Source organism: Temnothorax americanus, unplaced genomic scaffold (genome assembly GCF_048541705.1).
Source record: "Temnothorax americanus isolate GAGA-0224 unplaced genomic scaffold, ASM4854170v1 Scaffold42, whole genome shotgun sequence".
In the NCBI taxonomy this organism is placed as follows: domain Eukaryota; kingdom Metazoa; phylum Arthropoda; class Insecta; order Hymenoptera; family Formicidae; genus Temnothorax; species Temnothorax americanus.
In genome coordinates, this window is record NW_027509570.1 from 752,306 (window position 1) to 1,040,663 (window position 288,358).

The 288,358-nt window shown below is 42.0% G+C and overlaps 8 protein-coding genes, 1 long non-coding RNA gene and 1 pseudogene across 12 annotated transcripts; 7 read left to right on the plus strand and 3 right to left on the minus strand.

Annotated features, from left to right (window-relative positions):
* Positions 1-1,824: 1,824 nt before the first annotated feature.
* On the plus strand, positions 1,825-24,476 carry LOC143902926 (uncharacterized). Its single transcript, XR_013258536.1, has 3 exons — positions 1,825-7,555; positions 8,903-9,347; positions 24,184-24,476. It is a non-coding gene; the product is annotated as an uncharacterized LOC143902926 (long non-coding RNA).
* A 3,322-nt stretch (positions 24,477-27,798) lies between these two features.
* Positions 27,799-34,320, plus strand: LOC143902924 (uncharacterized). Of its 3 annotated transcripts, none has more exons than XM_077416181.1 (5): positions 27,800-28,342; positions 29,728-30,051; positions 31,028-31,585; positions 32,032-32,368; positions 32,441-34,320. In XM_077416181.1, the coding sequence occupies exons 2-5, from the start codon at positions 29,845-29,847 to the stop codon at positions 32,563-32,565; spliced, it is 1,227 nt and encodes a 408-aa protein (XP_077272307.1). In that variant the 5' UTR covers positions 27,800-28,342; positions 29,728-29,844; the 3' UTR covers positions 32,566-34,320. The 3 variants fall into 3 exon arrangements, with proteins under 3 accessions (XP_077272308.1, XP_077272307.1, XP_077272306.1); XM_077416180.1 differs by having other exon boundaries at positions 27,801-28,342; positions 29,738-30,051; XM_077416182.1 differs by lacking the exon at positions 29,728-30,051 and having other exon boundaries at positions 27,799-28,342.
* Positions 34,321-34,354: 34 nt separating this feature from the next.
* Positions 34,355-36,165, minus strand: Crok (crooked). Its single transcript, XM_077416184.1, has 3 exons — positions 35,965-36,165; positions 35,480-35,641; positions 34,355-35,349 (listed from the first exon to the last, which is right to left on the minus strand). The coding sequence occupies exons 1-3, from the start codon at positions 36,029-36,031 to the stop codon at positions 35,123-35,125; spliced, it is 456 nt and encodes a 151-aa protein (XP_077272310.1). The 5' UTR covers positions 36,032-36,165; the 3' UTR covers positions 34,355-35,122.
* Positions 36,166-38,513: 2,348 nt separating this feature from the next.
* On the plus strand, positions 38,514-41,021 carry LOC143902994 (uncharacterized). Its single transcript, XM_077416302.1, has one exon. It carries the CDS (start codon positions 38,940-38,942, stop codon positions 40,770-40,772), a length of 1,833 nt encoding a protein of 610 aa, XP_077272428.1. The 5' UTR covers positions 38,514-38,939; the 3' UTR covers positions 40,773-41,021.
* Positions 41,022-42,384: 1,363 nt separating this feature from the next.
* Positions 42,385-59,015, plus strand: LOC143902928 (coagulation factor X). The gene is made up of 11 exons (XM_077416185.1): positions 42,385-43,395; positions 44,120-44,724; positions 56,263-56,359; positions 56,567-56,688; positions 56,760-56,864; positions 56,936-57,066; positions 57,133-57,263; positions 57,337-57,536; positions 57,703-57,837; positions 57,907-58,131; positions 58,201-59,015. The coding sequence occupies exons 2-11, from the start codon at positions 44,527-44,529 to the stop codon at positions 58,492-58,494; spliced, it is 1,638 nt and encodes a 545-aa protein (XP_077272311.1). The 5' UTR covers positions 42,385-43,395; positions 44,120-44,526; the 3' UTR covers positions 58,495-59,015.
* Nudc (nuclear distribution C, dynein complex regulator) lies at positions 59,008-140,083 on the minus strand. Its single transcript, XM_077416186.1, has 7 exons — positions 139,843-140,083; positions 139,655-139,732; positions 139,342-139,560; positions 137,838-138,041; positions 60,699-60,893; positions 59,568-59,770; positions 59,008-59,482 (listed from the first exon to the last, which is right to left on the minus strand). Exons 1-7 carry the CDS (start codon positions 139,915-139,917, stop codon positions 59,431-59,433), a joined length of 1,026 nt encoding a protein of 341 aa, XP_077272312.1. The 5' UTR covers positions 139,918-140,083; the 3' UTR covers positions 59,008-59,430.
* On the plus strand, positions 89,248-137,231 carry LOC143902930 (uncharacterized). 2 transcript variants are annotated; one of them, XM_077416188.1, is made up of 4 exons: positions 89,248-89,373; positions 134,782-134,979; positions 135,668-135,932; positions 136,053-137,231. In XM_077416188.1, the coding sequence occupies exons 1-4, from the start codon at positions 89,263-89,265 to the stop codon at positions 136,076-136,078; spliced, it is 600 nt and encodes a 199-aa protein (XP_077272314.1). In that variant the 5' UTR covers positions 89,248-89,262; the 3' UTR covers positions 136,079-137,231. The 2 variants fall into 2 exon arrangements, with proteins under 2 accessions (XP_077272314.1, XP_077272313.1); XM_077416187.1 differs by lacking the exon at positions 89,248-89,373 and adding an exon at positions 118,664-119,431.
* A 5,491-nt stretch (positions 140,084-145,574) lies between the features above and the next one.
* LOC143902942 (uncharacterized) lies at positions 145,575-149,580 on the plus strand. The gene is given in 5 exon segments (XM_077416203.1): positions 145,575-145,743; positions 145,835-146,082; positions 147,881-148,034; positions 148,105-148,278; positions 149,507-149,580. Coding segments are annotated over 5 exon segments (819 nt in total).
* Positions 149,581-150,977: 1,397 nt separating this feature from the next.
* On the plus strand, positions 150,978-155,446 carry LOC143902943 (myrosinase 1-like; annotated as a pseudogene).
* A 36,113-nt stretch (positions 155,447-191,559) lies between these two features.
* On the minus strand, positions 191,560-201,330 carry LOC143902969 (netrin receptor UNC5C). Its single transcript, XM_077416253.1, has 13 exons — positions 200,564-201,330; positions 198,971-199,185; positions 198,386-198,599; positions 196,029-196,364; positions 195,358-195,525; positions 194,917-195,081; positions 194,560-194,595; positions 194,209-194,479; positions 193,950-194,098; positions 192,974-193,713; positions 192,296-192,687; positions 191,986-192,087; positions 191,560-191,907 (listed from the first exon to the last, which is right to left on the minus strand). Exons 1-13 carry the CDS (start codon positions 200,622-200,624, stop codon positions 191,736-191,738), a joined length of 3,021 nt encoding a protein of 1,006 aa, XP_077272379.1. The 5' UTR covers positions 200,625-201,330; the 3' UTR covers positions 191,560-191,735.
* Between the last annotated feature and the right edge of the window lie 87,028 nt (positions 201,331-288,358).

The window sequence follows — 288,358 nt, forward strand, 5'->3', positions numbered from 1 at the left end:
TAACGCTGTAACGAGAAAATGGACGGCACACGCTGGTGCAGCTGGGACAACGGGGGAACGTTAAATGTGTGGTATCACAATTACCACCACCGCGGACAATTTAAATTTCCATCGTCGGGCAACGATCTTCAGATTATGCGCGAAGTATATACGTCGATTGTTGTATTGTAATTTTCCGTGTATCAACAAATTTCACGTTGTGCAAGACCAACTCATTAATGGACCAAACTGCGGGAAAAAGTAAAATAAGCGTACCGAATGCATAAATAATGCACGACGGTTGCAGGACATTCGGTATAAAGAACGGGAAATATCAGATACAAAAGTTCAACGTAAAACGCGACGTAACGAACAAAAATATGATTGTAAAATCGTGATGGAAGAAAAAAATTTTCGTATATTTTTTTTTACACGCGAATTAAAAAAGCACGCGGTAATGCAGCGTAAGTTCGTGTGCCACGCGAGAATACAGCGAAATGTTGGAATGTTGAAACAAATTAAAAATACAATGCCAGCGCGGAGCGCTGGAAAGTTTATGCCTGACCGTGAGACTGTTCCCTCAGTTAAACGTTGTGTGTAACGTTATCGCGTATCCGTTACTGCGCTGTTAATTAAATAGCGCCACATATATATATATTATACATATATATTATACATATATATGTATAATATATATATGTATGTATATATATATATTCATTTCTTGTTCACGATCAAAGAAAAATTCCTGCTCTCGAATGCCAAAGAAGGAAAAGAGAAAAGTATTTCCGCGTTTCTCTGCCTTGCTATTTCTGTCAAATGAGCGGGGCGTTAGATATAAAAGCGGGCGGCGGACGCGATATGACGGGGATGGATTAGCAACAGCAGCCCGAGGTAAGAGGGTGGTGGGTCGCTCGACATTACGAAGTAATTTATTTTCCTTCATTATCGAAGCCGAGCTTATTTAAGCGGCCGTCGTCCCGGCAGAAAGCATCAAAGAGAGGAGGCAGGAAGAGAGAGAGATAGCTCCTCTCGGCGTGCGGAAACGGTTGGCCGACAAGGAGACAAGGGTGCTCGTCGGCCCAATCGCCTCGTCCGCGTTCTGCGTCATTCCTCGCCGATCTATTTACCGACCGCCATTCGTTTAATCCAACTGAGTCAACGTAGATCTACGACCGGATTCTCGATGATACCAGCCGATTTAGTCGTGCGCAGCGCTGACCGGTGCGCGTCTCTCTAATTATATGGCTAACCCCGTTCACAGTTATAATAGTAACGTGATTACGCGGCTCCCCCTTTCTATTTGATAATATAATCATCCCACGGCTGTTGTTCCATTATTATCGGTATTCCCCTGTTTCGCGATTCCTGTCTATGGTTTTCCCCTCGGGGACAGGTTATTTTCCTCGAACATATTTATTCCAAATGGAAGTCCAATACACCGTTGATATATATGAACACGTAGTTAGTTCTATATACGCCAACGCGAGATACATTACTTCGCGTATTCATATACAACATACATGTGCTCATTATGTAGTTCGATATCGCGTTCGAATCTGAAGATATCGTATCTTGATCTTTAGATTTGCTCGCGTTCTAAATTATACAATTCCATATGATATATCGCTAACAATTACGCGCGTAACTGTTAAGTTTGTTGAAACAATTTACAATGAGAATATAGCCAATTTAGTATTATTCTAATGTATAATAAATACATTTTAATTAATAATGTCATTTTGTTTAATGTTCCATTAATAATTCTATTTATACATTAATTTACATTCTGTATTTCAATAGAAACAATTATCGATTTTTAAATTTATATTTATATACCGGGTTCTCAGTTTATTTTAACGAGCATTTAATAGTCCTCTTCTAGTAATTTTTCAACACTCTGTTTATATTATATACTTATATAATCCGTGATGACATAAGATTAAGATATCAAACCGCTATCTCCTGAGGCTGTTCAAAGCGCGCCGTATCTACTCTGTTTACCATATCAGTACCGCTACTACTTACTTGCGCGCCGACCGTCGCGCCGTGTCTGATCGTGAGTGTCTACTACTACTTACTATTTTACCACTTGCGACACCTCGCGACTTATAATTTACGGGGCGTCGTAATCCATTAATCACGACCATTACGTGACCGGGACTTATTTCCGCGTTTCCTCTTGTCGTAGAAACGGCGGACAATTAACAGGAAAACCGCTTACCCTTTAAGCAACGCCGAGGAAACATTGCGGTTAATAGCGCAAAGATAAAGACATCTAACGGATAGCTCGTTTCTTACGTCGCGTGACCGACCACGCCTCTCTTTCTCTCTCGCTTTGTCTCGCAATCTCTAACTTTTTCTTTCCTCCCCTGACTATGTCTCGCGTATACATAAGTGTGTTCTATAGCTTCTAGATATTCTTTTCGTAGAAACGTATAAAAAGCCTCGTGCCAATTTTGTCACGCAAATAACAATATCTATTTGACGCGAAAATGCGCCGAACGCTTTTATAATATTTTCCCGATACGTCGCTCGTCGCGAGCGTGACGTCTTAACGTCCGTATACAAGTACCGTGTCTGCATTAGGTTCGCGCCGCGCAAAACCGTCGCGCGTAAAAGGTACGTACATGACTACGTACATATTCAGGGTGTCGTCCCGGTACGGTATATAGCGAATAAAAGTCACGGCAGAGTTTACTGTCGAGTGTCGCAACTGCGGAGGAAGTTGCCGCGGCGACTGACGTGACCGTGTAACTGTTACACAGCGCCAAAGTGACATACCCGCACCGCGATCGTAACGCTACGATTTATCTCCGTTATTTTTCCACGATGCTTTACTTCAGTTTCGACTTGTGTCGCCCTTCTCTCGCGATTTTCTTTCCCGCGACGCGACGCGACACACGCGTTCCGCGCGGAAAAATCTTTTGCAGCTCGCATCGAGAAGTTATCTTATTACATTTAGGAAACTAGAGATTTTACGGAAGAGTTTACGTCCTCCCAGGATTGCGTACGAAAAGTTTATCGCGCAGCACGAAGGCGAAGAAGGGTAGTCGCGCGATGTACATACAGTACCAACGTCGTTGATACTCCGGTGAAGTATATCCGGGACTACGGGGAAAATTTCTATTTACTGGCAAATAGCCAATAGCAAAGGCCAATATTAGCGCACGGCAAATATTGCCGCCAGATCCCTCCCGTCGTCGCAGCCACCGGCCACGTACGAGAAGTCATGATGTACGCACGTTCGGGTAACACGCGGCGACAGATTGCTCGCGCTCCAATTATGTCATCGCGTATAACGTATCGATTTATAATTGGCAAACGCTGACGACTACGGAGGTATGTAACGTATAACGTTTATGCATCATTTAATCTTTTTGCGTGAGATCTAGATTAAACCTCTTTCCAGTTAATAACTTTCGCGCAGCTATATATACCCGGGTGTAATTATCGCGAATTTATTACCATAACGTACTGAGGGCGCGCATACAAATTGCATAAGTAATATAATCGTGTTACAGCTCTATCATGCGAACGCTGCTATATCTTCTAACGGAGGTTCATTAGGCTCGTTTTCCGAATGAATCGTGCGTAACGCGATATCTTGCGAAAGATATAGATATTTAACGTCGCCCCGAAATTGCACGATAAATCGTCAGAACATATATATAACTATAACAAAAAATTAAAGATATATATTTTGTAATTTAAAAATCGCGTCTACGATTTGATTAAATATATCAACGTGTATAATAGTACGCGAAGGTTGCGCCCAATTCGAATTGCTTCCAAGTTACTTCAACCGTTTTTGTCCGGAGGAAATAGAGAGAACAGCAAAAACAGAAGCGTTAGAACAAGCAGGAACACAGATTTATTCTACTTTCCACGACGGCAAGGAAACATGTGACAAGGTAAAAGTCAACGATCGGGTCGATATAATTCAAATTTGGTATCTCGGTGCCGTCGGCAGGGGCAACGTCGTGCATTACAATATCACGCATATAATACCGACGAAAAAATGACGAATAAATCATCGAGAGCGTCGGCGACGACGTGTGTGGTGTTAGCTGCTAGATAAACCGCGCGCGCGCGCGGATGGATTCATCGTCCATTGACACGAAAACGATCGCTTCGCTCGAGGCGCAATGTGCGAACGCGCCATAAGGGCGCAGCAGATTGCATCTACCCAGAAAGAGGAGAGAGCGGGGTGGCCCCAACCAGGTCTACGGGTATAACTACCCCGCCGATCGTGCGCGGGGTGTACATCGCGTCTGGGGATTCACGAGTCCGAGGCAGAAAGATTCCTTTTATCGCGCCGCGCCGCCGAGGACGCGGCTCCTCGCTTCCGCTTTCCGAAACCATCCTCGCGTCTCTCCGCATTCTCGTTCGATTTCATTCTGCGGGCGGGGCGCGGTTGGTTTTTCCAGTCTCCAAGAAATGACGGATACTCCGGCGGGAATTTTACGTGTGCATCACGGCACGCGAGTGTGCGTGTTTTATGACACGAGCCTGCAGTCATGCAAACCGAGAGAGGAGATTAGCGCAGGGAGGCGCGCAAACGCTAGAGGTGTTCGACGGAGGCGAAACGGGAGGAAACGGAAGTCAGAAGGGGAGGGAGGGACAGGAGGCGGATTGGCACGGTGGGTGCGTGGGTGTGGAAGTCGAACGATAACATTCAGGAGCGCGCCGAGATAACGTAATGTCGGTAATGGCTCGTAGGATCGGGGCTAACAACCCGTAAGAAACGACCCCCTTCGATCCGAAACAGCCGTTCTGGCCGCCCGCTCGCAAATGGCCGGACGGAGACGCGATTTGGCTCGTCGTTCCAATTGATTCGAGACACGTTAGCCGCCATAAATAACACGTCTATCGTCGGGATGAGAGAAGGGGGTTATCGACGCCGTTGCTTCATCTAGTATCCATGGAGATTCGCGCGATTATGTGCCTGACATATTCGAAAAAAAGTTTCAAAATTGAGACGCAAAATTGTATTCGGAATATTATATAGTCATATGCAAAATGAAACAGATAAATACATTTGCTGTATCAATTGCAATATCATTATTAAAATTCCACAATTCTTTAATTATACAGATGGTATAAATATCCTCAATTTGATCGCTGTCGTCGCAAATGCCAATAAATTAACAACTGTGAATCCCGAAATTGAGGCTTTTTCTAGAAATGAATCGGTCACGAAATTTGTTATAATTATTCCCGTTATTTAGAGGTGGGGCGTTTTTGGCATTTGCGAAATTGCGGCGATAATGACTAAAATATTCTTGATAATGCTCACGCAAAATTTATTGAAATGTGAACTCCAAATTGATTAGCGCGCCGCGATAATTACGTGTGGCGTTTCCGTGTATCAGAAATGAAATGTATTAATAATGGGACACGCGGCAATCCCTCTCGATCAATAAACCGTCGCACACCGTCGCTTTTTCGCATACAGGTATGTCAAATGCCATGTAATGCTTATAATCATCATGTTTTGATGAAAACGGATGTCGTTGCGGATTGGATGCATATACGTGGAGTGACCTATTGCGAAACCCGCGTATGGAGTATCGATTTTTAAGCTGGCAATTCGTCAGCCGGTTATTAGGCGAATTATCCCCCAAATATTTTATCTACCGATCTGCCTACCTCCCTCGGTATATTAAAATTCACTGTTTAAAAAAAATGATCGCGCGGCACATACCGCACGACGCAAATTTATGAGACTCGTTCAATTTCGGGTCGACCCGAATATACGAATGGTTTAAGCGTAATAAATAGGACATCATTTCGCTTCATTTTCCCCTCCTGTATTGTACATTTCTTCTTCTTTTATGTAATCATATTTGCGTCGCAAAAAAGATCTCTCTCTGTTATAACCAAGGAGCGCGGCTGGATAAAAAGAAAACTGGATCCCGTTAGCAAAACGGAGGATTAAAATGGAATTTACAGAGACCTGAAGACGATAACGTATTAAAATCTGCAGCGCTAGATGGAGAAGATGGATCAAAGAGATCGGGAACTTATCGATTGAACTGAAAAAGGAAAAAAAAAAGTTTAATAACTGTAAGTCAGCGCCGGAGCGTTCGCGAAAGGAAAGACAGACTAATTCAATCTCTGAAAGAGTTTCATCGTAGACTGAACCTTACGAGCGGAATGTTTCTCGATTGCAATAGTTTTCAAAAGGCAGCAAAAAATATCGTGCGATATGTACAATCATGTATGTATCGCGCATCTTTAATATGTTAGACATTTTTTATTTAGAATAGCATCTCTCTCTCTCATTGTTTCATAATATAAATAAGTAGAAACTCTTCATCAAAATTATATCGAGTTTGGAATACTAATATAAGGTAAATGTATCAGTACCTGCATGGACACGTAGTTATGTCTGGACATTTTCATCTATAATGCGAATTAAAATCAAAGAATCAAAGATAAAAATATTTTTCTTGTATTATATTTTTATCTTTGATTTTAATTCACGTTATATACTTATTTAAAAACTAAAGTGACAAAGATATCCAGACATCGGTCTTAACCCAGGTAGCAAGATGACGTCTAATTGACGTCTAGAGACGTCATTAAAACGTCATTTGACGTCACTCTGCTACTGGGGAAATGTCCCGGCATTGGTACATTTACCTTACGTGTCTTTTTTACGACAAATTAACGAGTTATTTTTAATTTACAAAAGTCTTGAAGCGCTGTTTCTTTCTCCGTTACCAGTTTTTAAACGTAAGATTGGATACAAACCGAGAGGGAATTTATTTTCCCTAATCAATCTTACGTCAACCTGAATACACACGACGCCCTTAGGTCAAAGTCCTTTGTCACATCCCGCACTCATATTGAGGTGGCGCTTAGCATTACAGATTGGATCACTTAGACATTAGGCATAACTCGAGATGCCGCTGTCTCCCTGACCGATCTGCGCATATATATATATCTATATATATATATATACGACGCATATCGACCGAACGGGCACGTCCGCATCGGTGCACAAATGTTGATATTCCGCCCATCTTGAGTAATTAGAACGGATGGCGTGGGGGGTTCTTGCTCCATCTCACTGCAAGGCTTACGTAATAATTACTGATGATGCTGGAGATGAGAAAAGATCAACGAATCGTTCCTCACCGAAGTGAATTTTATCATAATCACATTATGCCTTGATTATTATTTAATTGCATAAATAACTAAAATTTTACCCTCCCGTATTAATTGTTATAATTGTAATATTTGAGCTTCAAAATTTATTGCTTCAATTAAATTTAAGCGATTTGAAATATTTTCTATAAAAGTACTATTTTTCTATTTTTTTTTTTTTTTCAATAGATATCGTCTTTGCGTATGCTTATCAATAAAATGTTTTTTAAAGAAAAGGAAATACGTTTTCAAAGTTGTCAGCGATGGTGTTAATTCTTTAATGTAAGTTCTGAGATTAAGGAGAAGTCTAGACCACTGCACGTTGTACGAACATCAAGGAACGTCGAGGATCGTCTCGTGCCGAGACCTATCAAATCCAAGGCAGATACGAATTGCTCCTCCTTTGCCCGGGGATACGACGGTAAGCGATCACCGGGCTGTCATAAATCAGATTGCGAAACTCGGCGAACGATACCTATTGCGAGGTGTACGACATCCGGTCGTCGAAATCGGAACATCTCGTAATACTACATGCTGACGGACTGACTTCGTATGTACGCGATCAATCTCAATTTAAGGAAGAACCGCGATATGTATCTTTGAGGATCTTCTTGAGGTAGTGTCGATGGAAGGATAAATCGTAACACACGTTTTCGAAAAACGCACGTCGTTCCGAGATAGAGGAATTTGCAATTTAAAATTCTGAAAAATAATTATACAACTGAATAAAATGAAATTAAAGGGCTTAAAGTTACAACTACACTGATTGTGAAGAAAAAAGTTGTTAACTTGACTAAATATTTTCAACTAATTATTATTTTTTAAAATTAAAATATTTATTTAATTAAATTAATATTTAATTAAAATATTTTAATTAAAATAATTATATATTTAAATTAAATATGACATATTTTTTTTTTAAATCTAACATGACGTAATTTGACTCAAATACTTAAATATTTCAAATAAAAAAATAATAATTGGTTGAAAATATTTAGTCAAGTTAACAACTTTTTTTCTCAGTGTAGATATTTGTGTCGAAATATTCACGTATATGTATTTAATATGAATTACAAATGTGTGTGTGTGTGTTACGATTTGTACTCAGACCATCTTCAATGTAATTTCGAATGGTTTTACATTTACCAGAATTTCAAATAAATTGTAATTAAAAATTATAAAAGCATGCAAAAACGCATTATTAGCAGTCTAACGCATAAAATACAAAATTTTCCTCTGTGGTTTTATAATTTTTAATTGCCGTTTAATTGAAACTATATAAAACCATTTAAAATTACACTGAGAAGATGGTTTGAACACAGATCGAAACGTTTGTAATTTATTGAAAACACCTAGTTGTAGCTCTAAATCCTTTAATTCCATTTTATGGATATTTAATCTTTGAGCCTCTTTATATTCAAAATTATAACTGTTTATTATAATAATTATTTGGATTAGAGATGTTTGCGGAATAAATATATCATATAACCTATCTGAATATTCTTGATCTGAATAACAAACTTGAATATTCTTGTTAAAATGACGTATATTAAGAATTATTAAATTGAATACGAATTGTCTTAAGTTGTCTAAGATAGGAAGACGATATGCTTTGACACGTAATATCAATAGATTGAAGAAAATAGGAATATTAATTGGTGTATTTCAGTTAAAAAATTAGAAGGTAAAACGTAAAAAAGAAGAATCGCGGCATAGTCAGGTACCTTGCCAATAAAGAATAATAAATTCAGGTACTTTACTTATTCAGGAGGTTGTATTCATTGTCTCGTGCGATAAAATGGCTGTTGCCAACACGATACCGAAGGAGTGCGCGCGCACGCGCGCGCGCGTGACAGTGATAAATTACGGCGATGGAGAACGGCGGCATTAATGCGTGACAAAAACGCGCTGATGTTCGGAAATACAGGTAGAAGATGCTGTTGGTTATTATCGCTGTCCCCGTCGCCGCCGCCGTTACCGTCGGCCCACCTCGTCCGACGTTGTCAAGACGTCAAGACCATACCCGGTGAAAGAAGCGGGTGGTGGCTTCGTCTCGTATACCTTACGCGAAATAGCTTCATGCTCGCACGCATACCGAGACCCGGCTGTATCAAGAAGCGAATTCCGGTTCTCTCTGCGAGACCACTCTCGACCCCAATCCTTGGAGTGCGGACAGAGGAAAAGAGCGGACGACCGTTGCGCAAGGATCGAGGGTAAATGGTCTTTGTATAGTTTTAAACGCCCATCCCTGCTGCTGCGCGACTCACCCTTTCGCCTACTACACTGCCCCCGTACCGTTCTCCGCGATTATTCAGCGATGACAAACGACGAGTGTCCCATTTTGCGCGGCTCGCACCCTCGTCCACCGTGTCTGCGATAACTCGCTCGTGAGCTAGCCCATACCTCAAACTCGAGCACAACATACTCTTTATTTTTATCTTCCGTAAGACAAATCGGCGGAGGACGCGGCGAATTAACAACACGGCGAGGAAAGAAATGTACGAAGCTATATTATAGGCAAGATATTTAATTATTTACGTGGACGCAGAGACAAAACCATTTACTTCAGCTATCGATAATTAATGCACTGCGATGCGAAAAATTTCAATCTTTACAGTCTTTTATTGACACATATCGTGGTGATATGTTAATATATTACGTTTTTAATTGTACAACTGTACAAACTGTAGCTCTAATATAGTTAATTAATACTTAATTAGTTTAATAATTAATTAGTCGTTTTCATGACAGATTTGACGTACACGTTCCACTTACATACATCGCGTGTAATCAACGTAATGTAACGTAATTTCAACCCGTGTCGAGCAGTTAAATTACATTTCGTTACACGTCTCGATACAATTATTCTTCGTCGGCAGTAATGTAAGCAGTATCGATCAACCTCGAAGTTCGGCAAGTAATGTACAGTCAACGTAGATTTTCGTGACCGCGAATAGGTACACAGTATCGGTGGTAGCGCGGGCGTACTACACGTTAGGTGGATTTCGCGACGAGATAGTGGCCGGCTCGCCTATACTTAATTGCAACGTTTGATCGTGGCGCGTTGCACTTGCGAGCTCGTGCTCGCCCGTGCTTTACGACGCTTGCATCGCTGTGTTTTCGGCGATATACGCGTCGCCATAAGCCAATATCGATCTGGACCGTCTGACCGAACGGTACTAGACGTTCGTCGAATTTAGGCGCTAGATCGATCACCCGGTCATTAATTTCGCGACAAACAACAGCGCCGCATGGAACGTCGGAGCAGTCCCGTTGAGACGTTAATAAAATAGAGAGACTGTTACGTAAAGCATCTTTCGCTGGAATTTCATCGTCGCTAAATGAAGCTTTTAGCTTACATCGCTTAGCCTCGTAATAGCGGTCTGCAAACAAGCGCGGTGTATCATCTGTAATTACGTCTAGTTTGCTCCTTCTCGTCGCAGATTAACGCGAATGCGCGCGTATACTCTAGCTCTTTATTCCTTATCTGCGTCTCTTTAGTAAAATAGGGTAAATATTCCACAATATATTTGTGTGTATGTGCATGTGTGCGCGGATGTGTATTGTGTATGATAAAAGAGGGTGTGAGATAAAAAGAGAGAAAGAGAGGTAGAAAGAGAGAGATAAAATAAAGGCGAGCGAGTTGAAAGAAAGATGAAACTAAGCGCCTCTAGATTGTGTCATGTACTTTTTACTGCATTGCGTTTTACACATACGCACGTACATATATACGCGCGCGCGCATAGCACACACACATATCCACGACGTGGTTGCGCTTTCGTGAGCAGAATGAAAAGAAAAAGCCTTAAAATTGCGACGGTTCTTCTCTTTCCTTCCGCGTTCGTTATTGACGATAGAATCTCTGGCTTCTTTCAGCAAGTAACGATCTAGAATCGATATGATCGTTCGGCACCGTGCAATCTTGACTCGACTATATTTGGCGCGATAATGCGCGTGGCAGAAGAAGAGAATAGGACGCGAGGGAAGAAGAAGGAGCGGAGATAAAAAACGAGCGTTACCTTCTCTACTCTCGATTTTCTTAAAGCTGTCGTACGTCGCGGAACGATATTAGCCCGGGGATTTCATTAGGTTCTTTTTGATCGCAAAAATACGAAGTACAAGTAATGGCCAGCTTCGCAATAATCGACACAAATTGAAGGTAGATTTTTTTAAAATTCTTTTTAGAGTACAAATTGATAAAAATTATGTGCCGACCAGCAGTTAAGATTCTCTGCAATATTTTACAAAGTATATACCCAGCGTCTTTCATAATATAAGTGACGCGTTAATAAATCTTTATATCGAAGACTAAACGTGATTAAGTATAGACTAGCTACTAATGGAGAGAAAGTATAAATCGGTCGCAAAACAGTCGAAAATGGATCGAAATGACTTCCACTCGGTGGGATGTAGTTACTTTTTTCGTCGTTTCTGCCGCGAGCAGAAAGTCATATCTTGCGCAGCTCGGCATGCGAAAACGAGTGAGCGGTATGCCGGGGGCGGAGGGGGGAGGGGGAAGGGAGAAAGCGACTCACTTTTTACGCGAACGATGAAGGGCGTGCCGTCGCAGCCGTTGTACAGGAGACGGCGGCGAAGTGACAAATTACTCGAGTTTATCCGCAGCCCCCGTTTTTAAGGGGCGCGCATTCCACCCCGGGAATCAAGCGAGCGCTGCTGAGCGGCAAAAGCTCGAAGGCACCCGGAATTCCTCGTCCGTCTATCCATCATAAACCTGCGGCGACAATGCTTACAACATCCTTCCGTCACGTGCGTCGTCGAGGAGCTCCCTCTCTCTCTTTTTCTCTCTCTCTCTCGTCCAAAGCTCAGGATCACTTTGTCGTCCCCGCCCAAAAAGTTTATGAAGCATTCACGGTGTCTGGCTGTCTCCTCCGCCCCCTTGCCAATGATCGTTTCACGCCAGAAAAAAATGAGTTTGTTGCCTAATTTCAATCGAAATTTTTAAAAAGGTCGAATTTATAATAACAATGATGATACGTTTTACGTATGCAAGTATATTAAAAAATAATCACATAATATATTCGTATCATTCCAATTATCGATTAAATATACGTGGAGTTATAGATTCGAACACTTATAGCTGTTAAAATTAGAACATTCTTCAATTAATGTAATTCCTAATTGAGTGCATACGTTAACGTGGGGATTCTTTATGAAATGAAGCCGCTAATTATGAAGTAAAATACCAAGTTACATAATTCACGATAGCCAATTAAGACAGTTATGACTATCTTAAATAACTCTTCTCTCGTCAAAATATACAATAAACGTCCTTATACTGATCACTCGGTAGAACTTGGATATAGCTTATCCCGCGATTTATCCACAGTTTATTCTGCCTCGGGAAACGGCGACCGTGCTCCACGAGTTGGCGAGAGCTCTTCCAGGAGTCGCGCGCTCGGTGTAGAAGCTAATGTCAGTGTGCCGAGAGAGAGAGAGAGAGAGAGAGAGAGAGAGAGAGAGAGAGAGAGAGAGAGAGAGAGAGAGAGAGAGAGAATGAGAGATAGCGATCTACGAGCGCGAAGTCACGACGATTGGATCCGCAAGGCGCAATCGTTTCCACAAGCGTTCCCTTCGCGAGCCCTTCTCCGTTCGTCGGCCGACGACGATCGATTCGGGCACCATCGTTATCCCGTCCCGGGGTTTAATACCGCGCGCGCCAGTTTAAGGGACACGAAAGTTTTGTAAAGTTTCAGGGCGCGCGTCACATGCAGCGGTTTACGGTGATCTACGGCCGAGACAAAAGTTCTTACGATCGTGTGACATGATTACTCTCACGGTAGACGGAGCATCCGAGGAAAAGTAGCCTTATCGGGGCAAGACCGTGCATATATTTTGAAGGGAGGGATAATGCCGACCGGATGATAAGATAACGGTTGCAAAATTTCAGTTCTCGCGACTCGCGCAGTTGAGATATCGACGATGAGAGGAAAGTTTATAATTTTCTTCGCGGGTATCCCTTTAAAGAACTACGGCGCGCGCGACTCGCTGCCTCGCCTTGAACTTTGACGATGATTTGAATTTACAATTGCCCGGTGACCGCGTTCGTCGCAGCCACCGGACGACATCTCAAGTTACACATGAATATTAAAGGCTACTTCTTAAGCCGCTTGCACGTAACCTAGACACCCTCGCGCGCTCCGTTAGCTGAATTCTTCAAAAACGCGCCGGATATATCGACTATCGACACGGCGAATATCGATACACGTGATTTTTTATTTCCATTTCACGTTCACTTGAGAGTTACTTGAATTTTTGCTTATGTTAAAAGCTTCGTCCTGGGCAAGGCGGAAACACCAGACAGGAGGTAACATCATTTACGCGGCGGATAATCGCTCGTAAATAAGAAGCAGGCGGAGCAATAAAATTAAATTAATCGCGTCACAGACGATTAACGCTCTTTGATTACTTCGAGTAACGAGGGTTGGCCTCAAAGTAAAGCCATCCCCCTACCGACGGTCCTTTTCCCGTCTAACATGCCCGGGTGTCCTTTATGTACGTCTCAATTTCTCAAGGCATCATTTCGGAGCGCCTTCGTTTTCGTCGTCCTCTTCCGCCACCGCGGACGCTCTGTTCCCATGATATAACGAGTTCCAGCAAACACCGCCCGAACTCTGCTCGAGATTAATTACGAGGTATCGGAGTAACAAAGTCCTGAAGAGCGGTGAGAAAGAGACGGCGGGCGCATTGCACTCGGAACAGAGAGGCCGTTACCGACTCCATTGTCCCCGAGACCCCCATGTCACCTGCTGCTCCCCCGCACGGCCCATTCATTTCTAACGAGTTGGCAACGTTATCGGTTAGAGCGAACAGCGTCACGGCGTGTCCACTGAGACGTTAACACCGATACTCATCCACCCATTTCGGCCCTCCCACGGGAACCCGGAAGCATCGTTGTCTCGTGTCCCTACACGCACACGCATATCCATGGAACGATCGCGTGTACGAATATCTCCACGTATCTGTACATGTAAGTATATGTATTTGCACGTGTGCACACCTATAATACTGCAGATGAGCGACCGCAGGTCGGCCAGGCTAGTCGGGGTCGTCGGTACACTCGAGCGATTTTCAAGCTGGTTGCAATAGGACACCCCGCTGCGTCGTACTGCATCGGTTAACCCCGGCAAACCGCCCTCAGGGTTGACGGTGATGACCGATCAACCAACCACCACGGCGAGATCGTCGTCTCTTCCCGATCGCCAGTCCATTTCGCTCTTTTACCGATTTTCTCTCATTCGACACGTTTTCCTCCGGGCTTTCAATCTTTTCGCGTGCACGCTGTTCGCACGTGTACCGCGCTCTTTCTCTCTCTCTCTACCCGAATCCCCGATTTCTTTCCTTCTCTCGCTCTGTCTCCTTTCGATCGCGATAAATAGAAAACAACCGCGGCAATGGAATTTACTATGGATTGGTTAGAGAGTCGCCGCCGCCGCGGGAGAATAACGAGTCTGCGGTCATCTCCAGGTTGTTTCCTGCCTGCGGCGTTTTGCGAGTGGGCCGGAACCACAGCGGAAATATAATTCAGCCGTGCGCACGCCGAAAAGTTCGGCGGTGTAATGAAGAAGGATAAGGCAGAGCCGGCAGTTGGTATGTAGCGGTATGCGGACCGATGTTCGCGGAAACGATGTTTTCGTTAGAGGTAACGCCTGCTGCAATTTATCGTTAGACCGGATCCGTACGTTACACGTTACTGAGGCATCCGTCACTGCTTCTCGTTGAGAAAAACACGTTCCGCGCTAATTAGTGTTATTTAATATTTTGATATATATTTTAAAAATGTGGAATGCGTTGGGAAAACAAACGCGTATCGAATTTTAACACTAATTAAACGCTAGCAACTTTCCACGTGATTTCCTCCGATATTTTCTAAAACAACGGATATTGTTGAAAATTTGTAATTAAAATTACTAATTTAATTAAATTGCAGCAGATAAAAAAATTATTAAAAAGAATTAAATTGAAACTTTAAATTTAAAAAATTTACGTAGAAAAAATCAGTTGTTCGGATTTTTTTAAATTGAGCTTTCGTACTTCAACGAAAAGTAATTAGTAAATCCTTGACAAAGTCGCACAAGTTATGAATCGCGCATCCACTTTCTTGCGGAAGTTCATAACGAATTTCATACCGATTTCTTTATAAATTTCCAAACTAACTTATGATTATTCGAATAACTTATCGTAGAATAATTTCAAGAGTTCATTTCGCTTGATGTAGCATCGTGAAAATCGCGAAGAGCTTCGAACTTCAGACACTGCGGGCTGACTTCACAAATTCTTAGAAAGCACTCGTTGAAATAATTTTGTCCTATTTTCAAAATGTCTGTGTAACATTTATGAGGATTAAATTATACCTGATTCAAAAGATATAAAATTCGTAATACGAATGTCACCTAGATATAATTCTATAACGATATAAGATCATATTATATATGTTTCTCGTGTTGTAATAAATTTCTATTTTTATCTAAAAATGTCATAGAATTCCGATCGTATTTAGAAGTGAATCATTTCCATTAGTTCACATTGTAAAATTAAACAAGTTGCATAAATAACATACCATTTATTTACGAAACGCTTTCGTGAAATACTACCGTTACGAGCAATTTGATAAGATCCCGCAGATTCTTAAAAGCGAACCTCAGTTCGGATCTAATCTCTTCGCGAGAGAGGATAACGTATCCGCTCCATAATCTTTCCCTTTATCGCCATCATCCTCGTTGATGCTTCCGAGGCCGTGGTTAAATCCGGCGATTGACAGACGAAGATTGAATGGCGGCCACGTTCGCCGAGGCAGGATAAGACACCGTTTAACGCAATATCGACGGGAAAAAAAGCAATGATGGGGGGAAAAAACAAGAGTATGAGAGGGAGAGAGAGAGAGATAGAGGGAGAGAGAGAGAGAGGATGAAAGGTAAAAAAGGGCTATAGAGGAATGGGAAGGCACGCAAATTAAAAGGACGCCCACGTACGCTGCGCTGTAGAGCTTATTCACATGATAGGCATTCACCTACTTCGTCTCCCCTTCTTATCCTGACTCCGTCTATCTCCTTTTCACGCACTTCTTTCCGCTCCTCTCCTCCCATCACCCAGTCGAACGCAGGTTGGCCTGACGCCAGGGAGGAGCAATATTGTAGCAGCGGGCTACCCGGGAAATCTCGTGACTCCAACCTGCTGGCATTCTATGTACGCTGTTCGCGTATACAGGATGCATCAGAAGTCACGCGCAATTTAATGATTGGATACGACAAAGCCTGTTCTCTCCAATTTTTCATTAGGAAACATTTTGCAGTAGGATTACCACCTTTCAATGTTATATAGTTAAATAAAAGAAAGGCAGCATTGCATAATCCACTTCTAAAAATTATATAAATAATAATTATCCACAAGGGAAATAATCATACATTATTGCTCTTGTTCGTTTTGTTTATGTGAAATTTGTGTCGTCGTTTCAAGTGAAATTTAATCCAAATTTTTACTGAGAAAAACTTGGTTCTGTAAATTCATTAGAGAATTTATGTCTAAGAGAAAATGCACCTTTCTGGTACGTCCTGTATATAAGTACATCTAATGTAACACGTACAACGCGGAGCGCAGCATACTGTCTTACTTACTAAGCACTATCACGACCACCAACCGACACAACCGCCGCTGCCGCCCCGGGAGTCTGATTTATAACTCTCAGCCTAATATACTGTTTTAAAGGCGACGTTGTCGGAAAGAAATCTCGATAAATGTCAGGAAGTATCGTCCGCGGAGTCGGCTTCCGGCCGCGGTGTGCCGACTCGCGAAAATGCTAGGAAGTCGTTATCGCGGTAATCGCGTCCATTAACGCACGCGTATAACGTCCCCTTGGCCGAGCTAAATTCTTAACACTGTTATAAAACTGATGCATCTTTGTGTTTTGTAAGAAACTGCGGTGCATTATACCGCCGCGCCGGTATGGAAATATTTTCATTTCTCTGACGCAATTCGGGTCTCGCGGACGACCCTCGGTTAGCCAAGAAGATGTAATGGATAACTTGGAATTAGCGTAGAAGAAAATAGCGGGTAGTTATTTTAAGATATTCACTTGGAAAGATAATTTCGCGATGAGCGATTTTGATTTCAATTTTAATTGTTCCGAGGATAACGCCGTCTCTCTCTCTCTCTCTCTCTCTCTCTCTCTCTCTCTCTCTCTGATAAAATTATTAACTCACTTTGTGTTTTAAAAGTGTAATTCTATCATCCCCGACGACCCCGACGTCTCATTTGTAACGAGTACATAATTATGTCACGATTACTCGCAATGATCTACAATTCAGATAGCCCACATTTACGTGACATGGTTTCTGACGGCAGATATCGAAAGATCGCCACCGCTGATTAGAGACACTGCGCCATAATGACGTCCCTATAACCGTCGCAGATACGAGCTAGCCGAGCATTACCACCCTGAAACTAACCCAAAGTTCCCTCGAAAAGAATTCAGAACAATCGATCTAAAACTAATCGGTTACGTGAATCAATTCTACGCGCGAATCATCCATTCTTTGAATTTATTTATAGTAGCATCAGCGAGATATCGGAGTTAATAGAGCACTTTAAAGTGTTTAGATAAACGAGAAAGTCGGGAGGGGTGGGGAAGAGGAGAGAAAATGATTTTAACCGTTTCCGTCGCGGGCTGATTCCGCAACACGATGGCTTTATAAGTTCCTACTGTTTTCGCAGCTTAAATCGCTCATGCTCAACGGCACGGAATCGATACCGCGGTCTCCAAGGGACAACACCTGCCGACAACACGCGTAAAAGCCCCGGAATTTTCGCATAAAACGTTTCGAAACGGGGGCCGCACAGGGACCGCTCGAGTGGGGGTGAGCGGTCGTAACTATTTATCTGTGGAATCCTAAATCGCGCCCGCGCTTGCTCCTCCGGCTACATACAAACGACAATATTTTCGATATCTGCCGATGCAATACGAATATTCGGCCCCGCAAAGTGTAGCCGCATCGGCTGGGCGCAGTCTCGACATTCTATCTATCGCACGCGAATAACCGTGGAATAATATTTTCGGAAATGTAAGATAGATTTAGCGCGCGTATTCTTTTCTAAGATTCTCCGGGATCTCGGTGTAACCGGATGACGGCAAAAAGCATATATATATTTATACCATATTATCTTAGCGAGACGCGGTAAGAAGTAAATGTGCAGCTAAATTACACGAAACAGTTATAGCTTTTTAAGAGAGAAGTAGTAAAATTAGTAGTAAAGGCCAAAAGTTTCCGGCTCAAAGATATATAAAAAAGTGATAAAATAATACAACTGTTTTTATTTGTTAGTATAATCTCCGTTTATTTCAATACATATTTTAGAATAATGAATTTATTTTTCTATTATTATCAAAAAATTATTCTAAATTTTGTTCTTAAAATAGTTTGACACGACGAAAATAATTTCTCCGTCATTGATAAATTTTTCATGCAAATTGGACTTTAATTTTGAAAATTATTTTTTATTTTATGTCAACTCTTTTTAACTCTATTTTAAAAATAAAAAATAGTTTTCAAATTTAAAATCTTGCATGGAACAAATTTACTAATAATAAAGAAATAATCTTTGCAGTATTAAGCGCATTTTAAGGACAAAATTTCAGAATAGTTTTTTAATAAAATATGGAAAAATTAATTCATTGTTCTAAAATACGTATTGAAATAAAGGATAATTATATTAAAAAGTAAAAATAATAGTTTTATTTAATCACTTTTTTTATAACTTTGGACTGGAAACTTTTGGACCTTGTTATGTAGGTATATACTCAACGAGATATTGCGCGACAATTTTTTAGCATTTTTTCTCTAGAAAATTTCTACGATTAGCAGAAGCTGCACAGATTTATATTTTAAAAATTTAAAATGTTACATAGATGATAAACTTTAGACTTTTCCCCAATCTAAATCATCATATTGTAATAACCGACAAAATCGTTTACTTTACTTTTTCGGCATCTTTTCGTTAAATCGAACAGCTAGCAGGAAAAAGGAGACAATCCTATTATGCCAATCTAAACAGTTGCTACGTTGTCGCTGAGGATGCAGCGGCCGTCAGTCGAGAGAGTAAATCATAGAAATACTCCTCGGCACTCGAATCCGATCGACTTCGCGGTGCACAAACGAGCACGGAGAGGGAGGGAGAGGGAGCGGGAAGGACGAAGGACGAAGACTCTTTACGTTATCTCCTTCGTCTTCCGAGTTTAAATCGCTCACGCTCGACAGGTCGAAATCGATATCGCTCTCCGCGAAGCGGCGTCAGCCGACACACGCTCCTTTTCCTTGTCGCGCCATATATATCCGTCGCGCCGCGCCGTGTCTCGCACACCACGCCGAGGCCGAGGGTGTGCCTCCCGTCGATCTTCCGCGCCGCGCCGCATCCCGACTTACGCTCCGAGAAATCTCGGGTGCGCGCTTAAATAATCGAGCGTGGCGTGCATTCAATCGTTGTAGCAACTCCCCCGAACGGCCATTCCGTCCGAATAGGATTTGTTTCCTATCTGGAACTTTCCCCCCGAGAGCGCATCCTCTCGGAGAGAAATTCGCGAGGCGAACGTTTTAGTTCGTGCGACGACGCCGGAGGCTGTCGGATTCAATGTTTCCGAGGGGAAACTCGCCAACTCTGCATTAACCCTAGCAACGATGAAGTGTCGTTCTATACAACAACGTCTATGCTGCAACATCTCATCACATTTGCATGTTACATCTCGCCGTGGCAAACCAGGGCCAATCTTGTCGAAAATTTAAGGGGCATGCAGAAAATATGGGCGGATATGCGTACATTATCTTATACAGAGATTTAACGAGAAAGATATGACAATGTAAAAACTTATAATTTTTCATTCGTCTTTCATTTTCTTGTACACTTTGTACAGTATAGAAAAGTTCTTAAAGGATCTTTAAAAAGTTATAAGAATAGCATTATGATTCCATTAAAAAAAAAAAACCAGTAAAATAAATGATGTTTGCTCTATAACGACGATGCAAAAAGACAGTTGACGCTTATAAAAGCAGATATAACCGCCATTAAGCAATACAGTATCAATCTAATACGATTTCCATGCTCGTACGGCCGCAGATTTTGGCATGGATGCAGATTGCCACACGTAGTGGACGCTACTTGTCTACGATAATATGATTTATCTCATCGGGAGAGTGTCTGGTCCCCTCGGAACGTTTGCCGAACGATAAATATCGACAAGCGCGCGCGATTGAATAAATCATCAACGATAGAACAGGAACCGGGACACTCGTTCGCCGCGGCAGACGGTTTCACAAATGGCAGTTTAAACTGGAAAGGGAAATGGTCCTGTGTTAGTTCTCTGCCAGAGCAGGACAAGAATTTCCTGCGTTAAATAGCGAACGGTGGGCCCCCCTCCGTAGTCGAAACACGATTACGCAAAATTTATTTTCCGATATCGCTTCGTAACGTTTCGGGCGTAGGGCTTCGTTTAAGGGGCACACAACGAAGACAACGGCATTCGGTGAAGGTAAAGCGAGAGTGTAAAATCTAATCACACGCCCGGCGCGCGACTTTGCTTTGTCGAAATCACTTCACCGTCGCGAAAATCTCGTTCCCTATTTCCATTTGAAGAATGCAATCGGAGTTGGCGCTAATAGAATTTAAGGGCACGACGAAATCGATTTACATCCCCTTCGTTCGGATACGCTCGGTACTAATCCGTTTTATCCGCAAGTTTCGGGGATTCGAGTTGCGCGAAATGTCGAAATTCATGACAATTTAGTACCTCCAACAAAATGACAAGACCTATATACATATTTTCTTCCCGCGATCATGAATTAAACAATTTTACGTTATAGATAAATCATACGTACGATCGAGCGAGTTGAGTAATTGTTTACGCGGGTTCCGATTTTTCAAAGCGCTATGTTCTGCATGATTGACAAACTACGAACGTATTTCATGAAATAGATTTTTGCGCGCCAATCGTAATCGACAGAAATTTACATTCGTCGAGTTCTACCGCAGGATAGGTAAAAAATTAAAAAGCGAGCTAAAAAGCCCCACCCGCCACGTACGAAACGAATTGTACTTTTCCGCGTACCGCCAAATTGTGCCGATTCAGAATATCTTGAAATACCTACTATAAATTGCAAAATCGCAAAAAAGGAGGACTCGTAAATACCAGTGACGAAACGAATTTCAATTGCCTTCTGGTGAATCGAAATGCTCCGTCACAGTTGCCGCATCGTGAGTAATGGCGGTTTGATTTAAACTTTTTCGATAAATGAAATTTCTGTCTGCGTAGGGATTCGGACAATTGATGATGCCACGATTGTAAATTTGATGGACAGATGTCTATCGCGAGTATTCATTTATAATATGCAATGTTCGTTCACGATATGAACAGCACAAATGCGATTTTGTGATATTCCATTCGGTGCTCGGGACAAAAGGGATTGGTATGCACTATCCAAACTCTTAACTCTTAATAATTATTTCTATTAAAGATCAAAAACTAATTATATAAACAGGGTGTTCCAGATCAGGTCATTAAAAACTTAGCATCTTATAGGAAATTGAATTTAGAACAAAAAAGTTCCTACAAAGCATAGGTCCAAAAATGTTTTATTCAAAAATTATATAGCTAATAAACTTCGAAAAATCACGTTTTTTTATGATTTTTAAAAATAACTAGCTAATTGTTATACTAAAATGAACGCTATGAATGTAATGTTTACACAAAAATCATCAAAAGGTGGTTTTTTCAAGTTTCTACGTTTTTTGTTGTTTTGAGCTTATTTTTGAACGCCTTATCAGAATTAAATAAAATTGTTGTAATTTAGTTTGTTACTTAATTACCTATTAGATTTCACAACTTTTTTAAAATAAATGATGGGTTTTGAAGGGTTATTTTCAAACATCGCATCAAAAGAACGTGATTTTTCGAAGTTTAGCTATAACTTTTCAACGAGGCGTTTCGGGACCTATGTTTATAAGAACTTTTTTTGTTCCAAATTTAATTTCCTATAAGACTGAAATTTTATTGACCTGACCTGGAACACCCTGTACATATACATATATATATACATATACATATGTATATTAAAGCCGTAGGAGAAAATGAAAAGAATGATTGTTTGAGAGTTCAACTTTCTTCAATAAGAGTAGCAACATATATGAGACGTTAAACGTCTTGCTGGCATTGAAAACGTGATCTTGATACGCGAGATATTCATGAAACGATACACGTACGATTCTCGAGTGACAAACGGCGACCGTTTATACATTCATATATTCATTACCGACATCCAGAAACTTCCGACCTCTTTCTCTGTCGTCGTGCTGCAGAACTGGAACAAAGTGTCATACAACAGCGAGGTGAACACGCCGATATTAACAGAAATTGCGTTGGAATCTACGCTGGGAGACGTAAATAGAGATTTCAATTAAAGCTGGCGCGCTACCCTTAGATTTGCCCGATTGTAAAACTTTCCTTGCATAGACCGAAAGAGATCCACTGTGCGTTTCTATTAGCGAGATTCTAACGTTTGTCTAACTCGTCCTTCACCTGATCCACATTTAACGAATAAATTATATGATAATATGCATTCTATTTATGCGTTCTCCAAATTTATAAGAAAAAAAATTTTCGTGAGATTCTGTATAATATAGACATGTCTTCTTGATTTACATACTTATCGTACATACATTTAGGTAGTAGAGCTAATAGAAAATATTTACAATAAGGGATAAATGATATAATTAATACCTTACAATCCTTATACATGGTTCATATAAGATATGATCAAGAATAGGAAGGTGCTGCGAATGTGGTCTGCATAAAACCTGGCGTTACAAAAGAGAATACGTAATGATGCACTTAAAAGGGCGCGCAGGGTCAAAGGAAGGTTAATTAAATATATCAAGCTACGACTACGTGCGAGAAATACGTACAGAGAATTGCCAAGTACTTCGAAATCTGACTTTAATCTCCGCGCATTGTCGGCGCGATACTAATTCGATATCGCGAGAAACGTTCGAATAGCGTCAAGGAAATGCACCACATTTTTTCTCAGCTCTCTCTCCGTCTCTCTCTCTTTCTTTCCCGCAGTACTTTGAAATTGTTCGGTTGGTGTGTATGGCGGTGGACGTTATAATTGAATAATTTATCAGCGTCCGCGATGAGAAATGATTAGCTAAACTTCGGCGATACTTCTACCGGCTGCCGAGGTGCCGCTTTTAAGGTGGAAGCTTAATACGAAGCTTCATGGGACGAACTTGCGAGCTACACTTTTAAATTGCGCCGCGCAAAAGAGTTTATAATAAGGCGTACGCCGAAGATTTACCGAGGGAAGAGGCGCGCGGACTGCTGTCGATGGTGGGAAAGTGCGGAGTTGCGTTCATTAAATCATAAACGCGAAAATGGGTAGCGCGTACATCAGGATACGTCTAAGGAGGGGGGGGGGGTTAAAGTTCGACCTCTTATGGAGGAAGGCGAGAGGGAAATAGCGTAAGAGGAAGAACAAAGGCGTGAGAGAGGGTGGGAGAGAGTGCGTGGAAGGAGACGAGGGACAAAAATGAGAAAGGTGAATGATGTAAAGAGCGCGCGTGACTCTTTATTCGCGGAATATTTGCATTCATGAATCTCGTGACGCGCGGAAAAGCCGCAGACACGTGCATTCATCGCAATGCGGCGCGGATTACTAGCGCATAATGTGATTTCACCATATCGGGTGTTTTTTTCTCATTGTATCGTCGCGCCACCGTATATTGCACATCAGATAGCTCTGTTATGGATACAGATAATTGGAACCCACGCAGTTACATTAAACAAATATTATGCAAATAAAATTTGGCGAATATTTCGCGATTATATTAACAGAAATAATTATTCCTTCAACTTTCTTCAACTAATTTCCTTAAATTAAAAAAGTCATTTTGATATTTTTCTGCCCAAATTATTCTTTTAATTTTTTAAAGTTGCGAGTGTATGTTATGGTAATGTAAATTAATCGGCGTGATGTAACGTCCATGTTTCAGGAAACTCATAAAAACGTCCGCTATTTCCTACGGTATAACAATGTGGCAGTGATCGATCAAGCTGAAAAATGCCAGAAACCACCAGAAAACATATTTCGCCGCGCGACCGCACTGGAATTTCGTGAAATTTTACTACCGGAAGTTAAGCTGATCCGACCAAGACAAAGTTCGGGGCTATTACCCTTGTCGTCGGAACGTGACTTGAATAAGAACACGTGTAACTGAAAACACAGAATGTATGATTTTCCAGATCGTGTGCGTCGCACACTCTTCCTCTCTGAAAAAAAGAAGGATTATACCCCCATTGCTCTTCGTCACATGCATGCAGATTATATTAGCATCTTGAGATAAATCACTTGAGATTATTTTATAGCTGGAAGAAAAATGCGCGCGCGACACACATCCATAGGTGCGAGAAGCGTCCACATATAATTCTGAATCTCAAATCATCTGACACCTGTTATGGAAAATACATGGAAAATATTATAAGCATATTATTATAAGCATATTATTATTATATAAACATATAAATATGCGTGATAGAATATTAGAATCTTCTTCTTTCTGTTTGAAATTATTTCTTAATTTTTTAAATCGATTTCTCACAAAAAAGAATCCCAATAATGTGCACATTATTTTTCCATCAAACATGAATAATGGAACGGATTAATATAAAAATGACAAGTACCGAATTTGAATATATAAGTTGTAAATGATAATCTGGAGAATAAAGTAATTTTTCTGCATTTGTCAAATCGAAATATATCTATGTGGTGCCATCTTACGATCAAGTAGTTAAGTATTTTGTAACGATTTAGATAAGGTATCTTGGTAATTTGAGTAGGCATTTAATTAAAAAAAAAAACACGTATATAATATATATATACATAAAATAAAACAATATACCGATATATGCATAAGTAAATAGCTTTTTCATACTTCTTGAAATAATATCCTTTTAATAAAACAATTAAGAAATTTTGAATATGTTTTATATATATAAAATAGATTATTTTCTTTTTTTTTTAAATAATTTAACGTGTCTTATTTATTCAAATAATTTATGCAATAAATGTAATAAAAAAAATATATCGCACCAACAATAAAAATTACTCAAGAATTTTTTATTAAAAATAGTTAATTAAAGAGAAATTCACTTAATTTTCTTTATTACATTATTATATCTTTGTATATGATATCCCTTTCTGATCTGCCGATTATGTGTCACTCTTTCCGTTGCGTTATCTTGTTAAAAATTATGCAACGCCCACTTCTAGACTATTATCCAAAACATAAAGGCGTTAAAAAGTAAATAAAACATAAATTCTTACCTGTTAAAGATCAAAATTCACGCTTAATATTTCTGAAACGTCACTTAAATATCACTCGCGAATATACAATTAGCACAGCCCGAAGCACTATCGCGAAATACCGGTCTACGATCGAAAGTTTATCACCAGATAAATCGTGTCGCGACGCGGAAAGACTTTTTCGGCATGGACAAATCGAAATTGTTCGAAGTGTTTTTGACGTCGCGACGTCGCGTGCGCCATGGCGGTGCTGAACAGCTGTTTGTCAATCGTGGGGGTTGTTTGGTAGAAAAAGGGGTCGATCATGGTCGTTATTGCCATCTAGAGTAGGGTGCACGTAGCTGCTTTCGACTCTCTCGAAACCGCGCTGTTTAACTTCCGCAGAAAATATCAGTTTCATCACCTTACGAGTAACTAAAATTATTAAAAATTTACCTAGCCACACTAGGTAACTATTACTTTTCATTTCTATTTTATTTCTACTTATTTTTTAATTAATGCTTGATAAAATTGTTTATCTTTTTAGATCATAAATCATGCAATCATGTATAAAATCATTTACACTTGAAGAAACGATAAACAATATTAATAGCAAATTGGATTCGCTTCCAATAGATGTAAGTTTATTCGATATAATCAAGATGACAAACATTACTTAACTTTGAAGGCCATAATACCTGAGAGAGCCATCCTTGCATATCATCACGTGCGATCAACGCAATTAGATACGCGTAGAGCATCGTCCGGAACGCGTATTTAAATACTGTTGCGTTTGAAATAATGCAACCGCGAACGCGAATGTGTTTTTTCCCTCTAAAGTCTATTGTCTATGTCTATAATAAGCGCGCGTATGGAGAGTATAAATAAGAAAGGAGCATAAATAAAAATGGGCAAAATGGTAAGAAAGCATTGTTATAATTTATATTTTCACAGTATTATCTCTCACGCTAAATTAAGAGGTCCGAAGATCGAAACTGCGATAAATTAAAAGTCAGATAGACATCTAAAAGTAATCAACTAATCACAAAAAAAATTGTACATTTAAATAATTTGTTTAATGATAACAAGTGCTTCTGACAGCAACATATTGAACGCATCATATTCTAATGCAGTGGCCGCAATTCATTTTCTATGCAACGATGTTCTCTACCGCATTCTTTCGAGCTGCCTAACACGAGATCGACGTGTGACATTACAATTAGTTTCTTCTACGCATCAAGATGTATAAATTTATATTACGTGTTATTCGCCGCGATTCACCGATCCATCGTTATCATTCTTGTTCATGTATACGAGTCGCATAACCTACCGCTCCAGTGTATCAATTTTTCATCACTAATTCGTGGTAATCTCGATCTATATTATGCTTGCTTATCGCTGCGGCATGCCGTCCCGATATATATATTATCTACATAGATTTCTGCGCTCCTCCAAAAATTTTCTATTTTTTTTTTTTACGAAAAGATACGTCATGTTATTGGAATATTACATCAACTCTAATACTGAAATCTTTTATCGCAAAGATTCTTTGTTATATACCTACTTTGGATCGTTATATATATACTTTCCTGGCGCTATCTTGGACAAGGAGAATTTATGACTATTTACGGTCCTGTTTCCGTATACCCTCAGACCCTCATTCATTGTGGTTGTGTTTACTCACGCAGAAGCTCGTGCATATATGTTCACTCACCTGCACACTCGCATACCTGCACATACACGGCAACGCACAATGTGAGCGTGCGACCTTGTGAGCGCAACAGGCGTCACTCCATGCACAACCACCACTTTACAATCTAGAGACGGTGTACGATGTACAATAATGGCGGGTATACAAGTAAATCTCCCTACTTCAACGGTAACGGCCACTTTTATGACAGTACCGTACGACCGTAGTTACAAATATTGGAGTTTCAAAGCATAAAAATTTTTAGGTTAATTTTAAATTAAAAATTTTTAAATTAATTTTAACTTTAAAATTAACCATCTGACGTGATCGCGACAGAATTTAATTGCATATCAAATATATTAAGCAGAATAATACTACTAATTACATATACTTCGTACGATAAAATAAGCGAAAAAAATCTTTTAAAAAATTCGTGTGTTGTCATGCATGTATGACACACGCGAGACGGTACATGTCCTTTTTGGCGAATTTCTCACGCGCGTCGTCTGTTCTTTTATAAAATCCTGTCCGACTGGTGCCCATCGGAAGATGCCTTTGTTACGATCCGCCACTGTAAACCGGCCACGTTGGTCTCTTATAAAGGGAACCCACGCGAAAGCAAGCTGCATACCACGGCGGCGCGTCGCGCGCAAACGGAGTCGAGACGACTCTGCTGTCACGACTGCAATAACGATCGCACACGCGCGCAATCCGCTCACGAAGCCAGCCATTCATGGGGTCCCACGCATCTCGTTGACGGCTGTTGATGACCGTCCAAGGTCCAAGTTGATCCCGGTGCGTCGCAATGCGCTGCGAACGCGATTGCGGACCACGACGGCGTGTGCGGTGAAAGCCTCTCGGCAAAATTCCTCCCGGCGATCGGCGGCGACGAAGGTGGTGGTGCGTGTTTGTACACGTTCGATCGCATCCAGTGTGACCATGGTATCGCGCGTCTGACGCCGTTGGCCATCGACAGAAAGATCGTATAGCCGCGGGGCACCCTCGCCAATCACGAATCCGCCAGACGTGGCTCGACGTTAGACCGTTGTTGCCGCTCGCCGGTCGACAACGATCCTCTTCCTGCTCGCTCCGAGGATCTCGACCGACACGCTGAGAGCCGGCCGTCGCAGCAGCAGCCAGCAGCAGCAATTTGCTCCGAATCGCCGGGATCGCGATTATGGTACGTGCAAGTTTTGCTTTTCGCGGGTCGCGCGTGTGGAACAAGCTACCTGACGCGTCACCCGAGTCGGTGCATTGTAATTCGTGTCTCAGTAATTCGAAACCGCGCACGCTCGCGTCAAATTAGAGGGGAGATAACATAACGGATCGTTTTCAGATGTTTCCGATAATAACGAGAAAACGCATTGCGGCTAAGCAATTAAGGAGAATAAATAAAACAAAAAGATATTCGTTTCCGCTATACCGTTACCGTTGCTTCGCGAGAAACGCGAGGAATATGCTGTACAAAGCATTCGACATAGTTGGAGCGAAATTTCATTCAATCTATGGGCGAGACAACACGGAGGAGGAATAAGATTAGAAATTATCGCTTTTGTTTTTTTTCCTTCCTACTCCGGATGACACACCGAGCGTTGAAGTCTCTATTAAGAAGATGGGAGACGCCGAGCGTCCCTATCGCATTTGTCTCGTCAATTCTCCTTAGTTAATGATGCGATAATCGAGGTCGGTGCCGCCGCCGGGTCTCGGCAAACGCGATTTTCCTCGCGGCACTCCGGAGCGGTCGTGGCATAGCGGCGATTGCTCCGGATCGATCGACGGCGACGGCGTGGTCGCGAGGAGAGGCGAAGCTTCTTTTTTCTCGGGGAAAGTTCGATCGCGTTACAGCTCGTTTCTTCGATGCTCTCGAATGTCCTGTTCTTGCACGCGCGCGGCTTTATTGGGAGCGAAAGGGCGGCCGGGCCGGCCATTGTCGATTCAGAACAGCTGATAATCACTTGTTGGTGATGATGGAAGCATATTGTGTTTTCCGCTGAGAAGAGAAAGCACGCTGCTTTACGAGCGAAAAATTTACGATCACGCTTTACGATCGAAAGTCAAAAGAATCGCCCCGGAGCATTGTTCTAATACTTGTTTCTGGTAATAACTGTTTTGCAAACATTTGTAAGTCTGTAAAATGATTTACTCTGTTGTAAAATAACAGTAACAACGTTACATCGCGCGATATAAAATCGATCATAAAAATAATTGAGGCACTTCTCCCTATTTTTTTTATAAATAAAGTAATTTTAAGGAATTATTCCTATAAGTAAAAAATGACAAGCGCAGCTAATAAAACATTGAAGCAATTATGAAATAGGATAATATCACAATGTTTTAATAGCCGTCATTACTATATAGCTTCAAGATGATAACGATGAACATAGAAGATCTCGTTATCTGCGGAAATTCTTGTCGTTATCCACGGCAAACAATCACGCGCCGTTCCGAAAATCGTATCTCCTGGACAACCGCGAGCATGACGGCGTATTATATACATTCGTGTATTAATAGCGCACCTTTAGCGTGCGCCTGTGCAGCTAGCTTATAATAAAACGCTCACGATAGAATTTTGCAGCGTTCGCGGACAACGCTACCGAGCCCGTGGTGATCGACCGTTATCTAAACGATCGCTCGTTTGCCGATAAGCCGTAATTGAGAATTCGAAAGGACAATTGCGCGAACATGGCGCTGGCGAAGATCAGGAATTTCATCGACAACGGCCTGAAGACGGTGTCGACGCCGTTGGATCGCACGGTGAATCTGGAACCGGAAATCGGCATCAAGATCGTGCACTCGCCGAACGACAAGACACTGAACGTCACCGTGCTCGGTGCCAGGCACTTGCCACAGAACTTCGGTTTCACCAGAGTCAATAGCTACGTCGTGAAGGTAGAGTTAAACGCGAGAAAATGGCTCGAGAATGTAGATCGATCGCATTTGAGCAAACAGAAAGCGCGTATGTCATCTCGTCAACGGCTCGTATTCTCCACGCACATTTAGCGCCACGAACATATCCACAATTTAAATCAATGGATTTAATACGATAATTTAATTTAAAAAAAAATCTTTTTTTCGTACACATATAGTTAATTTTGTATGCACTAATAAGATCTGAGATGAAGTAATCAATGTCGTTCGATAAATGTGCGTCGGAGATGCCAGACGATGCCAACACTTCATCTATGCAAACTGCAAGATCGCGCTCCGCTATACGCTTCGTCGTACTCGAGCCTGAATTACGCGTGAGGCGGAGACGCTCGCAGCACTCTTGGGTGTTATCTGCGATTACGTAATTCCATATGAATGACGCGCATTATAGAAGTCCGGCATTAACTGTAGTATCCTATTGACTGGCGAGAGAATGTTCTTTACGACTTTCTTCGACGTTGTCGCGCGAGTAGGACAACTTATGTCCCGCTAAACACCTGCATATTATGTGGCAGAAATCAATTTAACGCTTCAATATATTTCGGGAGCACGCGGTATACACGGATCGTTAACGAAATGTCTGCTGCAGTGTAGTGGTGGCATAAAAATATTTCTAACTTGATTGCATTATTTACGACTGGACGTAAATTCAATCGTACAGAAAATATGAATTTTCTTCTTATACCGTTGGAATATATCGATGAATTAGAAATGAACATTTTATAATTCAAAGAATTCTTTTTAGAAAATGGATTCTCGCCACAAAATAAGTACAAGTCAGAATCTATTAATTTCTTTTACTGCTTGTGTCTCTCTCTCTCTCTCTCTCTTATTCTCGTTTTATTCTTATATATTTCCATTTTAAAACTGGCGCGATAAATCATGAATCGGAGTTTGCTATCAGATATCGAAGAAACTGACGATCGTAATTTTTCAGGTGAAGCTGATTCCTGGAAAGGAAAAGTTCGAGACCACGTCGAGGAATGAATCCTGGCCACAGTGGAACGAGGAATTTGTTTTCCTCCTGCGCAAAGAAACCAAGCAAAAGTTTGGCAAATCGAAGGTCGTGGAGGAAGAAATTAACGGATCTAGATTTATCGTCGCGACTCTCTACGCGGTTCTCGAGGACAAGCCTCTGATAGCGACTGACAAGAAGGATTCGGATAAAACGTTGCCCACTAAAGAATTGCCAAAGAAGGGCGGCAAAAAGAAGGAAGGTCAGAGCACTTCTGCCAATAATCAGGATTCTACCAAGAACTGCAAACTCCTCAGCCAGTTCTTCGGCAAGAATTCTGACAAACTCGCGGAACCCACGGTCGTGGAGAGAAGAGCCTACGACAAGAGACGAACCGTTGGCGCAACGACAATTCCACTTGACCCGAAGAATTTCGTTTGCAAACCGCCAAAGTCGAAGCACGCCAGCGATGTGTCCACAGGGGACTTGTGGAAACCACTACGACCGATCGCCAGTGGTATCTCAGGTGCCGAGGAAAGAGTAAGTTTTCGCAGTTTCGTAACGACTGGCACTGCGCGGTCGCAAAAACCACAGTTACGCCATTTCTGAGTGAGGAAGAGCTGAATACACTATTTGCAATGTACAAGCAAATTTACTCTTCAGCTAATACAACGATGTCGTACGCACTCGCAATTAATGTGTAACTGCGCAATCATACTTTTAACGTAGAAATTTTCTCAAAGATCAATCTCATTTTCCACGATAAAATCCTGATTTTTAAAATTACATCTACTTTTTTCACTTTTACAATTCTTTTGGAAATAGCTGTGGTGTCACTTTATATACATATATGTATATTAATAAAAAATGTATATAATATAGGTGCGCGTTTATTTGTTATAAATATTGAAATTTTCCTCTGTGATATACATCGCTATACTCTTTATCTAATTTTTTTTATCAAAATATATAAAATATTCTTTCAGAAAGAGAATAAGAAGGGACAAGTTGAATTGTCCTTATGTCTATCGAAGGGCGAGAAAGATGAAGACAGTGGCGGGCAGCTAATATTGTCTCTGAACCGTCTGAGATGCTCGCTTCAGACGATGCATGAGCACGAGGGTCTAAAAGGACAGATGTATCTGAAGATGTCGGTTGTTGACAACGGTCGAGTAACACATTTCTGGAAGAGCGATCGATTTGTACCGACGGTGTCCATGAAATTCTCGCCGGAGGCGGCGAGAGTCGTCGCCGACAATCCGTACAAAGGAGCGCTCAACGACGTAAGCTTCGTTGTGAAGTTCGTCTCGAAGAATAAAATGGGTAAGCTTTAAAAGTTTTACCTTTATAAAATATAAAACCGATATATATCGTATCGCTCTTATTATTATTTAGGCAAGAAGACTCCCGTAGGCCACTTTGTGATCGGGCCTGATGTCGGTGGAACTTATGGCGAACACTGGAAGCAAGCTCTAGCGAAACCGGGACAACAGATAACGAAGTGGCAGGCGTTTGAATAAAAAAATAATAATAAGGCGCGTGAGAAGTCGGTAACTTATTCAACATTACGAAAACCGCAGCCATTGAACGACTTTCCTCTTAGATATCTTATAGAGTCACAACAGCGTGAAAACGAGAGCGCTATACGCTATGCTATAAATATTTAAGAGACACCGATCGATAAGGCTATTCCAAAGAATACCATAGAAACGTATACGAATGCAAACGTCTATGTGAATATTTCTTGAGCTGAACATGCTGACGTCTATGACCCCGCTACTGATTTTATATGAGAAATTACGTGACTTCACAAGAGGAAACTATTTTTAAATGCATGAATCTAGTTACAATATTCGACTGCACATATTCTGTATGTACAAAACCTTTGCCAATTTTAACCCGTCCTTGATTCCGCAAAGGAGAAAACTCAATGTTTCTGTCTGAAATCCGATCAATGTAACCGTCCGTAAAATAAGAATAACTGTTGTCTAAGCATATAGGTATTGTCTAAGCGTATAGGTAAAATGGATAATCGTAACAAGTACAACATATCATATTTCATAAGATCACGAGAATAAATCGCCATGTTATTTTAGTATTAATTGATATTTTGTTTCGACACAGACATAATAATTTTTATATAAATTAAACGCTCATATATGTAATCGCTTACGAAAGCGTGTCGTTAAAGATGATATATCTTTTAATAATGATAAATTTGACTAGTTTTATATATATATACTTTTAATGCTCATTTTTATTACCGCGCTAGCTAGAAATAGAGTAACAGCGATCAATATTTGGAATTGATATTAACAAAAAGCTATTTCCAATTGTGATACATCGAAATATTTTTTTATCAATCATTATTTATACAAATTAACATAAAGTATTTTATGTCAATATTAAGACCTCAAAAATTGCAAATTATATTGTTATATGATTGCACCGTACACACAGAAAAGCACATACTACCTGCAAGTAAATATTACTTGTTCTAAGTATTTGATAAGTTTATATATCCGCAAATCTACCATAAAGTCATCACAAGCATCATATTTACTCAAAGCATGTTCTGGATCTTAACGTGTCTTAGTACACTTCAAACAAAAATATTTAATTAATACAAGAATTTGGTTTATTTACTCATTACAGTTTACGGGGGAGAGAAGCATATATTTAAATACATAATATTCTTGAAAGAAGAGAATAAATTCTTGTTTTGAACACAAAACGATAAGCTTTTCTAAGATTTGTGCCAAGTCTATCTTAAAACTATTATTAAGAAAATATTCTTTGTTGAAGAAAACTATTACTTAAAACAAATAAAATAAAATAAGTAATTGCTTTCTTTGGCTGATGTAGAATGATATTTTTCTGTGTGTACTCTTTCAAAGCGACATTAAGTATGAATTAATTAGTATTAATATTTTCAGTGCTTTTACAGTTCAAATAAGAGAGGGAATACCACAAAAAGAAATAGTTAAGAAAATTCCAAAGTATTTATAAAATTATGTAATACCAATCAATATGTTTTCTATAACTTTCATATGATTGTTTTAATAATACATATTTTGACGGTATTTTAAGGTATATTTGTATGTTTGTAACTGCTGACACACCAAAAAGTACGCATACATTTCGTTAAAAATAATATTTTTATTTACTTCTGTATTGTATCTAAGACACTGAAACTAACTTTATTTATAAATATATCTCATATTACCTATAAATTTTATTATTCTCCTGCGACAAATAAAAAGCTCGATAAAGTTTCTCAGATTTCATATTTATCAAAATAATATCCCAGTTATTAAAAATCATTTTATTATATGAACTTCATATACAATCGTCTAACAACTTTATATAGTAAATTTTGAGCACAATATATTGAATGATATTGTGCTTTATACGAATAAAGTACGTCGGTGATACAATGTTACAGATCATGCCTTGTTTATATTGTATGGCAGTAAAAGGCTAATTATTAAGAAAATATATACAAAAATCATAAGAAAATGGCAAAATGCCGCGCTAAAACTAAATTGATTGCGATGATTAATCTGGACGGTTTTAGCAGTCTTATCCTTAATATCTGGGGTTGTAATAATCGAATAATTCGATATTAGTAAGATTCATAATTTGTACTATAGTAATATTACAATGGAAAAAATAGTACAAATATACAATTTTTTTTATAGCAGTAAAAATATATTTCTAGAAAATATGTAATTTATTGATAAAATGTAGCTTAAGTCAAGGTAAATTATTGACACTTCCTGGAAGTTATTCCTTCTTATAAATATTAAAAATTGCCATCGTTGATATTTAAAGATATAAAAAGGCATTTGATTGCGTAAAAAATTATAAAAATTGCATATAAAATTGCATAGTAAAAACTACGATATCTATATGTATATTTGATTGCTGGAGTTTGCGTCTTCTCTGACGTTCGATGTGTAAAAATGAGAGAGGAGTATTGAGTAAGTACAAGTGAATCTTGAACTGCAAAGATAGTTACGGAAATCTAAACTATCCAGTGAATCAGATCTGTTAAGAATCTTTGGCTAGACTTCTTTAAACGCCGAATACGTATCGAACGGTTGTTATCAGGCCGATTAACAAGAGGTACAAATTGCCGTATTGATAGGGCGCCGAGTTACAACCGTCTTTGCTATTGCACGTACAGTATTCCATAAATATATTGTACGTTCCAGTTCGCATTAAGCAAAATCGCTCGTCACCCGCGATCCCTGGCTCGCCCATGTAAGCGCAGCTACGAAAATATCTCCATTCCCCGTTAACTGTAAAACGAAAATAATTCATACGAAATACAGGGGTGCAATGATAAAATCGACGAACAACAGATTTATATTTTTGTATACTAGCTGGGTATGTGTGCAACTGCATAATTCTAATATAAATAAGTATAACCTTTTTGACGAATTTTACGACACATCGTTGGTTTTACGCCTGGCAGGTGCTCCAAGTCGGGTTCCTGCTTACAGTCTGTAATGGGCACTGTGGAATTGTCAAACGGATCCGCGCATTTCGGATCCGAGTCTGACCTGCATACCCAACATTTGATAGAAAGACCTAAAAGAATATGGCAAAGTTCGAAACGCTTTGCTATTTCCAACTGCAAGTATATACCCCCCAACATTCTAAACCGTCTATTTAAATACTCTCTAATGCATGCTTGTTTTTATATAAAGTTTATTTTATGAAGAGGTTAGGAATATGTTTGTGAAATAAATTTCTTATCGCAGTTACGCGCAAATCTTTCGTAAGAACACCGACGATACGCAAATGCGCGCCAAGTATTCGTAATCTCGATCCCGGAGAAGGTTACTTGAAGGTTAATATAAGAATATTAATTAATACTTAAATATTTTTTAGATATCTCTGACTTTATATACCTTCTTGGATGCAGCAAATAAAGAGCAACGCTGCCACGAGAAAGGAAAAGCGGATTCCGATGGCCATTTCGGGAAAAGTGTGAGGAACGTCTTAGCCCTCTTTGCTTTGCGAAAACTCCTCACGATAGCGAGAGATTCAATGCCTCCAAATACTCTTTATATATTCTATATGTCCACGCCTATAATTGACACAACTGACCGCGCGCTGCGCTAGCCCTCCAGTAGTTATACCGGGTGACTCAGAAAAAAACGAACCGGAGCAAGCTACTCGCTGAAAAAGCATCAGGCAACATTTATAATGAATAGTTTAATTGTCTAATATAATCAAATACCGAGGGCAATTATTACAAGATTATTGACATAAAGAGCCACAAATAGCTGTGCAAACTCCATAATATTTTTAATATTGCAAAGAACAAATTGAAGAGCTTTCTTCAATGATAAATAAAATTTCCGGAGTCATATTGCGCAATCATTATATATATATATATATAATATATATATATATATATATATGTGTTTCATACGTCGTGTTCATAATTGTTTAATTATCACAATTAATTACAATTAACGTGGTGTACTCTGACCTCTCATCCAGCTGTTTATAAAGGGTGTCTTACTAATAAGTAAATCTATATTTATTATATACTGATATATATATATATATATATACTTCGAAATCGTTTCGAAATAATTAAATATCGAAAGATAAGCGTGCGACCTAAAAAATATTGGGACGTACTGAAGTTTTAAAAAATCAAAATAATTTTTATGCTGTAAGCAAAGATCGAAAAACTCTCTCGATATATCATGTCTTTTCATATGTACGTTACTGAAGACTTCGGGTGTACTCGGGTTCTTCGGCGTTACGTCACGCGTGACTCGAGTCAACCGCGCCCGACAGATGTGATGTTCCTTGTTATATAGTGTCACGGTATACAGTGGCATGCATATTCACCATAAGAGTGAAATTATTTTATAGCGGCAAACTCAACGTAAAGAGAGTGCAAAACGGAAAATAAAGTGATTTATCCTCAAGATGAATGTAAAAAAGAATAAAAATCTGTTATCCTAAAAAAAGGCAATTTTAGAATTGCATATTTCGTCAACGTGTAAAAAAAATATTTTATCTCATATTAATTAATTTATGTCAAAACTTAGCTTTTTCTTATTATGCACATGTTAAATTATACAAATTTAAATTAAGTTATGATATTAAAATATCTCAAACATATTGTGATATGTGGAACAAATATATAAATATATACAGATATATTATGTTGCACTATATGCATATAGGCGCGCAACCAGTATTAGAAAATAAACGAGTTGCCAGTCAACTGTCTCTAAACGTCCACGAGTTTTTATCAAACGCGATCTCTCGCGCGTACCAGCACATGGAGCACGCAGTTCAATGTCCCTATACGCAGTCAACTTGTAAAAAATCATATGCCTCTGAGAAAATCGGACACGACTGTTACGACAAATGTTTGCCGCGCCGTTCAAGATTCAAAGCCCATTCGTGAAAATATCTTGTCTTTTCTTCCTAGTCGCGTTCGTGTTCAGAAATCTGCATCGTGAAATTTCGAATCGACCGGTGACGCGTCGAGCGAACTGCCCAGACTCACGTTCAGGCATCCTCCAGCTATCTGTATCAGTCTGAGAGAAGGGGGACGATCTTGGGACCCCAGACCCCACGGATCTCGTAGCCCGCAGCGAGCGGGATCGGCTCGCTTTCGCGGGTGGTCCGCGCCGACAACCGGCGATGTCCGCGCGCGCGCGCGAGCGCGAGCGCTCAGCCTCAGCCCCGTTTCGGGGGAAAAAACATTTGAATGCTATAAATAAATATAAATAAATTGATTTGCCGGCATTAGCATAAGTAGCAAAAGGGGGACACACGAAGCGACTTCGACTTCGGAGTTCGGTGTCTCGCCACCCGCGCGCGCGTCTCTCTTCCCCTCAGCTTACTCCGTTCCGTTCTCGCGCAAGTCGTCGTGCCGGCCGGACGTTGATTTATATCAGTGTCCCTTCGGTTTCTGCGGCATTCACCGTCGACTCTTCTTCCCTTTAACTTAAAAGGGCACTGGACTATGGCGTCCGGATACGCACACGGCCATCCCATCTCCTTTAGTCTCGCGCGAACTCGTGGGAATTAATTCTAAAGTAGCTCTTTATATGTTGCAATACCTATATATATGTGTACCAATAGTACCATTAATATATGTCAATAATATATTTGTATCGGATTTTAAATTTGCAGAACACATCAAAAATTTAATACTATTATACTTTTAATAAATAATAATTATTTTAAACTGTAGTCCAAGAATTCTAGAAATAATCAGTCTTAATTTTCAAAGGATTAAAAAGCAACAGATCTTAAGACATAATCTTTAAACGGTTTATTTATCGATTTATTTATAATATAAAAACTTTTAATTTTCATAATATTTTAATAAGTTTTCTTTCACAGCTCTGCTTTATTTGTTTTAATGATAAAAAGTTATGCGTAGTAGGATAGAACTGACAGTGCAATAATGTGTTTAAATATTCACTTTCTTGGAAAATTTTTTCTAAATTTCCAAGAAAGTGACCAAAGATAATCGAGCAAATTAAAATATAACGGTTCAATTATACAAAAAGTTGCATGCACTTTGAAGCTTTTATTTGACACTCAAGCCAAAGATCCATTTTTTATCCTCGATATACAAAAATCAATATATGTTAGTGGTAAAGACTAATGATCTTTAACTATTACGTGCGACGGGCGGTTATAATGTTTTTCCACGAAAAGCAATTCCCCGTAAATGTTTTAACGGAACTCATATTTCCTTCGTTAATGTATGGCCTACGTAACTATAGTTGCGCAATTGCAAGTTGCCGATATTCAATGTCGAGTTTTTCTTCGCAGTCGTCATTTCAACTACTTCCGATAACCATAGTCATTTCCTTTCGTCATCGGTGAAACAAGAATCATGTGGCGACGTTTGCTCTGGACCATCATCCTTTCTCGTCTCGTCGAAATTCAAAGCGGTCTCGTCCCGCCGAACGATCGTCCGGGCGAAGACTTTTTCACGGATATCTTGAGCAAAGTATTGCGAACGTCACGAGCTAACGATGTTCTTCTCATACTTCGAGATTCGCTATTAGACGGGCGGGCGAACGATATTCTTGGTAAAATAGCCGCGGCGACCGCTCAACGCGTACCGACGCTCTACGTAAACGCGGATCGGATGGAGCCAGAGTTTCGGGTTTCTTCTTGGGCAATGTCACGCGATCTGGTAGCGTACATCTACGTCTCGGGGCGAGGACCGGATATCGTCGAGAGCGAACTCGTGGCTGAAGACACGGAACGCTTCATTCACGACCGTGTCCGGCCCAAGGTGCTCGTGCTGATGATACTCCGTCGACCGTGTCACGATCTCGCGGCGCTCCTTCGAGCGATGTGGTCGAAGAAGATTCTCGACGCGATCGTCGTGGAATACTTCAAATCTCAGTACTCCGATAAGTACTCTACGATTGTCCATCGATACAACCCGTTCACCGACACTCATACCGAACAACCATATTCTACAGATATCACGTGGTTTACAGATGAATTTCCGAATATGCAGGGTTACCCGCTGGTGTACGCCATTACTCGTCGGCCGCCTTATAGCGACATTGTATCAACATCCAAGGGACAGGAGCTGAAAGGTGTGGACAAGTTCCTGTGTGAGGTTTTGGCGGATAAAATGAACTTCACCGGTGTGCCTAAGATAATAACAGAGGCCGTATATTTCCAGAAAATGCCTAACGGCTTTCAATATGGCATCATGCCTGACATAGCTTCCGGAAAATATGACGCTCTTCTAATTTCGATGCCGATATGGGGAAACAATTTAAAAGTACCATACGCCGTACAATACACCGATCCTCTCTTTATCGAGAATTGGTGCTTCGTAGTGCCAAAGTTGCTCGTAAAACAGAATTTCTTGACCGGCACTGCGATCCGATTGGTCGTTATGAATTTCTCGATCGTAGGAATTTTCTGGTTGTGCTCGAGATTTATGAAGTTCAATCCGGGCAGATGGCATTTTTTCAGAATCGTTGGTATCATACTGGCTGCATCTTTTCCATCGTCACCCACGAAGTTACACGAACGAATCATTTTTCTCTGTATTCTTGCTGTTTCCGCTTCCTATTCCTCAATGCTTTTCGCCGAGTTGACGAGCATCGGTTTCGAGGGCGATCGCTACGTTCAGTTCGATCACCTGCAGAATCTGACGAATTCTGATTTGGTGTTGATGGTGCATGAAAATATACTGGACATCATCAAGCTGCACAGCAACGACTTCGAATATCACGTACGCAAATCGGGCAAAACCGTCGTAAGGATTCCCTCTGCAGATATCTGTCTCAAGGATCTGGTGATGCACCAGAACGTATCCTGCTTTTTGTATGAGGATCGGGTCAAGCTGATCGCGGTCAACAACATGCGGAACGGCGAGACCGTGATGAAAATGACGAAGCTCTGCTATCTGTCGCCAGCGGTCGGTAATGTTTTTTCGGAAGGATCGCCTTACGTCAAGCGTGTCAGCGACTTACGTCTGATGCTCGCGTCGGCAGGCATTCGCGATAAATGGTATCGCGAGTACCTGAGGAACGAGACGAAGGAGACAACATTCCAAGTGAATCGAGATCATGTGGACTTTAAGTACGTTAGCGTATTCCATCCGACGATCTACGTACTTATAACGGGATATTCGATGTCTGCTTTCGTTTTCATCGGCGAACTGATTTGGAAATATTTTTACACTAATTTGTGAATCTATGTTTATTTCAATAATATATATTATCCGAACGGATAAACTTGAAGAATAATTCGAGAAAAAAAATAAGCAACGATAAACGCGAGGCTATATATATTGTCGTCAAAAATTGGTTTCTACTTTCATGATTGGAGACCGCGGGCGCCAATCAATTTGATCACGCATACGTAATTCGAGAATTGGTTCCCTCGAGGCGACATTATCGAATAGGGCAGAAACGTTGTCGCGAAACTGATGATCGCCGCGATACCAGTGGCGATAATGAGACGCGTACCTTAATCGCGTTCCGCGCGGGACTGCGGAACGCAGTTAATCTTCGTTATTGCGAGCACGTCGCGACGTCGACGCGTAATCGTCATATACGGCGCGAGATGGACGCGAGCAATTTTGATCAATGTAACAGTTTCCTCAAACGAGCGGAACGCCTCCGAACCTGCTCATGCGAGAGCGCGAGCGTATATCGTTTACGTTAGTCAGTCTCGCTTAGGTCGAAAAGCGGTCCTCGTTTCGGGAACGAAATCACCGGCCTGAAGAGCGGGCATGCTTCTTGCTCATTTTTTCCTCAAAAACAGCCAATTTCGTGTAATCTTCTTTGCGAGAGCGGGGCGTGGCTCGGACCACAGGGATACTTTGGTAGGTAACTGCGACGTGTGTCATTAACCGAATCCTTCAACCGACCGTGGTCGGCCTCTGCTTCCCCCCTTTTCCAAGTTGAATGAATAAGTTTAGAATTACGAAGGTGCGGTCCTCCTGGACTGACCGTTAATGATACGTTAATAATACGCAATAATCTCTAATATGTCTTCATATCTGTTACGAAAAACTCTAAAGAATCGTCGAAGAACGTCGCTGTACGGTTCGATTGACATTAATATTGGACACCGTAGAATTGTCGGGTGCAGCTTTTCTAGTGTCACGACGATTCTCCGGAATTCATCTTTCATCATCATCATTATCTCGCACAAGATACACGTCTGACCTAGATGACCAGTAGTACCAAAATACTAAAGATCATGTTACATAGAAGCATAAGTAGCTAATATTAAAGGCGACTCAAGAATCTCACGATCTTTTAAAATATTTTCTTTACATCTGTAACGCGTATGTGTACGTCGTACATACTCTGACGTCTTAATTGGACAAGAAATCCGCCAAGTATCTCCGTCGGCGCGATCCGAGCTGCGCAAGAACATAACAACCGGGATGCAGGGCGTAAGAGCATTTTAGTACCGCGCTATTAAGCGGCTAATCTATTTTAAAATTAATGTCGGAAAAGAGCCGATGTTATCGCGGTTGAGACCAGTCTGTCCGGTTGGCGATTGTCGACCGGTAGCAAGAGCTTTCCGCGAGCTCTCCTACCGTTTTGCCGAACACGGTATACAGATAAACAAGCACATCACATTGATGCGAATCCATCTTCGCGCGGGCATTACGCGTGATCAACCGTAAACGCGTCTTCGACTTCGATGAGGTATAGAGGTCCCATCTGCCGTCGTTACCCCACCGCCGCCGCCCGGCTCTGTTCCCGCTGCAGAATCACCCTCCACTTCCGCCTGGCTTGGCAGCCACTCCTCTCAGCAGCCTTCGTTGATACTTCCTCTCGCGTGCTTGTATCTCGTCAGTCGGCCTGGAGCCACGTGCGTGTGCTTGCCCGAGTGGCTCCCGCACGAGCGACACATCGGAACAGTGTCATTTCGCGCCGATGAATCGCGCGATCGAGCTAGCCTACATCCTCACCTCACCGCGCTTCCGATGACAGATGAACGTCTTTGCACGAAATTACCGGTGTAGAACGACGATTAGAGAGCTTCTAATGGATTAAAAAGAGATATCAGCTTGTCGATGACATACGCGAGATAGAATAATAGACGAAGAACTCGGGGGGGAAAAAGCTGAAGAGTAGCCGAATAGCAGCTCTGCTGACTTATCTGTGTCAAGATGTTGAGACTATACGCGCGATGCAATTAGGACACTAAACGTTACTCCACACCTTATCGAGAAACAAATGTATATAGGATGCTCATTCGTGCACAACAATAAATCCAAGATCCAGCAAGTCGCGAGAAACGCAATCGCGCGAATCGAACGCCGACTCAAAGGAGGATCGAAATATCTCATCGCGGGTTCATCGATCAAGCTTACCGAGACGCGGCATGATTCGCCGCCAATACCGACGTACGTGCGGGAAGAGTGCTTCGGGGAAGAACAAAGATATCACCGCGAGCTGAGAGAGCGACTAGGTATAGGCTCTCAAAGGTGAAGACAGACAGTCGGTTGGAAGTCGGGAGAACCTAAAAATATCAGCCGGTTCCGCGGTTGGCCGGCGCGGTGCGCGCCCGCAACCCCCGTCACCACCGCCACGTCGTATTCCACGCTGGACAATTTTACCGGCTGGAGAGAAGGAATGATATCTTCATGAAACAGGGCTCGCCTTTAATCCCGCGGATGGCGATTCGCGGTAAACGACTATCAGGCACGATCGTCGTTATTACAACGAGCCCGTCGACAGACCGGACATTCACGCGGAACACACGATCGCGCCCCGTCTTCATCTGCTACCGCTACTCGTCCCCAACGTTGTCCGTCGTCGTCGTCTGCTACTGCTGTGAACTCATCGAAGGTAACGTCGGAAATAGCAGTTTCCCCATTAATATCTATCGGCGTCTCCGCGACGTCTACCGATCTCGACCTTGATGCGATCGTTCTTCACAACTTCGAGCTATTTATTCTTTCGGAGATGTTGAAGCACCGGGATAAGATCTCCCCCGTTGGTGCATGTTATTTAGGGAACCGAGGTATAGAGCAACGAAAGCGCTCGTATTCTTCAAGGGGTACAAACGTCAAGTAGGATCTTTTGATCTCGTAACGATTTGCACGCGAGAATGAGACGTCAAACGCGGTTTCGTTGGTTAAAAAACAAACTGGTTAAAATGCATGAAATGTATATATATTTTTTTTTACATTATTCGTTTCTTAGCTGGCCGACTTGAACGCCGGCTGGAAGAGATATAAATCATGCTGCGCTATAATAGAAATCTTCGCGGCGCGTATAAAGTAAACGGCCGGTATATACGATTGTTGGAATATCATCACTGAAGTCCTACTTGTGATTAAACGCGCGTCGCGAACTTTTCCTATATAAAAGTAACTTCTTCAAATTCTGCAACTTTTCTCAAATAAAATTAATGCGATTCGCTTGAGTAAAATTATCTTAATAGATGCAATCATAGGTACCGCTTCTGCATAACTTCTGAGAAAGTAACCCGTAACTTTCTCCATATTAGATCCAATGTCTTTACGCTGTATATTCACCTAAAGCCAGATCTATCTATATTGGGTTTCAGATCGAGTTCGGACTTAGGACACGCAGTGTCAAGGCCAAGAGGCCTATCGTATCTCGCGACGGATTCGACGACGGTGGTACTCGGTCGGAGGAACGAGCCTCAGAGTCTGCCCGGGCTCACCGACGGTATTTCACGGCGCGGTTGTTTGAAATTCTTCGCGTGGAGTCGCGCCCGTATTTATAGACCCGCGTGTGGCGGCGCGTAGGGCCGCCGCCGCCGTAGCTGTCGTACACGAGCGTGTGGCGCGGGCACACGCGTTCATGCACGTAGGCTCTCCCTCGTGCTCCGTCCCGAGGGTGGGTAGGTTATATAGGTAGGTAGATACGTGTGGAACAGCCGTCGAGCCCGCGCCACGTCGGGCCCACGTTTGCAGGAAGCGAGCGGCAGCACGTCGCGATCATGACGCGATGCGTCCGCGACGGGAACACCACCGGCCTGTCACGCCGACGAATGCGTCCCCGTCGCCGTCGAACCGTCTACACTCGTCGCCCTGCTGGCTGCGATCCACCAATTCGCTTCCGGGCATGATCGCCGGCGACGCCACGATCTTTCGGGTCCTCGTCGTCCTGCTCGCACTCGGTTACGCAGTCGCCATCAACGGCCCGGTGAGTACACATCGACGATATAATGAAAAGTATATTGCAATTGCAAAATTGTAGTTCTTCAGATTTCTATATTAGTTTTTGTCTCGGATTATTGTTCATTAGTTGCAACAGGAACAAAATGTTAAATGCAAAATTATTGTAGTTTCATATTATATATTCTTTTAAATCATATTAAATACATAACATTGAAAAATAAATATAATTTTAAAAATATACGGTTGCAATATTGTTTATTTAGTACTGTAAACATGCCTTTTTTATTTTACCACATCTTGTATTTTATCGTTAATAATATCGAGAAATACTGATTTGAAATGATATATTTAAGTTGAGCGCAATAAAGAAAATTTTAGATTAAACCATTGTAAGAGGAAAAAATCATTATAGTTGATGGCAAAAACATGGAATGTATGAAGGCTGTAACGCAGTTTCTGCAGATTCTTGATTTGAAATCGATTATTTATCAGATTGATTATTTGAGTACACATTTTTGCGAAACTTAGAAGCTGCGTGGAATCGCGTCATTAGTCGGAGAGATTCTGGTAATTGTTAACTGCAGCGCACGGTGGGCAATAGTTTTCACGATTACGATACGTTCAGCCTCTGGGGATGTAGAAGTATCGACCTCGCATCATATTACGGAAAGCAAGGACTTTCCTGGCCGATTGATTATTGATCGTAAAATCGTTTAGTCAGGAAAAACGTGGTATTACGCGTATCTTGTACCCAGCTAATGCACTGTAATTTTGGATATTTATCGTGTACGAGTTTACTTAATTGGTTTGCCGAATCGTATATCTGGTAATATCTAGCCGCGGCGCTCAGTTAATACACACCGTAATTTCAGAAAGCGCGTGTAATCTCGCGCTTCAAATTTGATGTAGAATAAATTGATATTTTGACCTGAATAACATAAATTTGCGAAAAATTACACACACTCAATCTCGAGTTCCCGCTACACGTACATAAGCTGCATGCTACAATTTTATATGCCCGCTATTTACTCACTTATATCTTAATTAGCAAACTAGAAACTTTGAATGCGCGTAGATAAAATGCTTTTATACTTATTCAACGGAATCAAAGTCAAACGTTTTGGAAAAGGGTCTCGCTGCACTAAAACTAAAATTGTTAAATGCGCGTACTTAATACAAATAAGATAGTGTTCTCATACCAAACTCATTTTAAACAGACCCGGATTAATGTAGTCCAATTTATCAAAGGTAAATTGGTGATTAGTAGGTAGATTAAGGAAGATGGGAAGGTTCAAGAGGCCTAAAGCAACCGATAAAGCATCGCGTCAGCAGGAACCTAGCAATACTAGCGCAATTACCGACCAAAGCGGAGAAACCTCGTTTTAGTTAAGCACGTCGGGATAATTACTGTAATTTCGTTTCGTGGCCATTCTTAGACTGCAATAATCATTTACAGTTTTCGAGGTTAATATGCCGACACGTAAACCAGTTCTATCGCTAGCCGACCGGTAATAACATTGCTCGAAATCCTCATTTTACTGAAATCGCCTACGATTTAAAAAAGGAGCTACGGTCCAGGCGCGGGAATCATCGAGGTATTTATATTTCGCAAAACACAAGGTTCCGTTACGAGCAAGGTTGAGGCGCAGACGCGCCTGAAAATTACATGAACTCCGCGTAGGATGAACGTCAGTTAGACAAAATACATCTTACAAGAAAACGCGGAAGCGTGAACTCCTTAAAGCCTCAAATGGCATTTGTCAATTTATCTTACGCAATGTAGAACACGCATCGTGTTTGTTACGTAAAGTTCAAGTAAATGCGTTTTCTTTTTTTTTTTTTTAGTCGTATAAATACGACCGATGCAAATACGATCGGCGAGATCGATCGCGGTATATACTGACATCTGAAAAGTTTCGCATCGCGGTGCACATCCGGCGATCGATGATTTTGTATCGAAATTTAGCGGTGCGCGCTCGAGTGCCAATCTTCGCGCAGATAAAATCCTCGTCAGTTGTAGCAACGCGGGTTATATTTGGCCGGACGAATGCCACTCCGGCTCTTTCGATGCATGTATGTACACGTGACGTTACCGCGTGCGTGGATGATATCACGTCGTAATCGGGTATCCGCGAAATCACAACTCGTTAGGGTTATCGTGCCCCAGGCACGGTCGTTTGGTCGGTGGTGTCAAATAATTCTCCAGCTAGGCACACACAATCGATACCGGATTTCCCGTGTCTTTCCGCTAGAGACGGAAAGAAAGAGGGAAAGAGGAAGGATCAGAATTCAGAACATTCGTACGAGCATGAACGGATAGATAGAGAAACAGATAAGCGTGTATCCTGAGTCCTCTTATCCGATACGTTGAACTAATAAGCCAATTTATGACACGATCGACGTAAAGATAGACGTTACGCCAGGTACTCGGCAGATATTGGAACTTGGAGGAACGCGTACGCGCGCCGTTCCATTCTCGACTCCGCGTCAACTTGTCGATCATAAATTCGAGTTTGTTGAAAATAATCGAACGACGGGGGATATTTGTTTCTCTCTAGTTTATCTTACGGCGATATCGCGATCGCGTGGTATTTGGAACGCGAGGTGTGTTTTTAGTGGTATATCTCCGCATTCATTTTACCAAAGAAAGGTCTGTTTATTGCTATGTCGATTATAGCTGACGTTTGCGAGCTAGGTAGGAAATCTCGAGGAAACTTAACTGCGCCTTCCTTTCAGCTCATTTATTAACGTGCCCCGTCATGTAAATATTGCCGACAGGTTGGGCGCACACTTCATATGACGTTAAGTGTCTTGACTTTTCCACCAAATAAGTTTAAATATAGTGGTCATCGATCACTAAATAATATTTATGATATTCCTCGTATTTATCAAGATATATGTATTTTTTTTTCTATGTTGATCATCTCCGCGTGTACATTATGCAACTTTGCTTAGTGTCTTATCGGGCTTTGCGACGTCAGAGAAGCGACTCGTATCAATACGGTGACAGCATAATCACGCCTGCGTAGTAATTCTTCCTTTCTACTGTAAGAAAGCAAAACAAGTTTTCCTGCGCGCTCCTTGGCACCCCATGAAGAGCTCCTTGCATTCTCGCCGAGCAAGCTCTAAAGCTGAAGAAGAGAAGCGTCTTTCGCATCCCGGAGAGTTGAATCAACCACAACGGCCGATTTTCCAATTAACAGCCGCTTCTCGGCATTAAAAAGCGAGTGTAGTCGGACGTTCGTGAAGGAGACGTTGCATCAATCGCTGAACATTTCCTCCGACTTTCTAACCGCGTAGGTATCACTCGTCGACAGTTGACCCTGTTGCATGTTCAACGGGCACCCCGCGGTGAAACTTCCTGTCGCGTTATCCTCGGAGATGCTCGTGCAGTCCCCGTTATTACAACGCCGAAAGGCCCTGTCGGGGCATTCCAGCAGCTGTTTCCACTTTCCCAAAGAGGCAACCTCCGCCAGACATTACTGCGAACTTTGGCGCAAATATGCCGCGCCGGCAACGGAAGCTCGTCGATTTTCCGAATGATTTCTCCACCGTCACGCGAAGGATCATCAATCGTTCTACCGAGAAAACGTTCACCCGTGTCTTTCCGTAATTGTGCACAAAATATTACTAACGTCATATTAATCAATATTATTCAATGTTTTATTATTTAATCGAGAACCCTCTTTTGTTATTTAAATCGATAGACGGTCCGACAAATTTTATATTGTATTTATCATCATATTAGCATGAAAATATATCTATGTCTCATTGCATATTGGCAAAAATCTTTTTTCATTATTACGATATTTCTTTATATGTATGTATTGTAATTTTATAAGGTTATAGAGTCGATTCGCAGCAATCTGTGTTCGCGCTAAATTCATCGCGTTCGGCAATCAATTGTCATTTTTCGACAGCACAGCGAACGTCTCGAATACCGTGTCTCAAGAAATGAGTACTCGTAAAAAAAAGGCAAAGAAAAAAGAGCGAAGTCCATGCGTTGCGAGTTAAATCTCCTAATGGAGAAGAAGCCGGCCTTTCTTTCGCTTCATTAAGTTACGCAAAAAACGTACTGGTACTGCGCGTGCTTTTCACCGGCGCAAGAACAGCCGGGAAAGACTGGAACGTCTCGTTGGCACCCCGTGGAGAATCCTCTCTCTCTCCTGCGGGACCCTCCGGATCACTCGGCAGCTCCTTCTGGCGGATCCAGCTCGATTAGCTTCTTACTGTGTATCGTGTGACGACTACCGCGTGGAATTTCAGCCCGTTGTCCGGGCAGGAAGTATGTGAGTCCCGCGGCTGATAAAAAGTTGCCGTCATCGGGAAAAGAAACGTGGTACCACGCGGGATTGACGTGAAAGAGAGGGAAGTGCGAGGGGGGCGGGTCTCGAGAGAGGACGAAGAGAACGTAAGGAGGACGTAAAGGCAGAAGAGGAGAATGTCGCGTACGGTTCCCTTTAGCAACCTCCTGAGACTTGCAAACGCTTTCGAGATGCATTCGTTTCTCTCTCTCTTTCTCCTTTTCTCTCTTTCTCTCTCTTGTGAGATTCTCGGCGCCCGTTAGGGCCTGTCTCTCCTCCGTTCCATCCACCCCCATCCGCCTGTCGTTTCTCATCTTCTTCCTCGTGGTTTCTTTGCCAAGACGACGCGACGTTTCACGTCGTCCGTGCTAAGACCGGCGATTCCATTGTCTCGTCGTCGATGTATGCGGGGAAAAGCGGTCGCAGCGGAACGAATGATTAGAATTCAGCGATCGGCCGGGAGTTCAGTGTGTGATTGTCCAAGTCCGATATCACTGGCATCCGATACACACCACGGCTCATGACGCAAATTACTTGTCTCACGTTTAATTCACCGATAAGGGACGCATGATTCGCTCAAGCGAAGCCCTATACACGTACGTGCTGAATGGAAAATTTGCTTAATGGCATTCGTGTGTCTGTGAAAAAGAATGAAGTTTAAAGAATGAAAGATCTCTAAATTTTTCATTGTTTCACAATCAATATATTTATAATATTTCAAGCAATAAATCATCCTTGCTTCATATCGCATGTAGCAAGTTTTATCTCGTAGAAAATATTAGAATTTTTAACTCTCTTGGAAAATATTTGAATTTTTAACGTCTCCAATTATCTTGTTAACGGGTAATAACATTTATGAGTTACGCTTATAAATGGCATCTCTAAAAGTACGAGACAAGCGCGTAAAATTATGATAACCGGTTAGCACGATTGGTGCATTGCCGCACGTGACATTGTGCCTTTACTTTGGATTTAGCAATCCATGCAATGGAGTGAGTGGGAATATCTCGAAACGAGTTATTCCGGTATAACTCGTCAATGCACAAAGCACTGCCTTCATTAATATCGCACATTAACCGTTGTCCATGTAGGTTTTCTGGAAAATAAATACACCGTTTCTCCGTAAACATCCTATTCGAGAAAGCGACACCACAAATTTCACCATCGTTGAATAAATCCGCGTTAAAAAGTTAATTTCACAAAGCCCGATAACATTTAAATTAGCCTCGCGCATAAAAGATACAAGAATTTATTACTAAATTTATTACTAAAATAAAATATCTATCATGCATTTGGATGTTAATGGATAAAGATATCAAGTCAACGACTGTATATTCGCAAAAGCTGAGAATTAAGATAAAAGCACGTTTCAATTTTATCACATCTAATAAAACAAAGATAGAATGAGGAAGCGATGACCACAGCTATTGTGACAGTTCCGCATAGAGAGAGAGCGCATCAATAAAATACTCGTAAAATTAGCCGCGGGTGCTGATGTATCTCCGCGCAGGACCTCTCATGCGAGCGAATGCTAGTGCCGACGTGCCGACTGCCGAGGAACAATGAGGAATTACACTTCTAATAATATAAAACGGTGGCGTACAGTGTCGGAGACGCCGATCCGGAAATAACCGTGGCCATAAATGCAAACGCGTATATATGTGGAAGAACGAACAAAGGGAAGGAAGGAAGGAACGGCAGGTAGAAAGGATAGTTAGCGACGGTTAAAAGCGCTGCAGGTGACTCCCTTTGTTGTGTCCCTCACAAACGATCGTATAATAACCAATTTGATCATAATGATCAGTTTTACGGTCTAAACTTCCATTTGAGACGCCAATGTAAATTAACTTAGAACTCTATTATTTGGAGGATTTGCGAAATTGGATGCGTCTTCCGACATTCTTATTTTATCGCTCTCGACAATGATTATTTATATTCGCAGAAAATTAGGCGACATTTATCTACGAATCTAGTTATGAGTTTATTAATAACGTGTGTGTATATACGTAACATGTTTCCAGTGTAAACGTATGCAAGATATATAACGTATTTACGATGCGTAACGAAAATTGATACTTGATAATTGGATCCGGTCTTAGGAGAATTGCATCGCTAAGAACATTTTTAGAAAGTCAAGGTGATTGAAGGAAGGAAAATAAAATATAGAGAGAAGCGCAGTCAACCTTTCGACTTTCGACACGACGACACGAAATGACGTACTTATAAATTAAACCTGCACATATGATTAATGGATGGATAGTAAACACGATGGTGAGATTTACGCGATGATAAATAATTTTCTCAAGATGCGATCCTCCAAACGAATATCGATATTCATAACTGCGACGATATGATACTTGATTAGAATGTTATTCGCGGGAATATTCTACTTAAACTTTTATCAGTGTCACACAACGACTCGGCAAAGGTTTATAATTTATTTACGTCCACAGAATGTGTCAGATAAAAAAATTATTTTGTCGCGTTAAGTTACACATATATACATATTAAACAATGGAGATGATAAGTTAAGTGACACATTCTTACCGCAGAATTGAGAGATTACGAGAGACGTCTGCACACTCTTACTCTCGCTAGAAAGGCAACTGAGAAATTATGTAACATGTGACATATTAGACGCATAATATTACCGCAAACGGATCAGAAGAGAAGATAAAGACCAGGCTGCGGCGAGTGGTTCAGTTACATCTCGCGAGAGCTGGAAAGTGAAATGGACAAATGGTTCACGCTTCTGGAGGTTCGTCCATAAGGAAGCCGCTTTCGTTTTGGACAATGTCGTTCGCGGAATAGACGACGATTTTTCAGGGCGCGCGGACCGCGCGCGTGCGCGTTTATTGCCGCTATTAAAAATCTAATTAAAGCGGTATTTACGAGCTCTCGTAAACCTCGACTCGAAAGGATATCGAACCCTCTTATATAAAGTAAGAAGTGCGGCGCAAAAAAGAAGAGTAATGTTACGTTGTTATGCTTGGCGATGGGCGATGCGTTGCTGAACGGGCTGCATTTCAAGGAGCATGAATTGTTCTTAACAGCTATCGATGCAAACTGCACGGTATTATTGTACTTTACGACGCTGTCTATTAACTTTAATCGATTGTTGGCAGAACAGAATAAACGTTGACGCGTGATTATGAGTTGCGGCCCCGTGTTACGAGTCTAACATTATTCATGCAACCATCGTGACAGTGTTGCAATAATCATTCTGTTGGACGCGCAAGCATACTCCTGCGATCATGTCTCTCTGATTGTGAGATGGCGAACTCGAATCAAATGTCCCTCCCAAATAGCACAGCCGTAATTTCTCTTGAAAACAAATGAACGAGTGCGCATTTATGTGGTCAGATACATTAAAAAAAAAAAAATTGTACGATAATATTACATGAATAAAATAACCGTTAGAACTGTGGAAAATCATCAGCACGACACATTTTCACTAAATGTCATGCTGAACGTGAATATCAAAAATTGTTTAAAAATTATTAATTGGTGAAATATCGATCTGAAATTATATATGTGTGTGTGTGTGTGTGGAATTTGAATTAAACCTGTCGGCAACTCTTGTAAAAAATTATAATATTCAACGCGTTTTGGTATTTTAGGAGGTGTCGTGTTTGATTCGCGAAGGTAAACCACTTTTTCAATTTCGATTTTTTAATATAAGGAATGCGGAACTCTTTTTTTGTTTGTCGGGAACTGTAAAACTATACATAGAAAGCTATTAGAACTCTTAGTATTTTTTTGAAATTCGTAGAGTATTGTGCCAACTTTACAGACGCAAAAGCACGAACGTTTCCAATATAACTTTATATTATTTAACCCTTATGTGAGTGACGAGGTACGCGTAATTAAGGTGTTAAACAACTTTTGATCTCCCCCATCTTCCCTGTTAAATCAATCTGTCCAAAAATAGTGCTAAAATAATATATTTATTGATTTAGGAATTCTCACAAAGTTGCAGTTTTCTAATGCGAATAAAACATAAAAAATTTAGTTTTTTTTATGTTGTCAAAACGCAAAATGTACCTGGATATTTCGTCTCTTATACATAAGGGTTAATCTCTTTTCCATTTCTTATCTAACAAAATTCTCGTTCTCCAAGATATCGAGTAAGATTAACGAAATCTTAGAAATCATCCTCTGATCATAACAAACGCAACATAAACGGTCTTCCGATTGTACGTGTACCATAAATCAGATCGGAAACTCGCCATAGCGAGCATTCCGTTGACAGCGCGGGGAGACAACAACCGGGGCCACGAGATCCCACATTGAATTTGTAGCAACCCTTCGCTGAAGAAGTCGCAAACCATTTTCGGACATTGAGCAAACTCCAACGACGTTACCATCTAGGGATGTGTTAATTCGTGAAACGGATATATCACTCTTTCCAAATCTTGTCTCTCGTCTTCATAATTAATCCATGCAAAACTACTTGCGAAAAATTTTCAAAGCTTTATCGTAATTTTCGAGATTAATATTACTGCAAGTTATAATTTTGACGTTATATATAGTTTATTTTTTCGAATAATAATTAAAAACGAATAAGTTACAAGTTGAAATATGGAAACACATTGATTTCAGTGAAAAATTATTTATTACAGACCGTTTAATTTAAGAAACTGTAAGAGGTATAAGTGCGAAATTATGTCGATGAAAGTATCGCCAATGCGTCGATCTCGTAATATTAAAATATGCGCGGACACGGTGGGCAGACCGGCTATATACGATACCATCTAAGGTATAGCTCAGGCGTTAGCTCGTGAAGCTGCTTCCGAACCTTTCTTCGTCTACCATCCAAAACGGCCTGCATCACGTTCCTTCGTGCATTCACGATCCAGATTGGGTTAAACGATGATCTTGAATTGTCTGCCATATCTCGAATGCGCTATTGTTCTTAACCGTTTAGCATATATTTGTTATTTTTTTCAATTCTGATTTTCTTTCTCATTTTCATAATTAATCCTGTGTCGCAATGATTTTTATAGACATGTTAGAATTCTCAATTTACCAATTTGCACCACACAAATAGATCTAACAATAAGGCGAATTATTCTTCTTCGTGGAAAAAACGTAAAGATATGAACATGAAATAAACAAAAAATAGACGTGAAGATATTACATTATCTCAACGAAAGATATGAAATTGCCCGAATTGCAAGAAATATCAAAAGAAGATCAAAAAGAAGATTTAAAGATTTGATTGTATATAAACTATACTTAGCAAAGTTGATTTTTTTGCGGATATAGATTCCTTAATTGATTCCTTGATATTCGTGCCGTTCTTACATAGATCTTGTACAGGATTTTTCAAACGATGGAAGTCGCATCGCGCGCGCGCGCGGCAACAAGTAACATGCTCTTCGACTCTACCCCGCGGAATTGTTTTCCCTTTTAGCGGCACAAACTTTTTGCGCGATCGTCACCGAGATGCAAGGTACCGGCACGTCTCAGCCTAGTTTGGACACGCAGACCTTGCCGCATACAAATTTCTCTTACTCCATTTGTTGCCCTTTTCGAGCTCGCCTTTTCTTTCATTTAGCGTTTTTCTATATCTTGCGTCCCTTCTTTCGGCAAGTAATTCCGTACTAATGAATCATCATCGCCTATATTATCTATTAAACAATTTCGTTGTTTCGCGATTCGGAATTGTTACTAGACGAAATATTATTTTCACGTATATTTTTCGCGATATATATGTCTCTACGTTAGAATATCGCTTTGTTTTACGTTTGATTAATGGTAATTAAATATTCATGGGGCACGGTCGAGAAATCCGGTTCGGATACACGTGTAATTCTGTTAACCTTTCGATAATATTCAACGTGTAGGCGGTATCTCGAAATACATGAAATCAATTTAATGATCTGGTAATCGTTTCGGAATCCCCGAAATGTTTCAAGATTCCAGTTGTTCAAGATTCATCCGCGGTCGCAGTCGCAGATTTGTTTGCATATTTTGGTTAATCAATTGGGCGAGCACAATCTGAATAAAGAAATTTAACTGAAAACTCGTTCGCGCGCCTTCACAAAAATTCGCAGCGGGACACAACGGTATTAATTTTAAATATTTGTTGGAGACTAACCCGGAAGAGCGTGCATCTCATTGAAACTTGTTAAAATATTTTTATATTTAGTAAAAACATACACATTCGACTTATTTGCAGACTTATCAAATTGATACATCTATACAGTAATGTCATTCTTTTTTCTTTTAACATATTTTCTGTTCGAGATTCTCGTAGGCAGCGTAAACTTGAAAATTTTAGATAAATATTATTTTAGTTTAGATTCATCATTTTCCAAAAAAATATCACCAACAAGTACTAAATATACTTAAAAATAGTTTAATTAAGCTTTGAACTAAATAAAATATATACCAATAAAATATATCTATTTCTTTTCTTCCTTTTACGAATTCAATATTAAATTTCTTCGAAGCAGTCTCGGTTAGGTAATCGAATTTTATTATTTCGAACGTCATAGGCAGCAGTAGGCTGCTAAAAGGATGTTTCAAGTGCCATTTTGATCGCGCCTGAATTCATGAACTATAAGTAATGAATCATCGCGATTGTGATCAGTACCTATTGTTCGGAATTTCAGAGCGAGCGTAGATTTCGAGGAGCTTCAAGAAGGCGCGACGGGGAAATGACAGTAATTTTATATGCCTACGTACTCTGTCGACACGGTGACATCGTGTAACGCATGATTAGCGCCGTCGGCGATTACGTCGCGATGCTATTACTAGCAGGGCAAATTGAGTTTAATGTCGCGACTTGGGCGTTACACAGCCTTGGAACATAAATGATAAAACTAGTAGAGTGCTGGCCAGGCCGTATCTATTAAGTCTTTCGGTCTAGGACAAATAATTTCAGAGCATTTTAAGGTAATCGTATCAGCATGCAGCCGCCGTCGGCACAGGAGATGTGTCAAGTGACGAGATAATACGACGTATAATTCTCGCCGATGTTATAATCTTTTCGGCAAGGTCGAAACACATGAAACAATTACAACTTATCAATTCGTTAGAATGTCTAATCTAATGACTATCATAGATTAATAAATGTCAAGGTTCGCAATATATAACGATATGTTGATTAAATATCGCAACAGTAGCACTCGAAATAAATCGAAGAGTGTATAATGTACCATTATAAAACGAAATTTTTATTTAACCTAATAATGAAAAAAAATCTAGATATTAATATTGTTAATATTGTTAATTGTATTTGAAAATTCTAGAATGAGGATAAGACGTTCGTCTTTGGAGTTAAAGCCAATGTAAGCTGCCTCCATTCGATTAACCAGCCGCTTGCCGTAGAGCGTTTGCCAAAGAACAGTAAGTGTATGTGTGCGCCACTGTTTTTCCATAAATTTCCTCGTCCTGATCGAAAAAAGTACTTTCTTTCAATTTTCTCAAATTTACATACCTTTTTAATATTTCTGATATTATCTATTCCATTTAATATTATCTATTTTTTCTCACTGTTCTCTCTGTCTGTTTAATATTATAACTATTCTCACATGTTAATACACCTTTATACAGAAGTGACAAAGCTGTCGCATTTCACAAGCTGGAGCGAATGGTCGGTATGCGATCGACACTGCACGCAAAATCGCGTCAGGAGGTGCCGATCGAAAAACGATTGCGGGACCACTGTACTTAGAGTAAATATGCAAACTACATAATTACGCGGTATCATAAATGGATTTTCGATTAACGGTCTGTCACGATACAGGAGGAACGTGGTTGCGAACATAATAGAGAAGGTCGTCGAAGGCGATGCAAGCAACGCCAACGCCGGGGACATCGACGAAGAAACGAAAGGTTTCACGTAGTTCAAGTAAGTAATGAATCGTGATACGCGATAATATCTGATTTTCGATTGCTAATATGTGCGCGCGTTTTCAACAGGTACCTAAAGAAGCAGAACCTAGGCATGGAAAGCGAAAAGGCAAAAATACCAAGGAGCACTCTGGAAAGCATTATGGAAAATGGAGTAAATGGTCACCTTGCACGAGACTGTGCACTACTCAACGTCACAGGTATTACAGAAATTCGTAGATTAAACGCAACTAACATTATAACATGTGTATATTTGTTTTGATCAGATGGTGCAGAAAGCCGGGCATCTGCGGGCGCGACGTGATACGTGAGAGCGCCTACTGCTACGTCGAAGGTAGCTTCTGCCAAAGATGGATCCATCGGAAGATCCGTGGTAGCCACGAAGAAGACGGCGATGGTAAATATACTCCGACAACGCTGGATATTGAATACTAATAACAAAAAATAAGTATAGTTACTATTTTTTCTAGACTTGGTATTGGACGAGTTCGAACTCAATCCTAACACCGTGGATAGCTTCGCGCCGGAGAAAAATTCGAATGTTTGGAAATGCGGAGTGGCGAACACCCATAAAGGATCCAGATTATCATATTTCACGCGAATCATCGGCGGTCGTCCGGCCGCACCTGGGAGCTGGCCGTGGCAAGTGGCCGTGTTAAATCGATTTCGGGTATGCTCGTGACGATAAATATCATATTGGTACAAACAACAAATTAATTTTGGTCCAGACAATATATAAAGTCCAGACAATATATAAAATGCTTACAAATTGTCGGGGAGAAGAAAACGGTTTTATATTGTCTGGACCACAAAATTAATTGCTTTTCTTTTTCCAGGAAGCTTTTTGCGGTGGGACATTAGTATCCCCGAGGTGGGTATTGACTGCCGCGCATTGCATTAGAAAACGCCTCTACGTTCGCATTGGAGAGCACGATTTAACGGTGAAAGAAGGCACGGAATTAGAGCTTAGGGTATGTGTCGCGTACTCAGGAGCTAAGATCGACGATTTCATGCCGCTGATTAATTCTATGACCGCGTAGGTGGACTCGGTGACCATCCACCCGGAGTACGACGCCGATACCGTTGATAACGATGTGGCTCTACTTCGTTTACCAGTTACCTTGACCCCGTCTCCTTCGAGGGGAATCGCATGTCTGCCCGCGCCAAAGCAGCCCTTACCTACGAACCAGTTGTGCACCATTATCGGCTGGGGAAAGTCCAGCGTGACGGATGATTTCGGAACGGATGTCCTGCACGAAGTTAAAGTATGCAGTTTCTATTTTAAAAAATTTGATTACTTAATAATGCAATACAAATGTCAAATTAAATTCTAGGTTCCAATAGTGTCCACCGAAACTTGCCGAGAGGTTTATGTGGATTACAGAATTACGGACAATATGTTCTGCGCGGGTTATCGCCGCGGTAAGATGGATTCTTGCGCGGGTGACAGCGGGGGACCTCTGCTCTGTAGAGATCCTCGGAAACCCGATCATCCGTGGACAATTTTTGGTATCACTAGTTTCGGCGAAGGTTGTGGCAAACGCGGGAAATTCGGTATATACGCCAGACTATCCAATTACGTGCGTTGGATTACGAAGGTGATGAAGCAGACGGACGATTACACTTAGGAAACACAGCGCGTATTATATATAGTATAACTGTATTATAACTGTAATTAGTGTTCACGCATAAACGAGCATAAAAGTGAAAAATATGTAGGCAATCGAGATACAAATTTCAAGTTGTATATCAATAAGATAAAAAATGCAGAGCTACATATTTGAAAGCATTAAAAGTGAAGCATTAAGTATAATAATGCCGTAATTTGTTATTAAAAATCGCACATTTCACTTTCTTCAAAAATATGTTTGTATCGTTTTATATAAGAAATCAGGGAAGAAATATAATTTTCGCAGAAATTATCGCAGTCGATTACACGTTTTTATATTTTTCTTTATTTAGCTTGCGGTGACGCAAGGTAAACTTGCCTTGGTAGTCACATAGTCAATTAGTCATTCTCTCTTTAAAGTGATTGTCAACGTCAAGATCATCTGACATGGCACGCCGAAGATCTGTTTACTTACCTTTGGACCACATATTGATGATTACATATTAAAATGATATATTGATAAAGAAAAAAAAACAGTTATACGATTTTTATTCTCAAAGTTGTATTTCTTTCATACATTTCTAATCTATTTTTTTCCACTGAATGAGCTCGATAGATAAGAAAAGCGCAATACAAAAATTAAACCTTTATAACTGTGTGTGCAATGCATCTCTGTGATTTCTTTAAAAGTATAAAGAAAAGCAAAGAAAATGTAAAAAGAGGCGAAGAAAATAAGAGATTAATCGAAAACACCATTTCGATTGCGTTAGCAGAACTCGGTATATGGCATCGTAGTCTAACACAGTGCTGCCATCTTTGCAATCGCATGGACTTTCCTCTTCAACGATACGGGAACGTCGATCACACATTATATTATGATAATGAAAAGCGAGATGTATCTTAAAAGTATCAATGTATAGTACCGGAATATCATTAAGCGTATCGTTGAATTATTTTAATTGAATTTACATTTCGAAAAATCCATCTCGGGATGTTGTTCCATGAACCTAGAAAAATTCAGTGATTCAACAATTAGCTCAATATGTGGACATTATGTATAATATATCACGATAAGACGAGATGTTTTTTTACTTTTTGATGACGTCCTGCTTCTTCTGTTCATCGGACGTCGGAAGTCCTAGTTCCTTCTGCCTTTGATCGTACATCATTTTCTCCACGAGACCTCTCGTCTCTCCATCGAGATCAGAGAGTTTACTAGGTTCGGGATTCACTTTCTTCGTGCTAATTTCTGGCTCGCTTGTTACAACATGTGCCCACCACTGCATCTTATTCACCTGCAATCGGTTGACGTTAGTTTCATTGCCGATGATAAAAAATACTGCAATTATTACACAGATTAATAAAACTAATCAATGTATATATATATATATATATATATATATATATATTAATTATATCATTAAAACAGTATCATTATTTTTAACGCGTATATCGACATTTTCATCTTTTATTTACACTATTAAAATTGGATTATTGAATATGACATCCATGCCTCTCTCTTTCTCTCTCTCTCTCTCTCTCTCATAATGTATGCCACAGATCAATTATAATGTGGTGGTCGCGTGTGCCTCTATCAAAATGGCACCACACTAATTAACCGCGTTTTCTCGCAAGCGATCGACCGCGCCGATCGAAAGATGTAAACAAATTCGGCAACAATATTCATCAATAAGATTTGACAAAAACACTTTCGAAAATTACATGTTCGTTATAATTTTCTGCATCCATGTCCCGCCGACCGACCTCAGCAATATTATGTACCTTTCTTACTCGATTAAAACAACAATTTCTATTAATATGGCGGTGAATAAGATCTGACACAAATTTTGTCGCGGGCTCCCGGTCTATCTCAATCATCCACGATTGACATCGACATACGTACTTCCCAAAATAATATACTGTTTCATGAGATCAAGTTCTGGATAACGACAAGCAAACTTACGAAATGTTTACATAATAATCAGACACGAAAGAATTAATTGGATAAGTGCTTAATTAAATGCTACGGTTCGTATATATCAAAAGACATGTTTTGATCTGCCCGATTCGTTGTCGATCGGTCATGCGTATCTTAAATCTCTGCAACTGGGCGGATCTTAGAATCACCGTTCCGGCAAGACCGAGGATCGGCGAGGCCGCAAAAAAATGCCACACGGGTGCGGACGCTACCGCGCCTATTATGTGCCCACGACTGCGACTCACCTTTTCCAGATTAATTAGCAGTAGTTTTCCGTCCTCAATTACCCAAGTAGATTCCTCGAGCTTGACCTCGTGCGGAAAATCCCCAGCAAGAAGTGGCGGATGGCCTTTCAGTCCGCAGCTCAGATGTTTCTTTGCGATCGACACGACCACGTCTCTCGGTCTAACCGAAAAGTTTACCTTTAGCGGCACTCGAATCTGTAAAAAGCGCAACTTTTATATTGATATGCTCCCTCAAACGCGTCTGTTCACATGTGGCGCCTACGAAACTCGCATGAAAAGAAAGTTCGTCGAAATTTATTCATGGTATTATAAAAACGAGAAAGAGAATTATTTCTATTATATAAATATATATGTGTATTCGTGTGGAAAAAATTTGTCTGGAAAAAAAGATAAAGAGGAAAAATTAATTAATCAATCATCTATATGTTATACAACAAAAGTCATGAAATCTCAATTTATTTCAAAAAAAATGCATCGTTATAGATTTAATAGAAAATTACAATCTTTTTGATTGTTTTAATAATTTCATTAAAAAAATAATATATATTTATATATTTTTTTTTTTATTCTTATAATCCTTTCCTATCTTTTAATCAATGCAATGAATTTGAATCAATTTATTTTCACGTATCTTAAAATAATGACACGTAAAAGCTCAGCAGACTCTCATGTTCTAGTTGATATGTCCAAATAAAAAGAGAATGGCTAGAATGACGGGGAGGGTGAGAATTGTTCCCAGCTCGTTGTACGGGCGCGTTTTTTGTCCTTCTATAATACGATTACGATCTCGTTGCAGATCATTGTGATCCGAATCACAATGATCGTGACCTCGGATTTCGGAAACAAAAAAATCTTTTATTTTGATTTAAATGACCTCAGAAGAAGACCTTGAACGTTTGGAGGGTTCGCGGGGGTACTCGAATCTTTCGAGCGCGAACTGGAGGTTGAAAGGTGCATTGTAACGATTCACAAAGCGAAATGGCAAAGGTTCGACATTCCTGGGACACACCTCGTTAACCGCGAAGAGTGCCCGCTTTAATTGATGGCAGGCATACGCGGACCAGATCTTGGCTTTGGGTCATTGCCAGTTCGAAAGGGTCAAGAGTAGATCGATCACGAACGTGAATGTCCGCTTTATGCGAATCTAGAGTGTCGAACAATCGCTTTTCTATCGAGTCATACATTTGCACGAGTCACCTGAGTCAACGTCAAGTGAATGAGAGCCAATAATAGTCAGTAATTTCACATTCATTAAAACTTAATACCGCGTAAACGTATGCCAACTATATTAGAAACATGTTATGATCTTGAATTTCTAATTTAATTAGCTTATCGCGGACAGTGTGTGTCGTCGTATATCCATTTGGACCTTCATCCTGATGTAATTTATAAAGTGAATAGCAAAATTCATTAACATATTCATATTACTCCGTCGCGACGGAGTGGTTTCTACGCGCGTCAGACGTATACGCGTCTCTGTATTTCAATTCCAATTTGTGACGGGTAAACAATTCAAGCTGCTTAAGTTTATTACGCATGCAAATCCCGCTGCATTATCTTGAACCTTCTCTCGAAATTTATCGATCCACGTTACTCAGGTGACAAGGTAAGGTCTCACGCATTTACGTAATTTTCGCGCTCCACGGCTCGCAGCTTCGCGCAACTCGCGGCCGCGTAACCCGCCCGTCACTCGCGACACGATCTTTCGAGTTCCGTAATTAGAATTTGGGCTATCAATTGAGATTACGTATTTATTTCGTGTATTTTTACTTATAATATTTTTACGATACGTCGGTTTCCCAACAAGGAGAATATAGCGTCTCGTATACCACATCGCGATTATCCGACTCATCTCGTAGTCGCTCGTTCTTGGATTTCCAGAATGACGACGTGGCGGCGGAGCCGGGTGCACCGGTGCGTGGAAACGGATCATGGCTACCGACTTTGCGCCCGACGTTAACAAAATGGAATATCATTATAAAAGCGGCACCGCGAGCAGGCGAGGAAGAAAACGGTGTAAGGCTGCTCACTTCGCCGAGGTCTACCCTAAGTAGACTGTAATGTATACGCTTTAATAATCTTCGAGACATTTGTGGAATCCTCGCTATAAAGTTAATGTAGTAGTATAAAGTTCATAAGTTAGTGTTATAATTAAGAATTTATATGCTATTATTTATTTTTCGCAATCGCAATGATACTGCGTTTCTTCTTTAAGCTTATTTGGCAATGTTTTCACAAACAATGCTCTAAAGCAATATTGTTTTCCTATCCCAATACATCGGTTTTTGCTACAATCGAATTCTTTGACGGCGTTAAATCACATATATGCTTATAAACGCGGTTAGCTTTTTATAATTTAAAAATGAACGTGCAAAGATCAGCTGTTCTTACGTGTATTATGATTGGTAACCACAGCTGTATTGACACAGTTTGTTCCCTGGAGTTTTTGCCGAGTAAAGAATTGATCTCTGATTGCACGTAATAAAGATTAAAAGCATGCTTTGCGTTCAAATAAGATCGCTTCAAATAATCTCAGCACAAAGATCCTTGATTTCTTTCGTATATTTGCTCTCGTAAAATTATTTTATTCCAAACGCCTATAAAAAATCGGATTAAAACCGGTATTCATAGTTGGTTCTTATTTCAAGACCGTCTTAAGTAATGTCTTAAGATGCTAACGGCTCTGTGATTGGCTTATAACATATCTTAAGACTGTGCTTATAAGACGATCCTAAATATAAGATCTGATTATGAATGCCGGCCCAAGATATAAATTTTAAAAACATTACAAAAAAATATCGTTAGTTCATTGTTCACGCATTTTATCGCTGTTCTTATTTTAACCTGGCATCCTAAACAGACGTGTCGTATTGATGCTGTTTGTGACTGCAAAGACTTGCGAAACTCGTTCTTACCATCGCGTCGAGATCTCGTACATTTATTTAAACGTATATATAAGCTTTAGAAATGGCATGGAAATTGCACATTATACAGATTCAATAATCTCGAAGTAGCGGCAAAGCTACGTTCAGGACATTCGATTTGTCGCTGCGAACGAACGAACGTGACTTCGAAGGTTGTTACGGCCGCTTGGCGCCTCGTTCGTGGATAACCGATTTATTTGGCGCTTCGTCGAAATCCTTGATGCTAAAGAATCGGCTACGTTTAATTCGCTTGCGCAACCGAATAGTTCGCTCGTTACTCACGGTGTCGAATAACGTATAACGCATCTCTTTTCGACGCGCGAGATCTCGCGACGAGATCAAAATTTATAATCGCGATTCGATGTCACGATATATGAGTATACGCGACTAAGACTTTTCCATTTGTGAATTCTCAGTAGTACATCGGCGACAAAATAAAATTAATCAAGTGGCAGACAATCATAGAGACTCGACTAATGAATAAGACATCTCCTCAAGACACCAAGGACGACGCGAAACGCAAGCGAAAATATGCGTGAACAAAGTTGACATACTACTTTAATAAGTATATAAAAAACCTAGTTTGGTAAAACGTTAGGCAAACGTTGCAGCCACTCTTCAGGGCGAAGATCAAGAATACTTATTCACTTTTATATTTTAGTTTATTTTGTATATCCCGCCACCTTTTTTTTAATTAAGGAACTAACCCTTCGTTCTCTTTTTTTACTTTCATTGTAGCTTCTGACAGAGACAATGTAATGTTAAATACGTGATTAAGATAAAAAAAAAAAGAGTACAAAAATTCAATGGGTTACGCCGATTACGGTATAATTAGGAAAAAGGACACATTTTTGCTATATACTTTGTGAATAGTTATTGTATTTTCAAATTTATATCATAAAAGCGCATTGGAAAAAAATATATAATATTGAATATATATCAGTGAAGCTATCTCGGAAAGGATATGAAGTGTAACAAATTGCCGTGATTCGAGCGATAAAAAAATATCACGAAGCGGTAGTGGGATATTAAAGAAAAGACGAGACACAAGAATAACTTATATAAAGATGGCCATTTGTATTGACGGATTCCATTTATACCTATTAGCGTGAATAAAGATTGATTCGTAAATGCTCATTCTAGCGTCAAGTGAACGAGTGAAGTAAAGTAATAACGTGTGCATGCAGTAATTGATTCTACGTGAATCTTTAACGTTGGCATTAAATATTCATAGCGATGATAACAGGCAGATAAAAGAAGAACTTGTCTGACGAACATGGTGCGCGATAGAAGACTGGGGAATAAGCACGCGTCGTCGTTTAAATCAGTCTGCATTGCTTTACGCAATGTGCTACAAATTATCAATCCATGAAATTTTACTCCAGTATGTTTAATCATAATAAATTCGAAGTTTTCTGAATATCTGTTTTCAGTTCACGCAGAAAAATTTTCGTCATACCGTCACGTAATAATATCGTATTCTGTAAGTAACATGTGTCGATCGCGATTAATGCAAGATGTTTCGCACGTCGTTATTAACGGTACAAAATCTGGTATTTAAATTAGCAATTATCCATACAAGTGCCGTCTCACGCTTTTCATAATCAGTTGCAGCCTGGTACGGCAGAGGAGGATATAATTATCCTGTGACAGCCGTTTCATTTAATGCACGTTTTTCATTTAATGCAAAACTAAACACTGTTATCGCTAATCGGTCTTTTAACGATGAGACATAAAGCGGTGCAGTACCAGATAAAAGTATAATTTATGACTTCCGGTAGATGCTTTAGATAAATATATAACCAAACGGTAGCTTAATTACATTAGCAATATACTCATGTATAATAATCCATAATCATCATTAAATAGTTAACACGTATTTATAGAGCAAAACTAGCGCAACATTTTATTTCAGAGACAGAGTCACAGCATTAAAAAATACATTTGTAACTGTTTATAAAGAAAATAGGAAATAAGAAAAGTTGGAATATTTTACGACGGTTGTGATATATATATACAGGGTGTAAAACTAAAGATGTTACAGACTATTATTTCCAAATTAAGCAAAATATGAAATTTTTGTGAGTCTTTAACGACTGCACTTACGATTAGAAAAAAAATAACTTTATCATATGTTACTTTCGATACCAAACGGTTGATAAAAAAACAAAAATTTCATATTTCGCTTAGTTTTAGAAATAATAGTCAGTAACACCTTTAGCCCTATACACACATTAGTATAATATATATTAAATAAATATACGGCATACGATAATATCTCTAGATACATATATATATATATATATATATATATAATTTGTAAATAATATTATATATAATATATATACAATGTACGCACAACTGTATATACAATAATATTATATACAAATTATATTTATGTATACAGATATTACGTATGTAGTATATTTATTCAGCATGCCAATATATGAGTAGTTTAATATTCACGATTACGATAAACCGGAGCCAAGGAGTAGCAGCCACAACGCGATCGAAAGGATGCGAGAAGATCGATGAGCTTCTCTCACCGAGTGCGCTCAGATGCGCGAGTGTACAGGTGTATTTCTATGAAAGCACATGCACGTGTGCATCGTTCCGTGCCACGAGAAGAAACGGACCCGAATGGAGGAGAGATGCAGATCGAGAGAGGAGGCGAGGGAGATGCGAGGCACAGATAAATCAGCGCCTGTGTGCGAACGTGCATCCGGCTTGAGGAAAGGATTAGGATTCTCGATGCTGATTTTGTTCGTTGCAATTCGCAATAACGATCATCGGCCCAAGGGCGGGGAAAGGGACGAGACTTGCGCAGGGTGCGCAATAACACGTTAATACGCGCGAAAACGCGACGGATAATTTATACGTATATGAAAAGATGTTGCAAAAGACATGCCGCTTGCCGAGATTAAAACGGAGAAGTTGCCGTCGCAATAATAAGCGCCGACAATGATGCGCTTTTCCCGAAGCAAGAGTGTATCGGCGTCAGGGGCGTTAAGGCAAAAATTGTTACAGTCGGCGGTAGATGCGAAATTCAGGTCGCGGTGAGGAGTAAACCGGAGAGGCGGGGAGGCCATAGGTAAATATTTCTTCACACCACAATCTGGAATCGGGCTAATGTAGGTCGAGCGTTACTTTACTTCAGTCATTAATATATTTACCTCCGTAAAACGAGCGGATGTGACGCGCAATTTATATCCACGCGAAATCATAAAGAACAAGGTATCGCCAGGGATATTTGTTGAGATTAGATATTAGATATATCCAAATAATATTAAGCAATAACTATCTTATTGCAGATATACATACAGTATATGTGTATGCGTTATTATCGTAGTATGCAATATCATGCATAGTTTATTGTTGGAGAGAAATATCGCTTGAGATTAATGCATTTATCTCCATGACGCATAAAGATTTATAAAAAAAAAAAAAAATTATCTAGACACGCGCTTTCTCACGACACGCAAATATCGCGCTCAAGCAACGTTGTTAAACGGTCCGTGAGAGATATGCTGATCTCTCTCTCCCCTTGTTTTCTACGCGATCCTTGATAATCGCTGATTGACGAGGCTCGCGAGGTAGGATCCTTTCGATATTAATCGTTCGGGGCTTCGTCGCGACACCTAGGCGCGATGCGTTGTCGACGACGGGGAGAGACACACAGGTGCGGCCCCGCTATATATACCACGATGGTACCAACAACGTGTCGCCCTCGGTCCTCTCGGCGAAATCGTGGTCCGGCAACGGTGTGTGCGTCGCGCCAGTCAGAATTCCAGGGGGCCGGGTGAGGACCGGTTCCTCCCGAAAAATTGGCGCCGAGCTGACCACGTTTCGGGTCAAAGAACGGCCTTGCCTCTCGTCCGTTTCTCACTCCCGCGGCCTCCTCTCCACCACCATCACCTCTCCCTCCGTCGTGACTGCTCCTCGCGCTTTTCGCGTCCTCGCGATTCCCCACCTCGATTCGCCATCGGCAACACCACCACCGATGTCAGTGGCGTAAACAGTGATCTTATGTCAGAGAAAATAAAAAAATAAGACGACGACGATGGGAAGACGTATATAGATAATGTTGCGTGTCTCACGATGATGGTATACCCCCGCGATCGTCGCATATCGGGTGTTTCCTACTTTACGAAATCGAACATCGACGACTGTTTATCTCTGAATTAAGAAATATTTTATGGCGAAATGTTCACGGTCATACGTATCGTTTCCTTAAATGGAAAGAATCAAACGATTTTTACTAATTAACTCTTCGAACTACCGTATTTAATGGCAATATGTTAATTTCAGCCTGAAATTCTATATTGGCACAGATCAAATCGTATTTAAAGCAAACGATTAAACACGTCGTCACTTAACGATCCCCACTGCTGGTCGACATCATCCTTGACGAAGTGCGGACGGACAAGAGTAACTTTCGACAGACGTGGGCCTCTTCTTAATTTCACGATCAAATCAAATTATTGACGCAAACAGAAATTCAGTGAGTTACGACAGATCAGTTACATTATCGGACAGATAATGCTTCATACGTGATCGCGAGGGGGTAACAAAAGCGAGCAAGAGTACGCAAATAAGCACTCTATCCTACGTGCGTAAGGAACTCAGGAAATAATAAGACCGTGCACTCTACTCCAGTTTGAGAAAGCGCAAATGTTGTAATCTCAGATAATTTTGCGCGAACATACCGAACCGTAGATGGCCACTGACCAAATTGTTCGTTTTAGACGCGCGATGACTTTATCCCGCGTATCAATTACGCGTGCTTAGCTCGTAATTCACTTAAGTTCTCACCGCCTTGAGGCGATAATCATGCACGTACGATTCGGATAGCAGATGCTCCCGTCAAACTTTTTACCAATATTTATGCGAGAAGCTTGATGCCTTACGAAACTGTTGCTCCTGTTCATTATAGTAACGCGCTATTAAAATTTCAAGTGCCACGCGTGAAGAAATATACGAACAAGACGGAACAAGTGTTATCTTCAGTGCCCGTAACTGTTGCGCAATGAAATTCGTATGAATAACGCAATATGACGTTAATACGCGAGGTCGAGTTGATTGGTATACGTTAAAGTTCTCTCACGAAAGGGAGATAAAGTTTTTCGTCGTTTGAAGGATAAATATCGGTGCACGGGTAATCCTGTGGATAGGCGAATAATGCGCGCACGTGGAAAATTGTATCGCCGCTAGACGGATGGTAAGAACAATCGCTCTACTTTCGCGGATTTGCGGCGAATGCACGTTTTGCAAATTGCGCCCCGGTGTAATGGTCCTTTTCATCCGGAGGCGCGCGTGCGGTCCGGGCGCGCAGTAGATCGTCATTGCGCGCTATCGGTGCGCATATGCGCCGCTTACGCAATTACCGAGAGAAGGAGAGACCGGGAGAGGAGAAAAGGGGATACGCGCGCGCGAGCGCGCGCGGGGAGGGGAGGACTGGTGTGCCGCGACCGCCAAAAGTGAAATCGAGAGATGGAGAAGAACCAAGCGGAGATAGGGCGGCTTCGAGAGACGCGCTAAGTCAAAAAGGGAAGTGAAATTTGTGTGCAGCAGCCCCCTTGACGCGATCGGCGCGAATCTCTTGTGTCGCTTAAGCAATCGATGTGAAGCATCGATCTTGCGGTGCTGCAGTTAAAAATGTTAGTGATTCTGCTAGTCTTTACGTTTCTACTTACGTAATGTATAATGAAATTTAAGCTATGGTTTTATCAGACTTGGTATTGTACTTGCGAGTGCATCTCTCGTGCAAAGTTGTTAATTATTAATCGGTAAACTAAATACTAATCTTAAAATGTTTAATAAGTAGATATCATTTAAATTTGATAACTTTAACATAGTTTCTTATAACTGCGTACTTTATCTCATCGTTTGATATTGTATTAGAGGGTAAAAACGCAAGTACGCGCTGTGGTACATAAAGAAATATTACGGTAGCATAGATAGGCATGAGCTCGCGGGAATATTCGAGTTATCGGCGCGTAGAATCGTGAAGAATACCTTTTCCGGTCCTTTGTTAAAGGACCACCCACAGTCTGTCATAAACTACGCAAAACTGTACGAGTGATCGCAACCCCGTTAAGTAACTATGCTTGCGCAAACTGCGCTGCCGATGATCATTGTTCTCAAAGCGAACGAGTACCTATCATTGACTTCTTATAAAAATCACGCATTTTTTCACCTGGGTCCTGTTCCACGCTTATCCAGCTCCGCTGACTTGAAAAGCGGATATGAAAAGATACGACTATAAAAGGTGTAGCAATGATGAAAATTGTTAGATTATTATCAGCAAACCGACGTTTCCGGTTATTTTCAAAGGTACATTACCCAATCATAGTTTAATATAGAAGCATTTAGTAACCGTGTCCTTAATAACTTGTTTTATCTAGCAAAAATCAGTATTAATTAAATTCTAATATATATGTAATATATATATATATATATATATATATATATATATAACTAAATATATGTAAAAAACAAATATGTACATAGTATAGTAATTGTATCATTTCTCATTCTTCGATTTCTTTGATGTCGCGAGTTTTTCTTCTTCCTGTATTTCTTAGCATATATATAAACAACGATAAATAAATTTGAAATACAATTGTTCTTGTACGGAAATCTTCACTTTATAGATCTACAATGCGTCAATTAACCCATTCTTTACACGCGCCTTGCTAAATAACTCGAATTTCAATTGAGAAAAGATACAGGCGTCAATTAGTAATCTCGCGCGCGTAAAAACGTTCATTTCCGATAAAAATTAAGATAAAATTCCTAAATACCGTTGGAAATTTAGGAAAACAAATGATGCCCACGATCGAATGGCATTTTATATTTATATCGCGCTCTTGGTCTTACATCTTACGAATTATCTTCTAGGGCTTAAGACGCACTCGAGAAAGCATTAGCGTATCTGAAATACGACGAGATGAAATGTACACTTCACCGAATACGCCGTGAATATTGTTCGGTAATGCTAATTAACGGACTTGGTATCGATCTTTGTGCCATATTGCAATTTTACATTATTCGATATCGCGATTTTAACAAAATATTGAGGTGTAGAACTCGTTTTTCAAAGGCGTTAAATGCCACAACGCCTCGCGCACATTTTGTAAATATCTCCTTGACATGCTTGCGGACAAAAATGTACGTACGCGGACGGGATCGTCACGAGCGTTCGATTACGTTTAAGTGCGTCATTATATCCTGTTTTCGAAGCGATACAGCAAAATATCTCGCCGATTGGCCGCTCGGTAGTTAAACGCATAACCAATGATCCTCGTGCCCATCGGGAACGACAACATCTATTATCGTGACGCATATCGTAACCCGTCGAGCAATATCCTCGGAATGCCACCTGTTAGGGGATGATCGTAAATTTTTATGAGGCACACAAGTATTTTACTTTCGTATAACGATATCCGCCCTTGCGTAACTATTAGTATACGACAAATAACCGCAGCTCGCATACATATATATTCGCTTCTGCATCGCACTTACTTAAAAGCAATTTCATGTTGCTGATAATTACCTTCCCTTAGGTAGGACCATTATCCCGTGACGTGTTAAGCGTGGCTATCTGTTTGTCTTCTGCGATTATTCCGTGTTCCGCAAGCAGATGGAATTGGCGAATTATATGAATTTTTCGCTATCAACGTAATATCTTTCTCTCTCATAAACATTATCATCTTCTCTCTTTTTACTTTCATGCTTGTCATATATCATCGATATGACGCGTGTATATCGCTAATTACTAGCAAACTGTCACTCGGTAACTCGATCTCTCCTTGTCCCCCGCGATTAAGAACACGCTATAGTAAACGGGGGGGGGGATTAATTGCCGGTTGCTGAAGCACACTCGGATTGGGAAATAAAACTGATTATTATAACGCGCTTGATAATTATCGCTGACCGTCATTAATTTCGTAAATTATTTTAATTAAGAATGACCATACAGATAATTTTAATCCGCTTTAATTTTCCATAATCGGCGTATATATTCTCGCGATAATAAAAAAAACCTTTTATTGATTTCTCACGATAGACATCGTGATCGTCGAGCAAAGTAATTTCATCGGTTGTCGCATCAGAGAGCAAGCCGACACTTCCAAGGAGCGAAAACGTCGGCGCGTCTAAGCCGCTAGTTGAAAATCGCTCGGATCGCGCGATTATTAATCTGGGTCAGCGAGCACCTTTCACGCATCAGTCGAACGTTACTCAACGTTAATCGTTACAATTTCTTTGTTCATGCTGAATGGCGGGAAAATTACAGCCGCGTCGCAAATGTAATACATTATTATCGTACAGTTTGCGCATCCGTCTGCATAATGTCCGTTTCAAGATCAAGACGTCACCGTCAAACTTCGCGCATCGTTACCCCATGATATCACTTCGTCGCTCCAGGAAAAATTCAGAAATGTCGAACGCGCGGCGAAATAAGAAACTCTGCCGTACAAATAAGAAATTCTCGAGATTGTTGAGAAAGAGTGTCTTCCATGCTCGTCAAGGTAGCCGAGCGGAACCTCTCGCGGTCGATAACTTCTAAGGATCATTAACGTCTTTTCTAGGGGGGACTACACGTCATTGAGAGGAGTGACGCGCGCGCGGTGGATCGCTGCGGAGGAGACTATAATACACGCGTATTGGGAAACGACGCGAGGTTGATCCGGGTCGCTTCCACGACGGACGGCGAACGGTCGGCTGGCAGCCGACTCTCATTTTCCACCGCGACGACTCTCGAGCACGCAGTCGGTGACACTACGTCGGTGTCAAGGACTCCGAAGGATGAGCAGAAGTATCCATATCGAGATTTATCGGATTATTTGCGTATTTATGTTACAAGGCTGCGCGCGTCCGAACTGACACCGTAACAAATCGTACGACACGCTGCCCAATCTATGTTCCTTCTTCCGCGCGAATGCATCAATCAGTGCCATTAATGCGTAATTAATGATGGTTTGATTAGATCGGCTTGAAACAGATAAATGTTCTACCACACGCTCCAGGTGACAATGCACGATTTAAATGGATAACGTTTCTAATGACTGGCGCTATCCTATCTATTTTTTATCTTTCGTAAAAATGTCTCTCCTCGAAAGAAAAATTAACTTCAATTTATAAATTGTTTTCTTAGCATTCTTATACTGATGACTTGAATCGTGAATCGCTGGCTGTATTTTTTTGCAGGTAAGATTTAGAATCACATCTCGCAAAATCGCAACTCATCTCATGGTTCTTGAGCTTCATGAATTATTAAAGTGTTTCATATTTCCTTTGAAATGGAACGAGACCGATAACATATAAAATTTCAAGTTGGTAATTTATATAGAAAGGTGACGCAAAATAATTGTATCTTGTAGCTATTGCATTAGGTACATTGCTGCTCCTACAATTATGATCGTTAGTAATAACCGGTTCTCACTCAATTAAGCCTTGATTAACTTGGGGAAGGCTAGGCGCGATTCGTAACTGCTGCGATGTGATTGCGAGACGGATTATCTCCTTTGATTTCGGCGATTTTTTATCAACTATTGCGATCTCTCGAAGGAGCAATATAAACGCAATATAACAAAAACAAAGTATTTGTATTGTTAACAATAATATAAACTTATCATTGGTTTTCGAGCTTCTTCAAGTCTCTGATAATCAGGCATCTTGCATTTCATTAAAGTTCAAAACTTTACGAGGCCAGACACGCGCTAATGAAGGCTATAATATTTGGTTAAGGACATCTCGTTACCGCAAGAAACGAGAATACAAAGTCGCTAAGTAGTGCGGGAATCTTTCGTAACGCGACAATTCTGCCGCTGCTCGAAATATGAAGAGAAATTGCGGATCGGCTGACACGGGGACGCATGCACGGCCGTTTTTCGGCCACAATTACGCTCGTTCGTCTCAAAAGCGGGGCTTTATTACATTTTTCTCGCGAATCGGGCAACAATGTTGCAAAATTACCGGTTCTTGGCAAGGCGCGCAAACGTCGTCGATCGTCAGCCGCACATTCTCTAACTGCATAGTAATTGCCGCGATGACTCCGGCGTATTGCGCGCAGGCATTGCAATTTCTGCAGTTTCATAACTGACAAACATATATCAAAAGAGGGAGAGACCGAAGGGCGAGTTATAAAATAATTGAAATCTCTGCAAGTCTTTCTCGCCGTTCCGCTTTATAAAAGAGAATCAGAAGCGTATTTTATTTTACAAGCTACAAAAGGATATACACGAAGGCCTGGCTGTAAACTGACATTTAAGGCTAAATGTGGCACGCGTACGTTTGCAATTACGATTAAATTAGACGGGTACTTTCAAAATAACGCGCAATACGAACAGAATTTCCGCTTGTGATTGAACTCACCGCTTGCATCGAACGGAACGATCACGTTTCTATTGCCAATTATTCGGAATTACTCTCGAAACGCTTTCCGTCTGTACGAGGCCACCTTCGCAACGTTATTAAATACGATGTGCGAAATGTATATTCTAATTCCGCGGCAATTACCGCCTAGACCTCTCGTGCCTGTGCGTGACCTCACATTAAGCAATATAGGCCAAGTGGTTCGGCGCAATCGCGTTGCAGGACCGCGTGCAAGACGGTAAAACGATAATTGGCCATATAGTATATAGCATTTATTCGTTACTCCCCATACGCTGCGATCACGAGAAGAAATATCGAATCGAGTCTTATCGTTATCTTTCTGCACGTCATTCCCTTCCTGCTGCTTCATGCTTCTTTTCAGTATCTTACGCGTGTTCGTCCTTATGGCAAAACTGTTGAGAACTCATGGGGCAATAATTTCACCTCCCGCGCATATTTTAATTGCTGCAGACAATTACCGCGATGACCCTGAAGAAGCGCGATGATCTTACGAAGAGGTCTGTGAGATAATATCCCTTTTTATTTGCAATCGAGATATTGCGAAAATAAAATTTCGTTTTGCAATACAATGGTGTCTCGTGTTTAGTATACAAGGTCATACATTTAAAGTTTTCAAAGTAATAATATCATATATCAGTATATATGCGTGAAAAGATTATTATTATCTAGAAGACTATTAAATATAAACCACACACACTATTAAAAAATTTAAAAGAAACTTTAAACAAAAACATGAAATCGGGACATATCGTATAATATTGTATGTACAAGTTTTTGGTTACTATTTCTTGACCTAATGAATTCACCTCTCCCGGTTAAACAGGATTTCGGAAATGCAAATGTTCGCACGTTCTTCCAAGCGATGGGAACATAGGTTTTACATGGCCGGGCACGCTCTTTAATTGCGCGTGCGATTACCAGAATAACCCCGGGTGTCGTTGTTGACCTTTACGAGAATTTAAACTCCCCTTTTATTCCTGCATTTCGCAATTGACGGATGCCCGGCTCTACGCGTTACCGGGCACGTAGGTGAGTATAAGCAGCCGTGTCAAACGCGTTTGGGCCTTTGACGAGCGTTCATACGTGACCAAAAGGCGAGACAAAGACACATGCGCGAGCAAGCGAGATAGAATACGAGAAGGTGAAAAGAAGACACAGGCCGCCTGACCGTATGTCCGGCAGAACGCGAGACGCATACGGAAAATATGAGTTCAATGTCAGCTCGATGACGATTAGCTACCACCTCCCCCCCTCATACCCCGGAATAGTTTTTTATCCATCGTCGTGACGGTCGCGCGCGACTTGCGTAACTGCAGGCGAGGCCTAAATACCGATCGCGCCACATCCTGGCCGGATAATCGTAGATGCAACTAGATGCAGATACTCTGCCGCATCTCGCGGGAGTCGTTAACTCTCTTTCCCGCGCAAAGTTATCTCATCGTTCGGTGGCTTCGTTTTAGCACGAAGGTGCGATCTCGCGAAGGAACGAGTTCTAACGTAAAAAAAGTCTCGAGCATTACAAGATGTCAGGCTGTTCGATAGAACTTTAAGAGGCAAAGTGCAAAATGGGGAAAATAAATTTCGTTAATTACGCAAGATATAATGAATATATATTCGCGTAATTATTAATCTATAAAAATTGGTGCGTCTATGCTTCGAATGTTTTAAATTGATATACGAAGTATGTGGCGCGAGACGCAATCGCATTTAAGTAACAAACCGATCGACATCGCAGTGTGTATAACGGGGGACGTAATTAATTAAGATGAAACAAGTCGCGAAACAGGTACATCGTGTTGGAACACGTTTTGTATGCCTACATAACGTAACTTTACGTATCTATATATGCGCAGACTCGTTGAAATTGGACCGCGATTTCTCAAAGGTGAGTGGCGCCAAAATTGCAAAACCGGTTAATTTAGAATTTCGGTGCCGTGACAGCCGCGCGCCGGCAGTCTCGCGAATTCTTACGGCTCCGAGATGCAATTTCTGCTTCGGTAAACGGGCCTGCGAGATGCGTCGATTCTAAAAATACATCTTACTTAACCCCTTCCCCGTATACGCGCGCCGCGCCGATACAAACGTACGCGCGCGCGCGCCGCGCGGTTATATTAATTTATCTCCCCACATTTCCTACTTATGTCACGACTGGCTTCTCGGGTGCAATCGAATATTTTTGAGGTCTTTTTACGAGCTCGCATATAACTCATCGGCACAACCCCATTACTATACTCGCCGGCAAAAATATACGGCGCAAAAAATACTTGTACGGGATAAAAAAAAGTCGCTATATAAATAATCGCGATATTCGATCACAATGTTTAACAATCCCGTTTTACATAACATGCCCAAAGTGTTATAAAATATATCCGATTGCCATATTTTTATACCATTTTTTTCTCTCGCGAACAAACGCGAACCTCGATCCGGCGTGAAGAATGTTCCTTACGTAAAAGAGAATGTTAACACACGTTGCCGGCGGGGCTATGAAAATTGTTGTGTTACACACACACACACACAGAGTGAAGAATTCGCCTAACCTGATGTGGGCAACTTAATTAAGAACGAAACCGTAGAGGTGGGGGAGGAGAGGCGTTTATACCCGCGCTGTAATTTTACAGTTTCGCAAAGGGTGGAATTTTTAACCCGGGGACGCCCTAGAATTCGATCATGTCGGTCGATCCTTCGCGCCGACGACATGACTTCATTCAATTACACAGCCTTAAATACTTTAAGAATAAAATGCCACGGCGCGCGAAACGCGATACGCGACGCCACACCATGCGCGTGTTTAACTTGACAGGTATCGCGTAATTGATATTACGAAACGTTACGAAACAACAAGAGGGAGCGTCGTCGAACGTCTGAGGAGTTTCTTCGTTTCCAAGCGATTTCGTGCAAAATAATTAGCGATGGAGTAAAAAAAGAAAAGAAGAGAGAACGAAAGAACAAAATCGGACTCCCTCTGGTACCAATCTCCGCTGATGTCCAACAAGACGCCCTGCCCTGCCCCACCCCCTGATTGCCTTCGTATGCTTATATCAAAAACCTTGCACTTGACAGTATACTCCGAACGCTCGCATGAATTCCCCGACCTTCGACATATTGCGCTATGGAGATTTTCTGATGTTATAATTCTCTACTTTTGCGTTTAATCGAGACGCATCTTCGTCCATGACATAATTTGTTATCTTAATTATTTGGCATTTTTTAAGAAAACGGTGTATGTCCTAAAAGTAACATACAAAAATAAATCCTCAAAAATTCGTCACGGCTTAATTTCAAAATTGATTCGTATAGAAAAGTTGTTTTTTCTTTTGCAATATGTTGTTAGCACTTTCTCGTAAACCAGATGCCCCGATAGACGTTCGCGTGATCTTAAGTGCACTTAAATGCACTCCAAATACAACAATAGCGCGGAGCGATACTTTAACGTCGGATTTTTCGACACAAACACACACACACACACACACACACACACACACACACACGCATCGCGTTAGGTGAGCGATCACGAGATACGGCTTAATGGTTGGCGGACGCGATTGCTCGAAATCGATTTCGCTCCACCGCACGCTCGATCGAACGGATAAAAACATCTCCCTCGACGTCTTCGCGGTTCGCCGATTAAGGTAGTTCGATGATGAACAACTTTTGCCAAAAGTGATAGGTTTTATTTTTTATATCGAAAAAAGGAACGCTCCTGAATCGATTAAGCCCAGAAAAAAGATAATTCACCGTCCCGTTCTCAAGATATTTAATTTTAAAATTAGGTGATTTTAATATGATTTTGACATTGGTCTAATAGGAAAAGAGGTTATTTTCCTATGAATAACACGAGTTTGCGAAAAATCTTTTGCCAAAAATATCTGAACAATATATATCGATGGAAAGAGGACACTGTGAGGAAGCTTATAGTTGAAGGTGAACACGATCCACCGAACAGTTTTTTTTAAATTAATAATTAAAGTTGAAAACTAGTCAAACGACGCGTTAACACACACTTTATTTAATCTATTTCAGGCAAAATATTATTCTACAACGTAAAAATTATTTACTAAATAATTTCTTTACGTCGTTACGAAGCTTTGCGCGATGCGTTATTCTATTTTTTTATAATCATAAAAATAAAAAAATTAAACATTGTTTTGACTTCGGCCTTTCATCATCGAACTACTTTAGAAAAGGCGCACGGACGATCGTGCCTTAAATCGTGCATGATTCGCCAGCCTGGAGCAACGACGCATCTTTTCAGCGCGATTTATTGGAACCACCCGATTAATAAGAGATAAATCGTAATTGAGTGCAATCTGAATTTATTATTGTGTATGCAATAATCAATACGCATAAATCTTTACTCTTCTGCAGTGTTCCAGTACAAGATATAGATTTGCATAAGAACAAACAGATAAATACAAGTTTTTTCAAAAAAAAAAAAAAAATTTTTTCACGGAGATAATTGTTCCAAGTAAATGCTAATTAATATTCATACTTTAAATACCAATATTAAAAATATAAATTAAAAATTAAAAATAAAAATATTCTACATTGATTTTAACTTTACAACAACTGATCAAATCTTTTTTTTCCGTTTGTAATGCACCTGTTTCAAATTTTGATCTCATTCGCACGTAAGTACTTCTGTGGTAGCTATTATACTTTCTCAACATCTTTCATGGAACTTTGAGTGGATGGTATTACGTGATTATAGACACAAATAAGAAAAATAAAGAGCCTATTATACTTACTCTTCACATTCATCGATTGCATTTGACTTCAAGTATCATTTGACTTCATAATAGTACAGATCGATATCTTAAAGTAACAGAAATCATATAAACTTGTTTACATTTCACAACCCGCGTTCAACGTAAAAGGACAATTGTGATAATTTACTTCATTGCCACAATGATTGTCAGAAACATGATTCTTTTATTCGCGTGGGCTCAGAAATTTACTCGAAATGTAATAAACGAAGTGATTACCGTCAATTCTGTTCTTTTCAACAAAAGGGCTTTCGTGATTCGTATCGGAAACGACACTGAAATAGCTCTTGCTGACATTGACCTGGATAGAGTGAATAGCATCTGTACAAAAAAATTTACTTTGGAAATAATCTCTAGCCATTCTCCTTATCGAAATTACGGCGTAAAAAATTGACGTTTGTGACAGAAACTCTTGACCCATGATCAATGACTGGCAAATGTGGCAGCAACGAACGTACGATAGTAAGACATTAACAAAATTTGCCAATTAGCACATTACGACAAGTAAATACATATACGATAACAAGTTAATATACTAAAGCTAAAATCAGTTTCTTAAATGGTCTTCCGATGCAACACGGATAAACTAATTGAAGAAGATAAATTAAATATGTCAAAAATTAAAAGATATCGATTCTATTTCGCAAAAATCTTTTAATAATTATAAAAGTATACGCTCTATGATATAATATATATTTTTCTGTCAACGGAACGCAAAAGCTGCGAGAAGACAATAATTTTTGATGTATTATATTTCGACATATTATGCCAGAAAAACAAGTAACGTTGCAGTGACTTAGTAATATTATTATGCAATCGCTATTTTATTTAACTGTATCTCTGCTCAATCGATGAGTTTTGCGTTAATCAATCGAAAATTATTCGCTCTGCCATTCGATTAATTGCAAATAATGTATGTGTCATACGTGTTCGTTCGTATTCGCGACGAATTCACACGTGGTACTATTCGGGCTTAGAGACAAACGAATAGAGGCCACGATAAATGCATATACGGAGGAGATTGTAACGCGAGTATCTCAAATGTCTCTTTTCGCGTCTCCCGTATGAGATCAAAAACCGTTTCCACAGACGATGTAATTCACGTGTCTTATCGTCAAAGGGGTAGAGGCATCTTCAACTCGTCTAGGCCGTCAAAACAACTTCTTGCCTGTCCCTGACCCACATGTCCGACTTGTTGCGTTTACGTATTTAAAAAAAACAAGAAGAGAGAAGCTTTTTCGGACGTTCTCTTCAGCCAATAATCACAATCCGTCACGATCCGACACTGGATATCGTCGAATCACGCATTCGCTCTCGCACGGGAGGTATCGACTTATCGATGATCACGCTGCCCGGATCGCGTATACATGACGTTACATGCCAACCGTTGTATGTACATGATAATCATACAGCGAAGTAATTACAGTGTGTTCGTATAATAAAGACAGAGAGGAGAGTACGAATGGAATTTTCGAGATATCGGAGTAACGCCGTGATTAAAACTAATTAGCGGTACCACCTCGTAAAGTGCCTCTCATTTTTACGTATCTCCTCATCTCCGCGCGCGGTGCGAACTTCTTTCTTCCTTCCATCATGGAATATTTAAATATAGCTATTTTCTTCGTTAACAATTGTCGTAAATGTAGCACAATGCGCAATTGTTCAACTGCGCTGTTTTCCTTCAATTTTCTTAATTCGCTTTCACTATTGTAAATAAAATGAATGATTTTCTCTCCCGGTTGTATGCACAGTTAACGTACACAGGATTATTTTCATAGCTTAGTAAGCATATATACGTAACAGGGCGCCCTCATCATTGTAGAACATTAAAAAAGTCCAAGTATAGAAATAATAATGCGGTTTACCAATCGAAATATCGCGTTGCCTTTAAATGCTTCTCCATAGACGTTTATATAATTCCGTTGTAGAACCGCCGCATTGACTTGTCGCTTGATTTATTTTAATAAGCATCCGTTATGTAAATGATACCCGGTGTAGACTCGCGTATCAAAGCGTCTAAAGAGGCATGGAAAAACACGAGAGAGAAATGAAAGAGACACGGAAGATAAAACGCCGGGACCAAGACTCTCAATGTATGCGTATTGTGTTTGGCTCCCTTTCGTAAATTCTCTCGCATCGCAATCTGCGTATCGCCGAGTGCAATAGCCGTTGTGGTCCCAGCCGTAAGCTCGTTATAATGTGCATTTCGTGGGATAACTTCGACATTATGTATCTCTCCGTTCTTATTAATCGCGCGCTATTTTTCCGAGTGCGATACAAATTGAGGTCCCGCTTTAACGGCAATGAACGACGGGAGCGGAGAAGTGCGTGCGCTGACGGGGAGGGGCGATCTGACCAAAATACAGCGTTGTTTTCTCAGGTGCATCCATGACCCAGATAGTGCGGATACTACGCATCCTCCGGTCGCGAAAGCAAAGCGCGCGCGCGCGCGCGCGGAAGGATTTCTTCCTCGATTCCTTCTCGTCGTGCTGGCGCAGGTCTTATTTTACGCGAGGCGGCGCCGAGCCGCGACGAGCCGCGCCGCGCGCTCACGGTTCCTCATCGACGCTCGTATTTCGTCGGATATGCGCCGGCCGCCGCGTCCGCCCACCCGTCCGTCCCCTTGCTCACCGCGTTAGCGGCGAGAGCACGCTGGATGAGCGCGAACGGCCGCACGGACTGGGACAAGGTTGCCTGGGGCCCATAACTATCGCGCGCGCTGACACACAACAATGCGCGTTTCTTACGAACGATTCACACCGTGTGGATCGCGGCGGCGGCGGCGGCGGCGGCGGCGGCGGCGGCGGCGGCGGCGGCGGCGGCGGCGGCGGCGGCGGCGGCGGCGGCGGCGGCGGCGTCTTGCGTTATCTCTCTTCTCCCCGACGACGACAACGACAACGACGACGACGACGTCTTCCTCTCCCTTTTGTTCCTCATCTCTTGCTTGCCCTCTCTATCCTTCGCTCGGTTCACCTGGGGGCCCTCTCCCCAGGCCCCTACCAACGAACTCGGGGGGTTCGGATGCCTCTGCCCCTTCCACGAAGATTGCGGGGGGGCCCTCGGTCCCCTCTCTCCGTGACAGTCCTCTCGCCCGTCTTTCCCCGTTCCTAGCGGGACGCGCCTTCCTCGGATCATTCGAGCCCCCGCGGGAGGCGACACTCGGTTTCGATCTTTGAATACTGTGGCACCGCCACCGCGATGACCAGTCTTCGAATTACGGCCGAAACCCGCATGTCTCTCCGCGCATCCGCAGCGTGCCTCTCACGTCCCCGCGTTGTGTCACGGATGATATTACAAAATAACGTTGTTCGAATCCCGATCTAAGATTTCGCATATCTACGGTTAGCTCATACCCTCATCTCGTTGTAACTCGAGCGCTTCGAATTTAGAATTTACCGAACGGGAGGAAAGTGAAATTTTGAATGACGATCGCGAAATCGGTGCGCCATCGAGAAGGTCATCTCACGCAGACTAATTGGGAAGGTGGCGATCGGTGCATCTTAAGATCCACGTGATCTTCGAGATACGTCGAATTGTCCTTGATCGAAATGTTGGTGAGTATTACGCTCGTTACGTGCCTGTTATTATGCAAGATTTACCGGACTCCATTGGAACTGGATTTATTTACGCGTACTACATTTAGTGAAACGTAAAAGCGTAAAAACTTGATTCGTGTTAATTTAAGTTTCGAATGTTCATTACTGATATATACTCGTAACGCATATTCAAAACATATATTTGAAAAAGTATTTACATTTTTTTTTTAGAAATATTATAACCAATTAATAAAGTTCGATTGATAACTATCTCCTCGAGACAGAAATGCTTTAAAAAGATTGCAAAATTGATGTTATCTTAATATTCAGAAGCAATTGCACTCCTGCTGAGTAAAATAAATCAAGACAATTAATAATTATTTTTATTTAAACGATACAATTATGTAATGATTATCTAAACTATATAACTATACCGTATAAGCTTTTGTTTTCCAAAAATGAAGATAGATTGTGGTGCTACTAGAATACATTTTAATCGAATCGAAAGTAGTTTACGTGGCTCACGCAATAACGTGAAAAGTGTTGCAATTGTTGTATGTAGGCACTTCAACCGCGACTAATGCGCTTGAATACGTGTCTTATTTCGACGTTTATAAAAACTATGGTGAAGGTGCCTGTAGGTCAATCACTCATCAAAACGCCGTTGTGCAATGAGTGTCCGTGACACTTGAGAACAATGCAAATCACGTAACATCGTTAAACGTTGATTAAGATTGTCGGGATTCACCGCAGAGTTATATCACTTTGACCGTTTTCTTCGATGATCATTACAAAGTATTGTCATTGAGGCTACAATCATCGTTATTATGACCAAATTTAAATTTCCTTTGTCAATTACTATAATATAATTCTGCAAAACACTATTTATAAATTTTATATAATAATGTAACATGCATAAAAGAGATATAAAAATAAAAAGATATAAAAATCTTAAAAATATTAAGAAATTATAAAAAAAATTACCATAGAAATATTGGCTGCAATAATGTTATTAAGTAAGAGATAATTTTTCAAAAAGAATTATTACGAGAAATTATATTATTCGTAAAATGATGATAAATTATTTCAGTTCAATTTCTCAAGCAGTTATAAATCGCCAAACAATCCAGCAATATTTTATCGGTGACAGGCTTAAAGTGCGAGAATGAAAAAGCTATATTGTCTTTACGAAGTACCTCTCGCGACAATTCGAAACCGGATTCTTAATTACATAACAGAATAACCAAGCATTGTAATTTTGGATATTTGAAATAATTACTGAATTGCATCTAAGTGCTAATCGCGCAATATCCGATAGAATCAAATTTTTATATCCCTGTGTAAAATATTACGGCGTTCAATGATGGAATTCCCTCCCTAAGAAATAAAATTGGATAAAACACAAGCAAAATTTCATGCTGCATTTATTTTATTGGCCATGACGGTTGACTATCATTATCCTTGTAGCAATGTGGTGCTAATGCGTGAAAGTTAGGTCATTAAGGTAGTTTTTCACTATGTTTCAACCCATTCGATGTTTGGTAAGGGATTACAGTTTAAAAAGCCTGACTAATTATCCGGCAACCGTAGTAACATTGGCCGATCACCTTAATCTCATTTTACTGTTCCTCGATATGATACCAAGAGCAGCGATTTCTCGATATTTCTCTTACAATTAGTATATGTTTGCTTCACATACATATAATTCGCTCATTTGCTACAACAATCGCATAGCTCAAAAATTGTCATCTTTGAACTGTTTGCAAAAGAAGGGGGAAAATTTAATACACTGAATGAAGAGCTAATATGTATCTAGATATTTTTGTTCCTCTATAATCAGTTATTGCACCAAAATTGCATTTAAAAGTATAATATTAAACACTTTAATGATTCAAAACATTCAAACTTATTTTTTGAAAAATTTTGTTTTCTGAGTTATGTCATTGTTGTAGCAAATGAGCGATATATTCTCTTCATCGAATAAGTTGTGTCTCAATAAGGAATTTTTATTGACCAATTAATATCGATTTTCATTCAATATGTAAAATTGTTTGTAATTCTTTATAATCTTTGAATTTATATAAAATTTAATGCAATTATTAATGATAAATCAAAGCTATAATAAATGTTGCAATTAAATTGGTTACGGCTGACTGTATCGTTGAATTATAGCGATAAAGACACTTATGTCAGTATAAAGCCTCAATATTAGCATTGTTGTTTCGCACGTGTGACTTTATTACCTTCACTGGCATAATATCCAGTGGCGATGTACCAGCGAACTGTCTCTAAAAATTCCATTGTATAACCGCATATCGAAAATCGTGCACAAAGAAATTCCTCCAGCGTGCTGCTTGATCTCACCTTAAAAATAAGTTTGCATTAGCTTATGCGTAACCTTCTCCTAACGTCGGATACGTTGATTCACTTTCGGAAGTGGCTTGCATTATGAAAGTGACTGTGGAAAAGTCGCATGCACGCTCCGCTGGCTCCGGTAACTGCCACGACTCCGCTCGACCATTTCAATTCGCCGCGGGATATCGGTCGAGAAGAACTGGACATTGATTTTTATTTTCTCAAAATCAAATCGAAATGTGGAATTTCCTTTGTCAGTAACGCCAGATCTCAACTACAGATTTTGTAATAACTAAACTCTTTGCACAGGTGGATAAAGAATAACAGAAGATCAGAAAAAAGATACTAGAAAAAATTAATACAAATATATAAGTATTACAATGAGTAAAGTTCGTAAATTCTCTTTCTGCATTTGGCATTATTGGCAACATTTCGAAATATGTACGAAAGGATTTTTAAATATATATTTTACATATGTATCTATTTTTCACGAGATAGAATTACGATGAAATAAAAATAGATAACAAAATAAAAAATTCCATTAAAAATTGTGGTGGAAATTATCTATAAATAGTATCGTTCCCCTTTTCAGACTCATTGGACAACTCAGAGTACAAGATTCTGAGAACTATACAGCATTGTCTATTACCTGTATTCTAATAATCTCCTACGAATGAAAAGATTATAGTGTGGTGCTTTTACGGCAACTTATTGTTGCAAAAAAGAGCAAGTTACTATCCAATAGCGAAGTGAAATAAACAATTATCGTACTACAACAAGTCCTTGGGATGTGATTACCTGTTTGATCTATTTATATAAATCCCGCAATTAGCACATAATCATTAAATTATATTCAGCGACTTGACAAATAGAATTCTCCGTCATAAAGCTAAACCGTATTATAATCTACGCGAATATATTCAGATAGAATTATCGATTGGTTATAGGATTAAGAGCAAACTGTGATAGGATTACAATGTGTATGAGCAGAATTTAAGCGCTCTTTAATTTAATTATACTACTATAATAATGGAAAGCCTCCTTTGTTTCTTGATTGCTGCAATGACCTAGATTCCATCTCACTCACAACGCACTTTCCCAAGCTGTTTCCTTTGATATTGGCCACTTTGTATCCTTCATTCTCTAACTTGAGTCATATGCTCGTATGATGAATAATACAAGGGTAGAATATAGTATGATCGAAGCTCTTTCTAATCGAGAAACCATTATTTTCTAATATATTTTATGTCGTACAACATATTTATGTGTCAGACAGTTAAAAATATGCTCGCGTATTATTATTTACTTATTTCGTTACAAGGTATACTAAAATGACCAAGGATAACATCTTCATGAATAAAAATGTCGTTGAATAATTCAAACAATAATTCCAAATATCTCTGTCTTAAGCTAGATGATGAAATAAATATAACTGACATTCTTGATTAAATTTCTAATCTTATATATTCGCTTAGATACTATATTCAAATAAAGACCTTTATGCGTGAATAAAGTAATTCTTGTACTTAACACGCTAAGAAAATTCTCTTCGAATTAATGTTACTTCATAAGAGAGGCAAATCACGTACAGAAAATATTTACGGTATCTCTCGTGAGGAAGAAATAGCACAATAGACACCGGATACTCAATAGATAATCAATAGAATAGAGCGTAGGTGTGAAGGACCTCACGCTCCTTCACTGTTCCCGCGAGTCTTTCCACGTACGCACAAGGCTTTCGAGATTCAGCTAATGGCGTGTCCTGGACGCGACTTAATGTGACTTCGATGTTTTCTCGATACGCAACGGCCAGCCGTGATCATACAAGTATACGTCTTCGCGATTCGGGTGACTTTTCATGTGCACGGTGGTCCACTTCCAAATCCGATAGTGTCGCAATAGCACCGTAAAACGTAAAACATTTATATAAACAGGCAGTAATGTATGTGTATATGTATATATGTTTACACACACATGTTCATATATATTGATATATATGTATTAATTCCTCGACGATTCCCAACAGACAGGTTAATAGGTTCTTTTATGTTAGCCATATTTCTCAGACAAATTATAAGATATAATTATACCACAGATCGTCTTTCAAGCAATATATGTTTACTATTAAGCACTATTACGATATATTTTATTGCTAATAATTAACAGAATTACATAATATAAACACTTTCTTTCGAGAGTAGTAAGTTTAACTAATAACTTTAATATATTGTCACTTCTCTATGTCCACAATTATCTTTATTTGGCTCCTGGTTTTAATGCAGTGAAATCTTACGATTAAAACTTTCGTTATATTTCGCTATACAGATTTCAATAACATCTTTCACATTACAAATATTCAAAGACGTTCCTAGAAATCTATACTTGTTAATTAATGAATAACAAATACCTTATTAGGTAGTGAAATTATGCTACCAGATGAACAACTCACATATTAATTTGGTAATCAAGAGAAACAAATGTACATTTGCACAGTATATATATTTTTGTGCATAATGAAAATGAATCTCGCGCTTTTGTCTCCTCGAAGTTTTCGTCGGCGGCGCGTACATAGAACAGATCCGTGGCATAATAAAAAGTCACGATTCGCCACTGGCCGACCACGGCTGAGAATCGTTTATTTGGCAAGATGCCATGACCAGATTATCCAGTCACGTCGTACTCGGCGACTTTTAATGTCGGTCGCTGTCTCCCTCTTCCTTTCATTCACTCGTTATTCCGAGTTATACCTTGAAATCGATTAGAAGCGTTACGAACTCTCCGCGCTCTCGGAGATAAAACGTATCTTCCATTGAATTCATTTGTCATGCAGGAATACAATGCTCTGTTTAACGCGTTTCTCCCATTTAATTGCGTCCTCTTCCGCGATTCCACTGTCAAACCGTTATTTGAAAATACTTACGGCCGAGATAAACGGAGTCTTTAGTCAGACGGAACATGAACGGCGACGTCGCAATGGCACGTCGAAGGAAGAACATGACATTTGAGCCTTATTTTTTTTTTTTTTTTAATAAGAATGCAGTGTCGCGAAAAACGATCGAAGGAATGCTGATTTTTGCGAGATGTGTGTTGATAGTTGAACGGTTGGAATGCCAATAGCGATCGATCAGCATCGGAGTAAGCGATGGGTAAAAGCTTCTTACCCAGATATGTCAAATTTAATTGCATACGGTGGATAAGACTGCGCAAGACCACGAGGGAAGAGGCAGAAGAAGAAAGTCGGGATATAGACATATCCACTGTGTCTTTCTACCTTTTGGCAATAATTGCACGTTGTGCGCATACCTATAGTATGCAAAATAGCATGTGTTTTCTCAGAGTATTTTTCATCTCCTTTAGAATTTCGCGACTGAAATTTGATGTATTACCCGCACCGTTCATTGCGGAACGTGTCAAGCTTCTTACATTGTCTGCCTTATCGGGATTTCGTAAAAACTGACGTTGCATCATGCGGGTAATTGTCCACGCACCGTGCAACACGGATTAGACCGTTATTACGCATAATGCATCGAATGCAAATCGCGAAGAGGTTTGCGTAATTCGTACATATATAAAGCGTAACGCGTGCGCGAGTAGCAGCAATTAATGGCAGCGGGTAACTTGTCGGTTCTCTTTCTCTTTCTTCTCGCGTTACGACTACGCGGCGTCTGAACATTTCGTAAGTATAATACGAAAGATTATCGAGGCGTGTGTGTTAGTTTCAGATTTTTCCGTCGTGCGTGTATCAGCACGGGATCGCGCAAAAACTCAAGAATCTTACAAAAAAAGCGTCACTTTTTAGGATTAAACTTTGCTATAGACACGGATTAATGTCTATCTTATTACATATTCTGCAAAATTTACGGATTATTTTTCGAGATATTAGATACTCGTATCATTCCTCACATCATATTTCATAGGCTGGAGCCAATTTAGCACGTCAAGCGGCTTGCGAAGAAAGTATTACGTGTGATGGTAAATCATCGTCGAACAAACAACGTATACATAAAACTATTATTGCACTTATCACAAATTAAACGCGCAATTGTGGATTAACCGTATTTTCCGTGTGTCACATAGAATTGCAATTACCCTCAAAAGGTTGACAATTAATAATTATTTTTAAGATTTTTATGGCAAGCACCATGCCGTTGAATCGTACATCGAGAAGAAAATAAAAATCCCCATCAGAATATATAAAATTCAACATAATCAACTATTTTTAGTTATTCCCTCGAACATTTAAAATATATTCGTGGAGGAAAGAAGTTCCGTTTACGATATTCTCTTGGAATTCCGCACACACGTTGGAAATCATATTTACCTACATTTTTCATTCATCAATATACGCCGTGACAGTCTTCAAAAGATGCACACTTATTGTTAGAACAGATTACCCGCAGCTTCTGCCGCAAGAAGATAAATCGACAATATCGCGACCAATCGTTTACCTACACGGACACTCGTATCGTCACTGCTAATCTAAACGTATAGTCGGCGTAACCTTTCGTGCGAGCATTAAGTGGGATGAGCTCTCGAAGGAGACCCAACGACGCGCATTATTGAGAATCGACGCGGCGCGGCGGCAATGAGCGAGCGCGCGCGCGTACCGAGCGTTCGTAGACGTTATGCAATCATCAGGCGTGCGAGTACGCGAGAAGCTCGGCGGCACGAGGCACGAGTAAGGTCTACGACCAAGGTACGTGATCCCGGGATGGGCAACGACGACGAAACCTTCGACGGTATTCCGAACGGCATTTCCCCCGCTCTCACCGGCGCATTCCCTACGCAATCACCGCGTCCTAGGATCGCTCTTCAACACTCGGTCTGTTCATTGTCCCGCGAACGTCAAACCGCGTGACGTCGACACAGTCGTTGTTACAGTCGCTATGTAAGCCGGATTTTCACGTGGGATGGTACAAGGGGAGGACGATGAGTTTCTGCCACACTGGAATTCACTGAGTAGATTTATCCAGTGGGAATATTCAGACCCGCCAATTGCATTTGGCTAGGAGGGGACCCCCGACCACTGCGGCCAGCGGCGCCGCGGCGTTTGCCTCGTTGTACTGTTACTTGATGTATTATGTGGTATATCAATATGACTCGAGTGAGAAACGGTAATTATGCAGTATAGGGGAGGCACCTCCGATGACCTTGACCTTGACATATGTTGTCAAGGTCACCCTCCTGAGTGACCTTCAGAAGGTTTCAGCCGTCGCTCGTTTTTTATTAAAAAGTTATAAACAAAAAAAGTTTCGAAAATATAGCAGTTATTTTAAGTACTGAGAGGCGTAAACGACTAATATTACGTTTTTCTTTAAAGCAGAGAATACTTTATTTCGCGAGAAAGTCGCTGCTTTACCGAAACACAACATTTAAACCAGTAAATTGTTGATAAATTGAAATTTTTTTGTTAAAGCAGAGAATACTTTATTTTGCGAAAAAGTCGCTGCTTTACCAAAACACAACATTTAAAGCAGTAAATCGTACCTATGTAGGTTAGTGACGCGCTTTAAAAGTATTTAAGTGTTTAAAGCGCATCAACTAACCTATATATGCACCTATATATGCTATATTTTCCAAACTTTTTTTGTTTATAACTTTTTAATAAAAAACGAGCGACGGCTAAAACCTTCTGAAGGTCACTCAGGAGGGTGACCTTGACAACATATGTCAAGGTCAAGGTCATCGGAGGTGCCTCCCCTATACTGCATAATTACCTGAGAAACTACGTAGCGCGGCAAAATGAATTTCGTGTTAGCATTTGGGGAAACAACGGCTGCAAATGGCTATATATATATATATATACACGCTCTTCTAGTTGCGGTTTGCAGTAATATGAGACATCTCAAAGATGTTGATATAATCCCTGTAGCCGCAAACGATTATGCATAAAAGTATCAAAGTATAAAGATTATGTAATATCACGCATAAACATTGTTTTTTTTGCGCGGTATCATGTTATGCAATTATTGATCTTATGTATTGGAATTAACTAGACGTTGCGAATAAAATAGCCTTCGTGTATCTTTTGTAACACAGCGAAAAACTGGCCAACTTTTTGTCCGAATTTCACGCTCGATAAATTTATTGTGGCAAAAAATAAAAACATCAATCTGTAACTTCTTCCCCGCTTTTTTTCGCATAATAAAAATAAGCCTATTACATCGCTCGTGTAATATTAGCACTTAAGGTGCATCACCTGATATTTCTTGCTGATAATAAATTGCCGAGAAAAGCACGGCTGATGTCACGGCTCTTCCATGTGCATTGTTCCGTTGATATAACCCGTGCCATGTGAATGCGCATACAATCTCAAGACATCGATCACAGGTAGCGGGTTCAAGACAGCAGAACAATGAATTGATTGGCGTTGACGAAGGTACAAATTTACTTTTGCACACGTGTAAATCTCGTGCCAGCTCACTGAGATACGCAATGCTCTTTTCGCTCCCGTCATGTTTTTGTAGTCGCGCACACGAACGGTACGACACGAACGGTATAAGTGGCCCTATCCGTATAATATGACTATTTTACGAAGACTTATATATAAAATTAGGTGGCGAGAGTCGAGCAACGAGCCCATCGACTGACACTGACGAGGGTGTATTTCTGAAGTAAATTACACGTAAATCCGACAAGCAGATAGCTAATCTCGTTGACATGTTTGCAAACTGCTAAGAACTTGATTTTGCATATGAAATATAAGATATATAAAGAAATGTATAACCAAATATATTCGCGGCAAAACGGACATCGCACGACGTTAAAAAAATTTCATAAATTTAAAAGTTTAAATAAATTTCAAAATACCAATCAAAAATAATTTATCGTCATTAAATCGTGCAAAACAACAAGCAAAAATATAACAGCAAGCAGAATTGATTTATTAACGATATTTAACATTCGAGTTCATCGCTTGCTATTTTATTTTGCATACCGGATGCGATTAGTTTTTTTTTCTGTAGCACACATTTATACGTGATATAATAGGTGTATCGTGTTATATATTCCAAAGATCCCTTTAAAATTCCCGTTGCCGTGTTTCAACGTAACAAAGATATGGAATTTGTCTCGCCTGCCGGCCGGTCTGTCGTTTTAATTATATCACCACGTCAACCATATAAGATCGTTCACGAGGCGATCGCTAATTACAATGACGTTATTGTGCGTGCCACCAGGACGCATGGCACTTGGAGCGGTGGCGTGCACCAAGTAACATATCGAATGGTGCACGAGCTACTGGCTGCCGCTGACACTCGCGGGCGATTAACCTCGTTTCGAGGTGACGTCCTCGCTCAGCCCAGGGCAAGGAGCGCTCGTTCGCTGAGTCTCGCGTTACGATTATTGAGGCTCGTGCAATAACCGACGCGAGTCAATTAACAAGGCGAAACGATTTCTAGCGGTGGGCCCGTATGATCGTGCTCTGCCAGTAGTATCTCCCGCGCGCGCCGCGCTCGACTCGAACGACTTCCATGCATGCATCTCGTTAAGAGATTGCCCGGGCGCATTTAAATTTATAATTTTTGCTCGTCGGTGCATACACGCGCGAGTCCCACGTGTATCCAGAAACCGGCGATCTCGTAAATGGCATGCAGAAACGACACTCGAAACACCCCCGCGTGCGTATATCGCGAGATGATAGAATCGCCTTAATTAGCGCGACTTGAATGACTGCCGTATCATTGAGCGCTCTCGAGAACGGGATAGACCCCAGTGTCGTGTTACGTAGCGCTCCGAAAGGAGACGCCGAAGGTCGGCCGCCAGGATCGAGAGGATCTCTCTCGAGATTCGCATCTTTTCCTCGAAGAAAACGGCGACGGGCATTATCGTTACACGAATGCGAGTCCTTATTATGAGAGACATCCTGCGCATTTGATTCTCCCATCAAAGTTGCTCGTGAAGCTCGTCGTGCGAGATAAAAATCCTGGATAGGACGCTTCCCCTTGTACTTAATGCAAGGTCCACCGTTATTACTGGATTATTTAGTTTAATTGCTACTGTTCTCTGCAGGGAATTTATCCTCTTAACGAATAACGGCATATATATATAAACGACGGTTAATAACGAATAAAAAGAATATTATTAATTCTACACCGTTAAATGTTAAAGGATGACATTTAAACCAATACCTTAAGTTTTTATTATTTTTAACTGTCACGTGTGTCGAAATTTATTAATTTAACACAAAACCGTATTATTTTAATTTCACTGATTTAGTTAAATTAACAACATATTAAGTAGGAGTAGTGGCGACCTATAAAAATGGTTAAAAATGACTCCGAATTGAGCATAATTTATTGACACGAATTTAACAGTGTAGTAAATGCATAAGTGTTTCCTCAATTAACCACTGTAATAATAAAGGTAAACGTCGCCGTCGGTTCGGGATGCTAAACTTCCAGACTGGGATGTAATTCTAGAACCTCTTCCACACTTAAAGTCCGACATAATAAGAAGACACTAAATAAGATATACTAAAGTTCCTGAGCCCCCCCCCCCCCTCAAGGTTTCAAGTGAACCTGCAGTCTCGTTAAATCGGTGACGAAGGAGCATTTACCTATGTCCTCGAATCTTTTGAACGAGAGAGCGATTTTCGAAGCGGACCAGAGCGCTTGTCTTTGTCTCAAGACGAGTTTCTGCGGGTTTTTGCGACCCACCTGCTTGTTGCTCCCCGCCCCTTTTGTTCCGCGGGCAGATCCGCGAATACCGTAAAAAAAACCTTGCCCTTGCGTGCATTCGCCACCGCTAAAAAAATCCACATTCCACAGACTGGTCGGGGAGGAATTTATAAACGTCCCGTATACGCACCCATACACAGGTCCAGAGAATATCTATATCCCAAGATCCGGGACGGTGGTAAAACTGATTTAATTGTCGAAGGGGGAGAGCGTGACGAACTTAAAAGGTGTGCGGCCGAGTAACCAGATTTATCTGACGAATATGAATCGATCTACGTTTGGCCTCTATGGGTAATTTTTTCGATTATATTATTCGAAGAAGAAATATATCTTATATGAAACATAATAGAGCTTCTTGCGTATATATTCAAATATACCTATATAATAATCGTTAAATAAACGTGACATAATTAATATGAAGTATGTATGCATGCAAAGCAGCTTTTTATTAAAAATCATTGTAACGAGACGCTCTCATACTAATGATCGCGACTCTCCAGAAAATTGCAAGGTATTTCCTAATCGCGTTTTAATCACTGGTTTTTCAATCTGCGCCGACTAAAACACAATTCCCAGCATTGAGTGCAACGTGGGTTCAGTGACTTTAGGCTCTTCACACGATTTATTTAGTAATTGGATTAATCGGCCGTCAGGTTGTTAACGAAACGTTGGGTACAATGTCTTCATGCCCATTCATTAGATGTACACGTAGTACAGAGGCCGTTTCTCGAGCGACGTATTAATGAACCACCGGCCTCCGAGTTCCGCGTGTTCTCTTCTCAAGACTCGCGCTATTTATACAGGCCTGAAAGTCGTAGGAAGCAGAAAAAAATTATCACGAGGAAGCGAAGTCGACCACTCTTGAGTATTGATCGCCGTAACAAGCGGTCACGTTTCTTCTTCGACTTTTTTGCTGCCTCGTCGAGAAGGCTTACGTCACACGCTACTCGCGGATCTGTTTTTTTTGCCCCGTTCTTCTTCCTCGGCGAACGTCATTTCCGTGTTACCGTACATCGCTCATTGCGTGGTATACCGGTCTATCGTGCCTAATCATCCTCCAACAAAACCGCAGTCACGACCTTGACGAATAACGTAATACTACCGCGAGATGTAACACATAATACATGTGGGACTACGTGCAACGATGACACTCGATGGCGATTTGTTTTGAAGTTAAGAAAAATGGCTTTTAAAGGGAAATCATCAGCTATTTTCATAATAAAAAAGTAATTTACGTATGAGTTATCTCGCTAAATTTAGAAGAACTCTGATCAGCCATTCTTAGTATAAGAGAATCCATTTATCTCTTTTATTTTCGGAGCATTATTAATTATGCATTTCAGATCTGGAAATTTTGCTTTTCTAATCAAATATAGTCGCAGAACTCTTGCCAATGTTTTCCATGACTGTATGCAATTTTAAATTTTTACAATCAATTATTTAAAGAGAAATGACTCTGTTATCTCTTTTTAAGTCGTCATAAAACTCATTTCGCGACGCGAATCTTATTTATAATTTGTTGAGTAACTCGTTTTGTAGAAAAACTCATTGTCAGTTATTGTACTATAAGAAATTGTTAAGAAAATGATTATTTTATGTCTAACTTTGCAAATTCCTTTGTTGCAAATATCTCAGCGCGATCATACAATAAGTATAAATATAAAATATAAGATAAGTAAATAAGAAAGTCATCTGTTTACCAATTACATATAATAAACTTCTAATTAGTATTCTAAATAATTACTTTTGCGGGTATTAGATGCAATTATAAAAATACTGAAGAAGTAAACAAGACTTAAACAAGACGTACCCAACAAACAATACGTACATCAAATTCAATTACTGATAATTAACTTTCTCGTATAACCGATATTATCACGCTAACACGTGACGTGCAGTGCAATGCTAATTACGCTCGCTTACTTAACGAAGCTCGAGCGAAAGAACGACTCGTTTCATAAGTTTAGGTAGCTCGCAAAAATACCGTCTCCAGGGTCTTACCGGCACGTGCGATTCAAAGAGGAGAAGCATTGAAAGAGGCGTACACGTAATGGACGTCACGTCGCAGTCGTCGTATGATTATGCCTTATTAATAAATCATTTTTGTTACAAAGCGATCCGACAGCTTATTGGTGAGCAATTTATGACGGCGATTCAGCGCGCGCGGCTAATAGATTTTCACCATTAACTTGTATTGAAAAACCGCGCGAGCGTCACGAGGTCGCGCGCGCGCAACAGCCGCATTAGATTAGAAATAATATTGCGCCAGATCTCACGAAGAGTATGAAAATTTGCCGAGAAACAGTGATCCATTAGGTCCGGCTCGTTATAGCCGGCACGAACGCCGAGAAGCACGTTCTCGCACGAGACATCATCTGTCGCGAGCCGACAGATATTTGTCACGACGTTATGGCATTATTTGCGTAAGATCGCCGCCTTAAGAGAGAGAGAGGATTGACGCAATTCCGCAATAAAGCACGGTATGTTGATGATTTCGAATCGTGCGGAAGACACAAGGTCTCCATCGTAATGACTTCACTTGACGTCGTGCGCGCCTAAAGCGACATAACTGCAGAACTTGACAATTGCGTGTATATCGCGTTCAGCTTATTAGCGATCCCGCAGAAGCATCTCTAGCAACTTCGCACTCGCGAAGATCTCGCACGCGAGATTCATCTGTCGTCAATTATTTACAAAGTACGAAATTTCTCTTTACCAGAAACAAACGGCGCGCGATACTCGTACTCGTGAATATCCAAAGTAACCGATCACTTCAACCGACAAAACTCTCTACCGAGTATCCTCGAGTAACCGCGATTTTTAAGTACCGAGTTCACCAGACGAATGTTGTTAGAACTCGAGACATGTAATCATTATTATAGGCTTAGATAAGATTTTGGATCGCGACTTCTCGCATATTACGTGTAATAACCGCATAATTTGTCTGCGACGTGGATATAAGCGTTGCTGAGGTTACAGGTGAAGATGAAGAACGACCTCAAAGTGGAGTCTTTCCTTCTCGATGAACGGAACCTCGAAACACGAGCAAGTATAATATACAAATATCAGTAAACAACTGAGTAAATTGAACTGGATAAGTACAAAAACAGAAATTCGTGAATCTTAGTGAATATCGGATGCCAATGGGAGCCACGTCATATGCTCAGCTAATATTTCTTGTATCCTGACGTGAGCGACGCATTCGATTTATAAATAATCGCGCATTCTTAAAAATAGAAATCGAAAAGGAAAAAAAAACAATCAAATTCCTAATTTGTAACCTAATTTGTTTCTCGATCGGAGTGATATTTTCTAAAACCGAGAAAATCTCAATAAAGAAATACAATAGAACGGTAGCGTATTCTTTAACCGTTCAGCCAAGATAAACGATAATCGAATTCTTCGCCCTAACTGTTCGAACATAGCCGTTTTGCTGATCAATTAAAATTCTAGAAAGATTCACGAGATGACCATGGTGCTCACTCAACCTAATCCGATATAAATCAAATCGTGTTTGTTCGCTCGTCCAGAACTGGCTAGATACGTCTGTTGACCGTCTCTTCAAGGTCACGGTCGATACCTTGTCACAATTGCCGAGCACGGAGTTCATCGGCGAAGGCCGTCATGAGAGAGATTTTAATGACCCTCGTAAGGGTCCCGCCGATTAGATTCTCTTTCAGGGTTGCGGGCCGTTCTTTGTTGCAACATCAACGTAAAAATTCACGACTGATGATACGCATGGCGGGCGATCGTCCACACGCGCGAAGGTCGTTCCTTCCTCGAAAGCGGAACGGAGTGGCCCGCTGATTCCACGCGGGATCCTCGCCGTTCCTCAAGGTCGGCGTGCGCTCGACCGAGGAGACGATACCCTCCGATACTCGATTTAGAGTCCGCGGCGTACGTTCCCCCGGGATTCCCACACAGGGGCCACAGGAAATCCATTTCGCGGTGACACGTGGTAGCGGAGATAATAGCGTTCGATCGCTGTTTGCCGAGTTATGCTAGGTCGGGGAGCTTCCACGGGGAGCCGTACCGAACCCCGCATCTCCACCTGTCTCCCTCGTGTGTCCCCACCTGCGTCCCTTTCACTTTTCGCTCGTGCTTTTCGTGGACCGAGCGGTTCGCCTTCGGCCTCAAACTCGTTTGAACTGGTCCGATCAGCGCGCTCATATATCCCGCTCATATTGCGCGCCCCACCCGCCTTTCTCGGCTTTAATTCCGAATGTACATCGTACACACAACCGCGCGCGAACGACTGCATCCAATGATCGCGTTCGACAGTTATCCTCCCACGTATGCATGATTACCTCCGTTTTTTACGAGGGTGTATTTTCGGAAAACAAAAAAAAACAAGAAATATCGACATGAATATGCAGAACGAGTCGGTAAAACGAGAAACGAGACTACATTTAGCCCAATCGCATTATATTGTCGATTATCAATAGGATCCCGCGAACACGATCGAGAGAGCATAATTGGTTTAAAACAGAAATAAAAAAAAAAAATGTGTGAGATATCCTTTGAAACATATATGCTTCCGTTTCATTATTTTTAACTGTCGATCGCTTGACATCGTAAAATATAAGGTCACGCGTATCCACGATGACTTTTATTCATGTACCTTCGATTAAGATCTCGTGTATCGTTATAACGAGATATAATTAGGCAGTTGAAGATGGTAACGATAACAAATATTTGCCCACTCCACCTTGTTTAACATATATTAATTTGTTATTTCAAAGTGAACAGGTATAAATGTAAAAAGGTTAATTTATTATTCCGAAATGAAATAATATTTTTTCCCCTCTTAATTTGCTTTAAAAAATTGTGGATAAAATTAGTTTCTCTTAGCTATAAATTAAGCTTTTATTATCGCAAAAACAGTGCAATTAATTATAGATTCTTAAATAATAAGCTTCCTCTTAAGAGAGAGTGACTTCATCGCGATCGGAATTCATGAACAAGAGCAGGATATACGCTTATTTTTAACGTTTCATTTACCGCCTGATGGTAATAACTGTTCAGCAGGATATAATTAATAACGTAACCAATGTTAACGCTCGCTTACGCTTTCCTATAGTGCTCGCCTTTTTTACGCGTATACATTTTAACATCTTATCCTCCTTACGTCACCGGTATTGCACGTGTTACGTCAAGCGTTCATTGTGTTCCAGATAATTAATATTTAAAAATTCCTCGGATTAGTGGCGCGCGTCGATGATTGGGTCGGACTCACCACGTTCACTGCGATCTTTTTTTTTTCTTCTCCTCACCCGGCAGGGAGTTCAAACGACGGGGGCGAGCTGTTAGCGCGTTGACGCGACCGATGATGAACGGCTCGTCGTAAAAAGTTCACAAACAAGAAGAACACGCATGATTGGGGCCGCGTAAAGAAACACCTTTGGATTTCGGCGCGCGCCTTATTTTATTTTACATAGTTATTTATGCGCTGATTACGCAATCGATAATTCGAGTTCTCGTATTTCGAGATCTATGCACTTTTTGAGAACCCCAAGGGTCGTGTCGATCCGCCGAAACGCGCACTCGATAGACGAAATCTCGAATCAAACATCATCATTCACGAAATGCAACATGAGACAAGGATATGGTTCGGTTCGGCGAAGTAGGTGAAACTTCGTCGCGACGTGCGAGAGAAACGATCGAGAAATTGAAAGATGGCGATTCTATAATGACTTTTGCATGCAAATGCAATTACTTACTTCGCAAAATAATAAATAACCGCGTGCGCAGATAAGAGGACCAATTATCATAAGTCATCGCTATCACACCACGCTACGCGCGCATCCGACCGGCCGGACGCACGCGATACAACGCGTTCCTTCGGTCGCACTTTTCTTGCAATAAATCGCTTCGTCAGCACGGAAGTTGGACCAGGCAGGGGCAGACACACCTTGGAACTGTCGTTTTTATCCGCGCGTAAAAGTAGGACCGTGCACGCGACGTCTCGGCCGGGACGTATATGGGGCACACGTCGTCGCCTAATGCCCTCAGACCGATGCTTTCGCGCATTTCCGAGACCGCGGTGATTTCAATGACACGACGGCGGCGGCGGCGCTAACTCTACGTCGGGTTTCCGTGAAAGTGGTACATACGAAATGTTCACGGCCGGAAGGTCATTGTGTCGGAGAAACAGTTGGCATTTTGTCAGTGTCAATCGTACAATCGTCGAGAATAGAGAGAATCAAGTCCTGTTCGATTATCTAAGTTATAATTAGAAAGTGGCTGTGTTGCGTAATGCTCGGTCGGCGATGATTAGTACAAAGTTCCGACTGAACGTTATTAAAATGCTAATGAGAATTAGAGATCGATTCGTGTGCCCCAAAAACGCGGAAACGTTTATTAACTGATATGAGAATATAGAATATAGATCCGCATGATTTAGCAAAAGTTAAATCGGATCTGCGCTATCATTTGCAATTATAGAGGTACCAGCAAAATGAATGTAACCCAAATATTGCTAGAATTGTGCAGTAAAATATTTCCACATTTAAGATGGGTTGAGAACCACTGATACGATATTTTGCGTCTGCCTTCTTAATATTTATGTTTGCATGATAAATGCAGATTATTGTACTACAAACGCTTGTCCCCCGAGGATTTAAATTTTACTCTGCCGTGTCTTTTTGTTATCGCATTGAGTTTGAGAATTCTATCAAGGCTGACTGTAATTGCCCTTACAAGATCACTAATTTAATTCCGCAAATAAAAGCTAAGTATATCATAATATGCATATATCTCGCTGTTTTTTTCTATCTCGGAGCTAAATAAGACCATAATGAAAGCTGGCCGAACAACCGAGTTTTATCATACTTTTTATAAGCGTTCGATTTAATCGTTTTGCTTCGGGTGCAGCGCAATATGGGTGGCGGGGTGCAACGCCCTCTGATCTTAATGCTCGCGTGCCTGCTGCCTGTGTGCCCTTGGAGAATCCTGCTCCTATGGTGTGCGAGCAAAGATTCGCGGGAAAGTGATATGAGCAAAATGATACCGGGCATCACATGCACACATCATTCCGTCGCGGCTTCGTGCCCCCTGCATATGCGTATAATCACGTTTTAGCCTTCGTCATGCGCGATGATGCCGATGATGCAGCGCGTCGCGCGCGGGCCTGCATTAAAATCCGGCGGTGCATTCCGAAAGTTATACGCGCGGACGCACAAAAGACGGACGGAATATGAATAGCATCAAGCATGAGAGAGAGAGGAGTAATGCAATGACGAAAACGAGGTGTTGTGTGTTGCCGCCGCTTTCACCATTTCTTAGACGCGAATGCAAGAAATGTTTGCGCCACGTAACGAGCTAATAAACCGATGCATGTTTACATAAGCTCGTCCTTATCAATCTCCTTTTTTTCTCTTACTTGCGGATTATTACGGGAGCTGCAACGAAATTACATTATGTAAATATTATTCTGCCCGTGAATGAAATCACGTGCCAGGCGTTACAATATCGAATTGCAAAACAATGAGCTCTCGCGGCGGAGAGAAACTCCTGAAGAAAATAGATAACATTTCTCGCACTTGCTCAAGCGACAAGATATAAAAATATCGAGTAGAGAAATGGTCTAAATATAAATTAACATTCGTGATGCATAATCGATAGAAACTAATCCGCTAAATTTATTAAAAACAAATAGATTTAATTTATTTGCATTAAAAACAGAAACGTAGTTATAAATAAAATGTTAGGTATGTAACAAATGCTGCAGCTTATTACATATATTCGCGCGTTCACTTTCTTCTTATCTGTTCACGTATATTACGTGGGTGCTTTTCACGGTCACAAAATACGTGAGAGAGCGTTACAAATCTGATATTACGTTCACGCCAAAAAGTACGAAAAATATTTCGCCGTACTGAATGGAAATCGGAGTGCATTGATCGACAAATAGCGCGAGTAACTTCATTGGAATATATGTATAAAATGAAAACCGATAACAACTTATAAAATCGTTCGATGAAAAGAATTCGAGGTGAAGCTTAATACTCGCCAAGACATAACTGTCATCTTTTCGCTAATTAGCAATCTTTTAGCAATCAAGTATTTTCTTTTAAGTAATTCATATATGTATATATATATACATATATATATATGTCTATAAATAAAGAAGCAATTAGATACACGAAAGAATGATAAACCTATCATTCCACTGCATCCCGTTAAACGTTCTGCTATAGAATATTATCCCATAATAATTTGTTACATAAAGAAAACGTAACAAACCACATAGAAAGGCCTATAATCTTGTAATATTTTGCGCGATCAACGTACGATAATGATTATGCGATCGTTTCAACGCGCAAACATCCTCGCTTCGTATAAATCCCGAGATCGTAATCGGCGTGTGCTACCTATAAGACGATTAAAATCAAAGAATCGCGGCGGCAATTTCTTTAAATTTAAAATAAAAGACAGTTTCTCACATCGCGCGTTTTTTTCAATGCCTCCGCTGCTCTCGTTTTAGCATTGTCATAAAATTTTCTTCTTGCCGCGAGTTATTTAATGCCTCTGTTTTAAAAATATATAATGCACCGCAACCTTGCTTGCTGTTTATTACTTCCTTATGCGATATACCACAAAAGCCTAAGCCTGGATCGGTGTAAATATTTCTTGTAATAAAATCTCGCATGTTCGTGCATCATTCTACGAGCTTCCGTATTTCATGAAAACTTCCTGATATAAGCACCACAAGCATAAACAATAACGCTCCACAGTCTTGTTAGTATTATTCATTGCCGCATTTATATTCATCAGTACTTACTATACTTTTATTAGATTTATATTCAGCATTTGTTCGAAACTAGAAAAACAATTATTGAATTAAATGTGATCCAATGTTACGTGAGATATTTTATGATAAAACATTATTAATTTATATTACTTGTTATACCCCTATGATCGTACGTTAAATATATAATTATACATTTGACGTTCGATAATAAAAATGTAAAATAATGCGTGCTTCGTTCCGCCAGATCTCAATCTTGAACTTATGATGTATAGCTCAACGGTTATGACAGTATTTGATAAATTGATGCGGGTTAAACGCATATAGATAAAGTATGACCTTTTCCTTTAAGGAAGGATACGTTTAAGGACGGAGTTTCCTTTCACAAACTGTCGTGCAGGCGCTTTTAACGCAGCGAGGCGTTATTAACGGCTTCTGTCGTCGGCTCCTTTCGCGATGATGCCCTTATGAGAAGGCGAAGGTGATTTGTGATCCCCGTGTAAGGGCGACGGTCATCTTATACTTTCGTTCCGCACTGGCATTACCGATAAAATCGTGCGGGCGACAGCCCACCTTCGCTGGATATAATAGAGCAATGCATAATTTTTATAACAAGTTCCGGGTTCTGGGGACACAGCCGGTGACTAATCACATAATGTATATATGTATCGCGACGATAAAACGCCTTCGGCAAGAGCGAGTGTGCCGCGAAAGCAGTAGTCGAGTGCCGCGACCGGTACGTCATATAAATTAATGGATATGCAACTAGGGATTCTCCACTGGACAAAAAAACTCAAGTCGTTGAGGGAAACGCCACTTCGCGCCGCAAGAATTAATTAATCGGTTACGCACCGACGCGATTATCCGTTACGCGTCGGGGCTCATCCGTAATCCGGTCTATTAAGCCCCCTTATTTCTTGATCGTTTCATCGGTTTAACGGATCTCCGCGCCGTGCTCGGCAAGTATATGCTCGCGATGAATCACGCTAACCGTGTACGCGGTGACGCTGCTGGATCTCTCGCCGTGTATTTGCTTTATCTCTCATCGCGATTTTTCACGCGTAATTGGATTTACGTCGGATAAACGTTCGGAGACACGATCCTTTTGTCTACCATTTGCGGCGCGACCGTGATCGCCGCGCGCGCACACCCTCTTGGCAATATTTTACCCTTCGATCCTGCTCGCGGACACAGGAGGTAGCGAACGAAAAACCTGTTCGCGCGCGACCTTGGATACGGCGAATCATTACTGAATAATACCCGACCGGGGATAAAAGAATCTTAAAGCGGGGTGGTGCGCGGTTGAAGGAAAAGGCGCGTATACACGCGTGAGGCTTATCGTTAAGCGGACAGGTTTGCCCGCGTATACATCTCTCTTTCTCTCTCACTCGTCGTAGGGGAGGCAGCCTGAATAAAACAAAGAGAGGTAGAGAAATGCGATCCCATCGCATACCGGACGGATCGTAGACAGTCGCACACACCCGCGTTGCAATTAGACATTTTTCCAGTCTCGCAGACAGCGAGAGACGGCGAGATAGGCAGACGGGACAATGAGGCAGAGGGAACGAAGAAAAATCGAGAAGCTGCAGCTCTCCGCCGGGATCTGCAGAATGGAAGTTCATGGCTATACGGGTGTGTATCGGCGAGTAATTCGAATCACGTCCTTGTCGCGAATTGTGCCGAAGTATGTCCACCGCGTCCGCAATGTACAAGAAAATACCATCAAGTATAAGAAAATTGCGCGTACGAGCGTATAAATACATTAATTTAATGACATCCACATAAAAAGCTAATAGTTCAGAAACTTAATAAGTATTATATATAGTATATACAATGATTGATTGAAACGTATATGTGTCGCAGAGATTTGCAAAAACCTTAAAGAATCCATAAAAAACCGGGATATTGTGGAATGAATAAAAATTATTAACATAAATATAAATATAATTTGTATAATATATATTTATAAATATAGATTAATAAAAATTGCAATTCACGATTTTACTCACAGAACCTAGGATTTTACAAAATCACTAGTAAAATTGTGTAATTTTTATTCCACACATTTCGGTTTTTTGTGGATTTCCTTTGAAATTTTGCAAAAAAAACGAATTACACGAAATCTCTGCGATACATGTACGTTTGTCGTATTTCCAAACAGTAAAAAATCTCTGGATGCGATTTAAATAAATATTTTGACAAAAAATTCTATATATATATACGTTTTTGTGAATATTAACAATATGAATAATCATATAAAATCACCGTAAAATTCACATCGTGACATTTAAATTTTTGCCAAGCCTCTAAGATTTCGTAAAGAATTTGCGCGGTGAAATTTAATAATTAGTACGCCCATTTTCGTCATCTTTGTATCAACGAGGTAATTGTCGGGTTTTCAAAGAGCGACTGTGAGAGCAGAAAAACATCGCAGCCGTAATAGACAAAAAGAGGAACGAAGAAAGGATGAAAATTTCTACGCACAGTGAGATGTGGTAAAACACTTGACGCGCCCGTTCACCTTGCGACGACGAATAGCAACCGCTTCTTCGTGAAGTGATGCGACAACCTCGCGTTTTAGGGCAACAAGCGTCAACAGCATAAAAAATGGCGAATCGTTTCGTACATGGATCCTCCTCTCGAGTATTGGGGGGTTGTGGAATTCTTTTTCTTGCAGTCCGCGCGGGTCAAAGAACTTATAAAAACGAATTCCAAGGAAATGCTAACCAAGTGGTGTGCCTGGAGGGCAATGCTCTTCGAACTTTGTCATCTTCCTCGCATAATTGAATTTTTTTGTCGGCCCCGCTATTGTGCTGAATCTTTTCTGAGTCGACTGAATCTTTTCTGAGCTCAACTGAACAAACCATAAGTTCTTTTTTCTTTTATGGCGACTGTATTAAGTATATAGAAATCTTGATTGCCTTATACAGCATACAACAGTCAATGACGTGGCAAATTCTAATTTACTTTGTGACTCTTACAATCAGAATAGGCCGATAGTATAAAAAGTCAAATCCGGATGTGTACCGGGATCCACATGTATAACGTCAGTGTGGTGATGAATATTTAATATCAACCTACGAGCAATCGAGCAATTAAACTTTATTCAAGCAAATACAAACTGTTCCGACAAAATTCCAAAGATGAATTTTTCACAGTCTTGTCGGCGCCGAGAATAAATTTTGTACCATAAAAAGTGATATCAGAATACCATCGGAATGTTCTACAAATTTATGCGTCATATATTTACGCCTCACGTGTATAATCGCGAAATAATTCTTAAAAATCAGAAACTAATAATACATTTATCCGGGTTGTGGCTAAAGACATACGCAATCCACAATTAGCATAAACATATGATTATTCATAAACATATGAATATGATTAAGCAAAGTCTTTCAAAATATTAAATGCAATACTTTGACTAATACATATAAGTGAAACTGTGGGTAAAAAAAGTGAAGAAACAACACTTCCTTACAACTCGTTACCAAATTCGCAAAAGAAACCAATTATCTTTAACTCGAGTGTTTTTGGTTAGGCCATTTGTGATATTATTTCACCAGTTTCATAACGAAATTTTGCAACTCTCATTAAAGACATTTCGCGTAAACGAGCCAAAGCGAGAGTGAATCAGAAGGTTCATGTGGCTAATTTGTTTCACGGGTTAAAGAAACATCATTCAGTCGTTTAATGTCCATTTCTACCAATGTAGATTAACTTTAATCTCGATTTAACTCTTACTCTTAGGTCCAGTTTCACAAGTGTCGGTTAACTTTTAACTTAGATTAACTCACTCTTCGTCTCCTTCTAACGTCCCCCTTAGAAAGAGACGAAGAGTGAGTTAATCTAAGATTAAAAGTTAACCGACACTTGTGAAACTGGGCCTTAGTAATCCTTTTCCAATTCTTAAAACTAGAAAAAGATAACAAATCAACTAAATCTAGATTAAAGTTAATCCACATTGGTAGAAATGGACATAAATCTCGGATACACACCGTTACTCGAGACCGTTACTCGAGACAATTGCGAAGCCGGCGGGACGCAAACGCGTAGGTGTCACGATATTTCGCGGCGACACAACATCGAAATGACGTGCGCGGAATTCGTAGCACGTCACGAATTCTGGCCGAACGCAAGGAGGCGATACCGAACGTGAAGAAGAAAGAGGGGAGAAAAAGGAGGATCGATATTGCACCGCTGGACTTCCTTTCTCTCAATCTTTGTTTGAAGAGGTCGTAATCGCCCACACGGAGTGTTTCGCATATTCTCGTCTTCGTTTCGACAAAGTTGGACTGACGCCGACCGGCATTTCCAACGTGCCCGTCGTTGCGCGTTTTACAATATTAATGTTGAAGTTTCGGGACAATCGGACTTCGGGAACATCGTGGGCTGACCAGGCGTTGTACGGGGCGCGGAAGGTCCAGACGAGTCGCAAACGAATTGTGAAATCGCGCAGACGGTCAGCAAATTAGAGATCGGCCGTGTAACCGATCGCGCGCCTCGTCCCATTTTGCTACTCGTGTTACGTTACGAGAATCGTGCGTGTATGCGCCGCGTGCGCGCTCGTAAGTGCCGGCGAATTCTTTTCTCCTTTTTTATTTCTTCTTCGAGTTAAGAGTTATCGCGGTAAAAACGACCGCAACTACTCGCGAAGAAAAGATGCTCTATCTCTATCTCTCTCTCCCTTATTCTCTCGGAGTACATACGGGGAGTATATACTGCACGCTTATAAGCACGTATGCATCCATACGCGTGCGAGAAGAAAATCGAGGCTCTTGCCTTCGCTGTAAAAACTGTGATGATTCACGTGAGAAGACACGTTTTTATGAAACGAGTAGTGTTATGCGCTGAATTCCAACAGATGGGACAATGTTACGGAGTGTCAAAGTGATTTACGGACGGGTACGATATGGTCTCTTAATTTTCGATATGCGACAACCGCGAAATTGTGAGCCATAAAATTATAAGCAAAAATTGACGTTACACAAAAAAAGTGTTATTTTCTCAATGGAGAAATGTTACATTGCATGAATAATATTTGCGATATATGATTCTAAATCATAGCACATCATCTGGTGTTTAAATAAAATCTGCTCCAAAGTTTGTTCCATAATATTGGTACCTTTTTATAATACAAAAATTAAAAGATTGTAAAAAAATATACGATAAATTTAAAGACGTTTGAAAATAAATTAAGAATATGTGTTAGACGTCGCATTTTATTAAATCATTTCATTAAATAATGACTTGGGCAATCGTAAATGTAATGCAAAGTTAATGCGATGGTCGTAATAATACAGTTGCCAGCGTGTGTGTCCCAAAGGAATGCTAGAAGTAACGATTGATAAAGAGTGAAAATGACAACACTATATACAAGATCGCGTGAGTGCTCGGCAGTAGGTCGTGTAAACGAAGTCTTGCAAATTCCCATCGTGATCGTATACGGAAGAAAAGTGGTGTCTGACCGCGTGTTTGTGCATAAATTACAATTTGCAACTTTTTTTCCGAGAAAATGCTGTAACCACGTAAGCTGATAGCACATAATAGCTCGGAACGCACAGCACATAATGGTTGGTACGTATTATCAAGTACGGACAGTTTCCAACATTACATTCATTTTAAAGTGAAGTAAAATTAGACAAAGACATGATTACATAATTGAATGGTATAAATAGGCACTTTTAAGATTAAGTGTATATTAGGTAAGAACCAAATATATTAAATAATCGCTTTCATTTCTCGAAATAATCATAGTGATTCTTATGGAAAGTTTCAATCCTAGAGAGATTCTGTTAATAAAATTCACAGGCTAAATTTCTATTTAATTTTTTATCGAAAAACATATCACGCCAAGATTTCACTTTCCGCGTACTTTCCTCTATGGTGGGACTGGTATTTTAAAGTGTCTTTAACAATGTTTGTCTTATTTAAGAGCTTCAAAACAAGATTTTAGAAGTACATATGTAAATATTGTATTTTGGCTGCTGCCTCGCGCTGTATAATAGATACCTAGCCGTGAACTTGAAGAGCTGCATTTCGACGTGAGCATTCCTGCATATCTAGTGGTCATCGGGAATCCCCAAATTCCGGCGGGTAAGATAGAACGTTCTTATTCGCTCGCCGTCGGTCGCTAGCAGGATCTGACGTTAGCCAGTACCCACAGTGTTATAAATTTACAACCAGGAACCGGATAGATCGGTTCGGACAGAATTGGTTTATCACCGTCATGATTGACCTTGGCTTATAGATCGTTGACTTGCCGGCGGTGTCAGACACTTGAGAAATTACATACAGTCACGTTTATAATATAGAGAAGAATTTCATCAGTAACGTGCGAAATACCAGACCTATGATGCAAGTATTTGCGGAAATCTTTAATGAAATCTTTAACCTATCGCTTAGGGACTGACGGAGATAACCTTTGGAATAACAGTACATCAACTTGCAACTATTTCGCTCCGCACGAGTGTCTTAATGACGTTCCATGTTATAAACACACCTATAAAGTATTCACGATAAAATATTAAACTTCCATCCAAGCTATCTCGATCTTGCAATCGATGTAAACGTATCTTCGTTTTTTCGGGCGACTATCGCATTAATATACTTCAAGGTCCGGTCGATTATCTTCAGCATTGATTCAAGCGCAATTTTAAAATGCAATCGCTGCGGTCGACTGAGAAATGTCCGAGAAGACTTACGAGGATTTAAATCGTTTTACGACCAAAATGCATTTTCTTCGACGTTTGTCGCCTACTCGGGAACGTAAGTACACGTCCGAACGAACGAACTCGTTAATCATCGACTTGTGAAGGTTTGAGAAGCTGAAAGCGCGTTTACGCCTAGTATCCGTCATTCACGAGACGACGTATCGCTCGCGCGAGCACGTATCCCGCAAAACTTTAATTGCATCGCGCTTCGACGGCGGCGACGGAGTTGCTCACGAATCGCTACGCCCCGGCATAATTATAATTCGCTACCGAAGGTCAGGCAGCAGAATTGCTGCTACGGCAATTGTAATTTATAAAGACAGCGCTGTCGAACTTACAGAGATATAAAATATATGTATAGGTCGTAACTTGGGCGTTACTTACGGTAACGCGCTATGCATCGCATTGTTAATTATATGCCTGTATATTTATCGTAATTGACTATTATAAAAACCGGCTTCGCAACCGCGTATCGAATTACGTTTCAATGCAGTTTGGAGGTGAAGCCGGTAGTAAACAATCGTACTTCGCCCAGAGATAAGATACAATGTTGCGAATTTAAAAAGATACGAAGAACTTAATACCCTAAGGTTAAAGGTGGAATTACATTAGTTACTATAAGAAAATATTATATTCAAAAATACGCAGTCCCCTTTTATGTAATTTATTCAATATGGTGTAATCTACATTCGTTAAAATCGAGAAACGGATTCGCAAAGATTTACTCGTCACAGTTATATGTCATCTCTCCTTATCAACATGGCGTGATTGAGGCAGTTTCTGTTCCTCGATTATCGCGTCTCATTTTCTTCCTCGGCGAGTTTCTCGCCTTCGTCTTCGAATAATAAACGCCGATATCTTCGATCGCTAGTAACTACCGGAGTCTCGGGGCTATTACGCAATGAACTTCCTCAAACAGCACGTGAAGAGTTAACGCCGACGTTAAGTCACGTGCGCACGCATATAAAGACGACGCGCCTTCTTACGAAGGCGCGCCCCTCCTGCCAATAGCCACTTTCTTTTCGACTTACCTAATCCGCACAAATCGTTCACGTGGTCCGCGACACGTAGGAGATAGCGGAGATTTCCTCGCCGCGACTTGCATAATTTCGCGTCCTTCCTTCCCCGATTTAACGAGCGACAAACGGCGAGGTAGTCGCGTAGTCGCGAGAAGAGGATGAGTACGGCGCAAAAAGGTATATACGCGGAGATATAAATGAGGCACGAGCAGGACTAATTACGCGAGACCGTAACAAACTCAAACGAAAGTATGAACATAATGTATTCATAAAATTATGACGTAATTACATAATGCGGGATACTGCGACGTCTTTATGTAGCTATGAATTTTAGTTAGCAGTGACGTAACGAGCATTTTAAACGCCGGAACAGATGTCGGAACTTGCTTAGAGTCGCGAATAAATTCCAGGATCTCGCGTAACATTTAAAACGTATAATTTTTCGATGAGCAAGTAACGAGCACAGCACGAATGAATGATTTCTCGATGAATCGCCAATATCTGCTCGTCCCGATGGATTTTTCTCTCCGATTAAATGACAACATCCATGTACAGTAAAAACCGTGTATTTTCTCCATGACGCGTAGGTGTGAAAGCGATGTAGAAAATTCAAGCCGTAAATTCGAGCGCGATATCGGTTAAGTATTCCTAAAACTATTGAGCAAGATAATGCGAACAAGAGTTGGGAAAATCGTTACGTGGATTTTGATTCATGGCCCGGATGTGGGTTGCACGTTTACGCGGCGCATTCGCGAGAATATAATAATAAAATAATAAATATTGCGCGCCGATCAAATTGCACGAGAAAATTATAACAGTTCGTAGCGGTAAGGGAGACCGGGGCTCGTTGGCACAAGAGGCAAGTTGGCAATGCGTTCCGTTTATGTATTTATAGCGAAAAAAACAATGGAAAAGTTATCACAAAATATTTCTTATATGACATAGGTACTTTTCACAAAGTTTTATTTTAACCAGACAAGTATTACAATAGAAAAAGAGAAAAGTTTGATTCAAGAGGTGACAAGTAAATTTTCGAGCGTTTCAAAATATCGTATTAATGTTCTTCAGCTTGAGAAGTAAATCAAAGTGACGTATCATTAGTTAAAAGAAAAGTTTCTGTTACTATACGACATGTTATTTTGACTAACAATAGTAATTTATTGTAATAAAACGACTGAAATAAAACGTATGTAGGGATGGGGTATGTTGGCTCATATCAAGACACGCTTAGCTCGACTTGTTGTTGCCGTGCGCGTGAGACCTGTTTAAGCACGTGATTTACTATATCTACAATGCTGATAGAAGCTAAATATATATTTATATTAATATTTTTATGATGAAGAAAGCACTACATCTAAAATAGTTCACAATTATTTTTCTGCAACAACGTTTTGATATTCGATCATTACAAAATAACTTTAAAAGATACAATCTTTATCAAGAAGTGCGTATGTGTTACCCGTTTTGTGTTTCTATTACGTATTAATTAATTTAACGTGGACTTTTGTCGCATAGCCAACTTACCCTACTATCAGGGAAAGTTGGCCACAATGCAGCATGTTCATATTTCATTTATTACAAAAAAAACTATACGGTATACAGGAACGTTCCTAGCATAAAAATGTAAAGAAAGGTTCTCTCTATCATATTAGTACTGTTTAATCATGATAATTAGTTGTATAAAAACTCAAATGCCGAAATTGTTAAAACGGTGCCAACGAGCCCCGGTCTCCCCTACAATACTTCGACACAAACTCGCGATAATTTGAACAGATTAATCATAACTATTCCCAGTTGCATCACATATCGAGAACAAACAATTAATCGATATCGTTGAACATGTTAATATCGATAATAATTAATAGAACAGAATGACGGTAGCCAGAGCGTAGAGATTATAAATTGTCTACGGCGAATCGACGTCTAAATTGTGGAGTATTATCGCAAGTACGAAATCACCGCGCATTTTCTCCACTGCACATAAATAATCGCAAATGTTTCCTGTTTCTTCGCGTGTGCCTACGCGTATGACATAATCAATCAACCAGGTGGCCCAAACGTGTATTTTCCTTATCGGAATTATTATGGATTAATCTAACGCGTAATATCAATCAAAAGTGTTCGCTATGCTGTGGTGCTAATTGTGACACAGTACGGGGCTTTAATGAAAAGTCTCGCATCTGTGCAGTTTAATCAATGTCGTGCTATTTGTCGATTCTTCTTTTATACCGTTTCTAATTTGTCGACATCGCACCGGTGATATCCATCATGTATCCTGAAATATTTGTTCGCATCTAAAGTGCTTACTTCGCGCGCGCGTAAAGATCAAACACACGAGAGAATAAAACACACGAGTCAGCAATAGAATTTCAATTCCGCAAATACAGTAGGAGGCTTGCACAGGCGGATATCAATTATCACGAGGCTCTGTTAATTGGTTGTTACGTATGTTTACTTTCGGGAAAGTCTCTTCTCTCTATAGATACTGATACGTTTCCTGCACGTCGCGATAACTTTCTTTGTTGCATCTCCGTGTGAAATAGTTAGATCTTCAATAATATAATATTTGATTTAATTTGTTTATTTAATAATTTATTTAATTATAGTAATTTATGCTTTTAGAAAGAGACCGATATCATAAAAATCCAATATTTAAAAGAAGAAAATATTCTATAATACTAGAACTACCAGAGATTACTCTATATTTATTTCTATTATCGAAGAAATCTCTTACAAAAAAAGAGAAAAAAAGAAAACAAATTAATAAAAATAATCGTCTAGGTAATTTCAATAAAAGTCAAATAAAATTTCAGAAATTAAGATGTTTTAAAAATGAGTAATAAATTATTAAAAAATGTCAAACGGGTCATTTTGAGTTCTAGTGTTAAATATTTAATAACAGCAATGATTTACACGCGATTTATTTGTATAATCATTCAATGGATCTGTTTTCTATTGCTGAACTGGCTGCACTAGTTCAGAGTTTATCTTCTTTACTCCACATTGGAAGGAAAAAGATAAACTCTAAACCTCTAAACTAGTGCAGCCAGTTCAGCAATATAGAAAACAGACCCGATATCGAATCCAATCGCTCGAGTTCATCGTACAAAAACGTTCGCGATTTCAACGAGAAACCAGCAGCAAATATATCGTATCGCATGTCTCGCGCGTTCACGGGCACGGATATACCGTTCTGCGCCGATGAGATAAACGGATTGGGAGATCGAATCGGGAGCAACGTGGCAATAACGTAATGCGCGCGAGAGCGAAAGAACCGTGTCCGGGTTCGTGCGCAGACCCCTGTTTCTGTCCCGGCTTCTCTCACACGGAACACCATTCACGAACCTCCACGAAGTTGATGAAGGGTTCTACATTCCGTGATTGTAAGAATGTCTGAACTCGCGCTCACTTCGGCTCGCCGTTAATCGCAGGTGTCGTAAACCTCGATTTTTGGCTTTCGTACGGACATGCGGATCTATTAGCGATCCCGCCGATTTGATTCCCACAGGCAAGTACGTCCAAATACGGACACGCGCGAGTACATTCCGGAATTAATTACCTTACCTTACGGTATAGGTGTCCGACGCTTTTAATCTTAGTATAGTTTACTACGAAGACATATTCGATTGTGCCGGCACCATCGTGTCGGCATGCTAATCAGGAAGTCGAGCCGGAATTCTTTCACGATATATGACATAATAACAACTCATGCCCAACACGTAACCTAGTATTAAACCCCGTTTAGAGCGAATGATGTGATACCAGTGACATTGTACAAAGACGTCTTGTATGCAATGCTACGCATGCATTAAATAACAAGCCTGCTACACATTGTTACAAGAATCTTTTAATAAGCACTTCAAATGCAACAGGCTCAAAATCATAGAAATTATTCACACAAATAGGTCCAAAGCCCTTTATATTCTATAGTTTATTTCAGATTAAAAGTCACTGAGTTTTTTTTTCTTTATTCCTCGGCAATCGTTCGCGCCAGGCTAGGTGACCGATCACCGAAGGCGACGGGCGTCTAAATGTCGCGGAGATTTCACACTTTACGAATGATTCAAGCGGCGTTAGCTTGATACCCGCCCATGATCGTTTCGTCATCTACTGTCTTCGGCACGAACCATAGGGGAAAGTTCGGCATCGTATAATGGCGCGGTACCGGTGGCGTGAATTCTTGCGCAGCATACAGTCACGCGTCGCGTTACATGCATCATCATGACATATACCGTCTGCTCCGCCGGCAAAAATGTAATTAGGGACAGCAATTAGCGTGTACGGCAAGTTTAGCGATTGCGCGGACAAGTTAACGGAGACGCATGATTACGGTCAGCAATGTTAACTAGATCGCGTTTCTCCGTCTTAACAAGACACTTTGTAGTTGACACATAGCCATTGGCTATGTTTACCAAGTCAATCATTCGTACTAAACTACAACTATACAATTGTTAACGCTTCCGCTATTATGGGAATAGTCTACCTATGCGACCGACGCGACGTTCTCGCAGACAGCAGAATATTCATTCCGATCATCGACGATTAAATATTCATGCGCATCATTGTCGCACGCACTTTGTCATGCACGCAACTCCATCGAATGAGCAAATAGAATTTACATAATCTGCATAAGCCATAGAGTTCACCGTCGAATTTATCGAGGAATCAAGCTGGCAGACGTGAACAAATATCAGGGTGTAGGATTAAGTCGAGGTAGAACGTTTGTCGGTCAAGTTAGGACGTAAAAGGCATATTTTTAAGCTTTCTATCGTTAACCGACACTTCGTATTCACTCTCGAGCGAACCTTTTTGCTGAGTCCATCCCGGAAAATCCTCGCGCAAACGTATCTCACAAGCTCGCTCACAAGTGGCCCGGCCCCGCAGTCACGCATTCATCGTCATGAGAGATACGCGTACGTGCATTAAGCGTCGTAGCATCCAACGATCGACCCGCCTGGACTGTTGAGCAAGTCGAGAAGAGGCACGGGGAGGTGGTGCGCAGCAGGGACAGGTAGACGGGCGCGCAATTAATTTCTCGAAGCGAAGGTTCGCATATCGACGCAGAGTGGGCGAAACGACGAAATACGCTACGCGAGAAGAGAAACGACATGAGGCGAAACGAAGACGGCAAAGCGGGTAGCGCGACGTATGTAACGCCGTAGAGGAGGAAGAGCGAGGTAAAACCAATCCCTTTTGACCTTGCTCGCGATCAAAAAAGATCGATATATCATTGAACGTACAGTGTTTTTAGCGCGTATATGCGGGGCCACGTACGCACGCACATTTCTCCCGGCAGCGGTGCGCGACATGGATCAGGAAGCCGTCGAAAAAGTGACCTTGCCTCATAGAAAGCACCTGATAGATTCGTGAGACAAAACCGAGCCAAAAGCAGAAAAAATTTCAGAGGCGTGTGTCCATTTTTGTCAACGAAAAATTTTAAAATTTAAATAAAAATGTCGTGTCACATAGTGAACTACGTAAGAAATTAATAAAATACATTTTTTTAAATATTTTCCAACGTTTCATGGATAATCGAAAAGAAAGGAAGAAAAAAAGAAATATATCGATCAGAGACACTGATTCAAGGTATACGATTACTAATAATGTATTTTAAAAATTAACTGCATAGTTTAAGTTATCACGATGTGTTAGGAATGATCAACGCTTTCAGTCAGAACTATAAATATGGTAATACATAATTGCGGAATACGATGGGCGTTGATTACGCCGCGACTCGAGTGGAATAAAAGGCATCGGAGAAGTCCGGTCTATAAAGTATACTTTTCGCCAAGGAAAAAAATCTCGCGCGATAAAGGGTTAAGAGGAATTCTCCGACACGCAATCAATCGTGATAGACACGAGCGCGAGTCGTTAAATCGCGCGATGAGGTAGCGTAGGTGCGTCGCGCGCGCGGTAACTCGCAGTCACATTTAAATTTCAATCGCGGCGCAATCGCCATTAATGGAAACCGTACAAATTGCACGTGAGGATGTACTCGTTTTTTCCCCCGACGACGAGCATATAACGACGATCTCTCAGGACTTGTCGGCGACGATGCCGACGATTAATGTCCGCTTGCGAAACACGGCTAATAACTTTAATCGACTCGCACGCAAAGACTTTGTCCTCTGGTATATACTTAAGAAAATGGGTAGCAGACAACTGTAGAAATGGCTAATTGTATGGCGAGCATAATCGTAAGTGTACAGTGTAAATATCCCTGCTTTGCTGCACTTCCTTTCATATACCTACATATAATCTTCAGACCAATTAAAGTCAATTTTTTCCTCTTGACACAAATATATAATATATATAAGATCGAAAATTAATTGACGATGTATATATAAAGGCCGGACGTTATCTAATAAATTACCGATATTTGACGATGACGGCGGAGGCACGCGCCGATGTTTAAACAGCACCTTTTGCGAGATGTCCGTGATGCCAACTCACGAGAGATCGGGCTATATAAGCCACGTAACTTTTCGCCTTGGGGCGACCGAGCGACCGGAGGTCGGCCGAGAAGGGACGGTGCACTTGACTCCCCGACGATCGAGATCGTTCCGTGAGATCACGACCTCGTAGATTTCTCCCGCGGACCGCGAACTGAACGACGCGACGCGACGTGAGAAAAGGAGTCGGGGTAGGAAGAAAGCGGTCCGAGAAGGAAGCCTCGTGCGTTAAGTCCTTGCCTGAAATAGAGCGCCTACGTATGCGCGCGCGAGACTCCTGAGCGGAATATTTAATTTGCGCGGAAAGAGCCGAACGTAGTGATTAGGTCTAATTTGTGAGATATGCATTAACGCGCGCCTTGTCCTCGCGAACCTCGCGAGCAAACGCGCGCGTGAGTCAGTCGGTCCGATCGAGGTTGAGACACGTCAGGGAGCTTCCCAGAATCGATCGGAGTATGGTATTTTTATGCTGGATTAACTGAATGCCGATGATGCTACCTTTGGTCAGCAAAATTCAAGGTTACGAGACGATTGCTACTGGTAATCCGGATAAAGCATTGCGTAAGGACCGCCGTTTCGTCGCGGTTACGCTGACTTTCGTCAGGTGGCGATGATTCGGAAGTCACGTACCGCTGTCATCAGGTGTAAGCCCACATCGTGTAATTTCTATTTATGGCCTTATATACTCAACCGAATGAGTACCGCCGACCGAGATCTTTCGGAAAATTTCGTATTTCGCGAAATCTCGTCATCTTTATCGCGATGCGATTGCCGCAAAACTGGCTATATGGGTGTACGAGCCTCCCACGCGATCGTCGAGTATCTGTTACAACATTTCTGTAATACTCGGTCAACGGTAGTCACGGTCGGTGTTTTTCATTTTATCCGGTATGATCGGACAAAAGAAAACGCGCGATTCACACGCCTCGGCGCGCCTTATTGACGTTGCATAAAATGGAGCGCGCGATTGTTCCCGACGGCACAGATGTAACACGATAGTGCGGATATGCCGTCGCGTCAAGTGCACTTTCTTCAAATGTGCCGCATTCATGAATAGAGCGAACTAAATCGTCGAGTATCTTACTTCTCTCATCGCATCGTTACTTACGCGAATTTGTATTGAGGATGGAGCTTGGAGACTCCCAATGGAATGTTTTTGTTCTCTCTTTTTTAGTTGTATCAATATCGCTGTCATGCCATATTCTCGTAGAAAATTACGCGTTCGTGCGTGGCGACGGTCCGACGACGAGCAATGTGCGAGTCAATGAAAGACGAGGTCCAGATTACGCGGATCGGCATAAAAATCAGGTAAATCGAGGAACATGCGATAAGTCGGAACTCCCTTCCGGTCATTGGTCTTACTTACGACCGACAAACGCACCCGAAGGACGGTGTGAATTACGAAGTACAAGATACAAGAATAAAAAGAGCAGATATTTCGTTGCACGTTAAAGTACGAGACAGATATTTAATGACAGCAAGAGTTAACGTTTAATTTAACGATAATGTAAGGCCATTTAATAATTCACCAACGAAATTTTTCATCAACAATCTCATATCTGCTCTAAAAGCGATTGTATCAACATTAATTAAAATTTCCTTATTACATTTATTAATAAAATATCGATTAAGTTAACGAAACGAGCGATCATTGAGCATTTATATTATCATGTAATTCGTAAAAAGTTACTTGTCGTCGTCATTCATCATTTGAAGCAATCTGCACAGTAGAGAAAACAAGTGTCTTACATTGCCAAAGAATGATATGGCGAACGTATGCCAACCTATCCACAATATTAAAACCATTGTCGGAAGTCGAGATAAAAATGAGGATACGCCCCTTTCCCCACGTCTACATTCGAGAATAAAATTCGCGCGTCGAGGCGTGCCGCGGTTACATACGGAATCCGCGAGATAAGAGCGAGCCCGTGCACACTTCCTAGACCTCGTTACGCGGTCGTTAAAAGATAACGCGCCTCGGTGTCTGCGCTCACCGCATTTCCTGTATCCGCGAGACAGGGAAAAACGAAATCGATCGCGATCCGGTCCGGCATACGTCAACCGGACTTAGGGCACGGTGGTGGACCCTTCCCTCGACCTCCCGTTCGTCCTTGCGCCTAGAACCACCCACGGATAGTGTCCCCTGGCATGGACAAGGCGCGACGCATGGGCCCTGCCGCCGGACCACATACGTGCGTCTGGGAAGGAAGAAAAAAAAAAGATCGATCCTCTCGGCCGTGGTGGAACTGCCTGCGTGCAGGACCGACGACGACGACGTGCCGCGCGGTGCGAGCAAGCGAGCGAGCGAGCACGAGTGCGCTCGCACGTCCACGAGAGTGGGAGATACCGAAGGTATAAAACCGATCTGGTAGACTGGTGCCAGCCAGTCCAAAGGCCAGATACGGCAACGGCTCTAGTCGCACGCGTGCGAGAGAGACGATCACGATACTCGGCGTGCGGTACTCCTCTTAACGGACGCGAGACGCGCGCGTCACACACATACATACACATACATATATGTAACAGTGACCAGCGCACTACCGGTCATCCCTCGATGGTGATTCCGTGCGAGATTTTCGCGAAGGGATCGAAAGCGAGTTTACGCGCTTGTGCACATCCGAAGGGAAATTTAAGTTGACGAGACGACGAGGCATTGTCCTGCTCCGAAGGGAGAGAAAGGACGGCGAGCTCCGATTTCGGCTCTGTCTTCGAAAACACGTTCCCTGGGATACACGCGCTTCGTAGCGATCTCTTCCTCCCCAAGTATCGAGGAGAAGACGAAGATCTCAAATTATAGACGTCGATACGTCACGCACGGAGCACTCGCGCGAGAAATCGATTCGTTGTTCGAGGGTGACCGACAGTGGGTTTCTTGTGGAATCCGTGGATTAGTATAAGGGAGATCACCAGCCGCGACACAACGAGGAGTGGTGATCTGGTTGAGGACGCGCGTTTTTGACGAGTTGAACGACTCCCGGATAATACTGATGAGAATCCAGGAAGCATCATCGACTTTCGACAACGATCTAGAAGAGAGTATCCTATCAGGGTGGCTTCGCGAGGGATCGACGCCTCGTAGCATGTCGGCTATTCGTATCAACGTGGAGGAGGCTTCCAACAGCGGCGAGGATATCGTTAGAGACGTAAGTGTGTTGCGCGACAGCTGCTACTCGATAATCCAGTCCTCGATGTAGTAACGTCTTACCTCGTCGGAAATCCTCAGCGTGGCGGAGGGGGAATGTGGAATAGAAGTCGCAGCATCGCGGAAATCACACACGTGTCCCCCCGCCGCTTTTTATCGGCTCGCCGACTTTCTATTTCACCGTTCCTTCCGCCACTCAGGTGGCTGCTGCTCATCCACGTTTCGATCTCCACATCGGAGATCAACGTGCCTCGCGAGACCCCGGAGGCACTTTCACGGTTGCGCGACGAACGGTTGTCTCTTGGTTCGGCGGGAAAACGCGTCGCGGAACAAAGGGAACCGCGAGCGTAATCACGAATCGCGTCGCGATCCAGTGAAACGATCGGAGCTAACTGATGAGCTAATAGGTCGCGCGCATTTACAACCAAATATAGCTCTAGCACGGCTCTAAAAAAGCGAGAATATATCTACGCTATTAATTATACCTGTGTTTATCGATGGCTTCTTTCCATCGTAAAATGGTCAATGAGACGTGCAGCTAATCTCGATTCTATTCATCGGCAACGAACTTCGTCTAGTAGAGATTCGAGAAGTGTCGTACGCGCGCGCGCGCGCGCGCGTACATGTCAGCATTAGATCTATTTTAGTCACGGACTTCGCTGGATGATTTATGACGGCAAACCGTTGACGCTCGAAAGATATCTGTTACTCAGAACTACGGTCATGTACACGAACTATTCGGTGTGAGGAACAAGTTCAACGCACGAGCGCGTATATGGCGAGCCTTAACGGGCGACGCGGTCTTAATAATCGAGGCATTCCGGTAAAAGGCGTCGAATGCATTAGGTTCACGGGCAACGTGTACAAGCTACAACACTTTAATACCGCTCACCGCGAATACTTAATAAGCTTGATAGCCGTTCAAGTTTTATGTAACGCGAAGACGGAGTTCTATAACCTCGCTACCAGTTGGGAAACGAAGGGCAGTATTGTTCCCAGATAATATGCGTGTCGAGAGTAATTGTGGAAAGTATTCTGCGTTAGATAAAAAAAAATCTTCCCGAACGCTCGCGAGCTACGCGTTAATATATTCTATGTTAACTGTGTAGTAATTGTTATAGCTCTGAGAATTCCTGCGCACCCTGAGATAGAAAACGTCAACTTTACCTGACGTTTAAAGGAAGATGTAGCTCAACAATAGCGCGCGTCACGCATAATTATACACAATTTCTCCGATACGGAAGTATCGCTCGACGTCTCTCTCGTTTAAGAAAAGAAAATCTACTCTCGAAAGATGATAAGAATCTATCATTAACAGATCACAGTTTTCAGGATACCCTATGTATGTTTGATTATTCCGGTTTTTGCAGAGCCGTTCAAGTGTACGGCGGTATCATTTTCCTTCGAGTTCGATTTATGTTCGACAGACCGCGGTGCGCGGTGCTCCGTAACTGGAAAACGATCCGACTCGCTCCTTCGTTTACGTTTGCGACGCCAGGCTTTGCCTTAGTATTAATAGCAACGACTAATTAGAATAACGTCGCGTGCATAATGACGCGACTTTTACCAAAGTCCGCGCAACAGCCGCGAAAACACACGAGTCATTGATTTATTCATGGTAAAAGATTCAGTTTCACTTATATCCTACCGATACTTTAAACTTTCACGCTCGGAGCAATCGGCAGGATATATATCAGCCTCATCGCGTATGCGTATATCATAAAAATGCAAAACGACATACGTTTCCTAGAAAATTCTAATTCCGGTTTGATAATGAATAAAATTCTCCTAATTATCGCCTTCTTCCGCAAAACGCCGCGCGCCGGATATTTTCCTCGCCGATCTAATTCTGAGTTTCGTTCGCAATTTACGAGCGTCCGTACATTAGTCTTCGTAACGATTCGACGTTAAAATCAAAGAAATAAAGCGCGGATGCGGGTGCTGTCGCAAGAGAACAATCTACGTATTTAAACTTGCCGCGGGTTGAACAAGAGATTTCAACAAGGCGGTGAGCAGACACCTGCGAGTCATTAATCATCTTACGAGTAAGTTCCATAATTCTCGTAATTTTAATGTTTACGACTTCACTCGCGTGATTACGCGTACAGGTGAGGCGCACGTGAGGCGTAAGCACCGTAAAACGCTTATCGCGACGAACCTCCGCTTTTGTCCGACGTAAATTCCTGGAGGGATTTTAATTTACGACCGAAGAACATTTTAATGACTAACGAAAACTTTACAGCGTATTCCGAGTCCTACGCTTTTAAAGATATTCATCTAGATTTTATTACAAGAATTTTTCGAGTGATGCTTTATGCGCGAAGAAATAAGAATTTTGACGTTCCAATAATACACCCAATTGTCATAAATTTTAATTCCCCCGACACTTTGTCCGATATATTTTTTTTAAATCTCAATTTATGCCTCGCCTGACCATCCCGTCCCACGTTTTAGCTTCTGCTGCAGAACGAAAAGTAACTGCAGAGTGATTTATCACTTCGTCCGTTTTCTGCATCGTACTGTGCATGTATAATTTGCGCAAGCATCGAGCTAAATATTTTTAAATGGCAAGACCGATGAGTAAACAAAACGCCTAAAATGACAGCTAAATAATGATTGAATGTTAACGCCTACGCCTATTTTGCGATTGTATCTCGCAATAATGTCGATCGAAAAAAGATAAAGGACGATTGCCAAATGGATTCGAAGGTCGCGATATCAATCATTTTACATGACAGCGCAATGACTCCCTAGGAATGAAAAATTCGGTCACACGAGCGCCTCTTATCAGAATCTGATCTCTTTTTCTAAGATGTGCTATAAATATATTATTTATAATAAACGAGTAGAAAATGTTAACTGTTTGCTTGATTGTACGTGTCTCGGACCGTCAAGAGGTACGGACGGAAGGAATGCATGCGTAAAACGAGTGTCGTTTGCTGACCGACTAGTCATGCAAGGTATAATCTCGCTCTTTTTTGCCTCATGGCACGCCTCGAAAGCGCAAAAGTGGCTGCGAAGTGCTCAAAGGCGAACGTTAACTTTGGTACTTAACGTCATTGTGAGATGACGGTGAGAGGAAAAAGAAAGGCTCACGACAAAAAATACCTTACGCGTCATTCGCGTCTATATAGAACGAACGAACGAACAAACGAACGAAAATACAATATTCGATCGTTATGGTGCACAAGTGAATTCACGGTACAAATTAGCCATGTGTACGAAATTAGCAACGTATTAACCTATCACCTTGTTTAGCATGCAAACTGCAGCGGCGTGTCAGAAACGATCGCTTCCTTGGCGTTTACGTGTTGAAAACAACTTTCAAGCGCGAACGTCGAACCGGCAAAAATTACGAATAATTTTACTGAGTGATAAAGTTTCAGCTGTCGTATGGAAATTATTCATTAAAGAATTGCCATAATTAAATCATTATCGGCATTATCGAGCTCATTAACGAGTGATCAGTTCGCTAACCTCAAGCGACGAGGTCAGTGAGAAATCTGTCGACGATAATATAAAAAATATCGCGTTAAATGTTCATATAGTAAAAGTGCTCAATTGGATATTTAAATTTTAAAGTATATATATGAAATAATTTCGCTTGCTAGTCATACTTTTAAAAGTTCATGAATCCTTTTAGGAAATTCTCGCGAGTTACAGATTCTCTTAGCTTTATGCAAAAACGTGATCGATACGATGATACGAGGATTTCACTTTCCACACGATTCGCCTCGCGGTCGAACCCCATCAACAGAATTATTTGACTGATTGCAATATGTCGATTAGGGAAGTTCCATGACATTAACATCCGACTGCGAGGATAAAAGAGAAACTATTCACTATTTGAATTCTCCGTTTGAGACGCGATTTTATTATTAACGCGAATCTTCCCTTCCGCCGTCGATCGAATTATCTGCACACAATGAAGTATAATTGCGCGACGCGTTAGCTCCGCGTGACAGGAGAAAAAAATCGCTACACGGCAGATTCCAAATTGGATTTATGTTAGACCTGGTTGCAATTCATTTTGGACGCGAGTTCGCTTGAGAAAAGGATCTTTCGGTAGGACAAATAATTTTTTTATCCGTACGCGGCAAGATACAAATTAACACCTAAGCGGCTTACTTCATATTTCTCTTTTTAATTGTCACAGAAAACGCGGAAAGCCCCAGAGATTTCGTCATTTGGAGAATCAAAACATTTGGAGAATTGATTTAGAGAATTTAAACAAAGATCTCGTCAAACTAAAAAATAAATTGGATCGAATCAATATTATTAACGATATCTTTTCAAGCAAAAATAGATATTTTGAAAAATGATTTTTCTACTAATGTTGATCACTGCAAACAATATAATCACAGCAGGAAAGTTTAAATAAAACAGAAATCGATTAATAATACTTTCTTGTTTATGAGATGCAGCATGCAACTTAAACTTTAATTTTAATATTATAATAATATAATATTGTTTTGTTTATTTAATCGAATTTACGTGTGAGACAATAGTTGGCTTTTGTGAATTAAATTAACGATTTCAATTAACTGTTTTCGCCACTTGAGTAATAAAAATACTATAACATGTGGCATCAGCTTTGATGGATAACATACATAAAAAAAAATCACTTTTCAAAGTAAAAGCCCTCAACCTGATCACTTCAATCTGCTTTATCTGTAACTGTGTGCGTCTACCATTTGTATATTTCTTATGTAATGACTTACATAATACAAACTACTTTGTGTATCACAAGGCTTTAAAAGCTTTTATTTATAACATATACAGTCCGTCCAAGTTGCATACCGGCTGTCACTCGACACGATTTCGGGAACCGATTTCGATAGCCACGGTGGAGCATGTCAAGGCGGTACATATTCAATGAAAAGAACCGAAAACGATGACGAAGTGATGTTATCACGTCGAACCGCTAAACGTTACATCGCGTTTACAGCACAATTATATAACACCGTCTGTGGAGTGTCGAATTCTTTGAGGAAACATTTCGTTAGATTGCGTGATCGGGAAGATGTGTACCGAACTTTCTTCCGACCTTTGAGTCACATCTTCGGAATATTCCGATATTTACACGTCGGAAATCTTAATGGAAAAAAGCGATACCGTCAAGAGAGGAACGTTCGATTACGTTAAAGCATAGTGCACATTTTGCAACCCAAAGTTTGCTTCGGAATTAGCGTCTTCGTCCGCACGAGCTGTGAGGTCTCATCGATTTTTAATTCTCGCGAACACGTATAGATCGCGTAAAATCACAAGTTTCGACATCAAACGGTCTTCTCCCAAAGCTTTCCAAAACGTCCTTTGTTTCGATAAACAACTGACTGCACATTCTAATTTACGAGCGGCCTTCACGAGACCAAGTGTAATACGTCACGTGTTACCTGTATAAGGACTATGATGGATTACGACACGACCGATCGACTTCGAGAGCGATTGATGACCGAATTCGGCAATATCTGAGCTATTAGACTCGTATCGGGATTCGGGACAGAAATGAGGGACAAGAAAAGAACACAACATGAAGCCGGCTTTAAACGTCCTGTATGGCACGCGAGTCGGACATAATCTTTACGATTTATAGGGCGCCATTCTGTCGGGCATTTTTTCTTTACATTGTAAATGCAAATCAATTTAGAATCCATGACCTAGGGGGAGATCCAAGCCGACACCGATTAAGCAGTACACAAATTCCGAGTCTGTCGGAATATGCCAGTGATATTTCGTGGCGTGACGGTTACGATTAATAAAATCCGCGTATTTTGTTCACCGATATTGTCCTTCACCGACCGCCGCCGCGCCGCTCGTTTTAATAAGCAGTCTCGCCGCGCGTAGCACGGAAGACTATATTAAACCGATATATACGGTCTTACGACATTCTCCACCAACCGTGACCGTTAAATCTTACGTGTGGGAAAGAAGAAAGCGGCCGTAACGACGTCGAATTTATATAGATGGCAATTCTTGGCGTTGATATATACCTCGTCAGAATCGCTTAATCACTGGAATTTCTAGCAATAATAGCAAATATCGAGTTCAGGACACGCAATTTCCCAATCAGCGCACCCAAATGGTTATACGGCAACGTACTCTATCTTATCGAAATTACCGCTGATTACCCATTCAAACGACGAAATTTCTCGATTGCCCTTGGGCAAGGAAAGAAAGTGATCGAAAGCAGAGGAAGGTAGGCGGGCGTTGAGTATCACTCGCCCAGGTACACATACATCTTGTGCCATCTGTCGAATCCTCGTGGTTAGACTATACGGAAAAAAGAAAGTTGTTGAGATTTGTAAACGTCATATAAGAAAGTATTTGCATTACGTTACTCAGCTCAGCTACGTGAGGAAAGAAGCGGCGGTCGTAAAAACGATTAGCTCTCTTCCTGCTCGCTCATTCGCGAGCATCAAGGACGGACGGGTATCGAAAAGTTGCAAAATCCGCGAAATTATCGGAGGACACCCGTAAAAGGTGTCGAGGATGTTGTGAATTATAGGCATCGGAAACTTACGGTGCGAAATTAACTTCTATCGCGTGCTAAGCCCCTACTTACGGCTTGACAAATCGCCACGGGCCGAGCCACGGGCCATGCCGAAGGTCTAGATGGATATTAACGAAGATAAACGGCCGGTTGTATGTCAGCACGGGTAGAAAAAAAAGTGCGATAGATATTTAGTCTACGCTAAATGCCGATAGCTGGGGTTAATTAAATTATAAGTAATCTACGAGAGAGAAGAAATATATATAACACAATACTACTCGAAGCATCTCTAGATAAATTACGGATTCTTGTGGTTAGTTAATAAAAATTATTACATATACTATTCGATATAATTGCAAATTAGGAAATAATTTTTTTTACTATGTACAATATATTTATACAGATATATTAAATTGTTTACTTGGTCGCGCACGCACATCACATGTATCATTGTAGATAATCTGTCGAGATTATCGCGCAGGCTTTATTTACGATCCAATTAATTCGTTACGCATACCGGTGTGCGTAACGTTAGAAAATGATACATACAACTTGCTTTGTTGTCGGATCGTTACAGGAAGTCGTGTAATCCTTACGTCGTCTTCGCGTCTTCGTCACAGCGATGAAATTACTATGATTGGACATTCGCTACGAGAAAATGAATTATGGCAGGAGGAACAGAACGGTGAAAACTCTCGAGGTCCATATGCCGTATGGTTTGCGTGCGTTCAACGCGCAAATACGCATTGTCCGTTTCAGGAAATGGTTTTCTTCCTACTCTTTGAACGCTTGTCGAATGTGAACTTAGAGCACGTGTTTGCGTGTAACGGCGACTTTCATCTTCCCATAACAATCGCTTATGTTAAACATTTAACTACGTCTCGAGCCTTTCGAGAGAATCAACCGCGTGTTTTCTCAAGTTATACTGTCTCTCATATCGTATGCGAACGCACACACAAAATTTCTATAACCATTTAAGGATATAATTACAAAACCGTTCGATTTTCCAATTTTAAATAAATCTACGACTTTAAAAATCATATTCTGTATTAATAAACCATCGCGCGTCAATTTTAATCAGCACACAGGTATTCATAATAACGAATAATTATCCAATAAGGACTCGGCACATAGTTCTCATTTAGAATCATCTCTCAATCTTTCCTCATATACATTGACGTGTCGCGACGACCTTTTTTTCTTGCAAATCGATTTGGTATTTACTAATTGGCAATCAGGTTGACCTCGGGGTCGACCATCCGAGATACGAGATACGTAGAAAAAAGGAAGGCGGTAAGGACAGATAGGCAAAATCGATTTACATCACGTTTCTCGCGTTTCTTCGGTGATACGCGTCCTCGAAAATAAGATCGGTCTTAATGCCAGCATTTCATAAAAACGATAATAGGAATAATTAATAAATTATCTCTCAATGTACGTGAAAGAAAAAAGATTATGATACTGGCGCATTATATGTTTCTAATTAAACCTGTCACAAGTTAACGAAGGACTGAAAAGCAATATATTGAACGTATCAGTTATCAGTTATAGGTATACTCTGCGAAGTCCGCGATGAATTAAAGCGCGCGAGAACTAGAGTATTACGGAATCAAGAAAACATTTCACGCACAATTATATAATCAAATTTTGCAACGAGTGTGTAATCCCATCTGATAATGCGCGACGACCGTCGACAAAAATAAGGCTTTGTTCTCGGCACGAAAACTCAAGTTTATCGCTTACCGTTCTCATTTCACGCGTGTATCTCCGTGTCTCGTTGCATTTAGGTAAGCACAAGTTTTCTTGCCAGTGACGGAAGATGAAAGCGATTCTTTTCCTCGAGGGAAATTCTCACCTCAATAACTATCTCGCGTTCTCAGCGTGTTTCTTAGGCGTGAAACACAACGATCGATGCGCGACGCACGCGAAATAGTTACATCGGAGCAAAAACTCGTAATCGTAAGCCCGTTTCATAATCATCTACGTAATGCGCTCAGGTGCCTTTATTAGTTTACAAACATGTTACAAAGCGGACTCGAATGTCCAAGGACTCGATAATGATAATCCCACCAAACGCGATAGTATCGTCGAATGATAGTCTCTCAATTGATGCATCTCGAATTACAGAATGCCGCAAGAAATTGGTAAGTTTGTTTTCTTTAGCAACGATCGTAAATCCGCATTGGGATTCTCGAAGTGATGTGGTGTTGCAAAATATATGATAAATTACGCAAGAGATGCTGAAGAGCACTTCTCATGTATACCTTGAAAAGCTACAGGCACCACATGACGCTACTTTAAATATCTGTTGAGTTTCTTGGACCATAAAATTATTAAATTATGCCTAACTAATTTTCTATAGGTTAGGTTATTTACGTGATGGCACCGTTCCAAGTAATACGTTTATTAACTTTTAATGTGAGAAGAAAATGCATTTTTAATACGTTCTCTAATAACATTTGGATAGTTCTTTATGAGATAAACAAAAATTAAGGCCAAACGGATTTAACTGCACAACAAGCAGACTAATGAAATTTTAATCATTAGCTGATGGCGTTCTAATGAAGATATAGAAGCTCAAGAGATAAATGGTGTGCTAGATTCGTGATAAAACGTAATGTCTTACTCGCTTTAAAATATATCCTTCAATAATGCTTGAGGAAGAAAGGTAGCCTGCAATGCAAAGTACGGAACTGATCATGCCGATAACTTTTCACTCGCACTTGGCAATAAGTAATGAAATATGCTAATTCACGGAGTTCCAGTCTTAACTTCTTGTCTACAGTGGAAAAAAATCTTTAATTCTTAATTCTAACAATAAGAGGATTCCACAGCGTACAACACACGTTGTGCTAAATATACTTTGACATATTATTTCCTTAGAGCCTTATCGCTCTAGACATATACGTGTTGCATATTTTATTAAAATTCCAATTATTTATTCAAAGAATCGCTTCTTTCTAACTATTATTTATTTCTACCAACGTAGATTAACTTTAATCTCGATTTAACTTACTGTTTATCTTCTTCTAATTTTCAGAACTAAGAAAAGATAAAAAGTAAGTTAAACCGAGATTAAAGTTAATCTATACGTTGGTGGAAATAAACATATATCGATAAAACTGTTGATCCCTTTAGTCCCGAAACAATTCAATCTTGGATACTAAATTGTGTGTTTATATACATATAAGCCTACGTGAATCATTCTTAGAGCGCATGTTAAGGTGTTATATGAATATTCAAATATTGTAGAAGGAAAAAAATATTACTGACAGCAGAGGACACCAGAAGATCAATGCAATACTACTCGAATATGAGAAATGTTCAACATTTTTATATGGGTGAAGTTTTTATTGCAAGGTGATGTTACATGTCGTCATGGAAAGAAATGAGTCTGAATTTGCTATATCTCAATCACGTTTTAAACAAGTTTTGTCATCAATCCTCCGTGATATATTTTTTCCCCTCGAAGACATTTCGTAATTTATTTATCGCATTCGCACGTATATTGGAAAGTGTGGCTAATTTTACGATGCGGTGGGCTCGCGAGTGTATAGTGAAACGCGCATATAAATGAAAAAATATATACATATACGTGTCGACGTATAATTAATAATGCCAGGAAAAGTTACGGCTGTGAAGTGCGTTTCTGCGTGGTGGCTAAGTTGTCGCTTCCGCGAGTCTGCCAATCGGTTCGATAGATCGGAAATCGATCGACGCGCAAGTGTAAAGTAATCCGTTTCAAGATGCACAAGGTTACACGGCGATCGATGTTTGTGTTATTTCGCTACCTTGTAACATATATCTTTTTACGCTCATTAGCGTTCACGCATCCGGCGAGGTGACGCTCGTTCGCTACTTAGGAAGCGAAATGGACTATCGGGGGTCACCGATAACGAGGAAATATACCCTTAGGTGCAGAATGACGTAGAGATCCGCATCTTCAATATCGGAAGTTTCGCCCGTAAACGTGCAACGTGCCGTCGATTAATAAGTCAATCTACATGCCCTATGGCGATATTGAATTCCAACTTGTGCGCTGTCGCGGCTTCTTCTTACAAGCCCTTACATAATAAGAAGGAAAACGGCAACGCGATATAATCGCGAAGGAAACTCGTGGGCCGCTTGGGGTTTTGCTTACATTAACGAAATGTCAAAAGGAACGGCGTGCACACAACGGTAAAATGTCAGTGGATTATTCATAGATGCACGAACTGCGGACAGAAAAAAATGTAATGTAACGTTCATTACGGACACTACCGTTCCGCTGTGACAGGATGTAATGGTTAGGGATCTTCGTTAATGACAAGTACACCGAGCGCCGTTTTTTAATGAGGACGTTTACATTAGAGGTGGACAATAACGATGATTACGACGGTGCCATATGCGGCATTGACGTTATAACCATCTTTATTAGCCATTTAATACTGCGCAAGCAGTTTTATGGCATTTGACATTTGTCCTGTGATCACGCATTCCCACAGATGCCCGATGAAGAACGGAAAGATTCTTTTTTCTACATCAGCGAATAGCCTTGCTCCAAATAGTGCAAATAACGCTCCACTGATAATTATTCACTTTTGCCGCATTAATAGACAAAAGCTCACCTCGAGGATCGTATTTATTACATTTCCAGAAGGTTGGAACGACAAGTTTGCACGATGACAGCATAATTATCCGAGGAAATGGCGGAAATGAGGAGCAGCGCCGCCTTAAAAGATTGGCGACGCAATTAATGGGACATTGCGAGCTGCGCGTGCATTTTTATAATGTCCGACATATGCACCGTATCCAACTTAATGTCGTACCTTAATCACACGGACACCAAGGACATTCCGAGCAAAATTTCTCTGCGCGCGCGGTATTACTCTTTTCGACTACCAATGAGATGGGACACGTTACTGTTGTTCTTTTCGAACGTTACGCAAATTCAGTTAATATTATCTTAATGTCTCTGAGAAAGTGTCAGCACTTTATTTTCGGAATTTCGACACTGACTCTTTTCTAAAAAATTCCAATTACGTTACCAATTACATTTGGAAACGTAAAAATAAAGTGTAAATTTTATATTTTCCTAATATAAAATTTAAATCTAACATTTTTTTTTAATTAGAATTAATTTACATTCTAATACTTTTCGATATAATTTTTAGAGCACTATTCTGAATTCTCTACAGAATATCAGATTTTTTTTCTTTTTTTTTTTTTTCAGAAAAAATTTACTTATGAAGATTTAGAACTTTAAAAAATAAAAAATTCAGATTTTTAAAGATACTAAAGTTTTTTTGTCCAGATTTCTACAAAAAATTATTCATGCAATGATTGATCAACCATTGGAACTTTTTATCATTTCAACCTATTAATCGCGAAAAATCTTGAAACGTATCAAGAATCGTAAATGTATATTACACATTATAAATGCAAATGTAAATGTGAATGGATGCGAATGTGGATGTAAATGTAGACGTAAGCGTGAATGCTAACTTCGTAGAGATTTATATCTCATTGGACTTTGTCATAAACATAACATTATTCTTATATTCAAAAGTAGAAAAATAGCTCATCAGAATTAATTTTTTTATAATATGGATAATTTTTTATGTCAAATGTACATACAACTCTCAAAATTCTCTGAGAAAACTGTTGACATTTCTTACTTTATTTCAATATAACACATGTGTATTGATATATCGAAGCAGGCAATTCTTTTTTCGAAAAAGATTGCATTTGACACCTTCTAGAGACAAACTTCACATCATACGGAGTTCAAAATCCGTTTCAGAGTATCATGTTACATGGGTATGACACAGGTGCGGCGCTTCGAGGCTGACCGGTATATTGAGTTCCACAAAAATTCCTAACGACGCCTCACCGTAAATGTCATTCTCCCTATCTCTTTTTCATCTTCTTATTCTGTCATTTGCATATAGCCGTTCAGAATCAGCGTTAAACTGTAGGTTGTGTATATACAATGTGTATAATCCACGTGCGCAACGCATGCAGTATACGAAGAGAAGTCACCACGCTCAAGCACGAGTAATAGGAGAACCCGGTTATCCGTCAGTATAGTAAAAAATTCTTTGTCAGACGTACGCATTGGCAAAGTTGTACTCACTTGCGGTTCAACAAGCAAATTTTGCTACTGTAGGATACACAGCGACCATCATAAATTCTGGAGATCAGATCAAATTCCGCAAAGCCTGATAGCTGACGAACATGCACTGTCTTGCCATAAACGCGTATAGTCTGGCGATACCACCGTTGGGGTAGATGTTGAACCGCAAGTGAGTACAACTTGGCCAATCCGTACGTCTGACAAAGAATTTTTTACTAACTGACGGATAACCAAGTTCTCCTATTACTCGTGCCCAAGCGTGGTGACTTCTCTTCATATATACATGTGTTGCGCACGTGGATTATACAGTTTAACGCTGATTCTGAACGGCTATATTTTTTTAGAAAAGTTATCTTATGGCAATACACACTCTCGGTGGTTTGCCATTGCCTTCCGAGAGAAGAACGAGCGAATATAATTTTTCTAGCTCTATCCGGGGAATCGAACCCGGGACCTTTGGCTCAATAAATTAGTGCGCTGCCTACTAGGTCACGCTCGTCCTCCTATCTTTCGCTCTCGCACGATGGGGGATTTTTGAGACATCGACTCGCAAAGATATTACATCTGCCACTCTGTCATGACTTCGATAATTTCATAAAATCGCGCTTTGTTCGACACTTTTGTAAATATTCTTTTTACACGCTAAACATTTACAATTTTACACAGATATTTATATTACTCAATTTTGTATCTAGCTTTATTACAAAGACATCTATTCCACCGAAATTTTTATTTGCTAAATTTATTTGTATAAAATTTTATTTCTCTGCAAGGGCGTGTTAAATATAGGTAACAGACGAGTTTACTATTCCAATTATAATGATGATGGGCATTATTACAGAGGAATGATGTGCATTTGACGCGGGTGCAATAAATCAATCACATATCGGATCGTAATTTGCCTCTTGTTATCGTACTCCTAATTTGGCACGATCGTTTGTATAGCGAGCAATGACTTGAGATAAATTGGAATAATCTGTGTATAATTAAAGTCAATATCATTAAACTGCGCGATGCAAATTCAATAGGCGAGCACGTAAAAGGAAAAAAAAACGCTACAGATCATTAAGAAGATTTAATATCTTTCCCTGTGGCCTTTGAACTGCGTTCTTAATGTACCATTTCTAAAGACAAGGTAAGCATTTTTTCACGGGAATAATAATCGACGCTGTAAATAAATATACAAGTCTTACATTGATTTCTCTCCGCTGTGTATGACTTAGCGCCTTACTGGCCCCCAGCGCGGTTCAATTAAGTCTTCTTTATTCGCTCGAGAATGTACATTACGCAGAACCGCAAGTACGAAACACGGTGTTTCATTATAGAGTTACCGTACCGGTCGGGACGAAGCGCGCGAGTGCGCGTCTGAAAAACCGACGTCGGAGACGAAAAGGAACGCGCAAACTCTCTCGTTCAGTGCAAAACTCTTGCAGCGAGCGCAGTCCTTGGGCGGCGCCCGGTCGCGAAGGTAGGCCACACCGATGCGAAATGCACTTGATTTACGTGCAAAAATAGCCAATTAACTGGCGTAATCGGCACGCGTCCCGTCGCGTCGCGTCTTCTCGACGCGAAGTCGCGGAAATATCCAACATCCAACTGCGCGTACGATCTATCGAGGTATAATGGGTACTGCACGCGCGAAAGTCCAGGCGCATTAACACGTAAAAAGGAAGCGAGAGAAGAACGACGATGACGGTGACGACGAATTTCTTCGCATCTCTCTGCGCGAAGGACGAGAACGGTGCAAAAACAACGGCGGCAGACTTGACGCGCGAAGCAACGGCGCGGCGCGGCGGCGCGCGGAATTCGAGAGCGCAACGAGCGTTGTGCAACGATCAAACCGGAATGTCGAGGTGCTCCACGCCCCCGGGAGATGCCGAAAATTCTCGTCAATCTTCCTCTCGTAGGAAAGAAGAGTGGGAGCAGAAGATGTGCTTTCGCGATGCCCACCGCTCTGCTTTGATGTCGCGCGCTTTAAACGCCCGCTCGATAAAAAAAATTTGGAACGACAGATTTTTGAATGAGGACCCCCTCACAGTAAAATCATGCATTGTCTGACGATAAAGATATAGATGCGCGGAGGCGGCATACTCATCGCTTAATTAATCGATTAATAGTAAGCACGTATCGCATATATCTCGGCCGAGATTGTACAACTGCACGAAATGCGCGAAACTTGGAATCGACTAACACTAGCTTTAGTACCAAAGAAATTATAGAGATTTTAACATTGACATTCGAACGCGACAGTTTCCCAGTTCGGTCTGCTGATGCAACAGTAAAAATGATATGATCACTCGCACGTGTGGAAACATCAAATCGGATAAGTACGATCCGGATAATAAACTGAGAAAGCAGGTATTTGCACAGAAAATGTAAAATTAAAATTGGTAACGCGTGTATGTAGCAAGTCAATCCCGATTTGGTGCTAGAAATTACGTCACGTCGGCTTTTCTTTCGCGCCAAGATATATACACAGGTATAAACATATTTAATCGTGCAATAAAACAATCTCCATGGCTTGTTAAATTTTATCGTTGTCTAAATGCCCCCGTTTAAATGCGCGTTTAATGCGTTCACCGATGCGGTGCCTCGCGTAGCTATATGTAGAGTAATGTTTTCTGGCGACAGATAAACGGCACGCGGTCGCAGGTGGAGGACATGCGGGCGAGAGAGTAGAACAGCAATCGGCATGGCATTATCGCTTATGCAATCGAAGCTTCACGTCGATTTACGTTGGTTTCAGATCGAGACGACGGCGGCGGCGGTGGCAACGACAACAGCGGTAGCTGCCGCCAACCCGCTTTCCTGGCACATCCCAAGGCCGTCCTTGGTCGGGCGCAGCGAGAGGGACAGCGAAAATGGTAGCTGGGCTCATCACTTGCATCCGAACTCCCCCTCGAGAGGGTCGACGTCGTCTCAAGGATCCACCGCCAGTACACACGTAAATTTCGCTTCTTTAAACACGACTACTCGTGCAGAAATATCGAAATTGGCCTGATTTTAAATTTAATTAAAATTAAAACTAGCTTTTCGATTAACTTGAAAGCCCTGGGATTAAAATTCCAATGTAAATCCGATGAAAAGCTGTTTTATTTCGTCAAGTCCCTCGTCCGATGGACGCCAATGATAAAATTCTGCGAATAATTTTAAATTACGCACAGAAGTCGCACGATAAATTTGCCAGTCGGTCCTGATATCAAAATGATAAGTCCAGCTTTCTACTTTACGTGCTTGAAGAAGTTTTGCGGCGATTGCATCGTCGCACACTTCCAGCCGCCGAGAACACTTCAACGCTCACGAACACATTGAAACATAGATGCAAAAATGTTCATAAACAGACAGAATGTTCATAAACGAACAAAAATGTTCATAAACATCTTGATGGTGTAAACAAAGATCGCAGTTCGGTTAAGGTCCCAACTTGCCTTATTTTCGCGGAATCTCAAGTTTAATTTCTTTTCGCGACGCGACGCGATGCACATTGCAGACAGTATAGCATCCGACGTCCGCTGGTCACGATGGGAACAACGATCGGCAAATAATAAGCGTGGGAAGACTCTTCTCGAAAGTTCGAGCTGAGTTTTCTCGGATTTTATAATCGAATTTTCCGGTGATTATATGGTTTGCAGAGCGCCGCGTCGGGAACGTTGCTACTCACGGCCGCGAATCTGGCGAATCTCGCCGCTATACATCCGCCCACGGTGACGGCGCCGAAGCAGATAGACACCGCCTCGGTGGCCAGCAGCACCCACTTCACGGTCGTGAACGGTCTCGGCAGACCGGCCACCGTCTACAGGAAGTCCTGGTGCGCGCGAAATCAACTCACCGTTCTCGTGTGCACCATGAGTTTTCTGTTCATGGTCGGTCTGCTCGCCGGGATCCTTTACATGGAAAGTGAGTATCTGCCGCAGCGGCAGCGGCTATTGCCACATCCATTGCATTTCAACACCGCGTGCGATCTCCGCGGATTCACCATCCACGAACTTCCTCGCTGATGTTCACCTCTGATTGCAGTGAGGGCTCGCGACAAGTACAACTAGGCCGAGGGTAAGAGCGGGAGGAGGAGGAGGAAACGGCACGTGACCATGAACGATGATCATCGTGATAGAAACGGGCGATGAAGAAAATGACTACTGCGGAGAGAATGGAGCTGGGAAAAACGTTTGACGAGAGGGAGAGAGAGAGAGAGAGAAAGAGAGAAAAAGAGAAAAACGCAAGATCCAGTCACGATATTAATTTGACTTACTCATATTTACACGTATATGTACATCTGCGTTGTAAGCCTGTTCAGACCACCTTCGGTCCGTAGACGTTCCCGGCGGTTAGAATTTTAAATATATATGTATACATACTGTATTGCACCGCGACAAACGTGTGGTACGTGAAAATCAGTAATTACATTTGTGTAATGAGCAACGTACTGTTAAGGGGTTGACGAGATCCTCGCGATGGGATACTCTTGCGTATTTATGCTGGAATTTAACGAAATTCGTCGGATCGTCCCGCGAGATACGATCCGACGAATAACATAATATATTTTATGTTAATCAACTTCTTACCGCGTAGCGCGTGTCATGTAGAGCACAAGCAAACTTTCTCTAAAATTTCTTCACTGTTTTACGTGTGTGACTTATGACACCTCTCTGCACGCCGCATATTTTTTCGCATGGAAAGATACATGTGGTAAGGGGTTACGGACGATATATAGTGACACACGATAGTGATCCGCGATTGCTCCAAATAAAAAGCATAACTTTTCGCGTAGCGAATAAAAACGGAAAAACTTCTCCTATTTAGTTCTCAATCGATTTATCGTTCATAAATCGCGTGTCGACATTATCGAGAGCCGATGTAGAGAAGAGGTATACGATAAAATGTCACTCGAGTGTCACTAATCCTAGTCGTCCAACGCAAATCTCGAATCTAATAGTATTTTGAATAACGAGTACCGACGGACAGTTCGAAGCAATCGACGAGATGGGACCAAGATAGCGAATATCTATTTAGGGCCTGTAATTTAATTTTTACTAACAAGCTGCCTTAATCATATCTGGATTTCCGTCGGATTGTTATTCCGGGAGCAAATGTAAACGGAAAAGCAATGAAGGGCGGTCGCGTCGATCGCTTTTCGCGTCTGTGATATTACTTGCGTATTAATCGTCGATTCAACAAGAAACTGTCAAATATACTAAACGTCGTTTCATTTCCACCTGCCTTTTGCAGCATGTTGATATAATATTCACATAACAGCTGGAAAATGATATGATATCCCGAGGTAAGCATCCTAATCTATTAGATTTCTTGTTTATTTGCCACAACTTCGATATTTATTTATTTGGATATATATTTTTAATACACTGAAAAAAAAAAATATTTAGATCCATTTTATTTAGATTGCTCTGTGCCAATAGGATATTTACTTAATATAATACACATATTTATTTAGAATTAAATATTTTTATTTAAATTAAGTAAAAATATCTAATTCTAAATAAAAATTGTGTATTATATTAAGTAAATGAGTTATTGGCAGCAATCTAAATAAATATTTTCTTTGACCTAAATATTTTTTCTCAGTGTATAAATATTCAATATTTTCAGTTAAAAACTCAACTACTATAATAAATAAATTAAAATAAAACTAAATGTTGTATGCTTAGGGGCATAAAGAATAATAGAAAATTAATATATTAAAAAATATTTCTTTAAATCTCTATTTTCTTTAAAATTTTCTTTAAAAAGATGTTTTGGCGCCACATGTGTATTAAACGTATATAAAGTACGACATAAAGCACTTACCTCAACTTCTCCAAGAGTCTGCGTCCATCTGTAATTCGGCATGTCTGCACCGTTACCGCTGTTAGGCTTCAGCTTATTTTTCTCCTTTTCATCTTCTTCGTCCTCATCGTTGTCATTCTTAGAATCGGTATTTTTGCACTCATCATTCTTAGCACTGTCGTTATCGCTGCTAGATCCCGCGACAGCAAAGTCATTTGCTAATTTCTGTATAACAAAAAATTATTTAATTGAGCATTATAATTTGTATAATTTAAAGAAAAATATAAAATTATTAGGCCATGGAACCTAATGTATTAAAAATTCATAACTAAGTTCTAAATAGTATATCGCGGTATATTGTGCAAACATGTTATAAAACGCTTGGTTGCAATGCTGTTTTTGCAACCTACGTGAATCTGGCACCCGACTTTAAAAAAATTAATTTTTCGATACGGAAAAAGTTAGCATTTCGTTTGTAGTTGTTTGTAGTAACAAAAATTTCATTTGTAGTTAAATAGGTACATTAAAAATTACAAAAAAAAATTTTAACTAACTCGCACCCAACATTGAGATATCTCAAATCCGCTTGAGACTGCACAAGCGGATTTCAGATATCTCGAGAAATAGTAAAATTATAGGTCTTGGCCATTTGTTTAAATTGTCACTTTTGAACGGAGAGAATGTTCCCAGCAAACACAGAATACACCTTTGATAGCAAATTGTCGCCAAGATGGCATCAAATTCGGAATTTTATGTAACACTGAGAATCTCAATCGAAACGTTTAGGTTACGATCTAGATAATAGATTACCATCTTAATAATAAATGAACTATTTTTATCTAATATCTGACAATTAAATTTTTATGTTTTGACAATATACTATTTAAAACGAGATTTAAAACTTAGTTATGAATTTAATACAGCAGGCTCTGTGGCCCAACAACTTTATATTTTCCCTTGAATTTGATTTAGAGCAAGCCTCTTTATCATAGTTTAATTTTAATTGATTTTAGTTAATTTGTACAATGTCTTCCATATCTTAACCCTTCGCAGAACATGTGTAATTTTTGCGTCGAATACGCGGGTCTTTTAGGCCAGTTAAGATTTTCAAGCTGTAATAGTGCTATAAAAAATGTGAAAAAATTCAAGTATACTTTCAGAGGCTTTAAGAATCTATTTATACCGTTATATATGCCTGACGCTTGTTTGGGTTTTTTTCATGAGTTCGTAGTCTCCGAAAAATTCAAAACTGAAATATCGACCGAATCTTTAAAGCCCCACTTGTTCTGCGAAGGGTTAAAGAAATCATAAAATAACATGGAATAAAAATTATGACCGGTATTCATGGTCGGATCTTATATGTATGTAATATAGATCTTACATATCGTCTTAAGTTCATCTTTAGATACTCCATAGCCAATGAAACGAGTCGTACAGGATCTAAAGATAAACTTGAAACGATCTTAAATATAAGATCCGACTATGAATACCGGCCTGTATAACAACTATTTCACTATATAGATACCTTGTTCTCTATTTCTTCCTGTAATTTAACAGCCTGTTCGTCAGTTAATTCAACTATTCTAGAATCGTTATCTATTTTCTCTTCCTCCACTTGTTCCTCTTTTCTCTTCTTCTCGAGTCTTTCCTTACGCCTTCTCTCTTGCTCTGCTCTTTCCGCTTTTTCGGATGCAGCTTTGGCGAGAGCACCGGCTTCGTGTTTCTTGAATTTGCTCATGACAAGCTGCACATAAAGAAACAAATCTAGTTAATTTAGAACTTTTTAGAATAATAATATAAAGAAATTACTCCACGTTACTTTTCACACACGCAGTTACCTTTTCAGCTGCCCCTTCGCCACCTCCGGTATAAAAGTCTGTTTTTCTCGCCAGAAAACTGAAGAAGGTGTCCAGCAACTAAAAAAAAAAAAAAAGAGCAAAAAAATCGCATCTTCCGGACAGTTTCGTGAAATTGCAAATATTTTATCGCGCGAGTTAACCTCAACGGCCGAGAAAACGATACTTACGTCCTGCACACCGCCCTCGTGTTGCTGTGCCAATGCCAGCAACATTCCATCAAATTGGTCCTCGGTCTTCGTCATTGTTCCTCGATATTCGAGCGTGTCACAATTTACTTTGCGAGAAAAAGGCCGCTATAAATCGTTGAACGTGGTCAAACGTTCGCTAAGCGTAGCAACGGTACGCAGCAAACGCAGCACGCACCACGCACCGCAGCTTTGTTGCTTGATTCCGACTTCCGACACCCGACTGACCTGACACCACGTTAGGAAACATCTAGAATTATCGACCGGATTGAAACGGCGCGACCAACTGAGCGATACCGGTAACGTACTCTGACGACAGAGCAGCAGAAACAGTTTCGAGTCAGTTATCGATAGTCAATATATTTTTATGTTATTCGATCTTTTAAATTTTTATTTTAGAAAACAGAATAATTGCAACATTGCAAGAAGCAATTCTTGAATATTATCTTGAATAAAAAAGATAATTGCAAGAGATGAGATTCCTGAATATATCTTGAATAAAAAACGATAATTGCGCGCAAGAGGTAATTCTATGAAGATAACTGCATTTATCTTCGATATAATGTTCGTTACTATAAAATATTTTAAATGTTCTTATGGACGCACGCGCACCATTATATTAATACATATGCTTTCGTGTTCAGCATTCTTTTACAAGATTGTTTTCATTCAGAAAGATTTTATCGTATTTATCGATTTTACAGTATTATCGCATTATTGATTATTTTTTTGTATAATAAAATTTTACCGTAAACCCAGGCAGAACAAAAAGTCGCAATGAAGTAAAAATGATGTTAAAATCATGGCAAAATGGTCTAAAAATCGTCATTTTGCCTTCCATTTCGGTTTTATTGTGACTTCCTGTTCTACCCGATGGAAACTGCATGTGCGTGAATTTTATGGCACGCATATTACGTTGTAAATATTACAGATATTCCCTGGGTTTCGTAAAGCGCATATGCACGCATTTTACATATATAGTAAAAACGTTACGTATGCTATATTAGATAAATGCGCCCATATGCGCTTTTACGGAACTCAGGGTTTGACATTCACGTTAATGGAATGATTATTACGTAATCTAGACGTAATAAAAATTTGTATAAATTCCGTCATATTCTGAATTACATATATTAAAAAAATTATTATTAAACACACATAATCTAATTAATCTCGTTGTACTCCACTTGATGCTCTAAAAAATTGAATTCTACCTTAATTAAATTATTTTGTATAGTATTATACTATGCTTCCGTGTAGTTACCGTACATTTAACTAAACTAAAATAATGCTTCCATTAAAAAAAAAAAAAATCACTTTACTACACTGAGCGTCACGTCTACTTCGAAAATAATTTATAATAGATTATTATATACATTCCTATTTTCTTTTTTCTTCTGGCAATGAGTATTGATTAAATTTTTATGAGAGAGAATGTCGTTGTAATAAAGAATAAAGAATAAAATATCTCCCTCCAGGGAGATAAAGGGAAGGTCCTATTGTAATTGACTAAATATTTATTACAATATTTTTTAACTCACAGGCCCGTGACTTGTTACGGGATTTTTCGTGCCGATCACATTTCGCCGAAATCAGATAAAGGGCGCGCGGGTTGTTTTTATACTTAACATCGCCCGAGCGCTCTCGAGCGACGAGAGGCGGAAGGAGGGCGGCGGGGGGAGAACAGGGGGCACGACGCGGCCTTTGCCGACAATTCTAGGCAATTCGGAGAAACGTGCAGCAAAACAACATGCGATGGAAAAACCCAAGAAATAGTCGAACGAAAAACAGCATGGGAAGACTCACCGGCCGGCAGCTGAACGCCAATCGATCCATCTTCCGATTAATCCTCTACTCCGTCAATTCTTTTATTCCTCCGTTGTTTAACGCAGACTTTTATGCACTTAATATATACATTTATGCACATCACTGACACCTTTACACAGACACTACTACAGGCCTTTTTCGCGCGCGTGGCGAACGAATCCATATCTCGGCACACCTTGACCGTGGAAAAATCTCGAGAAAGCACACCCGGGGTATAATCGCGACGGCTGCGACCACTCACCTGTCGCCATTAATCAACCAGGATGCTCCACACCGACGCTCCCGTCATTGCTCCTCAATGCTCCTGACGATGCTCCTCCAGCTCCTCGATACTCCGAACACCAAACGGCACTCGCGACTCGCGACTCGCGACACTCTCATCGGACGAACGAGTGCCGTAAGATAGATATAGGTATACGCGAGACAAGCTTCCTGGAAAACGCGCGAACGCGGGATGCCGTGACGCGGATGCCGGTCGCGAATATGTCCGAGATACGCGTTGATCGCGGTCACGGGGACCGATTGTCACGCCGCGCCGCGACGATTATCCGTTGCCGAATCCGGCACTTCGGACGTACCTACACTTGTTCGCACGCGAAATTCGACCGGGACGTATACTACGTTTACGCGCGAGCGTTACTTCTGTAGTAACTTACGATATATCACTCGTTTAATCGTAGGTTACTACAGAAGTAACGCTCGCGTAAACGTAGTATAGTAGTAAAAAGACGGCGGAAACGATCGCTTTCAACTATACTCGATTAAGGAGGTTCGACGGCTTCATCGGAGGGAGTAGTGGGACGCGGGGGTTGAGGTTCTGGAAACAGCGCACCAGCGTTTGAAGTAGTGGGAATGAAGGGGATTGCTCTGATTGGTCGCCTCGTGCGTATAATGCGTGCTGCTGTTCACGTCGTTCACGACCGTGGCAGTCTAGCAGACGAAAAATCAAGCGCGTTATGCTTTAATAATTAATTTTTCTACGAAATGTGCGGTAACCTTCCCCTCTCTTTCGCTCATTTATTTGTAAATTATTAAGTTACACGTGCATATTTTTCTTTCCTTATCATTTGCATTTTTTCTTGCACTTATTTCATTCTGAAGGTATATGCAATATATCATTTCCCATAAAAACCTATGTTAAAAATGCAGCCAGTTCCATGAAATTTTAATATGTTGTTTTGAAATGCAAAATAGAATTATGTGAATTTTTTGGGAATTTTTTACCGTCCCGTTTTGAAAAAAATCTAATCCAAAAATTGTACTTTTTAAGTTTTTGGGAGTAGATTTTTTTCAAAACGGTACGGTGAAAAATTCCTAAAAAAATTCACATAATTCTATTTTGCATTCCAAAACAACATATTAAAATTTCATGAAACTCTCCGCATTTTTTTGTAGCCATCGAACCTCCTTAAACGAAGCGCGATGTTGATTGGCCGACAGTTACCAGATTTCGGTCACTTTTTTTGAATTTACAAAATAATTTACGTTTACTTGGCGCCTTTTTTTACCTTCCTTGAAAAAGGTTACTATAACGTGAGCTTTATTTTTTCGATACTGGGATGTAAAATTTACTCCAGGCGCCCGTTCTCGGATTAATATCGTTAAAATGATTATGGATTATGAAAGAAGTCGGAATTATACTTTATTTCAAATCGTTCCACATTGGATTAAAATATATATAGAAAAAAATTTGAAACACAAGTTTTATCGTTTCTTTTAACGCACACAATCGTTTCTTTTAAAAATATCATTTCCTACCGCCTCTTCTTTTCTCCAGCACAGTAGAATATACGGCAAAACGTTTCAAATTAATCCTTCGTCGTTGCTAAATATTACATTGTGGTTGTATTTGTAAAATAAACAGCATTTTCCTCTCCAATTACGTATGAGATTACAGATGCAAAAGTTCGAAATATCTTGTAGATGCAAAAACGCGATAAAAAATATTCATATGCGCTATAACTTTAGTTGACAATTAAAAGAAAAGAATCAAACGAATAAAAACTATTTGATTCTACGTTGTTTTACAATTTACATTTTTCAATCGCGACATGCTCTCAAATATGAATTTACATCCGTTCAGGTTATAAATCGCGTATGCTTTAAACATTCTCCTTTCTCGATCGTGCAAACGAAAGCCGACGCATGGCGTTTGACAGAACGAAAAGATTCGCGGAAGTAGCCACGTCGACTCCCGCTCAAGTGGGCCCGGGGACTTACGACGTATCGGAACCATCAAAGCCAGCACGAGATCCGGGTAACTCGCGATACGCAACGTCCGCGAATTTTTTTTCCCGTGCAGAAACTTGCACTCGCACGCGTCGCGTATATCATTACGTTACACAGAGTATACGTTCCACAGACAACGCTTATCCATTTTTGAGCGGAGCCGGCAGGCAGACACTCGGCATACCAAAAGACGCGCATAAGTTCCCGGGTCCTGGCTCTTACAATATAGAAGCACCGCGGAAACATATACCAGAACGTGCATTTTCCCCTATTCATGCCTCATTTATTTGCAATTCTTCCGCATCGTCGTATACGCCGGATATTCGATATCCTCTCTCTTTCTGAGATTCTCAATAATTTACAGGGCGGCGTTAGTCTCGATTACACCGATGTTAGATTTAAAGAAAAGGTGTGTGAGGAACCGGGTCCAACGGAGTATATCTTGCCGAGCGATTTGTTTAAGGAAACGCCTCGAAAAATAAGATCCCATTCGGGCACTTGGCACGGTTCCGCAGGCAAAGTAAAGTATTTTCTTGATTTGTGTATTTCCATACTAATTTCCTGCAAATAATTGTGCTAACGTTTTTTAAATCTATTTTAACGCGTTTGTGTAACTTGTTTGTGTAGTTGCATCAAATTAAATAAAATTTAAATTTAAATTTAAATTAAATTAAAAATAAAATGAAAATTATATATTGCAAAGGGAAATATTTCGCTCTCGTGTAAAATTTTAAATCAAGTTACTAACATTGTACATATAAAAACTGCTGTATAATATTACAAAAATAAGTCGTTAATTATTATCACTTAAAAAAATACATGTATCTTTTTGGCGATCTGATATTTAATTTCAATGTGCAATAAAATATTTCTGATTTCAATCATAATGACATATTTAACATAACTATCTGTTAGCTATGGCTGATTCGTCCTCCGCGACCGCTTACGACCGGCCTTTCCGTTCCTTCGAAACGTGACGTCGGCGGATACGACTACGATGAACGAGGTGTACTTGTAAAAAATTCGGTCATCGAGCATAAGCCAACCGACTTCTACAATGTTCCCCGAGGGGTATGTACAAGATGCCGTAGTTCTCATTTGTAAAATATCTCACGAACGATTATTTATACCGTAGGAGACAAACTTTACCGCTCTGAGGTACAAAGGAAACTTTTGGAGCAGAATGAAGGGTAGAGATGACAAACGGACTTCCGTGACCCCGGGTCCCGGAGACTACGAGCACGAAACAAAGAAAAGTCCCGCCCAAATCCGCAACGAGAGAACTAGGGAAGCGAAAAGAGCCGCCGCTAAGCAGCCGCGTTTCTTGGAAGCTTTGTACCAGCAAAAATTACGCCAAGTAATTTTAAGAACATACTTTGTAACTTTCGCAGTCGCCGGGTCTTTCGCCGAGAAACTCCGAGAGAGCCGGGAAACTGCCTTTGTATCTGTGAATCGCCTTATGGAAATTTGCTTTTCCCACAAAGAACTTTCCAGCTCCCAATCATTACGACCTGCCTAAAGGCGTGTTCGATAGGCGCTCGGATAAGCGCAAACGTGTTCCGTGTAAATGGGACCCTCTTACGGTAGAACTGCCGCCGTTCAATCATACCGCGAAGGTATGTCTCTACATATTTGTGTCGATTGTTATACGCACAATTATGATTTATTCTTCTTCTTTTAAGAGATTCGAAGAGAATTTTCAATTAGATACACCCGGGCCTGGAACGTATGAAATCACGGCCCCGCAAATTTGTTACGGTTCTATTCTGCGTGCACCTTTTGGCGCTTTCGACGATCGTTTCAAGAGAACTATTGATGTGATACCAGGTATCTATATGATGCGTAACTAAGTTTTTGTACGTGATATGTGCACATTACGTGCAAATTTGTATTAAAACTGCATAAATTTACGTTGCAGGTCCTGCAGATTACTATACGGAGGTCGGAACTTTGGCTTTTGAATCCGCAAAACGTTTTAAAAATAAATGTCAAAAAATGTTTGATTACCCAAAACTTTGCAAAACATTAACATCGATAGGCGACGATGATGAATTTATGGTAATCGATGAATATAAAGCAGTAAAGGAAGTAGACGAAGAAAAATGTCCGGCATATCATGCAGTCTTCAAATCAAGAGTGGATAGATTTCCAAAAATTCGTAAACATGTGAGTATTACAAGAATTTTGTATGCATGCATAATGTAGCATATTATTTATTTCAATTCGATTAATGCAATTGGAGTAATTTGTTCGTACGCTTAATTAATACTTTGACGAACGGAAACTTGTTTCAATCTTATATGCAATGTTAATTTTATACTCACTTTATCGGTATTCTGCAATGAAAATACCTGCGATCAACTCAATACGCTAAGAGATGTCAGCACCGCTACAAAAATATGATACATACATACATTATACATTTATTTATAAATCAATATATTTTATTCATCGTATTAATTTTCTATAAGGATGTTATATTCCAATCGATATATAAATTATTTTTAAAAGACAATCTTTCTTATATATAGGAATAATTCTAAAGATTATAAAAAGCATACGAAATAATACATTAACAGTAATTTGCATTATTAAGCTTTGTTTAAGTAACAATAAAATTAATTATAATACATGCAATAAATAAATTTAATTTTTTTAAATTGACTTCAAGACTTCGAATCTTGTGTTTTTGTTGTGAAGAAAATTATATTAGTTTTCTATTAGTTTCTCATCTATACTATTATTATAAAGCAACTTGTTATAAAGACCCTAACAACAACAGTTTTGAAAAACTCTGAAAGTTATATTTAGAATATTACATAATAAATATATTTTTATATATTTTTTATATTTATCAAATTAACCAATTTGTAATCGCTGCTGCAAATAAGGCAATCCAAGTTGCTCCAGCAACGTTACGAGCGTAAAGATTAAAACGCGCGAGAAACTCGAGCCAGTAGTCACAATAAGTCTGTGGTCAGACCGAACGTCCGAAGATTCTTTCGGCTTGCTCGGGATCTGTGGGCTCGATGGAGCCGAGTAATCCGGGAAGCGCAAGGTAATCAGGTGAGCTGGAGACGAAATTAATGGCAGCGGATCGAACCGATGCATCTGTACCCGGGACCCGGGGCGATTCGGGGCTAGGATCCAATCTGGCCGTTAATCGAGAGCGTCGGAACGAGATTCGATGCCGCAGCCCGTAGATAGGCCAGAATAGAGTCGTCAGTGCCAAGCGACTTGCTGCTGATTCCGCCGTATTCGACGAGTTCGTGTAGTTTAGATTAGCTGGCGCACTTAAACAGTCGAAACATCTTGCAAAATTGTCAGTGTGTATGTGATGCCGGTGCACGACGTTGATTGATAAATTAACGTTATTTATTAACTGTCACAGTTTCTTTTTGCTGAACTATCATATTACTTCGTGATGACTGATGACTGACGGTCAATATCCTTCTTTTCGTTGAATATTTTCTCGTTGACGACAAATCATTGGGAATAACGTCCCGATTCGAGGAAGCCGTATTTACATAACGTAGGGAAGAATGGTGACCGTGTATGCCGGAAATGACATTTTGCTGCGCTCTGCAGGTCATTTCCACGTAGAGGCGCGTGGCTGATGTTTGCCCGGAGAAATCACTTCCGGCTCGTTGAGCCGGAAATTCGAGCCAATCCCTGCTTGGTGTCTCTGTCTCTGTAGTGCGAATTGTGGATGGCCGGAAACATCGGCGCTTAGGTTTGCGCCCAAATCGGCATCCATCCTAAATGATTAAATTATAAAGAAGAGAAAGGCGAAATCTCTCTCTCTTACTCTCTTCGAATCACTTAATTTTATCAGCAATATGTCTCAGAATATAAAAATACGAATACTTGCGATATGAATTTTATCTCGCAATCATAATATTTAAAATAAGATGAAGTGGTACGTTAGTATTCATTCCGATCATTTATCGTTCAATTTTCATAGGATGATGTGCCGGATTCAGGTGCTTACGAAGTTTTATCAGCCTTCAAAGCTAATCGTGATAGATGTGATTTTCTTTGTCGACGATTAACTCCACCCTTCGGTTCACGCGCCAGCCGGTTTCCGATGATACCAGAAGACGATTTCCATGTACCAGGTATAAAGTGAAGTAAATGTCAAAAGAGATCGTCTAGGAAGACTTTTTCATTATTGGTATGCGTGCACAGGTCCAGCACACTACGATCTCAGAAGAGATATATCAAAGAACGTGAAGAATGGCGTGATATATTCAGCTCCTCGTGAAAAAAAGAAAGACGTCAAAGGACCAGGGCCACTGCATTATCACGTAAGATTCTTTCAATTTATGAGGAATCGATGATATATTTTATAAAATATAATTCGTGAAATTTTATATTATTCAATTACACGTACGTGCAGTAAAAATTTTGTAACAAATAAAAATTGTATTAAGTTACTTAGAATATTAGATGTTTAAAAAATTGCTTAACAAATAATAGCAAAAATTATGCAATACGCTTTTAATGGACGTCATCAATACGATATGCGCACAATTATATAATTTCCTGCACATATATATTTTCCTGGTGGATCTTATATCATGGTTCAATTTTGTATCGAAAAATTTTTTAATTACAAGCGAGTGATCGCTTTCGATCGGTTACATTTTTTTTCAATCTTCGAACTCGTAAAAGCATTCGATAGTATTTACTTAGTTGTAACATGGCAGGATATTGCGTGCTCACAGCATATGAGAGTAATACCGGATGCTTCAGATGGTGATGTATGAGGCACAGTTATATACTACGAGATGGTTCGAGAGAGAGAGAGAGAGAGAGAGAGAGAGGGGGGTGGGGAGGGAAGAGAGAGAGCATCCTGCATTTTATTCTATCTTCTATAATAATTTCACCATATCGATGCGTAAAGTGACGTAAATCGCAGATAAAATATAAATTTGTTATTATAAATATTATAATGTACCGCTTAAAAAAATTGTTTAATTAAATATATCGATTAAATAAAGTCAGTTAAATATATATATATATATATATATATATAACTAATGTTGATATATTTAATTAGTAATGTTAATATATTTAATGGTTTTTATAGATACATCCATATATCGCATCATCCGTTTTGAAGAAGTCATTTAACGTCACTCTCGGTAAACCGAAAACCATTGAAAGAATAAATAAAATTCAAACTCCTTGGCACTGTCGACGATCGAAGAAAGCTCTTCGTTGGTTCGCTGTACCTCGTGAAAGATATCAACATTGTGTCCCTCTCTGATATTTATTGCTTGGTAAATTAATAAAATAAGGTTTTGTGAATCTCTGGGCAAAAAATATTAAATATAATTATTGAGAATATGTAAAAGCTTTTTTATACATCTTTTGAGGACATTTGTATTCTTAATATAGATAATAATAAATTATACGTTCTTATTATAGAAGTAAATTATTTCAATTTTATATATATATGACTGTCTTAAGTTTCTATAAATCATTTATCTCGATCGTAAATGTACGGAAAAGATGTAAACATTTTATAAATATTCAAACAAAGAAAAGAGCATGCAATACAATAAATTTTTTTATACCTTCATAGAAGATCACAACCAGGATCAATACAGAGAAATGCTCGGTAGAAGACGTTTACTGAACTGTGATGGGCGAGTGTAATGACACGTAAAGAAAAGCAAATGTTTCTCAAATATGAGATTAAGCGGTTGAAGTTCAACCGTACTTATTGCCTATAATATAATATTTATAATATATTGAAATTTAACGTCCTCCGATAAACTTCGATAAGTCCTAATATTCGGTACCCTAACATTCGCTGCACACAAATAATATTAAATTATCAAAGAATATATAAAAAAATGTTTGTAAAGTTCAAAATTTTACACTAAAATTTAAAATTCACAAATACTGTATTAAATGTATAATCTAAAATTGTTAAAATTTAATATACACGCATAAATAGCTAAAATTTAAAATTATACTTTTGACTGTAATCTATTAAAAATATATAACATCGGGAAGTCATATGTTTATTAGTATAATTAAATTACACATGTATAAAATATGTATGCTACTGAGAAGGAAATGCACAAACCGCTGTTACTGTTTGAAATTAATTGTAATCAGTAATTTATAGGCAATCTATTTAGGATTACATGACGTACGTGAATCCGGTTATCAAGCAATGCAATGCTGTAGCAACATTAGTTACTGATCTGTATCATAAATATAAGAAGAATATTCAATTTGCAAGAAATCTGAGAGCAAAAATAATTAATGTTTAATAAAAAATAAATACTACGTTTATGTGACTAAAACGAATATCATTTTATTTTTATTCCATTTAATAAACTATATTTATACATAAAAACTATTTGATATATCTTTATTCATAGTACGTAAAGAAAGTCACAAAAATATTCACACACACATTTCGTCTGCAATGAAATATATGTATCCCATTGTTTTAGTCAAAAATTTTATCTCTCTTATTTTTTTCAAATAAGTAAGAAAAGATATATTATTATCCGTTACTCTATTGTATTATAATAATATAATTAATATAAGAATAAAATACGGCTCACACTTATAATACTGTGTGATCTTTCATATATTTTGCAATAATTGAACGATTGAATTAATCTGGTAATATCAAACTTTTTTGACGATTATGTTAGAATCGTTTTAACTGTTCTCAGAAATAAAATGTGATTTCTATACAGACTTCTATATTTTTTACACTGAATAAAAAATATAATTGGATAATGCGAGTATCATATTTGAATTAGAAATAAAATTCATATATAATTTAAAAAAATGGTAATTTTTTGCAACGTTTATTAAAATTCTTTTTTTATTGTTTTTGCGCGTGTTTTGATATTCTCTTCGAAAGATATATTAATATTTAATTCTTGATTTTCATCAAGTCAAATATTGGATAATCTCAAACAAACCGATCAATATCTATATCTTTGATTATGCAACAAATTATGCGTCCGCATTGAATCAATCAAGCATTGCGGATTATCTCTGTGGTCATAATCTGCTTTTGGCACATGTCCAGGTTTATAATATGTATGATCGTGAGTTTCAACATCAGAAAGTTGAGATCTAACATGCAATATTTTACAATTTAAAATTTATCACAGAAAAGACTTCTACAATGTCCATGACGAGTCAATTTAACTCAATTATCTAAATTAACTCGTTTATCTAATGAGATATTTTTCTTTGGTAAAAAGAAACTACTTACTTTTTGAATATATATAAAATAAGATATATATATATATATATATATATATATATATATCTTTTTTTTATATCTTTAAACCACAAAATGAAATATCAAAGGAAGATATTGTTGTGATGAAAAGATTACATAGGTAAATGGTTTAATTCTTTTTTTTTAGTTCTTTTATCTTTTTACTCAACGAAACCAGCGATTATCCCGAAATAAATCAAGTTAGCCAACAAAATGCAAACATATATTTTTATTAGTTATTATATTTTACTTTTTTTTTAATATACCATAGAAATTAGAAAAATGTTGGGATCAATCGAAAAAAAATTATTTCTTACCCGATTATAATTACAGAAAACAACTATGCTAATATGAGAAGCATAATTGACATAGATAGGATTATTTTCCATCAACATATACGTGAAGTACTAAGTGCCACATGCAAAAAGCTATCAATATCACGCTATATATGATTCGGTCTCTATAATCGATAATGTCGAATCGAGGTCAGATTATTTATAGATCAATATCATTTTAATATCTCATTTTTAAAGATTCTATTTTTATTTAATTATAAGCATTAATTATAAAATATCAGGTTTTCATAGTTACAGATTTAAATTTTATCACATGAATTTTGCATATAAAGATTAGCGAATTCAACTAAAAATATTTTTTATAATTATACTAAAAATGCATAAAACATAAATTATTCAGGATATTTTCCTAAATATATCAAATAGTTAAACAATATTTCAATTAGATTAATAATATACATACAGGTTAGATATATTCTTTATTTTATTTATATTATATTTATTTCAATAATATTAATGTAACATAAAATAATAAATAATATAAATTTGATGAATACATCATCTTTATTTTTTACAAAAAACAATTTTTTATTTACGTATTATTATTTATATTTTAGTATTATTTTTATACTTTATTTCATTATTATCAAAAAATCAGGTTATATCTGTTCCTTATTATATGTATATTATCTGAAAAACAATCTATAGGTTAGAGGACAATCCATATAGGATTATATGACTCATGCGAATCCGAGACTAATACGGGACTGGAATAACGCGGATGTTGCAAATGATTTTTATCATAAATACAAAGAGGATCTACGTCGGACAAGCAACATCTAGATCCTCTTTGCATCTGGATGTTTTGAATATCTCTTAATACCTTCCTGCTACCGTTTTTCTTTTTTTCCTTTTTTAAGTAAGCACGAAAGATTCGGTTCGCATATATAAAAGAAGAATTCTATCTGTTTGAATTATAGAAATAATTTATTGATCATAATGTTTTTAACAAGATAATATAAAAATATTATTTTGTATTAAACAATTTATATAACCAAAAAGTGTTAATTTTATAAATATATGTATAAATTAATTATTATCTTTGAATGGGATATTGATTTTTATAAACTAATACTATTAAGTAGAAATTTACGTATATCACATATCTTTTAAAATGTTTAGTTAAACAATGATGTATTATCCTTTGTATATAATATACAATAGCAGATATATCAGAGATTAATATTGGAATAAATAAAAATTTAGATTTTTAGGTAAAATTAAAAAATATTCAATTATCTATAAAACTACAATCCATATTTATAAATTGCATATTCCACAAAACAAATTTTAATAAAACTTTTATATATTATAAATCTTTGTTATTTTTTTTATTATAAAACAAATTAATATACTAAAAAAAATGAAATAAATATGCTTTTCTCTTATAAAAGAGTCACATTGTATGATACATGAAAACTAGAATGTATATTTTGAATAATTTCCACGGAAAAAAAAAATGTATCAACAGCATCATTTTTTGTATCAATAGCATCGAGATAAGATTTATTGATGCAATATCAATATATTAGTGAACAAAAAACATCAGATAATTGTTTTAATAATTTAAATATTTGGTCCAATAATATCCAATTGAATTAACAATTTATGCTTGAGACAGCCCGTGACGTTGACGTTTAATTGAAACAACATTTTTTTCCGTGTAGAATATACAAATTTTGATTCTATCATTATAAGAAGGATATCCTACTCACAAAAAGCATTGGTGCGAGTGTGCTAGGAATATTGTTGCAGAAATATTGTAATATAATGATGCTCTTCTTGTGATGTCGTCTAAGAAGTTTGCTCATTTGTAGACTAAAATGTTTAAGATGTCCTCATCACACACGGGTAAGAATTTAGCTGCACAGCTTCAGAAACTTCGTTAACGAAGACGCTATACGACACTATAACGACGTTATTAATGAAATTATAACGAGAGAATGATTTGACGCCCACCGTTACTCTGTTTGACTGGAATTTACCGCTCAATTTATAACTTTTGGATGAATGTACAAATTCCATGCTAGCGGAACGATTACAGAATTACATTAAAATAATATTTTTGAATCCTTTGAAAACAAGATGTAGACAGAAAACTCTTGATTATACATCTTAATATATAAAACAAAGTCGGGTTAGTAACACCACTTATAACTCAAGAACGGCTGGACCGAATTTTTATCACAAGTATATGAAATAGGGGTAGAATTTTCCGGAATAGCAGAATAACTATTAAAAAAAACGTTTTCACGTAAAAAAAAATTAATTCTAGAAAAATATCCAAATACATAAAAAAAATACATAGAAGGAGGAAGAGAAGAAGAGAGAGAAGAGGAAAAGGGGGAAAGGAAGGGAAAAAGGAAGGGAAAGAGGGGAGGGAGAGGGGTGAGAGAGAGAGACTATTTGCGTGTCTTAATACACATGTTCTCTGGGGCGAAGCCCGGCGGGGCATGTTAGTTTCTCATAAATTTATATTTTCAAGTGTGCAATTTCGTATACAAACTAGAAAGAAAAAACAAAAAAAACAGAGAAAAGAAAAAAAGATTATATTTTCTAAAACTTTATAGTTAAAAATTTTTTTAATTTTTAGAGATCTATCTATGCTCTCATTTTGATTCTGTTTTTGAGTGAAATTTCGAGTTACCATAAACGAGGCGAATTTGATGGCATATTCTAACCACAATATGCGTACAGCGGCAATTAATCAATTTTGCATTACAGATTATCATTGCGGTCATCATATGCTATTAGCGTACGCGAAAGTGTATAACATGTATAATGAAAATTTTCACCAGTTACAAAATGGTATGTATCAGTAATATGTGTAACGGCAAAACCGTACTGTTTGTTTAAATTGCAAGCATTCAAGCTGCCTTTTTCTAAATTTGAAAGGTTTCTTCGTACATCAAAACTGCATTTTTATTAAAAAGTGTATTTTATCGCAGTCGGCAATAAGAAAAATTGAAATTATTATATTTCGTATGTAAAATTGTAAAAAATATATGAAATTGTAAACCAATGAATTCAACATTTGTGGTCTAATTTATTCAACTTATTTTATTTAACTTATTTTTATTTATATATATATTTATTAAGAAAACTCTCAAACAGAACAATGGCCAGTTTATTCATCCAATTTTCAGTAAAAGTAGCGATTATTTGAAACTTTAGAAATGGAACAGAAATATCTTGAAAAACCTTTTTCAAGGATTCTTTCATTCGCGACTGTTTTACTTACAAATAAAAAAGTGCGACTTATCAAGAATTCTACTGAAAAACTTCTTTGAAATTAATTGTGAAATATAGATAAAAAAGGAATATAAAACTCTGATATTGACTGGATTCAGCAGAGGAAAACTGCTTTGCAATTGCTGTAAAATTTGATTGGTGTATACTCTTAGCTTCGGTTAAAATTAAAAGAATTCATCAATCAGATTCACAAATTGTACAAAGCAGCTTTCTCTGTTGAACGCAGCCAAAGCTTTCGTTTTAGGAAACAAGAATACACATACATGCACAAATACAAATTCAAAAAATTTGTAGATTATCACAGAATATAATACCATATATGTCACGTGTTATGCATGAAAATATATATGTCTCACAATTATATGATTTTAATTGCAGATTACAGCATCGGCGCACTCAGCAAATTATATATTGGAGTGGTTTAATAACCATTATATATTATCCGAAGTTTATATAACTGAAAACGCTTACGCCGATATTGGGAAAATTGCGAATAACGGAGAAATAGTAGATGTAAACGGAATAATTTACCTTCGACAGTCACACATCGCAAGTTGTGAAAGCTATGCAAAAAGGCATCAATATTTGCGGTTATTTGATTTGATCGTTAATCGGCAATTTTTCACAGTATGTGAAATCCTTTGTAATTAATTGAAATTACAATATGTCAAAAAGCTATATTGAAATCAAAATGGTAAAAGTATACTGTATGTCTAGATATTATACAATTTTATAATATTACACAATATTATGTACACTTAACAATCAATCCAATATGTAACGTATTAATGTAAAATTTGAGAGAAATAATTTATATATAAAGAAAACGTTTAGCCTCTCTTATATGGATTTCAGTGACAATAACTTTATTAGAATACTAAAAGCTTTAAAATAACTACTAATATTTTTAAAACCAAATTATATATTCAATATAATAAAACTTGCAAAAATCACTAAAAAATTAGATTTGATCGACATTGTGACAAGTAACATGTATTATACCATTTACATTTAAAAAATAAGATATATAAAATGTGTACGGAGGGGTATCAATTCCTCCAAAGGCGGAAAGGCGAATAAATACGAGAAACTAAATATATGTATAAAGGCAACGCACACCAAACAATATGTGTATATGAATAACTTAAATAAAATTCGCTCATCACGTCGATAGAAATCTAGTGTTACATAAAACATTACAATAAATTTTTAGATTCACGATCGCGCGTAACAGAGCTGCCTGATGTGCGTTACTCGCTTCGTGCCAGCAGCGTGTGCGTAGATCGATAAAGTCTTTCCGCGGTGTAATTCGCGTTATAAACGGTGCTTTGTGCACGATTAAAACGGCACTCACGCGAATTCAGGCAATGCCCGCGGCACGACATCGACGCGACGCGACGCCGATGACAAGGAGCTACATACTTATAGGCAACGACCCGCTAATTTCCACGCCGAATCGTCACGCACGGCTTGCCGGCTTGCGTCCGGAAAGCAATTCCGCAGATTCTTGCCTGCGAGGAATGTCGCCTTTGATCGTCTCTCGCGAATGTCACTTTAACAAGAAGCGACGGATGCGACGGATGCGACGGATAACTCCGCAACGGCGTATCCGTGCGGGTCCGCCCTTTTGCCGCCATCCGGGGAAAGCCCTTTGAAACGTCGCGTCACCACTCGCGTCGGCTCCAATCCGAAGGGAATGACATTTATCACAAGTTCGAACCGGAAGCGCGGCAATACCGATCGTCGCTCGACGGAAATAGTGCTGCCACGCTTCAACGTGTCCTCTGGCCAAGTTGATGTGCCGTTACATGCATAAAATAAAGACACACCGTGCCGTATCGTGCGAGCGCTCCATCGTGTAAAGTTTTATCCGAAAAAGTGGCTTTTCAAGATTCCATATTTTCAGAAAAATATTGTTATATTAAAAGAACGTGTCGAGATAAAGGACACTATAAAGACCTCTTACATTTTTTATAAAAATGCGATTATATTAAAATATATTTATTAATCCTCGGTTGTCACACCTCTTTTTTGAACATTTTTTAAATAATTTTTTTGAACATGATACCACTCGAAAAGTTAATTTTTTATCATGAGAATACATTCTATAATGTTTAAACGTTTGAAAATTGGTTGGGGTCACTTTAACCCCGTGTGACAACCGAGGATTAAAAGTTATTATAAAGAATGATTTTTTTTTTCATGTAATAATAAAGTAGAATATGTATGCCTCGCTACGTGCACTGATTCAATAATATACACGACACGATAAAAATTCATGTAACATGATAATAGCGTATATCTTTGTGCGAGCGTCTACTTCGCCAGAGACGTGGAAACGGCGCCGGCGCGACGGGCGCGCGATTCGACATTTTCGGCAATGTCGAGCATCGAGCGTTTGGTTAATCGGCACATCTCGAGCCTGGCGTTGATAATGTGACCGTACGCGAGACTGGCAACGAGGGCGACATTGCCGTCGCATCCCCACGTCGGACAGGACCGAGGGTATCAATCAGCGGTACATGAAAGGGGCGCGGTTCGGCCACGTCTGTCCTCGGATCTCGTATTGTCTGCCGAGGACAGATTATAGACAGCCGCGCCAGCACGCCGACATTCCGACGTATCTCTGTCCGATGACGCTTCTGTTACTGGAAGTGTCACGCTACTTTGTTCTAGTCTGCCTCATATAGTAAGTACCTCGGTGTGAGAACGGCGCTATTGTGTCGCTCGCAGCTTTGTTGGTTTACAACTAGGTGAATGGAACGGCGAAAGACCTACGCGCGTTTGACGCGTGTCGTTGTACGGCGCCACATCTTATTGTTAGCTCCCGCTTGAGAGTTCTTGCTTTGAAATAACTGGAAAATGCAATTCCACGTAACGGAGTGATTTAAAATTATACTCCACGAAAGTTACATATAGAAAAAAACTGTTTGCACACATAGCAATATTCTTTGTTCTATAATATTTGAAAGCTTTATTGTTTTTAACGAGAGTAAAAAAAAGACTTCGTCAAATGACTGATCATAATTTCTATAGTTAAAAAGTTTCTCTCCAAGTAATATTTTTCCCTTGAACGTAAAACAAAAGGCCCGCGTTCGTTCTTGGTAAGTGAAAGAAGAATGGCTGGCGAAGCGTGGATCTTTCTCCTTCGGACTGGTCCCCTCGAAAGTATCCCGAATGTACCCCCCCTAAAGACAAAGGGTCCTTCCGCACGGCTGTCTCACTTTTTCGCGACTCACGCAGTCGCTCGCGAAAAGCCATTGTTTGCGCGTATGATGACGGGGTCTGCATAAGTCACCGTAGGGGAAGACAGAAAGAAATACCCCACCATAAAGGATGTGACGTTGTCTCTTTGACTTTACTGGCACTTTTCTCGAGAGTGGCAGCCACCGGCATCATCTTTCGTTTCTCCTCTCTATCGCATTTGTACTCTTCGCATTTATATGAACGATTTGTAATATGTGTATGATTTATGTAGACATCTTTCTTCCCAGCGTTCTTTTGTCTGAAGATGCATTACAAAGTTGGAAAAAGAGCATGCATACTTACCTCTTCAAAGAATCTTTCGACCAACAGTTATTTCGTTTTACTTTATAAAAACAAACTTACGAAGTATCTAGTAAAAAAATCAATAAAAATAATTATATATATATATATATACAATATATATAATATATATATATATATTTTTCACAAAAAGAAAAATTATATTTACACTTCAGAAAACTTTCACCGAAATTGTAACCAAAATAGCAATGCTTTTCGTCGTTCTTCTTTCCGCATTTACGAAATTGACACGGGTGGAAACGAATGCATATAATCGAGGGGAAGGAAAAACAGTAAGAGCTTTTACTTCGAGTGATCATATTCGGTCATTTGGCCAAAACGGGCCAGTCGCCCCTGATTCATTCCCTCTTGCGTCGCTAGTCGCTACGATATCGCTCCCCTCTCACGATGCATTCGGTACGTCGTAACTCTTGTGCCATTGAATTCGACGGAGCCGTAAAATCAAGCATTTCTTCGGCTCGAGCCACTGACGGTGGGATTTATGTCGTCGGCGAAATCGCGACGCCTCATTTCCACTGATCTTCACAGAGAGACGGTACAGATGCCGGGTGATCTCTCGAGCGTCTATACTTAACACGAGGCGTCGCGCGCAGAAGAGAGATATTTTTACGGAGGGCAAGACGGAAGCTGTTGAAAACTGCTCCTTGAGATACGCATCATAAAGTCCAAGAAATTTTGTGGATGTACATAAGTAAAAAATATTCCTAGATCTTAAAACGTTTTATCTTTTAAATTTTTTTTTTTTACATATTTTTGACGCATTTTTTGTATTTCATTAAGTGTCATTCATGGGGGCGCAGTGTGGTCTAGTGGGAAAGCGCCAGACTCATAACCCCGCCGAGGTACCGGGTTCGAGTCCACCTGAACACGGGAATTTTTACCACCAGTATATTTTAGACTGCGCCCCGCCGCACGAGTGGGGCTCGTGCGCAGAAACGGTGCCATCATAAGCAATTAATTAAGACCCCCAAAAGCTTAGGACTAAAGTACCTAAAGACACTAGGATTTTGGAAAAGTGCTAGGTTGACAGACCTGATAAACCTGGTACTAGGCTAAGGGCTGGCCCCAAAACACCTAGCAAAAAAAAGAGCGGGAGGTACAAAGGATCTTAGGATCTAGGTGCCATTAGGGGCTCAAGTAGAACCCCCCGCTTACTACTACTACTACTACTAAGTGCCATTCATAATTACCTTCTTCAGTTTTTCTCGCCCTGTTGATAGTTGATTCTCACACAGCGAAAAAAAACAAAGACATATTGAAATGAATATTAAAGCTCTCAGTCGCGTCATAAAGAAAAGGCCCGAACGATCCATAAACCAGCTTTCAAGCGGACGAAGAGCGCCGCTGCTCAGCTCGTTATCCTTGAAACAAAAAGAATTCGCCGGCAAGCCGTAGACCCGGGCCCGATATCCCCCGCGTGGAAAGGCGGAACTACGAAAAGTATGGTGAACAATGAAGTCGTCTGGCGAATGCTCGCGGACAGGCTCTCAGCATAGCTGGCGGTACACGGATGGGATCTCCGTAGCTCATCCTGGCAGGTACTTTTATCTCCGCGGCGGGCGCGAGAATGTACTCGCGAGGTATCCGGTGGCGGCACATCCGGTGAATCCGAGGACGAAGGGGCTGCTGACGAGAGAGGCAGAGAAGGGAAAAGAGAGAGAGAGAGAGAGAGAAAGAGAAAAAGATAGAGAGAGAGAGAAAGAAAGAGAAGTAACTCATCCGGCGGGAGGGGTGGCAAGGACGACGGCGGCGGCGGCGGCAGTGGCGGCGGGTTTCAGTCTCGGGCGTTATCTATACGCCACGTAGGGGCGTCGACATTTAAAATGCAGATTAGAGAACGGAGGAGCGGGCGCAAACGCAGACGTAAACGTAAGAGCGCCGGGTGGCAAGTGTTTTATTGGGGCCAGCTTCCGCTTCTGCCTCCCCGGCGGTCGAGTCGGGTCGGGTCGAGCCGCATCGCACGGCGATGCAGCGCGCCGCGATGCCACCGCGCAGATAAAGTCACAGCCCCTCCGAGCTTTAACCGCCCGCTAATTTATTGATCCTTGATTTATTTGACACGGCTGGCCGCTACAGCTTTAATTGCCCGCAAAGCGTTTGACGGATTTTAATAGGGCACGAGAGAGCGGCTGTCAGTGATTTCTGTACCGCGGGGTTTCTGTACGTTCTTCACGTGACGGGGATGCTTTTTGGTAGAAGTTTTGTAAATGCGCTTCGTCAAAAAAACTTCTGCAACATTCCGTCGTAACGAACAGTGGAATGGAAACGATTTATCAATCTAATTAATTTAAAGATTAGCTGTCCGACAAATCGTTGTTTACATAGAAAGGTCTTGTAATAGTTAATAGTAGATACTATACAGCTTTTTTTATCTTTTGTGACAAGTTGTACTATCTTCGAACTTTTTATGAGCTACGCTACTTTGTATCATAATACATCTAATTAATTATAATTTATTAGAATATTTGACTCACTTCAGATTACCCTGCACAAGATGTGATTTTATTTGATTCGTTTATACATGTAGTAAGTAGTATAAGTTTTTAATGAGCCCATTAATTTAGTATTTCTTAATGTAATCTCTAATCGCGTACACAAGGTAGCTCTCAAGGTAAATGTATAATTTCTGACGTAAGATCGGTAAAAAATAAACTGGTCACGATGATTCCAGTTGTATAGACATATCTATTTCTTTTATCTATACAAAATTATTCAATCAATTTTAAAAGATAATTCTCGCTCGGTGGACTGGTCTTTCGTGGAGCAATTACGAATAGCTCGGGACCGGCAAGAAAATTAAAATAAGTACATCAAATTAATCGACTAGCTGGGCAAGACTTCGAGAGCGTAACGCGATTTACATATCTCTACAAGCTTGTTTGACTTTAAGTACCGCGGCAAGATCGATTTGCCGTCCGAGCAGCACGCGACTGCGGGCAATCGCGTCAGGAACTCGATGAAAGTTTACACAAGCAATTGGCACAGGAACGGGTTCCTTTCGCGATTTATCGAAGCCGAAGATCAAAGTACCGCCGGGTAACTCAAGGCAAACCGTCGCACGAATCGAGGTAAACCAAAATCTTCGGAGGTCCCGCTGCTGAGAGTCTAATCCGACAAGATTTGGCGAGAGGAGTATGTAAACGCGAGCTCGCGCAAGGTGGCAATCGGTGGTGCCAAGGTACTCGCTGAACTTGCGGAGTTTTGACGTAACGAGTTTGAGACGCGAGACCACCTTTGCGGCACGATTACCGGTGCTTACTCCTCAAGATATTGTTCGGCGCTCTGGAGATTATATACGTACGACGTTCAAAATCTTTCCAGACCCCGAAGTGGCTAGCGGGTAATATCGAGAGTGCACCAGACGCGTAAACTAGCTGTCGTTTCTTGCTCCCCCCCTTCTTGCCGTCATTATGCGCGCTCGTTCTTTGTCTCTGTCTTTATTTGTCTGTCTCTCCATCGGCACATCCTCCGCTTCTCTTTCGGGTCGGAAACCACGAGTGTTTGGCAGTTACATGAAATACGAGAGCGAATCTCGCTGGATGCGCATTGTCCGGTCCGTGCCGTTGGAACCAAAGCCAGCAACAATGGGGAGTGACCTCGGCTCGATTGTCCTTTAATTTACGGGAATTGCAAGCCCCCTACTCTCTGCCCGTAGAGAGGCTACGCTACCTCCGCGAAAAGCACTCACGACCCCTGTCCTACGGCCGCATATAGCCTCCCCCCCCGTTGCCCCCTTCGTCCGCAGCCAACCCTCTCTTCACGCGTCAGCCCCGTTTGAGTGCGCGGGCGCGCGCCACGAGCTTAATTCGATCTCCATAATCGCTCGAGCTTTACATAATCGGGGAGTGCTAATACCGATTCCCGCGCTACAATCGATTTCTGACATACTCCAGGCGTGCGATTAAGCGGCACGGATTACACCTACATCGGCACGGCAAGCCGCGGCGACTGCGGCGACTGTGCACCTGGCAAATATACACGGGAACACTGTAATTCGCGCCGTTATTGGTACCATGAATATTTCATGGTACTATTACTTTCAGCTCGCACGCCAAGAGCATGTACGCACCGCGGGAACATCGTCGCGAAAAGATAATTGATCGTCGATTAACGCAGCAACGTTGTTACCCTTATCGTGTTACGCGTATATCAGATAAGTCACACAAATTAACAATATGTTATAAATTTTCTCTGATACAAAATTGTATGCGTCTGTATATGCAAATGTTACTGTACACCTTCATTAACATATTTCTTGAAATACATTTTATCCGCTAGAAACTTATAAGCATATACGTCATGCTGCAAAGTATCGTATCGCTGGAATCCGCGCCGTCTTTGCGAAGCGGTTACCTCGAAAGCTCGCGCAGCGAAAGAAGCAGAAAAGAAGGGTGCCGTAATGCGCGTAAGTATAGCTGAGAGATGCTCTTACACGCGCGGCTCTAGCAAGCGTCGAACAATCGTCGCTTTGCACCCTCGGCGCGAAACGGAAAATGTATCTCGGTTGACAGAGCTCAAACAAAGGGTCGGACATTCGCGCGAGGGTTGTCCCTGTCACGTTTCCTCCCCTTCCGCGCTGTTCTTCCATCCGGCGTCCTCCTTCCACTTATTTGCCGCTCGCCCGGTCCTTCTCTCTCTCTCTTCCTCTTTCGCGTGACATTAACTCGGCAAATACCCGTTCTCGAACTGTCAAAGGATTAACGTCGCAGCACGATCCTTTCCGTGCGTCCGCTCCGGCGCTTGTAACGAGCAAAGTTCATGACGTGATTCCGTGGAAGCGGTCGACCAGCAAAATCGTAGCCTGGAAATGGCCGAATGTCTTCATTCCGTATCTGGTTTCTATCCAGCTAAAACTGTAGTCCTAAGTATTGCGTACTGTGGTTGGATTGGATTTTATGATTGTAAAGTTACTACGGCTACTTCTAATACCGAAGAAGATTATTATCTTCTACGTCGTTCGAGCTAGGACAGATGCCATTAAGTCATAATTAAGAAGAAACGAAATTAACACATTAAGCTTTTACATATAAAATTATCTAAAAATCTGATTTAATGTATACAAATTAGTATATTATTTTGAACTTGTGAGAATACTACTTAAGTAAGAGCATTCGAAGTATATTGAACAATTAACGTTTGTTCCCCGATATAGGAAATATCTAGTTGGGAATACTCGTAAAGTTAAGTGGAGAAACGTTACATTAGTTATGAAATCTCGGGAAGAGCGATAGTACGGGAAATATCGAGAAATCGTTTGTTTGTCATGGAAAGAAACGAGTAGGTATCTGAATTCGAAATAAACAAGGCGTCTCGTTACTTCGCAGCGCATCAATCTCGATCGCCGACAGATCGTTACTTTTAATTGATATTAATTCTTGATAAGACTCGATCGCGAGCAATTTAATTAACATTGCCCCCGAGGCACGCAAGACAAACGATCGAGTAACCATTCGCCGCCGCTTGCACATTTCATTTCGAAGAGGTACATTTTTCGCCGGTAGACCGCCGCGGCGGGACGAAGACAAATAACAAACGATGGTGCACCGTGGCTTCCATCTACGGGTACCAGCGTCGCCAAGTCTTGCTTTACCAGAGTAAACACCGGTCCCGGGGAAAAGACGAGTGAAGAAGCTCGTTAAAAACTTTCCAAAGCCAGATACTTCCGCCGGCACTACGCCGAGAAACGTCGGGTTCGTTTGGGAATCCGCTGAGTTGGTATCTTCGATTATAAAGTCGTTCAAGGCGGCCACATTTTCTGCAACGAAGACTTTCTTATCGTGAAACTTTCTCACGTTTGTAATTGCAATTTTTCACCGAGAAGTACCGTTACAGTCGAGTTAATTACTAATCTTTCGCGATGTCGTGTAATAAAGAAAACATCGTGCAAAATATTGACGAATTGCGTACACCACAATGTTATGGGACAGTCAAATTGAACGCAACATTTAATCATGTTTCTCCAGTCAGGGAGCGTCATAAGATGCGTCAGCGATACGTCACGGGTTCTTTTCCTCATAGAATTTCGAAGTGTTCCCCGCCAGAGCTGCCCGCGTCCTGAATCCTGATCGTTCAATGAATCGACGGAACCAGTTGACAATTCAACCGCGAGCATCGAACCGCAGTCGAGCAATCTTATCGATCTTGTCGATCTTTCGGCTTGCCCGCCCACACTCAAAGACCGTGTTCAACTCACTCCGTTCATTTTCTTCTCTCTCTCTCTCTCTCTCTCTCTCTTGCTTTCACACGAATCACCCCCTTTCTTCTTTATCACCGCCTCGCGCTTCTTATCTGCCCATCTCCCTTTCTACGTGGTTTCAAGACGAGACGATGCAGCACCACGAAACGCGTCGGAACGAATAGTATCTCGAAACAGAAACATCGGACCGGCATTGCCAATGACGCAGCCAACGGAGTATCGAATATTGCAAAGATAATAGGAGGTACAATTGAATGAAGCAGATATATACCTTTGAGAAAATTGTATGTATATATACTCACATAAGAACATTGTTTTATTATAATTAAAAATAGAATAGTTAAGGCTACTGACGTATACAAATCGATATGCCGTATTCTCTAACGTACCATGCCAAAATCGTATCTGTCATCTATAGTAAAATAATCCACAATTCTTCATCTGAAACAACTGACAGGGATATTTTAAAGTCCCATATATTAAGCCTCGGGGATATCGGATATCCAGCAATTTCGCATTTTAACTGTTGGATGCGAGATTTATTGTTTCCCCGCAAAGTGGTACGCGCCAGTCGCGGCGTGGTTATCAATCAACCTATAGTGGATTGCATTTAATAAGAGTAAGGTGATCCACGCCCTCAAATCTTCTTGTATATTTCACGCAAAGCGTCTTAAAAAGCTTCTCAGACGGGAAGCGTTACATTGACGCGGTTCTCGGTTGCCGAAGCAACCGCCACTACAAACCGGAAAGATATACGAGATGGCATAGGAATTTCATTTAATCCGAGCTTCCGCGCGGTCGGCCGAGATTCGATTTATGGTGTAATCAGGGTGTGCACGACTCCGCTCTCTCTTCCCATGCAGTCGCTTTTGCGCAAACACACCAGTGAATCCAAACATAACCCGAGCCCTTTTATATCCCTCCGCGCGATTCGTTCTAGTGCAGATCTAAATTCTTGCACCGTGGGAGGGTGAGGCGGGAGGGAATTCTTCGTATTGTACGCAACTGCAATTACAAGCGTAATTCTACCGAAGATTCCCGATGTCTTCTTTTGCGTCCTAAAAATCAGACGATATGATAGTGGAATCTTACGGATTTCGTCATAAATCACAGCACAAGTACAATGGAATTTGCCGGGAAATCGTATAACCGAGACGAGACGAGTGACAAATATACAATTGTCCGGCAATGTTCACCAACTTTTCCGTCGGAAAATGACATGATTGCGCGTGATGTCGCGTATGCATTCGCACGTTGACGTCAGTCGCGCGACCGCATGTAGGAGCTTGACGTCACGTAGAGGAAACTTTCCCAACCCTCGAAGAAGACAAGATGCACAATTTTTCACCGTCGACCTGTCACCCCGGTACAAAGAAGTGTCCCAGAGTTTGCGCGTGTGCGCGTCCGCATATTCCGGCCGTGAAAATGATTCTCTCTGACGCTGTCTTCTTCTCCGAAAGAGAACCGTCGACGATCAATCTCACGCATGACACGCGTCGCGCGGAGTTAATTTAACGACGCTTACGTATCCGTGTCTAATTGGAGACGCGGCCAAAGCAAGTCCCCTTTCCTCGCTCGATCTTCCTTTTCATGGTTTAAACGGAGGACGACGCGCGGCTCGTCGCGGCCGGGCGAAATTAATTAGTTCGGCGACCCGAATGAAAACTAACGAGTCTCTAGCGCGGCTTCCATCCCCCCCCCCACCTCCTGCTCTCTTTCGCCACCTTTTCTTTTTCGGTACCACGCCGAGCGAAGTAATTAAAGATGAAAACAGCGTCCAAGAGATTCACCAGAGTATACGTAAGCGGATCGAATGGGCGTCAATTACAGGAAGAAATCGCGCCAAATACGTTCCGGCGTAAAGATTTAACGGTAGCGCGAGGAGTAAGAGGGTAAAAGAGTGAATTAAAGGACGGGAGAAGGGAGGCAAGAGAGAGAGAGAGAGAGAGAGAGAGAGAGAGAGAGAGAGAAAGAGAATGGATACGAGCGCTCACGTACGGATAATGCAGGCTGAATGAGGCACTGATCGATAGGGCGCATTGGGCGATCCACTATTCCATGAGTCTCTAAGTTCTTTCTCGTCGGTTCTTACAGAGATCTCGCGAAAGAATGCATGCGGGGCGATAAAAAATATCGAGATCAATATGGCAAATTCGGAATTGATTGTCTCCTTGCGACTGAGCATCGAGGAAACGTTTGTACATTAGACTTTGATTTCTTTCCGATAATTTAGCAGTAATTTTTCTCTCCTTGCCCATTTTTTCTTAATCTCTTACTGCTCTTTCTTCCTTCTTTAAATTTCTAATTTTGTCATCACTCAGCTGCAGTTGGACATATACGCGATGATACTTTGCTCCAGAAATACGTTTACGTTATGTAATTCCACAAACATCTACAGACATAACAACTTCGCAATGCACGATGTTGCTGCAGCAATCACGCTAATAGTCCGATATATTATTAGTGAATGGTAACCGATCCATTACGTGACTATTGGGCGCATCGAAGTTGCGTTATGCAATTGGTATGCCAATAAGCGACTGGAAATTACGCAATCTATCCGTATTTGTGTGCAATAATGAACGCGAACATTTAACGTTTAACCCGCACGGCAAAGCCTAAGCGCAAATGATATATTACACTGCCTCAATGAAGCTGAGAAAGAGAGAAAAAGAGAGAAAGAGAATCGACATGCCTTTAAAGATTATTTTCTAACGTTCCCAGCAGGTTTTTTTTCCAGTTGCGAATAAATCGTATCAGACATAAACGTTAATTAACATAAACACTACGGAGCCACGTTACCGAGACGACGAGATATCTTCATTCGTTCCCCGTAGGAAGATTCTCATCTGCAGCGGACGAAGCTTCATTTACGATCTCTAGTCGGCCGTACCACCAGATCGTTCCGACGTTAAAGCTCGTTCGCATGGCGTGGAGATTCGTATCGGCGTGCAGGAAACCGGATCGAAACTGCCTCCGTGGAGGATATCGTGGCCGACGTATCAGAATAAAAGCACGACGACAGCAATTTTCGCCCTTACGCAGAGCGGTCCAATAATTTTCTTTTACCGAAGTGGATTTCGTTCCCCGTAACGCGTGCACGGGAGCCACTTAATTTTATGGCTCTGCTTGTACGTGCAACACCACAGTCGTACTTTATATTTACAATGTACCTAAGTATGTACATTTTAATTCCCAAACATCGTGCGTGTTCTATATGCCAATTAAGAAGGATAGCAAAATATTTTCATAGACAAGATAAGCTGATTACGGACTTTAATACAGATAAATCATTTCGCAAACGTACACTTATAAAGTAATCCATGCATTGTACATTGCACTCTATAGAAAGTATGCTCTAATATATATTTGTTATATAAAGCTTATTGTTTATTCTTTCTCATTAAATATACTATTTTAATTGATATTTTCATCATGGGGCGACTGTATAATTTGAGAAAAGTCGACATCTGAGATTGATAATAATTAAACCGGGAAAATCTCTACGACGTTCGTTCATTCGGATCAATGAGGAAGTTTAATCGCGTCGATTTCTCGCGAATCGTTGATTAGGTCGTTGACCTGAGGAAGACGGCGAGGACGGTGATTAACGAGCTGGAATTAGGCAAAGACCCCGATGAATAATTATGCACTCTCTCTCCGCCCTTTAGCTGAGGAAGAGACTGCAGTACACGCGCGCCGAAAAAAAGAGGATTCGCGAAAGGGACGGAGGGAGGGGAGATGAGCCCAAATCGAGATTAATCGACATTGATTGAAAGAAGCTACCCGCGGTTCTTCGAAGAGGACGAAGGAAGAGAAGAGAAGAAGGGGAAGAAGGATAAGGAGGGAAGGTAGAGGAAAGGAGAAGACACCGATGGACACCGGTCGGATTTCGCGAATTAACGAACCACGTCGATCCACGAAGGAAACTCAATACCGGACGCTCTCGATCACCATGCGCTCGCTGACTCGCCGATCATTAATCAGCGTACCGGCAGGACCCAGTCGAACGATCGAACTCTAAGAAGCGTGATGGATGGGGACACTACGAACGCTTACGGATCGTAACCGTGCTTTGCTCTTCAAAGTGCATTCTCATGCTAGGCAAGATTTCGTCAGTCTTGTTGTCGTTTGTCAACTCGTTACTCTCGTTCGTTGTTTCCTACAATGGACGACACGAAACGGATCGGAAACTCCCTTCGTCCGAAGACAATGCGCATCGTTGAGATTTCGTCAACTCAGTCAACTGTCGACGGGAAATTACATCGCAAATCGCGAGTAACACAGTTACTGCTTACTTAATATAATGTATCTTTTTAGAGCAAATGCACGAAAAAAATTGCATGAAAATATTCCGTCCCAGGCTTGACAAAGCGTTTTGTAATTAATTACTTGTAAGCAAGTCGAAAAATAAGCTGTTATTTTAATGCACACACTTTGCGAAGAAGATATCAAATAGCATAAAAATAAAAATAAAATAAAAAACAGGATTACATCAATTCAAAGATAACTGGCATATGTAGTGTGAAAACACGTGCTAGGATACTATAGCTGCTTGTATTCGCGACTACCTGTCGCATTGAATCGCAATCGAATAATCCACAATTCGCTAAATTCTTTTTTCTCACAGTGTCAGTCGCGATGCGTGCAACTGAATAATGTACAGCTATTAAGCTACAACGTACACAATGGTGCGAGAGTTACGCACGAAAACAATTTCGCGGGTGCGAAAATTGCCGTGAGGCACACGTGGCGTTACTCGTGTTCGAGGTAAAGTTGCGGGTGGTACGAGAGATGATCAATCGGCGCGCGAGTAAAATCAGAGGCAGAGGAAGAGAAGGAGAAGAAGAGTGAGAGGCGGAAAGAGAGAGAGGGAGAAGGAGGCGGAAGGAAAAAGAATAACGGGAGCGAGGGTAGTAAACGTATCTCTCGGGAAGACACCTTGAACGGGGAGAGATATACGAGCGCATTTTCGTCGAGTTGCACGCAAACACGAATTGCTTCCAGTTCGAGGAACGTTTAGTACTGGTGCGCCAGCAATTCCTATAAAATGAAGGACATGATTGAAATAAAATAATCATAACACCCGCGGCTATATTCCGGATCGCGCGCCAATCCGGCTGCTTCGAGATCTCGAGAGGCACCCTGCAATGCGACTTCCAATTTAATTTTAATGTAAGAAGAAAATAGATACGCGGATATATAAGCTGCATTATTACTCCTTTGATATTTGTAGAAATTATTGGATTACTAATTAATTCAATTAACTGATTTCCATTCCGCGTGACCATCGCGACGGTCGTTAAGGAAATCGAACTGAAACTCGAGAAGAAGCGTCGCCAGAAATGAAATGTCGTTGAAATACGTTTGCGAGTAAGCGCGAAATGATCAATTGACATTGGCGTGAGTAAGAGGCGGAAAGCAGGGGGATAAGTGAACGGGCAGTAAACATGTTTCTCATATTCTCAAGAAAGCGGCACCTGAGAGCAGAGATATACGAGTATACTTTCGCGGTGCAATGTGAAGCTATGGCGCACGTATCGGGCGGCTGTTAGGTTGCGTTCAGCCCTTGTATCATTCCGCGATTCCGCAGAATTTATTTGCCTGTCAGACGCAAGAGAGTTAGGTTACCGGGGGAAGGATTTTACGGTGATAGTTGAAGTTATGCTACTTGAAACTTATTTTCATCCAAGCGCTCGGCTGGCCATCGTCGCGGCGCGGCGTGCCAAGCCTGCCGCGGCCGTAATGCGACGTCAGAAAATTCGATTGCGCTCGATTCGTGTGCACGCGGGTCTTAAAAGTACGCGGAGGTACGGCACGCGTATTTATCTTGCTTTATGGGGCAAACCAACCCCATACGAGCGCGAGCATAAATTACGCTAAATTCTCTCGCGGCGCGGCGGTGTCTCGCCGGCGCAGCTCGCGTGCACCGCGTACTCGGATTTTATAAATTTACATTTTCAAAGCACACAGTGTGTCACGACGAGCGTGCGCCCCGACGGGTTTGCACGTGCTTTAATCGTCCCTTCATAAAAGAGATCTCATAATGTTTTAATTCCAGGAGCAAAGTGCGGGTGCACGAGCTGGCGAGCGTAACGTGTCAACTGACAGAAGTTCTCCGTTTACATAGATAAAAAGCTTCGTACGCGTTCTAGACGGAAAACTTTAGAAAAAAATTCGATTATTACCAAATCACTGTTGCACGCGGCGTCAAAATAATCTTCTCTCACAAAAGATATGTTAATTAAAAGAATTAAAAGACGAAAGCTTCTCCAAGAAAGCTCCAAATAACTCATCCATTGAGGTAGCTTCCTGCCGCAAGCTTGTAGTCGTTTAAAAGAGTAGGATAAAATAAAGTGCCCTAATAAATAAGGATTAGCGCGTCTTTGCGACAATTTATGCGCAACAATGTGCATACTCGCGCTATGCGCGTCGCGCATGTAAAAGATCGTTCGCCTAATTATTTTTTTCGCGTGTACACGAGCGCCGCGCGTCGAGAGCGCCGTAATCTTCGATCTAAGATTTTATGAAGACACGGTTCTGGCGCGGGCTCGCACGCTGTGAATTTATGGCCGTGGCCTTGCCTGTACGTACGGTGGACAGAGAGAAAGAGAGAGAGAGAGAGAGAGAGAGAGAGAGAAAGAGAGAGAGATCGAGCACTCCTCTGGAAGTTCGTGTATCCACCTACGTCCACTCGCGCGTCCGCTGCCGCGACGAAGGCAGGCAGAAAACGAATCGTCCGAAATGACAGCGGCCTGAATCGTGTTCCGGCAGTAATGCCGCTCGCCGGAAACCGGCCCACGCGTCCTTAGTCGTAATCTGATTTTAAATCGATCTCGGAGAGAGGCGCGTGAAGCGAATTATTCTTTCTATTTATAAGCTCTGAGCTATACGTACGCGGTGTAAACGCAGTGATGTAATATCGACAGCAAATAAATACTCCAATAGCGCAAAGGTAGAAAAATTCATTTCTCACTATCTTCTTAGGTTTGTGTGATGGACGACGTAATATATTTATATCTTTTGTATTTAGAAGAAAATATACATATATATGTTTTTGTATAAATATCCTGAAAAACCAATTGGGTAAATGCCTCAGTACTAACTGCCCTCGCATAAAAATTAGATATACGAGAAAGTTAAAATTTATAAAACACGTGTAAACGGAGTGCACAGTCAGCTGTTACTTCTTGTTAGTCTGACGCTCACCTACGATTTCTACTAATCTTTCTATGTCTGATCTCTTATGCGCGCAGCGGAATTCGCTCGGCTAGAAGAATAAAAGAATCGCCGTCCGAAGAAAGAGCCGGGGATCCCAAGAGAAATCATTCCGAACACCTGCTCTTAAAGTGCCAATAACTGTAGAGTTTACTGCGTCCTCTTTATTTGCGCAACTTCCAAGCGACAATGAAGAGCGAAAAGAAAGCTTTCCTGCATTATTAAGCCGCGTTTCTCCGACGGTGCTCTTTATTAAAAGCCACATGCACTTTGATGTAACGTATGCTCTTAAGATTACCTCGTTCGGGTAGCGGTTCAACTTTATTTTAAAGCGACGTGATTCACCCGCGGACACGCGGTGTGACAAGTTTATTATATCACTCTCTCTCTCTCTCTTCTCTAACCGTAAAACGGAGGCAATTTTGCACCATTATTTCTCCCCTGTTTCTACAATGAAAATGAAAACGCTGATAAAAATGTTTCTCTTAGCTATATTAAATATTCAAACGCTAAAATATTAACTCATTTTATGGATTTTAAACGACAGAAATTCAAGAGAGATATAACGATTCTAAGAGGCAAGAACATGCAAAAACATTGCATAAAACAGTATTTGATTGGAAGAAGATTACGCACGAGCAGGAGTTATCCATATTCTAAGTAAGCAAGATCTGTGTAATTGTTCTTTACGAGATGACCAACTCTTCCGGAACACTTAAGGCATTCTTATGCAGGCGTTAACGGGTTTAAAACAATGTAATCTTTCGCGTGTCTCAAGATTTCCGTTTCAATTTCAGCTTCGTCCGAGGTCTGAGCGGCAAAAAGAAAACGCGTGCGTGTAAACCGAGAATTTCTATTATCCGCGGCGCGAAACGGGTAGTTGTAGTTGGGGCTTTAAAGTTATGCCTGTGATTCCTCCTTTCATATACGCCAGACGCGCGCACCTCCGACTACGGTGCATGATCCGAATGATCCTGTCCATGAAGGGTTACGAACGACTATCATTGCCAACGAGCGGAGGGTCGCTCACGTGCGCTCTTTCCCTGAAAGAGAGAGGAGAGACGAGGGACGGCGGCGGGAGACGACGACCGAGAGAAAAAGAAAACGAGATCGCGGCATGCATACGAAATAGATGGTAGGAGCGATATTAAAGTAGTTCCTTCTGTGTAAGGCGAGGTGCTACCGCGGACAAATGGCCCGAAATGTTCGCGAAAGTTGCCGGCTCCGCGTGTGGCAAATTATTTTTCACCCCTGCCGCACGAGCGAGCGAACGAAGGAGAGAAAAAAGGAGAGAGAGGTTTATCGATGTGGAGAACGGTGTCTCGTTGCCAAGGGAAAGTCGGTGAAAAATCGCTCCTTGCAGCGTCGGGGATCGGAGAGTACGCGCCCACGAAAATTCCACCACGTCGGGGAGTTCATTCGGTGAGTATAACGATCCCACGCGAGTTAATCGGTGTGGATCAATTCATTAGCTCGTAAAGCAAAACCTTTCCCTTATTGCTAATCGATGTACCCGCGGCGATTTACCTACCATAGCTAACTGACGAACTTCCCGAGAAGGGTCGCTCGAAAATTAAGCACTTCGGAACGGAGTTCCTCTCTCCCCCTTTCTTTGCATGCTCTTTCCGTAGATGAACGTCCAAGTGGGAAAAATCCAATTTAATCTCAGAATGTTATAAAGTTTCTTTTCCAATTCTTCGAGGACACGGGTGATTTAAGGTTCGTCAAGAGGGCGTGTTAACGAGCTCCAACGGCTCTCTTTACCCCGACTCGCGTTTGCAGTTGCCGATCCCCTTGCACCCCGATTTACTCGGCGCGCGCGATCCTATGAACTTCCACGGACTGCCGTCCACAGCCCCGAGCCCGGGGGACTGAATTTAACATCCAGGCACCTGAGCCTCGGAAATCGACTACCGATGAAATGAAATCCTTTGTGACGGTTCGATGCACTTCGCTATTCCGATCTGTTTTTTTTCGAATCGTCTCTCGCCGTTGCTTGTTTCAATGTAAATATTTTACGACTTATAAATACCGAAAGTACCTTGTATATCCTTAACATTGTAATAAATAAATTCTAATTATTAAATCTAAAAGAAATGTGGAAAAATATTGAAAAAAGTTGTTAATTATTTTTATTTAAATAAATACTGTCGATAAAAAATGAATAGAAAATAGCAATAGAATTGAACTCCCTTGCGTCATTATACCGAAAAAGAAGGAAGATTTTTCGCGCTCATAATGGAAATATTAACGCATTAGCCTAAGATGTGAGTGGTGAATTACACGTTGAGAGTTCCCGTCGAGGGAACTTTAAATTCGCCGTCAGTAACTCCGCGGGGAGGTTATTAGCGACTCGTCAACTCCTCTCATATTTCACCCGAGTGACGAAGAATTTTTACATTAGGGCCCGCTGTGCTTTGAGGCGACAATTAAAATATCTCGGAGGCATAGTCGCGCGTCTGTGCGGCATGAGCTGGCACATGAGCGAACGAACGAGAGAGGGCGAGCGAGCCGCGAATAAAACGAGTAGAATTCTGCGTCTGGCCTTCAAAGAATACTTAAACGGCGGCTGATGGAGGGGAAAAAAACACAGAGCAATTAAGTGAGAAACGCTATCCGGGACAGATTGAAGTTTGACATGCGCGGCAAATGATCTGCACACGACCAAAAGTTTCCAATTATATCTTTTGCGTTACGGCCAATAAATGTAATAATTAGAAGTATATTATTATAAGTTCAACAACACGAATTTATAGATATTCTACAGGTATATAAAGTTGCTCCACTTTTAATAAACAAGAGTACGGAGTCATTTATGTATCATTACCACACAAAAGTTGGCGAATAAGAAATGAGATGAGCTCCTATGCTTTCCATCGTGGCGTATTATTTTCTCGGAAACACAACGCGGCGAAAGTTAACGGAAATAGCTTGGGGATGCGTATTCTACGTTTACAGTGCAAATCATTGTACCCGCGCGCCCGGGGATTTCACGGTCGGAACCGAGGAAAGTTTCGATTTTCACCGTTGCGGATAGAAACGGCGGAGGGGACGCTCCGATCCCCCCGGGAGGACCTCGAGGAAGAGGGAATGTTTCGTTCGATCAATCGAAACCCTGGCGCCATTCGTGCCGATTTGTCGGAAATAAGTCGATCCGTATCCCAGGTGTACGAGGGTTATCGGTGTTCGGCTATTCGCACTCGATTCGCCTCAAACGAAGATAAATGCGTCTTACCCACATTTCACCTATGATCCTTTCTCTTATGGGATACAGTTCCGTTCGATATCCTTTGTAATCGAAATATACTATGTACATGTGTGACTGCCTATCTATATAAACTGCGTTATTAAGTTTTGCAATATAACGGAATATATACGCACATTTATATTATCGCCATGTAAAAAGCGAGAAATTAATTTGCATGACAAAAAGATTCCTCCACGTAAGGCTGATGTAATTGCGCCGACGAATACAGCATTTCTCGTCGCGAATACAATTTTGATCGAATGTGTCCCGTTGATTTTTTGGTACCTATCGCAGAATACCGCAGAAATATCAGAAAACGCGCGCTGCCTATATGGTTCAACACACACCGATGCGTGAGCGGGACGTGACAATTTATGCCACGAATATTTGATGTGACATCCGAGCGGTCGACTTCTCCTGCTCCTTCTCCCCTTTCTCTCGTCGCGCAATTTGTGTGCTTTACCGGCGGTGTTTTGTGCCGGTGGAAAAAGCCGACGGGACATTATATTCCGGACGCTTCGCTTCTTCGCATCTCTCTCTCTCTCTCTCTCTCTCTCTCTCTCTCTCTCTCTACGTCGCACAAAATATCGTGTAATTTATGCACCCCGCGAGCTCGTTCATAAAACCCAAATATTTTAAAACAAGGGTAAAAGAGCGGAAAGCGCGCGCGGCAGCATCGCTCTTTGCGAGAAATGATGGTTGTTGCTGGTTACGCGAAGAGGTTGCCTTGCTATGAAAATTGGGAACCTTTTATACGACAAAGGAATAAGACACCTCTTATCTCCGTTTTCTCCTTGCAACAATATAGACTTTATATCTGAAAAGAACTATGTGCAGGTATTGCGCTCCTTGATTTAGGCAAAGTTGCGATTTAATCCACGATGTTTCAAGAAATACATTTCCGTTACGTTTGTTAAGCAGCATCACCGCCTCGATCACCGCGCAAATCGTCGCTCAGAAGACCATGCAGAGCCCCGAGCTTCAAGTTCCAACATAAATACTTTATAACTTTAACTCTCATGTCATATATACGTATTAATATCATCGCAAAATGATGGTGTGCTTCTAACCATGTTCTCGCGCATTTTCGCGGATATTACGACATTGAGAAGCTTGATTTTCCTCGGAGATAAAATGGGCGAAAGAAGTCCCCCTATAAATCAGAATAGGCCGCGTTATTCGTGTGTGGCTAGTCAGTTTGAGGAAAATCCGCCATTGTTTTCGCATTCAACCGGCCCGCTTTACCATGGACCGCGTAATAAATATTCGTACTAGGATTACGCCCGGCAGGAATAATATTCCTCTTTGTGGATCTTGGCTCCTTTGTTGCGGCCTTTCGCCAACGTCGGTGGTGACGTCAACCACCGTCGACGTAACGAAGCGCCTTTAGAAATTGCCGTCTTTGTTTCGGACAACCCCTGTCAAAATTTCCAACAAAAGTTACTGATAAGGGTTCAAATTGTTATAATAACAAATATTCTTGCATACATTAAATGATCTTTATCGGTGGTCGACATTTATACTCTGGATCATTTCTCCATTTTCATCTCAATTACCCGTCAAGAAATGACATTAAAATACGAAATTGTAGTAACGAAGCATAGATATTCTACGCATACATTTACAATTCAACATGAATATCTTTTTAATTAGTATATGATGATATTGAATATTAATTAAAAGCGATTGTTCTAGTGCTACTTTATTCAAAATCAAAAGTTATTTATGTACATTATTCACCACGATTTCCATCTTTTTATTTACCTATTACAGAAACTCCTCCTTTTCGTTCCTCACGTTTTTTCGCCGAATAAAGCGATTCATTGCCTTTCTTGCGCTGCTTTTATGCGTTTGCACAAATGACTGGGCGTGCCTCGTTTATTCGCGGGAGGCAAACCCTAGGCGAAAAAGTTTATTCATCAAGAAGGACTAGCCCGCCAAGTGGTTGGCTTGGTGACCATATAAAGACTGGAAAACTTGTATACAGGCTATACGGCCTGCACCCAAGGCACTTCATTCGGATTCATTCTTTCGGCCACGTGCGATTATCTCTCTTTCAGATTACACGCGATTGTTACAATTCGAAAAACTCCGCCCACAGCATCTTTATTTCTAAAAATCTGATGTCGTATAACACGTATAATTCCTTAGTATTAACATTTATAATAATTATATTACATTATCAGCTATAATATATTATTATATTATTTTTATAATTATATTATACTATTATCGAAATATATATATATTAATACAAATTCCTGAAAATCATTATTTTAATAAATGTATTTCAGCAAAGATATAGATAATCTAAACAAACTGAATTAATTAAATAAACATAATTGTTTTTACATATTGCGTAAAATGAACAGAAAGGTAATATAATCACAACAACAAATGCAGCCTTTCGGATGGAGGGAGGGAGGGAAAGGGGAGCGAGGGAGGGAGAGTGAGAGAGAAAGAGAGAGAGAGAGAGAGAGAGAGAGAGAGAGAGAGAGAGAGAGAGAGAGAGAGAGAGAGAGAGAGAGAGAGAGAAGAAAATGAACGGAGTGAGTTGAACACGTGTATAAATGGATCCAGGGGAAGGTGATCAGGCCAGAAAAAAAGAGAGAGAAAGAGAGAGAGAGAAAGAGAGAGAGAGAAAAAAAGAGAGAGAGAGAGAGTAAGAGTAAAAAGTTAACAATTTTGTAAACGGAAACGGAAGTCCATAGGCTAGGGAATTTGCGAGCGTGTGTGTGCGTGTAGGGTAATTAGATTATTAAGGATTAGTAAGGATAAGTGGTTAAGGTAGAGTAAGATTTTTGCAAGAGGCCTTGTTACCCTAAGGAGAAACAATAAAAAAAATATATATATATGTACATATAAATGCAGCCTTTCTTGGCACGCAATATTGTGTTGAAAATAGATGCATACAGTTTTGAGAAACAATAATTATCGATCGGATATACGACAACGTCTCGCGACACTGTGGCTACGAGAAACTGGAAACAATTTCTCTCATCTAGTTAACTTCATGGTTACGGTGAAATTTTTTCCATTGTTTCAGACGCAGTCGGCGCATATTCAACGTATAAGAGACTAGGAACTCGCCGTCGTCGTAATACCGTGCCTGCGTGCTCAACTATTCTAACAGCCGACGGTCACGAATACCCCACCGTTTTAAAAGGCCTTCATCCGTGTAAAAGCCTCGGTGATTCGGCGCTAATTATGAGTAACGACAGCTTTTAACGCGTCGCGGCACGCCAACTTGCTCGGCCGTTCTTACTCGCCACTCTCGCCAGTCCTTCTCTTCTCAAAGCATTTCTCAGGCTTGAAAAACAATGCCGCGTATTATGCACGAAGATATCACGGTAATTAACGGCGATGCCACGATGTACAGCTGGCGCACGTGAGAATTGAAATAAATTTGTAACAATGACAATTTCCTGCCTGATACAAGTAGCGCCGATGTGTCGTAAAATAGCCAATTAATCTCTGTTGTATATGTTGATACTGTTGCGTTACGTGAACTATTACGTTTTCCGATAAGCTTGTCTGATAGCCACCATGAAATCATTAACTCGGGGAAAGACTTATTTTTTATTGTGTTTTGTATCGTATTAAAATATTTATTAAAATTCCTTTCGAGTAAATATTATTATTTTTCATCATACGGCAATTTTGATATAACAGTACATATCGCACCCCGAGAAGAATAGTGTCTTAACTCAAAAAATTTCGATTTTTAGTTAAAAACCTATAAAAAGTACATATCTAAAATATTACTTATGTGCTATAATAATCTCAGAAGTCATATGATGCGAAATCCGCACAGGGCAGAAGTGTCGTTATTTTTTTAAACATAGTGCCATAGTGAATTGACAAAGTGAATCACAACAGATGACTTCTTTCAGAAACAGTATATAAGTTTCATTAAAATAAAATATCGTAATTATAATTGCGTTAGTTATCTCACGATTCAAAGAAATTGAATTAAATTTGTTTTTCTCTCTCCTAAAAATGATGAATTTTTAAGTTGTATTCTTATCGAGGTGCGATATGTACACACCATTGATATTCAAGTAGCAAATACGATGGGTATATCGCATGCCCGATATTCTATAGCGCTCGAGAGAATAGAACTATTTGCCATCCACGCTTATAACGCAACTCTAAATGCAAAAGGCGATCGTCTTCGAAGCTCATGGGATCCCACAACTCAGGCTATCGTACGATTGATATACATTCTGGCAAGGATCCCACCCTAATCTCGGATTGGATCGTGATCCAAGTTAATGCCAACCCCCAGAACGGCATGGCAGTTTATGATTCGTAAATCCGTGTAAATGTAGAATTATCGATCCTTTGATCATCATCTTGATATTAAGTAGTATATATTACGTGCAGTTTGGACTTGGTGATTTATTTAAAACGCAAATAAGACATTTTTCGGGTAGTCAGTAGTCATCGTTGAAATAAAGTTATCGAGAAGTACATTAGCGCTAAAGGAAAAGTAGTTAACATTCGCGAGCCATACTTGTGGCATACTTAAAGTCATCTTCATCAGTCTGCTTATTTCTCCTGGGATGCCTATTCAGCTTACTAAAAGCCGTTCCATTACGTCCTACGCTGAGGCAAAATCGCCAAAGTAAAATGAAGAGAATATTGAAAGAAAGATTTTGTATACGCGCCACTTGAGAGTTCGCCTTGGACGGTCAAACGGCTCGCAGTCCAAAGAACAAACTTGAGAAGGGTCAATCGAAGGTCTAATCCGCCCCTGAGCTTTGAAATAAGGTACACTAACCCGATAGAATGGGGGTTTCGCGGCTCTCTCTCTCCCTCCCTCCCTCCCTCGTCTCTCTCTCTCTCTTTCTCTCTCTCTCTCTCTCTCTCTCTCTCTCTTTCTCTGACCCGATCACCTTCCCCCGGATCCATTCATACACGGGGCCAGTCAGCAAGTTTGAAATTACATCGGCTAACGAACCACCGTCCCCGTCCTCTTCTCGACAATAATTTCCCGCCCCCGCCCGCCCGAAACCATTTCTCTCAGCTTGTATACCTGTTTCGGCGGCGGAGGGGAAAATAAAATTCTCGTCGATCGCGGTCGGTCCACCGAGGATCCTCCACGGCGGGATTCTTCCTCCTCTCGGCCCGTTCGCATCGCTGCGGACGAAAACTCCTTAATAATGTTCGCTCCTGTAAATCGCGGTAAGATTTCCGAGAAACGCTGACCACGATTTACCAATGGAAAAGTAACGTGCTGGTGGAGCCGCTTTCTTGCGTCGGCTAAGATTCATCCTTCGTCTTCATCTTGCTATCCCACCAACTCCCGGCAAAGAGAAGAGCTTCAGCTGCGTTTTTCCGTTTAAATCGCAGTGAAACTCGAAAATCTCCAATAAAAGTGGATTTCCGAGTGTTTTCTTGGCGAAATCGACGTACCGTAATTTTCCAAACGAAAAATGCGAGATTTACCAAGTTTTAGATATCTTGAAATGTCATCAGATATTTAAATAAAGATTTAAATGAAACAATAAGCCCGCGCTAATTGTGATACATATATATAACATAATCCTTTTTTTTAACATGTTACATAAATATAGCCATTTTTGTACTATCTCCAGCAGATATTCGGAAAGTATTACCGTGCTTTTTCTTTCGGCTACATGTCACAACAGCACGTCTGAAACACTCGAAGATTACGGAGGATCGTTGCGCGGTTTTTGTAGGGAGAAAAGAAACGTCGCCGAGGTAATTTCTTGCGATTTCAACGATCGAACTTCCTGCTACTCCAGGGAGACAAGAGAAGAGTAGGGAAGGAGACAGTTGTTGCGTCGATGGTAGCAGGCGAACGCGTGTAGAAATGTTCGCTACCATATAATGTATACAACGTACAACCGGAGTATATATGGGACTATATGGGCGATGCAATGCGCGCGAACTTATGTATATGTGCGGGTATAAAACGGCCCGTTCTCGTCGCTCCTCACCGCTTGCAAATCGCCCGCGAGATCGGCGAGTGTCCTCGAAACAATTTATGCTGTTGGGCGCGCGCCACGTCCGACGTGCCTTATCTGGACGCGCGCGCCGCGCTGATAAGACGGCGAACGGTTTCGCACCGGATGGCGCGGGAGTACAAAGGGGAAGGACGTGACGTAAGTGCGTGTAGGAGCGCCTCTTTATCCTGTCGTCGCCAGACACGTCCGCTATGATTCGTACATATGGCGCGCGGGGTGAGTTCCTCTTTCCGAGTGAAAAGGGAAGCACCTCCGCGCGCGATATAGAGGGAAGGAAAAGCGGCAAAGTATTTCTTCTACGCGAGTCCGTCACAAATTTTTCCAAACTATGTTCAACGATGAAAATAATTTATACACCTAATGCTCCATAAATTTATATATTTGTCAAAATTACAAAGTGTGTTTTAGTATTTTGCTAATTGACTCTCGAGATTAACTTTTTTGTAAAAGAATTAATATTGTATGCGATTTAAAAAGTTTTGCAGAATATAAAAGATCGCGTGATATATTTGTTTACCGGATGAAGAAGAATGCGCTAATAAATTCATTGCAAAGCGGGACGAATTAGAGTCACGTAAATCTCACGCGGCATCGAACGACGCGACGCGCGATGAATACCTAGACAGTATATCTGGAATCCAAATATAGAATGGACTACGGTGGCCAGTATACGGACTGTCGTCTGCTGTCTCGCGACAACGTCATGCGCGCACGTCGCATTAAAATACCTAATTAAGGCGACAAAGTACATGTCTGAAATTAGTTACGCTCCGCAACCCCCGTCGCTCTCTCGGCCCGTGGATCTTCGAGGCGTGCTCTCGGGCCAAAGGAAAGTTAACCGCGCGTACACGGGACTCGTCGAGGATAATGAAGAAGAAGGGGCTGCGTCTACGCGGCGACGTCGGACTCGGCGGCTCGCGTGAACCACGCCGAGAGTATTGAGTCTGTCGCGGGGAGGGCTAGCTGGCACAACCTGTGTGTACGTGTAGCCACGCAGCTCGCACATTCGAGCGCGGTTAGTCACGGCGCGGATTAACGGTTACGGCCGCGGATAGGCAGAGCTCGGCTTCGTTGCAGCGAGAGGAGAGGACGCGAGTAGTAGAGAAGCGAGTAGAGGACCGGAGGGAGAGAGATAGAGCGAGAGAGAGAGAAAGAGAAAGAGAGAGAGAGATCGCGGCCAGTTTAAATGCATTTGTATTTGCATTTACATCGGCTCGGCTAGCGGGTAACACGGCCGTGCGACCAAATTGCCACCGCGCGAGCGGACAGGCTGGGCGTACCGCCGAGCGCAGCGGCACGACGAATTCTTCGGAAATAAATGTCGTAAATAAAGTGCGCGCGTCGCGTCGCGGCTCTCTGCCTCGCGGCTACGTAACCACTCGTTTCGACTTTTTCGGTTTTGCCCCCTTCAATTTTCCCCGCACGCGGAGGCACGTGGAGGAAGGCGCATCGCGCGACGCGCGGCTGCGTAATCTACGGGAAGTCTCGCAAGCCGCACCACGCCTACGGCTGAACGAGTCACGTATGCACGCACGCATGCGAGGCGCGTGCAAATTCAACGGAGGAACGAAAGAATACGATAGCGCCAGACTACTTCGGAGTGCCCGGAGCAGCGCATCCGGCGTACTAAGCGATAATGCGGTCCTGCACAACGGAGCGAGGTTTCTCACTGAAGAAGTGCATATGGTCACGGAGTGATACGATACGATCGGCGGGTTCCACCTGGTTGTTTGCGCGTTTCGATTACGGTCTTCAAAAAAGAGGAAAGGAACGAGGATTGGCAAACAATTGAGCGATTGAATTATTCTGCTAATATCAAATTTTCTTTGACAATTATGCTAGAATCGTTTTGGTTGTCTTCAGAAATAGAATGTGACTTTTATGAAAAATATAATTGTATAAAGCGAGTGCCATACTTGAATTAAAAATCCAAATACACGATGCGATGATCGGCGTAGAGATTCCGCCGGGTTATGTGTTTGCGCATTTCGATTATGAATATTCTTTGAAAGAAAAGCGGGATGGGAATTGACGAGACTTTCGGCAGATTATCACATTTTTGTAGAATGATAATCGAAAAATCCACCAGACTTTTGCGATGAAACTTTCGTTATGTTTTTTTTTCTCAGAGTCAAAAATACCGAAGTTAATGTTAGATATAAAAGTACATACTTTAACTCACGCGAAAATCTAGAAGTAGATACTTTAACTCGCTCTCGCGATGAAGCTGTCTGGAGAACCTGATGTAGAAACAATGAGAGGAAATGAAATTTCCACGGCAGATAAAGTCCACTGGTATCTATCGGGTCTTCGATCGGACAGAAAGAGAGCAACGAGAAACAACTAAAATACGGGACGACCCGAAAGAAGCAATAAGGAGGAGAGACGACGACGCACTCCGAGTGCCTGAAATTAAAACACGAGTCCGGGGTATCTGGGAAACCGTGAAGAGTTTTATTGAAGAAACGCAAGTCGGGGCTACGGGGAATGCAACAAACAAAACGCACAAAGTATTGCCCGAAGACGGACGGGAAGAAATTGTTGACTCCCAATCCATTAGTTAGTAGACGATCTGTTCAGTTTCGCGACAAATAATACGACAAGGCTTCTACGGCGAAGCGAGGGATTAAGGTACCTTTCAAATTTATGTATCTCGTTTTGTTAAACTCAAGATAATTGACACTCGTTGCTCTTCTTTATGTATATCTTTTACACGGCAACTTTCCTTCACGATTCGAAAAGTACTAGTTTCTTCCAAAGAATAAATCTTCTCTCTTCTACTAATAAACTTCCTTTTAATCCTGAAAAGAAACTTGAAAAGCTAAATTGGCGCTTATTCGTTCCTCCGACTCCGACCGCCATGTAAAACGCGAAGTTGCGCCCCTCTGCAACCTTGACATTTTCCCTCGACGACGCGACACCTGTCGTTCGGGTGGATCCTTCGACGAGATGACCCGCCGTCGGATGGACGAACACTTCAGCGGCAAAAGCCAAGATGTCTGGAGGCCATCCTATCTACCCAGGAGATCAAGCGGCTCGATCTGGCTCCTCTCGAGGACTTCGATACATGGGGCGCGACGTGTCCGCGTCCGAAGTAACAAGAGCGTTATCGAGAGCATCCTCTCCCCTTCCTTCGTCCTCTTATGGAAACGCGTCCGTGCCTCGTCCTACACGTACCGGAGGGTGTACGCGCCTTCTCGGTTTCTTCCTCCTCGATCCCGCCGCCCCTTCTCGTTGTCATCCTCGTCGTCTCGACCGAGATCTAACCTGGATCCGATAGCGGGGTCGGCAACAATATCGATACCGCTGGTAACAAAGCCAGCGATTTATGGCGGCGATTTATTACCGTATTTATAGCGACCTCCCTCCCTCCGTCCTGGTCTGGCCGTGTACGACGTCACTTGAGTTTGCACGTATAACGCGGTCGGATTCCGTATGCCGTACTCGCGATAAAGGAAACTATTTTTGAAATTGTCGGGTATGACTCAGAGATCTTATTCCTCAGAGTCCTTGAAAACGAACGAGTAGAAGAGACGGAGAGAAACTTGGGACGTGGAAATAACGAGAACAATTATCTGCAATTCGACGTCTTTTTACGCGCGTCAAAAGTCATTGAGCCGCTATTAATACATAATACGAACATTCCGCCGGTGATCGACGAACGATATGTACATCGACGAATTACGCGAAACCACGATGAATTATCGGCATCATTGCGGTTTGCAGGGTTGTAAATGGAGCATGCGCTTGTAGAGATAGATACGCGCGGCCATTCATTAAATTTAATGCGCGTATGGTCGGCACATATCAATTCTCTACTTGCATTTAATATGTGAATTTCAATTTATGTATGACACATCACGGAGCGCTCCGCGAGCGCGCCTCGACCAAATTTGAAGGCGTGGCCATTACCGCGACGTTTCGACAATTGTCAACTGCGCGTAACATCCATCATCCCCTTTTTTTTTTACGCCTCGAGGTCCCATAATAACAGGAGGTTTTAAACGATTTTGCTTTTGACAAATATCGCGATGTCACTGTTACATCGTCAACGATTTGTTCTATTTCGATATATGATTTCGATCGGACTTTTTCATGTCGGCCCGTCGCGTACAATCTCACCGGGGATGTTTGGCGGTCGTGTAGGTGGACGATGGCCGATCCTTCAAAAACCGGAACTAATCTCCGCGGCACGACGGTCAGTTCTTCACTGTCAGCGTCCGGGGAATGCGACACTGAAGCACAGGACCCGCCAGTGCGTTTCTTTCGATGCTGGCTCCTCTCTCTTCATCTATCAATATCAGATCATAAAACTTCTTCGTTCTTCTGATAGCTATCGCCTCCAAGACCAAACCCCAAAATAAAATTGCGACAAGAATAAATTCGAGGAATTGCATTATCTATTACGCCTCTGAGACAAAATAATTTGCTGAAATTTTTCAGTAACTTTTTATCGCCATTTTATAAATTACGATTATTATGACAAAATTCTATCGCAACCTATAACTTCCGAATTATTCAGAAGTATTTATTAGTTCCAGAGTTATTAGATTATCATATATCGTTCGCGTCGTTATGCAATTTTGCAACCTCGTTGCAACACACACGAAGAGTTGAAAATATAATTGACAAATGTAATTTGAATTCTCATCGTGCTTTTTACTTCCAAAATTGGCTCGAAAGAGTATAAAACGTCACTGATAAAGCAGTGAATAAAAAACCAGGCTGGTTGGAATTAGTATGCACACGCACGGAACTTTAAAGTTGAAACCGGTACGAAATTGCATTTGTGGAACGACGGGAGGCGTGCTGGCAATTTGTTAATTCGAAACATCGCCCGGGTAAAGGGGACGGGCGGCATGATTGCGTCATTAACAACGAAAAAGCCCACGACGGATGGTACAATGTAGCAATATTACATTTTTAAAATTACATGACCAATTGGGGATCGTAGATCGGCAGGACATGTTTATGCATGAATCCACCTGTTAAAATGCGACGCATACTGACACAATTTATGCTTGATAATTAATGCTATTTCGAGATAGAGGCGCGTGGAAATGAAAGCGAAATTAATCGCATTATTAGCGCGGCGCATCCGTGACGAAGAGCGATCGGAGATTCGAACAAACGTATTTCTCGCGCTCGAAAAAGAATTATATATATTATTACCATTATATATTCAAATGTCGTAATTGTCAGATAACGATAGCTTTCAGTGATACCATTTTCACTCTGCGGATTGCCGGGATCGAGGGACCGCGGGAATTTTGTCCGAAAAGTCGCGCTGACAAAAACCAGAATGTAAAATCGCGCGCGGAGAGAAAGTTGAAGAAGGAATGCCGACGATTTCGCGTGCCGAGAATTTAAACCAGGGAGAGACGTGCATACATTAAGAAGCGGGAGAGTGATTTGTTGATACGATGAATTGCATTACCACGCAGCATCGAACGCAAAGGAAGACTATCGTTGCGGCTGAAGGAGAAAAGGAAGGAGGATTCGGCATATGCTGGCCGGATACAAGCCACGTAATCGCCTTTTGATTCAGCTTCGCGTGATGCATCAAGTCGACTATGCCTCGTTGCACTCAACGATCTAGTAGCAGAGGTTTTACTGTTAATCCGCGCGGTTAGCGTGATTGGCGATTGTGCGAATGAAGAACGCTACGAAGAAGAAAGGGAACATGTCGGCTACCGCGACATAACGACTTCAGGGCCTTAAGAGCAAAACCAATTGAAGCTATTCGTTCCGATGTGCACGCGTTTCTAAAGGAGAGCAGTAGTTAGCGTGAATTTTTCCTCTTCCTCTGTTCGAACAGCGAAGATCAGAGGTTAACTAACAGCTTCCTTGGCTTAAACGCTACTTTGAAACTTCGATATTCTCAGCTGTTATCTGACAATAGCCTATAAGAGCGCGTAATTACACGATACAGCTTCCTTCGACGTAGCAATTGTTAGGAACTTATATTGATTTGATGAAGCCTGAGAAGATACTGATTTTTAAATTAAATAGAATTAATGAAATATGATCAATATTGAAAAAAAAGTTAAAAAGTTATAAAACTAAAAAGTTATTATATTAAGAAAGCTAATACAACCATCTGTAATATTTTATTAATTCTGCGTTATAAAACAACATATACGTTATAAAATTGAATAAAATATTTTATAACTGTAATATTTAATTGAATACTAAAAAGTTAATGTCGTAAGACACGTGAATGTAAGCACCGAACGGAAAGTTCTTACGATTTTACGTGACATCGACGCGCTCGCTTAAGCGTGGCCGCAACGGACGAGATTGCGGCGACTCTCGCGTCCGTGCTGTAAACTTCGGTTAATTAAGCGGCGGATTTAATTCGGGGTGCGGGACGCGGGGTGCGCGCCGCGGCCGGGGGCCAATTTTCCGCGAATCGTCATTTATCGGGGCCGGCCTGTAAGGGTTATGCAAATTACGCCGCTGGCATAATTCAGCACCGCCGGCAGCTCGCCGCTGCCGCGAATTAAAGCCGGGCGTTCCCATGCAAATTCCTCGCGTAGATGGCAGAGACTGCGCGGTATAGTGTGTCGTTACTGCTCGAAGGAAGACACGCGGTGACACGAGCAAATCAAGACATTGATACTAGCTTACCGCCGCGAAGGGGATAGAGTTACGCGCTCAACAAATTCGCGCGGACTCGACATATTTCACTGGCTTGGGTACGCCCTGCAATACAATACATTCGTTTCTACGACGACGAGAATAGAATAGGAGCAACTAGAAGAACAGATAGAATAGAATTAAATTCTAATTGTATTACAATAGGAACAACAGTTTTCATCACGCGATATATTTCTACTTATAAATTATTCTGCAGACTAGAAAATGCCCGAGATTTTATTAATGCCAATTATAAACGTGAAATTCTCATACAATTGTATATAGTTTCACGTTAGATTCTGATGTCATGTAACATTACAAAATTTAAAAAGAGATTATTAAAATATATAAAATAACAAATGTACAAGATATTTTTATTCCAGAAATATTTTAAGATCGATTTTGCGATGATGTGTTATTTGCTTAAAAATAGTCGTTTGATAATCATTTAAATCGTGTCCTTTTCGATAACAATTTTAATGCAAGCTGTACATATCGTCGTCCACGTATACGGAATGCGCGCAAAATTTCCTGCTACTTTTTAGCCGCGAATGTCGTCAAATTCCACGACGAAATTGTTTCGGAACTATGTAGCTGGCTTTTTGTTTCGGTAACGCTGCAAAAATCCTGGCAAACGACAGTGAAAAAATGCTCTTCTTTCTTTCGTTGCCATTTCGGGCGGTGGTTTTCGCTCCGGAAATTTTCACCCGTCGCAAAACTTTCTCGTACGCGCTTGAGCGGCTTTTCGAATATTTTTAATGCCAGCCGCTGCTAACGAGTTAAGTTGATGAATGGCAATATTCCCCTCCTATTATTACATCGCTATTTTATCGCGACGCGCGTTATGCCGGTATCTCTAAATTTTCAACACCGTCATGCGTTTAAATTATTCGATATTCATATTTATCATATATTTGCATAACAGTAAACAGAAATTCCGTATTTTTACATATTTTAGAACGAAAAAATGCCTGAAATGTGATACAAAACAGAAAAATACGTGTCGGGAAAAAAAATAGAAAAAGACGACAAAAAGACATCAGTCACAATAAAAGAGCGACATTTACCGATGTCGGACGGCGTTTAATTTAGCCCGCCAAATATTTCCGCTTCTTTCGAACGAAAGTAATTTTAAGGCTATGGTTAATTTATTCAACGCGCATAAGTCTTCGCCGCATCGGTGGCAATTCGTAATTTCAATTTTCATCATTTACGATTGGATTCCCCGGGCTCGGGAGAATCATGGCGCAATCCTCGATAAGATCTCTGCAGCTGCCTCCGCACGCATCCCGCGCACGATCTTTCTTTCGTTAAGCGCAACGCGGTAACCTTTCCGAAACGGTCATATATAATACTTCTTCTCGTCCTCGGCATCCTCCTTCATTTCCTTTCGACGAAAAGTAATTATTTGAAAAACGATATACTGTCGGGTTTCGCGTTACACGCCGCGCGGCTCGGCGACCTGTAACGCCGCGATGCGCACCAGCCGCGATGTGCGCATCGCTATCCGGAAAACTTGTGCGAGTCTTTTTACAGCCGTGTTTTATTACGGGTAAATCCACTCGGCAGACAGTGCCGCGTGTGCATCTCATGTTTTTAATGGGACCCCGTTGCGATAAATTCACCGACCGTTCCTTTAACCGCGTCATTCAAATCTTAAAGCACTCATTACCCGTTCACCTTCGCGGAGGAGAAGATACCTTCGCTCTGGATTTAATACTATAAGATTCACGCTTTGATACGCGCGCGTGACGCGTTGATATCTCTCGCGCGAGGTAAAAATCTTAAACCGAGCGTAGGTGCGCGGCTAAAAACCCTCAGGCGGTTTGTGTTTGGTCACCCTACACGCGTCGGCCTACCGCTCGAATTAATGACTTTACCGGCCACACGTATACGAGAGACCGATTCCACGTCATTCGATCGCGATACGTCTGGACGATTCATAAACCACCCTCGAGCGGCACCCTCGCGCGCGCGCGGCGTGGGCGTTTTGTGCCGCACGGTAGCGCGGGGTCACAAGCGTGCGGTGCGTTACCCGCATGTGTGTGCGTGACTCTGCGGCGCGTTAACGGAAGTGAGTAAAGCGCCGCGCGCTACAATCTGATTCACCGATCCTCCTCGTAATTGCCTGTAGATCCCAATCGCGATTAGCTGGGAAATTAATACGATCCTGTATCTGCGATTTATGTGTGATCCACCCGTGGATTATGCACGCCCCGTGTCGGTAACTCGTGCGTAACCGCGGCCGTCGTTTTAAACGTTTGAGGATCCGTCCGAGAGCATCCGCTCGCTACGGACGCTAGGCTCTTTCGCTTATCGCGAACGATCATGCGTCTTGAAACGTGATATGCCGTTTCCGAGATGGTAGCCGTTTAGCCAATAAACACATATTAAAGGGAGCCAATAACATCGGTTAATATTTTTTTCAATGATCGGAGAAACGGTCACTGTTAGCGCGCTCTATAGCTAAATCTCTCTTTATTTCTTGTTACACGCGGATAGATGCGCTTTATCGTATTTATTAAAAGCTTGATCCATATATATTGCATTTTTTTTCCATGTTCTCTCTCGTTTGTTTCGATCGATTCTAACATCTAGGTCAGGTTGCGAAAAGAACGAGACATGACATTTTCGTGTTATCGGGCATCGAACGGTCGATTCTACATTCCGCTATCGTGATCGCGGCGAGAGTTTTCGATTAAAAGAAACAAAAAGAAGATAAACGAAGAGTATCGCGCGAGAGAATGGAAAAAACGAGAATTTACAAGAGAAAGAGGAAAAGAGAAAGGTATTCAAGCTCGTGGTTGGCGAATCGCATTGCGTTAAAGGGTAGCCCGATACACCATTCCCGGCGACTCGGGTCAACAGGCATTGTCCGGCGGAATTACCACCAACGGGCACCTGTGATTAAATGCTCCGCCTCTCATGCTTCCAAGAGAATCTGGAGAGCAGACGGAGAACGAGGGAGAGGGAGAGAGAGAGAGTAACTAACGGAAATGGAAGGTGAAAGGGGGACAGGAGAGAGGAAGCAGAGGGATACGTACATACCTATATGGGGGCTGTTGGTTCTGCCATCCGTGCTTGCATACCTATACCTTCCCAAACCCCTCGACCTTTACCCCCATACGGTGACGGGATAATGCCCATTGTTTCGAGCATCCTACGCATCCTTGGTCCAGGACGTGATACCTAGAAGCCTTCCTCGAATGCTTGCGTCGCGATACGATACATCCAAATGGTACCTAAATACCCGCCTAAATGCGGCCGCAACTGGATCCTCCAACAGGCTTCCGCTTCGTCCGATCCCGCTCAAGGACTGCCGGATACCTGGCCCGACGACGATCGGCATTCAGGTGCAAATTGGGCACATGCGGCCATGAATGTCATCTGTGATTTCCGACCTTTCCGAGCGCTTGGTCATGTTGCTCGTTAAAGCGCGTCTCATTAGGTGGATTTTGCACCAATTATCGGATGCAATTGGTTGCAGGGAATAATGAGCAGAAATAGATTATTATTGATATTGATTTAATAATGATAAAGAATATAAATTGCAATTTAATAAAAGAAATTGATTTAAAAGATAACATGATTGCTGCATTAATAATTAATGAGATATATACTTGTTGATCTTAATATATCTATCAATATAATAAAATTGTTATAGGTAATAAATTTTATTAATATAATTTTTTTTTTTTTAGTATGCGTTTTTTAATAAATATAGAACATTATTAATTAAATATAATTTATTTTAAATCAATTAGAATTTTTAAAAATATGTTATCTTAATTACTTAAAACGAAAACACATACAAAAAATTGATATAAAATAATTATTTGTTATAGTTTACGTAAGAATAAAAATATAAAAGGAATATGAGAAAGTAATGCAATACACAGATATTTTTTGTAAACTTTTATGTACAAATATGACCAATATTTATACAACATATGTTCCTACATCCATTTTGCTAATACCATATAATAGCTACTCTATTTACAAAACTTTTGTCTCTCAAAACTTTGTCTGCGTTATAAATTTGCATTTCGTTTGCTTATGACAGTGTGGGTTTTCATGATTTTTTTTAAATCCATGGCCCCAAACGACTCTCGAGTACGTTGGCTGCGTCAACGCGTCCCATCAGTCTTAAATGATTCAGTAAATCTGCCAGAGCCGTGGCCTCGCGATGCCTGGCTTCCCATAAGTCCAAAATATGTTCCGTTGGACTCGCTTTCGTCGCAAAGTAGTCGACGTATCTTAAAATATTGCCTCGGTTTAAATCCTTTTCGTAAATCCGTAAAAAAGAAAATGTATTGCAAAAGATTAAAACTCACCGGTCTACTTGCAATCTCTGAGCGAGCATCCGCCAATCATTGCCGCGTGCACTTGGCGGATCTAGACATTGGCATAGCTGCTTTCTAAGCGTCTTAGAAAATCTGCAACAATCGAAATAAAATATCACATATACATATCAGCTTCATTATATTTTTTTTTAATTGATGAGAGTATAAAATATATTTTATCCTATTTTTAACGCGCGCGCGCGCGCGCGCGCGCGCGCGCGTGTGTGTGTGTGTGTGTGTGTGTGTGTGTGTGTGTGTGTGTGTGTGTGTGTGTGTGTGTATGCGTCAATGTAAAAAGTACCTGAAGGGTCTCGGTATGACGGATTCCGTGGACCTCGCTGAATTTTTCCCTCGTAGAACAACAGAGGACTCTGTCTTGTTACCATTTCTCTTTCCGCTCATGTTACTCCTTTTTACAAGATCGAGATCGATCCTGAGAAGCAAGCCTTGATCCTCGAAACCACGTTGACAAGCACGAAGCTCAAAGCCGAGCCTGAGGTCGCCGACGACTTTTTCTATCCTAAAGGAACGCCGGATGCTAATCCTCGAGGATGCCCAGACGCGCCGGTAAGGTACTTCCTGCCTCTCGGCAAAACCGCTCTCTCTATCTTCGAGATCGACGCGAAGTGCTGTGCCGCTAGCGCGAAATCCGAGAGTACTGTGATCGATGTAAATGCTACCCAAGCGGCGTTCCTGCGAAAGGATTACACACAACTCGCGGGAATAAGACAACCACCGGGCAATTTGTTATTACGAATTATAATAATACTCTAATGTCCATTTCTATCAATGCAGATTAACTTTATCTCTGTTTAATTTACTTTTTATCTTTGTCTAATTCTTAGAACTAGAAGAGGATAAAAAGTATTATAAGTTAAACCGAGATTAAAGTTAATCTACATTGGTATAGAAATATATAAACACAAGTACAGCGTATATTTATTAAGATTTAAAATACATATATATATTTTGTACTCACTCGTTCGCTTACGAGCTTAAACGACGCTTTGGTGTCCTCGAGTACGTGGCATCTGATGTGATCGCGTTCGCGAGACGCGAAAACCGCGACGCAGAGCCGTTTCACGGCCAGTCCAGGCGCGACCACCGAATTTTCTCCCGCCACCGCGTAAACGCTGGGTGTCTCCGTGACGAGAAACACCCCAGCGTGATCGAGCTGCGCGAACGGTTGACCGGGTAGATTCGTCGGGTCGCCGCCGAGCATCAACACCTTGCGCCACGTCGTCGCGGACGGCGAGACGTTCGAGCTCGCCGACGAACTCGTGGAGTTGTTCGAACGTGTCTCCAGGTCGATCTCCGTCGACCACAGACTCATCTCCCAGTTTCCGGTTCTCAGCTCGGCGCAGTGCTCAAACTGAAGGATCACCGGCTTCACGAGATCGACGCTCGCCGGACCGCAGGCCACCACGGCGGACAGCAGCGTGAATCCGGGCGGGAGATTCGGTCTGAAGAAATTTTCGCCGAGCACGGCGAGATGCAGACTGTGTCGGCGACCGCGCGGGATCGCACCTTCCGGCACCGACATCGAAACGCCCACCTCGGGTACAACCAAAAGGGCGCCTTGCTCGTCAATTATGGCTCTCACGATGAAGCCACTACCGTCATCCGTCGTGGATCGTTCGTTCTCGTCCGGTCTTTCATCATCGTCCTGTTCGTCGTCGTCCTCGTTGGTGCTCTCTGGATTCGCTTGATACGTCGAGCCTGAGAATATACGTATAAAGATTCCCGATAGACGAAGAACCTTCATCTCCGTACGCAAAAAAAATGTATCTAAATTTATGACTTTTGCGATATTATTTCAAAATTTAGAGTTTACTTCAAAATAAGAGATTCAAGTTACTTGTTCTCGGATTATTTGGCAGGGAAGTGGATTTATTCGAAACGAAACTGATTGTCTAAAGAGCTCTCGTGATCTCGAATTTATGGGAATTTCTTACGAGAAGACCGTCCCTCCTCATTATCCGACATGCCGCGTCCTCGTTGCGAGTTCTTGCAAGAAGACCTAGTTACGGAGGAGCTCGGCGATGGTCTCGTTGTCGACGGTAATGACAATTGCGGAACGTCATAATGATGCTCGGAACAGGATCTGCACATTGCGCCAGCGCGTCGTAAGATTATGTAAATGTAACTGGATACTGATTCATATTATGTACCGTGTTCTCTCATTATTTCGATTGGTACATAAGATATATATACCTGGGTAGTCTAGCGGCGTTCGATTCGTCTATCACATGTTCGAGACGCTTGTCGTTAGCTAAAACCGAGCGCTCGTTCTTAGAAACGACCGATTTTGCGAGATCACCCGGACGACGAAAGTCCAATCTCGCCACGCCGTACAACGCTTCCATTCTCTCTTTCCGGCGCATCAAGCGAACGAAGAAAATCGTCGTTACGGCCAGAATTATCGCGGCTAAACTCAAAGTGATCCACAATGCGAGGATATTTCTGTAATCGACCGCTCGAGTCGCTACAAAGAAAAATATCTCTTTTTCTTTTTTCCATTTCAGACGGAAGCGTTTTTAAAAATAATTCAACCGGTTTCTTTACCTTCCTTGAGTACTCTTGGCCCATCTTGCCCGAGCGCTGCATGCGATAAGAAGGGAGAAATGTTTCAAATAACAAAGATATAACGTATATATAATTTTACATCGACAATTTACATCGCGGGACTATGGAGTCTAAAGTAATTAATCATTTTGGAAGGTCCTCGCGCGCAAATTTCAATTTTATCCACCGGCCATTTTATCGATGAGTCACCGCGTATGCAGAGTCATCGAATTTTACGAATAGCAATCGAATGCGGAGAGCTAAAAAGGACCGCGCTCGTTCCAAATAAATCGTTAGGCACTCGAGTGCGAGTCACGAAGAACAATAAGAAGGCAGAAACACGGGTTGGGGCCTCACCATTACATCGATCCGCGGAGCAGGACTCGACGATGACGTCCTTGCCTTGACAGGGACGACCGCCGTTGCTCGGCGGGGGATCATTGCAGGATCGCCTCCTTACTCTCGAACAATCGGGACCGCATGTGGACCACGAGGACCAAGTTGACCATCTGCCGTCGACCGCTGCGTGCAACGGTACAAAGTAGAAAATCTCGATTAAATTGCGATTATCTGATTTGCGAGACGGCGAAAAGAATGGATACATCTGTACCGTGTATCTCGATCGGGACGCATTTTTGTAGCGCGCTTAAAAACGTTTAGTACATGTCAATACGGGGCCTGTGCACGCGTATTAACTCTTGTATTCTATTACGATTTGCGACACAATATTACTCTATGTTATTTTGCTCTATATTATTTTGAGTGGCGCATGAGTGGAGTCTTTGTAGGTCCACCTACCGGGGCAAGAAGGATTGCATTCTACCCTTTGTGTGGCTGGCCCTGGGCACGTTTGACCGCCGTTGATTGGAACAGGATTCGTACATGTTCTTGTCCTCTTTTGTACGCCTCTACCACAGCGAGCGCTACACTCCGACCATCCGGACCAGGACGACCACCCGCCGTTCACTAAGAATGGATCGGAAAGAGAGAAAAAAAAGGATACAACGGCGAAATTAAAACAAGAACAAATAACACCTTGTTACACCCCGCGGCTCGAACAGGCCACAAAACATGAGTGAGTTGCTTATCCAACGCGACGTCAATTAAAAATAAGAGAATCAAATTTTAATCATCGTGAAATCTGCAAGCGCATCCACTACAAATTTAGTTATTGGAGGAGCTGAACATGTGATGAATAACGCGCAGAATAATACAATAACATCTCTACAACGTCTCTACAATTATTTTTTGGAATACAAATGTAAGATAGATTTATATATATGTATTAATAATATTTTAGATAGAACATAAAAGAAAAATCTTTTTTTTTAACTTTATACGATAAATTGTTACAAAGCTATAAGCTTTTTTATCATCTTTATCCATCCACTTCCTCAATCATCGCGCACGAGCGTGTTCTTCAACCGCATTCGTTCGGCGATTTGCACAGTAAAAAGAAAATTGCTCACCGTAGACGGTGAGCACCGCCGGTTCGCTGACTCTCCTCGCGGCGATGTTCTCAGCGACGCAGGAATAGTTCCCTTGATGCCTCAATTCGGCCTCCCCGAGGAGCAGATGCCCGTCGGCGGATTGTACAAAGCCGGTCGCGGAGGACATCTCGTTGGGGTTCGCGTCGACGGTGGCGGAAGCTGCGCCAGCGGCGGCCGTCTCGAGAGGAGAGCCATTCCTAAGCCAATAAACCTTTGGTGATGGTACACCCAAAGGCGGCGAGCATCGCAGTTCCGCATTGCGGCCGGTTTCCACCGACAGGGAATACGGCGGCGACAGGAAGTGCTTCTTCAGATCTATAATACATCGGCACGATCGGGCCGCCGGTATCGGGCGGGTTTTTTAATATTCGCTCGGAAACACGTTCGAGAAGAGCGGGAAATGCGAGAACGGGAAGAGGGAGAGTGGCACTCAGCGATATTAGGGCGCGCGTACAGACGAGCGAAAGGGCTTTCTCTGTCCGGTTTCTCCCCCTCTCCCCTCCCCCCGAACCATCAGAAAGACGGAAAAAGATTTGCGGCGCGTGAACCACAGAATACATAACTGCGGTCATTCGTTCGGTGTGGCTATCCGTCGCGGTATTATTTGCCGCACCACGTCCGCGTTCAAAAAGCGAGGCTTTCATATCGCTCGTGAAGAGCGTAAGCACCGACCGCGCGGCCATGGTACCTCGACGTGGCGGTTACGCGCTTTAGAAGCTGGCGGAATTCTATGCCACGGTATGCAGACCCACGACTGATGGATGATACGTCCGGCATCACAAAGTATACCGCGTTATGGACCATCTAGACCGATTCAAATGCATTCCGGCTTACGCTGCCTTCGCTGGCTTCGAGATATTTTCACGTGATATGTCATGTGCCAAACACAATTTTAACGTGTCATTGAATTTACGTTTTTTTTTTTTAATGTAATTTTTTTTCCATAGACATTGGGTACAATAATTCGTACAAGTCGTACAAGTCATTCGTCGCAAAAAATCACTTTTACTTCCTAAACGTTCGGATAATAGGTTCCCACTTCGAATTCCCATTACGCGATTCGATCGTTCAATTTGCAGATATCTCATTTTTCTCGTCGTCGCCGTCGCACGCGCGTTCGAATGTATTTTATATGATCATAAAATATTAAAGCTTGAGACATGAATAACTCAATGCGCGCCGCTATTATCCAGCTAAATTAATTGTCGGCACTTGGTTCTATTCGGAAATAGGATAAGACGGTTGTGCAGAAAATCGTTCTCCGCGAATCGTATACACATCGATTCGATCGACATCCTGCATTCAATTTCGAAAGCGCTTTCTGTTTGCACGCAAATACCGATTTAATTTTGCATCCTGTTTGCCACGCTTGTTTGCGCGGCGTGGCGCGACTCGAAATATCTAAATGAAAATTGCTCTTGCGTTGCACTTTTTACGAAGCGCCCAATCCCGAAGCAATCCCGCATCGTTATTGGAATCACATACACCGAAATACCAAAATACACTTTTCATATAGCTTATCTCGCAATGTATAGGCGACTTTATTTTAGCTTTGATAACCTACAAGCGTTCCGCAATGAATAACAGAGGTTCTCCCTCGTTTTTCGCTGGTGAAAAAAAAACGCAGCCGCTATTCCGGGGCTTACGCGTCTGTCGTTTCATTTGCGATAGAATATCGATTAGATTTTGTGCTCGATTTGCGCGTCACAGGACACTTGATAAAAACCGAATCGTGTCCGCTTTGTCCCTTTAATTTGTCCCATCTTTCAGGCTCTCTTTTTGCTACAAGGTGCGGGGGAAATTAAGCTTTTACGTCGAGTTTCTTCAAAAACTTTAAATAAAAATCGTGTTACCAAAATTATATTAATAAAGTTACTAAATAATGGAATGGCGATGTAACCAAAGACCCCGGACCATGTTCATCGTACAAATTTGCACAAAAATGTTTCTAAAATAACTTTGTATACGTGCGATTGCAAAAGGAACGCAGACATTTCCATGTTATCAACAATCGTAATATAATTTTATAATCCAAATTAGAACATAAATTACAAGAACGCTCGAAATAATTGTTACAGACTGTTCAAGGGCCTCGTTCTTCCCCCTTGTGTTAGCATGAGTGAAAGTGACGTAATCTCCTGAGTTAGAGCACCTCACGTACCGCAGAAACGAGCGGCATGGTCATTACCGCAATGAGAGAAAGAAAATCCTTTCGTCGCGTCGGTAAACTGAACATTCAAAGGAAATCGAGGGAAGACAGGGGACATACAGGATAGCGGGGAAAGAGAGAGCGGGGGAGAGAGAAAGAGAGAGGATGGGGAGAGCTCTCTACTTACAGGCGACCTCAACCGTAGCGGGCTGGCCCCGAATTTGACCTGGTCCCGACCATGCCACGCACTCGCACTTGAATCTCTCCCTCCCGAAGTACTCCTCGACCTCGTTCCTCGTCACGTTCAACTCGACCTCGACGACCCTCGTTCCGGTACGAGGGTCGACAAAATCCTGCTGCTGCGAATGCTCGGCCCGGTCACCGTTGCAGCGAAAATACACCTGCGGAAAAGAGCGGCGGAGAGCCGGCGGTAGGGAGGGAATGTGTATAGTTTCGCGTGCCATGAAAGAAACAGCTTGTCTTCGTTAAATTGCGGCTAAGTAGGTAATAAGAACGAGGAGAGAGGAGAGAGTCGCCGCACGAAACTCGAGCCAAGAAGGAGATAAAGACAAAGGCATTTTGTGGAAAGCTCCAACGGGGGTTGTATATGAGAGCATCAAGGGAAATGATACTTCCATGTATTCATATAATACTATGGAGTAACTTGTAGTGTAGTGGTAATAAGAAAATATATAGCGCGGAATAAATCTTCGCGCAAAGCGTCATATAGAGACGCGAATCATATATCAAGATTATTACAATAAATACGTACCTGAAGTGCGTGCGCGGCGCGACAATGCAACGTCGCCGGTTTCCCTTTAACGACAAACGTGTCGACGGGTTCCGCCAAGAAAATCGGCAGGGAACCACCAGCGATGAGATCGGTATCGCTGGTTATAGTCGCGGTCTCGTAGTCACCGTAGTCGTAATCTTCGACAGGATAATTCTCCTCGTCATCCTCCTCGGCGTCATCCTCCTCCTTCGTACCTGGCGAGCAACGCAGCACACGCTTTATCCCTCTTGCGAGCGAAAAAATCGATAATTCCAGCGCGTTTTATTCCGCAAATCCGATAAAGCCGTCAGTCTAATCCCTCGGCGGCATTATCCATACGTCCCCGAAATTTTTCATATCGGATCGATTGAATTAAATCGTCGCCGCCGCGGGCTCTCGCTCTTGGTCCATCGGAGGGATTAAGCCGCGTCCACCACGATAAAGAGAAACGCCGATGGAGACGCGTTATCGGATTACTAATGGCGCATTATCAGATCCAATGACGTCCAACAACGATCCCCTATATATCCGATCGTCTTTTCTACGAAAGTGTATCGTTATCCGAAGACACACGCGCGCGCGTTCGAAACGTCGCGCGGCGTGGTATATTTAGACGTCGAGTCGGATACGCTGGAACAGTAAAGTCGGGCTTAACGATGCGTGGCGGATTTTACGCCGTGTATCAGCCGTGGCGAGACACGTTCGCGCTTAGATCTCCCGGACTTTACACTTCGTGTTCGCCGTCCCGCACCTAAGTCCCGCAAGAACTTTATTACATCCCGAGTAACAACTGCGCCTCTCTCTTGTTTGAGTGGTCGCGGTAAACCGAGCACCGGCGGACCGATGATTACCCCCGCTGTCACGCTCATGAGAAAACATGTCACGATTCGCAGTGAGGGGCTTTCGCGAGGAACGCGAGGCGTAAATTTACGCCGCGATTCGTACGGCTCGGGCACGCTTTCGGCCGGAAGCGAGCGAAATGAATGTTTGGTCGCTCTGGAAAGTGCCGGCAAACTTCCGCGCTGCAATAGTTTTGGCTGGTAGTTAAACCGATATTTTGAGTGCACTTAATGAAATAGAATGTTTTTAACACGTTGACTGCCAAGCCATATTTAGGAAAAAAAATCCCCGATGTCAATTTGAGTTATGTTAAATTATTCAAAACCCAAAATATAATGTATAAAAATAATAAATATTTGTGTTAATAGACGTGTTAATAAATATATAAAGCCGATTTCACGGTCTCCGATTAATGTGATCCTCCGATTAAACTCACTCTGCATCTCTTTCTAACTGTCCCCCTAGAAAGAGACGAAGAGTGAGTTTAATCGGAGAATCAAGTTAATTGGAGACTGTGAAATCGACCTATAATAAGATAATAGCCAAATCACCAAATACGAGTTAACTCATATTTGGCGCAGTCAACGTGTTAATAATAAATTCATTTAGCTTCAAGTAACGTGCGAGACGTGCATTTCGTGCAACTTATCTGTTCGAATGCTTGTCACAAGTTGAATGGATTTATTAACGTATCGGAGATAGTCGACAGGTGTCATCAAACTTAAATCTACTGCTTCATGCTCCGTTACTTACTTTCGAGCGTGCTGGCAAGACGAAGAAGCGTTAAAAGAAGAATACTGATCCTCAGCTCCATCGTTACCTCACATTTCACTTAAACCGGTCTTTTTATTTCATGCCACTCGAGGAAATTATGCACAACGAACTTCGTATTCTACGCTGACACGTTTCATTAGTGTCGCGCTTGTTAACCACGAATGATCTTGGCTTCATAGCCGGTGATCATTGTCAAGTGTCATTGGATATTTTCTATAATTTTAACAAACATCCGCGATGCATCGTCGTATGTTACGTCAATGAATCATGCATCGAGAGAGATCGACCTGGCCTTCGATCGAACGGAGATAGAACAGATCCCGATCGTCTGTGCGTACGCAAGAATCATAGATTATAGATCCAACGTTAGAGGGTCATATTCACCTCACATTCAAATTTTTTTAATTTGCAGAAGAAGATCCGTCTTCTTGAAAAAAAAAATGCCATAAATAATTAGTTGCGGCTCGTCCCGAGAACTACATGACGAATTTGAACGAGGGTGCTCGCACTTGCATGGTTGCACTCGCGTTCGAGCGTGCGAAAGGGTGGGGGACACGTGACCGGCTTCGAGCCCCTCGCATACGACGGTGAACGAAACGAGGGAAACGAGGAGTTCGCTAAGGGAGGGTGGTCGCACCGATGCTCGCGGGTCGGCACGCGGTAGACGACTGAACTTGCCGACGTGCGCGCACCTCTATATATACATATATATACGTCTCACTTCGATACCGACGCTCTTCTTCATCCCCTTGTCGTCGGGGGTGCTGCTGCTCGCTGCTGCTGCTGCTGCTGCTGCCAGTGGTGGCGGTATCCGCGGCGGCGGCGGCGACGACGGCGGCAGTGGTGGTGGTGACGTTGATGGTGGTGGTAGTTGTGGCGCGATGACGCCGGAGGCTGGCGCTTTCTTCCGCGAATGTTCTCCTTCTGAGCGATGATCGACATATCACTCTCGCACCAAATATGCATCCCTCTAACTCTTATATCCGTCACAGAAGTCGTTTAACTTTTCACTGGGCGTATTGAGTATGAAACAATCTGTATTCCTTTTTAAAATAAATTTCCGTATTTTTTTAAGAAAAAAAATATATATATTACACACAAGAAGAGCATGTAGAGTTTTTCACGGAGTTAGTGACAGTAAAGCGCTTATCACTCGAAGGGTTAATACTTCAACCCTTCATCGCACGGGACATCTTTGACATAATCGACGACGACCCAAGTCAGAAAAAAATGATCGAGAGCCATTTGTTTTTTAACGAAGCTCCCATTTGTGGCTGGGACACGTCTCTTCGGATAAAGCCGAGTACTTGTTGGCGCGTTCGAGGAGTGCATTGTCGTGTACGAAACGTCGATACATCCAGTTATTCCTTGACGATTCAATATTCATCTACCCCCTCCTCATTCATGGCGCGTCATAAAGCCAGCGCCGTTAGCCTCGAGGTCATTGTTATCGCGCCTCGTCTACCACCGTGGTGCCTTTGGTAAGGGACTGAATGAATATCGCTCGAGCATCCGCTCGATCGAGGAGGGGGGATTCCTTAGAAGAGGATCCTTACGGGAACGTATGGGATTTCCTACGTTCGATCACTGCCGATCCGCTCGAACGTGAAATCGGATCCAACCGCGAGAACGAGTTTAGCGTCGCGACGACGCGGTCCTCTAACCTCGCAATTTCGTATACACGAGGGTGGAATGTTACGGTAAACGAGCTTCCGAATCGCTTGGTTACACATCCAGAAAACCGATACCTTGTTGCTGCTTGGCGCTAAAAATCGTGTCACGTCAGGTTGCTCCACGAGAGAGAAAAATCTTGGATGAAAACTTTATTTTACGATCCACGCGGATTTTTATAGATGTTAGGTAACACACAGGCATCATATTTTTGGAGAACAGAGCCCGCGGTTCTTCCTACGTCCTACATCGTGAATTTAAGTTTTTGTATTTTTAGGCATTTATTATCGGGGCGCCAAATTGAGAGATGCCAAAGCTGCAAATATTTTCCCATGCGGTGACCTATCGCATTCCTGCAATGGGAATCCGACCGACGCGTCTTGGCAAACATTATAAAGCGCATTCAAGCGTCTCTGGTCCACGAGAAGTTCCGTTTCGCTCTGTTTACTCTAAGTATCTCACGCTCAACTAGACAAGAAAATCCCCACGGCATGGCACTTGCCCGCCGTAATTAATGATACCCTACGGGAAAGGATTAACGTGTACACAAAGTATATACATTAGTGCCCGATCGGAGTTCGGCATGCATCGCGATAACGTTTTAAGGCGCTCGATGCCGGGCATTAAGGTGGCTGCAGCATCGTATGGCCTTAATCCGGATCTATACGCCGATGTGTGCCGCCATTATGTATTATACTCACATGTATATCGGTTCGGCGAGACGTCGAAGCTTGACTTATGCCGATGGCCCTCACTCGCAGATGGTTATCTCGCGCCTTTACGAGAGAGTCGATCCGTTCGAGCCTGTGTGCGAGCGCAATGTGCTTAAGCGATTTAACGTAAACACACGTAGCAATTTGTCCCGGGCTTTATGTCGCCCTCGGGAAAAAGGAGCCCACGCGCTCGTTCCGTACAGTTCGGGACAGAATAAAGAGAGAAGAGAGAGAAGTATTCGCGGCACGAGAGAAAGCGTACGAGAAAAGAAAAAAGGAGAGAGCAACGTAAAGAGCGCGAGAACAATACGCGGCTCGTTTTCTCACTTTGTCGATGTGTTATATAACAGATGAAAATATGCGCGTTTTATTAACAAGTTGATGTCTTGTTGAGCGAACCTCTTTCAGCTAATTGCAATCGCCCCCATTTTGGATTAGCGACGATGTGAAAAAGAAAATAAAAAATCTCCGCTCGAGTGAAAGCGAACGAAGGAATAAAATAGGTGAGTTTATCATATCGAGCTTTGAGGCAGGTCTTCGTAGACACTACGTCGTATATCGACTCCAAGGTGTATACGCTTCGAGTATAAATTACCACATGCTTGTTCTCCGCGTGTAGCACGTCGTACATCATGCTATATCTAGATAAGCCGCCGTTAGAATTATTAACACGCGTGGCCACCGCTGACTGGGATACTCGTTTATTCGCGCTTATGTGAAAAATTAGAAGGCGGAGCCTTATCGCATCACCTATAACCATCTAAATCATTATCGGACAAGCTGAATGAGAATCACGATTTCAATATCAAAACTAAAATTTTTGCACATATGTGAGAAAATTTAAGTCTTAATATTGAAATCGTGATTCTCATTCAGCTTGTCCGATAATTATTTAGACGGTTATAGGTGATACGATAAGCTCCGCCTTCTCGCTAATATTTAGTAATATTCAAATGCTCCAAAAAGAAACGAAGAACTTAATGGAAATAAGTTCCTTTCTTTCTGTCTCTTCGATATGTTATCAATCGTGAAATATCAATTGGTCATTTTGCAGCGCAAATACACAGAATCGATCCGCGTATCGAAACACTGTTATCCATCTTTATCTACATCATAATATAATATAACGTGTATAACGGCTATATATACGGCGCGTTAGTCGTCGAGCGACGTTTAGTGCATGGAAATCACAATTCGCATAACGAGATAATCAGGGGGCGTAATTAAAAACAATGTCGCGTCACGTATGATTATGCGCGGCTTGCAAACCGGTGACAATGAATATTGCCCGATTGCAAACAGACACCGCGCGTAATTGGCTTCCGCGCTGCGGCCGTTAAACGCCGGACGATAAACACGCTTAACGCGTATCGTCAAATATGTCGCGCGATGATCAATGCGATTGACAGAATGCGCGCGGATAACGCGACGACGAGGCCGGCGATTTAATCATTAAACCGGCCGGCGGCAGCGGGTGGCATAATCCGCGACATTTGCTCGGCAAATGAACTTCGTGCGCCGGCAAGGCGTGAAACACTCGCCAAGTCACGCGCGTTGGATAAATTGAAGGTGCCGCGCGGATGCCATTTTAGGCGGAGCGGCTAAAATGCGGATTGTATCCGCGTGACCACATTCGCAGGCCCATCGTTTTCGACCGCGCCATTATTGCGCCGGCTGCGAAGACCGGCAGTGCTGCATCGTGATGATCAATTGTCATATAATTCCTTCAGCGCGAATTTAATCGTCACTCTCTTCTATTTCTCTATCTTTATCATAAAAAGACCCTCTTGAAAAATTGACGCATCCGTTACATCTACCATCTGCACGATTTGCTTCGAGGATAAAAATAAAAACAAAACGTGTAAATTACTTTGTCGATAATAATTTTGCAAATTGTATTTAATCAATCTATTTCTAACTTTTTTTCAAAAATTTATTTTTACCTATTTCTATATTGCATTCAATTGCACAAAACGTTCCAAATTTATGTAAAGAAATAAAAATATAGTCCTTCCGGGTAGAGTACTCTTCGAGGTACAAGATACGTACCTCGAGTTATTTATTTCTATATATTTTTATAAAATGGCTTTCAATTGCGCAAGAAATTTTAAATTTATTTGAAGTATAAAAATACAGCTCCTATCCGGATATAGTATAATACTTTTCAAAGCATACAAAGATATGTACTTCGAGTCATTCCTTCGCACGACTCTACTGATATGACACATATAGGTACAACGTTACGTTGTGCAGTCCGCAACGTATTATTTCAAGCCGATGACCGCTCTCGCGTCTATAAGTTTAAACAAAACGTCGTCGGTACGTGCAAGACATATACGTATCGCGGGGTTGAGGAACCGTACTATTTCTTTCATCGATTGGATCTCTCCCAAAGGGTTGTCCATAGGATCTACCTTACCTTAATATTTCAGCGTACGTGCAGCTGTTGTCTTCGCAAACTCGAGAAAACCCGCGCGGCTCTGCCTTACGTGCTCTCTTACATATCTTTGACGAAAATAGTCGTGCGGTTGTAACGAGAAATAAAAAATTCGGACCTGTATACGGTTTTCCTTCGCGGCGATATCATTCGTTTTGGAAACACGCGCAACGTGCATCTGTTATTAATTTAACGAATACTAAAAAAAACCTACCGATCAACCGGAAAGACGGAATGCCTATTAGCCATCGGTTATTCATGTCGAAAGTTTGTCACATCAGCAAAACAGCGCGCCGCAGCTACCTCGACGAAACAACGCAACGCTGGCCTTTGCAATATAAAAATGCACGATCATGCAACCGGTAAGAAAAAATATTGATAAATATCACGAGGAGACTAATTCTAGGTAAAACATTCAGTTAAGCAGTAACTATCGCATTATTGTTATATTAACAGTGTTTAAGCGTTTAAAGAATTGGATATATTAATTGCTCAATTTCATTCTTCGCTTTTTTGGTTTTTAATTTTATTTTTAATTTTATTTAAAATAGTATCATTTTTTTAAATCATTTTTTGTAAGAAACATAATTATTGTCTAAGATAAAATCATAAAGAAATATTTCGACTATCCGCCTTTTTTGTTTCCCATGTCTGATATATGCTCATCAATATATGAAGAAAAATAAAGTAGAAACAAGTGTTATTCGTCTTTCAGCACTCGCGCGCGGTTGTACGCGCATGGTGAATTTTCCGAGACAAGAGCGAACAAAGAAAGGGTCCCGATCTAGGGATACGTGCACGGTGACGTTAGTTATAATGCATGAGCGTCGAGGTAATAGAATACTCAAATATGCAAAGCGGCGACCAATGCTCCGGGAAAAGTAAGTCGCTTTTAACCCTTCGGGAGAATTTTACTTCCGTCTTTACATGTAGGCATCTGTATCCAAGTTTAGAGTTGAATATTTTCATCAAACTTTCACGACAAGAAGAAAGTCGGGAAGCAGAACGAGTGTACTCAATGCGTTTCGATATATTTTTATTCAACGTCTTTTTAATTAATCTTTTATTGAATATATTTCTCAAATAAAAAATACCGCGCGCTCTCTTTTAATTTTCTTAATTGCGTAATAACATTTTCGACGTTACTATGACAATACGACGTTCGCATCGTCGTAAAAATGAAAGTCCCCTTTTCACTCGGCGCACAATAGCCTTATTCGCGAAACGCCCACCGCATCAGAAGAAACAAAGGACTTGCTTTGAGACCAAACTTTCATCATCCTCAAGGGCACGCTTTGCAATTTGCAGCGACTTGTCGCGCGCGCGGTAGAAAACTCCCTTAAGCTAAACTTTTCTCTATAAGACTTAGCGAAAAAGAGCAACTATCCTCGGTACGGTCTTCTGTTCCTCGACATTACGGGAACGGGACAAAGCTCCCAATTCCCGAAAACACTCCGCGAGCGCGATACGCTCCCAGATTCCGACACACTCGATCGGAATCGGCACTCGATCTTACGATACGCGCGGATTCGTTCGCGCTCGCAAAAAAGAGAGACGGGATATCTTTCGGCGAAGGGAGGAGTTGCGGCGGATCGGGCGGATGGCGACGGAAGCAAAGGAGCGCGACTCTCGAGAGGATACTCTCGGAGGATTTTCCGGCGTCAGAGGTAGGAAGTCCCGGCGGGCTTTTCACAACGAGAGGCCCTCACAATACGTCGTTACGGGGCGGCTAACCCTCCCCCCGGCCGAGGGCTCGTCGAGTGGATAATCGTTTTAGGGAGGGCACCGCAGCTACGGTCCCAATATTACCGCCTTTGTGGACGATGTTTGAACGCCGCCGGCACTCGGGCAATCAGGTCGATTCACAATCAGCGCACTTTCCGCACCGCGACCGATCGCCGCCGACGTCCCTGCATAAGGGAAATCGCCTCTTCCACGCAGTCGAGCACTTACGCTCGCAACGAGATACGAAGTGCGAATATTGCAGGTTTCGGCTCCTTTCTCTTTAGTAAGTTCTTGGGAAACTTTTGCGATTCCGAAAACCTGGAATCGCGTTCAATTCACGAGTAGTACTTCCCATCTCCCTTTCATATCGATGAAAGAAATGTAATACGAGATTTAATGAACATATATTTAAGAAATTTTGATTGTATACAATTGTTTGCAAACGCTATTGATATCGTGGGATAACTGAAAGTATGACGAACTAGGCAAGAACAGCTATTCGCTAGGCAAGGCCCTATTCGAGATTCCAGACGGTGCGCATTTGTAAGCGATGATATTCATCGGGTTCATGAATTAAAATGTTCACGATCTTCATTGTAACGGTGAATGTATATCTTCATCTATTGACGAAGCAACATTCGACGCGTGAATCCAATGTCGTTACGTACACGAGAGGAAGCCGTTATGTGCCGAATAGAGAATTAATTTCGCGAGAGCTGCCAAAAAAATACAATAGCTGTAGCCGTCGTCGCTGAGTGAATTCCGAATGAGGCAGTATAAATCATTCATTTCCATAAAATTTTCATTTTGCACTCACTGTAACATTACACTCTATAACACTTGTTTCATTAAAATAATTCGTGTTGTGTCATGTCAGAAATAGATGCAAATATTTCGTAATTTAATCATAAGTTTTATTGTCTCGAAAAATTATTATCTTTATATATATATTCCTACAAATATAAAATTAAATTAAAATTATGCAAATTAGTACCGTGAAAAAACTAAAACCTTTTCTTTAGATTCAGAAACATCGTCTCCAGGTCGCACTCCTATTCTTGTATAATACAATTTAATAAAAAAAAAAATAATTTATTTATATATATGAATGTATTTTTTTACAAATCCAACATGATATGAGCGAAACTTTGCGCAACTTTTATGCGTTACACGATGCGAGCAAAGGTGATTTACTGTAACGGGTATTGAGATCTATACATGCAATCTCTGGGATTAGGGACCGTGTTTGCTTATACTATGAAGCGCATACGTGTCAAAACAGAAGTACGAGACTTTGGTCGGAATACGGATTTATGTCCGCACGGTCCAACGAGAAAACCGAAAGCCATGAGAAATTCGGCTTTTCAGGGCTCGCACGATCGTCCAATTACCTCGTATATAGCATTTACATAACGTATACAAACGCCTATCCGTGCCCCCGACGCCCGAAACCGCCCGCGCCGCAACGCCGGCCACCGCTCAATGTCGCCACCCTCACACCGACGGCCTCACGGCAACCGAAGTAATTACAGACGCGTTTCAGGGGGCACCGACTGAATACAGAAATTATGCAGATGGCGTAATAATATTCGCCACACGTTTGCTCGGGTCAATATTGAACTAAGCTTCCTCGTAATTCCTCGCGAAAGACGCCACCGCCGCGCGTTTCACCGCCGCGCCGGTAAAAACTCGTTCCGCGATATGCGCGACCCTTAAATTTTTGCCCGCTGTACCAATGAAGCTGCTTAAAATATCCGCTCGGATATGTATGTATATCTGCTAACCGATGCCCGATGGATTCGCGAAAACCGTTTGGTTTCTCCATCACGCTTTGCAATCAAAATACAGCGCATCTGTGTGACGGCACATATTCGTCCCCCGTTAATAAATCAATTGTAATTGTTGATCATATCGAAGTCAGATACCGCAATCTTATTGCTCTTATTAAGACGATTAGTTTGCGATCCTAATTCAACAAGTGCCAGATATTTGATATTTATAATCTCGAAAAAATGTTAAATCTATGATAGAAAAGTGTTCAATCCATATCTTAAACATGATTTAAATAATATTCATATAGAATTTTGTATTAAATATTAGTGTATATTTTCCATGACGTGGAAAAGCCGGGCCAGTTATAAGAGGCTAAGAGGTCGAAAAAAAGTAATTAATGTAAATTAAACATTATAATCGCTTAAGCACTTGTACAGAAAGAAAAGAAGTGTCAAATCAAAACATACACTCGTATACATATATATGCAACAATCTATAATCTTCTTATAAGAATTTCAACTTTTCATTTCAACTTTTTTTTTTGGTTGAACTTTATAAAATACTTCATTCAAGCAAGTTTTCTTCGTTCAACGCAAAGCTCATTTCAAGATTTCCACGTTGAAACTAAAAATACTTTCAAATCAAGAATATTCTTTTTTAGTCTATGTATGTTCAAGTTTGCGCACGTACACGCTTTGTGCACATCGCGTTTTGCCCGGTTTCCGCTCTCGATGCATTTGCGCCCTCGCCGAGCCGCGGGTTGCGCCGAGTCTGCGAGGTGGAGATACATTATCCGTTCCAGCTCGCGTGAGAGGAAGCGACCGGAGATGGAGGATCCCGCACCTTCTCGCGACGCTCTCGAGCGTCGGTGGAGTGGCGCTTTGCGGATCGGCCGTGGTGAATCGTGCCATAAATCAGCTGTTACCGAGTCAATTGAGACGTCGCGAGCACTCTTTGCGTTCCAAGTCCGCGCCATTGGTGGGCTTTTTGTCAAGCGCGACGAACTCGTCGGGGACGAGTGAGAAAGAGTGGGAAAGGGTCGCGGCCGGGCCGGCACGGGTGTCCCGCGCGGTCGTTAAACGCAGCCGTACTCAAGTACCGAAGTAACGATATGCTAAAAGGGGGCGAGGGCGAAGAGGGACGGAGGCGAGATGGTCTCTCGCCGTTCTTCCCCGATCGCGTGGCGCGATGATATACGGCTCGATACGTCCTCTCACCGCCGCGCTCTTTTGTTACTCCCTCCTTCCGCAGGCTCTCTCTTTTGAAACTGTGCCTTTTCGACGTCCGCCCGGTTTCTTCCGTGCCTTCCGTTCGTAACTCGCAACGGCGCACTGCCATGCCGTCAGGAAAAGTGGTTCTCCGCGGTGAATTACGCCGAAACTTCCGTTCCGCCGAGATACATGGTTTCCGCGACGTAGTCACCTGATCGCGAAGCGCACTGAGGCAGAGGTAATTGAAAGAGCATGTACATTCGCGAGAAAATTATAATCGCCGCGTATCAACCGCATGTGGCGCGAGCGCCTGTCCGCAACTTCCGCTACTCCACGTGGATAGTGACCATATGCCGCCAAATCCAGATGCACTCGCGACGCTGTTCGCGAAGATCTAATTATATGCGCGCATTATTCTCTTCCTTCAAATCTCAATTATAGTTACTGCTAAAATTAACATTGAAATATTGTTATAGTTTATTATTACTATTATACAATTGGTACGCAGTTATTAAATACTTTTATTGCTAATTAGAAGCTGCATCATGCGACTGTACTTATCTCGGTGAATTTTTACAAATAGTCGCGTGAATATAATTCAGTATTCAGCAAGGTTGAAACATTCTGATTTTGAAAAATCCGTTTTAAATTATATTGTTCAACAAAAAATGCACGAGAACGAGAGTAATCATTTCTTATAGTTTTTCGGACGTTGAATACGATCCCGTTTGTCAAAATGCTCGATCGTGTCACAATTTTAAAAAATTTGCGGTTGAAGTTACAAAAAAAAGATTTATTTTAGTGTATTTTGGCATATTATAACTACGATATGTGACGTGTTGGAGAAGTTGTATTGTATTCAAAATTAAGTATTTTGAATACAATATTTCGATTTAGAAGAAAAACACGTTCGCAGTGTTACGTGAATAATTTTACAAATCCCGTTTGCGAAGTGTAACGAAGTATTAATCCGTCGCATAATTATCGAAAGTAAATTAATAACGCGTCCTACTTGGTCGAAATTCATAATCAGACCGGGGGAATACAATTGTAACTTTAGCGATGGCGCGCCCGTTGTTTCAACGTCGATGCTAGGTTCGCGCGCGCGCGTGCGCACGAGCGAGGGACTATATCAGTGTTACGCTATTAAAAGTTGCAGCATTAGTGGGCGCTAGTCCCTCTAACTCGTTGAGCATTATGATTATACCGCGAAAGTTCCAAACATTATATCACTGCACAAATACGATATTTATCAAAGTAGTTTGCGCGGGAAAGTGACTTTCTTCTCGCTCGAGTTATATCCGGTAAAACTTCTTCCATCGAAAGTAGCGACCGTGTTAAGCGCCGGCGATCGTGCTCGGGGCTTGTTCAACTAAGTTTTATTGACGCCTGGAATTCGTTCGGTTGTCGCCGCGGCATTGGGTCTTATTGGGCGACGATCGGTGACGAATGAAACGTCCGTATAGCGGCGCGTCAATTGCCGCGAGCGTTCGTTCCTTTTTTCCGCGTCCGACGAATAAACTCGTTCGGCTTGAGAATATTTGAAAAATGACGTAGCGGACGTGTAAACGTGAACACAGTCCGTGAACGAGATATACTCTTCCGACATTGCTACATATTTATTAGATTGTCGCCTCCGATGCCGCGTATGGAAGCGAGTCACGTCGAGACGTTAAAGAAATCAGCTCTACCTCCCGGATTTCTTCCTCGCGCAGGTTGTCTGTAAAGTTCGAATCGAACGAGAGAGTATCAGGTGGAATTTAATCATATAAATGGACGAGCGTCCGATCCAAACTCGGCCCGATACGAAAAAATAAAAGTTTTAACGCGCGCGGCACCTCTTCCCGTCCCGAGAAGAGGAGAGGAAATCCCTTCGGAATTTTTTCCGATCGAATTAGCCCCAGTGAAACTTTATTTTGCGAGTCTGCTCTCCCCATCTTCGTTTTCCATTTTTTTTTTAATTTGCTGACAAAACGTGCATCCGAACCAGCGGGCTATCCCATGTTTATATATTCAGAACGGTTTTTACGCGGTTTAAAGACAAACGCTTTAGAGAATCGTCATTACCCAGAGTGAGACGAAAAAAAAGGTACTAACTAAAAATTGTTTTCTTTTATTCGTGCTTATATTTCACAATTTTCAAAAGCACTAAATAAATATTGTTTTTTCGCGCATAATTACGTAAGATACATATACATGTTCATAAAACGGAATATTTCTTTATCCACGTGCTGTAAAATATTAAAAGACGAAATTTAAACCAATACCTTACGTTAAATATTTTGTTATTTTTAACTGCCATGTGAGTCAAAATTTATTATTTTAATTTCATTGGTCTAGTTAAATTAACAACATATGTTGAGTATAGAAGTAGTGGCGACCTATAGGAATGATTAAAAATGAAGGAATGGTCCAATTGACACTAAAACGAATTTGACAATGTGGAATTTTCAGAAGGTCAAAATTTTTCATAATGCCATGACTTTTTATGTCGCTTCGCGACCCTATTGTTAAAACGTCCATCTCAATTCCGCTGTGGCTGAAAGTATCCAAAAGCACTGCAAATCGTGTGAACGTGGCGAAAAAACAACAAGTCGTGTGACTTTTGTCTCGTTTTTCTGTCACGTTCGTGGACTTCGCATGCCATCGCGTCGCGGATACTAATCGAACGTAAAAGAGAGAAACTAAAGTCGCCCGCAGGATCGACGTCACCGAGTTTTTCTTCAAGTTTTCCGCTCGGAGGGGTGGTAGCTCCCTAGCGCTCTTCGAAAGAACAATTCGTATTGTCGAACGAACCTGAATTCTCGTACGATGTGCTGCTTCGAACATAGTTACTCTGGAATTTTCCAGGCTAGAGCCAATCGTAGAGCCTGCTTCATCGGTGCCGGTGCCTTCGAAATTCTCGACAAGTTGTTCTATGCTGGAATAGCTGCCGTCGAATTTTCGTAGATACAGTGATAAATTGATTTGATTTGTTAACCCCGGGAATACCTTATTTTCTTTCTTTTGCATAAACAGTCACCTGGGGCGATTTTTACACCCCGATTAAAAATCATTGTTATTAATTACATATTGCATATTTTTATTGTTCTATATTTTATTAGTATTTAAGGACAATGTGCATAGAGATTTACTAACCATTTTGTGAAAAAGTAAGGAAAACCAAAAAAATATTTAAAAAACAAAAGAAGCACACATTAAGCGGCTTAGGGCCAGTTTCAGCAACATCGATTAACTGTATTTTCGGTTAAACCCGAGAACTGTTCCTCTAGAAAGAGACGAAGAGTGAGTTTAATCGAAGGTTACAATTAACCGATGTTGGTGAAACTGGCCCTTATTATGACAGTATTTCTAAAAAATAAAGATATCAATTAATAAAACGCGCTTATATTCTGGGTTTTTGACGGAATTGCATATTTAAAGGTTCGTAAAAAAAATAATTAAATAAATTTATAACTATTGTTTTTTTAAGCATTTACACATGTGTTTTTATTGAATTATTTTTTTTCTATTTTATATTAACTGTTAATTGTGTATAATTATACACATTATTATTTATTTATTATAAATATATTATATATATAAAATAATATTCATAATCTCATTCACACTCGTATTATTATTTATTTCAAATTTATAATATTTTTTTGTAACGTAAACGGTCAGTTGAGGCAATTTTTACAGCCCAGTAAGTTTTAATTAGGTCTGTACTTTAAAGGTACAAACCTTTATTTTTTCTATTATGTGGGTAGAGACCTAAATTTTTTCTATTATGCGGATTAGGTCTCGGAACTTTCGAATGAAAGGTAGATATGGATTCTCAATCGATAAAAAAAATTACTGTGTGACATGAGCTTCACTTTTTCGACACTGGGGTGTTTAAGTAAGCCCCGGGTGCCCGTTCTCGGGTTAAGTACATTTTCTTTAAATTTATACAATTATATACGAGAATAGTCAAAGTTTTGAGCCTAACATCGACTTAAAAGGAGACTATGTTGAAAAATTTGACCGAATTTGACCGAAAAAATAATGTTTAAGACTTAAAACTTTTCAGACTACCCACGTAGACTTATATTAATGACTTCTCATATTATAATACCATTACACTTTTGGATTTTTATTTTTGGATATACATATATCTTGTTATATATATATATCCGATATACTTTAAATAAATTTTATATGTTTTTTGTAGGCCAATCATCAAGGTATATTTGTCTCCACGAATTGTAACAATCATTATTCTAACGTAAGTACAGAAAGTTGTAACAATACTTATATTGGCTTCAATAACTTCATAAATACTGATTTATATTGATTTATAATCACGTTACAGAATCCTTTATTTACTGTTGGCCGTTCTTCATATCGTATTATTTAAAAATTCGAAATTGCTATGCGTGCAATTAATATTAACTACGATTGTGGTAAATGATATATCGTAAACGTTATTGTCAAAACAAAATTTTTTTCTGTGATTTGTGATGGCATTAGCTAAAACTAACAGTCCTATTACTTATAGAAAGTGGTACTTGTGCTGTTACTTCTGACATTACTGTCCATGACAAAAGTGGAGGATTGGAATACTACTGGTTTAGTGTCATTAACGTTAATTACCGTCATTATTATAAAGCTCTTCGGTATCGTCATTGCGTATTCTGATCTGGTAAAACGCCTCTCTCCCTCACAATATGTTAAATCAAAGAAATATTTAGTGAGAATGAAATAAATTGCGTTAGAGTATGTTTGCCATTGCGTCGAAAGCTCGTTGACCCATTCACAAGCATTATCACACGTGTTAAGCTCGACAAATCAATTGGCCGACAGGTGGACATGAGCGGTGACTGGTCGTATTTAATAGAATTTGGTTTCGGCGTTATATTAATCGCCATTGTAGTCGCAATAGAGTTGCTCGTAATTATGCGCACGCTGACAGCAGTGGCCATTGTCGCTGCTGTATTCGGTACATTCCTCAGCTCGGTAAACATAAAAACAGACGTTACATGTACAACGAAAATTTAGAGCATCAAGCAAATGCAAAATTATTTCCCTGATAACTGTTCGGCTTCAGATATCATTGATGGATCTTCATCAGAACATGAGCGTCAATTCCTGGTGGTGGGAGAAAAGGCTGATCAACGGATGCATGTATCATGTGCTCAGGCAATACACGCTGTTATGGTGTCTACGAATCGAGGAGAAGCCACGAGTGATAACAATCTTCGATAGCGCGCCTCAAGAGCAGGAGCTCGACGTGACTGCGTTAAATAGCCAATAAAGTCCTGATCGTACGCCGCGTTAAATCTTTCTATAAATGTAATACGCGCAGCAGCGGAATTTTGCGGAATTACGATTTTTACGTTTTTCTGATTTAGAAGATATCGCCGGCGGAATACGACGTTTCTTAAATTGCCTTACCGCGCAGATGCTGCGTGACATGTATGTATAGAAACTCGTAAAATATCATTAAGAATTATATCATTCGATCGTAACAACTAACTAGAGGGACAGCTGGTATTCCAAAGGAAACACTGCGTATGCGTATAATATCAACGTAGAAACTGAGCTGAGTCTTAAATTAAGAGACTCGGTTTTACGGCTATAATCGTTCCTTTGCTTTTTTAAAGTGATGCCCCATCGAATATCTTGAAATCTATTTTACGAGCAGAGCTCGTCTACGTGCCGGCTACGCTGCTTCTTTTCAGACCATATATCTCTGTGAAGAACGTGCTTGTTTTAAGAGAAGATGTCTTAATGTCTGAGCTGTTTAATGTTTTCACAAATTTTACTCCTGTATTTATACAATTGCATTTAAGTATATATTCTTTATTATAAAAAAATAAAAGATTATATATATATGTGTCATAGTTTTTGTCTTTCTCTTAAAACTTCTATTCACTGTTATATGTTCGTTGTATAACATAAAGAAATAGGAATAGTCCCTCCGTGCCAGATGCGTGTATCTGACAAGCATTCTGCAATCCTTTCTTATATAATTTTTCACCGACGCGCTAGCAAGGCTAGCAAAGGGGATAGCATCTCTCTCGCGTTCGACAATCGCGCGCAAAGAAAGCAAAATAAAGATACAAAGAGTACCTCAGTAGGGCACGGCAAATATTTCGCCATCTTCAGATAGGACTTATCGGTTATAAAATGGCACTTTGGGCACTCGAGAGAGAACGTCGTGTCGATCGTGTCGCGATGCAACGGACACTCGTGGCCGCGAGGAACAAATCTTATCGACCTGTGGCACGGGGCAGAAGGTACGCGCACTATCGGACCACTTTCGGAAAAGCAAACAGCAGTGCCGGGCAGCCGAGCGAGGAGAGAACGTGCCTCTTCTTGAATGAAAGAGAGAAAAAGAGAAAGAGAGAGAGGGAGAAATAAAATACGTAGCGGTCCGCAGCAAAAAGAAAGAAGTAAGACGGCCATGGGCTGGACGAGCGACGAAGAAGTAAGGAAGCACCTTTCGGTTCCCACGAGATTTTGTGGCTCGTGGTCGAGCCCGAGGGAGCCGATAGAAGCAGAATCAATTTTACGGACGGCTGGCTATCGATACTACGCCGATTGGCATCGATCCCATAGAAAGAGAGAGAGAGAGAGAGAGAGAGAGAGAAAGAGGGAGGGACGCTTCTTCTATCCTCGCAGACACGACGTGACGTAAAATTATCCGCCCTTCCAATCCGGACGTCCTCCAGCGCTTCCGCTCTCGTCAAACGAGAAGCGGCTTGGAAGTCCTTGCCTCTTTCAATTTGCAGGAACCGGCTAGCGACCGTCTACGATCGACGATGAAACAAGGCGGCCATCCGCGTTACTTCCATCGAGCTATTGCCGCAGTTCCCTCTCGATCCCGAATGATGACTACCTGCCGAGCTTTATGCCTTATGAAAGCTCGCGCCGTTCCATCATACGTTCAGAGACTGCACGTATGACAGAGTCAATTTTTCCCAGAATATAGAAACGCGCTAAGCTTTTTCGTCGAAGCAATCAGTGCTACTAAACGGATATACGGCTGTCGCGTTGTCGTTCGTTGAAATATACTCTGTCACGTTTTTATTTCAAGAAATAGTTGTTTTTCGTCGCAAGCTCGATGGAAGATAGCGATCCTCGCGTAAAAGTTCGACAGAAATATGTACACAGATAACGTGTATATTGGAAGAGGCAGAATAAATTTACCGGTTTCAATTTTTTCAGAATTGACTCGGATGAATAGCCTGTCTCGCCTAACGATTTCAATCCGAGGGACTTCGTGATTTAATCGCCTGCGACGCGAGAGTTGCGAGGTGTAACGGTATTGTCGAAAATCTCTCGCGATAATAATAGGCTGAATGTGTGATTTATTAACCGTAACCGTTCGGTTAATTTATAAACGATTACAAGCGCAATTAACTCGGGAAGCAAAAATGTCGAAGACCAGGTGGAATCGTGCGATACGCGCGATAGCACGAGAGGTGATAAAAACGAGCGATAAAAGATGACGGTCGTGGAACTATCGCTACGTGCATTTATTATTTTCATTGGTAGGGCCGAGAATGGTATATTTGCATCTCGTACATACATACGTGCGATTAAACATAGTTATTTTTTTTATTCGGAGCCAATATTCGTAAATCACGGAACAAAATAAAAATCTATACCTTGGAAACAGCATTCCCGTGCCCACGACGCAGCTTCAAATTATTAAGGAATATTAAATCACAATTATTATAAATCAAACAACAGGATTGCATCCACGGGGTGGAACGTGCAATTGAGAAACTGTGCAAATACAAAACGGGGATATCGTTTACCAAACGGTTCGTAACAAATGATTTCGATGATTTACGGCGACGTTAAAATCGAGGCGCAACGTGGCGAGGCGCGTGTGCTGCGCGGTGGGTCGCGTGATTCGCTTTTGCCACGGCAATAGGCGTCCAAGAGAAGATAATTATCTCGGATCCTTCGTGCCGCCGTGAAACATTATTAAATCAGGTAATCAGTTTTTCAGAGACCCAGAGCAACGAGGGAACGAACGCGCGGAGAAATAAGCATTGCGAGCCAGTTTTCCGATTTACCAGCCAGCCAGTAAGGCGCCGGTTTCAACGCGAGCGACTAACGACAGCCACTTTACGACACCCACGCTCGGTGCCTCGCCGCTCGAACGGTTATTAATTACGCGGCACCGGGTTTTCGTGTTCGCCTCCACTCCTCCCGCCTTCCTCGCCGTGTTTTCCTCACGCGCGCTCGACGACGACTCTTTGAGGCCGGTGCGCTTCGATCGGTCTCGCAACGATACTTCGCACGATCCGGCACGATCCGCACATTCCTCTTTGCCTTTACTGTTTGTATCCCATGGCCTTTCAACGTCGCCTATTAACGTTCTTTATCATTCATTCATATCATTTATCAGTCTATCCGAAACTCTATACAGAACTGTTTTGTTCGGAACGTCGAATTGGAATCTTTCGACACGTTCGGTGAAACTAAAATCTGATTTATATGCCTATCAATTGGCGTCGGTAAACAACGTCAGAATTTTTAGAAGTGCGCGGCTCCATTAGACTTCTTAAAGTAAAACTAGCATCCAGATTATATAATCGTGTGATGCGTTTAAGCGGCGCTCGGCGTCGCGGGCTGGAACCTCCGAGGAAATCTTCAAGGCATTCCTTGGAGATACCGTTATTTGTCAAACGTGGATACAGGTTTTTCTTGTTTCCAGATTTCTTTTGAGCACAGCGATACACTGACACAACGGTTCCTCCGCCATTCCGTCCGGCACGAACGGCATTGCGTATTCTTTCTTTTACATATCGTAACGATTCTTCTCTCGCCGCCTTTGACGTTCTCTTTGTCGCATGCCACCGGGGGGACTTACCGAGACAACGGCGAGGCTTCCTTGAAACTTTCTCATTCGTCAAATTAGAATTCGCCTTTTTGCCGATATACGACGGCGACGGACTCCCCGGGGGCTCCCCGACGACGACGACGACGACGACGCCTCGTCGAGACAATGGATCAAAGGATCACACAACCATCCGCTGTACTGTATTTCCCGTGGACCCTGTGGATGCCGCGCGCTTGCCAGGCGCGAGACAATCCGATGAAAATGGATCGAGTGACGGTGATGTTGGGCATCGAGGATGGGTGGGAAGGAGGGCGCGAACGAGAGAAACTGTATTTCTCTCTGACGTTTCTCGATTCATCTGTACACTTCTTTCGTTTTTCTTTATTTCTGCACGAGAAAATTATAATGTCGCGTCTACCTGTTGCAGAGAACGAGATGGAAAAGGATCGTCGAAGAGAAAAAAAAGAACACGAAGCGCCAACTCTATTCGCTCTCATGTTGCGCGTGGAAGGAGAACGGCAACTGCACGGCTAATGCGAGCCAATATCCCGAATAAATCCATCTTATTGTTAAATCAATCTTAATAAAAATAAAATGAGAAAGAGGAAAGGAGCGAGGCGAGACCAATGAGTTCTCCTTCCCGGCGCTTCATCGACAGCCGATAAAACCCGCCTGGAAAAACAGAGGCTGATCGAAGTTTAATCAAAGTCTTCCACTTCGTCATTCAGCGTTATATAACCAACCCCTCCCCTCTCCCCCCGGCACGGCCAAGAATAAGCAAACGGTATATCGCGACCGTTCGATTGGCTCGTTTTCGCGACTTTAAGTTACGACACCGCCGCGCGGCTGGGAAACGTTCACTGCTCGAGGCACGTGGATGCAGTCGAGAGATCAATTTCGGAATCCATCATAGAAGTTTTACTCCGGCGCGCGGCGAAAAACGCTTCTTTGCTGCTCGTTCGAAACGTCGAGACGGCGATACGAGGGGAAAAAGGGAGAAGGGGGGAATGGATAGGAAAGGAAGAAAGGGACGATCGGAAGCCCGGGGAACGAAGTGACTGGTCGGACTCTTTTATATAAGGCGACTCAATTAGGATTAGCCTGCCGCCGAGTCGGAGCCTTTCGGTCTTTGCGCGCTGATCTTCGACTCGTCTCATCGGCTTAAAGATTTACCTAAGGATCTTATTGGCATCGAGACCGAGCGCGATCGATACGCCCATCGTTCACGGAGCCGCGCGCGCGCGCGCTCTCACGAAGTCACGAGATCGTGATCCGCCCGTCGAGAATAGGACGTATACGACCAACCTAGCGTATGGACGTAGGGAACGGGCAAGGAAACTCCAGAAAATTGCTTTTCCACCCGGTGACGTAATAGAGGCAGCCCTTTCAATGGTTATCGAGCAACGCGCCTCGTATAGACGTCGACGCAGCGGAAAATCGCCGGTTAATCGAACGAATTTCAATGCTTTTCCAATGCCGGAGGTGCGTTTACTTTTCTAATTGAAGATCATGATTGGCGCGCTGCTAAGAGTACGTCGATCGTTACAGGGAACGTCCATCACCGCGAGATATCGCAAAAATTCATTTCTGCATAATCAGGTTTCACGGCTGAGCACTTCGGTCGTGTCGCGCGTATATACGAAATCGAATCGGAAGTGCGCGCGAGTCGATGTACGCGAATCAAATCAAAACCAGACCAAAGTTCTTTATCGTGTCACATTGCCATGGTTTTATCTGCGAAGCGTACAGTCGCAGTTTACAATGTATCGGACCCTCTCTCGCTCTTTGTCTCTCGATTCCACGCATCGGCAGGTGAAATCTCTCGCCTCTCTCTCCCGCGTTATTCCGCTCGTTCCTTCTCTCTCTCTCTCTCTCTCTCTCTCTCTCTCTCTCTTTTCCCTCTCTACCCTTGTTCCTAGCTTCTGTCGGAGAATAATAAGTTTCCGGCGATGTGACCCGTGAAAATCGAATACGCTTGCACCGGTTGCAGCGACAGCTCGGTCGACAAGGCAGCTCCGCGTCCGGTCGACTCGGTTATGGAAATCCCTTCGGCGCTGGCTCATCACTACCGCCGTTTCTCCATGATGTTTCCAGCGAGTTCACTTCTCGCCCCGATCTCTGTTCAAAGCCGATAGCGAAATCTCGTTATTTCATACCTTGCCCGCGATAACGAGAAAAATTGCGTCTGGTTATACGCCGCGCGACGCGACGCGACGCGACGCGACTCGGCACAGGAATTCGCCGGGCAATATTTTAAGCGCTTTATCGCCACAGCTAGTCTGCTTGACGTTATTAAACCAATGATATATCCGTGGAAGTATTTTAAGCATCACTTGCGCGGTGAGGTTTTAAACGGCGCGGGATATCGAAATACCGAAAGACGTGTTTTCCCGCCTGTACACGCTATAAGCAATTATATATATTTGCATAGAGAAATTTAAATATCCTGTGATATAAAATATTCCGCGTCCTGTTATAATTAAACATCGCCCTGACACGTGCATGTAATCCACTTAGGGACATATATTAAATTGCGATGGGAAGAAGCAGAGCTGGAGATCCGGACTGCGCTATATATTATGCGATACAGATAATTACATTAAAATATCGCTTTGCGTTATCCGGCCGGCATTAATCTTTACTTCTCAGTTTTTAAGTTGTTTCTCCCTCGAGGGGGTTTATGCCCACGTCATTCCGCATAAAGTTCGCAAGGACTGCAAAACTTTTCCCATAAATTTGCGTGTTTCCTAATTTCTCCATTGCTTCTGTATCTTTTACGCTGACGATCGCCAAATTCCTTCCAACTGGCGCAAGTTCTAACGGACCTACCTAATTAATAGACAAATTCCGAACAATCTGCCTAATTAAGGATCAAATAGTCGTCTTTCGAATTTTGCCAAAATTATATTATCGTTTAACTTCGGGTATAGCATTTCTAATTATATAAAATCTTTAAAGTATTTTGCATCATATATATTTTTATCATATAGTATATTAAAATGTGTACGCACTGTAAACATCATGATTAAAAAGGAACCAATTTCATTCTATTTTCATTTCAAATTTGAAGACTTTATTTATTTTGTTTGTCTCCGATCCGCGATCAGAGTCGCATAAATATTTAAAAATCCCATTAAGTCAGTCAGAAAGGAACGGAGAAACTCGGCTTTTCCGATCAGACACAAGAAGTTTACATAACATTACGTAGAACGGCGGAAACTTCTTGCGAGGGGTGACGAAGTTCGGCGGCCGGAGAGAAGGACGGACCGGAGGTGCCGAAGGGCATGATCGCGAGGGCACCGACTTGAATAAACCGCCTCATTGTTTGCCCGGGGCTCGATTACAGGTTAATAACGTTACCGTGACCCTCCGTCTCTCGCACGGTGTATACACCCCGGCGGTTTTGAGGAAGACCGCATTGCTCGCTCGGTGGTAGCAACAGCCGGCGCATAAAGGAGTCGATCGGCCGATCCAATTACTGACTAGCTGTTTCTTGGTTCGTGGCTCGTTAACGGGAAGAAGATGCCCGGTGGAGCTTAAGGAGTTCGTAAGACTTCCCTCGTATCTCCCGGGGAACGTCTCGGGGAACGCGACCGCGATCGTCCGCGCGGCTTGGGTTACTCCCGCAAAATTGCACGCAAAAACCAAGGCGCGATGGTCGCTCGCGTGGGTCTTCTTGGTGGGCTCATGGGGGAATTGCGAGCCGTCGGCTAAGATTTCTCTAAGCCGGCAAACCGCGATCCGCCTTCGCCGAGACTCTTTTCGAGGGCGCAACGACGTGGCAGCACGTCGTACGAAATGGGATTATCCGATATTACTATCCTTTATCTCGTTAATAATATGTAGATATATTATTGAAATGGAAAATCCGAAAGCAAAGTCGCTGGTAATATACTGCTGGGAGCTGAGAAGAAGCGATTGTCGGAAAATTGAAAGAAGTTCAAGATTAGATATTTAAAGTCCACTTTAAGAAAACGTGTAATTTGTAGCGCTCTAGAGAATTACAGACAATAAATAATATTTTATAAATTTATTAGAAATAATTTATTAATTTTACGAGAACTAAAATAAAAGCTTCTTATCGAGAAAGGTTAATTAATTAAATTAATTCTGTCACTAAATTTTATTGAATTATTTAAAGATGTTACGCTTTCGTATCTTAAAAGATGCGTTATTCCGGTTAAAATTAACGACGATGGGTATAGGAACAAATTAATAGCCGATTGGATAAGAGCAGTCGTATATAATGCTGCTTCGGATCTAATTATGCCGCGCAGAAGGACATATCGAGTATCGCGCGCGCAATTTACCGGCTTCGTGCATCGGACGGCAATTAACGGTCGTGAGGAGAAACCGGTGCACATAAAATCTGAGAAAATGACCGAAGCGGGGACGCGCGGGGAGAGGGTTTATTCTAGCTCGGCGCGACGCGGCGACGTCGTCGCCAAGGAGATCCGCATAGCCGGAGCAGCCCGCGACCTTGGTCGAGGGGTCCGCGAGAAAAATTACGGCGGATTGTAAAGAGAATTTAACGATTCCCGTCTGGCCGACACGCCCTCGGATCGCCGAAAACAACGAAAGCTCGCACTCGATAATTTGTGGCTCGCGAGCCACCGGCGTGGAACCAGCCTCGCTGTAATTACCAAGGTAAATAATGCTCTCCCCGGCTGTCCAATGGCGTAACTCCGTTCGCGAATAAATCCGACTCTATATACGTGCCCGGGATGTGGAATACGCCGCGCCGCACCGGCGTGCGTCCACCGAATGAGGAAACGAAGAGATCGTTACGATAATCACGGATTCGTTTTTTGCTAACGGAGATTTGTTTTGCCGTGCGCCGCGCCGGGGAGAGATTACATTTCTGGTCGCGTTTCCTAATAAGTTGCGGTAAAGTATCGGCTAATATATTTTATACCAACGTCGCGTGAAAGCGATTTTCTGAACCATATCCCGGCATCGTCGCGATATCTTCGATAATGGACCTCGACTTGATCTGCTTCACAATCTGCTACAAATTCTTAAAGTCAGTCACGTAAACTAACGAGCATATAAATCCGTTCTGCTCCGCTTTATAGTAAGTAGAATTTCCATTTGCCTTTCACCGTCATTCTTTGTGCAATATATCTTATAATTTCTCCTATCAACTATTCATTTTTATCACATTTTATAAATATGATAGTTTTCTCACAAAAAATGTTTAGTTATATTTATTTTAAAAAATATTTTATGTGCAACTTTTAATAAGATGCACTGACTTAAGTCAACCAAATCTAGTCTCAATTTATTTATCTTCGCAAAATCGTATCGCAGCAATATTTTTTACAATTCTTCTCAAATTAGATTATCACGTAAAAAATTTAAAGAACATTTTTACGCGCGCATAATAAGATGTAGTGACAAGTGAACCAAATCTGGTCTCAATTTGTTTATCTTCACAAAATCGTACTGTAGCAATATTCTTTACAATTCTTCTGAAATTAGATTACTATATTTAGAAAGGGAGCAAAAAAGAAGAGATTACTTTATAATTCTGCTTATAAAGGAAATAAAAGCGCAGAGCCCCTTCAGAAAAGACATATGTTCGCATACACTACCAATTCAGTGCAGCTCGTATATCAAACTATCTTCCTAAATCCTCAATTAAAAAATCGAGCATTGCAGATAGGAGGGATTATGATTGCATTTATTGTCTCGTGACGCAGTTCTTCTCGCGTCGGAATTATCTTGGCAGCTATCCAACGGGGCGCGAGGTGCTCAAAACGTTTGGCAAAATGAGAAAATAATCGAATCCACTTGAAATAAAGAAGAAGTTGAATAAACTGCGGTGGAAAAGGCTGAAGTGCTGCGGGCGACGACAGATCGCCGTCTACTTTGCCGACGTCAATGATTCTCGAAGCAGCTAGGAAGAAACGCGAATTTCCTCATTCCCCATTCTTCCGCGTTTGTCCCCTCGCGCTTATTTTTCTTCTCTCCTTACGGGTCTCCTTCTCTCTCCGGTTCTCATTTACTGTAAACGTCTTTCTACGGAACGTTAGCGGGGCGCAACCGTGAACCCGATCGCCCGAAACCATACGAAGGGAACGCGACGTCGGGCGATAGACGTGTTTTTCATTCTTTGATCATCTACGGCTCAACTGAATTAGAGATGAAGTTCTGTGCGATGGCTGTTCCGTGTACACGGTTCGTTCGAATTGTTAGTCTTTCGTTATATCTCGCGAGCGCCCGCTCGATTTACAATCGCCTCCTTTTCCGCGCGCCGAAGACCGATCGCGTTTCCACTCGAGCTTCCGATCGAGCATTGTCTATACATTGCCTGGCATTTGTCTCTGGCATGTTGCTCTTCGAGAATAGTTTCCTATCAAAATTTACGCTACTTTATAATTGTATTTTTAAGGTATTACCATGTATTCATCGCTAATAGTGTTGCTTAAATTAGCAATCCGAATTAAACATAAAATTGTATATAGTTTTAATAAAAAATACGTATATATCTATAATAAATAACATAAAAATGTATGCGTGTTTTATTTACTTTATTGTTTAATGTTATATTGTTTAATAAAATTAAACAAAGATTTTCTTGATTCCGTTCATATTGATCCTAATAGATCTTACATTTAATGAGACTCAATGGTCGGGAAAATAAAGGTGTTTGATAGTAACATATATCACGTCCTTATTATCGGGGAATAGCACCAATTTTAGTGGGGAAAGTTGCCAATTTGCGCGGAGAGTCGAGGTCCCCAGAGGCACCGCTATTAAAAGTCTTTGGAAATCAATTGAGCTGAACGGGAGATCTCGAAGAGGGTATCGGTAAAGCACTTAATCAATCATGTGACGTATAAAATAAATTCAGAATACCGCGTGTATGCGTGCCCAAACTTGTTAGCGTAATAACATCAAATGTATTACACAATCAAAACACATTTATAAAATATATTTTTTATTTTAATAGATATTTAATATTGCAATCAGAAATGCAAGAACTAACCCACGTTTTTTTTACACAGAAAAGAAGAATGTTTTTGATTTGAAAATATATTTAATTTTAACGTGAAAATCTTAAAATAAGATTATATTGCGTTAAACTTGCTTGAATGAAATCATTATATAGTACAACCAAGAAAAAAATATTAAAATAAAAAGTTGACAATCTTATAAGAAAATATAATAGATTGTTTCGTTTATAAGCAAAATCACTATAATCTTCTTATAAAAATTTCAACTATTTATTTTAACTTGTTTTTCTTGGTTGCACTATATAATGACTTTATTCAAGCAAATTTTCTTTAAGCAAGTTTTCTTCAAGTAAGTTTAACACATCAATATAATCTCATTTCGAGATTTTCACGTTGAAACTAAAGATACTTTCAAATCAAGTTAAATCAAGAATATTCTTTTTTTCTGTGTACTCTTAAATATTCTATTAATGTCCGCGTAAAATATCGTAAAACGTTTCTGCATATCGAGTCCTTTCTTTCAGCGGCAAAAACGATTCTCTCGACATTCTAACGTAAGTGCCGCGCCATTCAGATTCGAGGGGAGCGTCCAATTTGCGCCGATGCCCGGTGATCAGGGTCATGTCCCCGCGGGTCGTGTGATTTAAGCCTCGTTCTAGTCTCGTCAATGGAAAAGAGAGCGACACACGAGAGGAAGAATGAAGAGACGAGTGTTAAGCCGTGCCGCGCGGGGAAGCGCTCGTGGCGGCGGCGGCGCGGGGATTCGATGAAAAGGCAATTAGCCGAATGAAAATGTAACACGAGACCGCACGTGACTACGAAATACGCGGGGGGTTTGCGGCTCCCCTTCCCGCCCCCCTCCCTCCCACACCCCCTGTTCAAGCGCCCGCCTGCACACTCGTACATGCATGCCGCGTAATTGTCACTTTGTCAACGTGCATCACGCTTAAACCCCCGAGGAGTTTCTCCTTGTCGAGCGTGAGAATAGAGAGTCACTTCTTTTAATTGGCGCGAGGAGCCGGCCGTGTGTAAGAAGACTGGCGTAAAGAGGATGCACAGGAAACGGAGTGAAACGGAAAAAAGAAAGGGGAGGTATCGGAGACGTCCGAGGTAAAGAGGGACAGAGTCTTTCGGTCGCGCTCATGACGGAAAGTTTCGTGGAGTAAAGGGGGGTTCATGTCAAGCAGAGGCTCCCCTCGAAGTTGCGGAGATGAGACATAAGACATGAGACGTATGTGTATGTGAGAGAGAGAGAGAGAGAGAGAGAGAGAGAGATGCTGCCAACCCGCTGTAGAAAGAAGAAATCAGACATGATCAAGCATTCTCCCGCGTTTCGCCATCGTCTTCGCCGTCGCGTCGGCTCGGCTCCCCCTCCGAAAGAGCAGCAGCTCTGACACAAAGGGCACTCTCGCGGGCAGTGAGGGGGGGGGAGAGGAGGAGTCGTTACTATGCCGCGGTTCCTCGTCTTTCCTTCCTTCCTTCCTTCCTGTCACTTCCTAACGATGTATTTCCCGCTATTGGTTTCCCACGCGAACAATGGTTAGAAAGGGGGCGGACGGGGGCGATCAGGGAGGGAAAAGCGTGAGGAAAAAGAAGTAGATAGCGCACATCCTCTTCTCATCCACCGGCTTTTCCTCCGCTTCACGATATACACGCGCAAAACGATAGGAAAAGAGAAGAAGGGGAGGAAGACGGAGGGAGCGACAGAAGAATCTATCGAGGAGCGAGAAAGGAGGCAACAGGGTCGGATCAATTGGAGGTAATCCCTCGGGTAGAGTCTCCCGCTTCGCAGAGCGTGAAATTCTTCCTGTCTCCTCGCTGCACCGACCTGCTCGAAGAGTGGCCCTCTCTCTTTCCCCACCCCCGCTCCTCTCTCACACGCGTATACCGGGGGAACGTGTAAGTGGGCTCGACGATATGCACGTACACATCTTCGCTTCCGCGCGTCCTCCTCTCCTGCCCTAATCGCTCCTTATCCGCCTCCTCGAACGGGGCCGAACGGGGGATACGCGCCTTGATTCGAGCCAATTACACCGACGGTTCACAATTCAATTTCACTTACAGAACGTCCCAGCTCTACGACCCGCAACTCGACGTATCGATTATCGATCTACTTTAGTTTGCGCCAGCCGAAAGAGCGAGTTTCGGCGGAACCTCGCACTCGGAAGTTATTCTGCATCGCGATGCGAATGCAAGTGTGTAAATAGAAAGAAATAATTCGCTGCAGTGATAAATAATTGAGCTATATGACGATAAACAAAAATTCATTTAAGGCCCGGGCACATGAAAAAATTTAAGCAGTAAGACGTAATTAAGCAGCAATGAAATCAACAGTTTGGATTCGTTACCGTTTATCGTTACGTTATGCCTTAAGTTTCTTGACTGTGATTGGCTGATTAGCTTAATGTTTAAGTCTTACTGCTTAAGTTTTTCTATGTGTGTCCGAGCTCTTCATTTCCCGCCTTTAGTTCCTTTCTCTATTTTAAAATCAATTGTCGCTACATATTTAAATGGAATATAAATTTACCTAAAAACGCGGGTTATTTTTACTTGCCACGCGTATATATCGGTTCAGCTTGAGGGTAGCATTTTTCTCGCGAATCAAATCCAGGCGGGAAAAAAACTGTAGGTTGCCCACTTGCACATTTTTTATCGGCACACCAGAATTGATCACCGGCGATTTTTTCATCTTTCTATCTTCCTCTTCCTTTGCCTTTGCCACACGTTCCGTCGCCCTTCATCCGGCCGGAGAGAACGAAGAAGTAAGCGAAAAAATGAAGAAACGCGGATGAGAAGGAGGACCAGGGGGGGGGGGATGACGGTCCCGAATGAGTATCGATGAAGTACGACTCGCGTGGGCGAGCCCGCGGTTCTCTCCTTCTCGCAATCTCGCGTATATCGCATCGCATTGTTTCTGACATCGGAGATTTATATTTGCCGCCACACGGCCGACCACTTTTTCCGTCGATTGAGCTCATTGTCCGCGAGACGATCGTGATTAAGAGGCGCGTTAACGAGCCGCATTGAAGCGGCTTCGGACGGCGAGTGCGCGCAAAACTCGTGCGCGCGCGCTCGTTTCACGGAAGATCGGGAGATTCATTACACTTACGTGTAGCCGATCGCGAAAAAACCGGAAGGACTCCCGGGGCACACACACTCGCAGAACGCTGCCGTTTGCGGATGACCGGTCGCAACGTTCGATAAATTTCTGGCGGCGCGCCATCCACGTTTCGTTTCTCGATTTATAGCATTTAACGGGACGAGTGTTTTCGCGCGGATATATAGAGCCGCGCGCGCGTGCGTCACGCCCGGCCGAGCAATCCAACAAACGAATAAAAGGTAAATCGATCAAACCGTTGTTCGGTTTACTCGTTTTTTGGCGGATTAATCGAACGGACACTTGCTCGCTTCGGTCGGCCGGTTACGTGACCGATTATTCGTTTTGATCGGGCGAGTCAAATGATTAATTTCTTACTTGCTTGGTTAGCGCGGCAGTCTTTTTAAGATATGTCAGGCTAATCTTTATTTATTAATGTCAAATAGCAAAAAGTATAGAGATGGTTTAGTAGGAAATGATTTTAATCGAATTCCAAGCACTGAAAAAGACACCGTAAATGTAATCTTTATATACATGCTAATAATGATATAATATGTTTGTTCAGGAAAGGAGCTAAATGAATATATGCCGTGTACGAAGGAATGTTCTCAATTAAGATGCGGACCCGTGTGTGCCATGCTACTATCTGAAACGGAAGTTAGGCGATGGAGACGAACAGACAAGCTCTAAGCTTGAGAGAGCGATTTCATACACGATGTAGCAATCTACTTGGGACGCTTTGAAGCAACTTGTGGTTCGAATTAAATTTCTCGCGGCGGACTTCCGTTAAAACCGACCAAGGAGACGACTCCCGAGTGCGGCGCCAAGAGACGATAACATCGGGCATCGCACGTGTTTTCATTTTACGTGTTGTACTCGTATCCGCGTACAACCGCCAAGAATATCTTCACGCCGTGCCCGCACAGAAGTGTCGCTAAATAAAGCTCTAGCTGCATACTTTTTACGCTTTAATAATTAAAAAATTAAAGTTAAAAAAAATTATTTAGGAAAATCATTATTTTAATCTTGTATCCGGATAACAAAACGAGAATATATTTTCAATAAACTTTTAGCCTTCTTAATTGTAACTTTTTAATTATACTGATAATAAGTAATTAAAATCTTAATAAAAAGTCAAGCTATTAATTGATAACAAAGTATTTAGCTATCACAATAACTACTTTGATTTAGTATTAGTTCGTTATATAAACTGATATTCCTCAACGTAATTAAGTTTTTAATAAATGTCGCAGCGTAGATGACATTTGAGGCATTAATCTTCGGCATATAAAATAAATCGCATGTACAAGAAAACGAAGTGGGACTTCCGCGAAGCTGTTGTCGTGACAACAAAGCCGCCACCCAGCGTAACGCCGGGTACTTCGGGATCGACGTTAAGGAGCCGACGATAGATCGTCGTAGTGACGGAGAGGTCGGAGGGAATTTCGCTCGTGGAATATGGAGAGGCCAGAGGCCTGTCGATCGCCCCTAAACGACGTGCATTCAAGCTCGCGTCCGTTGTCATGGAAATCGAAGGACGACTTCGTCGTAGGAACCCCATTGAGAACGTGACGGCGTCAACGCGTTTTTCGCACAAAAAAAGCTGCGAGATTTCAGTTTTCTGATATCCGTCATACGCCGTGGAACATGCGGACAATGTTGGCATTTGTAGTGCTTTCGAACAAGACTGTCACTATTATTATCAATGAAAGTACGCGTAAAAATCCTGTAACTCAAAGACTCTCAAAGCAGTAGATCATATTGACGAGAGAAAAGTTGCTTCAGAATTTCTAAACATTAAAAGAAATATTATGCAAAATACGGTTTACTGAAAGGTATACGCAGTGTCAGTCGATTTAGAACATTTAATACTTCGCGATACTTATGTATATTTAATTATGCAAACGCCGGGGACTGCCCTCGTGCGATTAGCGAAAGTGGTGGATATTCGTCAAAACCCGCGGCCTGTCTCGCTTTATCTGGACCTTCAGACCGGAATGAACTTAATCCGTAATCTGCTTTCCGAGAAAATCACATTCGCAATCAGGATTGGGGCATATCAAAAAGATTCGCGCATGAACGACTCGGCGAGCAATTATGTTATGTTTCTTTCTGCCCGGAGAGTCTGCTCGTCCGCGAGGAGCCAGCCCTTGGACTCGTGTCCTCTCTTAATTCCGCGCCCTCTTAGAGGGCGAAAAAGTATATCCTCTTAATATTCCCGATCTCCGAGAGAATCTTTCGGCGCGGAATATTCGCCCGTGTCAGCCCGAAAAGTAACCGCGTCGCAATTTGAAAAACATCGCGTCGCGCCTCATCGGGATATTATGGTTGCTCCTTGCACACGATCTCTTTTTTCTTGACATGACGCGCGACATCCTGAGGCCCCTTCGTACGCGGCCGCTGCCTTTTTGTCAAATATTGACCTTTCAATGTGAGGGAGGATGTGTGTGTGCTCGCTCTTTCCCTTTCTATCTCTCTTTCCTCGGCGGGAACATGTCGAAGACGCGTCTCACGGAGAAGAAATGAGATTTCGTCACGGATCGGAGCTCACACGTCGAATGCAAAAAAATAGCAGGGGTTCGAAATATCATTCCCAAGATTCTCCAAGATTTCTACCGCATTTTATTCCGACGTGAGACATGACGGCGATATTATTGTTTTTACACCGCGCCGGATTATCGGTGAAATATGTAGCGGCGACTCTGTCGACGACACCTCCATTAATTACTCCGGAACGAACGGTGCTAGGGACAAAAGTGATGGTAGATTAAAAGTAGAACTTTAATTAAATGAAACCATTTTAAGAAAAGATTAAGAAAAAGAGATTTAAAACCGGCCTGCCAGCATATCATATCATAATTTACGTTATATCATAACTTAGTAGATGTCCTGATTTATCGCGTAAAGTACTTTTTATATTTAAAACTTTGAGCTCTACTTATTTCCGTATATCGTTGAAAGAGATTAGTAACTTTTTTCTGAAAGAGAAATTAAGATACAAATATAAAAATTGATCGATAAAATTATTCCACCACAAGTTACAAAGTTTGAAGCTTCAAAAAATTGAAGCGCGTGGAAAAATGCTTCGTGTACCCAATTTCACGGTCGCGACCATAAAAAAGGATTTACAGTGAATCAACACAGCGTTGTATTATCGTCCCACTTTTTACGAAATTTCGTATATCGCAACTAACAGTCCCCTCACAGTCGTTAGTACGCCAACAACGAGGGGTGACTTACCCGAACGTACGCGAACTTGTTAATTGCCGATATAAACACTGCAGTTTCCGGGCTGGCGCCAGAGACGCGGGCGTCCGACCCCGTCGTCAAAATTCTCCCCCAACGATTCTGGTTTTATAACACCAATACCCGTTTTACAACGTTTTCCTGATGAGCACCGATCGGCGGGGTTGTCTAACGAGCGAATCCCTATTTTTCTTTTCCAACCTTCAACTAGCTAACAAAAACTCGATTCTTGCACAGACGACGATTTTATTATAAAAATTGCCGATTTTCACATCACACGAGGATCGATGGCGTTTCTTTTAAAACGATATTCCAACCATTTTGGCTGGACAGCTCGTCGATCAATCTCTTTATATCTACTATCTTTTATTACTCCGTGAAACTGCCGTACTATGTGTAATAATCCCTGGTGTTTTTAGTGGCGATCGTTTGTAATTCCATTCGACAGTTTCCACGCGATAAAGCAGTGACGGCATTCTTAGTCAGTCGTAATAACCATGGAATAAGTTTGCTTGCAAAAATCGTTGGAAATTTACGTTAGCTTTTATTGTTATATAGGACCGTTTTGTGAAATAATAATATGAGAGCTATCGAATTCGAATCGGATCAGAAATATCGCGCGTAACCAATGAGTTTTGTGGAACTTTTGTAAGCCGAACGAGAGAGAGAAAGAGAATGTGGAACACGTTGATACGCATTTAAAAAATGTGTTTGCTTTTCATTCACGTGATTCCAAATCTATGATTCCGCCAGTTCGATACACGTTGGAACGCGCACATGCCTGAATTGTGATATAACCCGACGCGTGCAACTCCCGCGTCAAGATATCCGTGCGGTAATTCGAATTTCAAACAGTCTGGCGAATTTCCATTGTGCTCGCAACGCGACGTATGTAATTGCTATGCTCGGATATCTGTAACTGGCTTGTTGCCGCGCTGCTGATTGGATAGCACGCTAGGTATATGAAACGTTCTCTCGCTGGCCGATTTCAACGAGATTTCAAATTATTTCAATGCGACGATGGCCCAACTTTTTAGCGATTTATCGCAACGGCTTTTCCATACAGAAATCAGAGAGTTTCTCTTGCAAAAGTTGTTGTTCCGATAGATTTTTTTTTTTAACGCGCTTCTTTCCGCTGCCGATTGTAGTACTTCTCTGATTAGTACAATCGTTCAATCAACAATCGAAGCAAAATAAGTATAAATCACTGTAGATTTCATCGTTAATTTAGGAAACGAGGTGGAGAATTGTCCATTAATCAAAAATACAAAAAATACGTTTTCTTTTTTTTTTTACATAATGCATATCTTTTTCGCCGTACACAGGTGATCTCGTCACAACCGGTTTCATGAGATTTCTCCGCGCGGAAAGGACTTGAGTTATTACACAGCTTTCCATATTTACGATATTATAGCGCGAGGCTAAATTGCTGTCTTCAATGTAATAATTTCTTCCCTTTTTTTGTTGAGAATCCTCACGCCCTTGTTCGCAATCGCATGTCGCCCCACCGTTTTCCTACGGGATGACGAAAAATACCTACCCTCCCGCAGAATTTGTTCTCGCCAGGAGAACCGAAGCGAAGTTCTCCCTTTAATACGTATCTCGCGTTCACGCCTCGATTGCCAAGTTACGCGGCATAGTTATTAAGAGAAACTTTGCCCCACGGACTTCCATCTCTCTCTCTCTCTCTCTCTCTCTCTCTCTCTCGTGCTATCTTTCCCATCCCCCACCGTCCCCCTATCTGTCTATCTATCTCCTCTATCTGTCTTTTCCATCTCTTGCTTTCCTGCTACTGCCGTTTTGCTGCCACTGCTGATGTTGCTGCTGCTTCTGCTACTGTCGCCGCTGCCGCTGCCGCCGCCGCGCCGCTACTTCAGTGTCTCCAAACTTTCGAACGTCGCAGGCAGACCGTGAAATCTGTCCCCGACGAAAATTCCAAGTAATTCGTCGACGATGCCTCCTCGCGGAGGCGGCCCCACCGTCGCTCATCGTCGATCGAGTTCCCCAAAAGCGTATGTCTCTCTCCTCGTATATCTTCAGGAGACAGACAATCAGCCGAGATTCGCGCTTTTCTACAATGCCAGCTAACGGGAGAACTCTCGCGTTATGCGGATTGTTTCAAGTTACGCAGTTTGTAGAAACAACGCGGGGAAGCAAAAAGTTTTGAGCGTCTTTCGGTTACGTCATTGGCTTCGCCGGATCTAATTATTCCGGTTAAGAGGAATTAATCCGAGTAATTATCGGTAGAAGAAATCCCAAAGGATCAAGATTGTCATGCAAATTTTTAAGAATCAATTCTGCGCGCGTGATCTTAATTTTAGTAATTAATGAAAAGCATTGTGTGTCAAAAGCCTTGTTTTAATCGGATAAACTTGTAAGCCGAAGTCTTTGCGAATTAGGGATCGGCCTGCTCAATATGTTAATGTTGCGCAAACATCGAGACCTTTATCGCGCGGCTCGGCGCCGCGCCGCGCCACGGCAACGATAAACATTCGTAAAGTCGCAACAATGATAGGGTAAGCTAACCGACCCACTCCGGGGAAACCAGCGGTATCCGGTGCCCTCGGATCGCGCGCATGCAGGAGAGAAAGAAAGAGAGCTCCGCACGACCTCCGACCTTACGTCGCAACCGGTTCGAACCGGGCACGCGGGTAAGCACTACCTCCTTTCGTACGCGGGCATGCGGTAAAATAAGAAAAGGGTTCCCGTGGGAACGACGATCACGCGCGAGGCCGGAATATCCGGAGAGAAAAGCGAGAGGAAGTGAGATCCTGAAAAACCTAAGAGGCTCGATGCACCGAGAAGACGGTGGATGGCGAAAAATGTCACACGTCACGTCGGAGCAGAACGGAGGTTTTTTTTTCACGTGGCAGCGGCCATTACCGTTGCCACCGACGGCAGTGCTGACGACGACGACGACGACGTCGCAGACGAGGACATCGGTGCAACGCGCTGGTACTTCGGAGGCGAAAGTTTCACGAAAGTGACCGAGGAAAATTACAAGAAAAAGAGAGACAGAGAGAGAGAGAGAGAGAGAGAGAGAGAGGGAGGGAGGGAGAAAACGAGAGAGAGAGAAAACGAGCACGACGACGTGTCTCTCGTTTCAAAGTTCGAGACCCCGCGCACCGATTACTCCTCTGCTACTTCGTTGCTCTTTCTCCCGTTTCGTCCGTCCCATCTGCCGGCTCCACAGAAAGAAACAAAGTTTATTCGTTTCGAGGTAAAAGTCTCCTTCCCATCGCACCCCCTCTCTCTCTCTCTCTCTCTCTCTCTCTCTCTGCCGACCGCCGCGTAAAAAGGTTTTCGAGAAGCTGTAAAAAACGTGATTAAACGGCGGGTACAATGTAACTGCTCGTTGGATGTGCACGCCGTCAGAGAAACTTGGAAACTCGCGACGATCGGGCCGCGCCGCCCCTCATCCGGCCTCTCTCGCTCGCGCCAGTCTGAACCGCTAATTTAAACGTCGTCTCAAGCAAGTTCGCTTTCTCCTCTTGATCATTTATTCGTTTTTCTTTCTTCACTTATACTCTCGCATTAACAGCCACAAAGAAACAACCACGGGCGGGCTGGCTGCCCATCGCTTTAAGAGCGAGTCCCTACCATCCGCCTCGCTACACAGTCGACTGACAAATAAATCGCAATCGCAATCGTGAGTTTTGCATTTTGTAAACGTATGCGAAGCACAAAGTCTCATTGTATCATTTGCTACCCATTACTCGCGTCAATTTCGGACATACGCGCGTCCAAGCCCGAGCCGAGGGGGGGCTCGAGAGGCGAATGGAGCGGGGGACGAGGTCATGCAAAAGAGGGCGATCCAACGATCCGGCGGATCGTGCAAGGCATTTGCGTACGGCGGAAAACAATTAATGGGCGCGGTGTATCCGGCACACTTGTAAAGCGAGAAGGGTACCTGGCACACACGACACATGGCCCATTACGAATTAATGTAGCATTTCACGGCGAATTAATTACACGGAGCGGAGCCTCTCGAGTGCCCTCTGAGAGCAAAAGAGTCGGGCGAGCTCGGCTGACTCACCGAGGTACTCGAGTACCAAATCGTTTTAATGGAACAACTGTTACCCGTTGAACGTGCACAACCTCCGATCGAATGTAAGTATTGCAGCGATGCGTTCCCTTTTTTTTAAGGGAGAATCGCCAAGTAGGCACGTTTTGCGTGCCTGGAATAATTCATGGAATCCGGAGCAAGATTTAACGCAAAACTCAATTTTTCATAAAAAAAATACGAGCACGCACGTCGAAAACTGTGTATCGAGCATTTATTTTTAATTTAGATTTGTTGACGTTCGTAATTTGAGCTTTGTTATTAGCATTACGGTATAACTATGGTAATTATGCACTTTAGGGGAAGCACCTCCGATGACCTTGACCTTGACATATGTTGTCAAGGTCACCCTGCTCCTGAGTGACCTTCAGAAGGTTTTAGCCGTCGCTCATTTTTTATTAAAAAGTTATAAACAAAAAATCGTCATTTAGCACATTAAATCGTATTAAATTAAAAGTTAATAATTATGTTATTCAATCGTGTTAAATGACGTGATTTAAAACGGCAAGAAATGTAAAAAGAGCTTCAGCGCTAAAATAACACATTTAGATTTGCAGTGTTGGTAGCTTAATGCTATTGTATACATACTTTTTTCGAACTTACAATTAGTAAACCGCGCGCCGATTGTTTGTCGATCTTAAAACATAGCTCCCGATCTCGGAACAGTAAATCTACAAACTTAAATCGATAAACAATTTAAAATTTGATGCTAACAAGTATCTTTAGTCAATTAATATTAACTGAGTTGTCAGCTTAAGTTATCAGCTCTAACAAGTATACATTATTAATAATATGGAAGATAAATATTTTCTCTGTTCTGAGGATTGTTTTCAATCCAAAATTCTGCCTGCTAAATGAATTCCGTTCTCAATGATTCTCTCAGTGTCACAGTTAAAAGGATTAAAGTTAACAAACTCCTGCAACCTCGTTATTTCGCAGCGGGTATTTACACATTGCTGATTTTATTTCTTGCGGGACGCGACACTGCAGGGTGAAAAAAGAATGGCGGGACGCGCGACCGCTAAATTTCGGCAAACGAAATCTCGTAGGTCGTGTATCGTGCGCCGGCCGCGCTGCAGCAGCAACCCTCGCACCGTTCCTCGTTCGATTTATGACGCAATCAGATACCATGGCGCACGGAACTGACCATAAAACATGGGAAACTACGTTGTCACCCAGTGGTAGTGGTACAGTCCCGGCCAGAAATCATCGTGTCGGTTCTTTCATCCTGTGATTTTTTTTTTATTTTTCCTTTCCCGCCCTATGCCACCGAAAGTCGGTCCAGCAAAACGGAGTAAAAATTATTACGCGGCCGCGCAAACGGTCGCGTCGTCGAATTAATTATTTCGCGCTTTAATAGCCGACGATAATTTGCGACTTCGCCTGCGCGCGCTGGTACCCAAACAGCACCGACAATGCGCGATGCACCCCGGTACTACATCATCCGCGGATGTTTCCCATTTTTGCCCACGAATTTATAGTATAATTGTAGTATAATTGCGGGCTACGCATTTCGGTTTACGGGAGAAGTACTCGGCCCGTGTGTCTCGCGCCTCTGTGTCTGGGATTTTGACGCGGCGCCATATAGAACGCGCGCGTCGTCGATACTACACGCGCGCGACGCACCTGTCACGTTCGTCGAAACGTCCATAAAAATGAGCTGCCATTCCGGGGCCGTATAATCTCGGGGAACGACGCCTGTCGTTTAAATTACCGCGCGTGTATTTTTGTCAAAAATCAATACGTCGGCGATTGCGTCGCCGGCGGCGCGGCGCGCGGTCACGACTCACGGGTAATAACCGATGCTGCCGCGAACACGGGTGCGAGAGACTATACGGCGCCGCGGCTATGAGAATGATCGCCTCCCTCCAATATTCGCGGATTTTGCCCGGAACGCACATGCACAATCGCGAACGCGGAGAGTGTTTTTCCTTCGGCAACCACGGCACGCTCGACCCAGTCCTTCCCCAGCAGCGATTGCAACTCGATAAACCAAAATGATTGGCGTGGATCGTGTTACGCAGATCTTTTTTTTTTCCTATCCGATGTGATATTTTTCGCTAGCCTTTCCCCCCGAAAATGCTATAAAGTATTTTTTTTTTCCGAATCGCAACAACTGCTATGATAGCCGCCGCGCCGTCAAAAAAAAAAAAAAGAAAAAAACAGAATCGCAGCGTCACCGAGTTTTTAATTCGATCAGCGTGACTCACGGCGCGGCTACATGCCAAGTGAAAAATCCATAAACCGTTCCGAACGCAGTTTTGTCGTGTCGGATGAACGACTGCCGGCGCGCGCGGTGCGGCCGGCGGGCGCGCGAGCGGTAAAATGGACAGTAACCGAAAATCGAATTATTGCGCTACGGGGCGATAAACGTTCGTTGGCGCTCGCCCTGGCGTAGCGCCGCCGTTCGTTTCGATTTCGATTACTTAATCGAGCAAAGCGCCTCGTTCGGACGCCCGAACGTCGCTGTTTTCGTGTTCCTCGTCACTTGGCGCGCGAGAAAGGAAGAGAAAGGGATGAGCGAAACGTTTGCACGGTATAGCAACCGGCAGGGATAGATTGGCGTCGCGGCGCGGCAGCTTCGCCAATTCGTGTAAATTGCGCGGCGTCTAAACTGCAATGGACTGTGGCTGCGTGCGAATTATACTGCAAGTTTGCACGCGTTTTCGACATCGTTCACCCACCGGTCCCGTCCTTGTGTACCATCATCCATGCTCTTTCCCAATATACAGCGGGAGAACCGCAACGTCGTGCGGCTTGTCCGTTTTCATCCCCTTCCGCCGGGAATAAGCCAGCTTCCCGTTGTCCGATCCCCCCTCGCTCTTCTTTTCTCGACGAGCGATCTCGAGCTCATCCCCGTCGACGGAATCCCGTTTCCCGCCGTCTCGTCTTCGCGCAGAATTACGATGGATATTGGATCGGCGTTTCCGGCCTTCAACGTTATATTGCGATGCAAATAATACCGTGGATATCAATCTTCGCCAGCTTGCTATCTTAATATCATTATCGTTCCTTATTACAGCGAATTAAGATCTTTCTGACGAGTTAGCGCCGCTGGAAGGATCGTTATCCTCGCCGCTACGAGCGCAATCGCATAAATTGCACCTTTAAAGAGACGAACAATGGCGTGGGAAATTTATGATCACATATATATGTGTGCGCTAACGATGATATACTCCTGGTATTGTTTCGTTTTTCAAATAGAAATGAAGGAGGTACCGAAGGAAATTTCAAACTAAGCGCGCTAAAAGAACGGATCGCTCATAGAACTATCAGTAAGTACTACTTATATCTAACGGTTTGAATACCGCATGCGGACATTCGATCAGGAGAACGAGGCGGGCGAATAATAATAACGAGCGGCGTATTGCTCACGCGCAGAATAATTGGAGCCACGCAGTTAACTGCATAGATACACAAGTTGGTCAGCAATTGAGAACTTTATGTACCTACTCCGCGCAGAAGTTGCGGAACGATAGGTTGCCTAACGAAGCAAAGTTCATTCCTGCCGATTAACGGACATGCGGAACGACGGCTTGCGTCGCACCAGCGTGCGCGAGTTTCGGACGTGGTTGGCATGAGAAAAGACGCGCGCACGCATTCCCGGCTGAAAAAAAAGGCTCGGAGACGTGTCGCGGACGTGCGAAACGGATGAGACGCGTTTGCTCGTCTCAATTACCCGACTTATTCTCTCAACGCCAATATATTTCGCGCGGCAAGAATTATGAGCACGCGAATAATTCTCCCGCGGCTCGAGTCGTCGATTCGTTCGAAAGGGCACGCGGCGATCAAATCAAAAAAAAAAAAAAAAAAAAAAAAAAAAAAAAGCGAGGGGCGACCTGTCATCATGCTTTAGTTAGACGCAGCCGCGAGTTTACGCGGTGTAACCGGTGTTTACGGACACACGAGGAGGCGTTCGTCGCGGCAGGAGGGAGAAATCACGTCTCGTCGGCGGTTCGTAAATCTCCAAAGTGCCATCGCGCTTCGATCGTTCCGATCGATCGAGTGATTTAGAGCGAGCGGCCGCGCGCGTCGCGTGACTCCGCCGGCTCCGCCGTTAACGACTCGTCCGTCGTGCAAAAAGTCGATCTCGTGTACCTAGAACGGACACTCTCTCGCGCGAGGGCGAACGCGATCTTGAATATTACTGCTCACGTCCGGAACAGTAATTTCTGCGATCGAGTCGCCCGTTTTCTCTCTCCTCGTTTGAAGCGGTCTCAAGGAAGACAACTCGTTCAGAAGGGGCCACTCTCGCGAATTTTATTCCGCGTATATCGCCTTATCAGCGATACGGACTGCAACACGATGGAAGAGCCCACCGTGATGATATTCATTCACCCCTACCGTAACTGCCGCTTTACTATCCAATTCGCCGTGGAAGTAACGCTCGGGGGAATTAGGTTCGTTCCTTCTTGGGAATCTCTTCGGGAATTTGCCCTCGTCATCGGTCCCGGGAGAATCGGAAACGATTTTCGGAGCTCCTTTTCCTCGCGCGCACTGCACCTCCTCCCAATCGTTTTTTAGACGAAGTGGATGAAAACGGATTAGGAGAGTACTCTAGGCGGAGACGCCGAGACATAGAGTACCGCCTCAGTACCATACGCATTATTCCTCAAAATGCCAATAGTAACGAAACTCGTAAAGCGCTTCAAATAATCAAACATGTTGCGTTTGAAAAAAGTGTGAACACAGATTTTATGAAGAAATGTATAAATAAAACAGTTAAGACTTTAATCGGCCTAACTGGCCGTTATAATTGTCATGACAATACGACCATTAGTTTTGGTCAGATTAATCGTTAAGACATTTTCGACTAATGGGTTTTGATCCTACTAAATTGATGTAATTGTGAAGCTTGTATTATAAGTCTTGTATTTAAATAAAAACCCACGGTCGAAAATGTCTTGACGATTAATCTGACCAAAACCAATGGTCGTATTGTAACGACAATTATATATTTGATCGATTAAAGTTTTAACTGTTTAATTATTTATCGGCGAAGTAAAATGTTACTTGCTCGGTATATAAATAAATATGTAAAGAAGCAAAATCTTAAACCGATATAACAGCGAGCGCGGAACAGCATTAAAAAGTAAAATACAAAATTCGAGATTTATCTTTGCAAGACAAGCATTTTTTCTCTCTCGGTAAATAATCGTGCTAATAACGACATTATACCAAAGCGAAATTCAAATATAATTAGACCTGCACTGCAGATAAATGTGTTAGTTGTGAGTGTGACTCTGACAAGTTTTTAATATTTCTCTTGCTGTAATTACGTTGGTTAAGATTGCGTTCTTTTATTGGAAGAGACATTACGACGAGCAAGTAGGAGGTAGGAGAGCAATTTTTCATCCCGCTAATTACGACGAGATTATTTCGTTAACATCGCAATAAAAAATTATACGTGTTCCATGGTGAGCACCACCCTATTCAACTCGCCTCCTACTCGAGGACTTAACATACAATCACGCGGCACACCCATGCCACAAGCGCGACACAAAATAATTTATCTCAATAAAAATTAATTAATACAGCGAAGTATAATCGTATGCATTTAATGATGGGATTCCGGATTAAAAGCAGTTTGCTCGCGACGTTAATTATTTCTCGTTGTCCTCTCGCCGATGTCACTTGTTAAAGTCTGCAAAAATACGCGTAGCATCGTCCCCACTCTCCGGCACGGTCATTTTTTTTCCCAGCTCGAAAACGCAATCGACCCACGCAGCCGTGGGAAAATTAACATTAATTAACCCGGATGTGCGGCAGCGGATCTGGTGGCGTTTCGAACGGCCGGCGCGGCGGAGCGCGGAAAACCGGAGAACGTGAAACGCGCCAACTAATAATTAATCAAAACAATGACACGTAGGACAAAACGCTTCCCTTAACGAACTAGTGCACAACGCCGAAGCACGTCAGATTGACTTTTTTTGTATTTATTTCTCGACGACCGTCGCGCGTATGAAGCATAGGAGTTCGAGCGAAGAGCAACGGCGGTGACTGCTCGTTAGAACCGCGGCGGAATGGAGTTTTGTTTCTCAAAACAGGATGGAGGAAAGGCTGTGCCGGACCAACGGCCGTCTCGCGCGCGCGAGCGCGAGTTCGCGTAGCCCCGAGCGCAAAACTATGTAATTTCGCGCCTGGCTAAACAGGTGTCCCGTACGACGGGGCACTCAAATAAAGGTGAAAACCGATGTGCTTCGCTATGCGCGGCCGCTTCGGCCGCTTGGACCGCTTCGACCGCGAGGCGGCGATCCTCCGCTTTAGGTGACTTTCCTCCTCGCTTTATCTCTCACCTCTCGCCGTGGAAATTCGACGGACGCGCGAATCCGGACGCAATTAAATTTCACGCGACGTGGACTCGACGCGAATGGCCCTTGATCGCCGTCTCGTGCCATGCCATTGTCACATCTGTCAGGAGGAGGGAAAGTATTTATGGGATAAACCCCTATAAGTACAATATATTGCTAACAATAAGTAGTAACCCAAAAATTTTCGAGAAACTAAGTTTTAATTTCGCGTTACGACTGAATCGATCCATATAATTTGATAAGTTCTAAATAACACGCTCGTGTGTATATAACAAAAATCAAGAGTATTTACTCTTAATTTGATAAGATTGTAAACATTAATCCTGTGTAGACATTTTAATGAAGAATTAATGTTTGGATTATATATGTGTAAGGAATACAATAAAAGAACTTTTTTAAAAAATTAAAAAAAACATGAAATAATTAAAGACATGCTTTAATAAATGTACAGCGATGAATGCAACCGGAAAATTCGTGCTTAAGTAAAAAGGTTGTTTATTCTTAGCGCTTCCTTTGTCATCTAGCAATGTGGCAATTACCAGTTATACAATGCAGACACGAGACAATGAATACGAGGGAAATTCTTCACTTTTCCTAAAGAATCTGCTCCATTACTGTTCTTTCGTGTCACTTGGCAAAGTCTCACCTTTTACAGGTATCACCTTTTACAGGAGCCGATTGTGCGAGCGCGTAACGTCTCTTAAATAAGGTTAATTGTTAGTAAAGGCTCTCGAGACGAGCTTCCAGCAGCGTCAATCCGCTTTCGTCGCCGTTTTTCTCCGGCTCTGTCTTCCCCCGCGTCCACTTGTCGCGCTCCTTCGTTTCGGACGAACGAAGGAACGGCTATCTGGACACTGTCGAGTGGTTATAATTAAAGTTTCGCTAACGAGAATCCGTTCGGTCCGAGATAACGAGGCCTTCGATTTAAAGAGACCTCGGGGAACGCGCGGCGAGCGAGAGAGGAGATAACTCGGTGTAGAGCAAGAGCTAGAAGGAGGAAGGAGGAGGAGGAGGAGGAGAAGAAGAAGGAGGAAAGCCCGTCGTGAGAGGATCTTTACTACCTGCGCGAGCGATGCGTGTGCGCGCATATATTTGCGTACGTACATATGGAGGCGATGCCTACGCAAGAAGTAACGAAAAAAGGAAGTGTATTCACCGGACAAAAAAAAGTGCATTCACGTGGAGGGAGACTCGCGTGCGTCTACCCCCTTACCTCTGTATTCGATTGGTCGGTTAATATTTTATTCAGGGCGGAGTCGGATTTGCATATGTAGTGGGGTTCCGTTCCCGTCTACTCTCCCTCTCCCTCTGTGTCTCTCTCTCTCTCTCTCTCTCTCTCTCTCTCTCTCTCTCTCTCTCTCTCTCTCTCTCTCTCTCTCTCTCTTTCTCTCGAGACGCGTGCATCTGTCTGGGACATAATACGGATGATGCTGCAATCGGGAGAAGAGAGCGAAAAGGCATCTCAATTCAACGTGCATATTTCAATTTTGATTCCCGTAAGCCTGCATGTTTTTCGTTTGATAAGCGCCGCTCCGCTTATTAAATTTTTTATGTAAAATATAATTTGCCGAAGTAAAATTAATTACGATCGATGAATATGTAAATCTCTACAGCAAAGTGACGAGTCGTAACCGTAATTCGCTAAAATTTGGAATCTCTTATACGTGTACTTGAGAGAAATAGCGGCGGTGCGAGCTTTGCAACAATACGCGCGCTATAATATAGCATCGTGATATATGCATCAGCGGCGACTGTGTAACAAGTCCGCTCTATTGTAACAGCGCGGAGCGCAGTGTAAAAGATTAGTACGAGTTAACGCGACATTTCCATACCGCGATGGAATATGCATGAGAGAAGGTATATTGCGGCATATGTGGTCCAAATAATGAAAGCGGGTCAGCGATGCTTTATCTAGATGTATTTTACTTTATGATTCTTCGCCGCGTAACACACTGTGTGCAACGACAAGGTGCGGCAGCAATTCCTTTATAACCAGCCGCATCCTATAGTAGTTTGGGCCGATAATAAAATCTCCGCTATCTCGTTAATTATCTCATATTATCTTTCGAAACGCTCGTCAGCAATAAGTGTGACGATAAGTTTGAGGGCGCGCGCGCTTTTTCCGAACAAGAACAAGTAGCATTTAAACCAAATTTACAGAATTGGGTTATTACCGGGGATCCCCATTAAATTCCTGAATAGGACATCCAATTAAACCGCGTGAATTTATGGCGCTTCAAAAGCTCACAAACAATTTGAGTAAAGTTTATCACTGACTGCCAATTAGCCGTGCTTACACCGTGCAACGTTTTCACTCCAGGCAACGATACGTTACCAGGGTGAGGGAGGGGGGGACAAATACGAAAAGAAAAAAAAGGAAAATCGTCGCGCTCGCGCGCCGGATAAGGGTTCCGGCGGGACGCATCGCTAATTAGTCGATTACCGTTTCACGTAAACGCTTTCACGTACGTCGATCGTCGCGTTCCTCGGACTGCAAAGCCCCCCCGCGCGCGCGACGGATCGCGTAATCTGATCACGCGCGGGGGACCGGTAACGCGCCCGCAAATACTCCTCGTCACGTACCGGGGCTTAAGGCTGGATCCGCGCCGACCCTGGGATGCGCGACACGGCCCGAGCGGGTTCGCGAATCGCGAGCACGGCCTGTGCAAAATATCGTGAAACTTGGCATGTGTCTGTGGAAGGATGGGGGGGGGAAGGGCGACGTACCGTCGAGGTACGTCGGTGGCGTACGCAATGCGGGCTAAAAGCGTTTTTTTTTTCGGACAGCGAAAGAGGCGCGGATACATGTATATTCATGAGAATCAATCGCGCGACGATCAAATCGTCGACGCGCGATCGGGGCGGTCGCGGTGTGGAAAAAAAAATTAAGAAGATTACGGTGGTTTGTTTGCGACGCCTGAATGCGGCGACAGAGAGAATGGAACGCGCGGCGATAAATCTATTTCTCGATAGTTCGTTCGCGGGAAACGTGATACGTATAACGTTACCCAACAACGCAACGGCGCGGCGCGGCCCGACATGAATACGAAGAACGTATGGGAAAACGTGTAGATCCGAGAAAATGTAAGAGCGTTTAGCGTTTCAGCGGGAATATATCACTTGTTATATCAAGACGCGATAATCGAAAAATAGAAAATGGGCGAAAAGACGCTTCCGCTTGTGGAATGAAAGATATGTTGCGCGATTAAATGGTGATAAAATTCTACAACATTGCACGAGAACTTTTATTTCATAAATTTATATTCATAAAAATTGTATTCCAAAATAAAAAGAACACTCTCAAATTGATCTTACGTAAAAACTTGTCGCAATATGATCACGAAAAAACTCGTAAAATTTGGCTGCTATAACATTAAAATTCAACGATCATATACCTATTTCTACTATTTAAATGTACCATATATGTGTATTTTTTAAAAAAAATCAGAAAGAAACAAAATTAATTAATTAAATCATTAATGCAGCAGAAAATGTACCGTTATAAATTTGATAAAAACTATAAATCCATCATTTTGACTGCTTTGGTAATTCTAATGTTAATGCTGAACGCAGAAAAAAAATAAAAAGGACATCCATCGAACAGATTCCTTTTGCAATCGCATGCGTAGCCCATGGCAACGGTTTCATTACGACTGAGATCATTAAAAAACATATACCAAAAAATTAAAGAATCAACCCTGGCGATGAGGCTGATATACCTTGTTAATCTTACCGCTGGTCACGTCTCTATCCAGCTTAGTCATCACCTGTGGAACACACAGGCGTATGAAAGCGTATCTCAGGAGGACGCGACCGGTCTCCACGGTATATCCACCGGCGGAATTAAGCGACAAAAAATCGTGTACAAGCTTGATCCTTTCTAAGTTCACCTCTTACTACCCTCTTGCCCCGTCTCGCTCCGTCTCCCCTCCTCGCGACCGCGGTGTCTCGCGAGTAAGTAGTATCCGAGTACATGTAGTCATGTCACCGAACAGCAGGCCGGTTAGAGGAGGCGCTTATCGTAAGGAGGGATCTCTCTGACAGCCGCCAATTAAAACATGCTAACGAGCTGCTGATCCTGCGATATCTCGAAGCGGGGCCTAATTAAACTCGCGGAAGAGAGAAACGGAGGGCGAAAGGAGAAGACGGAAGGAGAAGGAGAGAGAAAGAGAGAGAGAGAGAGAGAGAGAGAGAAAGAGAGAGAGAGAGAAAGAGAGAGAGAGAGAGAGAGGAGGAGAAACCTAAGGTGAGGCAGAAGAGCGGAGTAGAAAAGATGGAGGAAACGCGGAATCTACGAGATCTCGGGAGCATCTGTACTTATCGTCGATGGGCTTAACGACGATCTCACCTACCACCGATGAACCTTAATGACGCGATTTCCAAGTTTGAGATAGAGTTCTCCAAGTGATTTATACGCGTGTATTGTACGTAAAAGAGGTATATAGCGATACTCAGCTGAATCCTCGATGAGATGTCTATAGAATAGTCTGGCGATATAGAATTTCTGTAAAGTTGCACCTTGCGGAAAAGGAGTAAAAACGGAACGCTTCGAAGTTGTAAATAATTTCCGCTTACGTATAACAGAGAAATCTGTCTCTACAGCGCACGATGGTTGTATACTTGACTCCAGATCTGGGTCTTAAGAGTTTCCTAAGAGCAAGGGGATTCCCCCGGCATTATCGTGCAAGATGATTTGTAATTCGTGGTACGGCCGCGGAGGGGACGTTTCACCGAAGAAATATGTATGAGTTAAGGAAGAAGAATAACATCTTTGCATCCGACCCTTCCCGCGTAGCAGGGAGAAAATCGCTTTAAAGTTCGAAACACGTGAGCGTAATGTTCTTTTACCCCGTAACATCGCATCAATTTTACTTAAGATGCGTTGATTTTGTCGTGAAACCTCACGAACATCGAAGTGAGCTAAAATAATTTATCATCAGATTCGATATATGAATTTGTACCAGATGTTGCGCAATTTGGCATAGGTGCAAATAATGAGAAAAATTATTTAAAAAGGTAGATAACTTTGTCGCAAAAAATCGATCTTTTTTTACAAATTAAATATCTAAAAAATAAAAAACTGAGTATTTGAAACTTTGGCACATTATTCTTTTATAGTTATTTCAAAAAAATCGTTAAAAAATATTAATAATAATTTAAAGGGGTTGTCTATACCCCCCTCGACTCCCCTTAAATAGAGATCAAAATTTATCCAATTAATCGTCATAGCAAGTATACAGAGAAGCTTACGCAGAACCTTTTTGATAAATAAGACAGCAATATTCTGATAAGAAATTTGACGTAATATCGAGTTTGTTGTCGTAAAAGGTACCTCGAATTGCAGCAGGATTAACCAAAAGGATAAAACGGAAGTGCACTATCGGATAAGGTCAACAAATACGAGTTTATACGGCGTGTTGCCGATAAGTATGCAATCCCCGCGCGGTCAATGTAACTGTATCGACTTCAAATCGCTGAAACCTCGCGAACATTTTAAACGGCAATCGCGAAAGCGTTCACGCTTTTTTTATTAATGGCAAACAATACGTTCCCGTAGCCGCAGGATTGAGATTACGTAATGGAGCAAGGATCTTGTTAAGAAAACAATTCAGTCAGTTACTTTACAAATGTATACGTTTTATCAGCACTTTGCTCGTCGTTACCGCCGGCGCGCATTATTCTCCGGGATGCATTATCTCGAGAAAATTACCAGCGCAACGTGCGTCGCAACGGATAGACACCTCGACGACTCTCGCACTCGAGAATCGGCTTGCGCAATCTGCTGCTTCTTAACGTTATCGGTTTACTACCGACCATCGTCGACCAATACGCAAATGGGCGAGCGACGTTCACGGAATATCCGCGACTCGCAGATCCGGTTTCCCTTCCGTCGCCGTCGGGCAATTCGAGCGAAGCGGCCACAGCTTCGAAATGTAAACGGTTACTTACACCACTCAAGGTAATATCGCATCAAGCTAAGGCGTATCAACCTTACGGTTCTCGGTTTCTCGGTGCCGTTTTCTCAAGAGAAAGAAAGAGAGAGAGAGAGAGAGAGAGAGAAAGAGGGGGAGAAGTGGAATTGCAGAGCTGGAGCTGCCATTCTAAGTAACCAGAATCTCTGTTTGCAGTAGGATTTTGGAACTAAGCCTAGGTTTGCTCAGACAGATGCACCCAATTGCCGCCCTTAATAGCGTAGCTTACGCACTGGCCGCATCGATCGGCCGAAGCTTCGGCCAATGTTGTGCGCTTCCTTTCATCCGCCGATCGTTTCACCCTTCGGGAAGAATGGAGCTCGCCGTTGGGCTTGATTGTTGGGAGATAGACTCTCCTCTACCAATCGGGCGTAAGGAAAATACCTACTCTTTTATTTCAATCGTCCCCTCGAGATTAGGATACAGAGAGTGGTTAAACAGTACCCCCTATTGCACTAATCTCGCACAGGCTAACGTAACAATTGCGACACGCGATACGTGAATATTAATATTAATGAAGTCATATACAATGCGAAACTGCATAGCGTATCGCTATGATTAGAAAATGATTAATTCTTCCCGTAAACACTACTTAAGCTAGGCTAAGATATCACAACAATAAAAAGCTAGGACGAACTATCATCCATAAGCTCGAGCCTTAAAAGAGCCTGTTCCATTTGAGTACGCAAATATAAGCCGCTTGCGTGAACAAGCGCAATTATGCCGCATATTCACAGACAGAAAATTGCTGACGACATGAACGCATTATTTCAACACTAATTAAGCTAGAGTTCCATCGTATCGGGTGTCGACGTCGTTCGCCATCATTGCCACGCTATCCTCGCCTCCTGTAATTTTGCATTTCACAATGCAGCAACTGATTAGGACGCCATACACCGCGGGCTCAATCCGCGCGCTCCATGTAATCATCGACGGTGCTCCAAGCCGGGGGGAGAAGAAGCGGAAGGGGACGAGGTTTTACGGGAGTGCGCCATATCCGTGCAGCTCCTATCCGCACAATGCCGCTGTAACGAGATGATTACAGGCGTCGTCGATGCTTTTGGGATCCCGGCGTGGATCAGCAAGCTCCACGCGCCCCGCTCCACCTCCCAACTTCCCATCCGACACTGAAAATACCTTTCCCGTGCCGTCCGAAGTGAGCGCGTTGGTAACAGATTCCCATGTCTCGATTTAAGTGGACGCGTAAACGTCCGAGCTCGCACTCGGATTTGCCGAATCTCCGGAACGAACGGCGTTGGACGAACATTCGTATTCCGGCTACGTCACCGTCGCCGTCTTTCCGGGAGAGGTCTCGCAAAGGGATGATCTTTCGAGTGGGTAGTATTTGTAAGATGATAAGTTTCCACACAGCTGTTTCTGCCAATGTAAATTGGGAATTACAATTGTATATGCTACACGAGTGACAACTTTGCCGAAATATTCCTCGTCAATAAAAATATATCACAGTATTATGTATTGCTATATTATAAATTGCATCCTTCGATGTAATAGTATAACAATATTTTAACAGCAATTAAAATATTTACGAAAATCAGATATAAATAGATTGGTCGAAATTTTGTTGTCCATTTTTTGATATTACGATACATCAAGAGCCTCCTTAACTGCCTTCAGTTGACTTCAAAGTATATGCCGCGGTTATGATAGATACCGATCACGTCCCTTTCAAGCGGGCGCCTCTGTGAGAGGGCAAGAAGGCAAACTAAGAGGCGGATGGTGGCTGTCGCGAGAAGTTGAGAATAAAACGAAGAGCTTGTGCTTTGAGGGTAGCGACAGCTGGCTCCTAGTTTCGTCGGGATCGACGCCGGCGACCTGTGCCGGAATCGTCGCAACTCACTCAGAACCCAGCTGACGTTACGACCCTCGTAAGGAAGAGTCTTAGGCTACAGCCCGTTTTATATCCCCCCGATGTTGAAAGAGAGAGAGAGAGAGAGAGAGAGAGAGTCTACCCTTACCTTCTCCACTTCAGCAGCCGGTGGTACAAAGTGGCAGGGGACTGTTTTTCGAATAACATCCGTTCAGTTTCCAATCCACTTTTAGAGTTCATCCTCGAAATATTGTACTATAATATCGAAGGTATTTCAACGCCTTCCTAATTGCTCTTTATAAGTGTCGCTTTAAAGTGTTGTTATTATTATTTACACCTCGGTGTAATAAAAATAATTGTTTTCAATATTTGCGCGCATCGATAACTTTTTCCAGAAGCTACATATTTTCGTCGCCAGATCGATCGAGATTTGATATTATTTAACAATAGACTCCTCGAAAATCCACTCGAGGGTTTCCTACAACGACATGATTCCATATATTAAACGCGTTTCCATCCCATAATTGCGACTACGTCTCTCGAGTACTATCACGATAATGCTTACACCAATAGCACGGCCGCATTGTGCATTAGCGGATCGAATTCCGCGGCGGTTAACCGAGGCATCTACGACCTCGTGTTGTCGTGAGACAAAGATCTTCCGCATCGTCTTCATTGCTTCGTTACAATTAGTACGCGCGGGGATCGGAAATTCAGCGCAACGCGGTGTGAGATACCGGATGTATATACTCGCGTCGGGAATAACGTACGTTATCTCGGATTGTTCAATTATCGGAAAGCTTTCAGTTTCGCTGACTACGAATATTCTTTTACTATATCTCCAGCCACGCGCGCGCGCGTCGCCGCATTCGCGCACAGATCGACATCGGCAGCGGCAGTTTTCGCGCGATTCGAAAAACATTGCCCGCCCCGATCGGCGGCGGCGCCGAAGTGCGGAGCCCGGCGCGCCGGGCGCAGGGCACACACGGTTGCGCAAACTCGATTAAAACGAGCGTTAAGCGATCGAGCGCCCGCCCGCGGGGGTGGAAAGCGCACCGCTTAATAGGGTGTGATAGATCGGGTAAATTGCATCGGTGCTAATGGGATTGCACGCGATGGTGCTATAACCATTACCGCGGCCGTAGAGACTGGGTATCCATGCCCCGAAACCACCCCATAGAGCAATCCTGCTGGTCGGTCCTACCTCTCCTCCTACCTCTTGTCTGCCCGTGTCCCTCTTTATCTGCCTCGTGCTGTCCTTCGTTTCCTGCCTGTCGCTCGTTTTCGTTTCGCTCCGCCTTCTATCCCTATCGTCTCCTCCTACGTTCCATCGCTTCTTCTCTGTCTTTGTCTTTGTCTCTCTCTCTCTCTCTCTCTCTCTCTCTCTCTCTCTCTCTCTCTCTCTCTCTCTCTCTCTCTCTCTCTCTCTCTCTCTCTCTCCCCCTTCTCCTTCTCTGTTTTTCCGTCGCTCTCTGTTACGATAACACTGCCCGATTTAATAATCCTCCATAGCCGCGCGCGACACCCTTTTCCGCGCGAACAAAAGTCACTCACAGCCCAGCGATTGCACCAGCAATACGCGGTCTCGCGTCCGTCAAAGATCGATCGGCTTCAGATCTTTATCAAGCGTGACGTACGATCCGAGCGACCGGTCGTGCTTCAAAATTTGGACAGGCTCCTGAAGGGCGAGCCGTGCGCGCGTAATCGTTTTAGAGGTAGTTTGAAATTTCATGCCAAATTTATCGGGCTAGACCTTGCCGGCTGCCGCGGATAAAATTCCGGTCCGCCGGCATTTTACCGACTATAAATTGTATCAAATGCGGTTGGGCACGATTGGATGGAATGTTAACCACGCGAGAAAACTAATTATCGCGCAATAAAATTAAATAACATATACGTCGATTGGCTGATATGCGAAAAACGCTCCAGTGAAATTATGTTAACTATCTAGAATTATCTAAATTACTAAACCAATACAATTAATATTCCGCATTCATTGCGCATCATAAATTTTTTAAAAGCTTATTATTAATTTCAAACACGAAGTAATATAGCTTTAAGGTAAGTATCAATTTAAGGTTCCAATCTGGAGTGGATTCCGATGATTGTTTACCGGATGTTTTGGACCCTGGGGACACCCTGATAAAGTACAGTCCAAACGATACGGAAACATCGGCATGCTGGAAAATACCTGCCGCTTCAACAATTTCATCTTCTCGTACCTCAGCACGGGACGGTAAAGGTCCACGGGTAGTTGGAAAAATCAGTGACACAATGTAGGTGAAAATGTTGGCGATGGTTGAGAGAACGATCCTTCCACCGCTGCCCGATTGATTTCTCCTGACGAAACATAAACCCGAGATGTCCCCGTGCTTCCGTAGAACGACTCCGACGACAAAAACAACGAAAATGACGAAGATCACCGATCAGAAGGATTCTCTCGTGTTCCCTCGCTCCCTTCCGATAAATAAAGGAACGTCGACGAAGATAAAAACTGGGAGAGGGAGAGACAGAGAGTTTCATTGACATTTAGCGTGGTGAACAAAAAGCGCGGACGACAAGGGGACAATGCCTGTCGAATTCTTTGTCCTCCCGCTCCCGCGGTCTACGGTAGATTTTTAATAACGGGCGCAAAAATAATGAAGATACCACGGCGACAATGGGGCGGAGAGTCTTCATTAGAGGTCTGCGCTGTTCGTGATCAAATACTTGTCTCGCGGCCGCCGCGTTGCGCGTCGTGTCGCGGTGGTTTACAGCTACACGATGTAGCGAATGAGGGGGAACGGGAAATTTTACAACAGAGATCATAGCGGCTGTAATACAAGCGTTTTGGCGCCCGTCGTGCCACCCGCGCGCCGTTGGCTATTATCATGCTTGCCGGGATCCTCCGAAAACACGACACGAGGGGTAATCCAGATTCGCCTTGGGCTCCAAACCCGAAACATCCAGCGAGTGATTTAGCCGATGGGTTAACACCCGCAGCTCGGAAAACGCCGACTCAAATATTGCCGGGGTAGAATTACGATCGCCCACGCGCGAAGCGTCGACTTAAAATAACATTACCGTGGTGTTTTTCTTCCTGGACGTAAGGCGACATATAAGTGTTCTCACACCAGTGCGCACTTTCTTAGAAATGTCTATTATTTTCACAAAATAACTTACTGTCAGTGGAGTTTTTTCAAAATAAATTTTACACAATAAAAACAATACTTTTGGCGCGAACTTAAAGTAAGAATTATAATTAAAGAAAATTGCATTAACTCTCTAATCATTTTTTCCAAAAACAGAGTTTAAATCATTTTATTACGTCAATCAATTAAATCTTATTGTCTTCATTTCATATATCATTCATGTTCTTTATTATTGTCATTTTTACCAGACGTCTTTAATGCTATTTATTGCATGTCTTTTTCCTGTATAACCATTTTGTTATTCAAATTCACAAAGTTTATATTTAGAAACACAGCGATATTGCTATCGCTTAACTCAATGTGCAAGCGTTTTCTTTTGATGTATTTCTATTTTCCATATATGCTATATTATACATATATTGCACCCAATATAGTTATTATTATATTTAAAATTTTCCTTTAAGAAGCTTCTATTATTCTATTTTATTATTGCTAAGTACAAATGATCAATAAGAAACAATGAACAATCCCGTCTCACTTCGCTTAAATTAATTACGAGTTCCTTTCACGCAACTGTAATATTTTATACATGCAACAGAAATTTAACGTCACTTTACTGGGACGGTAATTGGATAGAACAAAAGTCTGCGGCATGATGAAAACTTTCTCAAAAATAAGTGACAGAGATGGAATAATATTTAACAACAGTTGAAATAAAGTTTTAAATCGTAAGCTTAAATCGGATGCCTGAATTAATTATAGCGCAGATCCTCACGAGAAATGCAAAGACTTTTTTTATGACACTCTTTAGGATGCAAAGTGTATTAATGATAGAGCAGGTCTTTGTAATTTTTTTAAATTGTTTGAGCAATATAAGCGTAAAGATAATTATTCGCCAGTATTATAATGGCTATAACTTGTCTCCCTTTCCCTCTCGTTTTGTCTGAGAAAGGCATACAATTCACCGTCCATCGCACAATCCTTCAACTCAGGTCAGATAAATAAATAGCGGGAAGACTTGGTAAATATTTGTATATCCTCCTGCAACCTGAAGAGGCGATCGGGGCACGTCGGTACTCGTCGCAGGCGCTTTCCGCTCTCGAACTTTAATCTCGCATTTTCCTGCTATTCGGATCAGTGCGAGAAAATATATGTATATTGAAACTCTATTTTATTTCCGCTTCTAATATAATCCTAGAGAATCTTAGAGAATAATATGCCGTATGTAATTTATACAACATACATTTCGCTTAGGTACGTGAAACGGCAATTCTACTTTACGAAAGTTAGAATAAAATTCAGTATTAGATACAAGGATGCGTGATTATATCTAACTTCATAAACATAATGTGTGTAAAATAATATGTATATTACGCACCAATGCTATTCTGCATCCTTGTCTGATATAAACATATATGCATCTCTTTCGCAGAGACATATATTATTTTCATTTCACTTGTATACGACTAGTAAGATTTCGCCGCCTCGTTATGGCGTTACCGAATGCAGAAGATAAGAGCGTAACGTAACTGAGACATATACGGTCGGAAAAGGACGTAAACGCGAATTATGGTGCGTGTGAAGAGGATTACGAGACCGGCATATCGCTACCGTCGCACTTAACTTCTTGTGAGCTCGCGACGTGGCGGAGGGTGTTTGTTAATTCATACGGCGATGTCATTGTAAAGCGTCGTCTTCGCAAAACTGAAATACACGGTTGGTGCAATGGTATACTCCCCGCATCAGTATATTGCATTGTTCGCGAACCGTACATATTTCACGTTTCTAATAAATATACCCTCAAGCAGAGCGACTGCACCTGGACGTTACCAAGAAATATCTCCGTGTAAAAGCAAGTTAAACTTTGATGCGGGGTTTTGCAATTTTTCCGACCATAAAGCGACGCGAGTGTACGTATACGTGCCGACACGTCGTCGTACTTCTCGCGAGTGCTTAATTGCGCAACTACTTTGCTTTACACACCGCGGAGAATCGATCCACAATGGAAAATGGACGTTTACGTTTCCCAGGGCGGACGCGGGGCCGATCGAGCGTGCATAAATTCGCGAATTATCACCGGGCGCGCGCGCATTGTTGGCGTGGCTTCTGAAAACTTTGGGTGCCGCGCGGTAACTCCGCATGTCAAGTCGAATCTCGTGGATATTACATTGACGCTGCAGATTACCGGGGCCCCGAGCCGCCGCGTTTGCTCAGTACATATTACGAGCCACCCTCATTCTCGGTATGTCAAATATTTAACCGAGTTTCAACGCGGAATATCAAATGGTGCGATCGATAGGAGTCAGCGGCTTTAACCGCGCGACTCGAACGTCGCATCGTCGTTTGCGCACTACACACGTACACACACACATGAGTGTGCCCCCGCGGTCCACCTTCCTATACCGACTCTTCTCCCTCGTAAGCGAGCCACCCTCTCTCTCGTACCTTTCTTTCGGTTCACGACTTTCTCCCGGGATCATAAACGTGCGCGAGAATTCGAAATATATATATTCGTTCCCAGGCAAACGTATCATTTTACGGTATCCCTCTCTGTCTTCCAGGACGCGCCGGTATAATCGCGATATATGAATTATTTGAATCGGACGAAATCCAGGAAAGGAGTCGCAAAAAGTGGTCGAACGGCGCGAAATGAATCCTAAGAAAAGAAATCCGCGAGAGAGCCCTTTCTTGCGACGACTGCTCAAATATCCGCGAGCTTTATTTGCATTCAAGACTATCTTTGTTATTGGATGTGAAGTTTCATATTTCCGGATATTTCGCAATATTCTTTTTACAAAAGTAGACCTACGTGCATTGCCAGACAGAACAGTTACAAATAATCGTCTTTATTAAAAAACAAGAAGATTTTTTTGTATAATATACATACGTAAAGTGCAATTATTCGTTTTATAGTAGTTTTTTTTTATAAAAAATAGAAAAGTAGGAATCTAAAATTTTTTGTGATCAAATAATCACGCAGAAAAATGTTAGACAATCTATATTTCATATTAAAATCTGAAGAAAACCACAAATCTTGTCTTTTAAAAATAATAAGAAAGAAAGGACGCGTCACGATAAAATTGCTGACTTTTAAAACTTCCTACGAAAATCAATCGATCCCTATATGATTTCCGTTATCCCTGCATCCATTCCTTCCGCCTCCCTCATGCAGCGCCTTCACCGAGGCGGATGCCACAATACGATCGCTCAAGCGCGTCGCCCTGGCATCTCTTCCTAGTATCAACGACCTCGACGACTCCTACATCATCATCCAGAATATATTGGAAGTATCTAAAGCCATGAAGTTCGCTCAAACCCATATAACTACGAGAGAACTCTTCGAGATATGCAGTAACCTATGAGGATCTAAGTATAAACCAGTTATGCTAAAATAGAATCACTCGCCACGCTTTGCCTTTGAGCAATGTTAAATATCTCACGTTGCCAAGTAAAACATGGATTTATATATGAACGTCAAATTAATATCATTTATGCCTGGAATTGCTTGTACAGGAATTACATGCATTTAACGTTTATATGAATCGTACGATATAATAAATTCGAAATGTATAATGTAGCAGGAAATATCTGATACGTATGATATCGTACATTTAATATATTTCCAGTATACAAAAGTGCTCGCTATTTAATACAATTTACAAGGATCTATCGCGTGAAATTTTCTCGACAATAAATTATAACGGTTCTTCGACGCCGATAAGCAGCGGTAAATCTCGCCTCGCGTTCCGGAATATTTTTTTTTTTTTTTTTTTTTTTTAAGAAACGTTAATTCATGCCGCGAGGTCGTGACACGTCTGTATCAAACCTGCCTTCAACCTGCGAATGACGATTCCTCTCACGTAAGGATTACGATTTACGTTGGCACGTGCTCCTCGTGATTTCTAAAGCCGTCGGGGGGAGCAAAGGATAATGGTCGCGAGAGAAGTGCGGGATCGTTGAGAGGGCCAGTGCGGAAGATGAGAGGGGAAGAAGACCACGAGGGAAGACGGATGGACCGGTGAACTTGCTCGATTCGACGAAGCCGAGGGTCTCCGCCGGTCTCCACCAGCTTATCGATTCTGGAAGCCAGCTCGCGGGTGGTCCCTCAGCGTCTTCCCGATCTCTCTCTCATCGTCGTTCTTCTTTTCTTTGTACGAAAGACGGCACGAAAATACACCGCAGGCACTGGCCCGCGAACTGCCCTCAGGGGGGCGGCGGCTCCTTCCATGTGGGTGGCACTCGCGTGCCGGGCCCTAATACGTTTCTAATTGAAATGTTTATCGAGAGGCTCCGGAGGATCATTGGCGAACAGTTTAGATAGATCCTCGATAAATTGGACGACCGAACGTAAAAGGGTCGAGCGCTAATCAACGGCTCATGCCGGTTAATCGAAAGCAATTAGTTCGCAGAATATATTCCTGACGTGAATTTTTCTCCCCGTCTATTTTTAAATAACATCCCAGACTAAATCGACAGATTCCAATTCGCATTAAGGCTAAGATAATAATTTGTATAATAGCCACAGATTTACTGTTATGATTTAAATTACCACTTGATAAAGACCACAAATAACGGTCGACGCGTCGCGTCGTAAGGATTTGATTCAATAAAGGTGGCCAGTTGGGTCAAATTAAATAACTATTTTTGTTAGTTATTACTGACAAAGCAAACGACTACTTTTTAAGTTAATAATCATAAGTTGCGCTTGAATTCGAATTACGGAGCGGAAAAGAAAAAAAATAATAATATGAAGGTAAAAGTGAAGTCACATACACTATACCATACACCCACGCTGTCGCAGAATATTTGTGATCTGTTACGACTTTAAGTGTGGGTATTTGAAGTCTTCTTTGATGCAAAGTTTTCTATCTAGCAGGAGGAAAGTGTCTCCAGACGGCGAAATGAAAGATTGTGAGGGAGGACTGTCTGCCTGCCATTCACTCCATCCTCTCTCCCTCTCTCTCTCTCTCTCTACGTTCGCGCGTAGACGAGAGGGCATAATCCAGCTTAACCGATCGTAGCCGTGGCGCATGATGGCACGTGCACTAAGGGGATGTTTGTCATTGCTCGTCGGTCTCGTATCTTGTGCTATGCGTAATTGATTTCGCGCTGGCTCCAGGTCCGTCTGGCAGTCAGCGGTAGAAGAGAACGAGTAGAGACATCCTCGTCTCCTTTCGAATTATCTCGCGACACGCAAACCGTACAGTTGCAAACGTAAACGACTTGCAAGTCTACAATGAAGTTAAATTTGTACCCCCGGGAATCTCGTAATGGTGTTTTTATCGCTTCTTTAATCTTCTCCAGCTATATAAATACTGATCGATCTTAATTCACGTTAAATCCACATTTATCATGTTATGAAATACGCGTATAACATTATAAATAATATATCGTGCACAACTTTTCGCGTTTGCCATGTTTTAAATTAATATTGCATGAAACGGCAGATTTTGCGAAATCTGCATATCAAGAATTCCAGAGTGTGTCCAAACTCCAAGATATACGGGCCGCAACTTGAGGCACGTTCGCCACTTTAATCAAAGATCAGAGACGACGTGCACTGTACTCTCGACGGTGGTCCAGAACGTCCAACGCCGCGCGCGATCGCGTGCGCGCTCGCACGCTCTCTCGGAAACGCTTAGATCCCGCGCGACAAATTCTCAAGCGCGCCGCTTCGTAATTGCGATTTACGGCTGCGGCCCTCGTCTTCTCCACCGGTTCCTCTCTCCCGCCTCACCGCCCCTTCCGCCTCCTTTCCAACGGGCCAAGCACTTAATGGCGTGTTGAATAACGGATTTATATACGGGGCCTGAAATACGCGAGCCGGGACGCGCTCGCGATATGCGACGGACGTGTTTACGATGCCGAAAATACAAATTGCACCGCGCAGCCGTCCACGCGGCCGCGATGCCGCGCTCCTCCTCGAGACGTCGCAAAAAGTCCCTTCCGACGAATTCATATAAAAAAATGACAGACCGCCCTCTACATGCTTCATTAGGCCGGTGGCCGATGAATGAGATAAGAAGAAAAGAGATGGAGATGAAGAAAAAATTCGGATCCAAGTCCCTTGTTAACGACTTTCAGAAGTGTGTTACGTTTCGTGTATCCGGTTGCTACGGACAACTTTTCTAAAGCTAATCACAAATGTAAATAGCAGAGGAGGAGCGCCGCCGGTAGGTAGATCTGTCTGCTAAGATAATCATAGGTTGCGTCGCGGTTACTTTAAGAAACTTAATTTTGTTTCAAAGCGATGATCACGCCATGTATATCTCAATACGAAACTTTCAGCGCGTATTGTAGCGCTCATTTGCATAAATTCTTCGTGCAGATTTCCCGATAATATATCTGCGGTCATAAATATATATCGCTTAATCGAATTTTAAACGCAATCTAAACAATTTCAAACGTAACAAAAAATGATATGATTATAACCGTCGCAATATAACGTCAGAACATCGTAACTGTTTTGGGTATAATCGAGATTCTCGTTTTTACTAGGAATGATTAATGTTTGCGTATACGGGAATTTGCTTCATCGAAAAAGCCGGTGGTCTCCAGCTGCGTATGGCTGCCATCCAGACTAACGTATAGAAGAATAGCCATAACTAATATACAAAACATCAACGGTCTCTAAATCATTTGCACGTACATTGAAATTTATGTGAATTTTTATTTCCTTTTTGTTTTTTTATTAATAAACATCATAATCTAGAAAAAAAATTTATACCAAGAAAGTTGAGACTACCATAAAATTGAACAAAACTTCGAACTATGTAAATATTAAAATAACATTTTCGCAGGGATCTTCTCGCGGATATTCGTAACGCAATCCGCGTGGAAAAATACCTAGTAAGACGTTAAGATTTATCGCATACTTCGCGAATTCCAAGTACTCGTCATTCGAATAGAATATCGGAAAGCTCCGGCTCTCCGATCGAGTATATGGCTGTGGTCCAACCTCGTAGGAGCGATCACGAACGCACATGGTCACCGTAAGTTTCATAAGGGAAACGTAGCGGCGCGGTGTGCGAGCGCGGAGCGAGACGGTCGAAGTTAGAGACGAAGCATAAGAGAGGAAGCATCGAGCACATACGGGGAGGATGAGGGTCGGGTGGACTCTCGCCGGCGTGTACTTGGCAATCGAAGGAAGCGATAAACCACGAAGACAATGCAAGTCCTCCATTGTCGGAGCAACGGAGCTTGGGGGATGGAGGGGCTTCTTCGGAAGACATAAACGGAGAAAGAAAAGAGAGAGAGAGAGAGAGAGAGAGAAAGAGGAGGAGGAGAAGATTCGTAGGAGAAGCAGATGAGGAACACGAGAGGCAACGTCGCGAAGGTCCGCGCAAAAAGTAAACCGACTACCAGGGCTCCTAGTCCTATTGACTAACTTCAGCATTCACCGCCCGGTTACCCGTTTCCTCCACCGCTTTCCTATCCAGTCCCCCTTCTTTCCCTTCCGCATGCCGCCATATCCTCCGTTTCTGCAATTAATTAGCTCTCGACCACGGCGATCGGGCACGCCGATGTTCGGCAAACTTTTAATCCTGACCGCTCGTGACTCCCTCCCCCACCAGCTCTCCCTCGTCATCGTGTCCCGCAGAATCCGCTAGGTCGGTACTATTGCTACTTCTTCTACATCCTTGGCGTCCGTTTCTCCGACCGCCCCTCCTGTCGTCCCTCCCGCCGACATATCTATCCTCCGCCACCAGTGCGCGCGCGGAACTCTTTCTTCGGAATCGCCGCGTATTTCTTTCAGTCGCACCGCACAACATGTGCTTATCCCACCGACTCACTTCTCTCGGGACGCTTTTTACAGACGAGGACGAGCAAGCTAAAAATCGAAGCGAAGCTAAATCTGTAATTGTAGAACGCAATTTTTGCCGCATCGATCACGACTCGGAGGTTGCCGGGGTACTTCGATAAGAGAATTTTTAGGTAGTCATGTAAAAAGTCGATTTATTTCAATATTGAGCTCACGTCTACATGAAAATTAAATAAGAGTGAATGATAATTGAGAATTCGTATCAAGTCCCCGTAGCACTATTCTCGCCGTTCAATATATATATATTCATTTTAAGATAAATATTACATTCAAAATCTCTTCTTCTTCAATATTGGAATATTAAGTCATAATAATTGTGTAAGAGCTTCAATTGAACTGACATCTTTCAATAATAAATTACAATTTGCAGATATAGCGAACAGTTTCCAATAGAGCCATAACACTTTAAATAGTACTAAATTACCTAGCACTACCTAGCACGCGTTCAACCCAATTTATATATAAAATAATTACGCAACGATTTAATAAATATACAACAAGACTGAATACCCTAAAAAAATATTTCTGTCAAACTATTGCGTTGAGATGAAACGCGAATGTGTGAATAACACTGTCTTTTCGAATCCGCAATGCAATTAAGTCCAACTAGTCCATCACACGCCATTGTCAAGGCACGATGGGGAAAGTGGCGGCCTATTCTTGGAACCAAGAATCTATCGATTATCCCCGGCGAGAATCCATTTGATGCCATTTTTCGTCCGTCCTTCTGAGGAACCTATCGTCCCTCCAGACCTTATAAATGATTGTCTCCGTCCGTTCGCTGCCACCAGTGCTACCGCAAGCGGTTTTTCTCCATAGCGAACGGTCCCCTTACCCACCCACTCACACCACCGTCCCGAAACCTTCCACCATACGGATTTGTCCTCGACAATAATCGACGGGCGGATACCGGCGGCGTCTCGTGCATTATCAATCCCGAGTAGGATCCCGACGACAATCGCTGCCACCGCCGCGAGAACGTGCCGCAAGAAAATCACCGGAAAAACACGTCTGTATGTTCGAGGAGATTTCCCGCTCGAACTGAGAGAGACTGGGAAATACTGCGAAATGGGGAGAGAAGGCGGGGGCAGCGATGGCAACAGCGGTACGAGGAAGATGGCTGGGAAAAAAAAGGTGAAGCGGTCGTTTCCGTGCGGAAAATATGATTCCCTTCCGGCGCGAGACATTGATAGAGAATCCCTCGATTAGGAGGATCTCCTTTCCCTTTTTTTCTCCACGATCACACTCTTTCCTCTTAAAGAAAAGAAATTTCTCGACGCTCGCAGCGCATGAAGTTGGTAAAAGAGTGGAGGAAACGACCCATTGGCAACGTCCTTGCAACTTTTCGCGCGAGGAAAACAGGGAAACGGAGAGAACAGAGAGAAAAGGAGTTTATATTCCGCCCGCTGAAAAATATCGTCGCATTGTGGCTCCTCGGAAAGGATGAAAACTTAGGAGAAAATGTAGCATGTAGCCGCGCGCATCTCGCTCGCCCGTAATGGACTCGCGCGATTTATGGCTGTTATAACTCAAGAATACGCTAACCAACTTACCGTCATCGATCGCCGATCGCACGACGACGTCGAGAACCTCGAAGAAGACAAAGCGTCCGCGCTCACGCGACGAGCGCACTTTACCGCGTGAAGTAAAGTATCAGCTTATGTGTCATTAGTTTCCTCCCTACGTTAAACTCGGTAAACTTGTTTCACCTTGAAATTTTGTATTAAATTTCTCTCACGTTTTATCCTCGCGCTCTTCCGTTTCTAACGAGAAGCGAGGCACAAGGTGTGAAGTAGAAAATTATTCCGTTTTACAATTTGCTCTCTCTCGCGCGCGCGCGCGGCTACAAGTAATTTCTCAAATCTGTAGACGTAGCAATTATAAAATTTTTCTCCAAGCGCGAAACCGCTAATAACTCATCGTGCGGAGTGAAACATTAGCGAATGCTCTCCTCCCAGCGGAGCGTGTCTTCTGCGAGAGCCCATCGTCGAAAAAAAATATTCGGGGAGGGTGAAAGAGAGAGAGCAGCGCGCAAGAGACGAAAAGAGAAAAAGAGAAAGGACCTCTCGTCCTGGTTCGGGTTCCCACCGCCGCAAAATTGCGAGGATGACCCCAGAGGTCGCAGGACTAATGTATGCGGACGTACAGTTCTTTACGTGCATCGCCCCCCCCCCCACCTCTCTCCACCACTCTTTCCGCCGTTCTTCCTCTTTTTCTCGTGATAACCTTTCGTCTTTTAACCGCCGGATCCCGAACGCGCACCTACGTATAAAGACGCGCGTCCAATATCCTCTAAATCCTCTTCTACAATCTTTCACACTTCCCCTCGTAACTTTAAGTAATCGAGTCTTCGCGTCGGCGTTACCGAAGTAACTCACCGTGGAAGGAGAATTCCGTAATGAGTTTTACATAGTAACGAGGAGGAATCTTGTTTTCATTTCCAGCTTCTGTGCTAATTCCACGTAGTTTTCCAAGTGATCCTTAAAGAATCTGGAGTTGATGTCACAGCTTAGCGCAAATTTTCAGAGACGGTTAACATCACGAAGATATTTTCGCTAATAAAAATATTGTTAATAATAGTTTTTCCCTCGACAAGGATTATCGAGTAGACTGGGATTATCCAGTAGACTGCAATTATGAACGTACATCTATCCATCAATCCTCGCGCACTCGCCGCGACCGCTCTGCATCAAGCCTAATTTTCGGGAGTCCGCTTTTAAGCTTTGTGAGCGTACCGGCGATCGTGACGTAAATGCAGTACGGCAGCCGCGTAAACGACGTGTCATAAAGCGGTGGATCTGATCTAGTCTGCGCGACCGCATCGCGCTCGTTTCGAACGAGCCGTGCGATTATCTCTCGCGCATCTCGTGTAACACAATTTGTATAACGACGCGGCGCGGCGTGGCCTCGCTTCCATCACGAGCGAGCGAGGCGAACGAGCGCGCCGGTCACTTTCCGTGATTAATGACGAGGTCCGATGATTTAGTGGCCGGTTACGCACGCGTACGAGCGGCAACATGCGTGCAGCGCGTACTCACGCGCGTGGCGATGATCGCGTGACTCGACGGAAGAGAGGTTCTCGGCGAAAAACGCCGAGTCGATAACATTAACGATTCTTTCCAGCGTAACCGGGTATCGTCCTTCAAAATTAAGTCCGGGGTCCGGGATCGTATCCAGCCGGCGGCGGCGCGGTGGCAAATTACCGGTGTACCTTCAGAGTCCGATTTCGCGGTGAATTCGTTACGGTAACCTTAGCCAGCTTTATCGGAATATTGGATCGAGGAGTGCTTTTCGATCTGCGTCGCGCTCCGATTATTCATCTTCGACCCGACGAGAGAAAGAAAGAGAGAGAGAGAGAGACCGGGGAGCGTATCGAATATAATGAGAGTTTAATTAAATGAATACCTACGAGACACGGTGTTTAGTGAGCGCCACTTCAGGAGTCAAATATATTCCGCGCGCGCGAGGAAAGAAATTACTAACGGCTTTGAACACTCGAGACGTCTGCGCAATACTACACTTCCCACTCGACGTTTTCTTCCCCGTTAATTACTTCTTCGATGATCGTTGCTTTCACGCAACGCTTTCTCGAGCGTCACGGGCGTTCCTCGTTATTACGGGATGCTCCGTACGACGAAGGATGACGGACGTTACTCGCTCACTTCGCAAAGTCATTTATCACCGGAGCGTTGAACGCTAGAAAGGTAAGAGACGCCGTTGCCGCTCATTGCAAACTAACAGTTTTCCCGTTGCCGCTGGCTTATCCTCGTGGCTGTAGCCTTGTTAAAACAGTCGTCACCTCGCTACGAGATAATGCTACTGACGTACCGAGGAGAGGAGGCGCGGATTCTGCGGCAGTATCGCGGGGAACGGCGGTATAACGACGAGCGAACGCCGTTCCGGATTTCGTCGATCGGCTTAGCCTGAGCCACCGTGAGCCCGGTCGCAGCTGTCGTCGTCCGGAGAGCGCGGAAACTCTCCCTGTTGTACGGAATCCCAGCCACGCTAGAGCTACCCGCTTCTGTCGCGACGCCGTCATTACTTATGCAAGCCCCACTTATACAGGCCGCCTCTGAAAGCCGGGACCCTACGCTTCCCATCGAAGAATGCGGTACTCGATTCACTCGGTGTTCAACCCCTTGCTCAAGGTCGGCCATCCACGTTCGGAAAAACGCCCTTTTCCCCGGTTTTCCACTTGTTTTCGAAACGTCTCGAGCCCGACGGATTCCGGCATCGCGCGCGCGCGCGCGCGCGGATCGAGGGTGGGCGCTCTCCGTTAAACAGATGCCATTAAGCGACCCTCGCGAAACGGAGGAGATGGTGTATCCGGCGTTGTCTAGCGTGCCACCGATCGGATTTCAAGGTAAAAGGTAAAAGTGACGCGCAGCAGCTGCAAAACCCCCCATTGCAGTGAATTAGTTATTTCCCTGGGATGGGTAAAATGCGGAATGACAATGAGAGGTGCTGCGGGTACGCGAATACGGGCATGAAGAAAGCGCGCGACGAGATTTAAGTGAGCGCTTAACAACGAAATTTACTCCCCGTCCGATAAACCCTACATTGCATCTTGTTATAAAAAATTCTGAAGGTTTCGACAGACAAAACATCGGGAAATATTTATGATCGCAATTATAGATCGACGATAATTGCTGAAACATGTAACAGGAAACAAGCCGGAGATGCGTCGGCTCTTTGTTCCCCGTGTACACGTGCTCGCTTACGCGTCCGGTTCCTTTTTGATGCCTTCAAACGAAACGATCTCGTGCCGCTAACGGACAAGCCAACTCCGTGGCCACAAAGAATCGTCCTTAACGACTGCTCGACGGGTGAAACGAGGGCGCGCACGCGGTTTACGTCGCCTTCTCCTCAGTATTGCCCCATAAAGTCTTAATTGATCGACCTCACAGCACTCGCCGTCGAGAGAGAATCTTTTTGCCGTCGGAGAAAATCTCTCTTTCTCCCTCATGTACGTGATATCGATTATTCGAAGTTTTAACTGTGCTATTATATATGTAGCGTTAAATCTAGAATCGGACCGAAAATTCAGTTTCGGTTTCGGCCAGTTTCAGTCAAAAATCGAAGTTTCCGCGACGTATATACATAGCCGAAACCAAAAACGAATATTCGGTTATGTGTCAATTTCGGCCGAAATTGAATATCTTCCACAGATTTTCCAAAGACTTATTTATAAAAAAATATTTTTATTTTACGTTTAGAAATTTTGCTATTGAAATATGATGGTGATACTACGGATAATATATAGCATACTACAGGTTGTGATAATAGGATTGTAATAGTAGGGATTGTAATGTAATTATTATTTTAATGATTAAATTATGATATTTATATATATAAAGAAAAAATGTATAGTATATATGCGCGCGTATACATATGGCCTTTCTAGGACTTCCATGAAAGTTTCGGTTTCAATTTCGGCCGAAATTGACACATACCCGAATATTCATTTTTGGTTTTGGCCAAAATTAAAAAGGACTGTTTCGGTCACACTTTAGTTAAATCGACATACATAAATGTAAAAAAAAAATCGCTAAAATGTTCGCGAAATATGTTTCTTCGAATGCTAGACGTTGATCAAGGAAATATCGAACAAAGGTTCGTAATAATTAATTCACAACCTACGGGTATAGAAATAGAAGCAGCCGCTACCGGTATATAAAACTATACAATCGATGATGCGCCGCGGGACGACACGCCGCGGTCGCGTGATCTCAGCTTGCGATCGTCTAACTCTAACATATTAATTACCTGTTTTATGAGAAAGGTTTTTGCTCTTTTATCAAGACTGTCGTATACTTTTTGCGGATGTTACATTATAAGACAAAAGTACAAATATATCGTCGAATAATAAAATAAGCAGTGACACATGCTTGGCGTACTTCACTTAATTAGTGTCGTCTCGGCAATATTTGTAGCAATATTTTACCGTTTAAAATAAACTGAAAATTTTGCTACTTTTTACATTTCACGCGTGAATAAATTTAAAAGTATGAAAAATACATAATAATGTACGTATTGCTTCATGGAAAGGCTATTAATCTTGAACGAAATCTATTACAGACATTAAAGATGGACATTGTCCAAAGTGTCCATTAAATATCGAATATCAGATATCAGATTCACAATGTATCGTATAATTGACGGATTGAACTGATATGGAAATGTTAATGCTTTCCCAATTAGACAACACGAATTTACGTACGAGTAATGGCTTTTCGATGAACACATCCACGTCTATAGGATTCTTCTACACAGAAACATGAATTGCAGCTTTAAAAATGTACGCACGCACATATTTAAATCGTATAATGATGAGTGGTGGTCACATCCTCCCGATAAAGTGTCCGATGATTTATGCAGATAAAAAGTATCGAGAAACGTATTAAATAATGGCTCATTTTCATGAACGGAAGTGCCCGAAATAAAGTATGCACTTTGCCTCATCCATCGGAGCGACGAGCTGCCATTAATACCAATCGCCATCAATACATAGCGCAAGGGAGAGATCGATATTGCGAACAATATACTGTACATCCCTTCCTGTCTCCTCGTCGATAATGGCGGCTATAAAATTAAAGTTCCATCCCTCAGTGCGGCTTATTACCCTTCCCCCTTTATCGTAAAAAAATTCCTCTCTCATTACAGTCATTTGCTTTATTCCATTAGGGCTGCACTTTTATTCTTAATACCGATTGGTTCCTCGAAATCCTCTCTAATCGATACGGCGGACTGGTTAAAATAATGCAAAACGCTTGAAACGAGAGAATAATAGAAAGTCATGTTATTTTTGCATTTATAATATATGAGTGATAAATCTATCAATGAACTTCGATCATTCCATTTGCACTGCGATATATATTCATACTTTAAAATTTTAAATTTTGCTATATTTACCCCTCATACGCCCGCGAATGAGAACTGCGACAAATTCTGATTAACCCTTACAGTACAATGTGAAAAACGGAAAAACATGGATCTCAACACGTCTGATTTTTTCACCTATTTAAAGTGGTTCAAAAAAATCTCTAAAGATTCATGAACATACTTTCAAGTTTTTAGAACAAATGTCTGTACTTTATTTTGAAAAAAATAAAATATATAAATTGGAGAAATTTCGAAAAACTTCCATGGATAGAAATGGATCAGACACGATTGTCCAGTTCGATCTACTGTATCGCGCGACTTCTTGTCGCTCGGTGACAAAAGTTGCGTACCATTGTTTTAAGTTTTACAAAAGAACAGTAGACAACGGCAAGGAAGATATACATATACAGAATAGGATCCCTACCTCTTCACGAAGAAACGAAAAAGGGGACGGAACTTTCCCGGAACGGTCGGTCGTATACGGATTCTTTCTTCGCGAGGTTCTTTATTCTGTCGGCCGCAGACACCGTGGCGTATGATTCATAAGAGCGCGATCCACGAAGAGGGCCCCCGACTTTCTTCCTTCTTCTCGCGCGGGGCTTCTTCCCCCTCGAACTCGCCCGGAACAGATCGATCCCGTCGATCGTGAGTTTCGGGGCGCTCGTAAACAACGCCCAGAAACGATAAGTCTCGCGCGGAAGTCGTCGGAGGAAGGAAGTTGTGTCGGGGCGATAAGGGGCAGCACGCGGCGACGACGCAGCGCGACGGCGGCACGCGGGGCAGATGAAAAATTCGTAAACGCAACTCGCACAACTCTATGAATATTGCATCGCAAGTTGTGGTCAGTATGACGGTGGAACGCGCATAAGGAACTCCCCGTCGCGCGTGCGAGAGGTTCCTGAATTATTCTCGGCGTGTCTCACTTCCTGGGCTGGGAACACCGCCGCGTCGTCGAGGCTCCAATCTCGCGGATATGCCGCGCCGCCGCCGCCGCCTCCGCCGCCGGGGCGTCGTCGTAGCGCGCGTTTACATTGCAAGGGGATTTTATGGTAGTCGTTCCTTTCGGCCGTACAGGACGGTACATTATTCGGCGCCCGAATCGCGCGCGTCCTGCGGCCTGCGTCTAACACGGATGCTCGGCACGTACCCCGGCTTTGTTAGCTCGGGATTTTTAATTATCCTCGCGACATTCCTATCTGCCGTATGTATCCGTGAAACACAAGCCGTGGAAGAGATAAAAGGGGATATCTTACGTGCTGCTTTGAATAAAAATTATTCGGAGACAAAATAGCGATGAGTTTCCGTGAAAATTCTGATCTCACGCAATTTTTTTTAATTACACAACGATATAATCGTTCAGAATGGACGATTGAATCTAGAGCGAATTACTTTATTAAGAATATTTCGACGGAGATAGAAACATATTAACAATATGTGTTAATGAGCTTTGACGATCAAGAAAGGCTTATCAAGCCATTTTGAAATCGTACCGCTAGGACGATATAGATGAAATCAATAGGAAATGAACGTATGTACAGAGACGCATAGACGTTGCTGCATGCGTCGCCATCAATTCCGTTCAATCATGATAAGCTAAAGTCAATGTGTGCGGATAGTCGTGTCAGACATTAGGGTCGCTTACGCATGAATTGTCTGCGCAATTGTATGCGATGCGCGGCAAACTCGCTATAGTTTCGGTAATGGTCAGCCAAATCGCAGTAGCATGGACACCTTGAATGACAGGCCGAGGCCATTGTGCTAAACTAAATGCAGCATCAGATGGATGTCGGAGATAGACGTTAGAATCGCAAACGCTGCGAAACCAAAGGTGAAGATCGAAAAGTAATTAAAAGTCATTAAAAAGAAATTAAAGCGTTCGGCTGGTTCGTAGAACATATATTTTAAAGATAAAAGAGAAAGACTACAATTCCATACAACGATTAGGCTTAAATTTCGTGCCTCATTTCGTGCTCCTTTCCCATCGTGCCGACCTAGCCAGACACTCTATACCCGGTTATTAAGCCGTACCACGTGGGTCCTCGAGATTCTTTCATAATCTCACAATAAAGACTGCCTCGGGATTCGGCTGGCCCCCGGGGGTCCGCCGCCGTCGCTCGTCACGGCCGAAATAGACGATGTGGATAGTACGAGTGGGAAAAAAGTCACGGAGAGAACGACGGTTCTCTCTACGACTATTACGACTAATTTGCGTCAAATCGCATTGGAATGCAACGGCGGCTTTTTCAAAAGTCCTTCAAGGGATGGCGCCGGTACTCGTCGGCGCCCGGTGGTATGTGTATGCCCCACGCGTTGCCTACGTGACACGAACAAATTGTACCAATTTCCTGCACCGAGCCCCCTCCCTTTTCTTACGCACGTTTTCTACTGCCCGTCTCTACCGCCCGCGCTGTGTGCGTGGTCTTAGCGCGCGCAGATTTTATCATCTTTCGAGCACGCATATATGCATGCGTGCAATTACTTTAGCTCTTAACTGACACGCGCCGCGAGATTTCAGGGACCGCTCTGCCACAATTATGCGCCTGAAATTTTTCATATCGCGAAATAAGATAAAAAATGTGTAACACTGTTAAATGACTTTTCCTCAATCTCTTCCATCTACCTTTTCTAATCGTTTATTAATAGAGTGAAAATTATTTTTCACTCGTACGTACACACATATGCACACACTCGTATGTAAATAACGACGCACGGCGAATTGTGGCGTCAACGCGCCACTTCGGTTTCGCCGCACGGTAATTTCCCACCGTACGCAAATAAGCAGCGCTTATCGACGCGAGACGATAAGCGGGGGTTCGTGTAAGGGAGCGGAGAAAATTTTTAATTGCAAATTCGCCGTATCGGCGATCGCGCTTGTCTCGCATTTGCCTGTCGCGATGGCTTCGTCGCGATATGAAGATCGATGCCGATAATTTCGTTGTAATACCGCGTGCGCGGTTCGGAATTAAAGTTTAAACGGCGTATCATTTCGCGAATTTCACGCTAATAAAGTAAATGATAACCGGGCGAGAGCGCTAATAAAAGCGCGATAAAACAGCAGGAAACTGCGGGTGGGTCCGGATAATTATGTTAATGCCTCCGCGCTGCGATATGTAAAGGAAAAAACGCGCGCTTAACGGGTATAGGTAACCGCCTGATATTCGTTTACTCCAATTAACTTAATCGTCACGTACTCGACGCGGGTATCGAGCGGCGCGAGTTAAGGAGATTGTAAGACAGGAAGCTGCGTATATTAAAATTATGGTCATTAATAGCCCGTACCTACGCGACGCGTAATTTTTAACCGTTATCCCGAAGGCAACGGCGCGGTATATGATTACCAATCTGCCGGGCAAAAGATTGCACCGGGGAAAATTGATATGCCGCGGCGATCACGCCGGTAGTTATTGTCATCTATGGCCGTTATGCGTACGTGCGATGGAAGCGCAAACCGGTTAAGAAATGTCTTCATGGCCTGTCATCAAAACCTCGTGTAAACGGGCTCATGAATCTCATAAAAAATTCTTATGGTCGGCTCGAAAAAAAGAGGAAAATAGCCCGTAAACGCATTAAAGAATCCTTTTTTGAAAACCTATTAATTATTAATAATGGCCTATCGCTAAGAACAACATGATGTTCCGCCAGCCATTAAAACGGTGTTCGACATTTTTCTGTTAATATATAGAACAAAGTTGTAATTTCTTGGAAATATTATAGATCGTGCGCGGATTAGAAAATTAATGCTGCATTTTTAATGCAGCCTGTCACGAAGCGAGCGCGCTTTGACGCGCGATTTCCTTTCGCGGAGCTAATTACGTTGAAAAAAACGGATGTTTCCTCGAGCGTTTTCGACAGATTTTATTTACTGGAAGAGATTTTACGATTATCAGAACGAGACAGAGTATTCTGCGCCATCTCGCGCGTCTTTGAACCGATGGCTGTAAAGTTTACGTCGCCGTAAAACGAGCGAGTGAATCTTTTTTATCGGCCATTTTTATCACGTGCTCGCACAAGTGAGCGGAAGTGCAACGGGAAAACGGAGGAACGAAATTTTCGCTAAATTTATTATTGTACTTTGCGTATTATATGTATATATATCCAAGCGCAGGGAAAGCATCGATCGATAATGCATGGAAACTTACGGAATCGGTAGCGCGTTCTTTATGCACGGTTCCCAAAGAAATCATTTAGTCATTGCACGTAAGAGCGCCCGCGAGCAACAGCTATAATTTTCTGATCTAGATTTCTCGCGTGGTGATTTCTATGCGAATGCTTGTTCTCGCTCGGTCACTCGCGAGCATTCGTACGCGACCGAGGCTACGAACAATTTTACTCGTGCTCGGAAAAAGAAAATGAGCCATTTAAATACTTGTTCGCACAAATACGCGCGGTCAGGGATTAAAATCCCATTCTAATTGCCTCGCGATAATTATCGCGCGATCGTAGGCGACCGAGAGAATGAGAACAAAAGCTTCGACGCAGGTGCAGATATCGTTCGTTCGAAATAGGGGCATTAAAAGATTGCTTTTATATAATGAAGCGAGGTTTTTTTTCCTCCAATTTTCCGGCCTCGCCGGCCTTCCCCGATAGGATCCAACGCCACCGCGACCAGTGGGCGTGAAAATTAAATGTCGACCTCTTCATCCGCGAACAGCTACTAGTTTCACGACTACTTTAAACGCGTCGCTTTATGAAGGCGTTTTCCCTCCCTTTTAACAAACGACTTCTGCAAACCATTCTCTTTCCTAGCGGTACTTAGCACTAGAAAGATAATAACCTAATGCACGCCGGTAATAAAACGTAACCTGCGTTATTTAAATCATAGAGCGTAATTTGTTCGCCACCCCTAACGCGCCGGCACGCATATCGTCATAGATACGCCCAGAATGTCGTCGGGGACGCGCGCGCGCGCGCGCGCGTGTGTGTGTGTGTGTGTGTGTGTGTGTGTGTGTGTGTGTGTGTGGTATGTGCGTGTAGAGAGAAAACGGGGCTATTCCATTTCTTCTCAGCAATTTCCAATAAATCTTTTGTCCTCGAGACACACGCTCGGGTCTAGGGGAAGAGAGATACTAGCCACCGGGAAGAGATTGCGTCTCGACTTCCCGCTGAGAAGGGAGATTTAGGGTCCCCTAACCGAAAATTCGCGCCAGCCTACGCACGACCCCGGGCATTATATTTTCATTTGCGAGGCGCAAATTTCGAAATCGCAAACTGGCGAGACACAATCGCCGCATAATACGTAAATGATGATCGTAGTCCCGAGGCATCCCGCCGGAAATACGGCGGACACTGGGATACGGCTTTTAGCCATATTTAATGTCCCCCGTGCTTTGCATGCCCTCTGATTTACTAAATGCTACTTTCGCGACATTTCAAGCGCCTATTGTATTCATTCACAAACGTAAATTACATTTCATCTTATTAATGTAGGTAGCATACATCTTGGGTAAAAATAATCTGTCGTAAATTATGAAAATTGGTACAAATGCGATAGTTCGTAAATAAGAAAGATAAACAGGTTTGCTAAAAGCAAACAAGAAGAACAAAGAGAAAAATACATTTCTGCGCCTTTTTTTTTAAGTTTATGTGCAACGGGCAAATGTGTAACTCTCTTTCATATGAAAGTGTCGCTACATCCGTCCGAGGCACATACTAAACACGCAATTCTGTACGTGCCTCCGTACGCGCAAGTGATTCGTTCTTACTGTTACACAGCGGCGCGTATTCGAATTCCGTCTGGCATCGTTTCTCAGCGTCTCAGAATCCTTCGCACGATCCATCTGTCCGGCATTCGCCGTCTTCGGTACGGCAAAAAGGGATCCGCAATACGAAAGTGGTGAAAAAGGAGAAGTACTCCGAGTACACGCGCGGAGAATAAGAAAGCGCGGTCTTTAGGGAAATAAATACTAAACACACCTTCGCGTCGTTCTCGCTTTTCCAGCTTTATTTCACTCAGGCCGGGTAAAACGCATTTTCCCAGACTTCTCGTGAATTCGAAAAGAAACGTAGCCGCGGTCGAGCGCGCTCGCCCGTTTCGAGAAGGATGTACGCCTTATCGAACGGAAACGTCGGCGCGCCACCGCGAAAAGCGTCCATTCTCGACACGGTGAAGTGATAAAGTTTGCTGATATCTCTCTGGAAACTATGTTTCGCGCGGCACAACTGCGAAAAGTGTGTTACCGACAGACTATCGTTACATCAGTGAGTCGAAGTTTCTCTCCGCAATTTCTAAAACGTTCGACGGGGAGCGAAAAAGTCCGCGAATATGAAAAAAAAAAGACGGAGACGAGGAAAGGAAAAGAGTGAGATGGAGCGAGAGAATCGATGAGCTGCGGGCTTTATTATACTCTCCAATGTAAACTCGCCTATCTCAGTCCGATGAGAACCAAGCCGGGAAGTTTGAATGTTAAGAAACTCATATATATATATAATCAAAGCGCTAGAAGCCGTAAGAGTACCGACAAGACAAACACAAACCCAAATGAGATCGCGATCAAGTTTAGAGAGCTATTATTATAAGATATAATGATATATCATGAGGTCAAACATTAACTTAGTTAATAATAATCATCAAAAGATTTATACATCAGAAATATTTAATGGTGTTAATATATCTGAACCTTATAGAAGTAAAAAATCATATCTTCAGTGTTTATCAAAAAATGGAAGTTAATTTACTATTTCCAATATATCAGGAACTTTAATTGTTTAATGATAAAAGGTCTTATGTGCATTATTATTAGTTTCTAAGATACAATGTTTAGAAAAAGTCATATTAAAAATTTTCAAAAAATAAATTTTACACCCTATTTTCTCTAAATTTATAATAATAGAGATACGATTCTTGACCTATAAGGTACAGATATAGATACGTCTTAATATATTGTATATCTACATTATTTTTAAACGGTAACTTCTATCTACATTTTTTTCACATTTGCTAAACAAAATTCTGAATTACCTTTGCAAAATTAACGTTACAAGGTCCATCATCTAAACCAGCACGGAAACAGTTGCGGTCAAGACAGATGTACGAGACAGACATGATCGAAACGAATGTTTTCCAGCGAGTTAAAAGGGAGAAAGGCGACGAACGGCGAGCATTCCTCGCGTCATGTCGTTCGCGATTACAATAGCAATCGCTTTTTCGGTCCGCGACGGAATCGCGCCGCACTAAAGGTTACTCTAATGGTACTCCGCCGTGCTATTACTTCGAAATCTCGAGGACAATGGAAATTCCGTTAAAATGGCCGTGGAGGAATACACATCCGGCGGGTGGAAGACTGTACATCTTCCGAAAGAGGTGAAAAAGATGGTGGTTGTTGAGAAGGCGCGGGCAATGGAGGGTACAAAGAAGGACGATTCCGAACGAGTGTGCCGAAAGCTTTTACCGTATAACCGGAGAGACATCAGGCGAACGGAGATGGGAGGAGTTGTCCTACCTATATGCCGGCATTATTCTTTCAAGGGGCTTGCAAACCGACGCCTTCATCGCCCGCGCTTTCACGCCCTGGCACTCGATGCAACACATAAATATATATACGCGCGTCTGGCACGGCGCATCGATCGCCACCGGTAAGGACTCGCGTATATAAATGATCATCTCGAAGTATATTTCCGCGTATGGAAGCGACGGCGCACGGTTAGCATTCGTCGTGTTTGCAGCGAGGATCTCTTCTACGTAGTACGCCCAAATTTATGAGTTTTCGATATCGCTCGCGAGAATTGACATAAAAAAAATGATATCTTTCTCTTCTGCCACTTCAATGATGTCGGTGAGTGCGACACATCGTATCGTAAAGAACTACCCGAGTGTGTAATTTTTAGTGTCTTTGTTACATATTCCGAAAATCATGATATTAAATGCAAAGTTTAATACGTTATCTGGCTAGCGAATTTTGTAAGCCATAATAGAATTTTTCTCATCAGAATAATTATAAAAATACTGTGTAATATGACTAAATAAGAATATCTTATTTAATCATATTATTTTTTATAGATGGCAAATTGTGCACTTTTACTTTACGTTGTTTCTATAGCTATTTATGTCAAATCATTCCAAATTTTATATTAAATAACATTTACTTCTTTTTTTATAAGTGTTTTAAAAAATTTCGATAACGCCACTCACTGGTGACCACCGGAGCGCCACTGAAAAATCAAATTTGGATAAACATGACAGTCAACATGTTAATGAAAATCTTGCTTGTAACCATTTGCAAGCTATCATAGTCAATTTCCATCATTCATCATTAATACGTATCCATAAACGAACTGTATCCATAAAACTTGTCTCATATCCTGCTTGAAATAGCCGATGCGATTGTTCAATCTGTCAACAGGAGCTTTCTCCGGTTTAGCTATATCGATTGCGCTATCCGAGAGGAAAATCAGGCAGTCTAGCTACGTGCTCCGCTTGCGATCTTTATACTGAGTGGCTCGATTAAACGTGGGAGGCGTTTCTTCTCGGATTCCATTCGACGCGTGGTAATGACTGTAAGGACCGTCGTTTCCTGACTGCTGAGCTTCGGGAACTTATCTCGTCCCTCGACTCCAGCGCGACGAAGGAGCGAGAGAGTGAGAGAGAGAGAGAGAGATCGGCGACGGCATCGCTGCAGACGAGATTAATCGACGTCGTCCCGTCGACGTCGACGTCGCCCGTCTCGGTTTTATCGCTCCAACTATACCGCGTCAGATCCGTTCGAACGCTTTGTCAAGGAGAAGTTTTGGCAGCGGCAGTGCGTCCCTCGTTTCTGCGGAAATGGAATATCACCGATTCGGCTCTCGTGTCAGCCACGGCAAACTTTCCGTACTTTCCGGCTAACTGCTAACGATTCCTTCCACTCTCGCGAGCAACAAGAGCCGTTGTCCTCGTCTACGACACGAGCCCGTCGTTCCACTTCCGAAAACCTCTACACTAACATAAGTCAGTTAGAAATGTTACGTTTATTCGTAAATTGAAGGAAATCAATCGTGCCGCGCAGTATAGAACTTGTTCAAACAAAGACTCAACGATATCGTCTAGTCCTGCTAGTTCCTATACAGTACATACACATATATACATCAAGAAAGTTTCGCTCTGCTGAATTATTTGACTCTGATGCTGAGACGACGATATGTTCATTTTTCCTGCTAGGCAATTCTTTTGACAAATTACCAAAGAGTTTTTTTGAATATAAATATTAGTCTTGGTCTCATTTTTACAGTTTGTATTCTTATTTTTCTCATTGTTCTTAGACTAAATTGCTCCAATTTTACACAATACATACTACCAATTTTACTGTCACTAATAAAACCGCGCGTCGGGCGTATATGATGTAAGTACTTGCGATTATTGTGCTTGTGTGTGTCCGCGTGGGTTCGCTAAGCCTAAATGACAGTATAGATTAGTCATCCTTGTAAAAGTTGTCAAAGAGAAATGCCATCAAATAAGTCTCGTCATCTTAACGTTCAGTAAAAGTATCATTTCTCGATCGGTTTCTTCCGAAAACGAAAGGAACGACGTAAGTCTGATTAGTAGTTCATAAATATCCTCGCAAATAATACTACATAAAATATAAACATAAAAATCATAAAATAAGAGAGTCAAGAGGCCAAATTCGAGCAAATAAAGATTGTTACAAGTTATAAAAATGATTTATTGTCCAAAGTTCATTAAAACATTGTGAACGTTTCGACCTTACTTTTATTGTACTGAAGAAGACTAAGCAAAGTTGAAACGTTCGCAATGTTTTATTGATCTTTGGACAATAAATCATTTTTATAACTTATAACAACCTTTATTTCCTCGAATTTGATTTCTCGACTCTCTCATTTTGTGTTTAACGAACGTCTGTTTCTTTGATATAAAATATAGGACTGAAAATTATAAATCATAGATGAAGTGATAGAATTATGCAATCAGACAGAAATTTATTCTTAGCCAATGCAACGTTTCAGAAAACAAGATTTTTTTATGCATTCTACCTTAAATACAACTGTGGATCAATTTTCAAATAACCATTATCAAATCTTCGGTCCTTCCTGTTTGAAGAAAACGATTTTTATATCTCTCTTCTCGTTCATCGCAGATAGGTAAAAGCGACGATTTTATTGAATGAGAAGGAGCAGTTTCTGGCGCTAAATCACACCGCGGGTAGTCCGGCCGTTCCGCCGGAAAGGGCCTCATAACTTCACGCATCCCAGCTACCCTCATCCCTATCCCGAACACCCCTTTTTACCGCGGCTCAAACCTGCGGCCTCGCCCTTTCCATTTTCTCAACGCCGGAACAGCCGGGCACATGAAATATTAACTTCGGCGCTATTCCGGATGTCAAGCAGGAGCAAAAAAAAAAGATGAGCGGAGAAGAATGGCGGAGCGCCACTCCGGGCATTAACAATTCCGCCGACACATATCATTCTCGTTATAATATCAGATCTCTCCCGAAAATGTTGCCCTTTTTTTCCTCGCTAAACTTCTCGTGATGCGCGTGGGCGTGCAGAGCAACAAAATTATTTTCTCGCAAATGTTCTTTCACACTTATACTTTGATATTAGGTACATCGACACGTAGCTGAATTTGTCGTCTAAAAGCTTGTTTGATAAACAACTATATGTTTGCTAAAAGCGGCCGGGAAACTCCGAATAGACTGGTCATCCACCAGTGATAAATTCTAAACCACGTGTATCCCGTTTTCTATCGTAAGTCTGAACACCGCACACGAAACTCTGATGCGACCCCGCGCTCTCGGCGAAATTATGCGAAACGAGATAACTTTACGCTCCCGCATTTCGCAACTCGTTTCATCACGAACACGAGAAGACAGCGATAATGTATATACGTGCAACTTTGCACAACAAAGTACGAACGATGATTGCGTAAGTATCGGTAAAGCAAAAATTACATAAGCGGACATGATTACGGTAAAATACACCATGGAAAATAAGAAAGCAACATCAAAGTTGGTAAAAATACCGCGTTTCCGCGAGGTAATCTCTCCCCAATCGAAGGAAATTTCCTTTATGTAACACGTGCATGGAAAGTGGCCCATTGCGCACGCTACGCGTGTGTAATAGACCACTTTCCACGCACTTGCAACATAAAATAGGGTATGCAAGTGGTGCGTAAAGATGAAAATTCCCGGGTGCGGAGTTGACGCACGAGCCGAAGGCTCGCTTGTTGCACAAATAACTATTCCAGCCGCTTTACTTCTGGTGAATTACCGAAAGCACGGTAGAACTTCTATTGTAGCGCGCGCTCATTCTGACGATGAAATGCAACATCCGTCTGTGGACTTCACCGCGACGGCGACGCATAGCGATTCAACCGACTGGCTCGGTCAAGATGCAATTAAATCTGCAAAGCGGACCGCGGTGAATCCACAACAGCCCATCCGTTTTAAATTCATGAAAACTTAATGATTCCGCCGCTCGGATATGAAAAATGAAGTAAGTGGTAACGTATTTACAAGAAAATTGACAAATCGGAGAAAACTAACACAAACATACAATGACGAATTAAAAAAAATACCTACAATTTGATGTTTTCAGCGTTAATAATATCACAACATTAATAATAATATTGTGCGTAAAACAATAAAGAACAAAAAATAAAGAAATATATTGATATTTATCCAAAGTAATCATAGCAACAAATCAAAACTTTAGTTTTTTAAAATGAAAGTCAGCTATAATCCCAAGAGTTCACTTAGTTTTTCGTTTTATCAAAACAATGTATCATAGAAAGTCTGAATAAACATGGTTCAACCAAATTTTGGACTCTTATTTCAAAATTTTGAGGTGTCCGGGAACTTATGGACGGTACTGTGTAGAAACGCCATTTCGAAAATCCTCTTGCCACCTCCGGCAGAGGAGTTCCTTCAGTTAAGAAATTTAAGTCGAGTTAATCCCGGTCGCGAGATGACATCCGCGCGAGAAACGTCACCGCGAAGGTCGCATCGCGGACGTCAACCAGATGAGACCCGGGCGGGCTCGTCGGTCAAGTCGCAATTAAATCGACGGGACGCGCTTTCCAACGCGCGGTTGCAGCCAGGGGAGAGTCGCCGCCGAGACGGATTTTGGAGAGGAGACAGGCGACGCGGGAGCACGGCAGCGCCCGCGGGGTTTGCAAATAAGGTTAGTTAGCGGCAACGCGTGTATAATTGGGACGCCGACGCCGTCAACAACGAGGCCTCGCACATCCCACGGCCAAGTTATAATGAACAGGGGGCTCAAGCCGAGGCCGCGCGCGGGACGAGGACGAGGCGCCGTCTACACCTTCTAGGCGCTTAGCAGACGCGCACCCGGAAACAGAGACAGAGAGAGAGAGAGAGAGAGAGAGAGAGAGAGGAAGATGAGCGGCTTAGCTTGCGCTGTTCACGCTTGCGTGCACATCCGTCGCGACGGCCACCGCCGGAACAGTCGGAGGCGTCTTCCACCTCCGCGTCGCGGCGCGCACCCGCGCTTAATCGACGAACTTTATCGAAGTTGGCGGAACTTCCGCCGCCGCCGTCGCCGTCGACGCCGCTACGAGTGGTTTTCACAGGCGGTTGGCGGTTGTCGAGCAACGAGGAGAGGAAGAGCGTCACGACGTCGGCAGGGAAAAGAGAGAACGTCAAAGACGTCCATTTACACACGCGCTCATTTGTATTTTTCTAATACGAGTATATACGATTACGGAATAAAACGATTAGTACTTATTGCATCGGTCGTCGAATAAGCATTCGCTCGTGACTAGAATGACCATCCGCCTCGGTTTCTTCTCGCTAAAGCGACGGATTTCCGGGATTGACGAGACCGATAACAGCTGTCGCGATTTAGACGGTCATATTCAGGAATCGAAGACCATGGTACGCGTAACACGCATTTACCTACATTACGTTCGCGTATATTACTATTAAATTTGTAGCGTTCAATTAAAAAAACTTAATTTGAGTCATTTTTAACTATTCATATGGAACGCCACTGCTCTTACTCAATATGTCATGAATTTAACTAAAATAATGTTAATTTAATCAATTTCAAAGTAAATGATATCATGCAATTTATCGGCTTTACAGCCTCACAATTGTTGAAGCGACTCAGCATAGACCGAATGGAAAACGTGATTAATTCATTGTAATATTTTTTGTAACTTATATACAACGTTTTATGTGTGGGCTAAAAAAATGGCTCAAAGCGGAACTGAAACGTCAAACGTCCGTTTCTTCTTAATCTTTTGGTTTATTATTTTTTAAAATAAATTATTATAATAATTAAGTTCAAGCACTAATAACCGTTGTACTCTCAATACCCACTATTAAGCATATAATTTAACTTAAAAGTAACAAAATGTTATTTAACTCAAAGTATTGATTTAAACTTTACCCTTTAATGTTTAACACAGATTATCCAATATACCTTAATAAAAATATTAAGGGAATTATTTGTTTAATGTCATCTTCATACATATGATGTTCATAAGTGATGAACTTATGGGAAGTGTCACACTTATTGCATATTCACGCAATATAAATCATACGTGATACAACCATTCGTTCTTTGAAGCAGGCTCGAAGAAGTCTTCAGCTTTAGCAGATTGCCGAGAAGCTTTCTTCTAAGAGCGAGGCTCACCTCGAGAATGGAGTCTGCTTTATTTCACAGGCGTCTCCCGCGACGCCTGACGAGGGGGGGGGGAGGAGGGGAAGGCCGCCCTCTCGAGACTGGATTGACACTTTAATGAACGAGAAAGACCTTCGGCCTGTATCGATTGTCGTGAAAGGGAAAGCGACGAAGAAAAAGAGCGCCGAAGCGCGCGAAGGAAATCGAGCGCCCCGAGAGAGGCGATAATGTCTAGTGCCGTGCGGCGCGTAATTACCTTCGTTTCGAGTTGGCCTCTATATCGTGGGGCTAGAGAACGAAGAGCAAAAGGAGCCTTCGAGCAAAACGGTGCCCGTGATAACCTCGCGCAGAGGCCTCTGTCTTATTACTCGAGACTCTCGGGAGATCGGGCTTCAGAGGACTCGCGACGGCGCGTCGCGGCGGATCGCCGTCGGCCTCGCGAAAGTCGACGGCGACGCGACTTAATTCGTGGGATTTATTTACGTCGTATACGTCGTCGGGTTTTACAACACCGAGAAGTAGAGAAGTAAGCATGAGCTACGGCACCGGACGGATTAAGGGATCACCTGATGCTGCCACTGCATCCGGGACGCGAAACTTTATTTCCACACAAGCTGCTTAACTCAGAGAGAAACAGGAGCTTGACAGTAAATATATCAATGATATTAGGGAATAAATACACAGCTTTCGTCGGCAGAAATATATAAAAGCGCCGGTTGAAGAACGTTTTCATTTCATAATCTCGATACGGCACTCTGTTTTCTCACGTGATACGCGGTATCCTCTGGAGGAAATAATGACGGTATCACCGTAATATTTGCACGAAACTGCAGTGTAAATACGGCGTACAAGTTCCAAACTTCTTCCTAATTCCTGCCTAAACCGAGCTCGAAGTTTGCTAACGATACAGATCGAAGCGAGTGTATAGATATAGCGAGTTGTGTTACTCGAGGGAACATTTACAACGTGTGCAGCTTCAATGAAGTCAGTCCGCAGATACAGTCGTAAGAATTAATATTCGAAACAAGCCACCGTCGATCACCCCGTCGATCCTCGGTCCCCCTTATTCCCCATTGCAAGGTCTGGAATTATTTCGAGTCATTCGGCGTGAAACCCTTAACGCGTAAAAGTTATACGCAACGGCAATAAAAGTCACTTAGACATTAAATTACAAGATCGTGGAGCGGGTCGAATCAACTTGAATCCCGAAATTTTTACAGACACCCCGAATAAAGCCGTTTTCGCTTCCGCTACGAGGCAGCCAGTTTGTTTCTTCTCATTCGGATCGCCGACGCGCACGATGCGATGTTCACGATTGGTCGTTGAGCTTAAGGCTTAGCTTTTAAGCTTCCTTACGTACGACGGGCCTTAACACGTCGCGCGCGCGTTCGCGCGCGGGATCCTCTTCTGTAGATGCGCACTCGTGAGTCGAGTGAGCGTCTCTCTCGAGAGGATTGTGGCTTTTCTCGTCGTCCTTCATCCCGCTCCCTCGGCCCTTTGCCTTACACTCGAGGCCGGCGCGGCGGTACCCGGCTGCTGCACCGTGAGAGAGGATGTGAAGAAGAGGGTGTGGACGAAATGCACGGAGCGAACGAACGAATCACTTTGCCGCTGAATCATATATACGTATATCCCATCCCTCTGTCCCTCATCCCCCGATAACGCCGCCAACGCTTTCACCCTGTTTACCGGCTCGCGAGGCGACTTGAAACAAATCTGTGTGGCTCGTAAAGCCCGAACTCTTTGCGGATTCCAAGCTGTTTCACGAGCGAACGACTGAATACCGAATACCGTGGAGATTTCAGCATCAACTCGATGAACATCTCGACTCTGAAGCTCTTCGAGAACAAAATTTGGGAAGAGAATTCGGTTTCTATAAGGGTTAGTTACTTTAGAATTCGCCCCCACGCGCTAATAAATAAGGAAGAAGCAAGGTGGCGAGAAACTAGCAGTAAAATGTGGCCGCACGTAAAATTACACTCTTACTTATTGCTAACCATGCTGAAAGAGCTATTGAATGCTTTCTCGAGGTCAAAATCTTTCTGCAGACTTATTCAAATATTGTTGGAATTAAATGACTCATTTGACGATTATTTTAAATTACTCTGTCGCGAGAAAAGTCGAAGGTAAGAAATAGACTAAAAGAATATATATATATAGTTCATTAACTTTAGCATAACAGCCAGAAAGTGGACTTGGTTTACAATCATTTCCTTATTCACTCACACACACACACACCTCCTCATACTCCTAAATACCTAATAACCTATTAAAATTACAACTTTACAAAATTAAAGATTACAAATTATGGCACATTTAATATTTGATATTTTACCTATTTATTTATTAAACCTATTTAACAAAACACACACACACACACACACACACACACACGCGCGCGCGCGCGCGCGCGCACGAGCCTCGATTTTTATTAAATCTTATTGCACTAATATATAACTACTTATCTCACAGCCTCTCTCACAACTTATTGACTTCCTATATCTATCTTCTTTTTCTTTCGCATCCCTTTCCCTAACAACTTTTAGCAATACCTTCGCTTTGGTATGGTGTCCAATTTATCATTCCAAAGTTTTTCCAACCTTTCCTTACCATCCTTTCCTAATACTGTAAACTATTCCTTTGTCTTAACGCAATCTTCAACATAGTGGTTCATATTATCTTTGCCTTCATTACAAAAAATACACATTTGTTTCTCTTCATCTAGCCAATACCTGTTACCTGATTCTAAGTTCCCGCCTCTTAAATTTAACAGCGCTCTGATACTATCCCCGAGATCCTGCCTGTCTAAATTATCCAAAATTTAAAAAATATATAAAATACTTATATAAAAATATATAAAAAAGTATTTTTAAACTGTCTTTTGTAAAAAAAAACTTTATACTTCACGTACAATTATATTATTAATGCATAGATACATTAATGCACATTTTTATTAAAATGCAGGTATTAAACGGAACAATGTGCTGCACCATATCAATCAATAAATGACTAATTATTTAGAGAATTTATTAAGCACTCTTTAACAACTTGTAGAAGCTATAAGCGGATAATACTCAATCGATGACATGAAATTCTTCTTGATATCTAACTTAGAATGCTAACGAGGTAACATTATCGAGTGACGTCTATCGACTAACATCTCGACGTAAGCCCGCGAAAGGATCTCGACGATCATTATAATATCGACAGAGACAATATTCGCGACAATTGAATCGACTCGCAATCGCAGAAACGCAACGGTTGCAGAAAAATCTCTCTCTCTCTCTCTCTCTCTCTCTCTCGCTTTCCAAGTCGAGTCAAAAGTACGTAGTAGAACCGAGACAAAGAGACGACGACGACGACTACGACGAAAACCACGAGGAAGAAGGACGAGACGAAACGAAGGCAGTCAGTCTCACGAGTTTCAATCCGATAGGCACTCCGCGAGCGGAAGGGAAACGTCGTCGAAGCGATTTGTAAGCTGATTTTAATGTCGCGTTTACAGAGCCCCATAAGGCGCTTTGGGGAATCCCTTTTGCCCCCCTCGATACTTCCCCGCTTCTTTCTCCGCCGTCCTTCGTCGTCGTCGATCCGACGCGTCGGCGAATTTTCTGCCCGAGGGTCGTTCCTCGCGTTTTCGACGAACGCCTCGCTCGCGCGTCTCTCGCGTTTCTCCGCTCCCCGACCCGACCGTACGCACCGCCACCCTTTCTCCCTCGGCGCGCCCTCTCCCTCTCCCTCCTCCCTCCGACACTCCGCTTCGTCATCCCGTCGGTGTTTTTCGATAATAAATCACGTTTCGGGCTTTTCTCGTTACGCACGACTTCACTTCAGATAAGGTCAACCCCAGGGTCATTAGAGGGTCATTAAGGCGACGCTAATGAATGCAGCGCGAAGGATTGATTTCACTACGTAAGGGCGCGTCTGCCGGGCTGCGTCTACGACCCGTCCGGATCTTTGCGCTTCCGTCGTTCCCGGCAGGAGCAGAGAAATGAATCTGGGACCACGACTTGCCTCGTAATGAGATAAAATCCTCAAGATTTCAAGGCGAAAGCCTTGCTTATCACGTAACGCTAATCCAAACGTTGAATTACGAGTGTATCGGGGATCTGTAATTATGGTAAAAAAAATTTATTTATTTAAATAAATGTTACGATCGCGATGTTTTATCAACATGCTCTTTATAAAGATACACGGTTTCAATAGCACGCTAAAGGGCGTCGGATAAGTGATAATGTTATATTGACGATCGGACGGTCGTCGTAACGCTTGGAATGTCAACGACGTAAAGTGGCTTCGATTCCCAGCTCTCGTTCCAGCGCGAGCGTTCCCATAACTGTCGTGAGAACAGAAGGTTTATTCGAGGTGGTTCGTGTCACGTGACTCTTCCTCCGCTCCGACTTTACTCCGCTTTGCAAGCCGGGGTCTCGGTGGTCTTTAAAGGTCGCGCCACAGCCGTAAATTCTTATTGACACGGGGCGTGCAAGCGCGACGGCTCGACCCGATTTTTCGCCACTCCACTCTACCAGACGCACGCGAGATGCAAGAAAAAGAAAGAGGGAAACTCGAAGGCCTGGAAGAAATTAGATTGCCCCCTTTCCCCGCTCCTCCCCCCAGCTCCATACGTTTCCGTCATTTCGCGGGTCCTCTCGCCGTTTCCGCCGCAGCACCGGATTTCTTCTTGTTTCCGCAGTCACGCGATCTCCTCAGCCCTTTTTCTTTTCTCTTCCCTCCGAGGCAGCGATATTTCTCTCCTCTCGCGATCGTTCGTTTACACACACCGTGTGTCGGATCAACCGCAAAAGAACACACGAGAGGGGGAGCGAGCGGAGGAGGCGTCGGCAGCAGAAAATCGTCGCGCGATGAAACGGACGTCAAGGCGACGCTTTACAGATATTAAAAATCTCGTCGCCATTAATCACTCGCGGACGCGGGGGTGCGCACCACTCGGTCCTTCATATATTCGTCCCGCGTACTGTCCCGCTTTTCGCGTCTTATAATAAACGCGCGATAATTTAATCGGATGAATTCGCGCCGCGAACGGCGAACGACACCGGTAGTGAATGCGTTACTTCAATGTCGCTGATTTAAAATTTTGCTACTTTAATTTGACAGTTATTCAATTAAGGTTATCTACAATCTCGAGACGTCGGTCGTCGTGACCTCCTCGCAAGAGGGTAGCGAAGCACGTGATTTCTTCGGCGCTGAAAGAAGTTAAATTGGCTCTTCCACGGTCGTCAGTCACTCGGCTTTTTCGCCGTTTCATTTGTCCCCCCCCCTCTTTCTCCACCCCCCGCCGTGTTCTTTTTTCCATTTCCAGTGTCACGAAAAATGAGTCGAAGCGATAGAAAATAATATTTCAACGATATTGATATCGCTAGAATATAATCATTATTATATAGTACAAAAAGTATACGAAAATAATTGCAATTGATGGCGTCGCCGTTTCATCTGTCCATTTATACCTAACGATGAGTTGAACGTTTAAATATACCTTCTGATCAATTATTTTAACATCCATTATTCTTCCATTATGTGTCATTTCCACCAATAATAAACTCTGATGTCGCTTATTAATTCGATACCATTGCGACTTGATATCGATGCGCCTATTTTCTATCTCTAATCATGGAATTACGTTTCAATTTCGACGAATCTATATCCATAATGGATGTTTTATTTCTCCATAACGACACGTTGTGAGTTTCTTTAGTACAGTCCTCTCTCCTCCTTCCCTCCCGTCCGTCGTCGCTTTCATCGATCTGCACGTCTTCCGTTTCATCGGACACTTTTTCAGCTCTGCGCTCTTTCGCTCGGCAGGCACGTGACTCGTTGGATCATACTTCCGGTCTGCGAGCGGGGGTGCAAGCAGCCCCTTTACTCCCGTATTGCGACACAAAGCCGATATATATGTATATAGCGTAGCGAGCGACGCGCGCTGGCTCATCGGTTTCCTCGGACTTCCACGAGCGATTCAAGGGTATCGGGATGACAGGTTGACTTCGCCGCACTCCGGCTGCCCTTGTCGAGACGTACTTCCTGACTGAGTCATAGATCAACTCAACCCCGAGGGATCAGACAAGCGTCGAACATCACCCCCGCGCATCACTTGCGTCTCTCTTGTGCGAACATCCATACAGCATACATATACACATGTCCCTCTCGTGTTCCGCTCCGACTGTCAAATTTTCCGTTCCTAAGAGAGAATATTGATTTCCTTAAAGGTCGATATTTCTTGAATACAAATCTCCCTTGATTTATGAATAGCGATCCAGCCGTTAACTTGGCACGGTTGGAAAGCGTAATTTTTGGGAGAAGATGTTTCGCATTATTGAAACATGTCAGACTCACCGCTGTTATAATATTTTATACACAGATATTATTATACTTCAATTAACTGAATAAATTCATGCATCGCTATTTATCGCAGTGCTGTCTTTAACTGATTTTACCGTAATTCCAAAAAACGAAACGCGGTATTAAAAATGGTTTACCTGATACCCCTGCTATATTGCCCCCCGCTGCGCCCCGTTC

What these genes read in the sequence shown, in the direction of transcription:
- LOC143902924 (XM_077416181.1), top strand. Translation starts at nt 29,845, where the DNA reads ATGGCGCTGGCGAAGATCAGGAATTTCATCGACAACGGCCTGAAGACG. An exon ending in TCAATAGCTACGTCGTGAAG is followed by an intron (nt 30,052 to 31,027) that starts GTAGAGTTAAAC and finishes GTAATTTTTCAG; the next exon opens with GTGAAGCTGATTCCTGGAAA. An exon ending in CGTCTCGAAGAATAAAATGG is followed by an intron (nt 32,369 to 32,440) that starts GTAAGCTTTAAA and finishes ATTATTATTTAG; the next exon opens with GCAAGAAGACTCCCGTAGGC.
- Crok (XM_077416184.1), bottom strand. Translation starts at nt 36,031, where the DNA reads ATGGCCATCGGAATCCGCTTTTCCTTTCTCGTGGCAGCGTTGCTCTTT. An exon ending in TATTTGCTGCATCCAAGAAG is followed by an intron (nt 35,642 to 35,964) that starts GTATATAAAGTC and finishes ATATTCTTTTAG; the next exon opens with GTCTTTCTATCAAATGTTGG. An exon ending in TCGTAAAATTCGTCAAAAAG is followed by an intron (nt 35,350 to 35,479) that starts GTTATACTTATT and finishes TTCGTTTTACAG; the next exon opens with TTAACGGGGAATGGAGATAT.
- LOC143902994 (XM_077416302.1), top strand. Translation starts at nt 38,940, where the DNA reads ATGTGGCGACGTTTGCTCTGGACCATCATCCTTTCTCGTCTCGTCGAA.
- LOC143902928 (XM_077416185.1), top strand. Translation starts at nt 44,527, where the DNA reads ATGCGTCCGCGACGGGAACACCACCGGCCTGTCACGCCGACGAATGCG. An exon ending in CAGTCGCCATCAACGGCCCG is followed by an intron (nt 44,725 to 56,262) that starts GTGAGTACACAT and finishes TGAAAATTCTAG; the next exon opens with AATGAGGATAAGACGTTCGT. An exon ending in TGCACTACTCAACGTCACAG is followed by an intron (nt 57,067 to 57,132) that starts GTATTACAGAAA and finishes TGTTTTGATCAG; the next exon opens with ATGGTGCAGAAAGCCGGGCA.
- LOC143902930 (XM_077416187.1), top strand. Translation starts at nt 119,276, where the DNA reads ATGAGAATCCAGGAAGCATCATCGACTTTCGACAACGATCTAGAAGAG. An exon ending in GCGAGGATATCGTTAGAGAC is followed by an intron (nt 119,432 to 134,781) that starts GTAAGTGTGTTG and finishes CGTTGGTTTCAG; the next exon opens with ATCGAGACGACGGCGGCGGC. An exon ending in GATCCACCGCCAGTACACAC is followed by an intron (nt 134,980 to 135,667) that starts GTAAATTTCGCT and finishes TATGGTTTGCAG; the next exon opens with AGCGCCGCGTCGGGAACGTT.
- Nudc (XM_077416186.1), bottom strand. Translation starts at nt 139,917, where the DNA reads ATGACGAAGACCGAGGACCAATTTGATGGAATGTTGCTGGCATTGGCA. An exon ending in AGGAAGAAATAGAGAACAAG is followed by an intron (nt 138,042 to 139,341) that starts GTATCTATATAG and finishes TTTGTTATACAG; the next exon opens with AAATTAGCAAATGACTTTGC. An exon ending in AAGCAGGACGTCATCAAAAA is followed by an intron (nt 59,483 to 59,567) that starts GTAAAAAAACAT and finishes GAATTTTTCTAG; the next exon opens with GTTCATGGAACAACATCCCG.
- LOC143902969 (XM_077416253.1), bottom strand. Translation starts at nt 200,624, where the DNA reads ATGGAGCTGAGGATCAGTATTCTTCTTTTAACGCTTCTTCGTCTTGCC. An exon ending in GGCGGTGCTCACCGTCTACG is followed by an intron (nt 195,526 to 196,028) that starts GTGAGCAATTTT and finishes ATCCATTCTTAG; the next exon opens with TGAACGGCGGGTGGTCGTCC. An exon ending in GCCAAGAGTACTCAAGGAAG is followed by an intron (nt 194,480 to 194,559) that starts GTAAAGAAACCG and finishes TTTTCTTTGTAG; the next exon opens with CGACTCGAGCGGTCGATTAC.